The 283,413-nt window shown below is 41.3% G+C and overlaps 2 protein-coding genes and 2 long non-coding RNA genes across 17 annotated transcripts; 2 read left to right on the top strand and 2 right to left on the bottom strand.

Annotated features, from left to right (window-relative positions):
• Nucleotides 1-43,171: 43,171 nt before the first annotated feature.
• Nucleotides 43,172-55,582, bottom strand: LOC144282283 (uncharacterized). 5 transcript variants are annotated; one of them, XR_013350674.1, is made up of 4 exons: nt 55,412-55,582; nt 51,436-54,798; nt 46,634-46,725; nt 43,172-45,298 (listed from the first exon to the last, which is right to left on the bottom strand). It is a non-coding gene; the product is annotated as an uncharacterized LOC144282283 (long non-coding RNA). The 5 variants fall into 5 exon arrangements; XR_013350676.1 differs by having other exon boundaries at nt 51,436-54,421; XR_013350677.1 differs by having other exon boundaries at nt 51,436-51,521.
• A 1,170-nt stretch (nt 55,583-56,752) lies between these two features.
• Nucleotides 56,753-61,337, top strand: DUSP6 (dual specificity phosphatase 6). The gene is made up of 3 exons (XM_077845768.1): nt 56,753-57,702; nt 58,286-58,723; nt 59,786-61,337. Exons 1-3 carry the CDS (start codon nt 57,303-57,305, stop codon nt 60,091-60,093), a joined length of 1,146 nt encoding a protein of 381 aa, XP_077701894.1. The 5' UTR covers nt 56,753-57,302; the 3' UTR covers nt 60,094-61,337.
• Nucleotides 61,338-115,984: 54,647 nt separating this feature from the next.
• On the bottom strand, nt 115,985-116,946 carry LOC144281624 (uncharacterized). Its single transcript, XR_013350055.1, has 2 exons — nt 116,726-116,946; nt 115,985-116,151 (listed from the first exon to the last, which is right to left on the bottom strand). It is a non-coding gene; the product is annotated as an uncharacterized LOC144281624 (long non-coding RNA).
• Nucleotides 116,947-117,037: 91 nt separating this feature from the next.
• Nucleotides 117,038-276,277, top strand: LOC144282280 (uncharacterized). 10 transcript variants are annotated; one of them, XR_013350666.1, is made up of 8 exons: nt 117,038-117,195; nt 150,872-151,022; nt 151,712-151,897; nt 163,745-163,854; nt 166,387-166,635; nt 167,585-167,630; nt 167,753-168,391; nt 168,822-169,203. XR_013350666.1 is itself a non-coding variant. In XM_077845756.1 (6 exons), the coding sequence occupies exons 3-6, from the start codon at nt 151,843-151,845 to the stop codon at nt 168,956-168,958; spliced, it is 348 nt and encodes a 115-aa protein (XP_077701882.1). In that variant the 5' UTR covers nt 117,038-117,195; nt 150,872-151,022; nt 151,712-151,842; the 3' UTR covers nt 168,959-169,203. The 10 variants fall into 10 exon arrangements, 1 of the variants encoding a protein (XP_077701882.1); XR_013350663.1 differs by lacking the exon at nt 151,712-151,897; XR_013350662.1 differs by lacking the exon at nt 166,387-166,635.
• The last annotated feature ends 7,136 nt before the right edge of the window (nt 276,278-283,413 follow it).

The raw sequence follows: 283,413 nt of genomic DNA, 5'->3' as shown, positions 1-283,413 counted from the left end.
CAACTAGAAATGCAATCTATCAGATTTGATGGGATACCACCGAAACAATGAAAGTATGAGCCAAGTATCTTCCTAAAAATGTACGAAGTGGTCATAACAGGTGAAAGGAAAGCATAACAAAGTTCAAATAAAAAATGTGGAAAATAGTTGGCTCTTTGAAAATTTTAAAGCTACCCAAAAGGAGAAGAAAACTTGTTTTAGTTCAAAAGTAATTAATAAAACGATGGCTAACTTAGAATTTGGCCATTTGGGTTACCATGAACATTTGTAAAGTAAATGTCAGCCACTAATCGGAGTGGGGAAATTGGGGGAAACAAATGTAATAGATACGTGAGTTATGTAATTGTTGATTTCAAGATTTTTTTCATGGCTCTGGAGTGGCAGTATATGTGTACTTTTTATGTTGCCTCGTGTTGGCGGGAGGTGGGGATGTCAGGCTGGCATTAGTGTAGCTGCTTTGACACAGATCCTTTTCTCCACTGTTGTACTCTAATCCTTCTAGACCCCTGGTTTGGCATAAAAAGTGTGGCTAGGACAAACTTGAAGAGCAGGACACTGGCCTTCTGTGAGCCAAAGAGTATTTTAACAAGGATTTCTCTTTCCTCACATTCTTTGTACAGATGTATCAAGAAAATTAATCATCTGCTTCTTTCTAACCTTTCTTCCTTTTAGTGACTCAAAACCATGACCTGACAGGAGGAGAATGGCCCTGATGATTTTTAAATATCTATCACAAAATGATTTTGTGTTAACGAAAGAATACCTGTTAAAACAACAAAAAATAATAAACTTTCAAAAAAATACAAAGGAAAAAAAAAAGCAGCAGGTCATCACTTTGGAATGAGACACCTCTGTGTGTGCCCAAGATTTTCCTGTGGCCCAGAGAAAGGACAGCGAGAAACTCCCAATGGCAGGGACCAAGAGCTCTCTGCTGGGTCGGAGGGAGGAGGTCCAAGACTAGGGTAAAGGGCTTCTTGGCTGGTAGGTCGACTCCAGGATACCTTTGCGTCTCATAATTCTAATGAAACACTATCGCCACCTTAGGTTGTTTCCTCTGCTTAATCCCCGAAGGAAATCCCTTTGCTTTTCAGAGATAAAAAGTTAGTAGTAGAACAAAGAGAAAGTCAGGGGAAGCGCCTGGGCTTTTTGCTATAGAATTTCACTGAAGCCTTTCCAGGCCCCACGGATAGACCCCAAGGGCTGTACTGTTTATTCCTACACCTGGATTGAATATCAAGGTCTCTGAGAAGATGAATCATTTAGAAACCTGACGTTCTTGTAGGTTTGTTGCTTTTTCAGAACTCACTTAATAACAACTGTGTCAAAGGCAAAAAAAAAAAAAAAAAAAAAAAAATCACATAAAAAGTTCAAAGTCGTTAAATCCTCTTTCTGCACTGCTTTCAGGGAGTGAGAGCCAGAACTGCCAAGTGCCGGGGCTCCCGGTCCCTGTGATGTTGCTCGTTCCTTCTTCCTCTGAAAGGGAGAGATTAAAGGCCCAACGTGAGGGGCGAAAGGAGAACAGGCTGCTTGAGGTGGCAGTTTTTACACCAGGGAACACCTGTCTGAGACTTTCAGCATCCTCCTTTCTAATTTCTCCTGAAACTGCGTGAGTCAGGCCAGAGACGCCGGATGTGGTTTTGGACCAGGTGGGATCGTGAAAAATACACATAAAAGGAGTTGTGGCCAAAGAGGGTCCTGACTCTTTGTTCCCAATGCTGTGGATATTCAAGAGAGCATCTGTACGCTCAGGGGCCTGGGAATCAGCAGTGGGAAGTCCTATGGGGCCGATGTAAGAAACCGGGCCCATAACATCCTATGGGCCAGACTATATTTATTCACCGGCAGCACAAGCATTTGATGTTTTAGGCTTATGTAATAATCCAGTTGCTGTAGAGCCAAGTGTCTAAATGCAGCTCTTCAAAACCTCCAAAGACACCCTTTTCCCTGGTGTTGCTCAAGTTGGCTGCCGGGTCAGCTGGAGTCCCAACTGGCTCTGGGCACACACGTTTTGTTCCCCGTCTGTGGTATTTCCAAGTAGGTGCTGACACTTAAAGATGAAACAATGGCTCGTGAAAGTCCAGGTTTCTGGGTTCTGATCGGAAACGGGAAGACCTGGCACTGTATTTGTGTCCTTTATTCTGTGTTGTGTGTTATGTTATGATAAATACGGGGCATCCAGTGTCCCCTGGCAGCACCTTCCAGCTCACCTGTCTGCCGGTCTTCTGCTGCCCTGTTGAGTCAGTGTCTGAACAAGGCGGCTTGTGCATCTAAAGGCTCAGCTCTCACGAGCTTGCAGACTCGGAAATGATAGAACTAAGGAAGCAGAGCTCTTCATCCTGAGGAAATGGGCATGCAGTGGTGCTAAATGGGTGCGGGGACCCAGGCCACAGCCCGGCCCCTCCACTCCTGAGTCAGCCCTTTTGCCACGTTCTGTGCTGCCTCCTTCACTTTATATTTTATTTCAAGACAGTCAATATATTTCAAAAACCATCAAGCTCTAAAATAATCGTATGTTATGTGGAAAAAAAAAAAAAGGAAAATCATACTCTGTGCAATAGGATGAGAGCAGAATCAAAGGGGCCTTAGGAAATTTCTTCTATTTTCCAGACTTTCTTTAATAATTATGTATTAACTTCTATAACAAAACAAAATTCTATTTTATTTATTTATTTATTTTCAAAATTCTATTTTAAAGCATCCTAAGCACGTTGAAGCAGATGCATGGCCTGGTTATGACAAGCCCACTTCCCTTTGCCAAATACTCACTTCCTTGCTTCCGTTACAGCTCAGATTGGCCAAGTGCCTCTGCCCTGACTAATGAGATGGAAGGGGACGTCTTCGAGTGGATCAAGACTTTCAGGACTTTCAGTCTTTAACATAATTATGTGAAAATTGTAAGCAAGGGGCACCTGGGTGGCTCAGCAGTTAGGCATCTGCCTTCAGCTCAGGGCGTGATCCTGGGGTCCTGGGATCGAATCCCCCATGGGGCTCCCACAGGGAGCCTGCTTCTCCCTCTGCCTGTGTCTCTGCCTCTCTCTCTCTGTGTCTCTCATGAATAAACAAAATCTTAAAAAATAATGTTAAGCAAAATTCTGGAGGCAGAATTATAGATTCTAACCTCAGGGGTGGGGTAGTAGGAACAGACCCCCAAACTCAGTTTTAGATACCCCAGTAAACAAATGGTCTATGGTGTATGTAATCATTAGGTTTTCTATTACTCGCAGCCAAAAAAGCGGGTACACATAAGAACCTTTACATTTTCTTTCAGATAATCAATTTAAACACATTATCTGAAGTTCAGATTCTTTTTCACGTCCTTTCCTAATACTACCTAAGTAAATTGAAATGAGAGCCGATACTTTCGATCATCTCATCCAATGAGAGGGGGTAGTCAGGAGATGACTAGAAGGCTCCACACCATATTCCCTTTATTTATTTATTTATTTTAAAGATTTATTTATTTATTTTTATTTATGATAGACACTGAGAGAGAGAGAAAGAGGCAGAGACACAGGAGGAGGGAGAAGCAGGCTCCATGCCGGGAGCCCGACGTGGGACTCGAACCCGGGACTCCAGGATCGTGCCCCGGGCCAAAGGCAGGCGCCAAACTGCTGAGCCACCCAGGGATCCCCCATATTCCCTTTAAAAGCATGCCATAATCATCCATTTTAATTCAGTTCACAGGTTTGGTTCTAATAATCCTTCGGTTTCATGTTGCTGATTGATCACATAGGGAGGTCTTTCCACTGATCATCCCCAAAATGGAAAGAAGTGCACATTTGATTCTATACAAACATTCTGCTCATGCTAGAGACACACAGGGCCACTTAGGATGGGTTACCATTTGATCTGCTTCATTTATGATGCTGGCTATTAGAGGTGGGGGAGGGCGCCTAAGAAATTTAGAGAGGAGAGAGGGGATAGAGAGAGGCCAAGAACCAGAAGAAATTGGAAGCCATTTCATAACGATGGCTTAAATGTCTGGAGATCTTTATCTTGAAGCAGAGAAGACTTAGAAGATGTGAGAACTCTTAAATTCTGTGGGTTCAAGGCTTAGAGATTCATTTAGTTTATTTTAGGTTATGCAGAAATTTTAGAAAACTCTATGTGAAAATGAAGAATCTCAATTACAATGCGGGCATTATGGCAACCTGGGAAGAGTCACAGTCAGGTTTGTCAGGAAAGAGAGGAATTGTGGTCTGGCCAGGCCTAACTGAGCCTAGACCTTAGATCTGGTGCAGGATATGAGCCGTGCCGATAGAGCCCATCACAGTTCCAGGTAACCTGTCATACCAGACCCCCAGCAACAGAACTCTGATTCTGGGGCTTCGTCACTAACATGTCCTGGCTATTTTTGGTTTGTCGCTGCTTTGTTGATGTTACCATTTGATTGATCTCTCCCCGTTTTTCTAGTCCAAATGCTTGAGAGAAACAGTTCCATTGATGAATTAAATCATCACCATCCCTAGGGAGCCAAATACTTACTCGAGGCTTCCCATAGGCCAGGGATCGGCCCATAGGTCGCCCAGAATGATCGCCCACACGGAACATGGCCACTTGGGTACAAGGAAGCGTGTTGCTTCCCTTGGCTGGGAGTGGTGGACACGGCAGGCCACCTGCTCAAGCATGAGATTCCGTTATAGGAAATGACAGGCTCCAGGTATAAGCTTGCCACATAGGAACACTGGGCATTTATTATTATTTTTTAAGATTTTATTTAAGAACAGGTTTGGTTCTAACAATCCTTAGGTTTCATGTTGCTGATCGATTAAAATATAAAAGATTTTATATTTTAAGAATTTATTTATTCATGAGAGACACAGAGAGGCAGAGACATAGGGAGAAGGAGAAGCAGGCTCCCTATGGGGAGCCTGATGCGGGACCTGATCCCAGGACCCCGGGATCACGACCTGAGCCAAAGGCCGACACTCAACCACTGAGTCGCCCGGGTGCCTCAACACTGGGCATTTTAAAAATTATTTCAGAAGGTAGAAGGAGCTAGAAACTACAGAAAGGTAGAGCTAAACCAGATCTGAGGAACACTGTCAGTGCTATCTGAAAGCAAAATGGACTTCCTCGAGCAATAGAGAGGAGCTCCTTCCTGGCGATGTCTTAGAGAAAGCTAGATTACCACTTGGCGGGGGGTTTGTGCCTTGGAAATAAAGAATAGCACCTTGAGGATCGTCTCCTACCCTGAGATCTCCTGATCCTGTGGTTTACCTCTGCTGACCTGGTGAATGCGGAAGGAGCTCTGGGGTGGAGTCCCACAAATCCGAGGCGGCCTTCAAGAATTTTGAGCCTCAAGCGACTCTGAGGATCCGGCTCTGACTCTTCCCTGAGGCAGATGTTTGACAGACTGCAGGCTGCACAGGGTCCCTTGTCCCCCAGAGTGACCCTAAAAACATCCTGCTCAGTTCACCGCCAGGGTTGGTTTACGAGAGGAGCAAGCGTTTGACGGTGAGGAGGAAGCCTGAGATCCTCCCCTCTTGTCACTGGTTTGAAGTGAGGTGTTGAAGATCTCACATTGAAAGTGGGGGTGGGGGGGGCGCCCGGGTGGCTCAGGGGCTTGAGTCTGCCTTGGGCTCAGGTCATGATCCCAGGGTCCTCTCTCGCTCTGCCCCTCCACCTGCTTCTGCTCTCGCTCGCTCTCTCATAAATAAAAATCTTTAAAAATACAATAAAAGTGTGTGTGTGTGTGTGTGTGTGTGTGTCAGACACACACACACACACACACACACACACAGCTCATCCCATAGTAATGTATCCCAGGAGGAGCTGATGATGAAGGGCAAGGGGGGCAGCTGTGGGAGGCCCTTGCCCCAGGGACTGTCAGTGGTTTCTTGGCCCCTTCCTTGGGGACAGCGTTTCTGGGGCAGGAGGGAGGCAGGAGGAAGGAAGTGGGGTGATGACAGCGCCCCGGGCGTCGCCTTGGGCCTGGGTCTCCTGACCCTGGCCGCTCCGAGACAGCCTAAGCTGGGGTTCGGGGCTGCCCGAGAAGCGGGGAGCCCGGGAGGTTTACCCAAGTCACAGCACAGCGCCCCCCATTCTCTGCAGCTTAAATCCCACCTGGTGCAGAGCATTCTGAGGCCCCCCACCCCCCAAGCATATTCCGATCCACCGCCCCTCTGTGTGGCCCCGGGCAGGAGGGGGACCCTGCCAGCTCCAGGGTGAGCCCCGGCTGATGGCCTGGGACCTGGGGGTGGGCCAGGGGCAGCCCGAGCAGGGCCACAGCCTGTGGCTACCTTGAGGCGGTTCCCTTCAGCCTCCGGAATGGTTCGCACACCCTTGGGGAAGGGGTGACCCGGGAGAAGCCCAAGTGTCCCCGGACGTTATGTGACCCGTGTCACATGGGAGGGAGAAGCCCTCCGTGGCCAAGGAATGTTTGCAAAATATCAAATTATACAAAATGCAATCGCTTGTCAAACACTGATGAACTAATGCATATTGGGGATCCCCGGGGGGCTCAGCAGTTGGGCGCCTGCCTTTGGCCCGGGGCGTGACCCTGGAGACCCGGGATCGAGTCCCTCCTTGGGGTCCCTGCATGGAGCCTGCTTCTCCCTCTGTCTGGGTCTCTGCCTCTCTCTGTGTGTCTCTCTCTTTCATGAATTAAAAAAAAAAAAAAAAAAAAAGCAAAAAAAAAAAAAAAGAATGCATACTATAAATGTCTAGGAAGTTTGTCAACTGTGACTTAAAAGACACCACACCTATTTAGAATAAGTGTATGCCCAGGAAGGAGCTAGTACAGGAAGCATCACAGAGACTTCTTTAAGCCAAAGACCAGATGGATTTCTCGGGGGGTTTTGTTTTCATAGAACACGTTAGGATTTTGAGGAACACAGGTTGGGAAGCTGTGCTGAGTCATCCACTTGGGGGGTTTGCACCTTACTGAGTGAAAGGGGGAGCGAGAGAAGACAGGAAGCAGGATCTCCTCCTTCCCACACCTACCCCAGGGTTCCTGGAACTGACAAGACTTGCTGAAGGGGTGCTGATGTGCCATGCTGGCTGTGAGCCGCCGTCACCCCTGGGCCTTCTGGGAGCACCCCGAGCTCCGATTCAGCGGGTCTGCAGGAGCCCAGGCAAATTATACACACACACACACCTGCACACGGTAGACAGGGATACATAGTCTCTATATCTTATATATAATAGCATAGAGATATTTGCCATTTGTTTTATGGGGACAGTGAACATTCTCATTTTAAGAGTAATAATGGGAAGTAACCTAATGACTCTTGCTTTCTAATACTCCTTAGTATTTCTCTCTTTTTTTTTTTTGACTTTTTATTTTGAAATCATTTTAAAAGTTGAAAGAAGACTATGAAGCCATATACTATTTTTTTTGGGGGGGGGGATTTTATTTTTGAGGAATCTTTACACCCAGCGTAGGGCTCAAACGCAGAACCCTAAGATCAAGAGTCATATGCTCCACCAGCCGAGCCAGCCAGGCCCCTCGAAGCCATATACTTTTTTAATCCAGGTTTTCCAAGTGCTAACATTTTGCCATTTTTGCTTAATTATCATTGATGTATCCGTCATTCTTTCTATATCTATCCATCCATCTTCTATCTACCATCTATCATCTCCCCACCATCTATTTTCCCAAAACAAAAGTTGCAGACACGATGCCTCAGTCCCACTAGAAATGTCAATGTGTATTTACTAGAAGACAAGGACATTTCCCTGATAACCACAGTTCAGCAATCAAAAGAAGGAAGTTGACATACAGTATCACCATGTAATCACCTACCCCATTCAAATTTCACCTGTTATTCTGATAAGTATGGGGAAAAAAAATTTTTTTCCTTCTGTTTCTGGATCTGATCCAGGATAATGTATCATATTTACCTTTGATGTCTCTCTAGTATTCTTTAGTCTTTATCTTTCATGACTTCAATGTTCTTCAAGATTTCACACCACTTTTTTTTTGGTAGACTCTCCCTTTGTTTGGGTTCATATGATGGATTTCTTTTTTTTTTTTTAATTTTTATTTATTTATGATAGTCACAGAGAGAGAGAGAGAGAAAGAGAGGCAGAGACACAGGCAGAGGGAGAAGCAGGCTCCATGCACTGGGAGCCCAATGCGGGATTCGATCCTGGGTCTCCAGGATCGCGTCCTGGGCCAAAGACAGGCGCCAAACCGCTGCACCACCCAGGGATCCCCGATGGATTTCTTTCTGATGACATAGGCATTTTGCCAGGAATATCATGAAAGTGGTGCTGTTCCCCTGCGTGTATCATACCGAAGGACCCATCATGTCAACCTGTCCTATTATTGACAATGCTCATTTTGGTCTCTGGTCAGAATCAGGCAGGTGTATTTAAAATAATAAGCGAGGTTAAATGCCACTATTCCAGGGGCACCTGGGTGGCTCAGTTAGTGAAGTGTCTGCCTTGGGCTCAGGTCCTGGGACCATGTCAAGCTCAGTGGGGAGTCTGTTTCCCAGTCTCCTTCTCCCCCTCCTCCTGCTCATGCTCTCTCTCTCTCTTTCTTTTCTCTCTCAAATAAATAAATAAAATACAATCTTTTTTGGGGGAAAAAAAGCACCATTCTAGGTATGAGAGCTGTCTTTGCTCCAGCCCTGCACAAGAAGATGTAAAAAGAAAACAGGAAGAAAAGAAAAGCATAAGAAAGTGCACTACTGAGGACAACCAGCTTTTCTTGTTTAATAATTTCCTTGATTGTGAATGAAAAGAGAAATATAGTTTTCCTTTTTCTCCCTGCTAACAAAAAAGGGTGTGTTATGGTTGACACATTCAGGAAGTATCAAGTTTGCTGTTAAACAGATTATAAAACGTGTTTTTGCCATATCAAACCATGAGATTATTCTAGGTCATGTTTTTATTGCTTACTCAGTCATCCATTTGCATGAATCAATTTTAACCTGCAAATTTATCCAGTATAATCCAAACATTAATAGTACATAAGTTACAAATGGATGAGAGTAATGCCAGCTCGGGGCTGGAAATTTGAATTCTGGAGCAGCTGTTTCAAAGGTAAGTGGCACATTGTGGAAAGAAGGCAGATGGCCTTCTAAAGAGCACCCAGCCTCCCCTGTGGGGGCGGGGGCAGCACCAGAATCCCTATGGAGCAGGAGTCTGGGGCAGCAAGCTGGTTAAAAGAGGGATGGCTGAGGGTTGTCTTGAAGCTGTGTCACTGGCAGCACCCTTTTGAAACTTAAATTATGTAAACAGATCACAAAAGTAGGAAAATTCTCTAAATATGCTTTTATATCCACCTTATATACTACTGAGAAAATGACATATATATGTGTGTATATATATATAAATTTTTATATATTTATAAATATTTATATATTTATGTAATTATTTTTATTTGTAGCAAATGACTCCAATCAATCTGGTCACCAGAGCTTACAAGGTTCTTCCTGGTAAATTGCAGTTTCTTCTAACAGGCCAGTAGGCATGATTTGATCCAAACCAGTTGGTGTGTCATGATACATAGCTTAGTTGGTAAAGTGTGCGACTCTTGATCTCGGGGTCATGCGTGTAAGCCCCATGTTGGGCACTGAGTTTATTTTAAAAACAAACAAAAAAGCAACATATGCACACGTTTTAGGTAACTACCAGGCAGGCATGTGCACTCGTGGCTTGGCAGCTCCCGCACTGTGGCTCTACACGTCCACCAGCATCTTCCCAGAGAAGCATCTTACCTGAGGTCGACTTGCTGGTACCCACAGGAGGACTGCACAGGCGACATTTGGGTTAGATCAGGCAAGAGGGTCCTCCAAGGAGTGGAGGGACCCAGGGCTAAGAGATCCCAGATCTGAGTGGGCGTGGGCTGCAGAGTCTATGAGTGGTGGCCTACGCAAGGCCACTGGGTCCTGTCTCAACGCTCCTGACTCACAATTTCACTATAAACATTGTTTCTAACATTCTTATGTTCATTAACTACCCTTCAGTGTTGATTCACGTAAGTATACTCTCTATGCTAAGTAACCAACCATAAGATGTTGATTTAGATTCAGATTCTTCACATCTAATTAATCGCCTCTTGCATTGACTTGAGTTAATGCCCCCCCACAAATGACTTAGAGGAGTTTTTTGTTTTTGTTTTTTAAGATTTTATGTATTTATTCATGAGAGACATACAGAGAGAGGCAGAGACATAGGCAGAGGGAGAAGCAGGCTCCCTGCAGGGAGCCCGATGTGGGACTCGATCCCAGGACCCCGGGATCACAACCTGAGCCCAAGGGAGATGCTCAGCCACCCAGGTGCCCCTAAAGATTTAAAAATAAATTATCATATAGATAAAAATATCACATTATTTTTAGTTTCAGTAGTTTTAGTGGTAATGGATGGTTAATGGGGATTGTAGGTAAGAATGTCGCCAGCTGGTGGCATTACCAGGGTTTGATTTACCTTTATGAAAGCTCAGAGGAGGATGAGGCTGCAGGACATCACGAGAGTCATAAACTAAAGGTGCCACATAGGGCAGCCCTGGTGGCTCAGTAGTTTAGCGCCGCCTTCAGCCCAGGGCCTGATCCTGGAGACCCAGGATCGAGTCCCACGTCAGGCTCCCTGCATGGAGCCTGCTTCTCCCTCTGCCTGTGTCTCTGCCTCTCTCTTTCTCTCTGTGTCTCTCATGAATAAATAAATAAATAAAATCTTTAAAAAAATAAAATAATGGTGCCACATAGCACGGAAATACAGAGCATTTTGCTTTCTCATTACAAATTTTTCACTCTGTTTATTATAGAGAAATCAGAAAATACAGTCAACAAAAAGGAATCAGCAATCCATAATCCAATCTGGCAAGGATCATCAATTTTAAACAGATAGATTATATAGATGCGAATTAGTATTTTTTTACAAACATGGAAACTTTCCTTTTCCTCCAAATAAATGGTCAATAGCTTTTGATCAGAATGTATACCTTTGAAAGGCTGTGCTAATTAATTAATTGGTTAAACATGACCAATCTGCTATGTGAGTCTCTTAGAGGGTTTCTAACTTCTTACTCCTGCAAACAGCCCTGCCAAAGAGTATTTTGGCAAAGTTCCTTGATCATTTTCTTTCTTCCTTTTTTTTTTTTTAAGAAATCTCTACACCCAACCCGGGGCTTGAACTCACATCCCCAAGATCGAGAGTTGCATGCTCCACTGACCGAGCCAGCCAGACGCCCTACTTGATCGTTTTCATAACAAAAATTCCTGGAAGTGATGCCGTCAAAGGAAAGTTCATGCATATTTCAGTTTTCTCGTTTTCTTGAATTCCTTGTCCTTAACTAATATCTGTTTACCTTCTCAATAACTTGCTTCCTATTTCAGTGACAAATAGATGCAACCAGACCAGACCATCTCCACTCCTCTCACCACAGTATCTGCCCACTTTGCAATAGGCCGTAAGCCCTGCCCTCCCTTCTCTTGCAGAAGAACTGGCCTCCCAGGAAGCAGAGTTTGGGTACCTCTTCACTGTTTAAACTAAGCCCTTTGGGGATCTCCAGGCTCGTGGCCTTGATGTAGACATGTTGACAAACTCACAAACAAATGTAGCTCCAGTCCCAGGCTCCTCCTCCTACCTCCCCCCTGAACTCCAAATCCCATCACCCCTTAACATTGCAAATAGAACATGTCCAAAGCTGAAGCTCTAGTCTTCCCAATCTGCTCCTCCCACAGATGTCCCTATACCTCAGTCAACGGCCACTCCGACTAGGCCGGAAAACTCAGAGGCTTCCTTGGCCTCTCTTTATCCCTCATGCCACCCTTCCAAACGTGCAACACATCCTGTCAGGCACTCTGTCACAATACATCCAGTCCCGTGTCACCATCACTCTGATCCGAGCCACCAGGACGTCTTGCTGGGATTATTGAAATAGCCTCACAACCGGTCTTCTTGTTCCTGCCCCTGATGCCCTACGCCGGCCAGAGTGGGACCACTGAGGAATGTGCCAGGCTCTAGAAGTCTTTTGCTCAGAATCAGACAATGGCTTTCCAAGCTCAGAGTGGAAGCAAACTTCTTGGAAAGACCTTTGAATCTCACATAATCAGTCCCCATGCCCCTCTTGCTCACTCTCCTCCCACTCGGGCCTCTGCAGTGTCCTTCCTTCTGCACAAAACCATTCTCCAAGGACACTGGAGGCCTTCCTCTCTCACTTCCTTTCAGTCTTTATATAAAGATCGCCTTTCTCTGTGGCTTTTCTTGACACTTATTTTTTTTAAAGATTTTATTTATTTATTCACGAGAGACACAGAAAGAGAGAGGCAGAGACACAGGCAGAGGGAGAAGCAGACTCCATGCAGGGAGCCTGATGTGGGACTCAATCCCAGGTCTCCAGGATCAGGCCCTGGGTTGAAGGTGGTGCTAAACCACTGAGCCACCTGGGCTGCCCTTTTCTTGACACTTATTATTCATAAGTCACCCCCTCCCTCGTACTCCTGATAGGCTTCTCTATTTTTCTTCATATCACTACATATTTTATGTATTTCCTTTGTTGCCTAGATCTCCACCCCATCCCCCATTAGAATCTAAGCACTAGGAGATTGGTTGCTGTATCTCTGGTCCCTGGAACAACCTCCAGCATGTGACAGGTGGTCAAGAAATGTTTGTTGAGTGAGTACGTTTTTCAGAAAGGAGATAGAAAAGTAAAATAAGAGAACTGGGAGAGGGGGAAACATCCATAAATTCAAAATGGCATATTATTCAGCCATGAGAAGGAAGAAAATCCTGCCATTTTTCACAACAGGTATAGATCTTGAGGATACTATGTTAAGCGAAAAAAGATGGAGAAAGACAGATACTATGAGGTTAGTTATAAGAGGAATCTAAACATGCCTACAGAGGGGCACCTGGGTGGCTCAGGCTGGTAAGTGTCTGCCTTCTGCTCAGGTCATGATCTCAGGGTCCTGGAATCGAGCCCACGTTGGGCTCCCAGCTCAGCAGGGAGCCTGCTTCTTCCTCTCTCTTTGCCTCTCCCCTGCTCGTGCTCTCTCTTTTTCTCTCAAATAAATAAAATCTTTTAAAAATAAGAATAAAAAAATAAAAATGCTGATTGAAGAGGGAGTAGAGGGTAGTTACCAGGAGCTAGTGGGTGGGGGAAATGGGGAGATGTTGGTCAAAAGGTGTAAGCTTCCTGGGCACCTGGGTGGCTCAGTGGTTAAACATCTGCCTTTGGCTCAGGTTGTGATCCCAGAGTCCTGGGATTGAGTCCCACATTGGACTCCCGGCATAGAGCCTGCTTCTCCCTCTGCCTGTGTCTCTGCCTCTTTCTGTGCCTCTCATGAATAGATGAATAAAATCCTTTTTTAAAATAAAAGGGTACAAGCTTCCAGTTATAAGTTCTGGGGATCTGAGGGACAGTATGGTGATTATAGCTAATAATACTGTGGTATATATACTTGAAAGTTGCTAAGAGGATAGATCTTGAATGTTCTCACTGCCCCGCAAAAATGGTAATTATATAGCACGATAGTGTTAGTTCAAGTTCTAGAGATAATCATTTTGCAATATATATCTCATTATACATATATCATTTTGCAAATCAACAGGTTGTACACCTTAAATTTATACAATGCTTTATTTAGATCAAGTATATCTCAATAAAGCTGGTGAAGAAAAAAATCACATAACCACACTATCCATCATTTAAATTCATGTAAACTCTCATTCTTTTTTCCTATATTCATATGTATTTTTGGTGGGATCACTGTGGACATAGTTTTAAAACCTGCTTTAAAATTATTGGCATGCATATAATTTAGATTTTAAACACATAGCCCCACATAACCTTTAAGAAATCCCAATCTTGCTGAGAGTTTATGAGGGTCCATTTTATATCTCCTCCTTCAAAACTTGATATTATCAGATTTGGTGTGTATATAATCCAACCAATATAATCAGTTTGACTCTGATCTTGAAAACTTTCTTAGCTGACAACTTTCTGTGGCTTCTCAGATTCCCCTGTCACCTTAATCACTTGTTGCCGTACACACACACTTCCTTCTTCCCTAATAATTATAGGGATCCAAGAGAGTGGAAGTCGAACAATCTGGCTAGAGAAAATTTCAGAATTTGAGAATCTAGCTTGCTAAAATTGAAAGAGCCTGATGGTTTAAAGTAGGATGATTGGATTAGGATGCGTGACTTAGCCAAATGTGGACAAAACCTATTACTTCCTAGTGGATATTTAGGCAACCGTCATAAACGATAGCTTCCCCATGCAGTCAAGTGATTGTACATCGCATGACTCCAGAGGGTGCCATTTACATGGACTACACCGAGAAGTCGCCCCCCGGAGTTGGATAATGTGGTCCCCCCCGCCACCACCAAATCTGCCCAGATTGGACTTACTTAATTCAGTTTTAGGAACTGTTTCTAAGATGTTGTCTTTCTCTGGCTCTACCCTTCCCCTACTCCCCATCATCTATTCAGCATTTGTCTAAGGAAAGCGGATTTTCTTTTGTGATCACCAACTTTGAAAGATTATTCTTTTCGACCCTCTCTTTGGTGGACCGCTAAGGGGATGCAAACTACGTGATCCAGTGAAATGACCAGACACGTCTGTCAAATGAGTCAGCTACCAGGGCACTGTGGGAGGAGTTGGGAGAGAGAGCAAAGAGTTGCGCTCTGAAACCATCATCTCGGGTGGCTCAGTCAGCGGCACCCGTTCAGTCTCTCCCTGGGGCCCCATGCCTTCTCTGCTCCACCTGTTTACTCCATCCGTTTGCCTCTAACTCGGGCCCTGTGATGTATGTAAAGGTCTTATAGATTTGAACCTAATCCTTCTCATTGCTATAAGAACCTTTCAGTGTTTTAGACCTGAGCATCCCTTTTTACCAAATTAGGAATTCGACAAGCCCTTACACCAAATGTTAGCAAACACAACAGGTCAAGGCTGAGCCGCTCTGGCTGACAATGTCCTACCTCTCCCCTGATGCGGCTCTTCTTGAACCTGTAGGTCTCCAGGAAGCAGAATGTAAAAACCTTGTACCTCTGTTGAAACTCCCATAAAAGATCCTCCTCTTCCTCCCATCCCCACTTGGGCTCTGTTAGATCCCCCTGGAGGCTAGAGTGAGGTTCTTGCCCAAGTTGCAAAAGTTTAGAGCAGAACACCTGAGCAACTCGGTCATCAAAATAAAGACTATTTTAATGTAATATTTTAAACAACCAAAACAATGCAAAAAACAATGAACAAAATATTCACGTGTTAAATAAAGAGAGGAGCAGCAAGGGTGCCTTGCCGAACCAAGGGGAATAGTTAGTGGGAATGATGTTGTCTTCAGGAAGAAAATATTCCTTATCTCAGTTACTGATGTTTTGGTGTCCCGCCAATTTTGAGCACCAGTGGAGTGCCTCACTCGTCTCGCCTGGCTCCCTTTTACATCCATCACTCCATCCGTTGCTGTATAACTGTTCCTCTTGTCCCTCAGCCCCTCTTACACTGCATGCTCCCTGAGTAGAAGGATCGCATCATGCTCCTCTGTATCCCCAACCTATTAAGCACATGGTAAGCATGTAATCAACCTTTTTTGAATAAAATCAATCAGGCCAGAAACTACTGGCCATGGGTTTGGGTTTTTGTTTGATTTTTTTTTTTTTTTTTCTCATCTAGCTCAACATCTAACTAGCCCTATGATCTTGGGCGAAACAACTTCTCTGGCTTCAGCTTACTCATCTGTGAAATGAAAGACGTGGCAATCTCAAATGTCCTTGTCTATCTGCCTCTAGGAGTCACCCGTCTGGAGAAGTCCAAGTGTCCCCAGACAGTCCCTCCCGGCTGGTTGACAGTATCAAGAGGGCAGCTGCAAGGGTGCTGGTCTTTTGCAAAAGATCAGAGAGCAAATCTGCGGAGTTATCTGTAAAATGCCCTTTTGGCCAGATGATTGCTTTGAACTTACAGTTTTGCTGGGAGTGGACTTAGAGAGCCATTGAGAGGCTAATTTCTCTGGCTATGCTGTCCCGGTTGGGAAATAGAGGCATTGCCATCTGAATAAATCAACCTATGGTAAGAAATACTTTTCTCCTTTTTGTTCCATTCCTGTTGGCCTGTTGCCTTTAAGTGTGGGGAAGAAGTATAGAAAAGCATTTTATTGCCTTGCCACTGATGCAGGGCTGTTGAGCACCACAATCAAGAAAGACTTAAGACGTTTTAAGGTGCAAAAGGGCTTTTATTATAGCATGGGACTAGGACCCGTGGGCAGAAAGCCCTGCGCTGTGATAGTGTGGAGGGACTGATTATATATTTGGGGATGAGGGGGTGTGGATGAAGGAAGTCTCTAAAGGGATTTTTTTTAATATTTTATTTTTATTTATGAGAGAGAGAGAGAGAGAGAGAGAGAGGCAGAGATATAGACAGAGGGAGACACAGGCTTCTCATGTGGGGAGCCCATGTGGAACTCTATCCCAGGGCCCCAGGTTCATTACCTGAGCCACAGGCAGATGCTCAATCACTGAGCCACCCAGGTGTCCCTCTAAAGGGATTTTTATACATTCAAGAAGACTTCCCGGATCCTGGTGGTCTGGCTAGCAGCAGGCTAAGGTTGCCTTTAGTCCCTAGCGAAGCAAGGACACTGAGGCAGCTGTGAGTCCCTTGAGGAATTCCCACTCTGCCCATCTCGGGGATTCAGCAGCAGCCTGCAAGCTGTAAGGACATCTAATTTTATCTACGTTTCGCTTGCCTTGGTTTTCCTCATCACCACCAACCTTGATAGGTCCTTGAGAGGGAGGAAACGTCACCCAAGAGTGAAGCAGCTCATAGGGGTGCAGAACCGCACGGCCGCCAGCACCCCTGGCTCTTTACCATGCAGGCCCCCAGTCAGTGTTCAGAGCCTTCTAGAAGAGAAGACCTGAGCAAAGAAGTGCCCTGAGTCTGTTATGTCATCCACTGCCAAGACGTAGGAGCATTGGGAGTCAGAAAGGTAGGAGAAAAGGAAGAAGCCAATCATCTTGTCCAGGGGAGGACTTGAAAATCTCATTTCCTGTGGTCTTCAGGACTCTCTCGTGCTGAGTTAGGTGCTAACATCTCTCAAATTCTAATCAGGACGCTGGGGAGAGCAAAAGCCGTTCAGGAGGCATCATTTGCTCGCCAGGAGTGTTCACAGACAAGTTCGGATGCGTTTGAAAGGAATTCCTTGACCTGGGAATGGAGAAGTTTCCCCAGATAAAGAAATACCTTTCTCCCCTCACGATCAGGCCTTGGGTGGGCACGTGGCTTTACTGAAACCATCTCACTGGCCAAGTGTCTGCTTGTTAGAAGGTCACCTGTGGTCAGAAAGGCCGGCTGGGGAATGTAAAACAGGCCATTAGGTTGATTTTCGCACCAAAGAGGACTTGGGCCTTGCCAGCGAGCCATCAGAAACAAAGGTTTCCAAGTATTATTAGGTCATCCCAAAAGTTCTCGATTCTGTGGCTAAAATTCCCCCCCTGGCTACAAGATGCAGGGTTTTTCTTTCTTCCTTCCAGGGCCAAGCCAGCGCCTGGCTGTTTCCACTAAGGAGTGCTGGGCTGGAAAGCGGCCTCCTCGGCCTCCTCTGCCATCCTCAAGCCCTAACCTTGAAATGACAGCTTTGGAGCCGCAGAGCCTGTAAAACTTGTTTGGTGCTTTCTCTCTCTTGCCCTCTCCACTCCACCCCCATTCCCTTTTTTTTTTTTTTTTTAATGACTCTGCCCTGTTGCTGTTAATTCTACTCTCCCCCTCCTCCACCCTTGACCCCAGGCAGTGGGAAAAGGCGTTAGGATTTAACCATCCGTGAACAAAGGCAATTTTTGCAGTCTTGGAATGTGGAGGTCATTCTCCCCGGAGGGCGAATGTGAGGCCAGAGGCAACAGGCCCAGCTCAGGCCTCGACCCCAGTGTGGCCATCCAGCCGGCCGCTGGGAAGCAGAGGGACTCCACGGAGCTGTGATTTTTAAAAAATGGATCAAGAGACAATAGTGATCACCCAACATTTGCAATTTTTGAGGTAGCTAGCAAACCTATCAATAAAAGGGGGGCTTTTGAGATTGTGCTTTTTTTTTTTTAAGATTTTATTTATTTATTTGAGAAAGAAAGAGAATGAGTAGAGTGAAGGGCAGGAGAAGCAGACTCCCCACTGAGCAGAGAGCCCCTAGGATCCTACTTTTATTTTATTTTATTATTTTTTAAAAGATGTTATTTATTTACTCATGAGAGACACAGAGCTAGAGAGGCAGAGACACAGGCAGAGGGAGAAGCAGGCTCCATGCAGGGAGCCCGAAGTGGGACTCGATCCCAGGACCCCAGGATCACGCCCTGGGCCAAAGTTAGGCGTCAAACCGCTGAGCCACCCAGGGATCCCTAGGATCTTACTTTTTAAAAAATGATTACTTTGGGGTGCCCGGGTGGCTCAGTCGGTTAAGCATCTACCTTTGGCTCAGGTCATGGTCCCGGGGTCCCCTCCCTGTGGGGAGCCTGCTTTTCCTTCTCCCTCTGCTGTTCCCCCTGCTTGTGCTTTTTGTCTCACTGTCAAAGAAATAAATAAAATCTTTGGAACAAGCAAACAAAAATGATTACTTTGTTTCTGTAGGTGATTAAAACTTCTTTTCCCTACTTGCTCAGTGGATTTTTTTTTTCTTTGATTACCCCATGCATGAGATGGTGATAGAATTACTGAGGCAGAGGTTTGGAATATAAAATGCAAACCATCATCACAAAGGCTAAGAACATGAAATAGCAGGAAGCCGGTATTGAATGAGGACCGTGGAGTGAGGGGTTTGGATGGTTCCTCCTTTTAGCAGCACAGTACTTGCTTTGAGTCAAGTCTCGGGGTGCAGGGGAGAGCACGGTGCACCTTCCCATGGCTACACGGTCTTGTTAGAGCTGGTGGGTGTGCAGGGGGTGACCAGTGACCCAGCGGTGTGGCCCACGACGCTGGAACACACTCTTCAGAAACACTCTTTGGAGTTTCGGTGAACCCCAGGCCCAAGAGCAGCCCCACTGGGGAAGAAGGTGAAATAAGTAGACACTATGGTCTCTAGGAGAGCTTATCATTCAATTGCACGAAAAGAACCCAAATTCAGAGAACTTCTCATCAGCAAGTGGAAGATTCCAAATACAGCCAAGCACAAGGCGGCACTCGGGCCCTCCTGCCATGCCTGCCCCGGGCCTGCTACCCCCGCACAAACCACTGTGCCTCGGCCCATCTCCCTGCATCTGCAAGATTTCCACTCACCCCAGCCCTTCCAGGAAACCTCCTGACACCCCTGGAGATGCATGTCCTTGCGCTTCCTCGTGCCTGTCCCCACCCCGGCCCTTAGCACCCTCGGCGTGCGAGCTGTGACCTCCTCCAGGCCTTGCTGGGCACAGAGGCTCCTGCCTGCCCAGCATATTAAACACCCCGCAATCATGAGAGAGCAAATCAGGGGACAAACCCCTGCCAAGGGTTAGCGATGACAGAGAAGAGGGCCGGGGTCATCAGGGAACACCTCTCAGAGGAGTTGGGTGTTGAGTAAGGGGGTGGAACTAACTGGATGGGTAGGAAGAGAGCGGATCATTAATGGGAAACACCCGTAGCTGCACCTGCTCCTCTCAGGGAACCTTGGCCGGGGCGTTAGGGAGAAGAGGATCAATGCACGACAGAGGAGGATGGTGGGAGGACCTGAAAGCACTGTGCAGCCTGGATTTGAGGCGCACACCGTGTAATCCGCTCTGCTGCCGCAGACGAGGGGCTGGGCCCTGCCAGCAGCGCCCCGATCAGATGCCCACCAACAGTCTGTATTCGGCTTCTTTAAATCCCACTGTGCAGTGGGATTTAAAGTCTAATGCAGCATTTCCTTCATTTCCTGTCGGAAATCCTGATGCATAATTCAGGGGGGCTGCGGCCTGCTTCCCTGTCCTACCCTAAGCCTCTGCCTGCCCCACAGAGGTCGAGCCCATCCAAGTTTTTCGCGAAGGCTACTCGGTCTCCATCTCCAGGCAACCTTGATCTCCCATTCACCACGGCTCGAGCGTCACGTCTCGTGCAGTCGTGTCACGAAAGCCTGGCTGGCGTCCTGCGATCACAACGGCACCCTCAGGAAGAGGAAATGAGCAGGGCTGTGAAGCAGAACACGCTGTACCTTTTTAAACATTAACCATTGTTCAGGTCTGCAGACCTGGCTGCTGGAGGAAATGACGGGAATCGGGAGTGAAGTGCAAAAGCTCTTACCTATGGAAAATTTTAGAGTTCTCGTATCCGCCCCGATTCGCTCAAGTTTTATTTTATGTGTATTATGTGTAATACATATATTGCATATGTTAAATTTATAGGTATATATTATATGTAGTATGTATAACATACATAATATTTGTCTTAAAGAAAGAAAAGTACAGCTAAATTGACCTCGTCTCTGCAAATAGCTCTGTCTGACCCGTGTCATGTTCGGAAGAGCAAAGTCATCCCACGTGACAGCATTCAAGCTAGGATGACATCATAGCATTAGAACATTACTATGGAAAGAGCTTCTATTCCATGAGGACCTTTGTTTTAGCAACTAGGAGGAATTTTTTTTTAAAGATTTTATTTATTTATTCATGAAAGACACAGAGACAGACAGAGAGAGAGAGAGAGAGGCAGAGACATAGGCAGAGGGAGAAGCAGGCTCCATGCCGGGAGCCCGATGTGGGACTTGATCCCTGGACCCCAGGATCACACCCTGGGCTGAAGGCAGGCGCTCAACCGCTGAGCCACCCAGGAATTCCCTAGAAGGGATTTGATAGGGGCACCTGGGTGGCTCAGCGGTTGAGCACCTGCCTTTGGCCCAGGGCGTGATCCTGGAGACCTAGGATCCAGTCCAGCGTCGGGCTCCCCGCAGGGAGCCTGCTTCTCCCTCTGCCTGTGTCTCTGCGTCTCTCTGCGTGTCTCTCATGAATAAATAAATACAATCTTAAAAAAAAATAATAAAGAAGAAGGAATTTGATAGCTTTTGCTATTTACCAGCATAGCCTGGGCATATATGAGTTAGCATTGATTTTTAGAATTCCAGGAGCACTTGTTGCTGCTGTCTTGATTTTTCTTTTTTAAGTTTTTTTTCTTTTTTAAGATTGTATTTATTTATTCATGAGAGACACACAGAGAGAGAGAGGCAGAGACACAGGCAGAGGGAGAAGCAGGCTCTATGCAGGGAGCCCAATGTGGGACTCGATCCCAGGACCCCGGGCTGAAGGTAGATGCTCAACCGCTGAGCCACCAGGTATCCCCTGCTGTCTTGATTTTTATTCATTTTTCTATGAATGTGAATCATGGAAACCAGCTTTAAATGGTTCTACGAGCAACGTGATGGTGTAATCATCATCATTGTTGTCATTTTGTTGTTGAACATTTACTGCTATGTACTGGGTACTGTGCGAATGACTTTTATGCATTAGTTCATAGAACTTGGTGCTTCCTTCCGTTATTGTACTTCTCAAGGTGAACTAAAATATGTCGTACAAGCATCTGTCTCTACTCTATCCTGCCTCCACTACAAGCTCCCAAATTCAGAGCCTGTATCTTCTTCATTCTGGTATCTCAGCACCCTGCACATACGGGGCACCCAGAAAATATCTGTTATGTAAAGAGAAACAACTGAGGTAACAAAATCATAGTGTTTGCAGGATGTTAACTTTATATATATATATGAGATATTTTTAACAACAAAATCTGGAAACTATCTTCAAGCTATAGGGGAATTGTTAAATATACAAGCAACAGTACAACTAGTCTGTGATATCAGGGTGACTTTAGAAATAAAGATTGCTGGAGAGAAACCTTGTAACCCTGAAAAACTTGTGACAATGTCAGGTAAAACGTCCCGGTACTCAACTGTACATTCAGTTTGTATACAGGTGGTATCTATGCAACCCTGTTAAAGAAGGAATATTATTCGTAGAGATGGAAAAAGTACCCCCCAAAAAATCCCAAAATTCTGATAGTAGTTAAGGTTGAATAATTATGGACATTTTTTCTACCTTTTCACTTTATTTATTTATTTATTTATTTATTTATTTATTTATTTATTTTTTAATTTTTATTTATTTATGATAGTCACACAGAGAGAGAGAGAGAGAGGCAGAGACACAGGCAGAGGGAGAAGCAGGCTCCATGCACCGAGAACCCGACGTGGGATTGTGCCCTGGGCCAAAGGCAGGCGCCAAACCGCTGCGCCACCCAGGGATCCCCCTTTTCACATTTTTTAAATTAAAGTTTTATATTAAGCACGTCAACATAGCTTTATTTTTTTGTTTTTATTTTTTGTAAGTATAGTTTTAAAAGAAAACAGCAACCTTGTCATCGGTTAATGAGATAATGGGTGATGCTTGTTTATCTAGCTGGTCCTCACTGCCAAAATCTTTCACCATAAACATCTATACCTGTTTGATTAAAAAAGTTTTCTAAAATATACAGCAAGGGGGACACGTGGGTGGCTCAGTGGTTGAGCGTCTGCCTTTAGCTCAGGGCGTGATCCTGGGTCTGGGGATTGAGTCCCGCATCGGGCTCCCTGCGAGGAGCCTGCTTCTCCCTCTGCCTGTGTCTCTGCTTCTCTCTGTGTGTCTCTCATGAATAAATAAAATCTTAAAAAAAATAAAATATACAGCTAGGGCACTTGGAAGTAAAACCATTAACATTCATGTCACCCTCTCTCCTGGGGTTCAGAAGACCCACTTGGGTCAAATTTTTCAATGTCTCTGTAGAATCCCTCAAAATCATGTTTGGTCTACATGATGGCTTACTTGGTAGCTGTCACTGTCCTGTTACAACGCAAACTGTGAAAAATAGCAACAATGAGAGTCTGGTTGTTTGACGCTGGTTGGGCTTACAGGGAGACAGGTGCTTTCTTTTATCAGCTAGATGTACACTGTAGGGTACGGTGGACCACGCTACAGAAAAGACAAGGCCCCAGTGGAACCACACACTGATACACCCGGCATGTCAGAAACACATTTACGGTGAAGGGGGCCACCATTCAGAAATGCAAGTGGCCTGTGTGTTGGGAGAGCTTCCCCCTTCTGAGCCCCAGTCAGGGTTTCAGATCAGAGCTCTCTCCAGCCTTTGCACCTTTGGATTGTCTCTGCATTCAGGGTTCGATTCTCGTTCACCCCACCTGGCCACTTGTATTTTATTTTATTATTTCACCTTGTTTTATTATATTGGATTGTGTTAACTTACCTTAAATATATATATATATTGTTTTGCTTCTTTTTCCCCACCATGCTCACCCTTGTAGCCACCACGCTTCTTGCTTATCTGTTCTCACAGTTCTACAGAAAACAGTGACATCTTTTGCAGCCACGTGTCTGGTTAGCAGGCAGCCCTGTCTTGGTGTGAACAACTCTTTTTGTGTGTGTGTACTTTGCATAGCTCCCGGATTCAAGTGACATTCGTTGTCCAACAAGAGAGCCCCCCAGACAATCTCTGGTGGGACAAAATGGGACATTCCCAACTGAAGAACAACAAAATAATAATAAAGAAATGTACACCCTTAAGTAAGCATTTGCTTGGCTCTGTGCAAATCAGAAGAGATTATTTGCACACCTCGGGATTAATGATCAACGAATTAGCAAAATTCCTGATCCTATTAGAAATGCTAATCTGGTGAGAACAGAGAGCACCATTTGCGGAAGGGGCTGAGCTGTCCAGGCCGTATCTGTCCCCACTGTCCTGGCTATGTGAGAAAGGAAGCCAAAGGGGAGGGAAAAGCACATTTGTTCAGCACCTCCTGTGTCCCAACCTTTGGGCAAGGGGTTCTCGAACACTCCATGTGGCTAATTCCTCACAGCAATCCTCCAAAGCAGGATAATGACCAGTCTGGGTCCTGATGAGAAACCAGAAGGTTGGTGAGGTGAAGTAGCCTGACCTGGGCCACACAGCTCAGGAAGGAAGTGGAAAATGGGGACTTGAACTCAGGATGTTATGAGTCCAAAGTCTGTCATAGCCTCACGGTTAGCAGTTGCAGAAATTGGTTCATTGGCTGGCGGCAACATCTCTGGCTATTAAAGACCAAAAAGCAAGGTACAGGTCATCTCTGCAGGGCTGACCCCAGTTCCCTGCTGTCACGGACTCCAGAACTCACTCCCACACTGACTGTAGGGCACAGAGCAAGATGAGAAGTCACGTTATCCCTGAGAGACTCCAGGAGAGCACGACCTTAGGAATCAGGATTTATGGCCACTGCCTTAATTCTGAATGGCTGACGTCGTGTCATTTGAGCAGTGGCCGCCCGATGAGTAGAAAGGGCTTGACGGCCAATGGAGCCATTCTTTCTCCTTAACCAAGGGCTTCTTGTTTTGGAAATTCTCCCATTATAAAATCATTGCTTAGGATGCCCAAATATCCAGATAAAAGACACAGACCCTTAAAATGGGATCACCTGACACTCCTTGATAACCCAGCATCCTTGCAGGAAGTATTGGTGAGGCCCATACACCAAGTGCTTGAGTGGACAAGCAAAGAGAGGAGTTCTAGAAGAGAAATTTCTCCTTGACCACATGAACCCTCACCTTGCATTCAGTCTTTCTATTTCAACTTCCCTCTTGGTCAAATATCAGTAATAACGGGACACTGAGAATAGGAGTGGAAGCCAACCATAAGTGGAAACCTGAAACGGACTCACATGATGGGTTTTGCAGGACTATGAGCTAAACTAACTTTTAACATTTATTTATTTATTTATTTATTTATTTATTTATTTATTTATTTCATGAGAGACACAGAGAGAGAGGCAGAGACACAGGCAGAGGGAGAAGCAGGCTCCATGCAGGACGCAATCCTGGAACCCCAGGATCACACCCTGGGCCGAAGGCAGACACCCAACCGCTAAGCCACCCGGGCATCCCATTAACATTTATTTTCAATGCACATTTAATTTTAGAATTATAGAAACACTGTGAAGATGGTACAGCGAGTTCCCATATACTCCATACCTGGTTTCCCCTACCGTTAATATCTTGCATCAGCATCGTGCATTTGTCATAGCTGTGGAACCGAAAATGATACACCATTATTTACTAAAACCCATAGTTTATTCAGATGACCTCAGTTTCTACCTATTGTCCTTTTCTGTTCCGGGATCCCATCTAGGACACTGCATTGCCCAGTTGTCGTGTGTCTTTTGGCTTCCCCAGACTGTAACAGTTTCTCAGACTTTGTTTTCGATGACCTTGACAGTTTGAGGATTACTGCTTAGGTGATTTAAAGGATGCTTTTCATGGGGTTTATCTGATGTCTTTGTCAAGGTTTGACAAGGGTTATGGGTTTGGGGGAGGAAGCCTCTACCTCTGGAGAGGCCTATGGCCTCTCTATGGCCTTCTCGTCATATCAAGGGTGCATGACTTCTCGCTATGAACATTGACAACTAAGGAAAGTAAGTCATGTGGCTAGCCAGCCTGAACTGAAACTGGACCTGGATGTTTTCTAAAACGACCAAACTGGTGCAAAATCAGATTGCCCATCTCCCTCCAAATGAACCCATGTTTCATTCAGTCCCAGTCCCTGGTGGCACGGCTTATGCAAGCTCCTTTTGCAGACATTTGGAGTTCCTAAGGAAAAACAGCTGTCCTAAATATAGATCGTAGTCAGGATGCCACGTATGAAGAGTTTTGCTGAACTGAGAGCGAGTGAGCACTGTCCATAAAGAACACCTGCTGGGGCCCCGGGCTGCTTAGCCTCCAGGACCCCACTCCCTAGAGGACATTAGCAACCAACCGCACTTCCACGTTTCCTGCCTCCTTATCCTTGGAAACATCTCCAGACGGTGGGGCTGCCCCGAGGAGCCCGGGCCACTACCTTGGAGGGAAGGTGCTGGCGGATTCACTTGTCATTCGTGTTGCATAAGGACGTGATCATCTTTTCAGGGATTTAGCCCTGATTCAGTACAACCTTTAAAGGTCTCTGAGAAGCTTTTAAACTTGGAAACGGAAGGGGTGACCCAGCAGGTGCTCTGCAGCCCCTTCCCTCTTCCCTTCCTGCAAGCAAGCTCCTTTCCAGGTGAGGCCAGTGTCCTTCGGGGAGTGGTCGGGGCCTGGCTGGAATGGGCCCTCCCAACCAGCAGCCCTGGGGACAAAGCCTGGGGGCTCCCTGCCCTGCCTGTCACTTTGACACTGTCCTCCTTACGGTTGTCCCCTTTGCTTGCTTCTCAGGTAAAATGCCTCCTGTGGCTTTTGCATGGATGTCATGCTTATTTTCAGTGATTTAGTCTTCCACCCTTTCCATTTCTCCCTTCTTGCCGAGCCATCTTGTGCTTTCCCTCCTTCTGCTTGGGTCCTCCCATCCCCAGCCTCATGCTTTCACCGAAAGCACAGGGACTGTGGGTGACCCCCCGATACCCCCCAACTCCATGAGTGCCTCTTCCCGGGCTCTTGGCTGCCTTCCTGCCTTAGGGAGAGAGTGAGGAGGGGGACTGTGGTAGCTCAGGCTCCCTCCCCAGAGAGGGGTGAGGCAGGCCCAGCCAGCGGGGGCACACACAGTTCCGCAGGCCTCCTTCCACACCTCTTTTTATGTGCTTTTTTTTTTTTTTTTTAAACAATCCCAAGGGGCCCATTGCTGCAAATTGCATGTTAGTGTTTTCCTCTCATGCTTTCTGTGTGCTCAGCATGTGGAAACTAAGCAGAAGTGCAGAATGACCTGAAAAGATCCTAGGCCTCCCTGAAGTGGACCGTGGCCATTGCAGAGAGCCCCGCCTTCCCCTTATCAGCATCCTAAACGGATGTGTAAGAGGGCGTCTGTAATCGGGCCCATGTGCTCTGGGCTTGACTGATGATCAGGACAGATCTTAGATGTTACACAATCGCCAGCTGCTTTGATCTTCTCCGTCCTCGTCAGGATAGCCAGCTGGATAAATAACATTAGTCTACGTGGAGCTTCCTGGACAAATGGTTAAAATTGATAATGTCCTACATTTTTGTAGAAGTGCAGTTGCTTCAGATCAATGGGGCTAATCTTGTGGAAACCGCTAATACTAAGGCTTTTTATAAGACAAAGAGCTTTTGTGTTTACAGGTTCAGATTTGGGAGGTAAAATGAGTTTTCTGGGAACTAAAAAATGTTCCTTTTAGAGCTAATGGATTGTGAACATCACAGTGTGGTTACTGAGCTCTTAAAATAAAAAAAGAAAGAAAAGAAAAGAAAAAAGAAAAGAGAGCCCGAACAACAAAAGTAATAAAATCTGCATTATCACCACCAGCTTATTAACTTTCTGCTTATGGGTTTTTCAAAGATGACTCCCCTTGACAGCTTGAGAAAAATATACTCTTATGAAACAGCTAATCATTCTCCAGGCCTGCTCTTCTCAGAACACATCCAGGTGGGGTCAGAGCCTCCTGTAGGAAAATGGCTAGGTCACAATTGTTTAGAAATGTGTCTTATAGTTGAGTAAGTAACCTCATCATTAGATTCTTGAGTATGTTTGTCAGGACTCTACATGGCATGGACTCAACTCACACTCTCAAAAGATATTCCTCTGTAAATGGAGAGGTAAATACCGAAGCCTCATTCTGGCTTTTCTGTAGTTGGGGGAGACCAGGTGGAAGCAAAGTCTCATCCAGTTGGGGAAGGCCGATTGTTTGACTTTTAGCGGACCCTTCATCCACTGGGGCCTCTGTTGCCTTGTGCCTCAAATAGGGAATTGGCTGATGCTCCGACTCTAATAATCTGTGCCTCTAATTAGAACAGTGATTAGGAAAGAGGGTTCCACCATCAGAGAGCCCTGGCTTCAGACACCGGCTCCACCCTGACATGGCTTTGTGTTGTTGAGTGCACAGTTAACCTTCGAAGCCTCAATTTCTTCATCTGTAAAATTGTTTTGATAATAATTGATTATCAAATTATTTCGATTTGATTTTGATAATAATTCCTATTCGAACAGGTTGGGAGAACGATTAGAGGAGAGAATTACCTGAGACACTCAGCCTAGGCCCTGACTTACAGTATGTGTCAGATGAACGTTACCTTTCATTAGTAGAGGTCAAACTATCATTATATGTACTGCCGAAGCGAACACGGTAGTGGCCGTGTTGCTATAACAAAGGTTGATCCGTGTGTGGTTTCTATCCTGCTCTCATTAAAGTCATCAATTTTTATGGGGATGGATGAATCAGGCAAATGGGTCACGGAGGAAGGCCAAGACTCTTACTGTTATAAATTCCGAGGAAAGGTTGCTATGATTAATATGGCATCAGTGTGCAGCTCCCAGTGTTTGGTGCAAAACAGAAATTAAGTTTGTAGTGTCCACTCTGGATGGCTTGGCATGACCATCCCTGCTGGGAAAGCCAATCCCCCCCTGGCAATGTGGTTCTTCTCCTTGATTGTCTCTGAGCCAGGAAGAGAAAGGTTTAGAAATAATAATCTGCGGCCAATGGTGGTGGCTAATTATGGGGGTATGTACTTTCTAGGAGTGTGTGCCCATTGGGGGAAATGTTCTGGGTCCCAATCAAAATATCACGGCTGATCCCGACCAAACCCACAGTAGCAGAGGACTTTGTGCCAGATGAAACAGATGGCGACAAGACAGGTGGAAGAGAAGTGAGGACCAGGAAGGGGGTGGAAGTGGTGCGGGCCAGGAAGGGGGAAAGCCCAGCTGCAGTCACACTTAAGCTAGCTGGGAACACTGGGAAAGCCGTGTGAGTCTTCTCATCTGTGAAATCAGGGTAATATGTACGCCTCTCAGGACCAAATGCAAGGGCTCTGCAAAATCACAGGGCATTCCACAAATGCAAGGCACTTGCTAAAAGATTCAAATGGGCAAAGCAAAGAAATACAGAAATATGTCATTGGGAGTAAGACCCTCTCCCCCTCCTGAAATATTTCCTTCCTCTGGACTGATTTGAAGTCAACAGTTTCCTGGTTTGATCTTTTCTGGTCTGAAGTGTTTGTCTACCTCATGGCTCCTCCACACATTTGACCATTTCTACCGAGACAGGACATCAGACTCCCCTTAACCCACTGCTTAGACCCAGGGCTGCCCAGGCCCCAAGCAGATCTGAAATTGCATTTGTTTCACTCTCCCACCCTCGGATTAGAAGCTCCTCAAGGGTGAGCCCCCTGCTGGCCTCGTTTACCAGGGCCTGGCACAGACTAGAGTGCTTGGCACTTAATAAATACTCCACAAATGTTGACAGAAAGGATGCATCGAGACGCTGGATGCTGGAGTGGCACCTGCAGCAGAAATAAGCAAATTTTAAATCTTGTTTGTTTGTTCGTTTTTCAAGATTTTATCTATTTATTCATGAGAGACACAGAGAGAGAGAGAGAAAGAGAGAGGGAGAGACACAGGCCAAGGGAGAAGCAGGCTCCCTGCGGGGAGCCCGATGTGGGACTCGATCCTGGGACTGGGATCACACCCGCAGCCGAAAGCAGAGGCTCAACCACTGAGCCCCCCAGGCATCCCAAACAAAATTTAAAAGGCAGAAATTTCAACAGATTGAGGAGGGCTCTGGGAAATATTTCGGAAGCCTCCTCTCTTTTGCACCCCTTCCCCCTCCCTCCCTAGACTCCACGGAGGAGAAGGCTGCTTATTGCTAATTTAGGATACTTTGCAAACCAAAACTGAAAATAACTTCAAAAGAATGTCACGTCTTAGGGACACTAAATGCCATTGCCAGGAGATGTTGCTTATAGCAAAGTAAAGCACGGTCTCTTTTCCAGTTGCTGTCGCGCAGAAACCGTGGTTCCAGCTGACTAAAATTGTTGCCTGAATGAAGGAATGAGGATCTGCTGGGAAAAGTCGGCTCCTAATGGAGGGCTGTGGTTTGAAAAGGTTCCCACGCAGTGATTTTTTTAAATGCCCATTGACCTAACTGCAGTGGCTGCTTTTCCTTCATAATCGGTTATATAATTACCGTGCAACTTTGGCTCTGCCTCTTACAAGACTGATTTAAACGCACCCACCTAGACCAGCACCACTGACCTTTTTTCCAGAATCTGTGGGGCTTATTGGAATTACATTGGCAGAATTAGAGAATCTGGTGACTTCAACCAGATTAATCCTGGGAAAATGGGGCTCCTTAGCCTTCCCAGGCCTGTGAGGATTGTCCGAAAGCCAACATTTGGGATTTGAATGGCTTGAGAAAAATTGAACTTGGTGCCTTAGTAAATGGTTGACCCCAAGTGACTCCCCTCACCCCACCTCCCGAATTTTGACCTTTAGCATCGCATATTGGAGCCTAGAGCATCTGAGAAGCTATGTTAGTCTGAGTTCTGTGATAGAAATAACAGAAGCTAAGGCTTGATATCCTAAACAAACAAATGAACTTTTAAGAAGGATATAGAGTAGCTCACAGAACAGGAGAAGCTGAGGATCTGCTTCCTGAAAGTGTAAGAGAAGCTCTAGGAATTGAGGTGTTAGGAATAATGCCGTTTTCTTTGACTGTTGCGACCAGAGTAAATGATTTGGGACCATTGTGAGTTTGTGTGTCACTTCTCTTGACATCAAAATTCCAGATCAAGAGCATCTTGATAGACCTACTTTCAATCATGTATTCATCCTCCTCTTGGCAAGGTCAAGGGGAGGCCCCAAGATTGACAGTCATTTCTCCTATCAGGGAAAAGTAGTTCTCCAAAGAAAAATCAAGCCTCTTGGTCCTCGGGCCACTGTTGCACCCGTGGCTCCCTTGGGGGGGGGGGCGGGGAGAAGTGGTGCAGTTCTACAGGGAGAGGTGTGGAGGTGGCTCATGCTATTTTTAGCTCACTGTCTTCCAGCTCTACCTCCTATCTTCTCTCTCCTGCAAACCATGAATTAGCACACTAGGCATTGCCACACCAGGATAGCATACGCTCCTCCTCAGGAATAATCTGCGATGTGTGAGCAGCTTAGAATTTTGGAGAAAAAGAAAAGTGGGCAAGAGGAGTGAAATTGGAAACAGAAGTGGGTATATCATGCCCTCCTTTTGAGCTGCCGAGTTGATTTTATTTCTCCTCAGGTCAACACTTTTTTTTTTTTTAATTTAATTTGAGAGAAATTCAACTTCTATTCCTACTGCCGTACCTTGAGCTTTTTGTGATTTCTTAAATGAGAAGAGAAAACAAAAATACAGTCATGGTCAACGTTTAGTTCCTTTTTCCAGCACTGACCTCACTATAATTTTTATTACATCATATAATTAACTAGACCACACATAATTTAACATGTTCTTTTGTTGTTGAGATAAACCCCCAAAATGAGATAAACCAAAGGTGCCAGAGGAGTGGGAAAGTTATTGAGCAGAGCCCCCCTGCCCCCACTCCCCAGACAATGTGTTCATTTGAATGTTTGCTGGCTCTCCAATCTTTGATCTCTTCTGTCTTGGGGTTTCCATATAGGTGATTCCTCTACTGATAGTAGCTAGCAACTCATAAGGCACCCAGGGCTTCATCACATACATCCTGGAGTGGAACAAAACACCCCCACACGCACTAGAGCAGAAATCTTTTCCAATGTTATTTATGCCTGTGCAAGTTCTAGTTGGGGAATAGCTAATTCCATTGCTGTTTTAGACATATAGATGGGCTTGTTTCTCCCTTAAACACACTTAACATAAAAAAATATATATATATTTAATTTGTTTATGTGTGAGAGAGTGAGTGGGAGGGAGAAGTAGAGAGAATCTGAAGCAGACTCCACGCTGAGCACAGAGAGAGCCCAACATGGGACTCAACCCCACAACCCATGAGATCATTCCTTGAGCCAAAACCAAGAGTCAGACACTCAACGGACTGAGCCACCCAGGCGCCCTTAACATTTTTTAAAACTTTGGTATGTTTTATACAGTTCAGTGAAAAGTTAATCGAGTTTGATTCATGTTAGAGCAAATCATTATGTTCACTCTGCTTGTCTTTTTCCTTTCAGTTCAAATTACCTACTGTAGCACTGCAAATTTCTCTCATGCCTCTGTCACTGTAAGCCACCAGAGCAGAATGGAGCTGATGTTCACTGAACACCTGTCACACGACAAGCATTTTGACAAGTGTTTTTGCATATATCATTTCATTTACACTTGTAGTATCTTCGGTGAACATATGTGTAACCCAAGATCCAGAGCAGTTAAAAAAAAAAAAAAAGTATCCAGGGTCACAAAGCTAGTTATTAGTAGGTTCATATAGGAACCTACATCTGTTCGATTTTAAAACACATTCTTAAAAATAAGTAAATACATAAATAAATTCTTTCCATTCATTTTATTATGTCAAATAAGATAGTTAGATATCAGCTCATCAAGAATTACTAAGCAGCCCAGAAACAAATGTATACTAGGAGTTCTTGAAGACCACATAGTGACAAAAAAGATGGATGAATAGGAGTTAGAAAGAATCCTATTTTTGACATATTTGACATAGAGTCTCTTGGTTCTTTCTCTCCCCCTTTGGGAGCACCCAGGGGGTGAATGGACTGAGTACTCCTGAGTTCTGAGCTGAGCAGGTTAGGTCAGGAAGAAGGATCACTGAAAGCTGGGGGACCATGGAGCAACTCCAGAAGCTTGTAGAATAGACCAAACAAAGCTTTCATTTAAGTGGACGTTGATTCATTCGTTCATACAATGAATATTTATTGTGTACATCTGTGAAAGGCCAGGCACACAAAGATGAATAAGACATGGCTCTTCCTTCAATGACTTCAGTGTCTATCAGGGAAGAGAGATATAAGTTAACAAGCTTATATCATGTTAACTTATAAGGTAACAAAAGGATAATAGATGTATTTCCATTGCACTTGGGTGCCGCTTCGATAGTCAGCATATTGTGGACACATGCTGATTTTTTTTTTAACTGATTTTTGAACATCCATTATCTACTCCATTTTTATTTCCTTTTGAAGGATTGCCTCTTCCCCTAACCCCCCACTGGAGAGTGCAATGAGACTGTTAAATCTACGTGCCCTGAACCCTCTACTCACCAACAAGTAGCCACCTGACCAACTTGGAACAATGTTCATGTTTTAGAATCAAAATCTTGAAAAGAGGATAGAAAGCTAGAAAATAATTCCCCAGAAATGATGGAAGATCATTCATTTGGGGGCAGGACACTACAACACTGTTGAAGAGCTCCTAGACCTATCGCGTCACCACCCCCCACCCCACCTCCCACCAGATTCTATCAATTTCTGAGCCTTCTGGTCAATCCTGAGGGTTGACAGAAACACTCTCAATAAATTCCCATTATTAAACAATGAAAGATTCCCTTGATGAGATATGGGTTGTTAGGAGAAGATGGAAATCAGGAGGACCAGTTAGGAGGCTACTGCAGTAATTCAGGTGAAAGATGGTAAGAGATTGAGCTCAGTGGCTGGAGAAATGGAGAAGGGGAAGATGGATTCCTGACTCAGAGATCAGGCTCCTTGGGCTTGGTGACTACCGGATGTGGAAAGCCAGGAATATGAAGAGTAGGATGAGGAGTTTTTCAGTGAAACAGAGTAGGACAGCTCCCCTCACCTCTTTTCTGTTGGTCTAGAGGGTATAATCTGAGCTGGTCTTGGTTTTGGCAGCATTTTCTTACTCAAGAAGGCTGTCTTCTTCCCACTCCACCCTCCCAGCCCTGGGCTGTATATAATTTTCTCCTAAAAAAAAAAAAAAAAAAAAATCCTCCCCATTGTCTAGAAATCTTATCAAGGACACCAAATTCCTCTTTCCATCTTATCTCTTGAGCCCCAGGGGCACATGTTCAGTAGATTCTTAGAAACAATCCTGGATGGCACATAGTAGTCCAATACCAACAAGCAAGCTCTAGTGATGACTATATGTCACAGGCATACTTACTATATTTGTGGTTCCATTTACATTCTCACCTATGCAACCACAGCCCACGCAGTTCACACAGCCTCACCTATGGGGATTCCCAGGCTGCTCTGCGCTTACAGGCTTTGCTACAGAGGAAGGGTTTTCAAGTGCTTGTGGTCGTGTGGGAAGAATCCAACAGCACTTGGGTGTGCAGAGTTGGACCCGATGGACCGTCCTGTCCCTTCCAAAGGGACAAGGAGAGGGCAACCTTTGTGAGTCAGTGCCCTCTCTGCCTGCCTGTCCTTTGCACCAGTCTTTTGAATCAATAAATAGTGACACCCATAACTACAACCTCTTATCTGCATGAAAATAAGCCAGTAGGGAAGTTGTGCAAGACACACAACATCTGCAAGAACTAAGGACTTTCCCCTCTCTAGAAAGCCCCTAAGCCCTGGATTTGGGGAGACACACTTTTGAGATGGAAAAGTTGAGTCAATCATAGCTCTAGTTGGATCTTTCTCTAGTTCGTCTTATTGGAAGATACCTTGGAACTTGAGTGTTTTCAAACAAACAAACAAAAAGGCAACTAACATTTTCACAAACCTAAGTCGTACTTGAAATATCCCATTATTTCCTGGGCAATCTTCTGAAAAAATAAAAGCAAGGTATTGGTGTGTTCTAGTAGCCTTCGGAAATCCAGCATTTTCAAATCCCATATTTAATGCTGTCTAAGTAAACAAAATGCTGCGGACAGTCAGATTATAAAGGAAATCTTGATGGATGGGAGAAAGGAAAGAACAATGTCTCAGGTACAATTTATGCTCTACAGCAATTTCTGCTGGATGATAAGATTATTGTATTTGTTACAGCTTGATCACCTGTATTTCATTCCAAATAAATTTTCTTCAGTCTCTTTGCCAACAAAGCACATTTCATAGAAATGCCTCAAAATCAATTTATACTGCTTCACCAGTTTTATGCATTTCAAATTTAAGGAAACAACAATTAGGATATTTTCAATGATGAAAAGAACTCCATTAAGCTGCCACAAATGTCAAAAGTTCCTGGCTATGCTAACACTTATGTAATTGTTCTGGAAACCCCACGCACCGGAATAGACCTACAACACTAGGCATGACTCACTGAATATTTCTATGCACATAGAAATTTAGAGCATCTCTCTAAAATGCTCTCCAGTTGGGATTTATTTTTTTTTTCAAAGAAAAAAAATACAAAATATGGTACATCAAATCCAAAAGTTCTTTCTGTAATTTTTTTGGAAAGTACTGCCTCAGACGAGAGCCTTAGAAGATGCTGCTGTTGTCACTAATAAAGCAGCCAGATGGGCTAGCATTAGAACAGGTTGAAACTTTGAAATTTTTCCTGGAGAAAAAAAAAAAAAAAAAAAGAAGAAGAAAACAAAAAAAAAAAACCCCAGAGGACGTGTGGGTTCTCAAATTTCCAAATGGTCCTCATTTCCTCTTGTGACTTTCATTCCCAAGTTTGTTTTTTTTAAAGTTGTGGCTGGTAGCATTATGACTGGTGTCCTAATCCCCTGAGCAGTGTCAAGGAAACTAATCCACGCCACAGGATGCTCATCCGTGCAGGCAGGCCTGGCCCACAAAGCCAAGGCTCATTGGTAGCACAAATTCTGATAGTTGATATTGGAAATCTTGTGCAAGTCCAGATTTTTATAGGGAATTTACAAAAGCTCATGGCATACCTGTATCTCCAAGAGCCTGGGTTTGGTGGTACTTTTAATACCAAGGTCATGAACTTTCCGTTGGCCATAGTCACCGAATTGGGAGTTCCATCAGTGGTGAGCCAAACCAGTTTCGCTGATGTGAAGGTTCTGAGGGCAGTGTTGCCAGGCGGTTGGAACAGTTGTAGACAGGGGTTTTTGTTGAGGCAGGAAAGAGGCAGGTCAGCCATGTGGAGGCCATTGGGAGGCCACCCCAAGGAGGGTAAAGAGGAGGAATCTGGTGGCCAATAACGATCGATGGACCAAGCAACCTAGAGGGAGCCCCAGGGCCAAGGACAGGGCTTGGGAAGAGCCCCCAAGCTCTGGGGAGGGCCAAAAAGGCAGGATTCCAGTTTTAGGAATGAGGACTGGAATTACTAGGTAGAGCCTGTGGCAGGAATAAAGTGGACACCTCTCTGGGGTCAACGAAGCAGGAGCTCAGAAGACACTCCAAAGCCTGGCTGACCACACAGACCATGAACCAGGTGAACTGCTTGTATTTCCTCGGCCCAAGAGGAGACGTGGGCTCAGCACCTGGGCTGGGGCCTGATGACAGGTGGGGCTCTCTACCCCAGCCAAAGGTCGAGCCTGATTCCAGGGTGGGGTGCCAGGTGGATGGCGGGACACCGCCCACACCAAAGTCCTCCTCGTGGCCCCCCGCCCTTTTGTTTCCACAACTCCTTCCTTCCTTCCTTCCTTCCTTCCTTCCTTCCTTCCTTCCTTCCTTCCTTCCTTCCTTCCTTCCTTTCATTCTTTCTTTCTTTTCTTTCTTTCTTTCTTTCTTTCTTTCTTTCTTTCTTTCTTTCTTTCTTTCTTCTTTCTTTCTTTTTCTTCTTTCTTTCTTTCTTCTTTCTTTCTTTCTTTCTTCTTTCTTTCTTTTTCTTCTTTCTTTCTTTCTTTCTTTCTTTTTTTTTTTTTAACTTTCAATATCTACTTTCTCAGCAACTTTCAATTATGCAACAGAGTATTATTACCCGTGCTCATCATGCTATACGTGATGTCCCCAGGACTTCTTTTCTAACTGGAAGTGTGGACCCTTTCTGCAAGTTGTTTTTGTTATCTGAAATTCACAGCCCAGACTCCTCAGGCTGCTCATCTTTCGGGATCCAGTTCAAAGAGCATCTTCTGTGTGAAGCCCTCCCAGGCCCCGGTGAGTTCCAGGAGCACTTTACACAGCTCTCGGTTATGACACTTAGTACACTTTGTCCTGCCCTGCTGTCCTTCACCCGTCTCTCTCCCCATCAGCCTTCAGATTTCTCACCAAATGAGTCTTGGCGCCTCCGGAGCCCAGCATGGGCCCATCCCAGTGCAAGATCTCAATAAATATCTGATGATAAATAAGTAGAGTGACTGAGTGAGCAAGTATGTGTTAAATTCAAACGGATCAATTGATAATTAAAGTAATGAATGAAGTGATGCTTGACAATTCCATATGCTGACAAAAATAAATAAATAAATGCGGAACGTTAACAGTAGCTAACGTTTGTGTCCTGCTTGCTGACTGTCCGGGGCTTCTGTCCTCCATCCCCCAGGGGGATTATCTTATTTCGTCTTCGCAGCAACCCAAGATGTAAGGGCTATTATAATACCCATTATACAGATAAGAAAATGGAGGCATTAGGCTAACATTTTAAGAGCTCGATCTGATCTGGGATCTGTTTATTCTATTAAGCAGTGTAATTCCTCATTCCTCGGGCCTTCCACTTGCCTCGGGGGAGGTCGGGGCCACTGGGGGTTGGGAGGAAGGTGTGATCAGGCTCTGCTTGTCCCTCTGCTCTCCCCCCCACCCTGGGTCTTCCACTAACAAGGAGATGATGTCCCATGCAGTCCTCCTGGCAGGTCCCACAGGATGCCTACCCTGCCTTTCTTGATGAGTGAAGCCTCCCCGGAATTGGCCCCAGCTCCCTACTTCCCCTAGGAGTGCTTTTCCTTGCTAGCTCTCAGGTGTGGGTCGTGGCAGAAATTAAAGTGAAGTGATAGGGAGGTTTCCTGGTCCTGGGATAACTACCCTCCGCCTTGGGGCGAGGGCCACGCGGAGCACCTTGCATGCCTTGGCCTCTCCGTCTCTCCCCTGCCCCCTGAGGTCGGCGGCTGCATCCCTCAAGGTACCTGCGAGCCCCTGAGATTGCCACGGGCTCAGCACCTCTCCGCCTGTCCTGGAGGCTGGAAGCAGAGCCAAGTCCGAGCCTCCAGCTTGAGGCCGACTCAGCAGCTACCCATGGATCACCCCTTTGGGATGCGCTCGTCCTCTCCCCACCTGCCCGTCGCCACCAGCACCCTTTGGGGTCGAGCACCCGAGCCATCACCACCTTCTCTGGCTGGTGCCCAGGATCTCCTTCAAAGCCTGACGTGGAGGCAGCTTTCGAATCTACCGATCTAAAACACCCACGGCGCTCGGGGCCGTAGCACATGTGCTAGGCGGACACCCAGAAGATTCTCCCGGCCCCTGCCCAAGGATACATGCAGATGCACCAAGGGTCTGCAGTTTTCCCAGGGCTGCACTTGTTGCGGGGACCACCAGGCGCTGCATCACGATCTTGTACCCCTGAAACTAATATCACACTGTATGTTCACCATCTGGAGTTTGTTTATTTATTTTTAAAGATTTTATTTATTTATTCATGAGAGACACACACACAGAGAGGCAGAGGGACAAGCAGGCTCCATGCAGGGACTCGATCCCAGGACCCCGGGATCAGGCTCTGAGCCAAGGCAGATGCCCAATCCCTGAGCCACCCAGGTGTACCCACCACCTGGAATTTAAATAAAAACTTAAAAGTCACAGAGATCTAAATCATTGGTGTGAAATGAGAGAAAATTAGAGACCGAAGCCAAGGACGCCAGTAGGTAAGAGGAGCAGCGCCCCGGGAAATCCCAAATCCTCTTCCTGACTTCTGCCCTTCTTCTCTGCTCCCTGGCAGCTCCGGGCTCCCAGTTTGCTCCCAGTTTGCTCCCAGTTTGCAGCCGTTGCCGCTGATGGGTGCTGATAAGCTGTTGCGAAATGATGCACCAGTGGGAGAGAGGAGGCCCAGAGTCCGCACCCGCCCAGCTTGCTTTGTGAAATTCCAGACTGTTTAATCGGCTCTACCTCACCCCCAGAACTCCGGATTCCACTTTTCTTAATGACTTTCCCCCCCACCCCCCTCCTTAAAAGCCTACACAGTTATCTTTGAAGAAGGAGATAAAGAATAGATGAATCACTTGCAGGAAACGGGGGGCAGAGACATGTGGTTGGAACGGCAGATGGCGGTGTGTGTGGGCACAGGGCTGTGTCTGTTGTTCCTTCCACCACCCTCTGGAAATGAATCCTTTTGGAAGAGTACATTCATTCCAGGGTGGGGGCTGCGCCCTCTTTCAGGTGCTAACATGCAAACCCACAGCCACACGGATCCCTCTCAGACATCCGAGCTCCAGGGAGAGAGTGAGAAAACTCAGGCCCCGACCATCTAGCCTCTCCTCCAGGTTTTGACATGAAACCTTCGCAAGGGACAAACTACAGACGCTTAGTGGCAACAGGCTTTCTCACGCTGTCTCCTTTGCCCCGCAGGATGTGATGTAACTACATAAATATTCTCCCCATGTCACAGGGCAAGCTCCTGACCTCATAAGGGATTGGCAAACGCCTATAGGGAAGCTGCGGGGAGATGCAGATTCAGGTAAACTATGCATAGAGGCAGGGAAACCCAGATTGTTCTTGGTGGGGCTCTGGGGGGCGGGGGGGTGTCACATGAAAAGGACATGAAGATATTTTGACCTCGGAGACAAGTGCCCATGTGTTGCTCTTGAAGGTACCTCTTGCTGTAGGTATGGAGATGACACCAACTGGGGCGGTTCCACTTGGATAGCTGAACTAAGGTTCTAGAAACCCAAGAATTCAAGAGAATACACAATTTGATCAACTTTTTTCAGAACTTCATGTAGGCCCTCCTGTTACTTCTACTTAGAATTTCCAAGGGTCACCTGGATGTATCTGCTAGGATAAGTGGTTTGGTATTTTATCTTTAGATGTATGAAACTCACTTCACAGATAGACTCTCTTCCATTGCTGTTTCCCTGTTTCCCTCGCTGCCATCTGCCCTCCCGACCCTAGCACCGTACTACAGGACCCGGTTGTGTGCACACAAATGTGCAGAGGGATAAGAGCTTGTCACCTTTCTCCTTGGTGTGTAGAAGTTGAAAAATACTTCTTAGCACAAATTATAAGACCATTTGGAAACAGAGCGTTGTGGTTGGAGCGTTTTTAAAATTAACAAATTAACAAACACTCCTTTAAAAATGATCCTTAATAATAAAAATCATCTGAGTAAGAGTGAGTAAACTCAGTCCATAAACCCATCTGAAGAGCCATAAACAATCTTTCCTCAATCATAAATCCCATTAATAATAGAATTTCTACCCCCATACTCATTATGACTGGGTGACTCATTTCTCTGAAAGTCCTTCGTCTCAACCTTCACAAAAGCACTAATTCTTGAATCCTAAAAAGCTTTACAATTATTTTTCACGATTTTAAAACATGACCGTACTGGACTAAATTTTGTGCCTCTCGACATTCCCCAGCCCCACCTGATCCCCGGGCTTCGGCCTACTCCTGAAAGGACAGAGCCCTGAGGGTGCAGCTTTGGAGAGACCTTACCTGCTGCAACAGGAGCCGGGGTCTGAGCTGATGAGGCTCTCGTACCTTCTGGATGGCCGGTCCCATCCCATGGCTTCCAGGCAGCTGAGGATCATCTCCCCCACCCCAAGGAACTGCCTCAAGGTGACTTGTAGGACAAGCAAGGAAATTCGCAAATTTCCTTGTGGGGTTATTACCAGTTCCTTAACACGCCACCTGGCATCCGCATTCCTTCTTTCCCCACTTTCTCTCCCTTTCTCTGGCTTTTGAAGCCTTGAGATTGCACCTTTCAACACAGGCTTCACAAGGGATCTTTGCCTCTGGTTTTATTTTCTAGAAAATTTGACCAAGATAATTCTTTTCTTTTTTTTTAAATCACATTATAGCTTCAATCTGGCCTCCTGCTTATAGTTTATTTTCTTCCTAATTAGAAAGATGAATGGAGATCTATAATCCCTACTAAGATTACCTAGAGCTGGTCCAATGAAGTGTGTTGGGGTTGAGAATATGTTTCCTGAATCTCATTCACCAAACTTTCCTGTGAGTGTGTGGTTTTTTTGTTTGTTTGTTTGTGTTCTTTTTTTTTTCCTCACCGCAATAGGATTGGATATAGTCACTCTTTTCTCAGATCGACTGCTTCTGCCCAGCATGGGGTGGAGAACCAGGACGACAGACAGTGGCTTTTCCCATATATCCACCCTACTATTTACAAACCTACTTCCTGATCTCCATCTTATTATCCCCAATGGTATCTTATACCTTCATTATGTCCTTACCTCCCATTTCACTTACAGTGATTTCCTCGATACGTACTTGTGATAGAGTCAGTTCAGAGTAATATTCAAAATCCTTTTGATTCAGGTCATCGTGTAAAATATGTATCTTGTAATCAGCAGCTAAAGAGCATCAGCTGCCCAGAGCAATGTGATGGTTGGGGAGTGTCAACAAGACCCTTTGCTGTCATAAGTCTTCCCCAGCCTGAGAAAGAGAAGTCGAGGGACTTTTTCACTTCTCTGTTTAATGGGCCAGCTCATCTCCTCTCATGGAGGGAACTGGGGGGTGATGATAAAAGCTTGTAGATGCTTGGTGCCATCACCCTTCCCTTTCCGCTTGGGCAGAAGGCAGGTCCTGCGAATGCTTGGTGAGGAGGTTAGGGATGTTATCTTAATGAGCTAAAATTCCTCAGAAGGTTTGCATAGATAATAATGGCTGAGGCAGAGCTTAAGACAAACAACCCTTCTGGGATTAAAACAAAACAAAAACCAGGGCTCTTTAACCCTGAGCAATTCTAAGGAGTGAGAGCAGTTTTAATTAGGACAGGAGATTTAGAATGAGTTGAGAAGGAAAAGTCAGGCAGCGGTGAGTTTTGCCTCAGAATGTGCTTTGGGAGTTATCAAGTGTCTCTTGGCGTTTTCTGTTCGAAAGTAATGATTGATTAATGGTATTTAAGTTCAGTGGCTACAATGAACGTAATATTTTGGTCAAAAGTAAGATGTCAAAAATAAGATAGGATTTTTATTTTACTGATTTTTTTTTTTTTTTTTTTTTTTTGGCAATCAAAGATGGGTAAGGAATGTGAATAGAGGGCAGCTCAGCGGTTTAGTACCGCCTTCGACTTGGGGTGTGATCCTGGAGACCCTGGATCAAGTCCTGCGTCGTGCTCCCTGCATGGAGCCTGCTTCTCCCTCTGCCTGTGTCTCTGCTTCTCTCTCTCTCTCTCTCTCTCTCTCTGTCTCTCATTAATAAATAAATAAAATCTTAAAAGAAAAGAATATGAATAGATGGTTCACAGGAAAGGCAATCGTACAGCTTTTAAATACACAAAAAGATGCTCTCCCTGACTCTTAATAAGAGAGATGCACAGTAAAGTCACCACGGGAGGGGCGCCTGGGTGGCTCAGTCGGTTAGACGTCTGCCTTTGGCTCAGGTCACGATCCTGGGGTCTTGAGATCGAGCTCCACATCCAGCTCCCTCACCCACTGACCCTGCCCCCTGCCCCCCGCCCCCCGCCCCCCCACTCATGCTATCTCTCTCTTGCCTGCACCCACTCTGTGCACTTTTTCAAATAAATAAATAAAATCTTAAAAAAAAATTACCACGAGATATTGATATTCATCTATCAGATTGGCAAGATATCTGAAAGCACGCTGTGTCAGTAAGCTATGGGGGAAAAACATCACTGGTGGGAATGCAAACTTGTACAATCTCTGATTGGGGGGTCTGGGTGAGAGCTAGCAACATTATAAACTCATATACTCTGACCGAGCAATTGCACTTTTAAGAATGTATCCTGCAGATATACTCACGTAGAAAGGGGATAAATGTGTACAAGACTGTATTCAGTGCAGTCATTGCTTGCAGTAGCAAAAAAGATCCTGCACAACTTCAATACCTGTTGATGGGAAGATTAGGCCACGCGTGCCCATGCAATGGAATACTACGTAGCCATTAACAAGAACAAGGGAAAAAAAAAAACAAGAACGAGGAAGCTCTATGTTTCCTGATATGAACCCATCTCCAAAATGTGTTCGGTGAAAACTCAACCTGCACCCCTGTGTGTTTACGCTGCCACAGTTCTGTGATGAGAACATCAATAATACTAAATGTGTACGCGTATACAGGGGCAGACTCTGGGCAGGTACCCAGAAACTAGTTAACAGTGGTTGGCTCTAGAGAGAAGAGCTAGATAGCTGGGAGGGCCGACCTCTACAGTATATCACTTCTTCCCTTTGGAATTTTACTCCACGCACAAGTATCACCTGTCCGTATTGAACTCACTAATGCTTTCTTCTCTTTTCAAGAGAAAAAAACACTCTGTAACACATGGAGACATTCAGGAGGGGGCTCTCATCTAATGCAGGGAGAACTGCTCCCTGTAGTTCCAAATCCGCCGACAGGAGCATACACATTGTTGTTGTTTTTAAGTAGACTTTGTTTTTTAGAACAGCTTTAGGTTTATATCAAAACTGACCAGGAAGTCCAGAGATTTTTTTTTTTAATATTTCCCATCCCCACTCATGCACAGCCTGCCCCATTACCCACATCCAGCACCAGCATGGTGTTGATGAGCTTATATCAACATAACTTATCATAATTGATGAGCTTACATAGACACATCATTGTTACCATAATTGATGAGCTTATATCAACGCATCATTATCACCCACAGTCTGCAGTTTACATAACGGTTCACTCTTGATGGTGTACTTTCTGTGGATTTTGACAAATGTATAATGAGACGTATTCACCATTACAGTATCACATAGAATAGTTTCACTGATTCAAAAATTTTCTGTGTTCCACCAATTCATCGCCCCCTCCCACTAACCATGGGCAGTCACTTGATTTTTTATTTTATTTTATTTTTTTTATTATCTCCATAGTTTTGCTTTTCAAGAGTGTCCTATAGTTGGACTCACAGAGTATACAGGTTTTCAGGTTGGCTTCTTTCACTTAGCAATACACTTATAAGTTTCGTCCATGGCCTCTCATAGCTTGATAGCTCATTTCTTTTTAGTGCTGAATAAGATTCCATTGGATGAATCACACTTTATTTATCCATTCACCGACCCAAGGACGTCTTGGTTGCTTCTAAAGTTTTGGCAATTTTGAATAAAGCCACTATAAACATCCGTGTGCAAATTTTTGTGTGAACATGTCTTCAACTTTTTGGGTGAAGACTGAGGAGCGTGACTGCTGGATCATATGATAAGGGTATGTTTGATTTTGTTAGGAATTTGCCAAACTGTCTTCTAGAGTGATCGCACCATTTTGCATTCCTACTAGCAACATAGGAGAGTTTGTGTTGCTCCACATCCTCACCAGCTTCTGGTGATGCCAGCGTTCTGGATTTTGGCCCTTCTAATAGGTGTGCAGTGGCATCTCATTGTTGGTTCAATCTGCATTTCCCTGCTGACATTGGATGTGAAGAATCTCTTCATATGCCATCTGTATATCTTCTTTGGAAGGTGTCTATTAAGGTCTTTAGCCCATTTTTTAATCAGGTTGTTCATTTTCTTACTGCTGAGTTTCAAGTTAGGTAACAGTCCTTTCTCAGATGTGTCTTTTGCAAATATTTTCTCCCAGCCTGTGGCTTGCACCTTCTTTCCTTCCTTCCTTCCTTCCTTCCTTCCTTCCTTCCTTCCTTCCTTCCTATTTTTAAAAATTTTTTTCCTTCCTTTATTTGTTTTTTTTTCAGAAGTGAATGTCACCTTGCTAATTAAATTAGCAAATGGCTACATTATTAACAAATGGATAAATCTTTTCTACTTTCCCTTCATAACTGACTCTTTGTTGTCAGCACAGCTATGTTTCTAGTTTTTTTCCTGGAGCCCTTTGTAGTAAAGGAATCTAACGAGTAATGGACGAGTAGGTGTAAAGGCAGACTGTGATATTGTGATATTTTTAACTGCCCTTAGAATATGATCTATTTGTATAAGGATTAAAAATAATTCTTCTTCTGTGATTTGTAATCTCTCAATTGCTTTGGCACAAAGTTTACCAGTAAGTTTTCCAAGAAGTGTATATTAGGAGAGAACCAATGAATTAGAATAATTTATTGTACCAGAGCAAATACTTCATTAAAGAGAAGTCAGGTGAACATACCTGAGAAAGAAGCATTTATTATCTTCTCTTTATGTGTTCCTGACATGTCTCCTTGCTGTATCACTCTGCAACCACTTGGTTGTCATATATAAAGGGAAGGACTCTGGATGGATGGACTATCACGTCAGTCACCCAACATGACCAGCCTTTTGGATCTGGAACTTTGAATTGTCCTAATAGCATGCCGGATGCTACCTTTGTAATATTCTCTCTTATGTCACAATCCCACCTGTTAGCTCTTGGAAGGGAGTGTCTCAGTGTGATTTATCTTCCTATCCTTCAGAATATCTTGCACCAACTCAGCAGGTAGCCCGAGCATGGACTTTTTAAAAGGTAGAAGACAGGGGCGCCTGGGTGGCTCAGTGGTTGAGTATCTGCCTTCGACTCAGGTCATGATCCCGGGGTCCTGGGATCGAGTCCTGCATCAAGTTCCTCACAGAGAGCCTGCTTCTCTTGTCTCTGCCTCTCTCTCTGTGTCTCTCATGAATAAATAAATAAAATATTTTTTTAAAAAAAGGTAGATGACAAAGTGATTTTGGCAAAATTTCAAGCATTTTCTCACTAGTGCTTTCTGTGATAGATACCCATGATACTTTTCCAAAGAGAGGAGAGAGTTCTGGTGCAGTCCAGGGTGGTGAATTGGAGATCTAGTTGTGGGAAAGGGCCGGGCAGCAGGTGGAAAGGGTATGGCCAGGTGCCCTTTGCTTTGAGGACAGACTCCGAGACCTAGAAGGTGAGCACAACCTGAAAGCCTCATGCCCAGCTCTCCAGTTGAACAGCCCTGTGTCACCCCATCCCTGAACATTGGATGCTCCCCACCCCCACTGCCACAACACGCATGATAGGAGCAGCACTCCTTACACTTTTGTTTGTAATGAAAAACGACGAGGTGACAGGCTTTCTTTACAAAATGTCACTTCTGCAGCCAAACATGTTGCAGTGGCATTTTCATCCTAAAGGTAAGGGCCGCTTTTATCAGAAATACCACTTCCTGGGCTGTGAGCCCCTGAAACTAACTGCTGCAGCCTCCTCCCTCCAGGAAGCGCTTCTGATGCTTTCATCGGCCTTCAGCTTTACTGGGGGGCTGGAATTTTATTTTATTTTTTTTAAGTAGGCTTCACCACAGGGCTTACACTCACAACTCTGAGATCAAGACCTGAGCTGAGATCAAGCGTCGGACGTTTAACCAACTGAGCCACCCAGGCGCCTGGGAGGCTGGAATTTTTATAACAAAAAGTAAGAGGCAAAAGGCAGTTCCTCTCCGGGAGCGGAATTATAGCAGTGGCATTTAGAATAACATTGCCCCCTCTTTCCTGGCTACGATTATAAGCATCTCACAGACCTCCCAATGTGAGGGAAGGTAAGTATTTTGTCATCTTCTATTAATAGGGAGGGGTTCTGAGTCACAGAGGGCTAAGTGATTTTTCTAGCCCCAGAAATAAGGGAAATAAAACGAAGCAGGATGGTGAGTACATTATTTTAGGAACAGGACGCCTGTGGTATGCTATAGCATCATTTTCCTGGACAATTGCAACTGCTTTGTAATTGGCTTTCCTGCATCTGGTTTTTCTCTCCCCTGCAGTCTACTCACTTCTTTGTTATCAGAATCATACTCTGAAATCATGTCACACCCTTGTATAAATATCTTTGATGACTTCTCGCTGCCTAATGAAAAATGCCAAACTCCTTAGCCTTAGCATCCAAAGCCCATTATCATCTGGCTTGAAACGATGTTTCTTATGTGTTTGCTGCTCTGTGCCCTCCATGAAGTTGTCATGCACGTCCGTGGCTCCAAGCCTTTGCTCATGTCACCTGTCTCTCCAGCCTAGAGTGCCTTTCTTCTACTGCCCCTTCTGGGTGGGGGGAGGGGGGATCGGCTTATCCATGGGGATCTAACTCAGATACTGTCTTCTCTGGGACACTTCGTAACATCCAAGGCCCATGAGCCATGTCCTCCTTTTGCTCCCCTCTCCATAGCACTTCCCTTCTGCTGCAACGACCCTATTTATCACTACATTCTAGCTACCTGGACATGAGTCTAACCCAGCCACTCAGACTTACTTTTTGTGACACCAGGGTCTGACTCTGATCTCCACGTGTCCCCAGCAATCATTTCAGTTCCAGACACATGGCGGGTGCTCAAGAACTTGATGCTGTTTTCAAGAGAAACATTCTTATCAGGTCAATCCACAGGCGGTTCTGGGTACAGTTGCAGGCCTCGTGCAAAGAAACCAGGGTGCGTGACAATTCAAGAATCGAGCTCTCAAGGGCAATCAGGTTAGTTATGTTTAACATTGCATTCTTCTGTTACGCAGTTCTGACGTTTGTGCGTAGAGGTAACCGTCCAAAACATTTCTATACTTCTTGCCTAGAGCTGACAGGTGAGCAACCTGGCTGACTGGGATATCATTCGGAGCTTTCCAAAGTCTACCCACCTGTATGAGCCATTCCTGGCTGCTGGATTATAAGACAGTTATTATAAGACAGATTATAAGACCTCTCTCCAGGCATTCTGAATCAGGGTCCTTGAATTAGAGGCCTGCGAGGCCTGTGAACAGTGAGCAAGTACCCCCAGGGTGTTCCTCAACATTTGAGACCCTCTGGTCTGGCTGGAAACCTCCCCCTAGGCAAGTGGATTGATGGGGAACAGGTGCTGTAGACCCGTGTAAGCCACTGGTTTTGAGCTCAGGTTGCACATGAGAATTCCCTGGGGGATTTTTGAGCCCTACCCATACCTGGGACTCCCCATCCTCTTACATCATTTAAATCAGAATTATGGAAGACAGGATTTGGGCATTATATCTTTTGGACCCTTTGCTTCTGAACCACTTTGGTGATACAATAAATGTCAGATTCCTTTGATAAAAATCACAGGTCTCTAGTGGTTAGGGCTCCTGTTTACGTCACACTCCTCACTGCACTCAACCTCACTCTCACTATAGAAATAAATCTCATACCAAGTTTAACAAGTAAAAAATTACGTTTCAGCAGCTAAGGACAGTTCATGCAAACTGTGTGTGGCTGGGGAAAGGTTTTTCTCTCTACCCTCGGTGCTTTGACTACCAGCACATTGCATGAGAGGGTCGTCCTAAAGGAAAGGCAGCAATGTTCCCAAATCAAAATCAGCAGAGTTTATAATCTCATGGGGGCAGGATCCTGGTGAAATGGGGGAGGGAGCGGTTTGCAGGGTCCAGGGCTGGAGGCTGCTTGGTTACACACGGAAGTGGGCTGCAAGATCGAGGGTCCTAGCACACTTCCTCTGACAACCACCAATTCCAGTAATAGAAATATATATATATTTTTAGAAATAATTTTTAAACATTTTTTATGTGAAACCGAAACAACAATGACCAAAAAACCCAAACTCTTCTGGTCACTAAGTGGAAGGTGTTCATACATATTAAAGAATGTCCCAGCTAAGTATCTGTTCCTAAAGCATTAGAGTGCTACAGGACTTACTACCACCTTACTTAAAAGTAAATTACCACAGGGACAATAAGTCAGAGAAATCCCATCACAAAGGCTTTTCCCCTGAGAAATGGTTAGGCACAAGGTCAAGAGAGGGGAAAGGGGGGTGTGGGGGGTGTGACTTAGCAAGCATTTAGACTTTGGGGGTTCAGGTAGAGAATCCGAAAGTTCTGGTAGGTGCAGAAAAACCCCACGGGACTACACCAAAAGCTGCGCACTCCTCAGGTGTTTAACAAAAATAACCTTGGAACCATACATGTGCAAAAATCATTACGGAAATTGTGCCTGGCAGCTGGTCTGTCTCCTTAGGGCTAGGGGTGTTCCTATAATGTGTCCTCCAGCACAGCACCCTTCCCCCACATATGGAAGATTCCTTTCCATCTACTGAACCCTGGCTCTCATACCTAGCTCTGACCCACTACCGTTCCCTCCTGCACCTGAAAAGCTCCTGCTGGGCAGGAACTCAAATGGGGGGAATGGAACCTACCAGAAGATGAAGTTTCTTTCTTTCTTTCTTTCTTTCTTTCTTTCTTTCTTTCTTTCTTTCTTTCTTTCTTCTCTTTCTTTCTTTCTTTCTTTCTTTCTTTCTTTCTTTCTTTCTTTCTTTTTCTTTCTTCCTTCCTTCCTTCCTTCCTTCCTTCCTTCCTTCCTTCCTTCCTTCTTTTCTTTCTTTCTTTCTTTCTTTCTTTCTTTCTTTCTTTCTTCTTTCTTTCTTTCTTTCTTTCTTTCTTTCTTTCTTTCTCTTTCTTTCTTCTTTCTTTTTAATTTTTAAAAGATTTTATTTCTTTGACAGAGAGAGACAGAGAGAGAGAGCAGCAGCAGCAGCAGGGGGAGGGGCAGAGAGAGGGGGAGAGGGAGAGGGAGAAGCAGACTGCCCACTGAATGTGGAGCCCAACGATGCAGGGCTCGATCCCAGGACCCTGAGATCATGACCTGAGCCGAAGTCAGACGCTTGACCGCCTGAGGTACCCAGGTGTCCCAAAATGAGGTTTCTTAGATGCAAGGAGGTCTTAAAAGCTTGGGGACGCAGTAGAGAAACAGGTTCGGAGACAGAGAAGCCAGATCACGGAGAGATGGTGGTTACATCGTTGGGGCAGGTAAACTCCCAATCCCCCCCTTGCAGGACATGAAGCTAACAGGGCGAGCCTGCGGGGCGCCTGGGTGGCTCTGTCACTTAGGCCCGGGACTCTTGATTTTGACTCTGGTCATGATCTCAGGGTCGTGGGATCGAGCCCTTCATTGGGCTCCACACTCAGCACAGAGTCTGCTTATCCCTCTCCCTCTGCTCCTCCTCTGCTCTAACTCTAAATAAATAAGATCTTAAAAAAAAAGAAAGAAGGAAAAGAAAAAAAGAAAAGAAAATAAAGAAGAAGAAGACAGGACTGGCCTGAGCTGGCAGTGATGGGGGGTGGGATGGGAGACATCCAGGTCTCAACACACCAAGAAACTGCCATTTGTGGGCTCTTTACATCACTAGCTAAGGGGATGGTAAAGCAACTGACTCTTCTCAAAATGTCATTTTTCAAGATCTTGTATGGCTATTTTTTCTATTCCTGAGAACAAACTGACAGTGTAGTGTTTTTTTGCTATGTGACCCCCTTTCAGCCACATACTAAAAACAGGTAACTGCCAATGAATTAGTACTGTTTCAGGACCCTTCCTACCCCTTTCCAAATGGAAGTCATGTACTACCCTAGGCCTGTAATATAGTGTTCCCATTTGACAGATGAGGACACTGAGGCGGGGGGATTATGTGATTTCCCCCAGGATCACACAATTAGACAACTGGCGAGCCAGGATTAGAATCCAGGTTGGTCTGACTCCAGAACTCTCGGTCTTGACCAGCAAAATAAAATTTAACAAGTCATGTAGAAGCTGCCATTTTATAACTGGTTGAAAATTTTTTTTAATTGGTTGAATTCTTTTTTTAAATTTTTTATTTATTTATGATAGTCACACACACACACACACACACAGAGAGAGAGAGAGAGAGAGAGAGGCAGAGACACAGGCAGAGGGAGAAGCAGGCTCCATGCACCAGGAGCCCGACGTGGGATTCGATCCCGGGTCTCCAGGATCGCGCCCTGGGCCAAAGGCAGGCACTAAACCGCTGCGCCACCCAGGGATCCCTAATTGGTTGAATTCTTAACAGGCTGCACGGGGTCATGCTTTAGGGCTAGTCCTATCGATCAGGGGAGCAAAACATACTCACTCGAGAGGCTTTCAAGGAGATGCGAGTTTGGACTCCAGTGTAATTACCTGATATGTGAGTCCAGCCTTCCCCACTATGAAACCATGGCAATTGTGTATCTGCTTGGCAGGGTTATCATGGTAGTAGTTAGATCTGATATATTCAAAGCTTGAGGTGGAATAAATTGTAGCCATTATGGTTTGTGTCTTTTTTTCTCTCCTCCCTCTCCTCCTCCTCCTCCTCCTCCTCCTCCTCCTCCTCCTCCTCCAAGGATACATCCAAATACAACTTTTGTAATTAACCCACCAAGTGGCCTATAGCCCTACTGCTTAGACTGGAGTTTGGAGGCCCTTGGGGTTCTCTCAATATGGTCTGGAGGATCTGAGAGTCCTTAAATTCGATAAACTAAGCTAAAGCAGGCCTTGTATTGGGGACACACACAGCCATTTTCACTGATCGCTGAGGCAAAAAGGACTGACAGGAAATAGTGCCTACTTAGAGAAATAATTCCTTCTCTTACACAACAGCTATTTGTATTGCTCACACCTGCGTAAATAAAGGAACACAAGATGAGGAGAAAAGTCACCAGAGGAACCACGGCCCACACAGGCACAAGGCAACTATTCTGCATGTAGATGAAGCATGGCTAATGCCCAAGAAGCTTCCATGATGCTTCATGACATGACGGGGGAGCTTCTGGAAAGACGGCTGCACGTAGTTCCCTGCCCCCTGGAAGGCAACGTTAAGCCTAATTTCCCGCTCCAGGTATTGCTAGGCTTCGGAACTAATACAACGGGAAGCAAGAGGTCATTGTTCCTTTACCTTTATTTTTTATTTTTTTTTTATTTATGATAGTCACAGAGAGAGAGAGAGAGAGAGAGAGAGAGAGAGGCAGAGACACAGGCAGAGGGAGAAGCAGGCTCCATGCACCGGGAGCCCGATGTGGGATTTGATCCCGGGTCTCCAGGATCGCGCCCTGGGCCAAAGGCAGACGCCAAACCGCTGCGCCACCCAGGGATCCCACATTGTTCCTTTTCCAAACAACAATGACAGTAACAAAGCCTCAGTGACGACTTCTTACATAGACATTTACGATAGACACTTTTAGATTTCTTTTTGAAAATAAAAGATATGAAGGAAGAATCAGTGAATCACTGGAAAGACGGTGACAAAAGCATCTGAAAGAAGAAATCAACATTAGTACCTTTAAATGAACTTCTTTGCGAGACTGTCCAGCTTCAACAGAATATTCTGGATTACGTCTCCATGGGCCCCGGAATGTAAACCGACCTGCAATCCATCGGGTGATGGGGAAACAAAAACACAGAAAAGTTGATGAAGATTGTAATTTTTTTGAACAGCTTAGCCTGCTCGGGGCCTAGGTCTGAATTCCACAATAGTTTCTATTTTTCTTCAGGTCTGATCATCCCGGCAAGGTGTAAAAGTGCCATCTGGTTTGTCGGAAAGCTCCGGCCACTCCCCAGATGGGACTGTGGACGTGTGATTCCGGCACTGCTGCCGTCTAGCTACCTGTTAGTTGCTGTCTCACCTGGCCCGCCTCTCCCCCGGCCCCACACACTGTTTGGGAAAATCCTTAGCCTGTGCTTCCTACGACCCTGCAGCGCCTCACCCAGGGGCAAGCTGCTGGACTGCAAACCGGGCTCAGCAGTCATGGTATTTTCACTTGGGGCTCATATTTGCAACTCCCTTTGGTTATCCCTATGTACATACAGCCTAAAATGTGCAGAACGTGTTTCCTTTTGTCAGTCCTTTGGGCCTCTTGGGTTCCACATTTCCTGCTGTTCAGACATAACTTGCTGTCTTTTTGAGGCACCTGCCAGGAGAGCTCAGCTTGAGTTTTGTGAACCCCATACGCCCCTTAAAGCCAGACTATGTCAAGCATGATTCTCAACCGCAGTGAAATTCTGTTGTGAGATTTAGCTGCTCAGAAAGCCACTGGCTGTCAGGTGGTGAAGGCTCCTTGGGACTTCTAAAAGTGAGTAGTGAATATGTCACAAGACTACATTTGGAGTCAGAACTTCCAAAACGCTCTCTCCTTACTAACAGAAAACTGTTTAACTATTTTCACATGATGTGTTAATCGATGTTATTGTATTCACAGAGATTACGCCAAGAAGATTAAAGGGCATGCTAATGCTTTTGGGGTCTAGTAAACCACGAGTGTCCTCAAACACAGGAAAATTTCTGCAGAGTTGGAATGCTTCTCCAGCAGGCAAGCTAACATTCGTGAGCAAAAGACTTACTTTTAGGGAGCTTTCCAAGGGGACCCACCTGATGCAAGAATTCAAGCATGGGTGCTTGGTGCATAGCACAAATACATACACACAGAGAAGTTAGGATGTGTAACAACGCTTCTGTGCTCTTATGAGGAGTAAGAGATGACCGGCTTTGCTCCCCGGTCTGGAAACACAGTTCTCTGGGTATGAATGATACCCTCAGCAGGGAGCTGGGGCCTCCGGAAATCAGGAGGCCTGTGGTCCTTCCTGATGCTAGAACTTTTCTGAGCTCTTTTTCCTAAGACCCTGGGCAACAGGGCCAGGATGATGAGGTTCAAGGCAAGATCACCAGCAACAGGGTGTCCGCTTTCTGCAGAACCAAGCCAGTTGAGTTTTAAAAACATCATCTTTCGAATACTCATTTTGTGCCCTATACTTTTTGTGTGTCTCTAATCCTCCTTGTCCTGTGATGAAGGTATAACATTTCCTAATTTTACATACTGCTGAACACCCTTCTTTGCTTTGTTTTTCCCTACAGTACTTTTACTTCCTAATGTATTGTATAATTATTCTGGTTATTGTCTGTCTTCACTAGAATGTAAGCTTTGAGGGGTGGTGGTGGTATTCTTGCCTCTTTTATTCCCTACTGATTTCCGGGAGCCCAGAAAAAATAAGTGAATGAATGAATGAATGAATGGAGGCCCAGAGAAGCTAAGTGATTTTCCCCTTAGCTTAGTGAGTGGCAGAGCTAAGGTGGGAACCCAGGCCCATGTGCTGAGCCGACATACTCGATTAGTAATGGCAGTTGTTAGGATTCGACAAACTCCAAGGAAGAAAAACATGAAGTATTTAGTGAATGGCTGACTAATGAAGACGTGCATGCAGAGAAAACCCAATGTAAAAGGAGCGGGGGATAGGAGTCTAACTTTTGATCTTTGACATTTATGGGGAAGGTGCGACAGAGAGTATGTGAAGCTGGAAAAGCCTACTGGTCAAAATTCAAAATGTAGAACTGAATCCTTCAAATTTTGGCACGGCACTGTTCAGTGCGCAGCCTCCAGGGTAAGCTGTGAGATGTGTATGTGGTCAACCTTACTGGTCTGTACAGGGTCTGGCCTCAAATCCTGACCCCATTGTTTGTTACTGTATGACTTCATACAAATTCCTTAATCTTTGTGAATGGGGATGATTTACATGGGTTTTCTGAAGACTGACCAAAATTATGCAAGTAAAGACTGAAATCAAGACCCAGCCTTTCAAGCAGTAAATGCCCAATTTACATATCATTTCTACTCTATCAATTTGGTGTGGTGGGGAAACAGGGTGTTTTAAAAGCGGATCAGTTAGGGAGAAGTTAGGGAGCTGGGTACATTGTGTTAACCATGTTAAAGGATTTGGACCCCGGTCTGTAACAGCACCTACTTTGCTCCACAGCTGAATTGGGACGGATTAAACGACCTAGGGCAGTCCCTCAGAGGGCTTCTCTGTAGACCAGGGAGTTCTGGGAGGGCTGTTAGGCAGGCCCTCCAAGGGCATCTAGATATGGACTCAGAACACTGCAGGTTGGGAATCCAGAACGATAAAAACATCAATAGCTGAAAGCACATCAACATCATGCTAGGGCATTTCATCCATTCAACCACCACAGAGATCCTATAAAGCAAATATTTTTATTATCTTCATTATGCCACGTGGAAGACGCAGTTCACAACAGATTTAACCAAGGGTCCATCCACATTCTAGGAAGTGACAGGGGCCCAATTTCAACCCTGGCCGCCCCACTCCAGCGGCCCCTTATGCTGCCCTTCTTAGAACCCGGTGGTCAGAATGCAATTTTATAAAATGTGCTGAGAAGCACCGACATTCCGTTGCCGTAGGGTTCAGATCCACCCTCAGGTTTGAGGAGCGTTGCAATTATCCTCCCAAATCTACCGCCAGGTTCAGGTGAGGGAACTTGAAAAAAAAAAAAAAAAGGTTTTATTTATTCATTCATGAGACAGAGGCAGAGGGAGAAGCAGGCTCCCTGCGGGGAGCCCCATGTGGGGCTGGATCCCAGCACCCCGGGATCACGCCCTGGGCCCAAGGCAGGCGCTCAACCGCTGAGCCACCCGGGTAAGGCCGCTTTTTAAGCAGCGAAGTAACCGCGGATTCCCCAGTCTCTTCTGCTGGAGGCCCCGGGGCCGAGGCCTGTGTGGTTCGCGGGTCCGCAGCTGGGCGCCCTGCCGCGCCCCCAGGTCCCAGCGCCCCAGACGTCCCGGGGCGCGAAGGCCTGTAACAGGTGGGGGCGGATCGGAGGCGTCAACTCCGGCGCAGGCCTCCTCCAGTTGGAGCTAGATACATCCAGTGAAAATACGGGAGTTTTGTTCCAAGGGATGCCCAAAAAAGGGAGAGCGCGCGGCAGCCCCCCCGCCCCCCGTCGTCACACACGCTCCTCCGGGGCGGCCCGCTCGCAGCGCAGCGCAGCGCGGCTCCAAAATTGGCAGCCCGGGCCTCGCAGCCGCCTTTTTTTAGCCTGCGTTCCCCCAAACCAGGGAAGAGGCGGGTGACTAAGAATGCAAATCGGAGCCGGGGCGTCCGCAGGCAGGCCCCGTGGGCGCGGGGCGTCTGGCTGGGGGAGACCCCGCGACCTCGGGTGCCCCGCGCTCGACCCGCTGGGGGGGCGGGGAGGGGCGCCGGGGGAGGATGCTCCCCGCCTCCCGGGCTGCGGCGGCGGCGGGACCCGGGGCGCCCCGTCTTCCGCCGGGGGGTAGGGAGGGGAGGCCGGGCTAGGGACGCCGCGCCCGCCGCACGCAGGTGGCTTTCCGCTCGGGAGGGGCCGGCCCGGCGCTTTTCTCTAACAATAGGGCCCCGCGCGCCGGGAATGCGCCCCCCGCCCCCGCCGCCGCGGCCCGCGCCCGCCCCGCCTCCATCCGGTGCCCGGCCCGCCCGGCGCTTCCCGGGTACCTGCTGCTCCCCTGCTGCTCCCCGCGGCGCCCAGCCCTCCTGGCGAGCCCGGGGGGCCGGGGGAGGTCTCGGCAGGCGCCCCGCCTCGCCCCTCGCCCACCCCAGGCCGTGACCGGACCCCGGACCCCGGACCCCTCCGCGGGGCCGCCCAGCGCCGCGCACCCCGGGGTGGGGGTGGGGGGCGGGGTGCTGGGCGGGAGCGCAACGCGCAGGCGCGCCCGGTGCTGCGCAAAGTGCCCGGCGCCCCGGGGCGGGGGGCGGGGGTGGGGGGAGCGCCTGGGTGGGACGGAAGGCTCCCCTCCGACGGGCCCCCCCGGCCTTGCGGGGGGCCCGCGCGCCCTACATGCACCGAGCCCAGGCAGCCCCGCCAGCCCGGCTCCTCTGTCGGAAGCCGAGCTTGCTGCCCAGAAATGATTAACGAGCGCAGCTCCCCGGCGCGCGGTGGGTGACCGCGGGAAGGCGGCGGGGGCGGGCGGGGCGGGGGGGGGCTTGGATCCCCGGAACAATGATGGCTCATAGCGCCCCAGGCCACTGGAGAGGAATAAAAACATCGGACTGGCCAACCAGTTTGTTTCTGCAGGCTCCACTGTTTAAAAGCAAAATAAAGTTAATTTAAATGCAATTTAAGACAAAACCCTTTCTCCCTATCATCTGGACAGCCAGGCATTTGTTTGTTTGCTTGCCTTAAAAAGCGTCGACAAAAATCCTAGTCTGTTTCGAAAAGATGTTGGATTAGCATTTAACACCTCATCGGTCACTAAAGCCCAGGCAGTTCACCAGCCCCAACACAGCCTCGGCTAAAAGAACATCAGAGCAAACAGAGCTGGGCTTTTTAAACGGGCAAACAAATGCCACACACCGCCGAGAGGGGGGAGGAGGGGGGTCCAGGCGAACTCCGGTCCAAATGAGTTTAAAGGGAATTAAAAAAAAAAAAAAAAAAAAGGAGGGGGTGGGGGAAAGCACAAGTTTTCTTAAAGCTAGCCTTGCAAGCCCAGGCGTCACGAACAAGGGCTTTTGTGCCTGCTAATTGCACCGTTTGTGCGCAAAAGTTCCGACGCGAAGTGTGAACTCTCAACAGAAGGAAACATGAGACAACCGGAGTGCCCCGGTTTCTGTGCCCTGCTCCTCCTCCGCCGCCGCCTCCTCCTCTCTCTCCTTCCTCCCGCCGAGCCCGCTGTTGCAGCTTGTTTGCACTGGGGCTTATCCGGAGCGGAAATTCCTTTCCGTTTTTGTGAATGACAAACTCATTAACAATTCATCAACACAACCTGTTCCAGCCGGCCCGTCCCCACGGCAACAGCCCCTTCCGCAGCGCGCTCATTGGCTGGCCGGGAGAATGTATCCATTGAGACGCTCGCTGTTTGTATCCATTGAGGAGCTGCCTCGCGCAGGGGGTGTGCGAGGGCTGAGTCCAGGGGCCAGTGAGCAAATCGAGGTTTGAATAATTCGAGGAGAGAGGCGCCCGGGCGGATTTGAGGTGCAGCCTTGAAGGGAGGGATTAGGAGCCGCTGGACTTTCTTTCTTTCTTTCTTTCTTTCTTTCTTTTTTTTTTTTTCCTTCCCTTCCCTCCCCTCTTAGTAGCAGGGAGTCCGAATTAATTGGATTTCATTCACTGGGGAGGAACAAAACTGTCTGGGCAGCTTCATTCAAAGAGATTCATTGACCCCGAGAGCGAGCGGCTGCAGCTGGGTGCGGAGGGAGCCGCGGCCCCGCGTGCCCCGCGTGCCCCGCGTGCCCCGCGTGCCCCGGCCGCTGCCCCGGGTGCGGGGAGGGCCAGGTGGAGGTAGCGCCCCGCTGCTCGGCGAGCGGCGGCTCCGCGCGGCGCGCCCGGCCTATGCCTGCCCCGAGGGCCGTCTGGTAGGCACCCGCCCTCCCCGGCAGCTCGACCCCCATGATAGATACGCTCAGACCCGTGCCCTTCGCGTCGGAAATGGCGATCAGCAAGACCGTGGCGTGGCTCAACGAGCAGCTGGAGCTGGGCAACGAGCGGCTGCTGCTGATGGACTGCCGGCCGCAGGAGCTGTACGAGTCGTCGCACATCGAGTCGGCCATCAACGTGGCCATCCCGGGCATCATGCTGCGGCGCCTGCAGAAGGGCAACCTGCCCGTGCGCGCGCTCTTCACGCGCGGCGAGGACCGCGACCGCTTCACGCGGCGCTGCGGCACCGACACGGTCGTGCTCTACGACGAGAGCAGCAGCGACTGGAACGAGAACACCGGCGGCGAGTCCGTGCTTGGGTTGCTGCTCAAGAAGCTCAAGGACGAGGGCTGCCGGGCCTTCTACCTGGAAGGTAGGCAGGCGCCGGGGGAGCCCCCCGGGCGCGGGGGAGGGTGATGGGGGAGGCCCGGGGTTGTGGGGTGCAAGTGAGGCCCGCTGCGCCCACGAGCAGCCTGGCGCAGGATCCACCCGCTTCCGGCCGCGGACACGCGTGGTTTCTTTCTAACGAGTTCCCCTGCCTCCACCTGTGCCTGCTTCCTACCGTTCGATTTTGAACTACGATTTGCAAGACAGCAGAGGCCCCTGGGCAAGGGGGACGGGGCGGGACGGGACGGGCCGGGGGAAGGAGGAGGGGGGGCTGGGCTGCAGATTTGCACCTCCTCGCCCCTCAAAAAAAAAAATTTTAGAAAAGTTGCCATTTTGTGCATTTCCGGATTGGAAAGCAGAAGGGTTTCCAGGGAAGGCGGGCCTGTTCGTTCCACTCCCCAGGGTGCACGTTTTTTTTAAGTGTCTCTCTCTCCTGCAGTTGGCTCGGGGTGGAGGGGGTTTCGGAGGGTGCTGTGGGGTGGCCCGCGCCCGCCCGGCTGCGGCTCTCGCAAGCTGTGAAAACTACTACGGGATCTCAGGTTACACGGTTGCTCTTCTCGCCCTGGCAGGTGGCTTCAGTAAGTTCCAAGCCGAGTTCGCCCTGCACTGCGAGACCAACCTGGACGGCTCGTGTAGCAGCAGCTCGCCACCGTTGCCAGTGCTGGGCCTCGGGGGCCTGCGGATCAGCTCCGACTCCTCCTCGGATATTGAGTCTGACCTTGACCGAGACCCCAATAGCGCGACGGACTCGGATGGCAGCCCGCTCTCCAACAGCCAGCCTTCTTTCCCCGTGGAGATCTTGCCCTTCCTCTACTTGGGCTGTGCCAAGGACTCCACCAACCTGGACGTGTTGGAGGAGTTCGGCATCAAATACATCTTGAACGTCACCCCCAATTTGCCGAATCTCTTTGAGAACGCAGGAGAGTTCAAATACAAGCAGATCCCCATCTCGGATCACTGGAGTCAAAACCTGTCCCAGTTTTTCCCCGAGGCCATTTCTTTCATAGGTGAGACTAATGAACCGTCCTTCCTCAAGACTTTTAAATGCAAAATTCCCAGCCATTCATCGAACCTAAGCTGTTAATCTTTCTTGCCGCTGGCTAGCCCGGCCGACTGCAGGTCTCTAATGTTACGGGGGTGGGGGTGGGTTCTTAATTCTGGTTCATCTTCTCGCCAAGAGGACGAAAAGTGCCTTTCGACTTGGCTGCAAACCACAGGTGTATTCGAAACGGCGTTTCTCGAGTCTTTGCATTCACTCATTTGAAAGCAGCCTGTGCATAATCGGGCAAGAGAATTTTCTCACAGTCTTTGGACTTGGGGAAGGCTAGATGAGAGATGAGAGTACTCCCTACGGACAGGCATTTTAGCATCGCTTTATAATTTTAAAAGCCCCGGGAGTTACAGTAGGATAGCGGGTTAGTTGTTGGAAACCCCTCTGAATGCTGGATGTTGTAATCCAGTTGAATGTTACTGTGATACCGGTTAACAGTGAGACAGTGGTAACCTGAGCCCAGCAGGAAGGACTGTGGGCTGGAAGCCTGGAGAAGCGAATCTCCAGGCATTGTAATGCATTTCCTATTACAAAGGAACTCATTTTCAGGCCATGTCGACATCCTGTTCCTCCTAATGGGCTGTCCCCTGTGACTTCCCTCTCTCTTTTAAAATGCCTGAATACCTCCATTGTTAGCTGCACAACAGTTGGAGAATAATTTAATAGACCCTTGCAGTCTGCTTGTCTGTATAAAAGGCATTCAAGACCATATTGCAGGGTTTCTGGTATTCACATGCTGAGGCAAAGAATGCACACATTAAGGATTTTTTTGTTGGCAGAAACTTAATACAAAAGCTGCCTTTTCAGAAAATATCTGAAATATGTAATTGTGCCCAGTGTACATGTTTTATCGCAATGATACATTTGCTGCTGCCTGCGGGGCTCAACTGCCACACACGAGTCTTTCTTCTTTCTTTCTTTTTTTTTTTTTCCTCCTAAATTCGGTTCTTAGGCTGATCATTCACAAAGAGTGATTTTTGGTCTACTGAAACCTTTGCTTTCCTTTTTGTGTTTACAGATGAAGCCCGGGGCAAAAACTGTGGTGTCTTGGTGCATTGCTTGGCTGGCATCAGCCGCTCGGTCACTGTCACTGTGGCTTATCTTATGCAGAAGCTCAATCTGTCAATGAACGATGCTTACGACATTGTCAAGATGAAGAAATCCAACATCTCCCCCAATTTCAACTTCATGGGCCAGCTGCTGGACTTCGAGAGGACGCTTGGACTCAGCAGCCCCTGTGACAATCGGGTCCCCGCGCAGCAGCTCTATTTCACCACCCCCTCCAACCAGAATGTCTACCAGGTGGACTCCCTGCAGTCCACGTGAAAGGCCCCACGCCCCTCGGTGGGATATGTCCGTTCCTTTAGCCGTTTCTCTTGGCAGCATCAGCTGGGCTGCTTTCTTTGTATGTGGCCCCAGGGGTCAAAATGACTCCAGTTGTCTGTATTAGACAAGGTTCCCAAATGTGGAATTGGTTATTACAATGGCAGAGATTTGCTCCACTCTTGTTGGAAGAACAGAACATGCTGTTAGATCCAGGCTGTAGGTTTGCTCCATACCTATGTGTACAGCCTACCCATGCAGGGACTGGAATTTGAGCGTTTTTCCAGGTATATAGGGTAGGACCAAATGGTAGGGGTAGGAGCGTGTGTTCTCTAGGGCCTTGTGTGACTGTTTTCCTTTTGCGTCTGGAACTGACTATATATTGTCTTCAGTGAAGACTGATTCAATTTTGCATATAGAGGAGCCAAAGAGAGGTTTCAGCTCTGTATTTGTAGTATCAGTTTGCAAAAAAACAAAAACAAAACAAAAAAACAAAACAAAAATAAATAATAATAAGTAAAATAAATCTGATACTCCATTTGATCATTGTAAATATTTGATCTTAAGTCACTTGACAGTGTTTGTTTGAACCGTGTTTGTTTTTTCTTTGATGGGTTTAAAAGAAATCATCCAAAGGGAGAAAGAGCAGTACGCCACTTCTGAAAACAAAACAAAAAAAAAAAATAGAAATGTTTGCTCTTTTCTAATCCAAAGGATCTATTTGCAGCATGCTCGACTTCACCAACTCTGAATGATGTTTTCATGGACACTGTTATCACTGAGACCTTGGTATGGTGCAGCCTTTAATCTCTTTCATATATCTTCCTTGTGATTTTTTTTTCCTCTTACTGTAGTTTGACTATGCCTTACCTTTGTAAATATTTTGGCTTGTGTTGTCTCAAAGGGGATATCTTGGAAAGACACCAAAATCATGGGCTCACTTTTTTTTTTCTTTTTAACTTCAGCTGTGCTAAACAGTATATTACCTCTGTACAAAAATTCTTCAGGGAGTGTCACCTCAAATGCAATACTTTGGGTTGGTTTCTTTCCTTTTTAAAAAAAAATTTGTATAAAACTGGAAGTGTGTGTGTGAGCATGGGTCCCCGTCTGATAGGTGAAGTGCATATGATTGTGAAAGGGAGAGTTAGGTCGCTCCATTATGTTCATGGTGTAAAGTTTTGAGCTGAAATTTATTATAAGAATGTAAAACCTTAAATTATTAATAAATAACTATTTTGGCTATCGAATGTATTTTTTCTTTTTTAAAATCTCTCCATAATTGTACCTACATGTGAAATGATACTGCGGAGGAATTTTTTTTTTGGGGGGGAGGAGTGCTAGTGGCTTGGAAAGTACTGTAGGAACAGTGGCACAGAGTTCCCAGGGTTTCAGCAGCCCCAGGAATGTTTTTCAGGTGTAGTTCATGAAATTAATCTTTTGCTTCAAGCAAAGATGACATCAGAGAGTGAACTGACTGTATTATGTGTCCTGATAATACTTTAGGGATACAGTTCTGGCTTAAGAAAATGGTAATGCTCTTGATGAAAAATGAAGCCATAGAGCACACCTTGTTGAGATAATAAGGTTTGGATATTCAGGACTTGTCATAAATGGGGGGAGGGTACCCGCAGAAGAAGAAGAATGGTGTTAACCTCTCTGCTTCTCTGTCAGGGTCTTCTACTCAGTAATACACATGCCAGGGAGAAAACGGATAATTCTCTTTCTGGTTTGTTCCTATGGCAATTCCACCTGCAAATGATCCTAGCGTCGGAATAACAAACGGACCAAGAGTGAGGACTCCCCTTGGCTCTCTCCTATACATGGCAAGGTATAGCTAAGCTTCACACTGAGCCTGGATGTGGGCCTTAAAATTTGACATTGGCACTTGGGATCAAGCTTTGCCAGTCCTGTTCTAATGTGCTTTGTGCTTCACTGGTTTAGTATGTGGGCCAGAAACCACTATTGAACCTTACTTAGGTCGAGGTTATTTTGAACAGTTCCTTTTAAGGTAAAGGCTTAATATCCTGTCACTTTCCCTGGGACATCCACTCTCCTGGTCCCAAATGTAAAAGTACACAAACCAAAATAAAGGGCAGGCGTCTGAAATCAAAAGAATTAGAACATACCTACATTTCGGGCTCTTTTCGAATGAACTTAGTCCCTTTACCTGCATTGAGGAGAAAGGTGAGCTCTTCACCCACAGGGCCCAGGGGGAGATCCTAGTGGGATGGTTTGGTCCATCCCACTTGATCTACCTTATAGAAGGCAAGTGGCTCTGATGATTTCACAGCAATCCTATCAAACTGTCCAGACTGACTTCTAGCGACTAAGCATGTATAAAAAGCAAACAAACAGTGCAGAAAAATACCAGCTCAGTCGTTCCCATTTGGGTGCCCCAAGTCAGCCAGAGCTTAGAAAGGAGAAGTGGGTTGCAGTTCAACTTGGCTCGTGTTAATCCAGTTCTGAACGGTTTCCGCTCCTGGCATTCCCTAAACTGCCTGTTCAAAGTAGGGATTTGCAAGCAGCGTTAGCAATTTCCTGTCCAGCTGCAGCTCAAGTAGCTGCGTGCTCCCCCCCCCCTTTCTTTTCTCTGATTTCTTTTCTCTTTCTTTCTTTTCTCTCTCTCTCTTTTTTCTTTACGATGGGCTGTGGATAATTTTAGTGCATTTCCTCTTTGTGGATTATCATCTCCTTTCCTCCTGGAACCTGCATACGTTGGGTTCCTACTGCTCTGCTCCAGCCGACAGCTGGCCTCCCCAGCACTTCCTCTCGCTTCACTGTGGGTTTGTTGTTTGTCAGTCCACTTCTGAAATTAATAATGTTTTCTGGCCAAGTGCCACAAGCCATTACCACAAAGGGGAAGTAACACATATGAATAGCAGGAAGCCATGCAGGGTCACAGTGTGAGCTGAACCTGTGGAGGGAGCATAATTGAGCCTGGCCCATTCAGCAAGTGTCTGACAGCGATTTGGGGAGAAGGAGCGCCCCGCATTTAAGCAGCTCAAGCTGTGAAAAAAAAAAAGTTTCCAATAAATTGGTAGCAAATGGTCTTTGTCATCAGCCTGAATAAAGGAACAGGAGCAAGAAGAGTTTAGAGCCCCCAGAAAGTGGCAGGGTTTGGGATTTGTCCCCCCACCCCACCCCCCCTTCTGGCATATTGTTTCATAGGGCTGGTAACAGAGGGGGGCCTGCTTCCCTCTGGTGCCACAAAAGGCTTCATATTAAATGGGTGGTTTTTACGGTTCACTCAGGCCAGAAGATTCAAAGAGCTATTCTCTTTCTTTCTTTTTTCTTCCACGGAAGGTGGAAGGTTGGAACTGGCAGCACCGGCCCCCACCTTACTCCCGGTCTTCCCTCCATCCCCGTGGCTGGGGAAGGCGACCCTTTTGCATCTAGGAGTTGGGATCAGTTCCTGAATGGGGCCCACATGGTTACTAGGGCAACCCTAGGCCGCCTAGGCAGCTCTCTCCCGCCTCCCCCCTCACCTGCTGGCCCTTGGGAGGCTTCCCTGGGGTCCCTTCCTCAGGAGAGAGCCTTTCCCCCCTTCCTGGCCTTCTGCAGGGTGCTGGGGAGGCCTCTCCCGAGAGGAGGGCATCTTCAGGCTTCATGCGCTCAATGTAGGAGCCCCAGGGACTGTGCTGGTTCATGGTATGAAGCAGCCTTGGGGTTAAAGACCGAGAAAGGGGCCTCTGGGGCTAGAAAGATCAGCCTTCGAAGGAGGGAAAATTGAAGAGTGGCCCCGACCCAACAGTTAGGAGACCTGAGCCCTTAACTCTTGCTTTCTCCCTCGTGCACCGGCTAGCCCTGGGCCGGTCAGCCAGCCTCACTGGTTTCCCCTTTCTTGTCTGTAAAACGAGAGCCTTCCCCTTTCGGGCTAGGTTTCTCCCAGGATTCCGGCCTTCTGGTCACAGACTGGTGACACATGTTAGACGATCAAGTGGGCTACAGGCAGGCAAAGCAAGCAAAGGTATCGGACACTCTACTTCATGCACAGTATCATCTCCTTTCATCCTCCGAACAGCCCTGAGGGATGCTTCCTATCATTATCGTTAGTTTTCAGAGACGAAACTGAGAGGGGGAGAGACCCCCAGCGCCTCAAGTCAACTAACGGGAAGCAGTAGGACCGAGCTTTGGAGCTTTCACTCTCCTGGTTGTGAACATCAATCTTTGCTCATTTTTACAGGGTCCCCTGCTGTCGACCTAGGAAGCGGTGGGCCCATTTTATGGCTGAGGAAGTAGAGGAAGCAGAGATCAAGTGACTCGCCCAATCAAACCCAAATTCAACAGTATAATCATGAGATTGCCACAGGGCCCCCGAGGATGTGTCACCAGAGAGATGCCGTGTCTGCCTGGAAGCTTCTATCTTCTCTCTCCATGGAGGACTCGCCTCACCTTGGGGCCCATAAGCACATACATTACAAGACTGATGTTCCTGGGGATCTCTAGGGTGGCTAGCATGCCGCCCAGCTGGCCCGGACCCCTGCCCACATACCCCTTTCAGGATTACACGGGGGACTGACCTCAGAGAAATTCACTTCCTCACTCTGGTCCCTCCCAGAGGAACGCTGGTGTGGGGCTGGGAGAAAGAGACACAGAGACAGAGACAGAGAGAGACAGAGATGGAGAGGGAGAAGGAGAGACAGAGAAGGAGAAGGAAAAAGAGGAGGAGAGAGGTGAGAGGGAGAGAGAGGAGGAGAAGGGGAGAGAGACAGGGAGAGAGGGACAGGGAGAGAGGGACAGGGAGAGGGGCAAAGAGACAGAAGAGATGGGGAAGGAGAGGGAGAGAGAACATATGGCGAGGTCTGTGGGGTATGAGAGGCAAATTAGAAATTAGTGGAGATGTGAAACCCAGCAAGGGCAGATTATTTGGTAGCTGGCTGCTAAGTATTCTTGAACACTCATCGTCAAAAAATCATTCTTTGGGTCAAAATGCTCCAAAAGAATTACTTTGGTTATAAGTTTATTTGTAGCCACTCACACAGTAATAATCATTTTCCAAAAGATCCTGCAGACTTTCAAATACCCTTACACCTCTAGTGTTCTCACCGCAATTGGCCCTGAATCAACCTGGTTCTGGGGAGGGGATCTTCAAACTCCAAAAGTGATTTCCTAAGAGTATTTAGGGGCACAGAACAAAGTTCAAACAATTCACAAATATTTATCCAGGCCTTGATCTGTGTTGCACTGATTCGACGGGACAAGGTGAAAAATAAAAGGCAATGGAAGACTTACCAAGCCCTTGAAGGCTGAAGGCAACCTCATTTTCTTTCTTTTCTTTTCTTTTCTTTTCTTTCCTTTTCTTTTCTTTTCTTTTCTTTTCTTTTCTTTTCTTTCTTTTCTTTTCTTTCTTTTCTTCTTTTCTTTTCTTTTCTTTTTCTTTTCTTTTTTTCTTTTCTTTTCTTTTTCTTTTTTTCTTTCTTTTCTTTTCTTTTTTTCTTTCTTTTCTTTTCCTCTCCTCTCCCCTCCCCTCCCCTCCCCTCCCCTCCCCTCCCCTCCCCTCCCCTTCCCTTCCCTTCCCTTCCCTTCCCTTCCCTTCCCTTCCCTTTCCTTCCCTTCCCTTTTCTTTTGTTTTTTTGGTTTTGTTTTTTAGAGGGAAGCTGTGTGGGGGAGGGCAGAGGGAGAGGAAGAGAGAGAGAGAATCCCAAGCAGACTTCATGCCCAGGACGAAGCCCATGCAGGGCTTGATCTCATGACCCTTGATCATGACCTGAGCTGAAATCAAGAATCTGATGCTGAACTGGCTGGGCCATCTCAGGCGCCCTGGCAATGTCATACTTCTAAGTGTGGTCACTCAATCTTTCTGCTAGTGCCCCAGATCAAAGCAGAACCCCCAAGGGACTATTGGGCAAGTCCTTGTAGATCCCTGCATGTTGCAATAGTCAAAATAACATTTTAGATATGGTATTTTATACAGGAGAGGATCAACAGCCCCCATGCCTGCAATCTGGTCTGCCCACCTCCCTTTTTCGTCATGGAAAACACCGTTCGAGAATGTTCATTATCTCCGGAGCCTCTTAGTGAGAAGTTGTGGACCACTGTATCTTCAAAAACGAACCCTTGGACACACAAAGGAAGAAAGAGAAAATATCCTTCGTGATTTGATAACATCCTACGAAGCATCAAGCAAGTCTGAAACAAGTTGCTTTTTCTAAGCTAGAATTCTCTTTCCTGCATTTGGAGACAGCCTAAGTATTTCTGACATTTTTTTCTGAGCATTTTTCATCAGGTCCAGTTTAATTCCTACAGCAAACATTAACAAGAGAAGGAAGGAAGGAAGACGAGCGGGCAAAGAAGGGGATTTGGCGGAGCCGTAGCTCCCAGGACCATGGAGCTAACTGACGGAGCCAGCCAGCTGCCCCTTCACCTGATGATCTGGTTATTATTGTTACGTCACAAACAACCCCAAAATGTAGTGGCTTCAGACAACAACAATGATTTATTTGTTTTCCAAAGTTTGCATTGAACAAACCTCTGCAGGGAAGGCTGATGTCTGTTCAGCGTCTTATAATCTAGAACAGTTCGACTGGGGGCCAGAGGGTCCATTTCCCAGACGGCTCTTTCCCATGGCTGGCAAGTTGGTGTGGGCCGAGCTGGGAGCTCAGCCAAGGGTTAGGGCCAGGGGCTCTGAGTCTTCACCATGTGGCCCAAATTTGTCACTGCGTGGTGTCTGAGTTCCATAGGTGAAACCCCAAGTGAGAGAGTCCAGTGGAAACCGTACCGACTTTTAGCACCAAAGCTCAGAAGTTTCTTCTGCTGCGTGCCAAGATCTGCCTCCCTTCAAAGACAGGGGATGAAGGAGGGGCAGGATTCGGGAAGAACACAAGGGTTGGGAAATATTGTTCCAGCCATTTTGGGAAAACACAGTCTGCCTCACCTCACATGGAAACTGTTTGAATGTAAGACCGTGAGAAGTACTAGTGAGGCCCCAAATTAGTCTCACGACCCCATCTTAACAGCACGATAGTTGTCAACAACAGCTGAAATTATTTTTCCAATCCAGCCCTTTTTTCCATCCATCTCTAACATTCACAACAGAGCAATACCATCAAATTAATCATTAAGATTGACCCCTAAATAGAATCTAAACCAGTTTTCGAAAGGAATATTAATGTTTTCATCTTGGCAGAGACAATGTCATGTTCGAGATAGATTCACCAAAGTTATTGAGTGCAGCGATACACAGTTCATTGTTCTCTAGGAAAATGGTACTCTGGTATTTCATCGTATTTCGTCGCAGCAGACCATCCTAGTTTGATAGCATTTGGGGTTTTTCCATTTTTAACCATTATGAGCAATACTGCTAAGAAGACTTGTGTGCATGTACCTCGATGCACATGCACACGTTTCCCTGGGTTATACAAGGGAGCAAAATAGATATAGACTGTGTAGACCCCCAACTTCAGATGATGGCAAATTGTTTTCAAGGTGGTTGTGCCAATTTGCATTACCACCAACAGTATTTGAATTTCCATATCATTCCATATTTTTGTCAACATTTGGTATTGTCAGACTTTTTAGTTTGTGCCTATCTGGTGGATGTGAAATGAGTATTTATTATGATTTTAATGTTCATCATCTGATTCTTCACGAGGGGGGAGTCATTGTCTTGCATTGATTCACCAAAGGAAATTTTATTTTACAAAGTGCCTATTCAAATCTCTTGCTGTGTTTTCAACACAGAGTAATAAGAGAGTTATTTGTGGGTTTTGTTTTTGTTTGGTATTGATATAAGGAGCACTTTGTCTCTGAAGACTGATCTTTTCTTGATTATATGCACTGAAAATATCAGTGCAATGCTTTTCAGACTTTGCCCCTCTGTTCTTCCTCGGGGAAGCATGTAGGTGCTTTTGGGGGCAGGTTGTACAATATACAACTGCTAAAAGGTGCCAATCAGAGAGACAATGACAAAAATGCATGGCCAACCTGCATATTCCTACATGGATGACTTAGAGGCCTGTGGTTTTTGAATCAAGGGACTTGTGGCTAAAAATGTTTGTAAACTACTTGATTAAATCTATTCAATACACATGGAAACAGATTCAGAGAGACTGAGTTGAAAGAATAGCTACGTTTCATGATTTAGACTTAAGGGTGGCTCTGGTGTTGAAGTGTTTTGGGGTAGACTACATCTTGAACCAAGTTTGGAAGACAGGGTGGTTTTTCACAGGTAAGTGGAAAGAATGCCAGAGTTGTAGGGGATGAATTGTGCCTACCTCTGGAAGAGTAAGACACATTCCTTAGAAGGCCTGGCAAAAGTATTTTGCAATGTCTGGAGCTCAGAGTGCTCAGGGATACGGGGGATGAAATTTAAAGAGAATTTGCAGAGTGTAGAAATGCTTGGGTCAGCCTAGCCTCTCAGTTACATCAGCAACTGGAAGAACTCTGGTTCTTCCTTCCTGTGAACCTTTCTTCTATGTGTCTCCTTGACTCCCCACACAGAACACTTCACTTCTGACACTTCAGTCACTAAATGTGCGGAGGTCTTTCTTACATCAAGCAATTCTCTACAATTTAATTCAGTTTGAACACTAGCCACCTGGAGATTGTGTCCTATCCCCCAGGTTAGGCGCTCAGTCCCCCAAGACACCTGCCACCCTACTTCAGATGTCAAAAGCAAGTAGCAGGTCCCCAGGTTGCCCACAACTTCTGTCCAATGGGGCTACAAATCCGAGGTACCCAAAGCCCTCTCCTCGGGTTTAATTAATTTGCTAGGGCAGCTTGCAGAACTCAGGGAAACACTTAGGCTTACCAGTTATTAAAGGGTATGAGAAAAGATACACCCAAATGAAGAAATAGGGCAAGTTCTGGGGGGGGGGTCCCCAGTGCAGAAATTTCTGTAACCATGGAACTGGGATGTGTCCTACTTCCGGCAGGGATGTGTTCACCTACCTGAAAGCTCTCTGAACCCTAAACTATTGGGATGTTTTTATGGAGGCTTCATCACACAGGCACAACTGATCATTAACTCCCCCCCCCCTTTTTTTCTTTTTCTAGCCCTTCTCTCTCATCAGAGAAATGGGAGGTAGGGCTGAACATTTCAAGCTTCTAATCATGACTCTTTCTCTCTGAGGATCAGCCCTCACCCAGCAGCCATCCAGGAGCCCACCTGGGGTCACCTCATTACCCAGAAAATTACAAGGGTTTCAGGAGTTCTGTGTCAGGAAGTGGGACAGAGACCAATATATCTTATTAATCGCAGTATCACACATCTGGCCACAAAATCCTACAGTTTCAGGGAGAATTAGGTTCAGAAGCCTGAAATAAAGAACAAAGACTAAAAGCCATCAAAACTAATGAGGGTTTATTGTCTTCTGTCACAGTCAGGAGATGGGAAATCCTGGCCTGGTAGGACAACTGTATGGGATCCTTTGAAACTCAAGCTTGTTCTAGGTTTGATTCCCACAGTCACAAGATGGTAGCTCCGAGCTAGTCATTGTATTCCAGTCAGTGGGAAGGAAGAAGGAGGAAAGAAAGAGTGCACTTCTCTGCAGGGTCAGTTCCCTTAAAGAAGCTTCCTGGAAATCCTTTTTTTTTTTTTTTTTTTTAAATTTTTTATTTATTTATGATAGTCACAGAGAGAGAGAGAGAGAGAGAGAGGCAGAGACACGGGCAGAGGGAGAAGCAGGCTCCATGCACCGGGAGCCCGATGTGGGATTCGATCCCGGGTCTCCAGGATCGCGCCCTGGGCCAAAGACAGGCGCTAAACCGCTGCGCCACCCAGGGATCCCGCTTCCTGGAAATCCTATACCAGATTCTTATTCTACTACCCAGTGGCCAGAATTAGCCACACGACCATAGTTACAGAGGCTGAGGAATATCAATGTTAAGTTGGGCATCTACTTCCCCTAATATAATTGAGGTTCCCGTACTTGGGAAGAAGGGGAGACTGAATGTTAGTCACCCACTTTCTTTCCTGTGGAGAACCCTACTCTCACCATACTGGAGGATATAGGACCCAGGCCAGGGCAAGAAGAGGGTCTCATTTTCCCTCTCAGTGATTGGTTCAGGGATGAGACAGGATGCGAATCCAGCCAATCAGATTACACTCTGGATTTTTTCATGGAAAATATTTTTCTCTGAGGCTTGCCAAGTCCCAGGTCTACTGAATTAGACCTGGGAATCTGGCTTTTGTTTTGCTTTGTTTTTGTTTGTTTTCAGAGACCGACAGGTGATTCTTTTGATCGATCAGTTTGGGAGTTACCAGATAGATGTGCCATTTGTATTAAATCAGTAGTTGATTTCATCTAGCATCTTCTCTCTTGGGGTCTACAAAGGACAGTGTGAAAGGGAGCTTGCTGGATGCCTTCTGTAACATGGACATCAAAAGGTTGAGCATATAGTTTCACTGTAACTGCACCATAACTTGTTAGGAGCTCACTAACACAGGCTCTCTTAGAGTTTTTTTTTTTTTTTCTTGTTTATCACCTGCTCTATAAAGTAGCATTTGAAAACATAAATTACCCTAAAAATACTTTATTTTAGTTTCATCAGGGCATCTAGGTCTGCTTTGCTGGGATTCGGTGTCACAATCTATGTTCACTCTATCAGCAGCCTCTGTGACTCTGGCCTACCAACTCTCAGATTTTGTCTTTTCAGGCTAAAATGTTTTAAAAGTCTCTCTAGTTTCTTTACAAACCTTAATACATTTGAGTAACCTTCTTTGGATATGTTCCAGTTTCATTATGACATTTTTTGAGGTTTAATGACTGGAGCTCTACTCGGTGCTTCTGGTGCAGATGAATTCTGGTGTCTCCGTGTGTATGTGTGTGTGCGTGTGTGCGAGCACTCCTAAGATTGCGCTTTCTATTTTGTTTTTAACATCCTTCCTGATGATGCTTGCTTTTGTAACTGCCACAATACTTTGGACCGACTTCTTCAGGGAATGGTTTGCAATGATGCCATCACCCTTTTCCTGGATCACGTCTGCATTCAGAAGCCTTGGTCTCCCGAGAACAAGGTGGGTTCTCTTTTCCTGTTGGCATTACGTGAACCGCCTCCACTGAGCGTAAATGTTCTCTGCCCACTCATAGAGCTCTGGGAGATCTTCCTGATGTTTATTCTTGTCAGGCTGCTGTTACAATTGCCAGAAAAATCTTGGTGTCTTTTATAAATTTGAGACCTCACTTGATTGATGTTTAAATCACTTTTGAAAATGGTGAGCAAGACTGGTCCACATACAGATTCATGGAATACACATTTTAAAATATATCCTCAAACACAAGAGCAATTATCCCTTTGATGTGCCCTGATAATAGCCATCGGAAATCCACAGATAACACTAGAAACTGATTAAAAAATAGTGAGCCTCCTATGAAAATATACCTTTATGACAATTAAAAAAAAAAAAAGGTCCTTGCCCTTCCCTCCTTCTCCACCACAATTGCAATGAAATTGTTATTTGCAAACCCTTCTGGTAAGGAGATTTAGGAATTCCCACTAATCTGTACCCAAAATTTCACATCTTTAAGCCTCTTCTAGCTCCTTGACAAAAGCAATTAAGTAAAAAATTTTGTTTGTTTGTTTATTTATTTTTAAGTTAGCTCCACACCCAATGTGGGGTTTGAACTCATGACCCTGAGATCAAGGGTCATATGTTCTACTGACAGAGCCAGCCAGGCATCTCCACAGTTCAAATATTTTAAAAGGAGAAATACTGGCTTGAGTGGACCATGGTATGTGTCTGTGATTTGAGGAGGCCACCTCCATTCAGATCTGGTTCTCAGCTGTCGTATGACGGGTACAAGCTCAGTCAATGCATTGGATCTTTCCAGATGAGAATCCATATCTGTCACTTAGCCATGGGACCTTGGACAAATTACTCTCTGAGCCTTGTGGTTTTGTCAGCTGAGCAGTGGGAATAATCGCATTTAGCCCATGGAGTTGGTGTGAGGGTTGCGTGAGACAATTGATGTAAGGCACTGAGTCCAAATAAGTTATGACTGAACAGGCTCTGGTATACAATTATTGTTTACAATCATGGTATACAATTCATTCATTCATTCATTCATTCATTCATTCATTCATTCAATAATAATACAACACAATTACTATTGTGTTCACAGAATGTTCTGAGTGTGGTAGAAAGATGAATTTGATACAAATCTAGAACTTTCAGTCTTAAAATGAAACTAATAATGAATATGAATCATTACAAGGTATAGAGTGACTGAGTGGCTGCAAGCATAAAAGTTAATAACATAGGCTCTGGATTTCGACTCTTGCAGGTACAAATACTGGCTTCATCACTAGTTACTTATGCAATCATAGACCGGAGTCGTCTTCTTTTTTTTTTTTTTTTTTTAAGATTTTATTTATTTTGGTTTTTTTTGAAAGAGAGAGAGAGAGCAGAGGGAAGAACTGAGGGACAGAGAGACTCTCAAGTTAACTCTGCACTGAACACAGAGTCCAGCTCGGGGTTCAATCTCATGACCCTGAATCACAATCTGAACTGAAACCAAGGGTAGGGTGCTTAACTGACTGTGCCCCCCGGGCACTCCGACCAGTTTCTTGACCTTACTAAATTTTGCCTCTTCTCATCTGTGGAAAAATGGAGATAATAATAGTACTAACCTTGCAGTGTCATCAGGATCAAATGAAAAAAATGCTTGTAAAGTGCTGAGTGCTGTCTTTGGCACATAGAAAGCCATGTCACCGATTTCCCCAAAAGAGTTGGAGAAGTGCTGCAGGAATTTGGAGGAGCCTGGGAATGGTCTTTTTGCTTGGCAGAGGAAGGAATCGTGGAAGACTTCCTGGCGGTGGCTGACAAATCACAGAGCCAATTTATAAATTTACTAGATAATATGCATCAAGCTATTATTATGAGGCTGGCCCAACTATCCTATGAGATCGATCTTACAGGGATATTAAATCCCCATCTTTGAGTTGAGAAAACAGAAATTCAGAGTTTAAATGAAGTTTCTTGCCAAAGGTTCTCCAGGTAAGTTGTGAAGAAGCTGGTTTTTGTTCATAGGTCTGTTTACTTTAAAAGCCCAGGTGCTCGACATCTGCCTTCCACCCTCTACAGTGATGTGGATTTTGCTCATCTCATGGGCCACTCCCTTCCCAGGATGAGAGCATGGGGAGAGCTGAGTTCTTCATTGCAAGATTGCTGACGAGCATGGATTCAGAGTCTAGGGAGTTTGTGGCCTACTTCATCGAGGTTACATCAGGGTCGAGACAAATATTCCTATTCTGTGGTAAAACAAGCAAAACAAAACAAAACCCACACCTTTTTAGTCACTGGGATGTTGGAGTCCATTGGGTGGTGCTGGATAATCCTAATAAATGTTTCTCCGCTGACTCTCTTGTCCTTGTCCTTCCTCAGGAGCTCCAAACCCTCCACACGGACTGTCAAGCTATAGCTAATTGAAACACAAAATAGTTAATATTACCTATAGGTTAGATTCCTTGTTCTTCCCTAATCCCTTGATGACAGACAGGAAGCCCTCTAGGTCCATCAACGGCATATGGACGCAGCACATTTTTCTCATAGTAACAATGGAATCGAATTTGGTGAGCCCTTCCTTTGTGTGAGGCTCTGTGTGAGGCTGGATGCTATATGGGGATTATCTCCTGTAATCTTCACTACCCTCTTGTAACATAGAGATTACCCTCCCACATTGTTTCAGTGCAAATAATATAAGACTGTGGTGGTGGGGACAAAAAATGAATTAATACACTAAATGCTCTTAGAATGCCTTCCTCATTATAAGGAACTCTGCTGGGAACGGCAAACTTTTTCTCTGATCTCTTCAGTTTAATTATCAGAGATCTACAGATTAAACCGACCAAAAACAGATTGGCAAGAAAAAAGACCAATTCTTAGTTGTAGGGTTTTTTTTATCCTTTTTAAAAGATTTTATTCATTTATTTGAGAGACAGAGAGAATGAACACGAGTGGGGCCAAGGAGAGGCATAGGGGGAGGGAGAAGCTGCTTCCCCACTGAGCAGGGAGCCCGACACCAAGGGGTTTCCATCCCAGAACTCTGGGATCATGACCTAAGCCCAAGATAGACACTTATCCAACTGAGTAACCCAGGTGCCCCACAAAAGACACACTCTTACTCACTTATGTTTGCTGGAGTTCACAGAAAAGTATGTCTCAAGGAGGTAGTTAGAATTTAGGGCTTATATTCCATCTTAATAGGGGAGATGGAGAGGGTGAAAAGCAATGACTTTTAGAAAAGCAAATGACTTTTAGGAAAATAAGTGGGCCCTTAGGAGAATGGATGGGAGGCCTGATAATTTTGTGATAATGTCTGTTTAGGTGACTTCTTATCCTGGTGCTGACTTCTCTCCAGTGATAGGAGTCAGTCTTTCCTGATCGTGAACCCTCCCGGCAAGGACATTTATGACATTTGAATTCTTTTGGGAGGCTCTGTGTTTAAGCAAATAAAAGAAGTTCAGGAAAAAACGAACCAACCTCTTCACAGTGGTATATTCTGGATTCCTCCAACTGTTATCATCTCCATTTTGTATGGAGGTGGAGGCTTAGACAAATTAATGTACCTAGGATCCCTAAGGCAGTGAATGGTAAAGCCAGGATTTGAACCTGGGCTGATCTCACCTCAGAGTCTTTGATCTTCCCACTGTGAGAGATCAGAGAAGGAAACACGCTAATCTTATCACAAAATTTCTCAGGGAATGTCAATTCTTTGGAGGAAATTTAGCTTATCTGGGCCTCGGCTTTATCATTTGCAAGATGAACTGTTGAACAATGGGACTCTTAGGGGCCTTTCTGCCCCCAAAATTATTATTCGTTTTAGGTGTTTTAGCAAAAGCCATCATTAGAGAAGAAACGATGGTCATGTTTCCAAGAACGCATCAGAGGAGACGTTGCACTGCGTGTGCGCATGCGCGCGTGTGCACCTGTGAGCTTCTGCATGCATGTTCATGCGTGTACACCTGCGTACGTGTCCCAGTGGCTCTAAAAAGGATGATTGTCTGTGGAAGGAAAAGGGAAGATCCTAAGATGTCGATGGTTTCGTTGTTTATTTCTGCCAAACAATCCATTGAGCTAGGATTCTGCACGTCCTCAGGGAGTGTCTCTCCCAGGCTTTTTCCAAAAGGTGATTGGCAAGGGAAGTCCTTCTAAAGGAGATAAGTGGCTTCTTAATGTAAACTCGGAATAAATGGAGGGCAAATTCTGTTTACTAAACGTTTCCTGGTTCACAGATACTAACGTGCAGCCCTGCATGGCATGCTCTTTAAGGAATGCAGGAGATGGGGCTCAATGCGCTTTCTCTATCATCTGCGAAGAGTGCTTGAAAGGCCCCCCAGACAGAAGGTTCTATCATTTCAGAGCAGAAACCCAAATCTATAGAAATGGATGCTCCCCTGTGGGAGGTTCTTTACTCTCCAGACCACTGGGAGTTGTCAGGTTTTTGACTGCTCGTCATAGAATCTGTTACGCACATTCTTCGTAGTTTCTTAAATCTGTAGAATTTTTTACACAACAGCAAAACTTGCTGTGCAGTGTACTTCTTTTGTGCCAAATACACCTGGCCTTCTGCATGGTTGTCTTTCAGACTCACAGAGTTTTGCCACTGCTGGTTCTTCTGCTCACCAAAGGCTTTTTCCTCACCCCTGTGAGGGTGGATCGGAAGGCTGCATCGTTGTGCCCACGTGAGTCAAAGATCTTCCAATTCTTTATCCTTTTCTTTCTTTCTTTTCAAAAAAGATACATATTTTTAAAGATTTTATTTTTTTAAGTAATCTCTACACCCGATGTGGGACTCGAATTTACAACCCTGAGATCAAGAGACACGTGCTCTACTGACTGAGCCAGTGAGGTGCCCCCCCACACACCCCACCAAATCTTTTCTTTTTAAAATATTTTCTCTTCAGAGGTTGGGCCCTCGTAATGTTAATGAAGTAACATGATGCTTATATTGGTTCTGACCTTCCGAGGTGATTTCTTCAACCTAAGCACAGTCCAATTTAATCCCTGATTGGTGTAGAGAGGCCTATAATTATACTAAGAAACAAAGGCTCATAAAGGAAGAGAAGTCAAAGGATTATTAGCTGACACCCAAAGTCATAAGATAGTAAAAAGGAAAACACAGTTTGGTTTTTTACCCCACATGAGGAGGACAAAACAAAACAAAACAACCCAACCAACCAAACAAAACAGAAGAACTGTGAATCAATCAATCAATCAATCATCATGGGCCTCCAAGAGTCTGCTGGCTCTGGAGGAGAGGTCAGAGAAAGAAGAAAAGAAGTGGGTGGGGTTGCTAAATGAGTATGGTTCTGAGGAACCATTAAAACAAAAGGAAAAATAAATCCCACTGATGTGTAGATTTGAAGCCTGGGGAGGCCTAACCACTGATGGGTGGATTCCCAGGTCATCAGAAGGTCACAAAAAGACTGAGGAAGCTCAGGGAGCTTCAAGTCACGCCTTCTAAGGGAAACTAGAGTTGGGCCAGTCCTGACTTAGCTAAAGGAGTGTGAGTAAATCAACTTGTAGAGAGGTGCTGGGGAGAAGGGAGGTTTAAGCCAAGAGTGTTTTGGGGTTTTGTTTTTGTCTTTGTCTTTTTAACATTTTGGAACCAATTCTTTAATTTGAAGTGATGATCAGCATTTGTTAGGATTTTATTATTTTATTTCAGGTACAGCTGTGATGTCAAGGTTCTTGACATCTACCCAAATAAAAGAATTTTGTCCCTTTCTCTCCCAAAGTCACTCCTCTCCTTAGAACCCAAGACTTTGGACTCATAAATCAGAAAATTTTTACAGAACCTACTGTTGATCTTGGGAGTCTGGCTGAGCTGGGAGTGTAGCCCAGCTTCACTACTAAGGAACAGGATGTTGCCAAACCCTAGGCAAGACCCAGCGGTAATAGTGTTATTGGGGACAGGGAGCGGGGAGGGGGTTTCTGAACCACAGGGTTGTCATAAGACCAATGCCTGTGAGGTGCTTGGCACAGAACCTGGCATGTACCATAGTGACTGAGTCTGAGCAAGTCCTTTCCGTGATCTTGACCTCCATCTTCTGATCCATGAAAGAGCCAGAATGGCCACCTTCCAGGGCTATTGTGCAGCTGAAATGTCTTGATGTGTTTGCCAGCTTTCTTGGCAAACTTTTCCTCTTCCTTCAAGTCTCAGCTCAAATGCCACCTGCTCCGGGAAGCTTTCTGCATTCCTTCAGTAGATTTTAACATGCTCCCATAGCAATTTGTCTTTATCTCCGTTATATAGTGCCTCATATTCTATTATAAATGTTGGTTCAACTGTGTCACTTCATCCTTGTGTTTTAGTGTCTTTTCATATAGAATAGTTGAAAACTAGGCTTTGAGATGGGTTGAGAATCTTTGTTCAGCCAATACTCTCTGATCCTGAGCTACTTAACTTCTCTGAAACTCTGTTTTCTCAACTGTGAAGTGGGAGCAATAATACCTGGTTATAAGTACTCTCGTTAATCCATCACCTAGAATAGTGGTTGGTACATAGCAGATGCTCAGTAAATATTTTAGAATCCATGAATAATAGGACTGCTGTGCATATTAATTACTGCAATGCATATGTAAAACACACTGTCATGCACTTTGTAGATCCTTTTTTTTTTTTTTTTTTAAAGATGACCTGAGCTGAAGCCAGCTCAACCACTGAGCCACCCAGGTGCCCCTGTAGATCCTTAATAAACATTTATAATATACATGTTTGTAACGGGTTTGGGTTACGACATCTCATTAAATAGATGTATATACTTGCTTATGTTCTGGGGGTACAAACAGGATATAAGTCTTATAAGAGTAAGTTTTGCCTAGGACAAACATGCAAATCAATGAATGTTTGCAAAATAGAATAATGGGTCACTCAAACAGGAATAGGAAGAAAGTTTTTGGGAATCTGATATCCTAAAGGCACATAGAATTACATAACTTTTTGGAAAAAAGAGATCTTCAAGATCTTAATCTAATCTTTCTACTGTATTAATTTCTTCTGTTTTTCATTTCTTTGATTTCCGCTCTTTTTTGAATCATTTCCTTCCTTCTACTTACTTTGGATTTACTTTTCTTTTTCTTGCTGCTAATATAAGAACTGATTGTTGATTTTAGACTTTATTATTTTTTTTAAAGATTTTATTTCTTTATTTGACACACGCACACAGAGAGAGTACAAGTAGGGGGAGCAGCAGGAAGAGGGAGAAGCAGGTTCCCTGCTGAGCAAGGAGCTCAACACAGGGCTTGATCCCAGGACCCTGGGATTATAACCTCAGCCGAAGGCAGACACTTAACCAACTGAGCCATCCAGGTGTCGCTAGATGTTTCTTTGTTTTATATGAACTTTCAGCTATAACTTTCCCTCTAATCATTGTTTTAGCTGCATCTCACAAAGTTTGAGAAGTCCTATTTTTATTATTATTATGCTTAAAATATTTTCTAATTTCCCTTGTAAATTCTTCTTGGATCTTTGGTTACTTAGAAGTGTGTTATTTGATTTCCAAACCTCTGGGGTTTTCCTAGATGGCTTGTTATTGATTTCTAATTTACCTCCACTGTGGTCAGAGAATATACTTCATATAATTTCAAACTTTAAAAGAAACTAGACTGATTTTATGGCCCATCATATGATTTATCTTGGTGAATATACCGTACGCATTCGAAGAGAATATGTGTTCTGCAACTGTTGTGTATAGTGTCCTATAAATATCAACTAGTTCAAAATAGTTGATGGTGTTAGATCTCCTATATCTTACCGACCTTTTTGTCTAGTTGGGCTATTAATTACTGAGAGAGGTATGTTCAGGTTTGCTACTTGATTGTTGCATTGTCTACCTCTCCCTTTAATTCTGTCCATTTTCGCTCTTTTTCTAAGTGCATACTCTCAAATTCTTTTATTTTTCAGATGAGAAAGGTTAAACCCTGTAACACGCTGAAAAAACAAAACATTTAAAAATTTTGTTTGGATGATTGTAAATGTGTAGGAGCTCAAATTACAAAATTCATACCATGCCTAGGTTTATAAAATATTTTTAAAAGTACTCTTATAATCCTCCCACCAGAGATAACCACTCAAAAGTTTGACAAAGCATAATTTAGGTTTTACAAATGTTTACATAAATATGCAGAAGAGCTTTTTGTATTTTTACATAAACAGGATTACATTCACATATTTTTCTGCAATCAGCTTTTTTTCAACTTCAACAATTTATAGAGAATTTCTTTCCCTTCCACTAAGCACAGCTTTATTTCATTTTTTAAAATTATTGCATTGTATTCAATTGTATGAATGTACAATAGTTTATATGATCAACCGCCTACTAAGGAACATAAGCTTGTTTACTATTTTTCACTATGATCAGCAATACTATAATGAAAACCATTGGTTTATGCTTGCTTAATTATTTCCTTTGAATAAATTCCTGGAAGTGGAATGACTGGGTCAATGATCTCACACATTTTATATTTGATTCATATTGCCTGCTTGCCCTCTTTCAGACTTGCCACTCTGATCTCATTGGACATTGTTACTCTTTCTATTCTTTCTCAGTAAGACAGCACCCCTTTTAGAAGTTGGGGTTCTCTCCATCACATTAGAAGATCATGCTATGCCAGATCAAAGTTGTTGATGGCAAAAATAGTGTAAATATGTAAAGTAGAGAAGAGGAGGACACAATGGGTTTTCCACCTCTACCTCTCACTTCTCTTTGATCTTTTGAGATGGAAGTAGAAGAAACGATTAGTTTTATTTTATTAGAGATCTATAGGACACATCAATCTGGTTTAGAGTATTTTAACCACAGAGCTCTGTTATCTTCAACCCATTGCTCTTCAGAAAACAACAGCCCCAATTTTGTGCCCTAAATTTAGAAGAAACATTGTGCAAGACAATATTACAGTAGAGTAATGCACAGGACAAGGTGGCAGTGGGAGGTAAGATGGGTATTTCTTGAGTTCTTGCTCACTGTGTTCTAGGTGCTTTACATATATTGTCTCATTTAATCCACCACAACAACCCTATGGGTCAGGTGGTGGTGTTGCCGTCGTTATCCTATATTTACAGAAGAGGAACCCTAAGTTCTTAAAGGGCGAGTAACCCTATTAGAAGAGATAGAATCTGGATTAAGTACCGGGTTTATCTGTGTTAGGGAGCATGCTTTTCCATCTCTACATGTTTGCCCCAGGGAGTGAGGGAGTGGGTGTGGGGCAGGGTGGAGTAGAAGGAGGAGGGTGAGGCAGATAGCTGTCCTTGGGGGACAAATGCTTTTGTGAGCCTCAGGGAATCTGCTGGCTGTGTCTCCGTGTTCATAGATTAAGACTTAGAAATGTCCTAAACTGCCCCTTGCTTTTGGCAACAGTAGAGCCTATGTTTGTTTCCAGAAATCACAGTAGTGATCACAATGAGGCTGTGTTCATATGTAATTGGGTTTGACAGAAATTAATTTTTAATAAAAGATTCCATTCAGTCAAACAACTGCCCTTCAGGGGCCCATGTCAGGGTCGGTCACCCAGGGCTGGGCAATGGCACAGTGTGTGCTCTTGGCTGTGGCCTGGAGTGTGTGTGTGTGTGTGTGTGTGTGTGTGTGTGTGTGTGGTATGTAGTGGGTGTTGGACTGGGGGGTAATGGGGGCATAGTTACTGACTTAGTCAGATCTTAAGTCAGGACCAGGCACTGGTTTATCCAGAACTTGGAGGAGGCAGTTGGGGCATTTATTTGATGGCCAAGAAGAATATGTATGGTATCCCCCAGAAAACCTTTTCTTCCCCTAAGTTATTTATTCATTTAAGTGATCTCTACACCCAATGTGAGGTTCAAACTCACAACCCTGAGATCAAGAGTGGCATGCTCTTCCAACTGAGCCAGACAGGTGCCCCCAGAAAACCCCTTCTGTTTCCTCATCCGAATACCCCTTTTGAAAAATTTAGCTTGGCAGATGCTTAGGGTGTGCCCTTCACTGTTGCTCTTATTAAATACAGCAACCCTGGGCGACTGGGTGGCTCAGGGGTGGAGCGTCTGCCTTTGGCTTAGTCGTGACCCCGGGGTCCTGGGATCAAGTCCCGCATCAGGCTCCCCGCAAGGAGCCTGCTTATGTCTCTGCCTATGTCTCTGCCTCTCTCTGTGTGTGTCTCTCATGAACAAATAAATAAAATCTTTAAATACAGCAACCTTGCCAGGTACAATGTCCTCAGTTCCATTTTATAGATAAGGAAAACCAAGGCTCAGAGAGGCTCATTAATATTAGTACTCACTCAATTAGGAAGTTGGGGGTGGCTGGGATTCCAAAATCTCTCTGCCAAAGACACTTTGCGGCCTCCTTGTGGAGCCTCCATCCTCAGCATTTCTCTGAACCCTAGCTATCGGAGGCCCTACTGCTCAAATTCTGTCCTGTGTGCTCCATCTTTCTCATTGAAATTATGTTCAACAGCCACACTTATTTATGACCCACTACCGACTTTTCTCCAGTCCCTCAGACTCCACGGCCCTCACCTCTCTTGCTTGTTATCAACACCAACAAAGTGATGATCACACCAACTTTCCAAGATCTGGGAGTTTCTGTGTTTTCTCTTCTTAGAGGCTGCTTCCATTTTACTCAGGAACTGCATGCTTTTGGCTTTTCTTTTCCTTCTCTTTCTTTCTTTTCTTTACTTTTTCTTTCTTTCTTTCTTTCTTTTTTTTTTTTTTTTTTTTGGTGCTGCAAAAAGGCAAGGCTGTGGGCGGCGCTGCCATTTCCAGCGCTGCAAACTTATCTTCCAGCCGCCCCCAGAAGCTTTATTAGGAGCTGTGGTAACTTCTCTCCTAAATTACATAGGTTGTTTTAAAAATAGATGCAGGGTTTCCCTGTCAGGAGCGCTGTCAGGCTGCCCACTTTTGACAGCCACTTCTATCTCCCTTCTTTGTTACATGTCACAGCATTTTTATTTTTATTTTAAAACTGTTCAGCTTAAGTTATCCAGAGCCCTTGACCAAAAAGGTTCATTTAGAGCATCGAAGGCTGCCTTCAAGAAATGCTCCTCTTTCCTCATGCACGATCATGCACAATTCGATGTGCTATGCTTCACCATCTTTGCATGAAAATGAATTTTAAAAATACACTCCAGCGGAGGCGAGGGCCCTGACATGAATTCTGCTCTATATCGAAGCAGACTGAACTGGGGGACATGGAGTGGCTTTGGTGCTGGGACTATATTAGCTTACAGAGTGAATGCGGCCAAAGGAAATGAAAAATTAAACAAATAAATAAAAGCAAAACCAAATAAACAAGTAAAAATAAGGTCTGGAAGTAAAAACAGATTAATTAAAACAAAACAAGCCCCCTCCCTCCCCCAACACACACACACACACACACACACACACACACACACAAATGCTGGGAAAGAGAATGGCCGGCAACATGGATAAATATTCCCTAGTTAAATCTTTTCCAGAATTATAGGATTTGGTGAAACATCTTGTCCTTTGTGTGGAGGGAATGCAAAAGTCTCTTCATTTTTTTCTGTAACCTTTGCCTCTCCTTTCCTCTCCTCTTATCTGCTCTGTCTGTTCCTCCCTTATATGGTTGTTCTCGGAAGTCCAGGAATTTGAATGTTATGTGAAAGGCTAATTCTAAGTGGGCTTGGTGACATTCATGTCAAATGGGAGAAGTATGGGGGTCGCCCTGTGAAAGGTCAACAAGGCCAGGGCATCTGCTCTTCTGCATGGCTCCTTTCATTCGGGTCTCTAAATACCAGTCTTTGCTAAATGGCCCAACAGGCCCCTCCGCAAGCCCCCTCCCCTCTTCCCACTGTTGCCTTACTCAGCTGGGCAAATACAAGTCCCTGGCATTTCCTAACATTTCAGCTTTGCAAAACGATGTTTACATTTATTGGTTCATTCATCACAGGCGAAAACCTGTGAGATAAAGAGGCCGGGTATTATTAAGTCGTGTGCATTTTACAGCTGAGGGACTTGAGGCTTTGGTAGGTTCTAGTTATTGCTTGTGATGGCACAGCTCATTAAAGGCAGCGTCCATTCCCCAGCCCCAGGCTCCCTGGCGCCCTAGCTGGGTGGTTTTCTTTGCCCTGAGCAGATGCCTCCTGCCTTTGGCCATCAGGCACCACTTGTGGATTCAAGTTGGAGATTAGCTTGTAATATGAAAGCACATTCAGCTTTATGTCTCCATATTCAGATATGTTTTCTCAATCTGAATGACTTCAGATTTTAGGAAGTGTATTAGCTTTATTCATTCAACAAGTATTTCTACTGCTCTAGTTTGAATATATGGCAGCGGATAAAACTGGCAATTCTCTACTCTCACATGGAGTTTACATTCCAGTGGAAGGGACCAAGAATTTGATTAATTAACTAACTGATATACTCTCTACACCCAATATGGGTCTTGAACTCACAACCTTGAGATCAAGGGTTGTATCCTCTACCAAATGAGTCAGCCAGGCGCCCTGAGACCAATAATTTTAATAAAGAAATAAATATATTACGTGATAGGTTCAGTGGTGAGAAGTGCTAAAGAGGAAAATAAAGCAAGATAAAAGAAGTATTACTGGTTATGTGAGGTAGTCGGGGAAGGCTTCTTTGGTACAGTGACATTTGATAAGATGCCTGAGCATGTGAGGAGGTGGATGATCCAGATATCTAGGGGGCAAAACATTCTAGGGCAGGTGATGGTATATGCAAAGGCCCTGGTGTAGGAGAATGCCTTGCAGGTGGGGGAATGCAAGTAGGATAGCCTGGCTGGAGCTGTGAGAGCCGGTGTGGGGTGGGAGACGTGGTCAGAGGGGTGGGCAGGGAAGGGGTCGGAGGTGTAGGGGTCTCTCTCCACAGTGAGAATTTTGGCTTTCACTCTGAATGAGACAGGTCAGTACTGGAGGTGTCTGAGTATAGGAGTCTGGTGTCAAAGAAGGCATTTAGACAAATGTCTACACACTGCTGGGCTGTGGGCCGGCTCTGACACCTTCTAGCCCAGCCTCTGTCCCGCTCAATCTCTTTTCATTATTCACCAGGGATGGCTACATGACCTCATGGCCCAGTCCAAAAAGAAAATGTAGGGCTTTTTGTTCAACTGGCAAGAAAAAATACACTGTTAAAGATACTAAAATATACATTTCTCCCCCTTTCCTCTGCAGCTTCTCTCTCCATTTATCATAGTGTTTTAGATTTGCCATTGAACACAACTCAGAGACAATTAACATTTCAAATTATTAGCATTAATTTTTACCATTCATTTCTATATTGTGCAAGGCCAGTTTAAAGTGCAAATATAAGATCATTTTACTTGTATACAGAATCACAAAACTATACATGTCAGTGTTTTATGGTTCATACAGGCGTAGGGATTCCGTTCTTACCAGAACAGTGGAAATGCTCCACGATACTAACCCGACTGTTTCTGTTTTTTGATGTGCAACACGTACCAACACCCTACCTTTTGCTTACTGGTGAGTGAGAAGGGACTGACGAGGAGAACAGCTATTGGCTGCCCCGTCTTTCCGTTTGTCCTAGGGCATCCTTTTCAGGGTCGGTGTTTGGTTAATAAGGGAAGTACCAGGAGTAACAAAAGATATCAGTTTCCTTGGCCGTTTCGGTCTTTTAGAACCCGATGTCCTTCCTGCACTTGTAGCAAGGTCGGGGTGCAATAGAAAGCATGGCCCCCACGTAGGGTCCGCACCCCCACTTATGCAGCCACAGATGGAACACGCTCACCTTGAATTTGCTTCCAGTCTTGCGCCACTCCCAAACATGAGAGAGCCACATGAGTTCTGTGTTCCTGGGGCATTGCAAGTTGTGAATCGGGTGGCAATGAGGGCAGACAGGCACCGTGCGTGTGCACCTCTGCTCACACGTATGCCTGGTTGTTCCCCTGGGCTTCCCTTGGGAGGACATCTCAGAGATAAGATGACTGAGGGTTTTAGGATGGTGACATCAGAGCATTAAACCAAGCACATGCTGTATGTTCATGAAGCTGGCCCTGTTTTCCACTCCACTCTTTCTAGAACTGGCCTGGTCTTGGTGTAGGAGATACTCAAGGACCGACTGAAAGAGAATAAGCCTGCTGCCTGAGTGCCTCCCCGGTGCCTTGGCCTGGTGACAATTTACACTGGTCCTGGTTGAGACATAGAGCTTAGAAGGGAGAGAAGCCAGAGTGCAGAGAAGCACGAGGGACAGGGATGAAGGACACGGGTGAGGGCAAGGGGGCCTGGCAGGAGGGGAGAGGCTGCGGGAGGGCAACAGACTGAGGCAGCTGCCGGAGGGGTTTGGACTGAGTTGACTTTAGTCTTAGGGCTACGGGGAACCTCACAGGAAAGGGGATGCTCATAACATCAGGAAATAATCCGGGCCTGGGAATAAAGAGGCAAGGTTGGAGATCAGTAATTACTAATTTTAAAAAAGGAACCAGGGACTCCTGGGTGGCTCCACGGTTGAGCATCTGCCTTCGGCTCAGGGCATGATTCCGGGGTCCTGGGATCAAGTCCCGCCCCAGGCCCGCCCGCAGGGAGCCTGCTTCTCCCTCTGCCTGTATCTCTGTGTGTCTCTCTATGTGTCTCTCATGAACATATAAAAAAAAAAATCTCGAAAAACAAATATACAAATAAACAAATAAATAAAAACTAAAGAAAGGAACCAGGCATTAGTCTCCGAATGTCTTATCTCTCTTGGGTTCCTGCTTGCATGGGAAGGGAGGGAGGCGTCCTTACTTTTGGATGGTCACTGCCTGTGTGAGGTACGGATGTTATGACGTACGTGACCAACAAGTAGGAGCGGCCTAGAGCAGGAGAAAATGTGGGCCAAAGATGAGCTTTCTGGATTTGGAGAAAATGAGACACTTGGGTTTCCCTTTTAGACTGAAGAATACTGTCAAAAGCGTGACATTAGGAAGAAGCCTGTGGCTCGACGCTTGTTGAGGATTTAGGGTGAACAGTGTGGGAGTGGAGGTGTTGCCTAAAAGGGGTGGAAGAGCGGGAAACTTCCAGGGGGGCCGTGGGTCTGTGGAAGTCGCTGTGGGGGAACCTCCCTGGAGGCACGGCTCGTGGGCCTAAGGTCTGAGGCGACTCTGGGAAGGCCGTGGTCTCCTCAGTGTCGTTCCCAGGCCGAGGCAAGAGGGCCTCCCGCCTGAGCCCGGTCTGGTTTCCTTGGGGTAGACTGAGTCCAGACTCCGAGGGCTCCAGGGGATACCCCGGGCCAGAGTTTCTGCCCTCGGCGCCCGGGTGGCTCAGTCGGTTCAGCATCTGCCTTCCGCTCACGTCACGATCTCACGGTCCTGGGACAGCCTGGTGTCGGTGTTGGGCTCCTTGCGTCTCTTCTGCCTCCGCCCCCCATCCCCCCTCATGCTCTCCCTCTCTCTTTCAAATAAAAATAAATACATAAAGTTTCTGGTCTTTTTAAAGACCACATACCAGATGCCCAGGCCTCTGGAACTCTCCAGACCTGATCCCAGGGTCCTCCTGGCCACAGACTATTGTGCACTTTCAGGCCTCTGTGGTCACCAAAGGCCAGCTGGCAGGTATATGGGCTGGGTTATCCCCAAATGTGCCTTCGGCTCTTTGTGGTGCTGGATAGGACCAGGAGATGGAGAAGGGGCGGGCAGCGGCAGGGGACGGCTCTCCCTGGGTCACCCTGTGTCAGTGTGGAACCCCAAATTGCAACCCGGCCTTCTCTGTGAATAAGAGTGTAGCTGTCAAAGCAGGAAACTAGAATTTATTTTATTTGCTCATTTCTTCACCTGTTTTTATAACTTTTAATGATTTATTCATATGTGAGGTGGGCATTTATTCATTTTCCTGCCTTGGCCCTGCTTCCATCTAAATTCTTTCCTAGATCTACTGGCTCAGATGAAGGTGAGGCCACGAGATTGCCCCTGGCCCCCACCTTGCTGTTGCTGTTTTGTTATGATCCTCAGTAATTCCGGGGGAGACCCTTCAAGATTAAGTAACAGTCTTCCTGCCTAAGTCTACTCGCGATTATTTCTCATTTTGTGCATGACATTGTTGTTCTTAGGTGAGGAATAAAGATATTTTGATGTTTTAGGCATTATTTGTTCCTTTGATGCCTTGTACACAAGGGGGAAAATGGAGAGACCAGAATTACTGGTTAGACTGAGTATCCTGTTTCAAGCAGATGCCTGGAAGTTAAAGATACTCTGGGAACCGGGGCGAGGAGATCTTCCACAAACCAGAGAAGTCAAAATTGTCTGCACAGCCTGCTTTTTGTTTCTTTAAACTCAGATCCTGAATCTCTTTTTCTTTCTTAGACACGATATTAAAAGGGAAGTAAAACCGCTTGGGCAGGGAAGGCAGTAGTTTCTAGAATGTTCTGTTGATTTTGGATATTCAACTTCTGCTTTGCCCCCAGGACACGCAAGCAGAGCTGAGTTTCAGACAACCGTGAGGGGGCAGCTTTAGGATTCCTTTGTGGGACATGTGACCTGATCTATGTATTTCATGAGAGTAGGGGCAGGATTCACAGACACGGTTTAGGTCCTCGTCAACAACACGAAGGCATATTTCCTGAGCACTTCCTAATGTGCCAGACATATACTGAATATGTGACGTGCCGTATCTCATCAGTAGCACATTCTAGTACAATTCTCGTTCTCATCTGACAGACGAGAAAACTAAGAGTTTAAGACACTTGCTCAGGATTCTACAGCTCGTCAGTTGCTGAGCTGAACCTAAAACTGGTTCTTTTTGACCACAATGCTCTCCTGCCCAGCTTCCCAATATGAACATTTAATTTCCAAAGAGCAACATTTAGGCAGGTCACCTCATCTGGTCCTTTCAATTAACAGGTGTGAAAGCACAGACCCAGAGGGGTCAGATGACTTAGTTGAGGTTCAACAGCAGCTTAGCGGCAAAATGAAAATCCGGGCCGGGCGTCCTAATTCTAATCGGCGTTTATTCTGTTACATTCTGGTAGAGGACAGGTTTGGAAGCACAGTTTGAGTAATGGTGGGTGGGGAAAGTGGGAATGTTTCCTTTTAAAATTCAAACTTCCAGCCGAGTTGCCAGCCTCTCTTATTTGCCTGCTTTTTCTTTGCTGTGCAATCTGTTCTATGAATTCTGAGAGCTTTCATAAGGAAATGCACTGCTTATGGCTTGGCCTTAATATGTCATATTAAAGACTAAGGCACATGGTGGTTTCTCCTACATTGTCTCTTAATCAAACATGTGTTTTGTTTTTGTGCTGGTTCCATCAACCCCTCTCTCTTCCTTCCATTCACTGGCATATTGGGTGCAGAAGGGGCAGGAGAGGCTTGCCCCGAATTTCACCTACCAAACTTACACTTGACTTCCATGAGCGAACAACCCTTTGTTTTCCAACCTGCCTCGTAGAAACTGCAGGGGTGCGGTCATGTGATGTCTCTAAAGTACTTTGAAATACTTCAGTATAAAAAAAAATAAAAAATAAAAAAAAAATAAGAGGAGTTTTAAAAAGGAAACTGGAAAACATTTTGGAACTTGTACCTACTGTATGGGTTCAGAAGTTGTTTCAGTTAGCTTTTGCGGTCCAACCGTATTGTCCTAAATTCTGTGGCCTCAATGGCAATCCTGTGTTTGCTCACAGTGGTGTGGCCGGAAGCTTGTGCTGGGCTCGGCTGGGACTGCTCAGCTCAGCTCTTGCTGTGGCCAGAGAGGGGGCAAAATGGATGGTTGGCAAAGACGGCCACGATGACCCCTTCCCTCCTGTCACGAATGCCCCTTCGCCATGTGACTTTGCCTCTCTCTCATCATACAAGGGAGGCTATTCCTCTCCTCCTTGCACTCGAATTTAATGCCAAGGGACTTATTTTGCCCAATGGGACATTAGCAAACGTGACACAGTGGATATCTGAGAAGTCCTTGTGATTGGGCCTTGCCATCTTGCTGCTGGGAACCAAAAGACCATCTTCTGAAGATGAAGCCTCACTTCCTGGAGAAGGAGAAACCACCTGGAGGGAGGTCAGCCACCTCAGCTTTTCTGGCTGAGGCCTCTGACTCGTGAGGCCATTGTTTTAGACTCTTAGACCTTTTTGTCCGTGACGGGTTGACCCCCATCAGAAGAATAAATTATTGGCCCTGTGAGCCACTTGATGTTCACTTTTTTAATGAGTTCATTTAGAACATCACTTTTCCTACCCAGATCAAAAGTGATTTTGGAAAAAATCTTTTTTTTTTTTTTGCAGTGCTTCAACAGTCTGAATGACCAGCTAGCAATCTAAGACAATTTTAATAAACTTTGTCCCACAGAACGGTGTTATTGATACTGTCACCTGATGTACTTGTAAGACAAAGAGGTCCCGCTGGCAGAGAAATGTAATCAATGAAAGGGAAGTGGAGAGTGATATGCTGGCACCATGGATTACAGGGAGGCTCTAAGCAAGCTGTTTCATCTCTTCACAGTAAAGGGGATCAAAAGCGAAACATACCTGCAAAAAAATCAGGTGGCACCTGCAACACCTTTCGAAATGGATCAAGGTCAAGTTTGGAAACTAGATTAGTAAGAGTGCTCATACATGGAAGAATTAAAAACAAGGATGCAATTTGGTGAATCTTTTTGTTAGGTCTAATCACATCAATGTCTTGAGAAAAACTTTCTCTTCCACTTTTGACAGATGTTGCTGCGGTAAAAATCCACCGAGAAACGCTCTCTGCTGGTATGCCCTTGACTGGGGGCGGAGATCTAACGAGAAAGTGTTTGTTTTGCCTAAGGTTTTCCAGTTCCTTACTATTGCTCCCATGTCCTTTGGCGGAGAGCAGTCTGTGGTGGCTGTACAGTTTCCAGAATCAAAGCCATGCCCCAGGCACACCACGCATGGCTTGGGTCTAAGGCAGCTCCCAGGACACAGAAGGACCCGGCTTAGGAGACAGGGGCCATGAGGATTAGAGGGATTACAGGGATAGCATTGCAACTGGCGGGTCAGGAGTCTCCTGAGTCACAAAAACCTTAAGCCATTCGGTTTTGGAGTGGTTTGTTTTGCAATAAAAACTAACCGTATAGAAATAGAGCAACCTTAGAAGACTACTAGGGACAGTCCAAGGAAATATTGAGGTAATTATGAAAACAATGTCTACCAGATAAGACTAGCATAAAAATGATCATTATTATTATTATTATTTATTGAGATATAATTGACATATAACATTGCATTCGTTTTAGGTATACAACATCATGATCCGACATATGTATATATCGTGAAATGATCAGCACAATAGGTTCAGTTAGCATCCGTTACCACACACAGTTGCAATTTTTTTTCTTATGATAAGAACTTTTTAAAATTTAATCTCTTAGGAAGTCTCAAATGTACAATACAAAATTGCTAACTGTGGCCACCATGCTGTGTATTTCATCCTTAGGTCTTCTTTTTCTTATGTGTGCGAGCTTGTATGTTTTGATCACCTTCATCCATTTTGCTCACCCCTCACTGCCTGCCCCTGGTAACTATCAGAGGTTATTAAAAATTACTATTATTATTATTATTTTTAACATTTTATTTATTTATTTTTTAGATCTTATTTATTTATTCATGAGAGACACACACACACACAGAGAGGTAGAGACACAGGCAGAGGGAGAAGCAGGCTCCATGCAGGGAGCCCGACATGGGACTTGATCCCGGGTCCCCAGGATCATGCCCTGGGCTGAAGGCAGCACTAAACCGCTGAGCCACCCGGGACTGCCCCAAAATTACTATTATTAAAACTAATGGTGATAATGAGCCTGATGACCAAAAAGTCCCTTATTTCCTAAGTAAAGAACAAGGGTCTTCCTTAGAATGATCCGATTTAAATATGAACACCGTGTTAAAAAAAATATTTGCCCTACACTTCATCTGTAACCCTGAAGTATATTCTCTGCTACCTGGATATGTTTTTGAGGGGATAGTGGTTTTTTTGTGTTTTTTTTGTTTTGTTTTGTTTTGAAGATTGCATTTTTTTTATTCATGAGAGACACAGAGAGAGACAGAGACATAGGCAGAGGGAGAAGAGGCTCCCTGCAGGATCCCAATGTGGGGCTCGATTCCAGTACCCCGGGATCACACTCTGAGCTGAAGGCAGATGCTCAACCGCTGAGCTGCTCAGGCGTCCCAAGGGGATAGTGTTAATAGAAATATGAAAGAAGCATAATATCTGTAGGAATTGGAGAGTTGAAGGATTGCCTGGCTTTTCATAGATAAGGCAACACAATTTATTCAGATTGCTTTCTTCTGGACATCTCAGCTGTTTGAAGGGAGAGGGAATTTATACTGTAGCTAGGGGCAAAGGAGGAGGTATTTTGATTGGAAGGTCAACATTTAAAGGGTGTAGCTAATGGGTGTGGGTCAACATAAAGGTGATGAGCTCCTGGGGAGAAAACGTATGGGGCTGTGTAGATGGTGTATGGAGAGGGGTGAGAACCTCAAAGGTAAATTCTTACGCTGGCCTTCACTCTGAATTTGTGGAGAAAACTCCCTTTTCCACTTCCTTTCTACTCCTCAAAGCCTATCATCTTGGAGTTCTTAGCATAGTTTAGATACATTATGATCTACAATAGTATTTTCCCTAATGTGTTCCCTGTAACATACATTCCTCAGGACACGCAGGATGAAAGAGAAAAGGAGTTAAATAATGCGCATTAATGTAGTAAATTGAGGACCTTAATAAATACTTCAGTAAAAAAAATCATTCCCTTTTTAAAAAACCCAGTGCTTGTCAATCGTATTTAAAGGTAGAATTATTTCCCTCCATGAAATGTTTTAACATCCCACATAAGTGGCATTCACTTGAGAAATACTGAATTAGTTGGCTCAATTCAACCCGCAGTTATGTTTATGTATATGGATGCATATGCTAGGCACCCCGGGCGGACACGGAGATATGTTATTGGTCTCAGAAAGTCAAAAGTGTAATAGGCAATATGAAGCTGATGTGAAAATGATACGAAGTAGAAAGCGATAAGGACTGTATCAGTAGGATGAGTTCATTGGTGGTAACAAAAACCCTGCTCAGAGTGGCCTAAATGATAGGAGGGAATGAAATTATTGGTTTATGTAATTGAAAAGTTCAGAGGAAGGTCAGGCTCAGGAAGCCTGTTCCATCAGGATTCTGGCTCCATTTCTTTATGATTCCCTCAGTCTGTCCTCCTCTGGGTATCAACTTCATGTTGGCTTCCTTTGTGAAAACAAAACTCCTGCCCACTGGAGGGTGAGCTGTATAGTCCCCAACTTTCAAATCCAGAAAGACAATGTTCCCTCCCACAACCATTGGTCAAAAGTCCTAACATTTGCATTGATTGGAACCAAACCAGTCCATGGGGCCAGGAAAATGCCAGATACCTATTGGTTTAAGCCCAGATTACTTGGACCATTGTCTAGGCCAAGAGAGATGGGATTATCCTCTTTGGCTCCAGGAGATAGGGATGGAATCAATCTCACCAAAACCCCGTGATTGTTATCCCAGATTGGATGGGGTAGGAGGTAGTAGGGATGCTGGAGGAAATCATCACAACAATGTTTACTACAGAAGGACCATGAAGAAGAGCCTTTTGGTTGTGAGGGCCCAGTGATTGGTTCCATCTGGTGAGAATCTCTATGGGGTAGCATCCAAGCTGGTTATTAAGCATATGAGTTGGCTTTGGATATGAGGGAGAGGAGGAGTAAAGGGCATTCCAAGAGGAGGGAGCTGCATGAGTCAAGTCAGAGGGGCAGGCCTTAGAGGGGTGTGAATGAAGAGCTGTTAGGCAGACCCCTTTGGATGGAATAATCACAACAGTGTTTCCATGCGAAAATGCATTCTGTGCTCCACGTACTTAAAAAATGAGGTTTTGAAATACAGTCTGTTAGTAAATTGGAAACTCCTTGTTCTTCTGGTTATAGCGATAACCCTACTACAATTTATGATATTTATGTTCCAAGAAGTGTATAGTTGGCACCTCCATGCAAAACAAATAGACAAACGGCAGGCTTGTTTGAAAAGATATGAGATTAGCACAGAGTTGGCCACTGACATTTTTTATATGAAAATATTTATCGAAAAAAAAGAAAATATTTATCGACAGGAATACAAAAATACTTTCCTCTCTCTAAGGACCCTTTGCTTATCGTATAAACAAGAATTTAAATTAGAGGTAAAATATAGTTTTGAAAGTCAGATTTTGAAAGGGATGGTATGAATTTTCCTGAACAAAGTATTTATCATTTTGAGTAACTAAAAGACCATCATGTTCCTAATTTCACATAAATCACCCAGACAAAATTTCAAAGCTATTGATAGACTGAAGTCCATTAATGGTGTGAGCTAAAAAAAAAAAAGAAGAGGGGCATGAAATTCTGTATGGAGAAACCAGATGTGCAATTACCCAGAGGAAGACAGACCAGTGGATGCTCCAGGATATTTTGAGTCCTTTTAAAATGCTTCCCTGACTTTTTCTTTTCATTTCTTATTCATTGAAATGTCTTCTTTTCTTTAAAAATCTGGCCTAGGGTTGGATGTAACTTCCTGTGTTGCAACAGCAGGACATTTTTAAGGGACTCGAATCTGAACCCATCATTGCCTTGGAGGCACAGTCCAATCCTTTGCTCAGTAGCTCCAAGCGTTGGTCGTGGTCCTTCTGATTCCTTGCTGGTTGATTCAAAATACGTAATTACCTCTACGTCAAAAAGAGAGGATTAACAGGCCTTACCCTAATTGCTTATTTTTGTAGGGTTGTTAAAAAAGACTTGGGCTCCAGAAACAGAGGGTATAGCCAGACAGAAGGCAGCCTGGAGTTCAAAAGTCTTGTAATCTTTGGCTCCACAGCCCTATAAAATTGGAGTGTTGAGTGGATGCAAACAGCCTGTAGTCTGGAGGCCCAGTATCAAGAAAGGACGGGAGGCCCATCAGCCATTTGAAAAGGCAGGGGGTTTCATAACAATTCCGGACTGACCTGTTAATGGATGGCCCCATTTGATTTCCCCTTCCCGCAAATGCCAGATCTGGAGCTCTCTGCCACACAACAAAGCTTTTCTTAGCTCCCGCGTTCCTGGAATTTGGGAATAAATAGAGGCCTCTTACCAAGGTCTGGCATGAAAGGAGTAAATTGGAAATATTAAGGGATGATGGTTCAGTAATAATGCACTTTTGTTTCCTGGTGCCACTCTTGAGGTAATGGTTATAGGCTTGTAATTTGTGAGCAAGAAGACTAGTTCAATGTTAAGATGTTATTATTACAGGCAAGTAGGAGCAGGGGGCTCTTTTGGGAGAGTGCGAGTGGTCAGTCACCTCTTCACCTCTAAGCAGTAAAGGTTAGCAAAGGTTATAAGATTTAACAAATATGGAAGGTTCTGCTGGGTGACAGGGTGTTTTAAAAACCTAAGCTGGAAGCTCTTTCAAGTGACTCACACATGACAACAAATGATGTTTTCTCATTCTCTGTGGGGTTCCGAAGAATTCACTGGCTATCTCCACAAAGGAAAACTTTGATTAGGGGTAGCCTACGTGTTACACCTGGTTGGTTCCTGGAATAGAAGAGAGATAAGTGATTTAGTCAAGAAGATGCCATGTATTATTATATTAAAGCCAGTTATAAAACGATGTTAGAAGAACGATGGAGACAGATTTTTTTTTAGATGAAGGCATAAATAATAAAGGAGCAGTGGTTATGAGTCTGTTTTCTTTTCTTTCTAAGGTTCATTTTGGTCAGCAAGCTACTCTGCTATTATTTTAAGAGAGATCTGTTTCATACAACTTTGGAAAAAGTAAAAATGGAAATACATATTTTAAAATATTCTTAATGAAACTGCTTCTTTCTCTCTTCCTCTTAGAAAATCTTTGTTTTATACTATTTTCACTTTTGCTTAAGTATGGGAACATTCATCTTATTTTATCTGAGTATTTGGATTTTCGTTGTCAGGAGATTTCCTAGCATCACACCTACATCTCTACCCTTATTCATTATTGCTTTTACCTTTCTCTTTAAACACACACACACACACACACACACAATAAGGTTTGATATTTGAAAGCATATTTCTTTTTTATGTCTTAAACTCACTTGTGATCTTTTAAAACTAAGAAATGAAAATAATCTCAGGTACCAATTTATGGAAAGAGATACTTGTTATGGGAACGCTGATGATTATCATCTATTTTTTTTCTTTTAAACAAGTGCTTCTGAATCTACTGTATTTCTAGAAGGTGCTGACTCTTCAATGATGTACAAAGTCTTGACTTTCTGATCTCTGGAAGAAGTTTTTCAACACCTGTTAAACAACTAGGTTTGAGAAACTGGTTCCTGTCTTTCATCTTTAGAAGGAATGTCTTAATTCTGAATAGAATGATTGACTCTCCTGCAAAGAATTATGTCAGTTCTGCATATTTTGGGCTCATGTCTCTGGCAGCAGCTCTTCCTCAAACTGGAGTATATCAACCCCACGGGCAGTCAGAGGAAGAGATTGGGCAAAACGTGTAGCTTGTGTGGCAGGGTTTCAGATTTCAGTCACTGGACAATTTAGATGTGCAGAGAAATGTAGCTCCTTTATTTGTCTCCACCAGCAACTTCTGCCTACTGGTTCCAGGGAAAACTTAATTACATTTAAAGTATGTTTTAAAATTGGTCCAACCTGACAATTTAGAAAGTCTCTCTCTCTTTTAAAGATTTTATTTATTTATTTGTGAGAGAGACAGAGAGAGCACAAGCAGGGAGAGGGAGAGAGAGAAGCAGACACCCATTGAGTGGAGAACCCGACAAGGGGCTTGGACCCCAGGACCCTGAGATCATGACCTGAGCCAAAGTCAGTCACTTAACCACCCCCCAGGTGCCCTAGAAGATTTCTTTCAGTTTTATACTGTTTCTCGGATGAATAAAAATACTCAGTCCCAGAGAGTTTCTATTTCTTCTTGCCCTCTCTAACATTGAGTTGCTGTGAATGGGGAGGTTAGTGTTGCTTAAGCTGAGGCAGAAGAGAGATTTGGGAGTTTTCTGTTGTGATGGTTTCTGGTCTCCAGGGTCATGGTCATTGACTGCTGAATTTCCTCCCAACTATGAGCTGTTCTTTTGGCTCAGGAAAGGCTACCAGGGTGAACTCTGGCTGCTTGATGTCAACCAGCATGTGTCTAGGAGCTCCTGCATCTTGTCTGCTGTGCGGGGGGTCCTCCTTAGCTGTAGAGTCCTTATGCCTTGCTGTGGTAGGCTTCGTGGTTGGCCTAGTGGATCTTGCTCTGAATCTAGGCCACAGGGAAATTTGGGTACTTTGGAAAGCTAACTCTGAAGGCTTCTTACCACATGGTACTGTGAGGGTTACTTTGAGTGTCTGTGCCTCTGATTGGACACTCTGCTAAGTGACAGAGTCTCAGCTGGGGGTAGCTGATCAAGTTGGTAGCACAACTATGTAACATGTTGCCTCCTGTCCTGGTGGAAGCAAAGATGGACAAATTTGGAGGTGCATGTTTACTTGTTTGTTTTTTCCCCTCTCTTCTCTTTTTCACCCATCTTGTGTCCAGGATAAACTTTCCTTTACTTCCTTTATGACACATCGTTTGCCTATCATAGAGATGCCTTAGCTATGATGGAAGGACAGACATCTCTTCTATACCACGGCTGACTCAATTCTTGATATACTAAAGGAAAGAATGAAGCGACCTAGAAATTCTTTTCCCAATGCAATAATATGTCTTATAAGGCTGTTGTCTTGGCACATTATCCTATTTTGCGTCTCAGAAGCTTATTACTTCATCTTGAATTTGTTCTGCAAAGAATACTAGTCTTTACCTTGTATGAGGAGGATAGCAGGCAGCTGTGACATCCCTCTGAGGATTGGGGAATCTTGGACTGTTGAGCTGAGACATGTTGGACATGTTCCTTCTTCCCGTAGACCCCATGCTTCAGCAATATTCTCTTTTCTTTTCTTTTCTTTTCTTTTCTTTTCTTTTCTTTTCTTCTTTTCTTTTCTTTTCTTTCTTTTCTTTCTTTTCTTTTCTTCTTTCTTTTCTTTTCTTTTCTTTCTTTCTTTCTTTCTTTCTTTCTTTCTTTCTTTCTTTCTTTCTTTCTTTCTTCTTTCTTTCTTTCTTTCTTTCTTCTTTTTTTTTATAGGCTCCATGCTGAGCATGGGGCTTGAACTCACAACCCTGAGATCAAGACCTGAGTTGATTTCAAGAGTCAGACACTTAACTGACTGAGCCATCCAGGTGCCCCTGCCTCAGCAATATTCTTGATCCTTTGCTAACTAAAATGGAAATGAAATGTAACCTTATAATTTTCTATCTTTCCCACTAACGTATAAACTCAGAGAGGATGATTTTACATTTCTTTTCATGATGTTATTTCAATGCCTACAAAAGGATATATTTATATTAGAAACTCAATAAACATATATTGAATACATGAATTTATAAATAAATGGATAACTGAATGAATCCAGGGAGCCTGGATGGCTCAGTGGGTTAAGTGTCTGCCTTCAGTCCTGGGATTGAGCCCCCCATCAGGCTGTTTGCTCAGTGGGGAGTCTGCTTCACCCTCTCCCTCTGCCACTTCCCTGCTTGTGCTGTCTATCTCTCTCATGCTTTCTCTCTCAAATAAATAAATAAACAAATAAAATCTTAAAAAAAAAGAATGAATCCATATCCAAATTCTGTAGTCAATTGACTTTTTGCTCTTCCTTATACATTCCAGGTTTCTGAAGAGTTTGACTTTGCTTGGCTTATCAATGATTACTGATTGTTGCCGATATTACTATAGGTAGCAAAGCAATCATATTTATTGGCGTTGACTCTGAGTTGTGTTTTCATTTCAATGTGTTTTTGAGCCTGAAACACCACATCAGTAAGAAAAAGGATAAAAACCATATGATCATTTCAATAGATGCAGACAAAGTACGACATTCATTCATGACAAAAACCCTCAACAAAGTGGTGTTAGAGGGAATAAAACTCAACATCATAAAGGCCTTATATGCAAAACCACAGCTAACATCATACTGAATGGTGAAAAACAAGAGTTTCCTCCTAAGTTCAGGACAAGACAGGAATGTCCACTCTCATCACTTTTATTCAATGTACCACTGGAAGTCCTAGCCATGGCAGACAACAACAACAACAACAACAACAACAACAACAAAAAAAGAAAGAAAGAAAGAAAGAAAATTGGTAAGGAAAAAAGTAAAACTTCCACTATTTGCAGATGACATAATACTATATAGAAAAAAACCTAAAAACTCTATCAAGAACCTGTTAGAACTCAGAAATGAATTCAGTAAAGTCTCAGGATAGAAAATCAATGTATATAAATATGTTGCATTCCTATACGCTAATAATGAAGAAGCAAAAGTGAACTTACGAAAACAATTTCATTTGCAACTACACCAAAAACAATAAAATATCCAGGAAGAAGCTTAACCAAAGAGGCAAAAGACCTGTACTCTAAAACAAAATACTGATGAAAGAAATTCAAGATGATGCAAAGAAATAGAAAGACATTCTCTGCTCATGAATTGGAAGAATAAATATTGTTAAAATGTCTATACTACACAAAGAAATCTACACATCTAATGCAACCCCTGTCAAAATACCGACAGCATTTTTCTCTGAACAAGAACAAACAATTCAAAAATTTGCATGGAACCACAAAAGACCTGAATCACTAAAGCCATCTTGAAAACACCCCGCCCCCCCAAAATACCCCAAAACTAGAGGTATCGTGATTTCAGACTTCAAGTTATATACAAAGCTGTAGTAATCAAAGCAGTATGGTACTGGCATAAATAGACATATATCAATGGAACATAATAGAAAACCCAGAAATAAACCTATAATTAGATGGCCAATTAATCTCCAGCAAAGAGGAGAGTATATACAAATGGCAAAAGGAAAGTCTTTTCAAAAACTGGTGTTGGGAAATGGCTAGGTATATGCAAGAGAATGCAACTGGACCACCTTCTTTCACCACACACAAAAATAAATTCAAAATGGATTAAAGACCTAAATGTGAGACTTGAAATCATAGTAGCTCTAGCAGAGATCACAGGCAGTAATTTCCCTGGCATTGGCCATAGCAGCACAACAGCACGATCCACAAGTTAATAAAAAAAAAAATCCAAACAATCAAAACATGTGAGTAATTGAGTTGGAAGTTTATGTATTTTTAGACATTCTTTGACATTTATTTTCTTTGGATCTGTTTTTCTTTTCTTTTCTTTTTTTTTCTTAATGTTGAAAGTACACAGAAGAAAATCCTCTCTGTCAAGTTGTATTTTATCCTTTGCAGAAGCCTCTATGGTTTTTTAGGGCTCCTTTCAGTTAATATGGGTGATATTTTTAACTTCAAAACTCTTGATGATTATTTTTATTTCCCAAGAAAATCCTTTCTTTCCACCCTTCTATCCTGTTCACCAGCAGAGAGAACACAGCACCTTATAAGTCTCTTTTCCCTCCTACGGCATCTTTATAATGCTAGTGTTCTTCACTTCAGCTCAGCTTCCAAATTTAATTCATTTGTTAGGCCTATTTTTACCTAGAGTCATGAAATCTGAATGTGTTGCTAAACTATCAGAGAAAGTGCTTTTCTTTGTGCCTTCCATCTAAGGCAATGTGTGCTTTCCTAATGCTATTATTTATAGCTGAGGGCTGTGGAATCGGAGCACAGACAGGCTGCCTACATCCCATGTCACACTTTTTTTTCTGGTTGGAGTGGTTAGTCATTAGTACTGAATTGTTTGGTCACGAGCAGGGAGGGATTGAAAATGTAAAATTCAATATGCTTCATTGCCGTGGTTCCGGTGGGAGCTCTGTGGGGGAAATTCCTGAGCAAGGTAAGCTGTAGGTACTTGCCTGACCAAAGGGTTACAGGTTTTTGGTGTTACTGAGCGTGTCTTACCTCATCCCTCCTGCCCGGGTGGTCTGCGCTTGTGAATATATTAGTCAGGATAGGCTAATTTGTGCTGCAGTAACAAATAACACCTCTTCCACCCTCAAATTTCAGCTACTTACAGGTGCATTTATCTCTTATATCACATCCTTTCCAGATTGGCTGTTGTTCTGCTCCCTGTCCTTTGATGGAACAACCTCTATCTGGAACACTTGGTCACTGTAGTAGAGGGAAAAGAAACATAGAGAAAGAACCCTTGCCAAAGCTGAAGGCTTCGGTGTGGAGGTGATACACATTATGTCTGTCGACATTTCCTTGGCTAAAGCCAGTCACATGAAATCAAGTTCATCAGAGCAGTGATATGTATTCTTTCAGGGAGGGACACTGCAAGGTGGGGCATTGGCATGTTTGGTAAACAAACTCCTACAAGGAGGATTCATTGACGTTCATTTGACAATATGTCGACAGAAATTTCCGGAGAAAGACTGAATCTTGTAACTGAACTTGGCAAGGAACTAGTATCTTCTTTTTTATTTTCATTTGTTCTGGGGGGCTAGAAATAAGGTAGACGGTCTCACTGTTTAGAACAATAGGCTCTTGAAGGCCACTTTCTAAGGTATGTATTATAATCATATTCATTGTGCTTGTTGTCTGACCTACTCGGTAAAGAAAAGAAAAGAAAAGAAAAGAAAAGAAAAGAAAAGAAAAGAAAAATTAACTTAAGGGTGTTTTGAGTTCTTGTGACTATCATTTTTGTCCTTGACTATGTATCCAGGTTCATCCACTCTCATCACTTTTATTTAACGTACCACTGGAAGTCCTAGCCATGGCTTCCTAGTCTTGCCTTCAAGTCTAGGCTCTGGCTGCAATTACCTATTTGCTATTCTAGAATCTCCCTTGGAATGATTTATAGTCTTGCCTTGTCTGGCTTACTCCACTCATCTTTTAGAGCTCAAAGTCACTATCACGTTTCCTAGTCTTGGTTAGGTGCTTCTATGTTCTAATAGGAGGCTGTCCATATTTATCTGTACCATAACATTTATCCCTTGAAAGTATTATTTCACTTATCAGTTTTTCTCATTACATGTAATTCATCATTGCTCCGGGAGGCTCACAACTGCAACCTCATTTCTTATAATGCTCCTCCTTTGACTGGGTCATTCCAGCCACACTGGCCCTCCTTCTGTTCTATGAATGAGTGCATGTGACCACAATTTAGTGCTTTTCTACTAACCATTCTTGCTGTCTCTTTCATCTTGAGAATGCTGGCCCTTTCTGTCCTTCAGGTCTCAGCTTAAATATCACTTCCTTAGAGATACTTTTCTTGACTACTCAATCTAAAGTAGCTGCCCAGACCCTGACTATCATGAGCACATCATCTCCGTATACTTTTGCCACCACCCAGTATTTTTCTTACATATTCATGTGTTTATTATTTGTCTCTCCATTAGAATATAAGCCCCAGGAGAGCAGAATCTTTCATCCTGTTTAGTTGTGTATTACCAAGGACAGTGTCAGTTATTATTATTCCTAGTCAATAAATAGCTGTTGAGTTTTTAATGAATTAATAGGATTATGATAGTTCTTCAAAATGAAGGCTAAAGCTGTCATTGTTGTTAAACACTCAGCAAACATTAATTATTAAATAAATTAATGAAATTCTGAAGGTTCTCCAAAATCCAGGTAAAATCTCCTCTTCCATTGATAATTTCCACCCATACTACTAATCTTCTATTGCACTTATATATTTAGTGATCCAGCCACAATATCTTCCCATATCACTCTCTACTGATTTATGCTACACTCTGATGAAAGCAGTATCGTTTGCTTTAGTTTCCCCTGTGACACTTAGCAAAAGTTTGGAGAAATCTATTTTGGAGTCTATTTTATTCTATTGGTGGATTGTAAAGGAAGACTTGTGCTATTGTCATAGATTACTCATATCTAAAATGAATTTACCAAAATTCGAAGATTCCTACAAAGATCACAAATCACTTAGACCACATTTTCATGGCCTTCAGTGATTTAAGCCTGGAGAATTAATTTCTATGACTCTATGGAAATTGCTTGGGGTGAACCACTAAGAAGATTTCATATAATTTGTTTTAATCACTGAGGAAACTTTTTCATATTTCGTTTCAAGCATAATTTCTAACTCTTGCAAATGGAAGTTGTATCAGATTATGATTTTACTCTATTTCCACATCACTTACAAGGTGTATGACCTTGGACAAGTGAGTTGACTTCTCTGTGTCTTAGTTCCTTCATCTCTAAGTGGGGGAAGTAATAGTATTGACCTCTCAGTGTTGAGAGAATATCATGATATATGTAACTACTTAGAACATTGTCAGAAAAAAGAGAAGGTGCTGCCTAATTGGTAGCTATCGTCATCATTATTTTTAATAATCTGAATTAAAAATCTGTGGTGAATTTTATTTTATTTATTTTTTAATTAAAAAAAACATTTTTAAAAAAGATTTTGAGAGAGAGCACAAGCAGGGAGAGGAGCAGAGGGAGAGGGAGAAGCAGGCTTCCTGTTGAGCAGGGAGCCGGATGTAGGGCTCAGTCGCAGACCCCTGGGATCATGACCTGAGCCAAACGCACTTAACTGACTCCACCATCCATGGTGGATTTTAGAGAAATGTTTAAGATTTACATTTTTAGCTAGAAAACAACAACAAGCAAACAAACCCTAAAAAGTAATATATTGGTTCAACTTGTGAGGCTCTGTGAAAGTTGAGGCATCTTTATCCTTACAGAATTTTTACGTAAAATCCCATAGTTTATAGAATTTACCTTCAGAGATTCTAGAAGGCAGCACATAAGGCCTAACTAAGCCAGTGAAGTTCAGCTGGGTTCTGTGGGGCTCCATCTGAGGTCACTGTTGATGCTTGGAGTGGGGAGGAGTGAGGAACCTGAGTGTAGGGGACCCCCCCCCCACTCCCACAGCCCTGCTTCACTCACTGCCCATGATAGCTTCAGAGCAGCAACTTGTCCTGCTTTAAAAAGTAGACTTTTACGTAAGATTTTAAGAGCCCATACTTTCAGGAAAGGGGTGAGAGTTTTGAACACGATTGTTCTAAGTTATAATCTGGGGCAGTAAAGATAAATATGTGGGGACTGGGGACAAAGAAGAACAGAAACCAAGTCCCTTTCCGGGCTCTCAGGGTGGCCCCGAGAAGTGAATATATCAGCTGGGGGGACATCTCCCTTGTTTTCCCCTGTTCTACCTCATTGTGTTTTTCCTCCTGACCCCTTCATTCACTTCCATGCCCTTGACCCTGACTTGCGGAACAGCATCCAGCACTTGACTTCCCTGCTATCTTGATCTTAGCCTCATCTTTGATCTCATGGGGATTTCTATATTTTGAGAGATGCAGTGTTAGGCATTCAACAGACCCTCTGTGTATCCCAGAGAGACTAATGTCGAAATGCCCACTCATTTTGATGAACAGCTTCAGGCTGTTTAGCACGTAGAGAAGACAGGATTGAATGTTACATATTTTAACTGGTTATTATACAGTCGTGTAGAGAGATCCTTTGCTATGTGGCAAAAACATAGTTTCTCTGATGCCAGGTCAGTGTATAGGGAGGTTGAAAGTAAGAAATACAGGGATGTTCTGCAGGAGGCTTTCAGGGATTTATCTGTTAAGGGAAAACATTGGCATGATTAAGCGTGAAGAGATGGTGTTATTAAGTTATATTTTAGTCATGTCCTACCTCACCATTTTGATCTCCCAGTCATCATATGATCAAACAGATCATAGTCTGTTTTGACTATTCAGATGTGTTTGATCTATCTCTGCTTGTTTGTTTCCCTTTTTCTCATTCTCTCTTGCCTTCTCCATTCACCTGTTCTCTCTGCCATTCACCCACCCTCTCTTTGACCTTTCTTTCCTTCTATTAAATTGCTTGCAATTTTCATATGGAATCACCAAGACATAAATACAATATTTGCATTAAAGACTACAAATAATCCCCATGGAAGAAAACTGACTATGTCTTACGTTGCACATGGCAAAAGTTGTTACTGGCTAGAAATCAATGGAAGAATAAGATCTTGGGAACCCTGGGTGGTGCAGCGGTTTAGTGCCTGCCTTTGGCCCAGGGCGCGATCCTGGAGACCCAGGATCGAATCCCATGTCGGGTTCCCGGGGAATGGAGCCTGCTTCTCCCTCTGCCTATGTCTCTGCCTCTCTCTCTCTCTCTCTGTGTGTGTGACTATCATAAAAAAAAAAAAAAAAAAAAAGAATAAGATCTTGACAAAGTTTAGATCGGTAAAATCTCACCCGGGAATATTTAACTTGGTAAAAATAATGACCACAGAGGAAAACTCACAAGGATGGAAAGGAATCCGTAAAAGTTGACATGACAAAATCTTTACTTATGAATGAAATACAATTTTAAAAATAAATGGAAAATAAGAAATGCCAGTGAAATAATCTCAGGTAAATAAAGAAGAAATTTGAAAAAATATTGTAAATGGTTACTGTACGATTTTGATCAAGGAAATATTTTGGCTTAGTGATATTTGCTCTGGGAACGAATTTCTTGATGAAAATTTTATCAATACTGGCCTAATCTGATCAACATGTTTGTATTATAAACATGCTCAGGGTCAAGTTTTTCTCAGAGACAAAAATAGCTGGGTCAGAATGGTGGAGTTGAAACGTCCTGTAAATATTATTTTGTAATCTGATTTGTATGTACTAATTTATCTTGTAGAACGTTCCACGCCATTAAATATTTTTTCTATAACATTAGAGTGGCTGCATATTCCTTTAACCAGTCTTCTGTTACTATGTATTTAGGTTGTTTTGAAGCTTTTGCTATTACAACTCTGTGAACAATATCTTTGTAAACGGATGGTAAACTTTTCACAGGAGGAACACTTCTTGGATTTTTCTATTTCTGTATGTATTTCAGAGATAGATAATGTCTGGAAAACTGCTGTAAGAAAAAGAATATATATCTTTTTTTTTACGTCATTCAAGTTCTGGTTATCTTGGCATTAAGTCTATTTATTAAATAAGAGCCTTTTGGATTAAATTAAAGCTTTCCTTTAACTTCCAATGTTGCCTAAAACTGTGACAAAATATGAGACAGGATCTGATCTTGGCTTTTAAAATAAAAGAACCCGAAATACCTCAACACAAATAGCTGAGAAGCAGCATGGTAGGATTAAAATGTCATATAGGAGCTGCTAGGATTTGATCAGTGGGAATTTATTTGAGTTGTGCTTATTCCAATACTATTTATAGTCAAAGGTAAATATAATTTTAGGTCTCCTTTAGAAACCACAAGCAGAACCAAATGTAATTTCTGTAAGAGGCTAGAAGAAATGAATTGGGGATAAACTAATTTCGTACTCATTGCTTAGCACAGTGAACACAAGTCATGAATCGTTGAGTGAATATGCTAGTGAAAAGTGAAATATTAATTTCATACTTTGTAACAAGTAACATGTCTACGGGATCTACCACCTAGCACCCAGCACTGCAGGTTTAGGTATCTAACATGAATTCTTTCTGGATGATTAAGAAACACACTCTTCTGCTGCCTTGGACATCACTGGATTTTTTTAAATGTCTGAGACCAACTGATCGTAACTGTAGCACTGGTTATATGGAATAGCCAATGGCGTGGACAGGGCTTATAGTGACATTGTGGGTGACTTGTGATAAATGCTATCAACGAATGCTGTAAGGAGATTACTTTACCCAGTAGAAATAACCACAGTGTGTAAAGCATCTAGTAGGTTCCAGGCACTCCCCTGCTCTGTAGATGAAGAAACAGAGGCCAAGAGAACTAAAAACAAACAAACAAAGGGAACAAAAACTCTTTCAAGGTTGTACAGATAAGAGGTTAGCTGAGATATAAACCCACTTCTTTGCAATTCCAAAGCCTGTGAACTGTACTACACCTACCACCTCTCTTTCAAGTTCATAATCCAATGATACTTCTTAAAACCACTTGTGATCCCAGTACCCAGAGGCAGTAGCTGGAATCTTCTCCAATTTTTGGAATCCTCTCTGTACTTTCAAAGATATTTGGGATTATATTTTTGTTCTGTAATGTACTTCTCCCCCCACCTTTTTCTCTTCTCAATATATTCGAACATTTCCTCATGATGATAAATATACTTCACCATATGCTTTAGTGGCAACTTCTCCCAACCCCAGAACCCCAGATAAATTATAAGGTCTTTGAGGGCAGAGACTTAAAAAAATACATCTACCATAGTGTTTATATTGGACATAAAATATCATCATCGTCGTCATCATCATCATCATCGTAATTATAGCTGAAATATACAGTGTTTATATTGTCCCAGGCATTGGTTGAACATAATGTGGATTAATTCATTTAGGTTTTTAAAAAAGATCTCTGAGGTGATACTATTATTATCCCACTTTCCGTGTGAGGAAAGTGTCTAGGCTGCTTGCAATTAGTAAGTGGTGAGGTGGGTTCAAACCCGGGCAGGCTGGCTCTGGAATCCATGCTTCTAACCACTATGCTCATCTACCTAAAATAGATATGCAATGAATACTTGTCAACACTAGGAAATGGAGAGTAAAGGTAATTATGGGTATGTCTTGACATTTCTTATGTGTAAAAAGCCCACAGTTCATCCTCATGGCCATACTGCCTGAATTCTAGACTCCTTTACTGGATTTTTTAATGAAAAAACAAAACCATACTTACTCCTCCTAATTTTCCTTTGGACTTTTGGTCTAGGGAGACTGGAGGTGTGACCACACAGTCTTTATTTCTATTTTCCTCTCCTAGTCTTGATTCTATCCAAATTCTGTCTACTACTGAGAGCCTAGTTCGGGTCCTGCATCCTCTGTGAAACATTCCCTGTCTCTGCCAGGCTTTGTTGCCTATCTCTTTGAACGCTCCTGATTCCACCTTAAACAAGGATCCTTCAAATATTTAACAAGTCTTATTCAGCTTTATATTTCTTAGCTTCTCAGAAAAAAACGCTCAATTCACGGTAGGCAGGAAGCCGATATCCCTTTGCTGAATGAGCAAACGCCCAAAGGAATAGATGAGACACTGTTTTGCAACAGATTGTGTCCATAGTCCTCTCTAAATAGTTTATGAGGTCTTGGTAAAGAAGGATAAACTTTGACCATTTCATCCCCCACAGTGCCTGGTACAATCTGAATCAGCGCCAGAGCCTCAGCCAATACTTGGTAGTTGTGGCTCAGCTTGAAGTAGGTACAGTAATTTTAATAATTTAACTATAGATTCTTTTGGATTTTCTATTCACATAATCGTGTTGTCTGAGAACAATGCCAGCTGTGTTTCTTTGTTATTATTCTTAAAGCTTCTATTATTTTGGCGGGCCTTAGTTTATTGGCTAGAATATTTAACTCAGTGGGAAATAAAGGTGTTAATGGGGGCATCAGTGTCCTGGGTCTTGCTTCAGAAAGAAAGCTTTTACACTGCACCGATTAAGTGGGAATTCCTGAATCTTTGGTTTTGTCTTTTTAGCCATTATCCTTCAAATATTGCTTCTGTCCCAATCCTCTGTATCTTTTTTTTTACGACTCCTGTTATATATATGTTAGAATCTCTCATGGCCTCAGCTATATGTTTACTTTTTTTTTTGTCTCACTTTATTCTGAATATTTCTAAGCTGCATGTCACATTTTTCTCTTCCTGTCATCTTATCTGTTGTTAACCTCATCCATTGCATTTTTAAGTTCACTTGTTGTGTTTTTCAATGAAGCTTATAGAGCTTCGATGTGTCTCTTGGTTAATGATAGTTTCTAGTTTTCTGCCAAAATTCTTGATCGTGGCTTTTATCTTCTTCAACCTGTAAATATTGTTATTTTAAAGTCTGTGTCTGGTAAGTCTAAAACCTTAAAAAAGTGTCATTATCACTTGCTATCTATCATCTCTTTCTTCTGCTCTTTTAAGTTTATATTATTTATTTCTCTGGTGCCTGGTTATTTTTGGTTGTATTTTGTTGTATTTCTGTGCAACTGTTTATAAAAAGAACTTGAGGTTTTGGATAATGCCACCTTCTTCTGTCAGGCTTCTGATTGAGTTTGCAGTATGATACGTTTGTGCTGTAAACTTTAAAGTGCTGCAATCCTTTAAAGGCCTGTCTATTCTGGATTCATCCATGAAATGGATCTTTCAGGGTCTTAACAGAAAGCAAGGAGGGTTCACCCAGGCTCTCCTCCTTGGTGGACCCTGGCCCCAAACTTTGTCCCCCAAGCTCTGGCCAACCGGCAAAAGCTCTCCAGCTAAGTTTCTCAGCTTCTCAATCACTTTATCTGGTACTGGAACACACATAAAAAATGGCCTCTAATGCAGAATTGTTCTTTTTGGGTTTCTGCTTTCTCTTGGGTCCTCTTCGCTGCTCTCTTGGTTCCTCAATGCCTTTAGTAGAAGCATTTATACCATAGAACTTGTTCTCATTATGTAGTCTCTCATTACTGAAATCAGAATACCCCTGGTGCTCCTGACTTTTGACTTTAGGTTTCCTGGGCTCCATTTTCTATATTGTTCGAAGGAGTGAAAATCTTTTGAAATCTACTCATATTCTTGTCTTTTTGTTAGTTTGGGTTTTTTTCTTTTGTTTTGTTTTAGCACTGCAAGGTAAGTTGCTTAGATATTTAAAATCCTAACCACTTAAAGTGAACAAAATGATGGTGGTTTGTTGGGGAGATCGACTGGACGTGTGTTCATGCATACCAAAATATAGCTGGGAAAGCTAGTTTAATAGCTGTTGAAAACAGGTTATTAAGAAGAAAAGAAAAGTCCTGTTTGACTTTCCTCTATCATGAAAAAATCTTGACTTTCCTCTATCATGAAAAATTTGACTTTCCTCTATCATGAAAAAATCTTACTCCTTTTCACTGCAAATAGGTGCACTAATGTTGGTTTTCCTGCTTAAGAATATGAAGGCCATAATATCATATTTGTACTCCTTAGCAACTCTAAAATAACAAACCATAGCATATTAATGGAGGAAAAAGAACACACCGATGAAGGGACAAGTTTGGAGTTCACATTTCCTTTGGGTTTTTTAAAATAACAGCCAGTGGAGAAAAATATTTATGACATTTCTTTGACACTTCCTTTTAAGGTTTTAATCAGAAATAACTGTTACAAGATCTATGCCAAATAGAAAGATATCTTGCTAATTGAGAGATATGTTAAAAACAAAAATAAATACTAAACAGTGAAAATAAAGCAAGTGTTTCCCTACGACAAGTTATGCATTTGTGTTTTCAGTGATAATCAACACATATGGGTGGGTGCTATCAAATACCACTCCTAATCCAGCGTCCAGAGTGATTTTTTTAAAAGCAACGTAGTTCCAATCAGTCTTACAATGGCTACCAATTGTACCTAGAAACAAAAAACCGTGACCTGACTTTCATTATTCCTTTTTTTCCCTCCATGGAACTCTAGCACCACTTGGCTTTCTTTGTATTCCTTGAACACACCAAGATAGTTTCTACCATAGGTTTTTGCACCTGTTGATCCCTTTACCTGGAAGCTCTTGTCTTCATCTTTTCTCTTAACTGGTCTCATTTTTTGTCATCCCACTTACAATGTAAATGCTTCAATGAGAACTTTTTTCATAAATAAGTTAAATTAACCTCCCCTTGTCTCCTCTGCTCTTAATTCAGTCCTGTTCAATCAGCTTGTTTCATTTTCTTCATAGCATGTGTCATTACCTGCAACTCTCCTATTTGTTATTATTATTATTTAAAGATTTTATTTATTTTATTGTTATTTTTTATTTGCTTAAACTATCCTTTAGAAAATAGCTGTTTTTCCACAGTCTAGAATAGTGCCTGTCACACAATAGGTCTTGAAAATAATTCTTCATGGGCTTTTGACTGTGATATTTGAAAGGTTGTTGCAAAGTATGTTGCTTAGTTTAATACAGAATTCCACTGCCTAGATCAGGAAATTTTATGTCAGAGAAACTTTGTTAGAGTGAGATTCCCCATGGAGAGGTAATTTTGGCCTAAGAGGTGTTAAATGTCTAACTTAAAATGAAGACCAATCTTTGAATAGTGTTCAAACTTGCCTAGAAAATACACACACACACATACACACACACCATATACCCTATACATATGGTATACAGAAGATATTTATTTATATCTTCATATTCATATGGAGAATGAAATCATTCATATTCTCTGAAGAAGAAATGTTGAAGTGATTCTTACATTAAAAATATCATCGAACATTTGTTGGTGATATATTTCTGATTAATTTTAAATATCAACCTTTCTACTTAGAAAAAACACATCCCCTAACCCTCAACCCCAGGGGTGCCCACACACATAAGCACGCTCTCTCAGGATTGGGATGATAGAGGGAAAAACTTCTGGTACTAAGACTATAATGGAATTTCCAGTTACCATGGCTACCTTCAATCAAAGTCTATATGTATGGGAGCTCCTAAATTTAGCTAAAAATACGTATTGATGCTCATCTGGCATAGCATTTTGACAAATAAATCCAGTTATGATTTAATTATTGTGATACAAATCTATCACTATCTATCAAGAGAAGATTTAGTCTTCATCTGTGGTAGGCAAACTTCTAAGATGGCCTCCAAGATTCCCAGCCCCTGGTGTAGATAACCCGCGTAATCCCCAAATCTTGCTGGCAGGTGGAATTGTGAGTATAATGGGTTTTACTTCTCTGATTAGGTTACATCCTACTGCAAAAGTGAAGGGATTTCAGAAATGGAAGGAAGGTTCTTTATTATTATTAGGTTTTAGATTATTCACAAAGGAGATTATCTTGGGTGGGTCCGACCTAATCAGGTGGACAGCTCTGAATGTAGGAGCTCGTAACAAGAGTACAACCCAATTCCACACCAAACACTTCAGCGACAGGGTTAAGTGCACAAATTTAATCATTTTAGTGTTGTGATATTATTGAAATAAATCCTCCCAGGGAAATGAGGAGCTGTTTATAATTTAGTAATTCCTTCCTTATTTTGGTTTTAAAAATTTATAGTTTTGAATATGATGGAAATTATATTTTGGGATATAATACCACCTTAGAACAAAGTTCCCTCAGGTTCTTTCTGGGTAAATGTAGCCTGCCAGGGCCCCTCACACACAGTAAGGCCTTAGTAAGCCTTATGTGATGAGAATGATACGACAGGGCTCCATAGAGCTGGGGCATGCAAAATAGTAAACTAGCCAAAATCAATTAGGCTGAAGATAATTAGGAATTTTTTTTTTTGAATGGTAAGTGTGTTGATGGCAAGATTCTTGAAACTGTTCTGCGGCTACATTCACATGTTTGTGTAAGAGCCAGCGGGAGGCGGGTATGGTGCTAACCATTAGGATGCATTCTGTTTAAAAGGAACATTAATTCTATTGTTTCTGGCTTAAAAGCCAACTACATCCACGCTGCATGCCGAGATTTCATCGCAGACTCTGCAACACTTGTGTCCAGTAAGCACTCTGTTGCCTTTTCACCCCTTGCCCTAGACACAGGCTCCCTCCACAGCGCCCACCAGTCGTTCCTCTTTGCGAAGGGGCTCATTTCCCTTTGTTGTGTGTGTGTTTTCTTTGCTGGCTTCTAATTATTTTACTGCATTAGTCTAAGCTGTTAGCAAAGTAGCTCCAAGAGCAGACTTAATGAGAGTGACAGATTTTGACTTTCATATGAAATTCTAAACTTGTGTCCATGGAAACAGAAGGGAAAGCAAAACCTGAGATCCCCTTCCTATTTTATCTTGCTGCGTGGCACAGTGAAAAAGAACCAAACAGGAGAAATAGCTGAAACAATTACACGTTGCCAGCAAATCCAATATCACAGGTGTCAGGAAGTCACAACCTGGGGCTTTTTTTTTTTTTTTTCTTTTTGGTCTATTATGAAGGGGAGGCACTCAAACATGGTTTGGCCACTGTACATCTCAGTATGTGATTCTCATCTGCTCTAACCTGGACAAGTGAAAATGTTAGGTTTAAGGAGGTAGGTGTTTGGACAGAATTAGTGTCACAGCTTCGACATGACAAAGACGTGTTGGCCTGGGAGTATTTTCCCGTGTATTTATTTTCCCGTCTATACTGCTGTGATGGCCATGGAGACCTACCACTGACGTCTCCTTCAGGGGCACCTGCTAGGGGAGCATAGCTAGGAAGAGCCGAAGCCACCCTCCCTTAGGATCTGCCACTGGGGCCACCCTGGCCAAAGGCTGCATGGTACTGGGATCTAGGACCTTTCTAAAGACCAGTTTTGGCTCAGCAACTCCCCATTCACCTGGCTGAAGCTATCACAGACCTGCCTTGCAGCCAGAGACTCTTTCCCCAACCCAGGTTCCTTCTCCTTTGCTTTCAGAAGTGTCCTGTCTGCATCTTACAGTAGAGGCCCCTTCCTGGTTCCTTTTGCTGTCTCCTCTTTGTCTTTTCCCCAGCATTCCCCCGGAAAAGTCTCTTACATGCCTAATCACATCTTGCCATCTTCTTCTCAGAGGACCCCAACTGGCACAACTGCTGTTTTCCAGAAGAGAATGTAAAATGGTTTACCCAGCTACCAGCAATATGATGAGAGAGTTAAAATAGGCATAACAAATTAGGAAATGGGAAAATAAAGTTAGGAAAGCAGAATGAAGTCCAAGGGGGTGGAGTTAATCTACACAACAAGGATTATTAAATAAGGGTCATATTGTTAGTTCTAAGAATAAAGTGTATCTGCCAATGGGAATTGGAAAAACATGAATAAGATGATTCTTGTTTTACCGTTTAGAGTAACAACTTGTAACCTAGAGGACCCAGAAGATATTGGAAAAAGAAAAATTTTTTACCGTCAAAGCAATTTTGACCTTGTTTTGATTCTCTGTGTTAATGACGTATAGGAGTGGTATGGATATAGCCAGCTCATGGTAATTTTGAGAAATCAATTCCATTTGGCTTTGGCTACACAAGCATATAGTGTGCAAATATATTATGTATTGTAGCAGACTTTCTTTGAAAATATTTTCTGGTAGATTAATGTCAGTATTAGTTGGTATATATCCTAAACTGCAGAATGGGAGATTGTAGTGGGCAGAGCTATATTCTAGGATTAAAATTTTTTGTGGCTCTTTCACAACATAAGCCTCATAATATGCATCATTCAAGAATGTGTTGTGTGCCAGCACACCCACTGTGTCCTCACGGGCTTTTTATAGAAGACACTGTCCGTGTCATCTCAGTCCTGGGTTAGACTGGGACTGAGATGCTATATCTGAATAATAGCAAAGTACAGTCACAGTCATAAAAATAAACCATAAATTAATTTTTCTCATATACAATATTGTATTCTACTCTGATGACCAACTTTTTATATTATTTATCATGTAACTTTCTGTCAGAGCACGATCTGGCGTTAGAGTAAGTTGAGCATAAGTCAAAATTGCAGCGTTGTTGAAAAAGGTCAAGCATGACACACTGGGATATGTAAATATAAGTGTGGACCCTGCATGAATAGAATAACACCCCAGTGCTGCATGATGGGGAGTTAGAATAACAGTGGATAAACACAGGCATCTGGAGTTAATTAATGTTAGCAATCATTATCATATCGCCATTCCCACTTTTATCTATCAACGGTTATCCTCTCAACCTTTTTTTTTTTTTTTTTTTTAGGGGAATAAAATTCAGGAAGTTTTAGCCCATTACTTTGAGCCAGAAGATAGTCAGAATCAATGTATATGTATGATTGCTATTCCTCTAATATTTTTGGATACGATATAACCATGATGATTGCCTTCTCCTTCTCTCCACTTAAAAATTATTAGCTCATTACTGTATATTGTACTTATCATTTTATTACCACGCATAGTTTCAAGCTTGACTTGGGAGGTCGACTGGTATTACCTAATGATTTGTATTAGTTAGATTCAATGCTCGTCAGATCATCCAGGGAATAGGTCAGATTCTGAGCTGTTGCAATTAGGGAAAATTTAGGACTTATTCAGGAGGTAAACAAAGTTAATTCAAGTGCTAGACCTTGAAGAGTTGTAAGAAAGGGCATAAAGGGCATTTTCTTACAGTGGAGAAATCAGAGTCCTTTATCTTAACTTATCTTCATGAGTTATTTTTTCCCATTCTTGAAACTTCTCTCTCCACAGTACTCACTGTTTTTGTTTGCTTTAATCTAATATTATGGTTGTGAGATTCACTCATGTTATGTGAAGCAATAACTTCTTCTAATATTTATATAATATTCGGTTGTAGAATTTATCCATTCTATTGATGAAGGACAACTGAGCGATTGCCAGGTTTTGGCTATTATGAACGATGTTGCTGAACATTCTTTTATATGACTTTTGGTGCAGTTTCTGTTGCATATTTATTAATGCAGTTCTTGGTCAGGGAGTATGCATATGCTCGACTTTAATAGGTAGAGTTAGATAGTTTCCCGAAGGAGTTGTACCAACATGCATGATAACAAGATGTATATGGCATCCCCTTTGGTCCATGTGTTTGTAAACATGCGATATTTTTACTTTTTGCCCTGTAGTCAGCTCCAACACATACCTTTTTACCACCTGCCATGTTCATGAGACACAGTGTTCTGAGATCAATGAAGATCTTGGAGATGGAAAAGATGGAGGAGAAATAATCAAAAGTTTAGAAGAGAAGATAAAGAACGAGGTAAAGGAAAGAAAGGGAGGATTATCTGAGTGAGCTGAGGGAATTCTGATGCCTTCTGATCTCCTGAGAAAAAACAAAGTGAAATTCCACTCCTTCAGGAGGAAATCTCCTCCACTTGATTTGAGGCTCTGATTGCTTGAGTTATAAAGATATGATGATGATGGGTGAAAGGTAGGTAAAATAAAAACAGTGAACAAATATAGAAAAAATCAATAGAGCTTTTGTAAAACCTAAACGTCATCAGAAGAGTCTAGAAAGTGAGTAGTAAGCATTAAATCTTTTGTAAATATTCTTGCATATCTTCACTGTCTACTACTTCCATCTAATGCATATATGTATCCTCATGACATATTTTTGATATTAAAAAGATTTGGAGATGGATGAGGAAAAAAGGCCATATTGGATTTCTCTTTCCTCTTTGCTTTGCCTTTTCCCTTCATACTTTCTTCAGCCTTTGCCTAACACATGTTTCCCCTGGGGAATGAAGTAAGGGGGAGAGAAGTCATTCATCACCCCACAAAATCCCAAAGGCCTGAGCTAGGTCTCTGATTTGTGGGGACACAAGCCATCCCTGTGAAGGTAAGTACTGGCTTATAGCGGAGGAGAAGGGACCCAAGATACCCTCGGGCAAATGATTTTTTCATTGTTGATTCTGTCCATCTAACCTTTTATTTTTGAGGGAAAAAAAACCCCTCTAGTTTAATGGCTTTAGGAAGGGGCACTCCCTAAGGGGTTAAAACCGTCCACATACTTAAAATGTATTGTTTATCTGGGTAATTTCTGTTTAGTAAGGCTAACTTCAATACAAGCTAGTTGGGAGGGAAACATTATTGAGTACACAGGAAGTGTGTCTCCTTGGGTTTGCTTGCTAATCCTCCCTCTTTCCCCCCAGCCATCTGGAGGAAAGGAACAGGCTTGAAGTTAAATTTGGAGATTTATGAGGCATGGGACGCATAGCCGCTCTATTCATTTGAATTGAAAATTTGATCCAATTCTGGAAACTTCCCAATAAGCATCAACCTTCTGGGTTGAGCTATAAATCTGGAAATGACTCTGTAACATTATTTGCTTTGATTTAACAGGGCAAAGCGTTGTCTCACACCTAGCGAAAAAGCAATGGAGCAGTAACACTTGAATTGCTGTACTTGTCATCTTGCCTTTCAGCTAAGAATACTGAAGAGCTTTAAAAAGATAATTCTATGCCCAAATTAGCATTAAGTCGAACCGGTCCAGTAACCTGGAATCTTTTCCAGGCAACTTCATTGGCGCTGTCCTCATTATGTTAGCAAGGCATTGCCTCTGTTACTGTCCTAGATCAGCTGAGGTCATGGTTTATGGACTGAAAATAAGGAGAAAGAGAGGCATACCGCCACAGAGCAATTAATACATCATTACAGAGGATGCCAAAACACACACCTTCTGCTGTTACTACAACTTACTTGATCTCCTATTAATATGTATTTTTATACCCATATGTAGTAAAACCTAAAGAACATTAATGATAATTTCAGTAAGAGCTGGATTTTCACCAAGAGCATTTTTATTTTGCTAAGGCAATAATGCTATAAGCTAAAATAGGTGTTTAGACTTCTTTTCAGCTTCTGTGGAGAATTGCTTTGGGGCTACAGTAGCATCGGATGTTCACTTCCCAGGTAAAACATGCCCCAGTAATTAAGAAAATGTAGCTAAAAAAGAAAAGAAAAAAGAAAATGTAGCTAATATGAAAAATAGATCTAGAGGCCAATGTGAGTTTAAATATTGGCTGGCTGAATAATCTTTTCTTCTTCAGTTTTTTAAGACAACGCAGACAATGTCAACTAGATAGTGAACGTACACACTGTAAGATGTTAAATTCTCCACCACTAAGTGTCTAATACATCAGAGGGACGGTAGAGATTGTCTAATTTAATCTTCCTTTTGTACGAATGGGGTGGTATGTGGTTCCAGAAATTAACTGGAGTTGTACCACATGACCCTTCTGATCCCTTTTGATATCAGATTCAAAAAGTTTACGAAGTGAGTTGAACTAGAGGTAAACATGGGTAGACTTTAGGTCCATGTTATAAAAGGTTATTGTTTGTTAAGAGGAGTGGTTCTGGGAAATCCTTTTATTTCCTATTTCTTATCTTTTACTATCATGATTTATGCTCACATTTCCGAGTGTGAAAAAAATGGACATGTGAATGAGAATCCGACCTTCTCACATAACATGTTATTTTACAACGAACTATCTTCGTGGCCATCTGGCCATCTACTTACTTATTCATTAAACATGGACGATGTGCTAGACAATGTGCTGGTTGCTAGGCCTGCAGAGTAAACAATACAGAAATGGTTCTTGCCCTTGATTGTCACACTTTTGACCACAGAGAGACACAGATCTATATGCACATAGATGATGTCCCATCAATTCTAAGGCACACATTTTTTTCCTTTATCTTTTAATATATTCTGACATCAGGAAATATCCTAAAATCAAGAGAGTGTCATAGCTTAATTAGCACCTTCCCCCCCCCCTTTGTGATATGGAATACAGTGGCATGTCTAACAATTGCTGGCATTCTAAATTTGATGAGGTGTTTTATGCATACATTATGTCAAGTACAGTGAAGAAAAAGTGTTATTGCAGAGACTAACCAGGAACCTACTTTGGACTGATTGGTATGTGAAGATGTCTGGACAAGATGATGTTTACACTTGAGGAAAGAGAAGGTCCCAGATCCGGTTGGGTAAGCAGAAGGGGTAGGAGTATCCTAGGAAGAGAGGATGACTTTGTGAATGCCTAGCTAGGCCTATTTGAGGAACAGATGGAATGCCAAATGCCAATGCTGATGGACCATAGCAAGCAACAGGGGCTTTCAAAAGCCTGATTTTAAGAAAAAAAAAAAAAAAAAAAAAAGCCTATTCTTTTCAGCTCCTTGCAAAAAAAAAAGTTTATTCTGGAAAGACTATTTTCAGATCAGCAGTATTGAAGACATTTCTTTTGTGTTTCAGTCATTGTAAGATGGAGTAACCCCACCCCACCCCCAGGCTCTGACATTGCTTGGGAATATCAGTCCAAATTTGAAATTTTTTATTTAAAAGATTTTTAACTTAAGTGTGGGAGCACATGCAACAGTAATTGAGCTGAGTAATTTTTTTTTTTTAATTATGTAACAAGCTGATGTTTCTCCTATTTTGGCTTTGTTCTTGCCAATTTAAGCCAGGTGCGATACACCTTTCTTAACAAAAACACTTTAGAGTGAAGGTTTACTGGGATTACATGATTTTAACAGAACAATAATTTTACTTGAAAATGCATACATATAAGATAAAGTGTTACTTGGTGGTTGTTTGCTGCAGCAGCTGAAAATCACAGACTCTGGAGTATAATAAGCATAACTTTTCTGCATAAAAACAGAAAAATAAGAAGGAACAAATAAAATGAAATTTATTTAAAATGAAATATATTTAAGTGTAAATATTAAAACCCCTCCAAAATCTAGAATACAGTTTGCTCTTTTAAAGAGGGAGATATTTCCTGAAAGCTAATTTATACTTAAATTTGTTAGCAATTATTAGATGCTAATTAAAATCTCCAGGATGAATGGCTATGTATAGTCAGGGAGAAATCCATGTTAACATAGTTTTTAAGAACATTTTAAAAATCCTTCTCCACTATAAATTATATGCCTTCTTCTTCTTTGTATAACCTAACAACGATTAGTTTATTTCAGGTACGTTTAAATACATGTCTAAAACCAAAAGAAAATACTTTTCAATGACCAGATTTAAGGAGCACTTTCCAAAAACAACCACAAAGCGTTGCACTGCGCTGTCATAGTTTAAAAGTTGATTCTGACATCTTTACACTTACCAGCACTACTATGGCCACTACCACCAACAAAACCTCCACTAAAATAAGTGCAAAAATCTCTTTTACATTTAGCTTTCATCATTTTTGTCATCATTGCCTTCCAGGCAACTGTTTTGTGTTCTTTTTTTTTTTTTTTTCTCAAGGTAATTTTATGTAGGTTTTGGATGGTGCATCCACTTTAAAATCCAGGTGCATATTTGCATGAAAGCATGTATAGAAAATAAAGACAATCCTATGATGAGTAGGAACAATTGAGATCTTTAATGAAAACAGTGAAGTTTCTTAAAAGAGTTGTTTGCTGCCAAATTAGATGGAGGTGAGGTCACGCCTAACTTGATATGTCCTGTGCTGAAGCTGTTGAGAAGAAATTGTCCCCATCAAGATCCAACAATATTTAGAAACTGAATGTAAACCCTGCTGTTTCCCAGGAAGTGCACTAGTTTAAGTGAAAACTCTCTATGCTGCTGGGATTTAATTGACCACACATGGTGGAGAATGCAGGGGAAGAACTCAGTGGAATACACTCAGTTCCTCTAAGTGAAAAGTCATCCAACTTAAACAGGAAGGAACACAATTTGAATGCTAGAGGATGGAACAAAATTGCTCTAATTTCCAGGGTGGAAAGACTCCATATGACTTTGTTTTTTCTTTAAGTTTTCACATAGAAATGGAAAAAAAGCAGCAAAGTGTAGCTAAAAAGACAGCATTGAGAGCAAGACAGGGAAAACTTTAAAAACAGAGTTATGACAATGAAAGCAGAAAACTTGGTCCCTTCGTACTTCATGCTTAATTCAAATAGCAGCGATGAATATGTTTGCTTCTTGTGCATTGACCACCTAAAACTCTCATGTAATCCCATCATATTAATCAATTATGACTGTGCTCTTGGGTTTAGAATCAAATTATTTGTTTATTTAACCAATATGAGTGCTTTTCACTAGTGCTATTAGCAAGGCAAAATGGTGTTAATAGATGATGAAACAAAAAAAATGTAAAAAAGAGCTATCAATGAGAATCGCAAGAAAGAAAAAAAGAAAGGAAAAAAGAAAGAAAGAAAGGGCACTAAATTGACAAGAAAACTATGTCTAAAGAAGTAAGCTGTAATGCCACCATAAGAGTAATATAATTGGCTTGTAGTCTTGTACCTGCGTAGCTTGTGACCTTGGGCAAACCATCCAAGCTTTCTAAATCCTCACCTTTTCATTTAAAAGAGTGGAGAGGAATTGATAATATTTTCCCTGACACTTCCTACAAAAGTCAGACGAGATGACACATAGCAGCACATGGACAATGTATTGGTAATATGCCAATATCACTTAAGCAATAATTTATCGTGGGGCGCCTATTTGGCTCAGTCGGTTAAACGTCTGACTCTTGATTTCAGCTCAGGTCATGATCTCAGGGTCATGAGATCAAACCCTGTGTGGGGCTCTGCACTCAGTGAGGAGTCTGCTTGGGATTCTCTCTCTCCCTCTCCCTGTGCTCCTTCCCCCTGCTTGTGTTCTAGATGAATGAATGAATGAATGAATAAATAAATAAATAAAATCTTTAAAAACAAGAAATAATTGATGATGATGATGATGATGCTAGAAATTTCCAGTGATAGAAATATGTTGGTCTACAAAGCTAACTTCTTTTGCTGAAACAATTCTTTGTTTCCTTCTGGGCCTCAGTGAACTACAGACATGCAATTGTTCATGTTGGCCTTTCCAAAAGCTAATGACCAAATCATTTAAGTTAGATAGTCAAGACTCAGTTTTGAGAATGAATTTTGGCTTATTGTACTCAACATATTTAAGACTGTCAACAGTTTTTGTTCTTCCAAATGTTTAATCAGGTCAGGAGTTTAAAAAGAGTGAGATTTTCTTGATACAGCCTTTCCTTCTTTTGCCTTTGGGAAGCATCACTTTCCCCAACTGCTTCAAAGTGGAAGTTGGCAGGGCTCGCAGGTTTGGGAGCAAACAAAAAAAGTCCCTCCCTGAATCAGACAGTATGGAATGAAAGCCCTGGGGAACTGACCACCATCCCCTTTCCCCAATCTCCAAGGCCAGATGGACTCCAGACAAACCCCGAGAGTGTGGACACTCTGGGGGTAGTGGAGGTCAGCTGTGGTTCTAGGAAATTCCCTCTCTGAAAGACATGTGGGAAACCTGTTTGGGGATCCAGAGCAGTGCCAGAGTGGTCAGAAATGGAACTAACTCAGTGGACTTTGGCTAGGTCTGTAGAGACAGAAGCATTCTGCTTCCTAAGGAGTCAAACCGTTGGGGTCACTGATCCTGGGTTTTCAGGGCACAGGGCACAGGGCACAGTTGTCTATTGCTTTGGTTCCCATAAATTTGTCAAACATCTTAGGCTTGTGAGAAAGATCTTTTCCAACAACTTAATCTCGTTGGGAGATAATTGCCAGGGAGCTGAACGTGATAGAGAATGCAAAATATTTTGTGTTTACTATAAGGGCAGAGATGCAGGCTAAAGAGGATGTGGTGAAAGACTCTACTTCCTGTGCATTCAAAGAGTGTGAATAGACAGTTTGCATAATAGAAAGTGCAGTAGACTCGCATGTGGCAAATTATACAGGCTTGTTTGCAAATAACGAAATGTAAAAAGCATATTTGAAAACCTATTAGACTCACAAAAATAAGCAACAATAAGAAAACCCTAGAATGCAACTCTTCTTGGTGAGCGGTGGGTCCAGACTCTACTATCTTGGAAAGAATGTTGCATCTAGAAGGTGAAAACAGATCTACCTGAAACTGTGGCCTCTCTGAAGCTCAATTATCTTCTCATCTGTAAAGCATATATGATAGCTATCAACCTTATAAGGTCCGTAACAGGTGAATAAGTGAATAGACATCTTTTAGTGGTAATTCATTGCATAAATGTAAGTTTTTTTCTTCCCATTTTTATTGACAGATTAATAAGAAGATGACAAATTTCAGTTACTTTGTATCCTTTTCAGAAGCAAGTGGGATACAATTTATGAATATAGCAAATGTGTTGAGCAATTTCACTTGCAGGCATTGACATTAAAATGGCTAAATGGATTGTTTCAAAAACAATGAGGGAATTAATTATTATTTAAATTACTGTTTTGTGGGCTCTGTTCCTACGTGCACATTAAACTCAAATTTAAGCCTGTTCCCCTCATTTTGTGGGTGATTTGTGATTTCACCTTCATTACCATAATTTAACCCACAAAGCAATTTAGAGAGGTAGGTTTTTCTCTCAAGGAAAAGGTGCCCAAGTCAGCCAATCCTCACAAAAAAATAAATTTAATTGGAAAAAGCTGAAAACAAGACAATGTATGTATGCTTAAAATAACATTACACATGGTTGTATATAAAGATCTTAATAAAGAATGGGAGATAATTTGAAGAAATATAAATAATTTTGCAAATAATAAACATTTTTCATCACGTCTTTTTAAAATTCTAAGAAAATTCCCCTCAAGGGAAATTTTGTTGATGTGATTTAAAAACAAAACAAGACAAAACAAAATAAAACACCATTATCCCAAGGGAAAATCCGTTTAAAAATCATTTCAACTCTGAAAGATATTAGTATAATTTAATAATAAAACCAATCTGGCAACAAAAACAGAGACACTTTGACCTACACCAACACTTGGGGGTGAGGGGAGTTAGGATTATAACCTCGCTGAAAACTATAAGAAAAAAATGGCACTGGTGAATAGTAAGTCACTTATCATCTCCTAACAAAGACAGGAACACAATCCTGGAACATTTTCCTCTGTCAATTAACAGTTAATACGTTATCTGCTCAGTGACATTAAGATGTGGTTCCTAAAGCCATTTACAAAGACACTGGGCTCTGATGAGTGACAGACAAGCCCAGGCAGGCTGGTGAAAGGAAACTCAATTATATTGCTTCTAAATTGTGCATCCTCTGAATTGAACTTAAGAGATTCAAATACCAAAGAATAACACCCAGCCCCAGATTTTCTTTAGGGAATGCTGAGTGATTTCACAATTTTGTATCTGGTAGGGAGCGACACACTTAGGGCAATCAGGTGCAGAACCCATAGGAGAATGAATGCCCTGGAATAAGGAGTGCAAAAGCTGGCATTTGTTGTTTGAGAGGCATTTCCGAGAGTGGCAGGTCACTCTGGGCCTCCGTAACTCTACACGTAGTAGAGCAAGGCAGAGATGGCTTTTGTCTGAGAAGTGATTCAAGAAACAGCCAGTTCTCTTCATTTGCTCAAGCCTGGCTCGTCTCCAAGGTGGGGGTTCATGCATCCTAGAGGTTGGCTAAAGACATCATCTGGGGTCTGGGAAGAAAATACCGGAACTATTATTGACTTTTATCTAAAAATGTGAAAAGGAGATTCATCATCCCAACATCTATAGAATGGTGGTGACTGGTACTCCGGCACCCTTTCTGGGTCTGTATGTCAGATGGCCTTGTATCTTGAAAAGCGTGGAAGTTCTGTTTTGTTTTTAAAGATTTTATTTATTTATTTATGAGAGACACACAGAGAGAGGCAGAGACACAGGCAGAGGGAGAAACAAGCTCCCTGCGGGGAGCCCGATGTGGGACTCGATCCCAGGACCCTGGGATCATGACCTGAGCCAAAGGCAGACCCTCAACCACTGAGCAACCCTGGTGCCCCAAAGTGTGGAAGTTTTACTGAGTTGGGAATGGAATTCCACAAAGAGGAGATGGAAAGGAGGCCATGATCCTCATTCTTTTGTCTCCTTTCAGAATATTTTGAAGTAGGATCTAATAAGTGGCTTTTCAGATCATATTATCTTGTTTTAACTTAATGAATGCCCACTAACTAGTGGCTTGAAAAGGCCCCTAGTGAGGAAATTACAGATTAAAAAATACTATTAACATAGGCACAGGTGAACAATCACGGTATTGGAAGGTGGATTTTTGCTTTCTCCTGATAGAAGCTACATGACAAGGGAAAAATGGTCATTCCAGATCTCTTAAGAATTAAGGTAACATTTTTCCAATTATCATAAATATTATTTAAGATGTGGACTCATAGCCACTATATTTCAGCTTCGTTGAGTTACAATTGACAAAATCGTAAGTTATTAAAAATGTACAAGAAGGTGAATTGATGATATATGTGTATAGTGTGAAAGGACTCCCCCATCCGGTTAACTGACATATCCATCCCCCTCACATATTTACCATTTATCTGTGTGCACGCGCGCGCGCGTGTGTGTGAACACTCAAGTTGTATCTACTCTCTTAGCAAATGTCAGTTATACACTACAGTGTTATCATCAGCTATAGTCACCACCTTATACATTAGATCATTAGATCTTATTCGTGTTATAAATGAAAGTTTGCACTCTTTGTCCAACCTCTCCCCATTTCTACCCCCTCAACCCCACCCCACCTCAGTCCCTGGCAACCACTTTTCTACTCTGTTTCTTTGAGTTCAGTTTTTTTTAAAAATTCCATTTAAAAGTGTCACCATAAAGTATTTGTCTTTCTCTTTCTAAGCTTGTTTCACTTAACAACATGCCTTCTAGGTTCATCCATCTTGTCACAAATGACAAGATTTCCATCTTTTTAAAGGCTGAAGAGTACTACATTATGTATATAGTTACTACATGTTCTTTATCCAGCCATCTGTTGACAGATACTTCGGTTGTTTCCATGTCTTGGCTATTGTGAACAATACTGCTATGAACATAGGAGTACCAAGATCTTGTTGACATAATGATTTCATGTCCTTTGGATGTATAGGTGGAAGTGGAACTTACTAGGTCATATGGTAGTTCTATTTTTAATTTATTGAGAAACCTTTATGCTGTTTTCTACAGTGGTTGCACCAGTTTACATTCCCACCAATAAGGCACCAAGGGTTTGCTTTTCTCCACATCCTTGCCAACACTTATTATCTCTTGTCTTTTGTTGGTGATGGTCCTCACCCCATGTGTATATGCATAATGGGTTTTTGTGCCTTTGTAGGGTACCTTTTTTCTTTTCTTTTCTTTTCTTTTCTTTTCTTTTCTTTTCTTTTCTTTTCTTTCTTTCTTTCTTTCTCTCTCTTTCTTTCTTTCTTTTCTTTCTTTCTTTCTTCTTTTTTTTTTTTTTCAACGTGAGCTATAGTAGTGTCCCAGGGCTACCATAACAAAGTACCACAGACTGGGTGGGTAACACAACAGCAATGTATTTCCTCACATGTCTAGAAGTTAGAAATTCAAATCGAGGTGTCTGTGAGGTCGATTTCTTCTGAGGCCTCTCTCCTGGGCTTGTAGATAGCTATTTTCTCCCTCTGTCTTCACATGGTCTTTTCCTGCGTGCGTGTGTGTCTTTGTCCAAACTTCCTCTTCTTATGAGGACACCAGTTATAACAGACTAGGACCTCCCAAAAGACCTAACTTTAATTATCACCCTCTTAAACACCTCTTCTTCAAATATGGTTACGTTCTGAATTACTAGCAGGGATGAGGGGAAGGTGGCTGGCACTTTAACATATGAATTTGGGGAGGGGGCACAATTCAGCCCCTAGCAATAGCCATTAAAGTCAACTATTAAACTGAACTTATCAACAGATTTTCAAATCACTGATCACATTTTGAAACCAAGATTTTAAAAGAAGCATATTTTTTTAAAGTTTTGTATCCAACAATAAATACAAATTATTTAACAATATACTGTATCCCAATGTGACCTGATCTTTAGAAATTTTTGGTTTGGGTTTATGTTCCCTGATCCAAAAATTTATTACTATTAATTTTTTAATTTAACAGACACCGTGAAGTCCTCGTCCCGTTGTAGGTACTCTGTTCTAGGCACCTGGGCACCGTTAGAGGAGAAACCAGACCCTTGCCCTTTTGGAGCTTATATTCTAGTGGACGAGAGCCCAACATTGAGTCAAGAGCATCATATTTAAAACCGAAGGACTTATCTCCAGCTGCTGGGAGTGTTGCCAGTCATCTGCCCGCAGCTGTCAGCCCTCTTTTGGGAATTACCCTTGGCTAAAGAGAGCTACCTCGCCCAAGGTCATGGATTCTTTCTCCTGCAGCTTCCATCTGAAGACTATGGAGATAAAAAGGCCCAGATGCCTAGACTCAAGGCCCTTCCAGTCTGAGGGCTCCCTGCCCTGTTGCTTGAGGCCTTCAATCAGCCTGAAACCCGGTTCAGCTTCTCCCTCTGCCCAAGTCCCGCTTCCATCTCCCCTAGTGTCTCAGCCTGTTTCCTGGGGAAGCCCACAGGAAACAATGCCGTATTGTGTTGTATCGTACTGTGCTGTGTTAATTACATTACCTTATATTATATGACATTGTGTTATGTTATTTTCCTTACATTGCATTATAGATGGTATCATATTGTCTTATTTAGGGTTCGTCTCCCTCCTTAGAATGCGACCTCCATGGGAGCAAGTACATTATCTCTGGGGTTCACGTCTCTGTCCACAGCTTCCAGAACAGTGCCTGAAAGTACCAGCCAGCCCCCCTCAATAAATATTAGTTAATATTTGCAAAGTGGGAATAAAAGCCAAGCTTACGTTGTGACACCCCATGCGCAGTCTCAGTATAGAGTCTACTGTGTTATAAGTGGTTAATAAAAGTTGGTAATTATTCTGATGTTCCTTTCAAAGATGATTTATCACTCTCATTTTTTTTTTAAGCCAGTGATCCAACTCTATTTGCCCATACGTTAATCAATCAAATATTTATTGCCCACGTACTGCTTTAGGAACTGGGGCTACAAAGAGGGTGAGAAACATCCCTGCCTTAAAAGAGAATCCAGTTTACTGGCCCAGGCACAGGTCACATCTCATTAGTTCTTTTGTATTTACTCACTTGTAAGTGAGCTTGTTTGTTATTTTCTTTCCTTAAGCACTCTGAGATGTGAGGTTTAGTACCTGTTTTCCAAGTGACTTTTTTCTTTTTTTAATTATTGAGGCAATACTTCTCAGCTGAAATCTGTTCCCATAAATCACTGGGCAATAGCTAGCTAGAAATTGGACAAAAGGATTGTTTTAGCTGATATGAGATCAAATTCTCTTAATCTGCTGGCTGTTTCTTCTTATTATTTAAAAATCAACCCGGGCAATTGGAAAGGATTTTGTTTGCTCGAATTTTGGGTGAAATGTTTTTTGGCTAAAAGAATCCCAGAACTTTGCCAAGTACTCAACCTTGAAGACAGTACAGGTATTCCCTTCTCTAGGAAGCCTTCACAGGTTAAATTAGCTCCCCTCCCCCTCTGCCCCCATCACACCAAGGGTAGGTGAAGCCATTGTAGCACTTGGCATATTTTGTTGGAATTCTGCTTATGAATCTGCCTTCTTCACTAGCCCAGAAACTCCTCTAGGATCAAAAACCTGGCCTTATTTATTATTGTGTCTCTTGTGCCTATCATGTTGCCTGGAAATTAACCATAATTGTAATTATAGGTAACTCTTGCTGTGTAGGCAGACACTTTTGTGAGCGCTCTACAAATCCTCATACAATCCTCTGAGGTGGGTATTATGATCATCTCCATTTTACGAAGGAACTGAGGCCCACAGATCTTAAATGACTTGGCAAGATCACCCAGCTAGCAATGATCCACATGGACTTTGAACACCAAGAAGGTGATTCTGGAGCTCAGATGCTTAATCACTGCGCCCTACTGGTGAATGCTTTTTGAATTGAACTACGCATACAAACTCTTTTACATAAGGGAAGAACCAGGACAGGAAACTTTAACCACAATTTAAGCTTCATACATTCTTAAATTCAGAAACTTTCATAAGTAGTATCGATTCTCAGAAGTAGAGCTTTTTCGCATTTTCTAGGTTTAAAGTTGAAGGCTCCACGGTTTACCGAAGTCTTGACTTCTGTATTGCTACAGTCTTCTGAGAAAGGGTAGCAAATGATTAGCTTTGGCTCTGCTCCGTATCCTGGGACAAAATCTATGCTCAGGAATAATCATAATGTGAACCAACAACCTTTTGTGATCACGTACTATGTAACCATGTGAACGTGGCCAAACACACAGCTTGTCAGTGGTGAGACAGGGGTTTGAATGTACAGCACTCATTGCTCTTAGCCATGAAATCATCTTGCTTCGTTTCCTCTGCCCACAGGCTATAGCCCAGTAGCCAGAGCATTGGGCCATGCTCCTTCACGTTGTGACCATCCTTCTTCTCTGTCCAGTATTCCAATTCTTCTGGATCTGGAGTTGCACATCTTAATCCCTGTAGTTGAGTATCTAATGCATATTCTTGCCGGTCACTGTTTTCTAGGACTCTCAGCAATTGAAAGTTTTTAGATCTCTGCGTTTCTCAGTATTCTACTGCCCACAGATCCCTGATGGTGCACATATAGATTCGTAGATTATTTTTGGTTGGGGAGGGACCCCAACTTCTTGGTTAATACTGGGAAACAACTTTTCAACATTCCTGCCAAGTGGTTGTGTCATTGTTCTTGAAGAAATCGATTCCATCTTTTGATTATTCTACTAGAACATTCTATGTTGCAGTGTCCTTATAACTTCCACTCCCAGTGATTATCCAAAACCTAATCCGTTTGATTATCTAAAATCTAATCCATTTTCTCAGTAATAGACTTTATAATATGAAAAATAATGCTATGTTCTCAGGATTGTTCTTAATATCCATCCCCATGTCGTTTTTCTTATTAGGTGTTGTTTCAAGTCCCTTCCGCCTGCACATACAGGAAAGGGAAGAGAAGATTTGGAGTCAGACACACCCAGCTTTGAATCCTGCCTCCTCCTCTTAGCGGCTTTATGTGTTTCAGTTTCAGTTTCTTCATTCATCACATGATAATGACACAGAGTTTAAAGGGGAGTTGTAAAGATTAAAGTTGAGAGGTGAACTACAACACTTGACACAGAGCAGACACTCAAATAAGTGGTATTTGCTGTTATTTTTATCATTCTGCTTTTACAAGTGGGGTTTGAAGAACCAGAACTGATACTCAGATGTGATCTGACCATCACCAAACAGTGAGATTGTCCTCCTCCAACGCCAACGGTAAGGACAACACTAATAAAAACCGTGGCTTTCCCTTATTGCTTCTCCCATGCCACGCTTGGTGCTAATGTTGATACCAAGATCCTTTCAACCATGCTGGAAGGTGTAGTATTCTCCTTTTACAACACAGAGACAGATGACCTGCCCAAGGTGACACATCTAGGAAATGAAAAGTTTGGAACAGACCGGTGTGTGCAACACCGGAGAACTTGCTGCCTATTATATTAGACCTTTATTAATTTATCCTGTGGTTGGTGGTCAAACACACGGACTTAAGCAGAGCTTACTCTTAATGGAAGCCTCTCTTTCTCCCCTGCCATTGCACAATGTTGTTAAGGATCATCCATTTTCTACTCAACAGGTATTTTTTTTTTTTTTTTTTTTTTTTGCTGAACAAATCCAGGTGTATTAGTTTGTCATGATAGTCACAACAAAATACTACAGGTTCAAACAATAGAAATTTATTTTCTCACAGTTCTGGAGGCTGGAGGTCTAAAATCAAGGTGTTGGCACATTTGGTTTCTTCTGAGTCCTCTCTTCTTGGCTCTCAGATGGCCTGGTTACCTTCTTGCTGTATCTTCACATAGTCACCCCTCATTCTGGTGGTTGTCTGTGTTCTAATCTCTTCTTATAAGGATTGTAGTCAAGATTGGATTAGGGCCCACTCTAATGGTCTCATTTTAATTTAATTCCCCCTATAAGGGACCCATCTGCATCTGTGTCATATTCTGAAGTACTAGGAATTAGGGCTTCAACTTATAAATCTTGGGGGGGTGGGTGGACGTGATTCAGCTCATAACAGCAGGCCTTCACATTTATCTCCCTAAAACTCCTCTTTTGTTAGATTTGATTTATTGTTCATTCATTGAGAATTTTTTCAATACTGATTTTGTTCTCCAGCATTCACACCATTCTTCTAAATCTGTGCTATCTATAAACTCAATATACTTTCTGCTATATATCTCCGCATTGATGAATAAAAATGTTGGAGAAAACAAATGTGATCATGAAGCTGGAGGGATGGATGGAGCTAAATGACTTTATCCAATTTGATGCCCTCTTACTGCCTGTCTGACTCCTGTGGGTTTCTCTGGTCTCCATTTTCCTGGCCATGTATTGTTTGGTCACTGTGGCCTTTCCCTGCACACTGGTTTCAACTTAATAGGTAAAATGTAGGTACCATGTTCAGGCCTCTTCTAATGAGTGTGTCACTTACTTTGGTGGTTTCGATAATTGAGAAGATGTCATACAAGGTGTAAACAACCTGAATTCTGGTCCTGGGAATTATCTGTGTAATAAGAATTTCTTGAATGTTCAAATTCTCACCTGAAAAAATGGGATAATACCTAACCTACTTCAGGTTTTGCAGAGTTGGCATCAGTTGGTATTACAGTGAAATGTCTATGTGGAGCCTCCATAGAGGCAAAATGTTAGCACTCTATGACAGATTGTTGGCAAGCCTTTGAAGATTCGCATCTGTCAGCCTATTCTCAGGCCAGCTGGTCCCAGCACCGCCAGAAGATGGTTAAAGCACCCACTCCTTGAGGTTGACCATTCTCTCGTCATTTCTTTGTGTCAGGACTTTTTGGAGGAGCGATGTGGTACAAATCTATTTCAAAAAAATTGAAGTGAATTAACATAGAGCTGCTAAAAAGATTCAGAGCTGACCTAAATCATTGACCTAAGGCAGATCAAGTTTAATGTCCTGAACCCAACAAAATGAAGAAGATAATTCTACGTTAGGATCATCCTGTGATGCATTTCTAGGCCAAATAGAGGAAATATTTTAGAATATACGTCTCCACTAGCTGCACAATCAATATGTAGAACAGCTACCTTCATAAAGCTTTCTGCAGAGTGAATTTCTGAAGAGTTAATCTTATTTTACTACTGATTTCTACTGTAATGTGTAACATCTATTCTTAAAGAAACTATATGTTGCATTATCAGATTGCAAATAAGCTTCCTGAGTCATCTAACCATTCGGGATAGAATCTAGGTTCCCCAAATTGTGTGGGGCCATAGGTAGACACCTAGAAGACTTAAAGGGAATTAGGGTAGGGGAAGAAGACAAAAAGGGGACTTACATTTACTAAACATCTACGTGTCAGAATTATATCCTATTTAAACTCTCATTTAATCTTGACAACAATTCTGAGGTAACACAAATACAGCAGCTGGGAGGAGAGTATATATAACAGTTGGAAATGTCAGCGTACTCAAAATCAGCTTCCTAAATTGTGAACCACTTCTGCTGAGTCTATTTGTAGCATATAGCATTGAAAAAAAATTTTTAATTAAGAGTAAAAGGAAAAATCTTGCTTGATGTTCAGGAGGAAGGCCTCTGTCTCACTGGGTAGCATTCCACGTTAACCACCTGTGATTGATGCTACTCTGTGTAAGGCTCTCATTACCAACCCAGTTTTTTGGATGAGGAAACTGAAGCCCAGAACAGTTAAATGCTTTTCCTTGCTGCAAAACTGGTCTGTTTGTACTGGAGCTGGGATTCAAAGCTGTGTTTGCTTTCTGAGTGTTCACTTTGCCCTCTGCCTTGAAAATGTGGGATTAGCAGAGCTAGATTCTTCTCCTCTCTGCTCTCAGGTGCTGATATATGAGTCACTCAGTTTCCCTAGATTTCATGTTCCTTACTATAGTATGGGGGTAATTTTAGCATGGATCAGATAAATGATCTTTTTCAGTCTTGGGAAAACATGGAGTGTGATGCAAAAAGTAAAGTAGTATTTTTCAAAAAAAAAAAAACCTCTGAAACAAGATTATATATTAAATTCTTTTCCTAATTTAGAAGGCTTAGAATGTCCAGTAGAACATTCCATAATGATGGTGTTTCACACCTCTGCGGTCCAGTGCAGTAGCCACTTAGCACGTGTGACTATTGAGCAGTTGATATGTAGCTACTGTTACTGAAGAACTAAATTTTAAATTTTATTGACTTTTAGGGACACCTGGGTGGCTCAGTTAGTTAAGTGTCTTCCTTCAGCCTCAGGTCATGACCCCAGGGTCCTAAAACCAAGCCCTGTATCGGGCTCCCTGCTCATCGGGGCGGGATGGGGGGTGGGGGTGGGTGTCTGCTTCTCTTCTCCCTCTGTAACTCCCCCGCCCCCCCCCCCCGGCTCTTGCTCTCTCTCTCTCTCTCTCTCCCAAATAAATAAAATCTTTAAAAAATTAATTTTATTGACTCTTACATAATTTAACTTTAAACATAATTGCTATATATTGCTAGTGGTTGCTTTTAATGCACAGTGCATAAGGTTGGATGATTTCACACACAGATATGGATTCTGAGCAACTAGTTCATTTTTACACATCCTATGCATGATCAATAATCCTCGATGCTGTAGGTGGTAAACTGAAATGGGTGTGTTACACTTCTCTTAGCCCTCCTATCTCCAAGTCATGAGTATTAGGTTTGTCAATTTAGTTTTAAGTAAACTCAGGCTATTAAAATCTCCTGACTGTGAGTGGACTTAATCATTCAAATAATATTCGTTGAACGAATGTCTATAATGTAGTTAATGTATGTTGTTCCCCTTTCCATGTCGAGGCCTTTCTTATCTGTATGTAGTGGAGGGAATCATATGCTACAGGTTTGCGTTGAGGTTTAACGGCATCTAGTGAGTGAAAGCCTCTGGCACGGCACGTAGTAAGGCCATTTAATGTTCATTCCCTTCCCCTTGAGAAGAATTACTGCTTGTAAAGGAGAGAGCACGGTGACTAGCAATGTCTGCTGGCTCATCACAGTTGGGGCTCTATGCCAGTGCCATTCATTCATTCTTTGGGATCATCTTTAACTGTATGATTTAGCTTGTATTTGTCCTTGTGATTTTTTAAAAATATGAAACCAGAGGGAGTATCCTTTTCCCTCCACAATGCTATCTTCCCCCAACCCAAAATGACTCATTGTAAAATATTTAATTGAGAGAATCTTAATTTCTGTAAATATAAAGAGTCCAACTGGTCTGAAGCAATCATATGATTTTTTTTTTTTTTTGGTTCATGCATTTTATAGTTAACTGGAAGAGGAGGCTACTTTTTTTCCTCCACCTCAGTGTGTGGGCAGCTGTGAATCAGCACAAGTATAAATCTTCACACCCACCCCTCCCCCCACAAAAAAACTTATATTAGGAGAGTGACTACAGACATCCTTAGCTTTGTGACTCAGTAGCACATATTTCTTCAGCACTATAGTCTTAATCATCTCCTTTCTGGAAATAGAGAGAAAGAGAGAAAGAAAACTGTACTAACAGAAGTTCTAACAAACTTAAAAAGGACTCCTTTGACTTTCTATCCAAACAGACTGTCCTTATCAATTTGTGGAAATTCCTGTTCCATTGATACAGAATGTCATGCTTTGATTGTATCTGGCTGGGTAAAGAACTGTACATTTGCCTTCTTCTAATTGATGAGATCTGGGGGGAAGAAAACAGTTTTCCTCAGAGATCCTGAAGCCCTTAGGGGTGATTTTTGCCTTTGATCTTATCTCTCTGCTTTTCCTTTTGAACTCAGGGTTAATCTTAAATTCAGGGTCCTCCCTTTTCCTTAGATCCCATAATAATTTTCAAAGTGAGAGCATAAGCTATATTTCAAGAGGTAATCATTTTGAGATCAACTTTAAAACATTGTAAAAGGAAATGAGAAATATTTCTCTTTTATTCTTATACCCTGACAAAACAATTTTTATTTTAGTTCAGGCAGTATTACCACTATTGGGCATAGCAATACATTTGCCACTCTGTCTTAAAGTAGCTTTTTTTAGTGAAGACAAAAAGAGAAGTTGTAGCAATAAGCCACAATAGTACTGTTCAAATAGAAGAGAATTTTCAAAAATAGATTAAAAATAGATTAGAGTAGTCAGGCATCTAAATGTTGCCATCATACAGGATTGTTTTAACACACAAACCTGTTAGAAATAGCAGAGAATTATTGTGAGCTATAGTACAATGAAAAACACTAGACTAGGTATCAGAGAAGTGGGTTCTTGTCTGAATTCTTCTGTCAAATACTTGTGTGCTCTTGAGTGCATGGATACTTTAGACTTCCTGCATCTCTTCTCTCAACTATGAAATAATGGATTAAAGCTTCAAAATCTTATGACTCAAAGGATTCTATTTTGTATAATTCTGTGGAAGTATGTATGCAGGCTTTCGTACATAGAAATGGAAGTATGAGGGGCCCCTAGTCAGTAGGTCATGCTCTCAGGATTGCGTTGGAGGATCAGTAATGGATATGTTCCCATCTATTTATGCGTTCTCTGAATTGATTTTCCTTGGAGCCAAGGGCAGATATTTCTCTTTCCTGCTTGTGATGAGGCATCCTGTCTGTGAGCATGTTAACTTTGGTCTTCCTGGCATTAGACATGAACCAATTAAATGAATGATGTAGCAAGTGCAATTGCCACAGAGTTTACACCCAATGATGGCCCCAAAGGGTGACACATGGTTGCTCCTTGACCCGGTCAAAGGGAGTTATAGAAATTCACCAGGCAATTGGAAGCTGCCAAAAATCATTTCTCAATGAGTCATTTGTCACTGTTAACAAGAATGAATTAGGGGCAAGTGGAAAATGTTATTTATTTTATTTTATTTTATTTTATTTTTTTGGAAAATGTTATTTTTAAGGTAACTACATTTCAATGGATGAGCAAAAAGTTGTCAATCAGGGCAGCCCCGGTGGCGCAGCGGTTTAGCGCCGCTTGCAGCCCAGGGCATGATCCTGGAGACCCTGGATCGAGTCCCACGTCAGGCTCTCTGCATGGAACCTGCTTCTCCCTCTGCCTGTGTCTCTGCCTCTCTCTCTCTCTGCATCTCTATGAATAAATAAAATCTTAAAAAAAAAAAGTTGTCAATCAGATGTTGTGACTGGCAGTTGGGTCACCTTGCAGCCAACACTTCCTGCTCTTTTAGGAGTGCTTATGAATTCTTTCATTCAAACGTCTTTCTACTTACCAGTTTCCCAAAGCATGCATAGATAAACCACCCTCTTCTATTGATGTGTAGCTGGAAAATGGAGGATGAAGGAAGACAGTCAGGTACAACCAGACTGGAGAAATTTAGCCTGGATTTCATCCTTCTTCCAAGATTGGTTTTCCTCATCTGTAGAGCAAAGCTGTTGTTAGATAATCTCTTAAGATCATGTCTGCTCTAAATATCTGTGACTTATGGACCTAATGGCCACAAGAACGTGGAAAAACCAAAGCCACCACCTGTAGATCCTAAAATCAGGGGAAAGGGCATTTGTTTGTAATACATATAAGTCAACAAATTATATCTCTAAACCATGTAATTATAATATACTTGTTCTAGGCGTTGTTATAGATGAATGATAAACTCCTGATTCCTACGTAGGAAATGAGTCTTAATTGGCAATTTAATTTAAACACCTCTACTAGATAGTTGCTTACTTTCAAATCCTTATCTATGCAGGGTCATTGACTTGTTTTCTATTGGAAATGAAATATATGTAAGCTTTCTGTAATCATGAGATAAAGAGTTTGCAGGCCTGTAAATATTCTAAGAATGAAACAAAGGGGAAAAAATATCTCACCCAAAACTCCACTCTTCCTACACAAATAAGGATATCCTTCCCAGCGTGATACTCTAGAAATCTTGTTTATTTTGTTTAAAAGGTATTAGGCTGAAGATTCAGAGGAAGCCCCTGGCTATAAGCCATGGTGCTGTAACAGGTATTTGTAATGTACAGTTAGTTATCCCGGGAAATGGATCAGAGAAAATCTGTTATATTTAAAAAGGCAGTTGATTTGCTGGGTTTTGTGTGTTTGTACAATTGTGAAGGGTTTTTCAGAATTTAGATAATGAGTCCAACAGTTGAAATGATTGCAGACAGTCTTGTCATAGCTGTAGTCGTACATACGCCAAGATCCTCCAAGATCCTCAGGGGAGGGTGGAACCGCCAAATACCACCCAGTGGGTTCAGCAAGTGCTTTGCACTCTCTCCAAGGTGACTGGTTATTCAGAGACGGAGTCGCTTGGAGCACCTGAAAGATAAGCCTTGGTAAGGGAGTTACCAGGTTAATAAACAAGAGATTCAGATACAGGCCCGGAGATGAAAGGTTAAAAGACAGGGTTTAAATAGCCACTTTAAGTGTTATCACTCATAGGTCTGTTAGAGAACATTCTTGTGCAAGACTTAAGCTCACTGTTTATCGTGAGTAAGGGTTGAGCACTGAGCACGGAAGGACAATACCTTCTTCTACTGATTAGCATTTCTTTTTAGTCTGAATGAACAGATCGCAGGTGTAGACAGCTTGAGCCCTAAGTTATCACGGGGCAGAAATTGTGATTTTCCTAAGTACTTTATTAGTTCTTCCTGCTGGAAGCTTCCTCGGGCAATGTTTTCATGGGGAAATATTCTTATGTGGGGAAGTTCTTATTGGGGAAGGCCACAGCCTCCTTAAGTCTTCAGGCAGTTTTCCTAGCATTTAGCTAAAACTTTACTTGGGTAGAAATCTCTGTTTTCTCTCAGAAGAACTTAAAGATCTGTAACATTTCTTTATCTTTTTCTTCTTGGAGTGGAAGAGGCCTTTTTTTGTTCCCCTTTTAAGAGGGCTATAACTTTTGAAATAATATCTGCATCTGTAAACATTTAAAGCAGATATCTCCCATTCAGGTATTTACCTCTACTTTTTTTTTTTTTTTGGACCTTTTACTCTTCTTTTTTTTTTTAAATTTAAACTCAGTGAGCCAACATAAAGTACATATTAGTCCCCCTACTTTTGAAAACCAGCTGTGGGCTACTGGATGGAGCTGGCAAAGTCTGCATGACCTCCACACCTTCTGACACAGAATATCATGGCTATACACGGTATCACTTAAAGGAACTGACATTTGACCTTTTTAACCGAAAATACGAGGACGATTCACGAAACAGTGAATTATTGTTTTCTGTTGCCAGGACATCTATCTGTGTATATCCAATTCAGAGGCCAGGAATCACAGTAGTCTTAGTTCCACACAATGAATTTCTGGCTAATAAAAACAAAAACAAAACCACCATCCTCAGAACTTCATTTGATTTCTAAAAATCAGCTATACTCCAGAATTTTCAAGAGTCAAATCTTTGCCAAAAAGCTAGATGTAAGTTATATTTTGGATGTTGTTCATTCCAGAGTTGCTAAGAGCTTCGTTGATGGGCAAGCATTTTTTTGAGCATCTGTTCCTTCTGTGTGCTTTGGAGGATGCAGGTGGAATCACAGAATTACAGATGACGAGTCAGATAAAAATACAGCAGGTGTGTCAGAGGCGGTTAGAGCTCACCAAATTTTAACTGCTCCTTTTTCTCTCCCTCCTGCACCCCCTCCACTGCAGGTAGGTTGGAGCATTATGAATAGTTCTGGCCAATGAATAGTGAGCAGAAGTGCTTTGGCAATTTTGGGCTGACGTCTAAGAGCTGGTGTGCTTCCTCCATTTCTTTCTTCTAAGAGTTCCAGGTGGCATAGCGCTAAGATAGAGGATGCTGATAAGGGAGAGAAATGAATTCTAATTGGATTAAGCCCCTGAGGTCTGAGGTTTGCTTTGTAGTGGCTAGCATTCATTGCCCTGATCAATATAATAGATGGTACTCCTAACATTAGAAAGTTACTGGAGAAACTGGGACCATTATCCACACTAAGAAATCATAAATCTGACTTTGGCTCAGAATCAACTGGGGGAGCATTAAAAAATTCACATTTCTGGACCCACACAAGATTTACTAACAATTTGGGGGGAGGGCCTGTCAATCAATATTTTTATCAAGCTTCCTCAAATGATTCTAGATCATTCCCTTCAATTCCAAATTCTTCTTTTTGGGATCCCTGGGTGGCGCAGCAATTTAGCGCCTGCCTTTAGCCCAGGGCGGGATCCTGGAGACCCGGGATCGAATCCCACGTCGGGCTCCCGGTGCATGGAGCCTGCTTCTCCCTCTGCCTGTGTCTCTGCCTCTCTCTCTTTCTCTCTCTCTCTCTCTGTGACTATCATAAATAAGTAGAAATAAAAAACAAAACAACAACAAAAAATTTTAGAGCTAAAACTAGGATCAGCAAACCATAGACTCCAAGGGCCAAATGTAGCCCACACTCTGTTTTTGTAAATAAAGTTTTATTAAAATACAGCCACATTCATTTGTTTGCATATTGTCTATAGCCACTTGCAGTATAAAATCAGAGTTTAGTGACCTCATGGCCTGGAGAGCCTAAAATATTTGTTACCTGATCCTTGCAGAAAAAATTTGCAGACTGCTGATTTACATAATTGTCTCCATGCTTGAAAAAGGCATGAGCTCTTGATTTGACCCTGCTCGTGATTGGAAGACTCAAATTCTCAGCCCTCTTGAGTAAGTGTTAGAAGGGCCCTTCATGGAGTTATTTAACTTTTGGATCAGCTGCACACATTATCATATCTCCATGCTCCAAAGAACACTTAAAAGTCATACAAATTCCCTTAGGGGGAACCACCAGCAATACAACCATAGGAACACAACTATTTTAATAGAATCTAGACAGAACTGGATGATATTTAAAGGGGGGGGAATGACAATTTCCAAATATGCCTGGGTTCTTATAGTTTTTTTTTTTACTACAAATAAAATATCAATGTTTAATGATAATCAAGTCACGCTACTGTACAAATTTTCTTTAGAGTTTATCTTTTACTCATGATCAGTTTACATCAAGGGCTTTGTACATACAACCCAAAAGTTTAAAAATAATTTGTATTTAAATATGTATGTACCTTTAAATATGTGTATTTAGGTACGCACATTTAGATATAAACTTCAAAGCTGTCTGGTCCTGGGAATTAAAATTTAAAGTGCAGTTCTGGGGGGATAGCTCTTTTAACCAGCTCCAAAGGCAGATATAAGCCAAAGATCTCTTCAGTTCAGTGCAATGAATGGAATACTCTTGTGTTTCACTCTTCTTTGTCACTGAGGCCTCCCTTCCTCTCCCCTTCCACCTCCTCAGTAAATACTGCCAATCAGAAACCAAGTGGATTACAGCAGAGAAGCTGAATGTTCTTGCTTCTTAGTGGGCAAAGGGGAAATTTTGTCTCGGCTAAATGATCTGTTACTCCTCAGGGAAGGAAAAAGGAATGCGCCTCATGTTTGAATCACAAGGAGCCTCACCTGGTTATTTTTGAGGAATTCAGATGGGATTCTGATAAATTCCACTGCAGAACAAATGACACTGGAATATCATAGCTGAAGTTCTGTAGGAGCTTTAAGGTGGTGGTTCTTTGACACTTAGAAGCAAAAAGTTAGGTTTAATCTTCCTTCCCTCCATACTTTAATTTATATACTTTCTTGGAGCTAGGAAGAAAGAAAAATCAAAGCATACAATTTGATTATAATCCCTAATGGAAGTAATGGGTAACATGTGTCCTTAATTTTGGTTACTCTTCTAGTCACTTGTCGCCAGTTAATTGAGAGTGGCAGTCCCAATTAAACAGCTCCTAGTAGCATGTAATGGCTAATTGTGAGCAGGTTAGAAGCCTTCTTTGTCTTTGAAAAGGTCTCTTAATTCTCCAGGGCATGTCTGTTTTGGATTGAGTCATAACATGGTATCAGCTGATTTAAATTCAAGAAAAGTCCTTTAACACGAAGGCTCAAATAAATGAATTTACACTGCATGTCGTATGTTTAGCAGGTGACTGAGATCATGTGCTCTTTGCCCCACTTACCAGAAAATTATAATATATAAGGGATTTAAATGAGGCCTTCACCAGCCCTGCCGCTAGGGGCAAAAATAATGTGGTGAAGCGGTGGGCAAGAAGTTTGTTCATTTGGGTCATTGCAGGGACTTCTGATTGAATTCGGGTAACTTCTTCTAAAAAGATATACCTCTCTTCCCTTTACCTGTACCTCCAGAACACTCATTGATTTATGCAGCTGCTATTTCCAAATTGCTGGGCTAGATAACATGTCTCTCAAAATGCTTTGGCTGAGGGGGTCTGTGATTAGGAAAGTCTATTATTGATGAAGGCACATGTTCTTTGCTGTAACAATCACTAAGATATCCCTACTATGGTGTCTGAGCACCGCACAGGCTAGCAGGCTCACTAAAACATGGAACATGTTGGCTGGAGTTTTGTCAACACAATTTTCATTAATAGAAATGGGATTCATGTGGGCGAGAACCAGGGCCCTCCTGGGGGAGCATGGGTGCACCAACGAGTGGCTTTCACATAAGAAACTGTTTCTCTTTCCTTTATCTCAGAACCAAATAAAAAATGTATGAAAATCATCATTTCACTTTAGAATCATTTATGGATATGGATGGGCCTGGATGATCGAGAAAATCAGCCAAGCCCATTTCAGGATGCAGGTCTGAACTTCTTTTCTGTCTTTCTTGGCATCTTTCATTTGGACTCAGCATAAGGACAGCATTCAGCAGGTCATGCTGGCCTGCTTCTAAACCATTCATCCAGCTTCTGGACCTCTCTTTCATTTTTTTCTTTCTTTCTTTCTTTCTTTCTTTCTTTCTTTCTTTCTTTCTTTCTTTCTTCTTTTTTTCTCTTTCATTTCTTATCCAACTTCCTACTCTTTCTCCTTTGCTTTTTTTCTGACTCACTTGCTATACACATATGCAAAATATGGGTGACACATTGCCTCAGGGATCAGGGGAATTGGAATTAAGAATCATATGATAGTTTTTTGCCTTTATTCTTATTTCTTATTATCCTTTTCTGGTCTACAGATAACAGGAAACACTGAAGATCATCTATTAGTTGGGCTATGGGCTCCATTGTGAATATTAGGAACCTTCAAATATTGTGGCTTACCTAAGACATATGTTTGTTTTTCTCTGATATGAAAGTCTAGGTGTAGAGGCTGGAATGGAGGCTCCTTAGCCATCTGGAACATGGCTTGCTACTAGCTGTCTGTGTCAGCACAGGTGGTGAGCTGAGTATGTGGCAGGCCTTATGTTCAAGTTCCAATTGATGGGACAGAGAAATGGGGAAAGATGTTTCTTACCTTTTAGGACACATCTTAGAAGTTATATACATCATCTCTGCTCACATCTCATCAGTCACAATCACATCGCCATACCTAGTTGTGTGTACCCTGCTTAAATTTTGAACTCCTAATAATGAGGAGGAAGTGGAGAACAAACTTAGAGATATTCAATGATTTCTACTATTGTCTGTCCAAGTGGAAACCTAAATAGCTGTATGCATCTCCTGCTCACACTTAGAATATACTCGCTCCCTCTCTTGAGGGATTCAGTTCAAAATCCCATGCAAAGTCAAAAATGCAGTTCAAATCCCATTGCAGTTATTGCAATCAAATTCAAGGTTTAGGATCTCTGGGTGATTATTGGTTCCATCTATGAGGTCGGAACAATGTTCCTTTCTGGGCCCACCTCACCCAATAGTCGTCAGTGGAGCAGTAACGTAATAACCCTAGCAAACACTCCTGTGTGGAAAAGGCAGAAATGCAAATCCATCCCAGTCAGGAGGCTATAGTAGACACCAAATCCCACTGGATCAGATTGGGGAAGAAGTGAGGAGGATTAAGTTTTGTGCTTAGTATCTGGGGGATCTTGGTTCTGACTATCTGGGAGGACCTCTCTACTTCTATTATTTGCCCTCATTCTCGGGCTCCTTCCTGCTCGTGGGGGACCAGGGTTCCAGGGGTTGCTTTAGGGCATGAAAGATCACAGGATTTAGTCAGGCCAGGCCTGTGGTTTCTTTGGCAATACAATTCCCTCGCAAAATTAGTAAGTGTCTGGTCTTTTTGTTTCTGGTTAGTACTCCTGTGAGTAAGCAAAGCCCAGGGACTCATTTACACATGGTTTTTAAATCTTATTAAATATTTAAAATAAGATTTCCTTATTGGCTGCTATGTTTTGCTTTCCACTCTGCCTATCTGAGTCAGTTTCTTAGGATTTCCAGAGTGAGGTACCACAGATGAGGTGCCTTAAACAACAGAAATTTGTTTTCTCACAATTCTGGGGCCTAGACATCCAAGATCAGGGTGCCAGCAGGCTTAATTCCTTATGAGGCCTCTCTCCTAGCCTTGCAGATGGACGTCTTCTCTGTTTCCTCACATGGTCTTCCCTCTGTGCCTACGTGTACCCTAATCTTTTCTTCTTATGATGACATCAGTCATGTTGGATGAGGGCTCACACTAATGACTTTATTTTCACTTCAGGACTTCTTTAAATACACTATTTCCAAGTTCAGTTGAATTCTGAGGTACCAGGGATTAGGACTTCGCCACAAAAATTTTGGGGAATCCAAGTCAGCCTATAACATATCCTTCATGGTTACCTAGAGTAGAGGCTTGGATGGGAAGACAACACCTTGAATATGATCTTTGTTGCTAGGCTGGCTCCCTTTGTCTGATGGAAAATTCTCATATGACAAAGGCTGAAAGCAGGATTTAATCTCCTTCAAAGTCTACAATTTCTTTTAAAGGACTTCTGTATCAGTTTGGATACAGAAGGAGTTCTCTTTTTTCATTCTTTAGAGGCTCCAAATTCAATAGGCTTTTCCAGTAACTTGGATTGCAAACCATAGGCAAAACTGAATTCACTCCCGTTTCTGCAACTGGTTAGTTCTAGGTGGAGCTAATCTTGTTCATGATTATTTATTAAAGAGCCGATGTTTTGAATTTTCAGCCCTGTGGCTTAGAGCTACAAGGGGGTTGGCTGGGTAGGTTGGGTTGGGTTGTTGGTCTCCAGTGTTGATATGCTTAACACATTTATGCTTATCACAATTTTAAGCTAATCATTAGATATGCGTGGCTGTGACTAATAAGGTTTCAACACAGTAGTGGCTTAAACAAGAGAGAGAGGTTTTCTTTCTCCTTTTCTTTAAAGTCAAGAGGTAGGCAATTCAGAGCTGTTATGGCAGCACTGTGCGACAGACAGCTGTGACTCAGCTTGCTTCAACTTTCCACCTCATCGTCTCTTGGGTGTTGTTGTCACTGACATGCTCCTAACTGGTGCTCTCATCATTGCATCCATATTCCAAGCAGCAAGATGGATAATGAGGAAGTAGGAACAGACATTCTTCTTTCAAATATACATCTCAGAAACTGTACCTCCAAGTTCTGCTTATACTCCATTGACCAGAACCCTGTCATATATCCCTTCCTATCTGAGAAGGAGTCTGAGGTTTGAAATTCTCATCATTGGGGAAGAACGGGGAATAGCTTTTGGGGGACAACTAGAGTCTTTTCTACAACTGAAGCAATTTGCTTCCTTTTTAATTCTACCGCCTGGAACTCTCGCACGATTTCCTGAACTATACAGCATTGGCCTTTGATGCTCACGGTGAAGACCCTAAGGAAGAGTGAAATTCTAAATTAGTTCTGAACTTTTTAAAAAAATCAAATTATATTCAAATTTTGTAGTATTTTTCGTCGAGCAAAATCGATACTTAACGTATGGTCACAAGTAACAATAATACATTTCAGCTACTAGGAGCTTGCAAAGTACCAGGTACTATGCTAAGCATTTTGTGTACATTTTCCCATGTAGACCCCAAGGACTGTAAAAATGGGTTTTGCTGGCACCATTTTGCATATGAAGCAACGAAAGCTTAGAGGGATTAAGTAACTTGCTCAAGGTCATGTGGCTCCTAAGTGGTGGAGCTAATGTTTGTACTTATATGTCTGGCTTTAAAGCCAGATATATCTACTATCTTACATATACTGAAAGCGGTGGTTTTCAACTGGAGGCAATTTTGCCCCCCATGGGGTAGTTAGTAATGTCTAGAGACACTTTTAGTTGTTATAACTGGGAGACTGCCACTGGCATCCAGTGGGTAGAGGCCAGGATTCTACTAAACAGCCCTCAATGTACAGGATGACTCCCCAATGAAGAATTATCTGGCCCAAAGTATCATTGGTGTCGCGGTTTAGAGACTCTGAATTGAGCCTCACTACATGACAGATTTGGTGGATGCCTTGGTTCCCAGCACACGACAGCAGACGATCTGTGTCCATGTAGATTGCTAATCTCTGGAAATAGGGAATTTCCATTCCTGTGCAAAGGGCTGAATTTTTCTTAGTCAATAGGGATCAGTTCTTCATTTTAGAATTTGCCTGATTTACATTTTTGGGGGAAAAGGTTGTGTCTTTTGAAGTTGCAGAAGTGGGGAAGTTTATAGAGAAACAGTAGAAAACAATGTTTGAATATTACTCTATACCTTGTACTTCTGAAGTTTTCAATAGAAAAGGAGACATTCATCCCAATTCAAAAAGAAATGATATAAATTATTAATCCACTTTCTTTCTTTGAGAAGGAAAATGGTTGTGTATAAGAGATGTATTCAGGACATGAGCCAACACTTGATGTTACTCTTGAGCTGTTTGGTTATATGGATCTTAAATGCTGTAACTGCTTGAACACTCATAACACAAACTTTCCTTTAAACAGGCATTTATTAAGTACTTAAAGTGAGCAGAGTTTGGTCCTAGGCAACCCAGGTAGAGATGACTGTGACTTTTCTTTTCTTTTCTTTTCTTTTCTTTTCTTTTCTTCTTCTTCTTCTTTTTTTTTTTTTTTTACCTCGAAGGAGATTATGATTTATTGCAGAGAAACAGCCAGTAACCCAATGGTCCTAATAGGTGGAAATTAAGGAATGTGATGAGGATTCAGGGACAACAGAATGGGGTACATTAGAGATAGGCATGAATTACTGTGGGCTTACAGGGGAGAAAACTTCTGTCCCTGCGCAGGAGGTGGAGAAGACAGTGAAGTCTTCTCAGAGAATGAGAGATTTCAGTCAATTCTTAAAGATGGTCAGGATTTGCAAGGCAGGTGATAAGGGAATGGGGAGGGAGCAAAGGAAGGTAGAAGTCCTGGGCCACCTGGTATGATTGTGTAGTATTTGCCCTGGAATCCAGCATGTATCCTAAGGCAGGTCTGCTCCCCCTACAAGGAAAGTGGGGCCTTTCTCTTTGCACAAGATTCCTTTCTACCTTCCGAATCAGGCCTCTGGAACTGCATCTGCCTGCAGGGGAGATCTACTGAGAGTTAGCATTAATGTTTCTTTATAGCCAAGGAGAGGCCCTGGGACTAGCACTTTAGGTATTGGATGCAGCACTTGCAAAGCCATGGAGGAGTGAAGTAATCATGGCATAGCTTGGGTAGCCTGCAATGGAGCTTGTGGAGTTGCCAAAACACAGTTGCAGTTTAGGAAGAGCCCTGGGGTGGGGGGGGAAAAAGGAAGAGCCCTGGGGGCACTGCGGAAGATGGATGGACTGGTGCTGGAGGGGATGAGACTGGAGTCAGGGGTTCACTGTTATGTCATTCCAGGGCAAGTTTAAGTTAGCATAAGTGTAATCAAGACCAATGCCATAAATAGCTTTAGTCCTTTGAAACTAATGTTAATGTGGAGCTCACCTGCTATAAACATTTTACTGGCAGCAGGATATGAATCATAAATAATCCAAGTTTGGAAGGAACAGCCACCATATCCAAATACCCTTTTGGCACAAAGAATCAATAAAGTGACACATGCATCTCTAAAAGCTAGAGAGCTCTTTAAAAGACAGATGAGTTCTTCTTTCAACTTTTCTTTTTCTTTATAATTTTAGCTTTACAAGATGTCTTCAGAATCTGGATTTCCCCCTAATTGCTGGAGGTGGGGTGGAATTCATCATTCACTAAATCTGTGTATGAAGTAGAAAAAAAATAATATGATTCTGTGACATTTGTGATGTCGGAATTTTTTAAAAATTCAGTAACTAGCAGTTTCTGGACTATTCAAATTAGAAAAGACCTTAGAAATGTCTTTCAACTTCCTGATTTTACAAATGAGAAATTTGAAGTCCAAAGACATTCTGGGATCTGCCCAAGTTCACAGTTAGCTACTGGCTGGTCTGAGACCCAAATTGAATTTTCTGGTTTCTTCATGCAGGATTTTCTCCATGAGAAAATGATTCCCCCTCCCTCCTAAGAATTTTCAAAACTGATAATGATTGTTTATCTCAATTTTATAGCAACTTCTTACTTCCTCTATTGGGCAGTTCAAAGAATATACTTCTTTTTAGTTATATTGATTTTAAACAAGTGATTAGGATTGCTTTTCGGTTTGCTTGTGTTTTGGAGGTTTTCCTTTTTATTATTGAAAGATCTAAAAATCCCTGTGTATTCTCTCATTCCTGTTGGAAAAAATTGAGGAAAACTCCCCTCTGCAAAGTATGGAGGTTCTTCCCAAACGAATATGCAGAGAAGAGAACCACCTGTTAATGAAAAAATTTATGTGATTAGGACACACTCTTTTAAAAAAAAAGTTAATGAACAAGTACATAATAATAAAATATTCTGTATTTTCTGCAAGAGTAAAATAAATGTGAGGCTCAGACAATGAAATAAAGTAGCATGTGAAAGTCTTTCAAGCAGTTTTGAGAAGGTTTCCATAAGATTTTGCAAAACGGCATCTGGTAAACCCATACTTGACTGCAAATAGGAATTACTACTCTTTGGCCCAAGAGATATTTTCTCACAGTCAAACGGGGGTGGTGTTGTCACTTCATCTGACCTGGTGTTTCATAAACCATAAACTCTGCATCAGAGCGGGGCTCTTTCTTCTTCTGGAGTTCTCTAAGCTAGCCCAGGCTCGTTCGGAGCCCTCCCCATAACTTCTGAATTTTTAAAAGATTGAGGCAAAGTAGTGTCAAAGAGCTGTCATTGTTCCAACACAGCTCTTTTCTCCAACTCTTTTCTGGGTCAGCATATTCAGATTTTCCCAGATGTAGTTTGGCCTCAGGAAGACTCAATGACTCAAGTTTCTGTTATAGAAACAAAAAGGTTTATACTTCCTGCCTCACTTTATGTTGCTAGGGTCTTTACTCATTGCATTTTATTCATCACTGGTACAGTGAGTGACAGGTTGAAAGGTAGATTGTACTTTCAAAAACTTAGATGGCCTCCTAATAAAGAGTTAAATTATCCAGACAACTGTCCCTCCTTAGTTTTGTGAACCACACATTGCTAATGGTCCTGCTCCCATTCTCATTATCCTTCTCCTCCTGAGCTGTTACTGGGCACATGGTTTCCCAACATGAAGCTGCATTTCCCAGTCTCCCTTGTAGGTGGTGTGGCCATGTGACTAAATTTTGGTCAAGGGGTTGTTATCTGAAGTATGTATGACTTATAGGTTGTGCAACTAGAAAGGTATGTGGCGTGTTCCATGATCTGTCCTTCTCACTGCATGGAAGTTGCCTAGGACTCAGAGATGAAAGCTGTGTCTTGTGGATGCCAAAGCTGTCCTTTAAGCCCTACATCACTTACCCCTGAACTACTATGTGGGAAAGAAATAATTTCTGTCTTATCTATCTATCTATCTATCTATCTATTTATCATTACTTTTCATCAAAAGTGTACTCTTTAATACCTCATCTTTTATTTCTCTAATTCCCCCCACCCCCCGCCCACCTCCCGTCTGGTAACCATTGGTTTGTTCTCTATAGTTAAGAGTCTGTTCCTTTCTCTCTCTCTCTCTCTCTCTCTCTCTCTCCCTCTCTCTTCTGTCTTATTTAACTTATTTTATTTGGGGCGTTTTTGTTATGTCACTTAAGCCTTGTCCTAATTTGTTTACCTTGCTAGAGTGTTTAAAATCATTCCAAACTATTTGTAACTGAATGAAGAGGAGGCAGTGGAGACATTTGTAGCAACTCTAAGGAATTCCTGTGACCAAGAATGAGGTTTCCCTCAGGAGTATGTCAGGGGCATCTGGGTGGCTCAGTTGGCTAAGTGTCCGCCTTTGGCTCAGGTCATGGTTTCAGGGTCCTGGAATTGAGCCCCACATTGGGCTCCCTGCTCAGCAGGGGGTCTGCTTTTCCCTCTCTCTCTTCCCCTCTCCCCCACTCATGCTCATGCTCTCTATCTCCCTGTCTCATGAATAAATAAAAATCTTTAAAAAAAAAAAAGATGTTTTTGGGAGAACCACTCTCAAAACAGCAGCTGAATGAGAATGTTCATAAGAATGCCACAGATTGAGCAGAAGTTTGTTCACCCCTGTCCAGTTCCATCTACGAGGAATTTGTTGTCTAAAACTAAATGAGGTCATGATGTGGCTTTGTTATGTATCAAGGGACACATTTCCTCCAGTTGTAAGGGTCTCAACTGGCAATGTGTGATGACTTCCGCTTCCAACAACTGGAGTATATTCAGAAGCACAATATGGGGGAGAAGAAAATGAACATGACATACGGTATGCAAGGTGCTGAGGTTAGCCATCTCACAAACATATCATCGAATTCCCACTAAAGCCCCTTAACATTGATGTTTTGTTGAGAGAGAGAAAGAGAATGAGAGGGCACAAGCAGGTGGAAGGTCAGAGGGAGAGGGAGAGAGAGAATCTCAAGCAGGATCCATGCTGGGCAACATGGGGCTTGATCTAACCACCCTGACATCACTACTTCAGCTGAAATCAAGACTTGGACAACCAAGGGACCTTGCAGGGCTCCTGTTGATGTTTTTATGCACCTTTACAGATAATGAAACATACTATCCAAGGGTTTAAGAAGCTTGTTCAAAGTTACATAGTAAGAAGAAAAGCTGAGGCTTGAACTCAGGGCGGGAAGTTCCAAGGTTTATGCTTCTTTCTAATAGTAATAGCAGTCTATGGAAGGAAATAAATGTCCTAAGGAGGAACATTAAAAATAAAATTGCTTTAAAAAGTATTTTCTTGATATCCAAGGACATCATCAAGAAAATGGCATCCCTTTAGTCTCCATCCTGCCTGCCCTGGCTTACATGCTCCACTACTGGTGTTACATTCCTCTACTTTTCTTTCATAGAACTCATCCTGATGTGCAGAAACAGGGCTCATTGGGACCTTGAAATCTCATTCTTCAATAACCCTGCCTTTAGGCAGAATCATACCAAAATGATCCCTGGTTTTTATTTTTTATTTTATTTACTTATCTATTTTTTAAAAGATTTTATTTATTCATTCATGAGAGACACACACAGAGAGAGGCAGAGACATAGGCAGAGGGAGAAGCAGGCTCCCTCTGGGGAGCCCAATGTGAAACTCGATCCCAGGACCCTGGGATCACGACCCAAGCCAAAGGCAGACGCTCAACCGCTGAGCCACCCAGATGCCCCGATTCCTGGTTTTTAAAATCCTTCATAACCTCTCCTAGAAAATGATTCAACCTTTTCACAATTTTTACTTAATAGAGACTCTTCCTTCTGTACAACATGAGTCCTTTATGCTGTCATTTGGATGCATACCATGACCAGCACACTGGGTGAGAAAGAAGAGCAGAAATACTATTTGTTAACAGTCCTTTCTATCCTAGAAATTTATCTGTTATATTACTCTTTTTCTTGCCCTTTGGGAACAATAATCCAGGTTCCTTTAACCTGTCCCCATCTGCTTCATCTTGGATCTCTGTGGGGTTTTTGGATATAACTCCAAATTTCACATTTTTATTAGTAGAACCCTAGACTGGGGCCGTAGCAATGGATAATGTTGGTTACTTTGTACGTGGACAGCACTGCGCTAGGTGTCGTTGGAGCGCATTGCTTTATCATGTCCTCATCACTATTCTGTGAGCAAGGTATAGTTCTGAGTTCTGGGCTACACTGCAGGAAACAGGTGCTTAGAGAAATTAAGTCCTTTATGTGCTAAGATATAAGATCCCCTCAGAAAAGAGGGGATCACCTTTAGTCAGTCCTTATAAAGTCTCTTGGGTTCTGTGCACTTGTTCAACTTGTTTAAAGCCACAGAAGCCTGAGATGACCTCCGAAAATTCTCTCGAAAGCTGATAGAAGTCACCTGCAGAATGCCTAAAAAAGGAGGCAAAAGTTATGACAGAGATTTATTCATGGTTCTTGCGAGGAGTGGGGTGGATCGGCGACTTCACAATTGCAAGGGTTGGATGTCATCATAAACAGCCGTTGAAAAGAGGCCCTTTAAAAGCAAGATATCAGTTATTATATTACATTAAATGATCACAGCAGCATAAATGTTCACCTACAGGATGAATGAACAAAGCAGTTGTTTTCATGTTATGTGAATGGGTGATTGTGGTTTGGGAAACGGTGTCTGATGACAGCATCAAACAACCCATCCGGAAATGAAGATGATGTACCGTGAAGACAATGTCAGGTGACGCTGATGTCAATGCGGCATATCAAGAATCTGAAGAAAACAGTTTTGTGAGATGTGAGAGTGAAAAAAGAACATTTCTTCTTTAAAAAGATGTATTTATTTATTTGAGAGAGCGAGAGAGCATGCATATGGGGGGGAAGGGCATAGGAAGAGAGAGAGAGACTTCAGTAGACTCCCCCACTCACCGCGGAACCCGATATGGGGCTCGATCCCGTGACCCTGGGATTACCACCTGAGCCGAAACCAAGAGGTGGACACCTAACAGACTGCACCCCGCAGGTGCCTCGTCCCCCACCCCAAATATATGTGAGTTGATGTTTCCATGTATGTCATGACTGAATTAATAAGTGAAATGTAAACAGACATTTGGTTATTTTATCTATAGTCCTAAATATCACATAACTCTAGTATGTAGGAAGTTTTCAACCTTCTTTTGAAAATGGAAGATTTCCTTATATTCAGGAGTCTACACCGACTTATCCAAGCTTACAGAACCAAACAGGGAGAGCTGAGATGTGACGAGCTCAGAGTGGCGACATTGTATGGTAGACTTTCAGAGTCATGGTTCTTTTATTTATTTATTTATTTTCGGAGTCATGGTTCTGAGGACTGCTTTCTGTGTTTGTGCTGCTGCGTTTCCTTTCTTAGGTGCAGTTTAGCAAAGTGGGCAGAAGCATAGGAAGACTCTAAGGAAGTCAAAAACCCCACAGCTATGTAAGTGTTTACTAGGTACAATAGGATGTGGTTTTCAGTGTGTTCTTGCTAATAAACATCAAGATTATTACCCCTCTTTTGTCCTGTTCAAGGGGAAAATCCTTCTTTCTAGAATAGTTTCTTATAGCCTCAATCTACAAGAAGGGAAGGTGGATCTGTACAGGGCAATCCTACCTCCAGGAATATTTCTGACTTGTTATGATGTAGACATTACATAATGGGCCTTAGACCATACAACCTCTCTGTCCTGGTTTCTTCACTTGGAGAATGAGGATATGGATGCTTTTATATTCACTTCTTTGTTCTGCATCTCCTCCCACCCCTCCAAGTAACCTGGGAGGATATTTGGAATAATGCTTGTGCAATATCCATCTTGCCTTAGGATGAGTAATTATACGTGATGGAAAACACATGAAAGTATCTTGTGAGGCTGTTAGTTTCCTCCCCTGTCATCCGCATATCCCAACCATCCACTCCCACATCTTTTGTTAAAAGCTAAAAGCGACTGCCAGAAATTATGTGATACAACGTTTTGGCCTAATGTACCAAATATTCCATTTATTGCCACAGGCTACCGAGGCTTGCCTTTCTTTCTTTCTGTAGGAAACTGACTTTTTCTCTTCCCCCTGGTTGAACTCTGCATGAAGGAAGCTAATTTATTAAGCCAGTGGCAGTTACTTGGATGTTGGGACATATGGTCCCCAAACTGCTTCATTCTGTTTTAAATCAGTTCCTCCTGATGGGCTCCATTCTCTCTGCCATTTATGCCACAGGTGAAGTAATGAAGATGCTTATTGTGGCTTCCTGTTAATATTCCAAGGCCTGAGGCTCAGAACAGCAGGATGTCTGTTCTCCAGCTGTTTCTCCAACAGGAAGAAGGGATAAAGTAAACAAAGCATACACAGTAGTCCATTGAAACCACAGGTAATTCATGGCTGCAGTAAAAACAATTCAATGTTACCAGACTGGTCCACCATCATAGATTCCCATTAGCAAAAGCAGTTTCCAAATACTTTGAGGGTAGATGATAGTTTCTTTCAAGTCCTCCATATCCAGAGGGCAGCTAACCTGTCAATCCAGATTTTGGCCAATGAGTCCTAATGTTCCTGCCTTTTAAATGATTTTTAAGGGGAATTCTATGGGATGGAAAGGGGGCAATCCTGGTATAAACACTCACAGATTTCTACCAAATAAATACTGCTTTGATCTTAAATTTGAATTTAAAATATATTTGATTTCACAAGACCTTCAAAAATGGAAACTGTGTAACACTTTTGCTAATAATTTACTGCTTAATACTAGCAAACTTTAGTTCCCCAGATAGATGAATGTAATCCAGCCAAATGAATGCGCAAAATTCTTGTTATATGACTTGCCTTTTTTTAGAAATATAGAAAATGTGGATAGTATAAAAGCCTTATGTGAAATAGTTATTGAAGAAGGACCCAGAGCCTGATTCCTGAGCCTATTTCTACGTAGATGTGTGAGTTTGGAGTCCAAAGCTAATTTCTCCAAGGAAAGATCAATTTACCTCTTAGTCATTTATAAGATCTAAATCCCAAACTTTTGAAATGCTGCCAATGAATTTCCAAAGACTTTTTCTTTTGAACAAGGTGTGTATTTATTCATCTCACTGAAAGCAATACTCCGTACAGAGCCAAGTATGATTCAGAATGAAATTTAAATTGGATTAAACAAACCATGCAAAGTCACAGGCTTGAATGGACATAGACATTTTTAATGAATGCTGGTGGTAATGAAATGGATTCACCAAGCCAATCACTCTTCCCTGCCTCATGGTGAGCATGGAAAAACTCACTCACAGTTTTATTATGATCACTCATTATGTTTAAAACTTATTTTCAACTTTATGGTATTATTTTCCTTGTTATTTTATTTTCCTGTAGGGAAAAATTAAGGACTGTGGGTAGCATTGATGGAGAAGTTTGATGGATGCCTAGTTTGACTCAAAGATAAAAGGATGCTTAAATCTCTATTTGCACAGCAAAATATTCAATTCTGTGAATATTTTGAGAATTTTTTTTTGTCAGCCTTAACCAAGACTTACCGTAGCAATCTCAATTTATTAGGAAAACAAACAATCTGCTTTTTAGGTGAAGAAATGGGTTAAAGGTAGCCACATCATCCCGGCTAATGTTATGACATAATGACAAAAGACACTGAGCTTGGATTTGGTAGGCACAAGGATGAATAATACTGTCTTAACTTGCACGTATCATCAACAAATATGGATCAGGAGTCTGGTCTCTAAGAGGTTATTCATCACTGACTCTGTATCCAATAGTGTATAAGGATGAAAGATACACAGTCTTGCTAAGAACACGAGCAGGAAAACTAAAAACTGAACTGCAATGGGATGGGTGTGAAAGAGAGGTGTTCAGCATGCATTTTTTTCTCTTCCACTGTATTTCAATTTATTTGAGGGGAATTATCTTTCCTCCATTGTGTATTAGTGGGGAGATCATTTCCAATGTAGCCACAGGATGGCCAGGCCAGTCATGGAAACTAAGGTTGGCCAATCAGACCCTCTTTGGAGACTTTGACACTAGGATGGAGGGCATATTTCCTCTGATTCTTGGCTATGAGGCAAATGTGCCCTCTGCTTCTTGCCTTTAATTTCCTTGGACCTTGGGCGTTTCCAAACCTGTACCTCCAACTACCATCGAGCCCATGCTGTGCCTCCAAAGTTCTTTTTTATTATAGTTTTCTTTGATTCAGTTTTTAATGCTTGCAGCTAGAAGTCTTAAAACAGAATCATGATCTAGAGTAGGGGCGAGAGGAGTAGCAGCTTTGACAAAACATTAACACCTGAACTATGTCTTTAAGGACAAGAAGGGGTTTCCTAGTAAGGAAGTGGAATGAGGAAATAGCACATACAAAGGCTTGGAGGTTAGAGCAGCTGAGGCAGGTATCACTCAGAGGAAATGAAAGGAGCTTTGGTGGTTGTTGCGTCGTGTATATGTGTGCACGTGTGGGCGTGAGACAGACTGAAAGCTCAGAGCTGAGACCTGACAGTCCTGTGAGGGATGTGAGACAATCGGCTCTCTCCTCCTTTGGAATAAACTGTGCTTTAGCCATTATGATGGTACCTCACACAGGCCGGCCTGGAGAAGGGGCTTTGTAAATACTTATTGAAAGAAATGTGACAGTTAAGTTCAGTTCCTCTGAGATACTTTCTCCAAAATTTTAGAGTTAGAAGGACTCTGTTGGACCAAGTGTGCTCTGGGTCCCAAACATCTATGTACCATATGTGTACTGCCCTTTGAAGCTGTATTCAGTTGACCCTTGAACAAAGTGGATTTGTAGTGCTCAGGTCCACTTGTACATGGACTTATTTTGATAAATACCGTCCAGTACTGTAAATGGATTTTCTCTCCCTTATAATTTCCTTAATAACATTTTCTTTTCTGTAGCTTATTTTATTGTAAGAATACAGGATATAATACATATAGCCTATGAAGCATGTGCCAGTCGACTGTATACATGATCAGTAAGGCTACAAGTCAACAGTAGGCTACTAGTAGTTAAATTTTTGCCAGAGTCAAAAGTTATGTGTGGATTTATGACTACATGGGGGTGTCGGTGCCCCAACTGCTGTTCTAGGGCCAATTGTAATTCCATCCCTGCTTTTTAGGTAGTATTGCATGTGGAACATTCCAGACCATTGGAAACATTTCCTATGTTTTTATATGTTTGCGGAAGAAAAGACTAAGCTGTCATTTCTGTTGGATCCTTCAGTATTGAGCATGTTTTCTTCCAGAAAGTTCCTCCCTATCTAACCCAAGTCTTCTGTGCTGCAGCTCAGTTACTTTCCTGTTGCTCTCCCCTTTGAGGGTATGAACACCACGGGCTCGTCACCCTCTTTGGTAATAACAGCCTTTCCCATGCATGACGTCGATTACTAAATTGCCTTTAGCTCTCCCTTCCAGTTCTCATAGTCTGTTTTCTAGCCTTTAATCATCTTTGTGGGTCTCTTCTCAACCTTGTCCAAGTGCACAAAGTGCCTCTTGAAGCACTTTCCAGTTTCAAAACAAACACCAAAGTTTCCAGGCTTGTTCAAACTGGCAAAATGAGATGACTTTCTAAGAAAAAAAATATTTAAAAAAAAAAAGAGAAAAGAAAAGATATTCAGATGTTCCTGGAATATGAAGTGATACTCCAACTAATTAATGTAGGAAGAAGTCTTTCAATATAGGTCTTTTCAAGTTGATGTCACTTTAGGACAGATTCTTGTTCCCTAAAAGAATCATATAAGGTTGACACAATACATGTTCATAGAGCACTTATTGTGTGCTGGTCATTTTGCGCGGCACTAAGGAGCCAAAAATAAATGAGACATGGCTCCTATCAAAGAGCTCATAAGCCAGTAGTTGAGGCAGAAACAAACAAAACCCATTTAGTGAGACAGATACAATACTTCAAATAAGAGAATGAGGAAGAGTAGAGGCAGAAAGGAAGAAGATGGCATCTCTAGCTGTTGAGGTCAGTTTTGAGAGGATTCTTTTTTTACTTTTTTCAAGATTTTTATTTATTTATTTGAGAGAGAGAGAGAGTGCATGTGCATGATAGCAGTGGGGGGAGGAGAGAGAGGGAGAAGCAGGCTCCTGGCTAAGCAGGGAGCCCCCATGAGGGGTTTGATCCAAGGGCCCTGAGATAATGACCTGAGCTGAAGGCAGATGCTTAACCTACTGAGCCACCCAGGCACCCCCAGAATATTCTTAGAAGAAGACTCAGAGCTTTCCAGGCTGGAAGGTGGGTGAGGAAGTGTGCTCCTTTTCCAGACAGAGACCTTCAGGTAAGAGGCATGAAAACGATAAGCAGCAGGGTTTTGGTAGTGAGTTTAGGACACAGCGAGATAAGGACACAGAAGATGTGCTCACAGAGGGCTGCATTTACTGGTCAGAGGAGTTTGAATTCTATGTGGCAATAGGAGCCATTAAGCGATTGTACCTAATGTAATGATTTAGGAAGAGCGGAGTTCAAGTGGGGCTGGCCTAGAGGAAGATTCTGGAGTAAAAAGTCCTTACAATAAACAGTTGAGAAATGATGTGGGCTCTGGCAGATTGTGGCTAGGAGGAGACAAAATGACTGATCGAAACTCGGCAATTTTGAGACACCTGGGTGGCTAAGTGATTGAGATCTGCCTTCAGCTCAGGTTGTAATCCCACGGTCCTGGGATTGAGTCCTGCATTGTGCTCCCCATAGGAAGCGTGCTTCTCCCTCTGCCTATGTCTCACCTCTGTGTGTGTGTGTCTCTCATGAATAAATACATTTTAAAAATCTTAAAAAAAAAAAAAGAAATTCGGCAATTTTGAGGAATTTCAATAAAAGCTGGGAATGAGCAAAATAAGATGGATACTATAGGACATGGTGGATAAGCTAATTGTCAATCAACTCTTCCATTTCAGTTTTAGGTTCCAGAGGCCAGCTCCACTAACCTTCAGGCTATAGGAGTTGAAAAGTTAAGATGCTGCCTTCCAGAGCCAATGAGAGACAATATTAGTGTCAGTCTTGATATCATAGATTCAGATTCAGACAAGGAGCTCGGAAGAAAATCAGGCAATTCAGCAAGTGACTCTGTCATCCACAATGCCCCACAGGGAAGTGGGGGTGAGCAGGGGATGTAGCATTTAGTGATCTGTGTGACTTATGTACTTACAAACTATTTAAGATATAGGATCCAAGATAAACTGTGGAAAGCATGTATTTCCGAAGCAATTAGACCAAGGACATGACTTATCTAATGAGTGAGAGCAGTGGGTAACAGGTGAATAAGTGTCTCTTCTGCCCTTCTTCTCACTGGGGCCTGGTAGCCACAGGAATGAGGGCGGGATGGCTTTGAGTAAGTGCTAGGGAGCCATCAGGATGATTGAGGGAGTGTGTGGTGGTGGTGGTGGTGATGGTGGTGGTGGTGGTGGTAGGGTGTGATGAGGGCAAACTACTGAGAAGAGGGGCAATCCTTGTGGGTGGCAGTGACTTAGAAGCACAGGGACCTTCAGGGCACTGTTCATTAAGAGTCTTGAGGTTCAGAGGATAAGGGAGGATGATGAGGTTACCCTCATCCAATGAACTTTCTGCCAGAGGTAAGTTCCTGAAATTCATTTGCAAGTTTTCTTTGTCAGTACGTGTTAGAGCGTTTGGTATTGACACTTGATTACTTTCTTAGAAATCTGTCATTATGAGAGGGACGAATGAGACCTATTCTAGAGAATGAGTAAAGCCGAATTCTTAGGACTGTGTTAGGAGTGCTGACTTAATCTCTGTGGTTGCTCTCTTTGATTCTCGTATCTAATAATAGTAATAACACCAATAGCAATCGCTAGGGCCTGGCGCTTTACATATATTACCATTCTCCCAACAATGCTGTTAGGTGGGTATCATTTTTGAGATGAGGGACCTGCAACCCAGGAGGCTCAGGCTATGCCCACGGCTGCTTTGCTTCGTCACTGATGGAGCCAACGCTCAGAAGCCGGGCCTGTGTGATGTTGAAGGGTTTGCTCTCCTCACTCCCTCTTTCTGCTCAGACTACCACAGCAGGGAGCCAACAGGCTAGATCTACAGGCACAGCTTAAGACTTTGTCACAGTAAAATGGAGACTGTGGCCTTCCTAGGGATCCTGGCCAGCAATGGAGCAGTGTTTTTCTGACTCCCGGCTGGCAAATGATTCTGACTGAAGCAGAGGGAGGCGTCATCAGGGCCTGATTCATACTGCTGGCTGGCCTTGACTTCAGAGGCCAGCGTTCCTGTGATTGTTCTCTCGGGTTTTAATTTATGCTCCTGCCAAATTGCAGACCTGGTGTCTAAGCCAGATAGAAAGGTGCATATTGGGCAATTGGAGCCTATCAGGCAGCTGTAAAGAAGCCTGTTTGGTCAAGGGCCCCCAAGGGCATGTAGGCCAGGCTTTCTTCTTTTGCATGTTCTCTCTGGATGGGCACCTGGTAATCCAGGTCCTGTCAATCATACATGATATGATGTCCCTGAGAGGGGATGATGAGACTCTGCAGAGTCTAGGCTTTTCTAATTGGCATAACTTAAAAAAGAAGGGGGGGGGGGTTACAATGGATTTTTTTCATGGCTCAAAGGATAATCTTGGATTATGATCGTGTGATAGATAGTTTTTGGGTAGTCACTACATTTTAAGCATAGTTCTGGGTACTCAGGATAGATCATTGATTAAATAGATAAAAATGATTGCCCTTGTTGAATTTGTATTCTAACAGATAAATGTTACTCTTTGAGGGACATATTCTTAAAACCAGTTCAGCTCATTTTCTGAGTATCAAATAAGCAAAAAGTACTAGGCTTTAGAGGTGAACAAAAAGTTTGACAGTTTGCAGTTTTCTACTAAGAATAAAACAAAGATGCTTAAAAGCATAGTATAAAGCAGAATAGGATAAATTCCTTAATACAGATATTAAGGAAGTGAGGTGGGATTCAAAAGCAGAACACATTTTTTTTTTTTTTCTGGGAGAGAGAGAGAGAGAGAGAGAGAGAGAGATGAAGGGAGGGGCAGAAAGAGAGGGAGAGAGAATCTTTTTTTTTTTTTTTCTAGGGAGAGAGAATCTTAAGCAAACTCTATACCCAGTGCAGAGCCCAATGCAGAGCTTGATCTCATGACCCTGAGATCATGACCTGAGCCAAAATCAAGACTTGGATGCTTAACCAGCAGAACACATATTTTGATATCAGAATTAGACCTCATGGAGAGGACAGCATTTGAGTTGTCTTTTATTTATTTTTTTTTTAATTTTTTTTATTATTATTTATGATAGTCACAGAGAGAAAGAGAGAGGCAGAGACACAGGCAGAGGGAGAAGCAGGCTCCATGCACTGGGAGCCCGATGTGGGATTCGATCCTGGGTCTCCAGGATCGCGCCCTGGGCCAAAGGCAGGCGCTTAACCGCTGCGCCACCCAGGGATCCCTTGAGTTGTCTTTTAAAGGACAGGTAAAATTTTGACTGGTAGGGATTCATGGGAAAATCATATCAGATGGAAAGATAAACATAGTAAAAACATGGATCTCTTTGGGGAAGATCGAGAGGGCCAGTTTGGAAGGTGAAAGCTGGGAAAGTAGCTTGGGTGATATTGCAGAGGGCACATAAGTAGCTGAGTCTTGTTTTTGTAGAAAAAAGAAAAGTCATTTGAGGTTTATGGGTATAGAAAAGATATGATCAGAACATTTTCTTGCTGGAAGAGTCTTTGATCCTTTGAGCGGTTATGTACTAGGCACTTTAACTTATTTTATATACTCCTGAAATGAATGGCCATTTTATGGAGTAAATTGAGGATTCAAGGGTTTGGGGAAATCATGCAAGATCGTATAATTAGAAAGAGATGAAATGGAGATTTAAATCCAAATGTATCTGGTTGTGAAATTGTTCTTCCCCAGTAATAGTGTTTGCAATAGTCCAGGTGAGGAGAAACAAGAGGTTGAGTTACAGTGGAAGCTGAATAAAAGGACGAAATGTTGAGGAGGATGGATGGGGATGATACATTGAGAATAGGTCTTAGAGAACCTTTCCATGGAATTTATGAATGGATAGAAGGGAAAGATAAAAAGAGGAAGGGGTCAATGATGATTGAAAGTTTTACCTCCTAGAACAGCAGCACCATTAATAGAAGCTGGGAAGTTGGGTGGAAGAACTGGTTTTGTTGAGGAATAGGATGAGTTTGGTTTTCAGCATGTTTGCTTTGTGGTATTGGAGAAACATCCAAATATCCGGCTAGAAGATTGCAATGAAAGTCTGAGCTCAGGACCAATTAATTGGGAGCAATCTAGGTAGTAGTGATCATTCAATTGCCACTATCACTGGGGGAAGAGATAATTGGACAAACTTAAAGGGCCAAACCAAGATAAGAAACCGGGTTTCAGAGTGAAAAAGAGCCAACAAAGGATTCAATTCTTAATTTTGAAAATAGGCCCCACAGTAAAGGAAATGGGTAAAAAGTAAACAAGTGTTTGAAACCTGATATCTAAGAGCCTTTAGAATGTGGATTCTTAAGTGCTCCACAGTGACTGCCATGTCTCTTATATGTTTGGATAACTTGTGTTGCTTGCATAAGTAACCTAGAATAGCTTCTTGGCATTACAGATGTATTGTCGTGAGTTGATGCCTCAGCCCCTCCTATCTATGAGACTCAGGGTCTTCCTGGATGTGTACTAATGACTCAGATCTAGGCATTCTTATTTGGGAATGTTTGAGCAACATTTCCTTCAACCCTGCCTTTAGTGGTCTTTGTCCTGCAAGGGAATGTCCATATGGCTCTTTCCCCACCTCCATTCCCATCTTTTCCCTTTACTCTCTGTAGGAGATCGTAATGATGATGGGTGTCTTGAATGGGAAGGTGCCTGGGATAAGCCACAGTCAAGACTTTTAACCTCATTGTACCATGAAAGCTTGGCTCTGTTCTATGTCTTTCTTTTGGTAGAGAACTGGAAGACCAATGCAATTCACTTTTGAAAGTTTATGGAGAAAGACAAATTCAAGCAAGTGATTCATAGATTACAAGTATCATGAAAAATCAGGAAATGAAGAAGTAAGACTCTAATAAATCCTTATAAGTGGTTAGTTAATTATCTCCTCACATGTGAAAAAATTTGTCTGAGAAGAGACATGGTGTCCTTCCTAAAGTGTCAACATTCTTGAATTTATGAAGTGCTTCGTTCATGTTTCATTTGCTTGAAGTCTGTTTTTATTCCCCACCACCACCACCACATTTTTATGTCCTTCCCTCAATTCACTTGTTCATGGGCTTTGTTGTTTTCACTGCTGAATTACCAGAGTCCAGAGTGGAGCCTGGCACACAGTAGGCATTCAATATATATTTGTTGAGTTCATCAGTCCATAAATCTGCTTCTCTGTCTATTCATTCATTCACTCATTCTTTCATCAGGTATCGAGTATTTATTATGTACTAGATTTTGTGCCAGCTCTTGGGGATAAAAAGATGAATCAGAAGCTGTCCCTCTCCTAATGGAGCTCATGGCCTACTGGCATTATGCTGACAGAAACAGAGTTATAATTCCACTGGATAAGCTCAGTAATAGACCTTTGCACACTTGTCTCAGGCTGTAGTGTGGAGGATGGAGAGGAAGAGGGGCAGGGAGAGGTCAGAGGAGGCTTCCTTTTTCAGGAAGCCTCCCTTCCTGTACTTCAGAGATCTCCTGGTATTGATTTTTTTTTTCTCTCTCTTATCTTAAACTTCTTCCTCTCTACTGTATCTTTCCCACCAACTTTTAAATTTGTTCAAGCCTCCACCATCTTAAGAAAAATAACTCTCCTCAGCCCAGCATCCCTCTAGGTATTTCTCTTGACTGCTTTTGTCCTATTCCTTCTCTCTTGAGTTTCATTCTCAAGTCCATGGAAATTTGCCTCTGATCTTCACGCCTCCCCCAAATCTGCTCTCAATAAGGGCCACAAATGGCATCTTGGTTGCTAAATCCGATGAAGACTTTCTAGGACTTGTCCTACTTGTCTTCTTAGGCACTTGGCATGGCTGACCCCTCTTTTATGATCCTCCACCTCCTACTTGGCTTCTTTGACTTCCACTCTGTGGCTGCTTCTTCTGCATCCCTTACTAACCCCCCCCCCCCTCCACACACACTCCGTTGCAGACTCTTCTCTATATCATCATACAGAGGTTGGTAAACATTGGAATTCCACAGAAACCTTTTCTAACTCTGTATTCTCCTCTGAGAAAATTGATCTACTCTTATGATTTGAATAATATTTTTATTCTGATGCTTCCCACATAATTTTCTCCAGCCAAGATCAATCTTCTGAGCAACTGACCTTCATTCCTACATTTATTCATCTACTTAACAAATATTTACTGGTGCCTACTATGTGCCAAACACTGAGAGAGAGAGAGAAAGAGATTGATTCAGCGGTAAATAAACAAAGTCCTTGATTTTCTGGTGCTTATATTCTACTTAAAAGACAATCACATACACACACGCACGCACACACACACACACACACACTTTCTGTCAAAAAGTACTGTGTAGAAAAAGAAAGCAGACCAAGGAGTGCTGGAGTGTGGATGGGAGATTTTGTTTTTTATTAAGGGTGGCCAGCAAGTCCCCTGTAATTAGATGATATTTATGTAGAGACCTGAATGAATGGAGGGCAGAGGTGAGCCATACAGATATCTGGGAGGAAGAGCTCAACTGACAGAGAAAATGGTCATTATTATCTGCCTCCATCATCCTGGACTAGACTGAATAAGAAATAACAGATGAAGAAAATCTTCTACCTTGGAACCAGTAGTGGATAACTGAGGGAACAAGTGACTGGTGCCATTTCTATATTTTTTTCTTTCTTAGCTTTCTACTCGACAAACCGGGCTTCTTTTCTTGCTTAATGTAGCTGAATCATACAGGTGGGCTAGGAAGAATTAAAATAGTCTCTGTAAATTACTGGCTATCCCAGAAGCCATTTGGCAACAATTATCTTCCCCCACAAAACCGCTCCTCCACCCATATTCTCCCATGGAGACCAGATAGAGTGGTTAGGAGACGGCTACATTCTTTCCCAGCTCTGCCTTAAAATATGAAATATGGTTTTTCATCTCAATTCCTAATACTACATTTTTATAGCAGTCAGAATTCTAAGATGGCCCCCATGATTTCTGTTCCCTGGTATTACTTCATGATGACGTTAGATTACATGGCCAAAGGGATTTTTGCAGATGATATTAAGGTTGTTTATCAGTTTACCTTAAAATAAGGAGATTATCTGGGTTAGACTAATCTGATTGCCAGGACCTCTTTAAAAGCCGAGTCGCCTGTGGCTGGTTGCAGAAGTCAGAGAGAATGAAAGCGTTAGAGGGGTTCAACACGAAGGACACTCTCTGTTGCTGACTTTGAAGAAGGAGGGATTTTCAAGGGAAGAAACTGAGAATGACCTCTGAGAGATAAGAGAGGCCCCGTGCTGACAGCCAACAAGGAAACGAGGTCTTAGAACTACAACTACAAGGAAATGAATTCAGCCCACAGTCATGTGAACACCAAGGCAGATTATCCCTTAGAGTTTTTAGACAAGAACGCAACCCACACCTTAATTTGACCCCAACTGCACCTTGCTGGACTTCTGAATGTATAATTGTGATCTAATAAATGAATGTTGCTTTAAGTAGTTAAGTTTGTGAAAATTGTTAGGTAGCAACAGAAACCCAACACAAAATTTGGTAAGTACTCTTGTACTACTCTCAGTTGTTAACGGAAGCTTTTAGCCATATCTTCTTTTGCCTTGGGAACAATTCTTTGTAAACTGAATTGTAATAGAGTAATAGCTAACACTAGAGCCTTCCAGAGTGCCAAACATGGTACCGAACGCTTGACATCTCGTTTAACGCCTATAACGCCTACAACCTCTTCATGTAAGAGGCACTGTTGACTCTCTCCATTTTTACAGATGATGAACAGAAGCTTAGAGAAGCTACGTAATCCATCCAAAGGCACTCAACTAGTAATTGGCAGAGTGAGAACTTGATCTCAGGCTGCCTTATTCCACCATATGGACCAACTTATCAAAAGATATATCCACCCCATTTGTACTTCAACATTTAAATCCCATTTTCTCTGAGAAGGATTTATAATCTACATAGCTCTAGATTATAAACTCTAGGACTGGACAATGGGAAAACTTTTCAAGTATAATTTGTGCATTGTTTGTGTTCAAGATAGATTAGGGAATCTAAGATGATTATCTTGAGCACAAAACTAATTGACGCTCTTCCGTGTTTTGTTGTAATTAGACAAGAAGAAGGGAAAAGAAAAAGAAAATGAAAAGTAGTTGATGGGAAACGGCTAGAACTAATAATAAAAATGGGCTTGATGTGGGTTTAAAGGCATTTTGGTCACAGATGTATCCAATTTAGCAATCCCCTCTTCCATGTCCATTCAAGCATGGGCAGGTGTCCTTTCTGCATGTGGCTCGCAAAGCTTAAGGCTGTCTGCCTGCTGCCAAGAAAAAAAGCAATTAAATATTTTAATATTTCCTGCCTATAAACTGCTCTCTGTTTTATTACTTCAAATGCACTGGATTTAAAAAGAGGTGTGAAAGGCTCCTCAGCCATTAATAAAAGGCTGCAGCTGCTGGCGGAGAGTGATGCTACGCAGTTTTCAAAGGCACGATTTCGGTCTGAGCACCTCAGTCCACAGGCTGCTGATTTATGATGGTCCCGAAACTGATACAGAAGCACGAGGCAAACATTTTCAGTGCTTCCAGAATACATGTGGGCATAATACAGATGATGAGTTCTTTGCCATGGGGAAAACATAGAGGAATAAAGGGAAGAAATACAAAAGCAGCCGATCAGAAGTTACAGTGCAAAGTTCAGCATTAAAAAAAAAAAAAAAAAAAAAAGCGCGAGTCTTTTCCTAGAGTCAGTGGTGAATTTCATGTGGTTGGTTTGCAAGATTTCTATTCTTGGAAGGACAAAATAAACAGTAGGGATTTAGTGATTTACTTGGGTCATTGAGGGCTTCAGATAAGAGATGTGCTCTAAAGTTAAAAGGTAGAAACCAAGATGTGGGTTTACATTTTCTTACAATCAACCACAAAAACCAAAGTGCTAGGTCTTCAGCTTTATTTTTCAAAATGTTCTCTTTTCCTTTTCAGGGATGGTATGTATCAGAAGTCAAAGCATGAGGGGTGTTGGAAGTTCAGTTCAACCCAGCAACCCCTTGTTGAGCGCTGCTACGTGCAAGTTCCTGCTTGGTGCTGGGAAGGTACAAAGAAAGCCAATGTCCTCATCTTTTGTCTTAGGTAGACGATTTGGTCTTCTGTATAGACATGTTGAAATCTTTGTGAACATGCTGGAAAGATATTTCCTAAACTTCAGTCACTCCTATGCCACTTTTCCAGTTCCTGCTGTGAACCACTTTTTATTTATTTGTTTATTTAATTTATTCATTTATTTTAGCCCATAGGTTACTTGAATAAATTTAGCCTCACCTTAAGCAACAACATCTGAAGTCACAGGTCTGGTGTGCTAGTTAAACCTTTCCAAAGACAGCTTCAAATACATAAGCTTCACAATATCCTATATGAAACCACTGGGTTCATGAGCATTTAGAAATTTAGAACATTCTTGCATGTACTTATATCGTGTAGCATCGCCATAGGGGTGTGGGTAGCATTGTATAATCAAACATTTCCACAACGAGGGATATGGATATTTGCACTAGGTCGAATGTGGAATAAATAGAGGTGTCAAATAACTTCATATCAATTCAGGTCAGTTGGAAAACCTTGGTTTTTATAGCTTTTTGTTTTTCATAACTGTAGATAAGGAATTATGGTAAGTACCATTGAATAAAGTCTGGGCTGCAGAAAAACCAAATCATCAGTAATGTTCAAGATGTGAATTTAACTTTTCTTTCAGATATGTTGCTGGGCTATACTTAAAAAAAATAACATTGTGGGCAGCCTGGGTGGCTCAGCGGTTTAGTGCCACCTTCACCCTAGGGCATGATCCTAGAGACCTGGGATCGAGTCCCACATCGGGCTCCCTGCGTGGATCCTGCTTCTCCCTCTGCCTGTGTCTCTGCCTTTCTCTCTCTGTGTCTCTCAGGAATAAATAAATAAAATAAAAAAAAAAAACATTGTCATTGAACTATAAATATAAATACATTGAGGAAGAACTTAAAGAACACTGATCTTTAGCACACAGCCCAATGACTTTCCATATATATATGAAATATTTATATAAAATATATATTATTATATAATTATATTATAAAATATATCTTATTATGTACGTAATACATATTAATTCCCACATAACCATCACTCAGATTGAATACAAGATACTCCTGGCACCCAGAAGCTCCTTCTGTCCTTTCCTAGTCAGTACTCCTCCCTGCCCCTACACCATGAAAACCACTGTTTCGAGTTATTTGCATGGGTTCATATAAACAGGATCATACAGTACATACTCTTTGTCCTTGGTTCCTTCCACTTAACACACAATGTCTGTGAGATTCCCCTGCGTTACTGTTTTATCAATAGTTTGTTCCTCTTCATTGATGTAGACTGTTCCGTGTTAACCTTTATGACTTCTTAGAAAGTATGTTATATGCAAATATTTTAAGTTACTACGTTTCTTGGGATTGGAGTGCTCTCCATCTCTTTCTCTTCAAAAGACAATCACATCTGGAAAAACTTTATCAGGAAATTTGAAAGCAGTTGGCATTTTTCATGCTCACCAAGATGGCACCCCTTTCAGTTGACTTAGAAGACACAACTTGTGTTGTGATGTTGTATATAAATGGAGGTTGCATTCATTTCCCATCCTGCTTTCCCCACTTTTGATGAGTGGATGCGAGCTCCTAGCTTCATCAAATAAAAAAAGAGACCAGGGGATTCTGAAGAATCATTTTGATTTAATTTTTGAATAGTGTAATATTTTAGAAAAGGAAATTAAAAGCCCATACTGTTATACAGCTAGACTATGATAAGACATGAAAGACTCCCTAAAATAAATTTTATACTAAATTTGGGATGGTGCTTTATGTTGAGGCCAGCTGTTTGTGAAATGGAGTGAGCAGGGATGCGTCAGGAGCAATCACAGGGAGTTTCTTTGCTTCTTTTTGCATTCTTTCACAGCCTGGCTTCATTGAAAACATTTGGGTTGGTGTGAATTACTGGAACAAGGAAAGCACTCGTTCTCAAAATACAAAAACACATTCCAGAAGTGAATAGAAAAGAAATGTCAGGCTTTTTGCCACTTTAGACTGATATGGAGAATTGAGAGCTGAATGACCCAAGACACATTGGAATCTCGTTTGCTTGGGTTCTCCTGGAGTTGCACTGTGTTCTTAATATGACACCAAGCACTGGCTGTGGAAATGCTCACAAGTCTTACAAAAAGTGTGTCAGAAGAGTTAAAAAAACACTTAGAGATCTTGCATACATATTTCATCCATGTTATCTGATGAGAGACAACACAGAAAAATAACTTGCAGATTTTCAGATCAGAGAGACTTGATTTAAAACCCCATCTCTGCCATTTTTGACTCCCTACCCAATCTCCGTTAATTACATGAACACCTCTGATTCTCAATCTTGATTTTTTTTATCTTTGTCTCTTTTTTTTTCACAAGCAGTATTGTTATAAGTGAGCCATCTCAGAAAAGACCATGTCAGTACATTATAAAGTAAGAGCTAAAGATAGTTAAAGAGCCTTTCATTTCATAATATAAGAAAGTCCAACACTTAGTAAACTGGCTGATACAGTGTATTTCTACATCTTTATTCAGGTGCTCAGGATATGCTGTGAACCACGAACTTTTCTCTTGGAATCTTTTTTTTGTTCAATACCAAGTTAGTGAGAATGATTTTCCCAAGAATCCAGCAAAATACCGACAGAATTTAGCCATGTGATTATGTTTCCTGGTTATTATTCTTTTGATGGAGTATGGAGACAGTTCATAGAGAGTTAAATGTCTGAAAGATTGAATATGTTTTTCCCCTCAAAGGGAGAAAGGGGTGGGGGCAAAGAAATCCACGTGAGTATTCATTACATGTCATTGAAAGCTAATCATCTCTTCATGGATAACTACTCTCCATAAAAAACTAGCCAAACCACTTGAAACCATCCACAAAGCTCACCAGCCAGTTAGGACAATGATGCTGAAAAATATTGCTATATTTAATGTATTTGATTAAACCTTGTTTTATAGACTGCCTGATGATTAATGCAGGATTAGAACCAGGATTTATTTTTTCTCCCCAACAAATTCTTTTTTCTCTGCTCCCTTGCATAAAACTAAGAATATTTATCATAAGAAATATGTACCAAAGCTTCAAAAGACACCATTAGGTTGGAAACAAAATGAGTTTAATTTTGGATCTTGGTCTTTGTCAAGAATTGCTTGATTCAAAAAAAAAAAAAAAAAAGAAAGAAAGAAAGAAAAAAAAGAAAGAAAGAAAGAAAGAAAGAAAGAAAGAAAGAAAGAAAGAAAGAAAGAAAGAAAGAAAGAAAGAAAGAATTGCTTGATTCTATTGGCCAGAGTCTGGGAGAGGCTGGCCATAAAATGACAATCTGATTTTAAGGACAGTGCTTGGAAATGAAGGAGACACACTCTCTCCCCCTTCCCCACATATTTTCTGTTTGTCCTGATACCTAAGACAAAAAAATTTATTTTTCCCTACGCGGATTACAAATCCAGATTTTCATAAAAAATTCTGAGAAATTTCAGATTTAGCCAATTGTTTCCTGATGTGGGTAATCACGACTCCCTTACTTCCAAAATATTTGGTGACCAATCTTTATTCTGATTCTTAGTTCTCTACTGGCAAATCACTCTATGGTACATTCTATAAATATTTATTTTTAAAAATCAAAATATTTGGACACCATGCTTGGTGCTTCATATATAAAGATCAGTGTGGTCAAGTTGTACTCGAGTCCTCGACTGATGAATCTTCCTTTTTTGCATTTTGCTTCCTTGAAAGAGTTTACACCTTCGTCGAGAAACCACGTCAAAAAACTGGGATCAAGGTAAAGGGACCACCTCCTCATGATCCAATTTCAAAACTACATGAATGACGTTTTTTTTTAAATGTCGAAATGGCAGAGTTACTTTGTTTTTACCCAACAGCCTATTTCTCTTCCTTTTCAAGACCTATAGCATCATTGTTTTTGCCATTAAAGAACGAGTCAGGTTCCCGACTTTTCAAGACCAAGTTAAGTAACTTAGAGCCTTGGTGCTAACAATGAAAGTAAGATTCCCTTTCACAGAAGGGTTGGCCTATTTGAAGTTGATGATTCTAGCCTGGCTGATCCAACAGGTTTTTGTTTCTTGAAGCTTTGAGCACTGTGAGTCAGAGGGAGAGGAAGAGAGAGAGGGGAGGGAGGACATGAGCTCACTACAGAGAGGCTGGTATTAGAGAAGGGAGGGATTGTGCTCTGGACCCAAACCAGAGAAAGGAGTGGCTGTTATTGCAGCGTGAAAATATGAGCGCTGTGGGGGAGTGGCTGAGCTGTTTGTGGAGTTGGCCTCGGGGCCTCAAGGCTCATCTTCCAGAGGGAGCCCAGTCATTGGTTACCAGCCTAAAAAAATTAGCTGGTTTTGGAATCTTTTCACTCCTTGCCTTCCTCCGCCTGGAAACTGGACTTGAGAGGAGGGAGTCTCGCCTCTGCCCTTGACTCACCTACACTGCACTTCCTTTCATCTGAATGCTCTCTGAAGTGAGGTCACCCTGGTGAACTCATCGGGATCCAGGAGCCAGGAATGCAAGGAAGGGCTTCAGCGTGTGAAGGTCTGCCTATGGGGCCCACAGGGTAGCCACTGGGTGTCATGCTGCCCCTGTGATGGCACCAGAGGAGTGGATCCACACTTCTTCCTTCCACCTCTTGCTCTCAATTTCGGTTGGCCTGTGGCTCAGATTCTCCTAGAACGAATACACTTTTTGCCAGATTTGCTGATCAAATGAGAAATGGATGTGACTGAGATTTCACCTTTTTGTTCTACCCTTAATGGAGGGATTATGTTAATCAGGGAGAGGGGCTGTGTTCATTAAGGCCCTTTTCATCCTACAAGTGACAGAAATGCAACCTGAAAGAATTTAGGCCAAAGGGAATGGTAGAGGGCCTACCTGGTCCCTGGGGTCACTGGAAACAGGGGTGCGGAGATTTTCAAGTCTCTCTTCTGGCTTTCATTTCTACTCCTTTCAAAATGTTTTTCTACAGATCTCCTCTACAAGGTCACTAGGATCTCAGACTCAACCAGAAGCCTGAACCCAGAGAAGGATCGTTTGTCTCTTTTCCGTATGTTCCAATTTGTAGAAGCTTCAGGAAATACCGGTGCAGGTGGCATGTACTTCTGACCTGCCGATGAATGGTCATGGTTCGTAGTTCTCACCTGCATCTGTGGTGTGGTGGGGGACCAGTGTTTCCCAAAAGAAGATGGAAATAGGAGTGGAAGTGAGGCTTCCCAAGAAAGGGAAGATAAAAGAATGTGTCTTCATTACAGGACATAAAATGGATCATAGGATATCAAAAGACAGATTTTAGTTGAGGCTGGGTCTGGAAAAACCATAAACTTACATAATTAAACTTTGAGTTGATGGTATGAATTTATGACTAGGTCTCTTCAGTTAAACTTTTAGCCTTTCTTGTGGGAGGGAATATATAACACTGAATGTTCATGATGAAGTGGAAAACAAAAGAAAAAGATTTGTCTCCCTCACATTCATGCCCCATACCAGAGTCCCGAAGTAAAAATAATTTGGCTGATTTCTTTTGAAAGAAAATGCAGATCTCTGATGACTCAGTGCAAGCTTTGGGTTAAATCCAGAAGTATCTAATGCCCAGAAAAGGATAATCTCTCAACCTCATGGTTCTGGATTCTCTGAAGATGGTTTACGCCTGGAGGCATGAATCACTCAGGACTTTTATAAGACTTTACTGAAATTAATCACCTAGTGCGATGCCTAAAACTAAACCTACAAATGGGCAACATGATATTTCATTTTATTGTTTTATTCTAAATGTTTATTTGCCATCTATCTAATCTTTATATGTTTTAATGACTCTGTTTCGCCTAAAAATATTCCCTAATTAGCTCCACGAAGGAAAAAATGGTATTGCCACATCCAGGTCTTTTCTTTTTAAAGATTTGTTTATTTATTTGAGGGGGAGAGGGACAGAGGGAGAGAATCTCAAGCAGATTCCCTGCTGAGTGTGAAGCCCGATGTGGGGCTTGATCCCACCACCCTGAGATCATGACCTGAGCTGAAATCAAGAGTTGGGTGCTTAACTGGTTAAGCCACCCAGGTGCCCTCCGGGGTCCAGGTTTTTAAGTGGGAATAGAAGACTGGGTCAAAGGACAGAGGAAGATTATTTGAAACATTTAGCTGATGATTGAAAATGCTCAGGTCCAAGAATGAGAGCAATATTGAGGCCATTTGGGAAAGATTTCTGGGCTTGGATTAAAAAGTGGAATGCAGAGCATTCCAATGTTCTGAATGCACCAGTAAGCAGCAGTCCCAGGGAGCACTGCAAAACCCAGGCCGTATGCATTCACGCTTCTCCTAGAAGGTGCCCTGTATGTCTTTGGACCTTGCATCTGACCTCCGTGGTCTTGATCATGGCTTCACGTGGGATGTGCAATTGAGAAGCATGTGGTCAACACGGAAGGGCAAATGAATCCCAATCCCATTTTCATACCACAAGGGAAATGGATCTGGTTGTTTGAATCTTCTAAAGTTCAGGGCAAAGTAAATAGTTGGCAAGCTGAGAGGTGTCCCACCCTATTAGGACCTGTATGTTTAAAGAGGGAATATCCAGAAAAGTCATGCATGTCTGAGATGTAAATCGTCTCTTCAATAGGAGCTTAATTGGTCTATTTAACAGTTTATTTTGAATGTAGGCATCCACTGATTTTTTTTTTCTGGTTCAAGCACCTTTAAAAATAACCAAAAGGGTTTTTAATGAAAACTGTTGATTAAAAAGAAGAAGAAAAAGATTTAGTTGAGAAGAACTAAATGTGCACTAAGAAAATAAACTTTTGGGGGGCCTAGGTGATGCAGTTGGTTAAGGGTCCAACTTTTGGTTTTGGCTGGTGTTGTGATCTCAGGGTCGTGAGATTGAGCCCTACTTCAGGCTCCGTGCTCTGCATGGACTTTGCTTAAAGATTCTCTTTCCTTACCCCTCACTCCCCACCCCACCCCAGCTCTCTCTCTCGCTCTCTCTCTGTAAAATAAATAAATAAATCTTTAAAAAGGGGAAAATAAACATGAATATTTTCCTATCAATTAAGTTAAACATAGACATATAGGGGCGCCTGGGTGGCTCAGCAGTTGAGCGTCTGCCTTAGGCTCAGTGTGTGATCCCAGGGTCTCAGAATCGAGTCCCACATCGGGCTCCCTTCATGGAGCCTGCTTCTCCCTCTGCCTGTGTCTCTGCCTCTCTCTCTCTCTCTCTCTCTCTGTGTGTGTGTGTCTCTCATGAATGAATAAATAAAATCTTTAAAAAAAAAAGTTAAACATGGACATATAAATTAAATACAAAGAATTATAGGCAGGACTAAAGCACAGTCTTGGGGTAATCTCATCATTGCTCTTCCCTAGGACAGGGGTTAAATTATTAGCAGATTTGTCTAGAGGAGTGTCTCTTTTCTGTCCTGGGCATACTTTTCCTCTGATGACACTGGATCTAGACTGCTCAATTTACAGTAAATGTGCAGTATTTTGCAGCAACTCCCTAGTCTATCTGTGATTACTCAGGCTTTCAAGTGCAGCATCATTCTGTTCCACCTGCTAAAAACAAATTTTCCAGTGTCATGGCTTTTTGGATTCTGTTCTCAGTTGCAATCACGCAAATATATTCCAAAGAAAGTTGAATCCGTTAGCAATTCTACAAGAGCCTTCACACACTGACCCAGCTTACTCTTCCAACTTTCTGTGCAGTCTTCCCACTCCTGGGTTACCTACCTATCTGGCCCGAAGTTTCACATATATTGCATTCCTAATCTTCTTAGCTTTGCTCTTTCTTGTCAGCCTTGTGAGCTCAAATACATGCCTCGAAGCTTAGTTTAATTCTCACTTTCTGAAATCTCCCTGACGGCTCCCAACATCTGTCGGGGAGGTTACGTACAAGCCTTAGAACGCTGCACTGTTATGTCGTCGATGATGATGTAGTGGGTTTGAATTTTGGTTCAGAAACTTACTGTGTAAAAAGCACATCTATTCCTCCCTTCCCCTCTCCTTCTTTCCCTCCTTGCTCTCTTTCTTTGCTCTCCTTTTTCTTCGTTATCCTTTCCTTCCTTCCTCCCTCCCTGCCTCCCTCCTTCCATCCCTCTTTCTGAAAGTTAACATAAATGACACTCTCTTGGCTTGTAGATTCAATGCCTACCCAATACCTCTATTGGGATATTTAATAGAAAACTGAAACTCAGTATGTAAAGAAAAGAGTGTCCAGATCTCTCCAACTCTTCCTCCCAATCTGTTCTATCCTCAGTCCTTTCCAGATAACAATTGATGGCAATTCCATCCTTCCAGTTGCTCCAGTAGAAAACTCTGGAGAAATTTTTGACTACTCTTAGTCTCACACTCCACATCCAGTCTGCAGGAAATAATGTTGGCTTTACCTTCAAAATATATCCAGAATCTGACCATTTCTTATCACCTCTTTTCTTACCTCTTATGATGGTTCCTGCTACCACCATATTCTCTTGACTAGATTACAATAACCTTTAAAACATTGTCTTTATTCTTTATTACATAGCCTTTTGAAACCTCTAGCATACTATATAACTTACTTTTTTATTGTATAATTGTTTATGGCTAGCTCCTCAATTTAGACCGTAAGCTCCAGAGGGCTAGGTATTCATCTTTTTATCCCTGCTGACTCTCTAACCCCTGGAATATAATAAATATTTGTTTTTTTTAAAGATTTTATTTATTTATTCATGATAGTCACAGAGAGAGAGAGAGAGGCAGAGACACAGGCAGAGGGAGAAGCAGGCTCCATGCAGGGAGCCCGACGTGGGATTCGATCCCGGGTCTCCAGGATCGCGCCCTGGGCCAAAGGCAGGCGCCAAACCGCTGCACCACCCAGGGATCCCTATAATAAATATTTGTAAGGAAATTAATCAATTTGATTCTTAATGGATTGTGCATGTCTCTCATGGCTCTTGCTTCCCCACTCCAGGCCTGGGGAAGGATCGCAAGTGTTTATGCAATGGCAATACATTGGCGAACAGTTCTCGTTTGTCATCAACCCAGTCTAGACCTTTTGAGGGTCCCGGTTGGCATGGTTTCTTCATGACTCTGCAGCTCTTGTTTCACTTTTCACACATGAGAATCGTGATATGAGAGCCCCTTGCTGAGGGCCCAGCCTCCCTATGCGATCCCCCTCAACCCTGAGCTCCAGCTTCTTCCTGGGGAAGCACACCGAGGGGTCCAGGGGTCTCCACTATCACTCCCCAGTTGACATCCGCCTCTACCCAATGTAAAGCAACTGATGTGCTCTTCTTTCTCTGCCCTTAAGGACACTCCTCTCTCTCAGAAGTCCTCATCTTCACCGCAATGAACTCAGGTTTTTCCAAAACAAAACAAAACAAACAAACAAACAAAAAAAAACCAAGAAGTAGCTTTGTCTTTAAGCAGCTTCTGTCTTCTCTGAAGAAACCTTTGGAAATGAGAGCGTTGTTGAGACCCTAAGTGTCTTTGAAACAGGCCAGGAGGGACCTTATTTACCCACTCTTCATATGCAGGGCTAGGGTTTTAATTTTACTGTTCTTTGCCAATTATTGGGTATCAGTGCTACAACAATCCTTATGTGCCTGGAGTAAATCCTACTTTATCATGATGGATTATGCTTTTCATACATATTTGAATTTTATTTAAGAGTTTGCCTCTGTGTTATTACTCTTTGTCATTTACTGTGTTAGTGGCAATAGAAATTTGTGAGCGTGAGAGTGTGTGTGTACGGTTCGTGTGGTTTTAGTGCCCAGATTATGTGAGCTTTGTAAAGTAAATGAGGAGGATTTGTGTCTTTCTATATATCCTGACATTGTTTATATAGTGCGGTTACTATCTGTTTTTTAAAAGAACGCAACCATACAATAGGTTAACTTCAGAGATTTTTTTTTCTAGAATTAGTTTTTAAAAATTTTTTTTCTCAATATATTTCAGCTCTATTAAGTCTCTTTAGGCTTATTTGTAAGTTTCACATTACCATTTGATTGAAGTTGTGTATTTTATCGATGATCTACAATTTAAAACATTGAGTGGCACATAGAATTAGTTCTAGGGAATGATCTCCTTTGGAGTCTTCCAGATTATGTTTCTTTTTCCTATTTCTGCTCTAATTTATAGACTTAAATTTGGTTTTCCTTATTCATCCTGGAATAGAGAGAAGTCTCTTTTTTTATCTGAGTTTGTGACCAGATAGGATTTGCAGATTGTCTTTGCCTTTCCTCTCTGACACTTGTGATGCTAGATGAATTCTCTCCTCAGATCAAAATTGGAGAATAATTTGATTATACTGGGTAATTGATGGACAAGTCTTCTTGTCCACCACTCGCAATCGATCAGATGCTCATCTAGGGCTGCTCCATGTACAGAAAAGGGATCTGGTCTACTTCTACTTCTGCTTCTCCTAATTTTTGAACAAGCTTTCCTGAAAAATACCTTCCTGTTTTCTGAAAAATATTTGTTATGTAGGATATTAAGTGTTAATGTTATGTGAGTAAATTTTTAAGCTAGGTAGAAGAATTTAGGACACGACGCATAAAAATTTAATCATGATTATTACCTGCAGGATGCCTCAAAATGGTCATAGGAGCTGTGAACATCCAAGGAAGAATTATGCATCTTTTCCTCAAACTCTGTTCACAAAACCTTCTGGAAAGCCATTTCATGGTGCAGCTCTTCCATGAAACTTATTTAGGGAACTCCTTTGTAATTAGAGCAGTGTGTTTGGAAATTGGCAATGCCAGGAAAAAATGGCTAGAATGTTTTCTAGAGCTATTCATTTTAAGAGTGTTCACCTATTTTTTTCTCTTTGAATTAGTCTCCTAATGGTTGTAGAATGGTGCTGGGTGAAAAGCTAATTTTTGCTGCCTCAGCTGCCATTCAGTAGAGGGACTACAGTCTACAGATCTCTGAGAGTGAATAGCTGAGAGGAAGAACAGAGGATTGCTAGGAACTCCTATTTTTTCTTCATATTTTTTGGCTGGCTGAGATATTCCCTTTCAACCAATAAAGCATTGATAGGCTTCTGAATTTCTTAAAATTCAGCCCCACTGTTAGACTTATTAGGGATCCCCAGTAGATTCTTGCAATAGGCTACAAATTTTGTTTTTGGAGATGTAATTTCTTTTGCCTTTGGTCATTATCTGTATCATTCTAAGTATTTTAGAGGGCAGTTGGGCTAGGTTGAAAAATCCATCTAAATCCATTTTCTTTATAAATACTCCTTCAAGTCCTGCGAATTAGCGATTATTATCTGTAGCCTTTGACTTCAGGAACCTGAAGGCTCAGAAAGGGAGGATAAACAATAGAGAGCTAAACTTCCTGCCACCTCTGATGTAATCCCTGCAATTGCACACATCCTGCTAAGGAGGCTTTCTCATCTCTCTCATTGTAGTTTTTTTTTTTTTTGTCCTTTTTTTTTCTTTAAAGATTTTATTTATTTATTCATGAGAGACACTCAGAGAGAGGCAGAGACACAGGCAGAAGGAGAAGCAGGCTCCCTGCGGGGAACCAAATGCAGGACTTGATCCCGGGACCCTGGGATCACGACCTGAGCCAATGGCTCAACCACCGAACAACCCAGGTGCCCCTGTTTTGTCCTTCTTAATAACTCCCTAGACAGCACCCTTAAAAAAGATAACTCTGCTGCAAACAGGCCATTTTTTGGCAGTTCCTTGTTGAACTATCTTCTGCTGTCAGCATCTGTTAGAATAAATGTCATAAGCTGCCCATTGCCTGAGAAGTATCAACAAATCATCACCAGTCACCTTCATCCACCTTGCTTGGGCCTTGTAGTGAACCTAAGAAAATGGAGAGAAAACCCCCAAGAATTTTGGATGAGTGCTAATCACGGTGTGGCCTTCAGACTGGCACTGGAGTGGACTATTTGTCATCTGTCTGCAGCAAAACAAGTATGGAAATTGGGAGCAAGCATTCAGAAATTTTACAGCAATTTGGCATTGCCCTGCCTTCCAAGTGTATGTATGGTCAGTGAACCCTGTCGTGCTTGCTTTCCACTGTACAAGGACTCTTTCCCAATCTCTGTACCTTTCACAGGAATGACCCATCATCCGAATCCAAAATGCTCAGTCTGCAAAAGACCCATGGTGACAGAGAGGCAGGGCTTTCTTTTCCCAGTTGCTCCCCTAAGACAGCTTTCTAATGACAGTGACAGATTACATGTCCTCTCTAGCTCACGTAGAGTTCAGGTGGTGTAAAAGCAAGTTGAACATGAATGAAAGACTCTCACTCAGTGCCATCGAAATGCCAAATATATCCCTAGGTTGCAGTTAAATCAGGAGACCCGGCTGTTTAACTGTGGCCCAACACGATGTGGCGTAAGCCAGGTCCAGGAGATGGGATCCGTTCTTTAGCGCCATCTGCTACAATTTCACACTTAGGAGACTGTTAAAATGATTTTTTTTTCTGAAATTAAGGGATTTATTTATTTTTTTAAAATTTCCCAGTTGAACATCTCTTATATGACACCTGTATGCGCTGTGCTCCAAAGAGTTAATTGATGTATCCAATGAATTCACCTTAAGGAAAAGGCTTATACTGTGTGTGTGTGTGTGTTCACGCGCGCGTGCAAGCACTTGCCATGTGTATTAGATCAAGCAATTCCAAAGAATACTGGCTGTAGTCCCAGGCTTTTGCTAAATTAAAGTGCTGAATTGGTGCAGGGCAAGCTGTACCATTCTTAAGAGACTCAGGTATGAAATAGAATCTGTTCCCAAGCCTTAAGGACAACGTGAACTGAAGAGTCTTTTCTTCCCCTTCACATATCAAAATCTTTTGGATTTTGACCCGAACCACTGTTTACAATGTCCAAAATTGTTTCCTTTCTTAGCCCATCTGCCACCACCAATTCTTAGCAGCTCATTTATGTATTCCTTGAAGAAATGTTTCTGGGGCTCCTATTGTGTGTCAAGTATTGTGCTAGATGTGGGCCCTTATCTTTATAGGGGAAACCCACAATAAAGTCAGCAAGTAGAGCAGATTGAACATTGTGATACATACTTTCATAGATGCGCAAACAGGATATATGGGAGCACAGAGGGTGACACCTTGAAATCAGAAGAAAGGAAATTAGAAACACACTTTGCAGTGTAGGTGACATTTGGGCTGCAGTTTGAGGAGCAAGAAAGAGCTAATGAAGAATATGTTCCTCTCAGGCATGCCCTTACTCCTGTGTGTCTGTGGCGAGGGGGTGGGGGGATAATCCTCCGTGGAGGGGTGACAGCATCCTGGAAGGACAGAAGCCTGGGTGAGGATGACACCCTGAAGCAGTTGCATGTAAGACTTCTCATACCTCCCTAGATCCTAAGTGCCCCCCCCAAAAAGGGACTCGTGCAATTCGGCAATATACACCCAGAGCTTGGCACATCATAGGAGCTTCAAATAAATATTTGTGCTTCAAATAGCACAGTCTGGAGTAGTAAGTTAGTAGGTTTGGAATTGTTTGCCAAAAAATGTAGGAGAGCAAGGTATTAGCAGTTGTAGTTGGTTTTTATTACTCTTTTATGGTTTCTTGGTCGTGTCCCCATAGGGAAGGACGCTGCCATATAACAGCTGTTCCCATCCATTTGTTGTCATTCCCATTAAGAGTCACCTGTTCTTCCTTTGCCAGCAATCACTGATTGATCTGACAACTCTCTGGTCATGCTGGTGACATGGACCATTTGTGTCAAACATGGTCAGCGCTCGAAAGCTCTCACTTGCTCCTTCAGCTAATCCGTTGTGACGTGCTCCTAATAAAAGGGGCTTCTAGTAGTTTGGGAGGCTAGAGCAAACACTGGGATTTAAGGCAAATCATATGCATATCTCTCGATGTCGAGGTGTTTTCACTTTTACACGTGCTAGAAGTGATGGCTGATACCAAGTGAGACGGTTAAGCCGGAGCACCGACACATGAATGCTTAACCTCAGGAAGTTTCCTTACTTACCGAATTAGGCCACAAAGTAGGAAATCGATGTCCGTCCCATAAAGGAGAACCTGAGCATGTGAAGATTTGATTCACAGAAAATTGTTAGCAACTGACCGGGAACTAAAGCCTCAATTGATTTTGGAACGAAAAACAGCCCAACTAATAAATTTTTTAAAAATCACTTTTATTGAATGGAAGGAAAGGTGAGTTTCAAAGCAATCTAATAATTAAAAAATCTTTATTAGGTTAGAAGATACTGCATTAAAAATGAAATTAATTTGAAAAATGATTTATTCTCTGAAAGATCAGGCTTGGTTTTTTTTTTTTTTAGCTTGCTTTGGAACTCACTTTTCAGTGGTTTTGCTTTTAATGTCTCTGCAGAAATCTTCCTAGACAAATGCCTTTCTCACTGCAGTGTCCCTTTCTTGCCAGACTTGACCCCATTTATGTTGTTGGAGAGGGTTCTCTGGTTAACCCAACCTGGCTCCGACTGCAGGCTCAATTTGGGTTTCTTCGGGCCCTCACCTGTGTGGCTTTCAGATTGTTCTTTGGCTTTTTCACACAGACTTGCATTAATCCAGTGAATCTCCCCCTTTCCTGGTCTTATGTTCAAGGCTTCTGTTTGCAAGAGACAGAAAGCCATTCAGACTATTTCTAGTAAAAAGAAAGTCTAAGAAAAGGAGATGAGGGTGTCTCTGAAATATCTGGAGGCAGGAAAAAAAAAGTACGAGCAGGCCATAGGGGGCCCCAGGATTGTGAAGTCAGTACCTGAGTGTGTTCCCTTCTCTCACAGGGGGTGACTGGCCTCTTGATCCTGCTTTCGCTGCCCATCTGTTCAATTCTGCGCTCCATATCTGCCACCTTCTTTATGGCTGCCCTGTTCCCCCTTAACTTCTGCTTGCATGTGGCTTTTTGCTTGTGGGTCCGGACATGACTTTCATTCTATACCTGCCAGTATGGCTCTCCACCACTCCCCTGAGGCAACTGTCACCTCACTATCTCCGTGATGAAACCCAACGCTGCATTCCTGTGGAGGAGAACCTGATTCGCTCAGCTGAATTAGGGATGGCTTCTCCGCAGGGCAGCTGTTCACACATCAGGTTAGGTGGCAGGTGTCATTTGGTACAAACAGATGGATTCTCTGAAAATAGGTCACGGGAAGCAGGAAATGATTGGTGTCTCAAGCCTAGCATCCTCTCCTAGCATCTGAGTCAGTATTCTCGATGGTTTCAAAAGGGGTACCTGACAGACTGTGACCAATGTTAGTGACTCAGAACTTCTGGGCCCCAGTGGTCTTCACCATTTTGGGTACCTAACCTCATTTAAAATATTGCTTCCTTAGCTCTAAATGCCTTATCTTTCCAGTCTGCTGCCATGCTGGGGCGGAAACCAAGTGCCATTGACTACATGATTGCCCCTTTGAATTCATATTTTGAAGCACTAACCCCCAATGTGGTGGTGTTGGGTAGTGGGACCTTTGGAAGGTAAGTAGGTTTGGATGAGGTCATGAGGGTGGAGTCCCCATCATTAGATTAGCGCCCTTATGAGAGAGAATATCAGAGAGTTTGCTTCCTTTCTCTCTCTGCACACACACAGAGGAAAGGCCATGTGAGCACACAGCAAGAAGGTGGTCGTCTACAAGTCAGGAAGAGGGTTCTCATCAAGAACCACCCCTGGTAGTGCCTTGATCTTGGACTTTGCAAGCTCCAGAGCCATGAGAAATACATGTCTGATGTGCAGGCCATCAGTCTGTGGTATTCTGTCATAGAACAGCCCAAGCTGACTAAACCACCACATAATTATACTTTTGCTTCTGCTTTATAGATAAAGCCCCTGTCAGTAGTTAAATAGAGTGCTCAGGTCTCCAGAAGCCAGGATTCAAAGCCCAACCTCCGGAGCCACCCAAGTAAATGCCCTTCCGCCATTGCTCTCTGTTTTGTGCTGTCTTGCATTTGTAAAACAAACAGACCAAAAAAATTTTTATTCAAAAAAAAATTTTTTGGATATTTTTTTGGAGTTCAATTTGCCAACATATACTATAACACCCAGTCAAAAAAAATTTTTGAAAACCACCTCTGATTTCAGCCCACTTAGAGTGAGTTTTGAATATTTTCAACATGTCAAATTATCATATTCAATTCAGTTGAGAGAGAACCTTAGAAAACTTACCTCAAGTTTATAAATTAGGGAACTTTCCTTTCGTCTTACTTCATTGGCAGAGCTTTTGATATATGCTATAGTTTTAGCCTTTGACATTACTATTATGAAATTCAAAATGGTTCATTTAAATTTTGTTGTTCCTTAAAATATACCTTGGGTTCTTGCCATTGTCCCAGGGAACATACACAAAACAGCTTGAAAGTATGCTTTCTTCCTAGTGGGGCCTATCTTTTTTCAAGCTCTTGGGTAACCAGGGGCCTTTTAGAATTTCCCCAATTAACATTTCACTAGATAGGGTAATCTGGAATGATGGTTTACTCATTTCAGAGATGCGAAAGGAAGGGGCTCCTCAAGGGAGTCTGGAGGCCAGAATTTCAGTTTGGGCTCTACCTCTTAGTAACTATGTGACCTTGAGGAAATCCTGTCTGCTTACCCAGCTTCAACTTCTTAACCCATGAAAGGGAGTCATCATGCCTCAGGACCTCACAAGAACATTGTGAAGATAAAATAATGCATGGGAAAGCGCTTTGTACACTGAAAGAGAACTGTAAGTGGATATTATTATTTATTTTATGAGCCAGGAGAAATCAAAGCTCTGGTTTCATTGCCAGGAGGATTTTCCTCACAGATCTAATTCTTAAAGCTTGGCTTTGCCGAGTTAATGAGTACTTTCCAAATAAAGATCCCTTTTACTGCTTTGATTTTTGTGAACTTCCCTTTACTCTGATTCAAAGTCACATGGGAAGGAGATCTTGTAAAGCCATTGTTTAATTTAGACTTTTCATACTGCGTGTATGTCCGGCTATTCTCTGGTTTCAGTCTCCAAGGAGCCTTTGAGGGCAGACTGTGCTTCTTTCCCTTCCATATAGTTTGGCAGCAAATGAGATGTTTTCAATAGGGATGAAAAAAACTCACAGTATGTAACCTGTCACCTCAAGGAAGAAGCACATCCTGTTCTAAAGAAGTTGCTTCAGAGCCAGCCCAAAGACCATACTTGTGTTTTGACTTATGACTCAGGCAATAGCCTGGGATGGTGTTTTAAGGAGAGTTGTTACTTGACATTGTAATAACAATGTGAGAAGCCACCGTACAAAGCTCTTTATTTTAGTAGCTCAGACTTCTAGTCAGGACCCCCAATTCTGTTCTGTAAGCCTACAACTTTCCAGACTAACACACAGGAAAAGTGCAAAAATCATGCTCCCAAAAATCATTAGATCAAAGCAGATATAGTTTTCATTTTAATCTTAGGTGTAAAGGGATTGAAGCAATGGGTAGTTGATTTGCTTTTCCTAAGGTCACTTGTGTAGCTCAGATGGAAATGACAGTTCCAAGCTTATGTGTAAAACTTCACCCATACTTAGTTATACTAAGTTATACTCAAGGGAGTCCTTTTAAAATGAAAATTAACTGTAATTTAAACTAAGTTTTAAGTTATTAGCCATACTTCTAATGTGGGCAACTCTTTGCAGGATTCCTCATGCTTGGATCTTCTTCTTAGGCTTCTGGCATCCAGGCGTTGGAGCCAGGGAAGGGAGCAAGATGGAACTTTCAAGAAACGAAGGAGCTTTTTCAGTCATAATTCCACTGTTAGGGATCCCTGGGTGACGCAGTGGTTTAGCGCCTGCCTTTGGCCCAGGGCGCGATCCTGGAGACCCAGGATCGAATCCCACCTCGGGCTCCCGGTGCACGGAGCCTGCTTCTCCCTCTGCCTATGTCTCTGCCTCTCTCTCTCTCACTGTGTGACTATCATAAATAAATAAATAAAAATTAAAAAAAAATAATTCCACTGTTACTGTCTGAAGCACTATACAAGGTGGAAGAATAAAAAATAATCTCCACACATCCCCTGTGGCTTGCCTTGTGTGTTGTACTTTTACCAAACTCTGGGATCATAGTCTTGATAGCTGAGAGTTTATCCCCAACCAGGGACCCCAGCAGAATCCCACGGTGCCAGGTCAATAGGCAGAGCTTCCAAAGTGTCCCAATCTCTTGAGATTGCCTCCTCAATTCTCCATCCTAGTACATTGCCTGGGGTTGAATTTAAAGTGTCAAGCCACAGAATAGACGGATTGTTCACAGTGGTAATATGATGTGGTTGTCAGTCACTTCCTGAAACCCACATCTGGGTGGTTGTAAATGTAGGACTGAGATTCTAATATTATAACTCATGGTTCTATTTTCTGTCCCTCATACAATGGCCTTCTTTATGAGGTAGAGATGAAAATGAAAATTAACTGTAATTTAAAAATATGAAAATCGAGACCTCAATCCAAGAAGTCTTAGCATTCTAGTATCAATAGAAGTAGGATTTTGTTTGTTTATTCTAGGTCCCAGTTTTCATTAGTGTCACATATCTTTATCATAAGAGGCCTGGGTGGTGGGGAATGTTCTCTAATGTGAATGCTCTCACCCTATAGCCATACTTCTAATGTGGGCAACTCTTTGCAGGATCTATTGTGAGCATCCCTGGGATTCCCAGATGGGGTTTCACAAGAGCACACGAACAGGTATAGCCAACAGTGAATTCCTTATTTTAGAACTACTAGAAATATTCGGAGACCAAATGACCTAATATCAGGCTTTACGTAGACAGGGCGCCTGCTTCCGTGTGAGGTTGGTTCTTTACATTCTAAAATCGTGAGATCATCAGGAAAGTTCAAGGAATATTTAGGAGACAATAGGTCAGTTGGTTTGACTGGTAGAGAGGTTCATGGCATAGAGGGGGTGAGGACAGAGCTGGGAGGATGTTTTAGTTTCTTATTAACATCACATTACTCCTAGAGTGAGTGCTATTATAATCTCTGGATATACTGATGCCACTTATTACAAAGCATTTGAAAAAAAAAAAATGTGTGAAAACTTAGAGTCTCCTTGCAGTGGGGAAGTTAACATTTGGACAGACTGACGCTTGGATCCTACAACTGCCACCTGCTAGCTGCGTGACTTTGGCAAGTTAAATATTGTTAGCCTCCATTTCCTGCTCCAAAAAATGGCAGTAGAATATTTACCTCGGAAGTTTGTAAAAATTAGGTAATCGACTGTGTAAGTATTGAATATATAAGGCAGTTCTCACACTATCTGGCACACGGTGAACAATAAATTTAAGAGTCATCATTTCCTACCTAGATGATTGAAATGGCTTCTTTGCTGGTGTCCATGCTTATGCTCCAGCTCTGCCTCATTCTAGTCTCAACATGGCAGCCAGAATGATCCTGTTATAATGTAGGTTGGACAGTGTCATTTCTTTGCCCCAAATCTAATGCTTCTGATTCACTCAGAAGAAAAGCCTCATCATGGCTGGTATGTTGTTGTTTTAAAGATTGTATTTATTTATTTTTAAAATACTCTCTACACTCGGCATGGGGCTTGAACTCACAACCCTGAGATCAAGAGTTGCATGCTCTACTGACTGAGCCTGCTAGGCACCCCTCGTATGTTTTTAGTCTCAGCTTCTTCTCTCCCCTTGACTGTCTGTTGCAACCACACTGGCCTCCCTATACTGTGCCTTAAACATTCCGGAAAGTACTCCCCACTACCTAACACCCTTCATCTGTGCCCAACTGTTTTGTTTCCTGCAAATCATTTATCACTGACTAACCTATATATTTCACTTGCTTATAGCATTGATTGGTTGTCTCCCCCTGCTACAAGGTAAGCTTCAATGGGATAAGAATTTCTTTATGTCTGCTTTTTTCATGGCTATTTTCCAAAAGCCCAGAACAGAATCTGGCACATAGAACCCCTCAGCACACATTTGTTTGGTTAGTTTTGAATGGCTGAGCAAATGGGAGCCATTATTAGTGATTTAATGGGGCTCTTAGTATTAACACATGTACATGATTTTTCATCCACTCAACAGACACTGGTTAAGCACATAATACAAGCCAGAATTACATTAGCTGTTGGGAATAGAGCCAGAAACAAGAGAGACATGGCTCTGCCCTCCTGGAGCTTATGGTTTTAGTGTTACAAGAATGGCATTGAGTAGATATACCTAATTGTGAAAAGGTGAAAGATTTTTTCATAATACTTAAGTATGAACTTTGGGGTTTTTCAGAATTTTAAACATTATGATCTAAAACTTGGAGAACTTATTTTATTTATTTGCCATTATTATTTTCAAAAAGAGCTTCAGGTACAAATCGAAAATTTTTTTTTTCTTAGCCAAGTAATTTTAATGAGATTACGATCAATCAGACACACCGTTGTGTTGCTTAACTTTGCTTTTATTTTTTAAATTTTTATTTTTTTAAATTTAAATGCAAGTTAGTTAACATGTAGTGTATTATTAGTTTCAGGGGTAGAATTTAGCGATTCATCAGTTGCATATAACACCCAGCACTCATGACATTAAGTGACCTCCCTAATGCCCATCACCCAGTTACCCCATTCCCTACCCTTCTCCCCTCCAGCGGCCCTCAGTTGGTTTCCTAGAGTTAAAACTCTTTTATGGTTCTCTCTTGGTTTTTATCTTATTTTATAACTTTTTTTAAAAATTCAAGTATAATTAACCTATTCTAACTTTTTCTTTAGACCTGTGAAAGAAAAGAGTTCTAAACGTACCCCTGGTGACTGGACTTCCAGTTTTAATTATTTGTTGTCATCCTCCTGGTAAATCAGCATCACATTTAAAAGCACATATGATAACTTTTAGATGCACTACAATGCAGAGTGACTTACTAAAATGTTACTCCAGCCTCTACCGAATTTTAATTCCATATTTCACTCCATGATAATTTGACATAGGTCTTTTCACAAAGCAGCGTTATTTTAGAGTTTGCAATTTGGTTAATCTCTTGTGACTAGAAAATATGCTTCAAATTTCCCACTTCATTATGCTGAGCTCTAGCTTAGATTTTAAAAGTGATTACCAGATTTAGTTTTAATCTTTTTTCATTCTCTGATTAAGAGAGTAAGCTATTAAGGTCTAGTCAATCAGGTAAGTTGGTATCATTCGGTTTTTAAATGATTCTAAATTAATTCATCTTTTAATTTGAATTTGTTCAAAATAGTCTCTAGTACTTAGTTCTGATTTGAAAAATCACCATTCTGCCGGGAGGCTGCTGGGTATGATTTCAATGAGATTCTCCATAGTATTTTTTGCTGGGAAGGCATTGCATCGGGTTGCATTGGTCACACTGAATTTGCCATGTTAAATGCAAGTAACACAAGCTTAACCCATGCGAAGGAAACCGTCACAGTTCAGGGTAATCAAGTGGAAGTTTTGAAATCCTCCCTTTTCTAATCACAAGAGGTTAACAAAATTGTAAACTCTAAGATAATGTTACTTTGTGGATAGACCTGGGTCGAATTATCATGGGTAATTCTCAAATGGAATTAAAATTAGGTAGAAGGAAGTTCCAGTTGATTGCGATCTGGCCGATCTCAAAGCTGTAATGATCAGATGTTTCACATTTACTGGGGTTGTATTTTGTTCTTCCATGGGTATAATTGAAATTAAGGCCTCCATTTGGGAAACATATGATAATTCAATAGCATCTTCTGTCCACTTTCTTAACAAATGGGAAGCCAGATGCACCATGGAGTAGTGAATAGGAAAAACAAATTAAGTCTAACTTGTTAAAAATCAATAGTAATGATGAAAATTGTTAACACAAAGTTTTGAGTAAAAAATAAGAAAACATTTCCTATCATTAATTGGAAAGGTCAAAGACGGAATTGGAAAAATTGTGCTTAGTTCTAAGATCTAATCTGCTTTAAATTTTATTTTATTTTATTCCTGTAGAATAGAAAACCAATTATTCTCTCTCAAGGGACATAGAAATTGTCCCTCTCTAATAAAACTACCACAGAGAGCAGTAACTTTTATTTTAGAGGATTGTGAGATAGAAAGTAAATTTCAAAACCCCAAGAAAAGGAAAACATTTCCCTGTGCTATCTTTTTTTGTTAATGGTTTTATTTATTTACTTGAGAGAGAGTGAGAGAGAGCCTGAGTGGGGGTGGGTGGGGAGGCAGAGGGGGAGGCAGAAGCAGACTCTCTGCTGAGCAGGGAGCTCGATGTGGGGCTGGATCCCTGGACCCCGAGATCACAACTGAGCCAAAAGTAGATGCGTAGCCAACTGAGCCACCCAGGTGCCCCCTCTGTGATACCTTCTTGATAGGATCCCAGATAGCCTAAAATAAGGTTCCTCCTCTAACTTCAGAGGTCATGGAAGGAAATTTTAAAAACTTCAAAATCCTTTAGGGACTGGTACTTTAGTTCTCAGTAGCCTGCATCATAACTCCATTGTATTGAACAAACATTCACAGAGTGTTCATTACAGAATAGATGTTGAGAAAGCAAAGATAAATGTTCCCTGATTCTAGATTCAAAGAATTTATGTAGTGAAAGTCATTAAGAACATACAAAGAGGAAGCTAAAATTTGTTGACTACCAAACTATCTGCTAGACCTTTTGCTAGGGTACTGACATACTTTATTACTTTTAATCTTTATGGAAGAAGTAGAAGTTAGATATTATATTGAACAGCCATTGTATCACTTAAGAACTTGAGTGTCACGCAGTGAGTAGGGGAGTCAGAATTCAGTGTTAAGTTGTTTTGTAAATGGTTTATATTTTGCAAGAAATTCCTTAGACATTATGAGATAAATACTTAAAAAAATAATAATGTTGTTTGGAGAAACAGAATGCACTCATAATGCATTATTTTTCCTATTTAAAACAATGAAATATAGGCCGTATTTACAAAAACCTATGTAACATGTTAAAAATGCATTTGATCATAAAAAAATTCGGCAACTATGCTCCTTGGTATTTTCCTAAAGGAGATGAAAACGTGTGTCCACACAAAACCCTGCCCATATATGTTTATAGTGGCTTTACTCATAATTGCCAAAACTTGGAAGCAGCCAAGAGGTCCGTCAGTAGGTGAATGAATAGATAGACTGTGGTACATTCAGACAAGGAATATTATCTGGTGCTAAGAAGAAATGAACTGTAAAGCCAGGAAAAGACACAAAGGAAACTTAAGTGCATCTTGCCAAGGGAAAGAGGCCAACCTGGAAAAACTGTATACCATGTGATCCCAACTCTATGATGTTCTGGAAAAGGCAAAACTATGAAGATGGTACAAAGTTCAGTGGTTGCCAGGGGTTGAGGAAGGAGTGATAAATTAAGGAAGCACAGGGGATTTCTAGGGTAGAAAAAATACTGCATTTTTGTATACAATGCTTCTACACATCTCCTGGCCACATTCACATGCAATGGCAACGTTTTTGTTCTTTTAGAGTTTGGGCCCTGATGGTTCATGGCTCATCTTGTTTGTCCCATTGACAACCAATAAGGGGCACTGACTCAAATGAGTCCTTGGGTATAAGTACCGTACCTGTGATGCTAAGAATTTTCATTGTATTCACTGTCCACTAAACCCAACTTCTTTGGCATGGCCTACGATTTTTGCTTTGTACCCCTTCCTCAACACCTTGCAAGTTAGTGACAAATGGTCAAACCAGTTTCTCATACATTTCACTCCTTCTTATTGTGATTTTCATCTCCCAGTGTGACTGATGAATCTGAGAGCCTTTCTTGATAACGCGTGGGACCCATCTCATGTGCCTCCTTGGAGTCTCTTGTCACTTGTCCCTCTCTTGGGATAGATCATTCTTCTGCTTGAAGCCAACCTGCCATGTCTTGATGAACTGTCAGGACTTGATACATGTATGATAAAACATGGGATGGAGACAGGTGATGACACCTGAAGTCCATCAGGGGATAGGAGATGGAAAGGAACTACAAAAGGAAGTTTTGGCTGTCTTCTTCTTTCTAGTGGACTACTCCAAGGCATGGTTTCTCTGGATAGTCTAAAGTCCTATTATGTCACATTGTATCATGCGGCCTAAAGGGGTCATCTGCCTAACATCTGCATGTGCCTTCTTGCAATGCGGTTTACATGAGTGGCTAGCATGGTAATGTATTATCTTGTCTTTTGGCCCTTCATTGTCTCATTCCCCCTTGCCCTTACTCACACTGCCTGGTCTTGCAAGTCATTAAAAAGTATCAGTGTGTGTAGCCTGTTTCTTTGTTTTCTAGTTAATCCAGGCCAATGCAGATAGCAAATCTCTTTTGTGAATTTTCCATCAAAGCTGCATTATCTGCTTCAGTCCTTTGCACAAGATATTGCATAGATACAATGATCTGACACTGTTTTTCATCTTACAGCCATTTTGATGCATGGTGTACTAATCAATAGTAAAAAAAAAAATGCTTCTGGTGAGTCTCCTCTCAGATATAATCTAGAAGAGAAAGTTGTATAGTATCACCAAATAAGTATTTTGGAGTTTATTTTCACAACAAAATTCTTATGACATCATCAAAAAACCCCAGAATTTTAATAATTCAGAAATAGCAAATAGACTCATAATTATCAGTTTCAGATAGTTTTTGTCTAGCATTTTGTTATTGGCTGTCTTGTTGGTCTGTGTTTATGTATCTAACTTTGTTTCACCAACTAGATTTGAAGTACTTGAAGGTAAGGAGCATGAAGTCTTCTTTCCCATGGCTATTTGCTTGGGATATACCAGCAAGTTGATGTGGCCGTCACAGAGTTTGAAATGGAACTCTCAGAGGTTCATTTGTTTAGTTCACCAATAAGTTAACATTGTGATATTTTAAACTTTCAGTTCTCTCAGTGTATCTTTATGTCTTTAATAAACCCCATACAGATATTTGTTGAATGATCATATGCTAATGTAGCATATGGATTCGTCTCCATGTCATAAAGAGAAGACTAATTGGTTTCACCTCCCCCATAAGACAGATCCTTTTGTGAGACAGTCAGCTTCTTTCTGTTCCTGGCATTCTCAACTCTTTTTCCTTTATTGTCCTCAACCACCATCTCCATGATAGAGCCTGGGTGCACCATGAGTATTTAATAAAACCCTGAATAATGTTTGTGCTTTTATGAGAAGTAAGATGCTAATTTCATTCCAGACCAATATTTATTGAACATCCGTGCTCTGAGGGGCTCTGGGCAAGATGCTGTGGAGAGTATGAGAAGGTCTAAGATGCTGGATTCTTAAAATCTAAATGGATGAAGCAAATAACAATAAAATAGAGTTACCTAAAAACCAGACATACAAAAATTCAAGCAATGCCCCACGGTGATCTATTGTTAATTACTAGATTTGTTATATACGAAATGAATGCTAACACTTCAGAGGAGAACTTGGCCATTGTGGCCTGCAGTGATCTGCAAAGCCCACACAGAGGAAGAAAGATGTGAGCCTGGTCTTAGAGAGAAAGCCAAATTTGTGTTAAGTGGAGATCAACTATGGTAGAAGAAAAGAAGCAGAGAAGCAGAGTGGGAAGGGAGTAGTCCGATCTTCTAGCACAGAGTTTTTCTGCAGAGTTGTGTTCTTCACTTTTTTAAGGTCATGGATTGTTTTAAGTATTGGATAAATACTTTGAATTCCCTCCAAAAAACGACCATTTAAATATAAATGCAAAAGTTTATATATATATATATTTTTAGGGGCTTATATACATGTACTCTAGAAGAGGTTCCCAGGGCAGGGGGTGGTCCCTCCAACTAAGAACTACATTTCATGAGAAATTAATGGGAAGAAAGCTTTGGAGTATGTAGATTTTGAAGGATCTTAGATAACAGACTAAATGGAAGTGGGGGAAAAATAGAGGTGGAAAGTCATTCAATTTTAATTCAAAAATTGCTTCCCCTTTTGATCTTTTTATCTATAGAATAAGGAAAATAAACTTTCTAGATTTTTGAGCTGACAATGGTGATAATGATATAGAAAGTACACTATACAGTGTGCATGTATTTACTCTATAGGGTAGATAAAGAGCCTGGAGATTTGTAATTAATAAATAACGTGGTTAAAATGAGATTTTAGAGAAGAAACTTGTTGGCATTGTTCACGCTGGCGTGAAAGGAAAAGGAACTTTAATTGCTGAGAATGGAAGAGGCAGGCATATACTGACACACAGAATGAGATGAGTAGGCCATAAAAAACACTCTCAATATGGCTAAGAGCAAGACTTTTTTTAAAGGGAAGAAATGTCATATGAGGAGGAGTTAGCATTTAAAAATATTTCTTCCTTTAAGAGGTCACTTTCACAGGAACTTACTCCCACTTAGTAATTTAGAAATGCATGATTGCAATCATAATAAATGTTCACTTAAAATATTCAAGAAATAACTATGACTACAGTTGGTAGACTGCGTGATAGATTTGCCAAGGGAATAGAAGCCTCTTTCTGAGAGTTTCACATTAGATTACATAGAAAGGCGAGTTAAGATGGTGTTCCCAAGAGTAATGCTATAGGCTTGATTTCTATGTGGGATGATTGGCATCTTTCTGCTTCTCTCATCCTTAACCTCTTCCTTAATGGCTTATAAGGGAGATTGGTCCTAATCAGTCTATGGATCCTAAACAACTGGTAGATCTATCTTCTCCTTATTTCTACTATACTTAATTCAGAACTTGCATCCTCCTATTTGGATATTCCATTAGCTTCTTAAAGGGACTCTCTGCTTCCAGGCCTTTCTCTATTTAAAGTATTCTCTCCAAGACAGCTAGAACATTCTTTCTAAAATACAAATATGATCATATTTCTTCCCTGCTTTAAAGCCTTCGCTGACTCCTTAAGTCCTATAGGATACAGTTCAGAGTCTTTAGCATGACTTACAATCACCTCACCCTACTTCCTCAGGCTTATCTCCAATCATTCCCATCCACATGCTAAACCTTTATGTACGTGGCTGTCTTGGACGCTGCAATCTCTGCAGAGAGGCCATTGCTCTTTTTCTTTGCACATAAAATTTTCACTCATTCTACTTTAGACTTAATTGCAATTTTTAATCATGCAAACCACATTACAACTTTGTCCCTGCTTTGCCCCTTATGGAAAATTGTGTACTTTCCAGAGGCAATCAGATTCAATTAGTATTTCTGTTGCTTCTCATTTCTTTTTTTTTTTTTTTAACCCATCTGTCTGACTAGCTAGGTATCACTTTTCTGATTTTAAGAGTTTAGACATTATTTCAAAATACTAGTATAGAAAGTTAGAATTTAGCTCCCTTGACATCTTTCTGCAATATTGGTTTACTCTCTGTATTGGGTACAAGTCTTATTTGCCTCCTTGGGTTCCCCTGGTGATATCAAGCTCCCAGACTGGGGTGCTTCTCCCAGGAGATAACCAGTCATTTGCCCTGGAATCTTGGCCCTTCCTCTTGGCTGCCAACAGCACAGGTAGGCCAACCGACAAAAGGCTCAACATTTCTGGTTCTTGTTACCACATCTGGACTCAGATGAAGCTCCAATCCTCAGAATGTGAAATTCAGCTGCCCAATGGCTGTTGGAGGAGCCAGATAACCCAACTCAGAAATAAGGGAGAATTATATCTGTGGGTGAATTTTGACCAAGAGGCCAATGTATAACATACACCCTTCATTGCTTAGCATTGTTTTTGCTTTGCTTTTTTACTCCTGTCTTTCATTGACCTGGATTTGTACCTCTCCAATAAAGTCTCAGTACTTAAATCTTTTTATCAGGCCTCATTCTTTCCAGAGCACTCATGATAAGACACTTTCCCTCCCTAGTGTCTGTGTGTATGTGTGTGTGTGTATGTGTGTGTGTGTGTACAACTTTTGGTTAATTCAATAATCAAAATTTAAATTATCATGACTCTATAAATGCTACATATCCCAGCAAATCCAGCAAACACGATTTTACTTTTCTACTCCTAAAGCATTCTATTTTTTCTGTAGTTTAAAATTGCATAGATTGTTGTTATTCACTTGATTTCCTATGTCAATATGTCAATATAGAAACCTCCCCAAAGCATTGAAGTTCTCTTAATATAAAAAAAAGAGTTTTAGAAAATCCAGCAGTTCTTTTGTCTTTGAGATTCCTACTGTAGCTTTGTGTTCTTTAGTTCCAATTTGAGCTGATTGACCCTTAGACTCTAATTCTCCAAATTCTCTTCATGTATTTCTTTATATTTTCTATTTCCTGGATCTAATGTCTTATTCTTGGTTGCTAAAAACATCTTCCAGAAGCTTCCTGAAAAAAGGTATATAGGAGGTAATTTATTTTAAAATCTTAAAGGGATACATTATTTGGATAAGAAATTTTTATAGAAAATAAAATTTTATCAGAATTTTAAAAGCACTCCATTTTTTCCTAGTGTATTGCACTACTTCTAAAGAGCTTAATGGCAATCTAACTCCCAGTTCTTTGTATATAATCAGTTATTTTCTCACAGGAAGTTTTAGTACCTATTTCTCCTATTTCTAAATCTCTAACATTTTGGATTTCATAGTGCTGTGTCTTTGTGTGGGTCTTATTTTATTAATAAGGTACCGAGTGTCATTTTGCAAACCAAGGTTCTTAAGTCTTAAGAACTTTTCTTGAATTATTTCTTTGATAGATTTATGTTTCCTATTTCTTGTTTATTTCATTCATCGATAAATATCTTTGTGATGTTTGTGAATTCTTTTAAATTCTTGGGGTGTAGCAGTGCACACAAAGATTAAAAATCCTATCCTCATGAAGCATATATTCTACTGGTGAAGATAGATAAGTTAAATAAGTGAAATAGAAGGCAATGTTAAATATAAAATAAATGCTAAGAAAAAAAGGCCAAGAAGGAAGTCATGATTTGGGATATACATGTGAGATTTGCAATTTTAGATAAGGGGTCAAGAAAGGCTTCTGAGAGAGTGAGGTTTAAGTTGATAGGAATTAAAGAGTTAGCTAGGTAAATCTCTGGGGGAAAAGCCTTTAGGTAGGAAAAAATATCAAGGTTAGAGTAAAAGTGTATTTTTAAGGAATAGTGAGAAGCCAGGGTAACCAAAATAAATGAAGCAAATGGGAGAGTGGGAGGAAATGCGATTAAGGGCAATTGGGGCCCAAATCATGCCAAGGTCTTGGAGGTAGGAAGTTGAGCATTGGAGGGTTTTGAGCAGAGAAATAATATGATCTAACATATGTCTTAATGCAGTCACTTTGGTATGTTGATTCTGAAAGAGGGCAAAAGTAGAAGCAAGGGTACCATTCTGGAGGCTATGGTAACAAATCAAGAGAGAAGTAATAGCGGCTTATATCAAAGTAGTGGCAGTGAGGATTGTGAGATGCAGTTGAATTCTTTATGTTTTGAAGGTAGAAGTGACTTGCTGACAGACCATATCTGAGGTGTGAGATAAAAAGGAAGGAAGATAACTCAGGATTTTGGCATGAGCCTAAAAAAAGAAGTTGCCAAAAACTGAAAAGGGGAAAAAAGTACAGGAGGAGAAGCTTGTTTTTATCTTTATTTCTGGGGAGAGGGAGGAGAGTGTGGGTTAGAAGTTTGGAATTGAGCATTAGCAGTATGAGATGCCTGTTACATATCCACAGAAAGATGTAAATTGTGATTTTGACATTTCGGTCTTCATGTTGAGGTGAGGTATGTGGGCTAGAAATACAGATGTGGAAACCTTCAGCATATAGGTAGTCTGTATGACCACGAGACAGGAAGAGATAGCCCAGAACGTGGGTGTAGATTATACACTCACTAAAGAAGAGGAGATCTAAGGATGGAGTCTGGAGGCACTGCCCACATTTAGAGATCGGGTTGATGAGTAAGAAACAGCAGGAAAGGCTGAGAGGAAGTGGCCAAGGTGTAGGAGAAAAGCAGGTATGTGTGGGGTTCCACAAACAAAAGTTTTCCAAGAAGGAGGGAATCATCTACTCAGTCAGGTACTGTTGATAAGTGAGATGATGACAAGAAATGAGTTTCTTTTTGGTAATCTTGATGAGAATAGATGTAGAGAAGTGGTAAGGTAAACATTAGACTGGAGTGGATTCAGAGAGAGAGGAAGGAATGGCAATTCGGGGGTGTATACAACTTTCTTAAGAAGCTTTCCCCAAAAGGCAAGAAGAGAAATAAGATGGCACCTTTTCATGAAGATGGTTCCAAAGGTGAAGAAAGTAACCACTGCCCCTCCTAAAGCTGAACCCAAAGCAAAAGCTTTGAAGGTCAAGGAAGCAATGCTGAAAGGTGTCCACAGTCACTATAACAGATCTGCATGTCACCCATCTTCCAAATGGCCCAAGACACTACATCTCTGAAGGCAGCCCAAATATCCTCGAAAGAGCATCCCCAAGAGAAACAAATTGGATCACCATGCCTTCATCAAGTTCCCCTGACTACTGCGTTAGCCATGAAGAAAATAGAAGACAACAACACACTTGTGCTCATTGTGGATGTCAAGGCCAACAAGGACCAGATCAAACAGGCTGGGAAGAAGCTCTATGACACTGATGTTGCCAAGATCAACACTCTGATCAGGCAGGATGGAGAGAAGAAGGTGTATATCCAACTGGCTCCTGACTATGATGCTTTGGATGTTACCACAAAATTAGGATCATCTAAACTGAGTCCAGCTGGCTAAATCTAAATATACATTTTTTTCACCAAAAAAAAAAAAAAAGAAAGAAAGAAAGAAAAAAAAGGAATAAGATGGTAGCCAGAACTCTATTTGTATTTTGGGAAAGAAGGTTGTTCAGATGTTGAATATCCTGGATTGATTCTCTTATTTTCTTTCTTGTATTTTCCATTTTTAAATTCTTTATCTTCTTATTCTTGCTTAAGAGAGTCCTTGATTTTGTCTTAAAATCCTCTGTTGACTTTTTTCTACCATCATTTTAATTTCAAGAGCTCTTCTTTACTTTTGGATTGTGAATTATTCACATGAATTGTGAACTCTGTTTTGTTCTTCATTTATCAAAAGTTCTGTTGAAGGTATGAAAATTAATATCTATTTTTTAAGTAATAAGACTTTTCAATTTTGATGTAGTTAGTTTATCTCTCTTTTTACAAAAAAAAATATATTAAGGGATACTTAAGACTTCCAAAATGATATAAAGGATAATACAACAAAATCCTTGGGCTTCAATATAACGTTTTTTTTTTTTTAAGTTTCCCAGTTTTGCTTTATTAAGTGAGTCTCATTCTATCTTCCTAAAGTTATCTAGTTTTCTTCCCCTCAAAGCCTTTTCCCTCTCTGTGTTGATTTTTATTTTTCTAAGCCCAGTCCAGTCTCCTGCTTTTTTTGTTTGTTTGCTTTGGTCTGTCTTGCATATTAGGACTTCCTCAAATATTTGGAGATCTTTGCCTGTCCATGTGTAGTTAAGAGTGGGGCCCTAAAAGGCTCATTAGCAGGTCTGTGTGCCAGGGCAGCACTGGCTGGCTGCCAGCTTTCAATAGAGCTAGAGCCCAGTTCTTTCCCTGTAGACTTCCGATGTCTGTATCTAGAGGTCTTCTCCCTTGGACCATTCTGTTTTTCTAGAGGAGAATCTTTCAGCTTTCTACTTAGAGGGGATGACTACAGACTTAGGAAAGGGGTTCAAAGAGCCTCACTGTCCAGTACGGAGATTTTTTCACTTAATCTCCTATTTCTTTTTTTTTTTTAATTTATTTTTTATTGGTGTTCAATTTACTAACATACAGAATAACCCCCAGTGCCCGTCACCCATTCACTCCCACCCCCCGCCCTCCTCCCCTTCTACCACCCCTAGTTCGTTTCCCAGAGTTAGCAGTCTTTACGTATAAGGGAAGGGAGAAGAAATCTCCTATTTCTAATATGGCATTTTGCTCCTGACCTTAGCTGTATTTGGTGTTCGAGTGAAGAGTCTCTCAGGTTCAGCTTTTCCTGGGAGTAAAGCTCTTGCCTTCTGTTCAGAGTTGCAAAAGTATAGTTCACTGGCTGTATAGACTGGTAGAAAGGATGGGAGACATTGAAAAGCTCTAGATAGGTTTTTAACCAGTCCTATTCTTGGCTCCATTCTGAATATTGGCCCCAGAGGTACTGGTTCCAGTGTCTGAGCCTTTTTGGTGTCTTATGGGGCAAATCCACTTGACTCACACTGGGATGCCCCCTCTGTAGGCAATAAATTAGCCATTTATCAGCTCTATAGCTTCTGCCCATCTCTCACTTCCTCACCAATTCTTTGTTCTGTTGGTTTTAAATTTGAGGGTTAAATATTTACATTATGTAATTTTAAAGGGGTTACTCAGAGGTAAGTATGTATATTCAATGCTCTATAAGGACCTGTGACATCACTTACTACTCATTATATTACGCATGATTCAGATGTGACCTTCCCCAAGGAGACACCCCTAGACTGAGAGGGTCAATTCCTCCTTACAACTCATGGTTTCCTACATTTCCACTGTTTTATCTTTTTCTAGGTCTATAAGCTCTAGGAAGGCAAGGACAATGATTTCTTTGTTTTGGGAGCTCCAAAACTCAGGACAGTGTTGAATGAACAGATATCTGCAGAATTTATCAAGTTAGTGTTTTTGTAGATATCTAGTGTGGGTTACAAGGGCACAAATACAAAAGTACAAGAGTGGATAAGTAATATTTTATCACAGAAAAATGTTTTTCCTATTTGATAGCTCTGTGAAGTTAAGCAAATGATTTACTCTCATTGGGCCTCGTTTCCTGAGAATTGTGATAGTCATTAGGTCTACTACAGAGGGTTTATTGGGGTAGGGGAAATGAGCACTTTAAAACGTATGTAGAACACTTAGCCAAGTGTCTCTCATTATAAGCACTCAATTCACTATTATTATTTTAATTTTAAAAATAATTTTGGGGTATGTTTTCAGAGATATTACCAGGTTTTTCTTGGTTTTTGTTGTTGTTGTCATTCCATGGAATTGCCATAACCAATGAATGTTTTTGATAAAATATTAAGAGTTAGACCAAGGGAGGAAAGAGCCTATATTTAAGGACCTGGGAAGAGAAGACCTTCCTGGGGCCTGGGTCTGGCCTCTAGAGTGAACTACTCCTGCTCTATTCTTCCCCAAACTCTAGGATGATGTGTTATTTTCTTTTTTTCCATCTGAGGACAGTGGGAGGCTTCACTTTTCTTCCTTCAGGGACTAGTCTGAAAAAGGTAGCTATTTCCTGGCTTGTATGATTCAAGCTTAGCTTGTTTGGAAAAAAATTAGAAGGAAAATCAGAAAGAATAATAATTTTTTAAAAAGACATTAAGCTAAGGTATAGAATAAGGGTTTTTAAAGCTACATGAAGCATGGGGTTTTTATTTATTTATTTATTATTATTATTATTTAAGATTTTATTTATTTATTTATGAGAGAGAGAGAGGCAGAGACACAGGGAAAAGCAGGCTCCATGCAGGGAGCCCGCTGCGGGACTCGATCCCAGGACTCCAGGATCACGCCCTGGGCCAAAGGCAAGTGCCAAACTGCTGAGCCACCTGGGGATCCCAGGATTTTTATTTTTTGAAAGTTTTCTGAGTTTAGAGTAAAGGAAGGGCAGGCCTTGTGGCATTGACTAATGAGAAAATATATGTAATCAGTGGATGTTGAAAATTTGTGGAGCTTTTAAGCATGTTAATTGCTTTGACACTAAAAAGTAAACCATGGAATAGTATTGGTGGAAAAGAATGGAAAACTAGCTTAACTGTTGAAATTGGGTAATTTATTCATTCATTTAATTTTTTTGGTGAGGGACTAGAAACTGAGACTATAATGGTGAATAAAACACTCATGGTTCCTACTATCACTGAGCCTAGAGACTAATGGAGAAGTAGTCTTTAAGTAAAACTCTAAATATATAATTGTAAATTATAGGGAATTTAAGAGATATTATCAGGGTCGGGTGGGTTGGTAATGTAGATTGAGATATGAGAAGACTTTTCTTATGAAAGAATATTTAAGCTGAGATACAATGGTTGAATAGAAGTTATCATATGAACACTGAAGGGAAGAACATTCCAGAATGCAAGAGGAAGGAACTGTTTGGTGAGTTTGGCCACTAAAGAGTCCTGTCAGGGTAGTGTTTGTTATCAGGAGAGGGTGTAGAATCTGTGGCTGCAGAGGCCAATGAGGACCAAAAATAGGCACAGCCTTGAGAAGCATAAAGGCATTCTATATTATTCTCAGGGCTATGAGGAGCCATTAAATGACCTTAGCCAAGAAATAATCCTATTTAGGTTAAATAAAAGATTACATGGGCTACTGCAAAGAGAGATGTTTGGAAAGAAGCAGGAGTAGCCTCCTGAGAGGTAGGGAGCTATTGTAGGCTAGAGGTTAGCAGTGGGACTAGAGAAATGGGGTTGCATTTGACATTCATTTTTAAGGGAAATCAGCTGGACTACTTGACCGATTAGATGTGAGAAAATGAGGGAGAGGGAGATGTCATAGATGACCTCTATGGATTTCTGAGGGCAACTGAGAAGAGGTTTGAGAAACGTATCAAGAGTCAGGGAAGAAACAACAACATAGCATAATTATTAAGAGCAGTCAGTGAATACAGATGATCTCTCATTTAGGTTGGTTCGGTGAAAGCAGTACACACTCAATAGAAATTCTATGTCGAATATTTTGAGTTTTGATCTTTTCCCAGGCTAGTGGTATGTGATAGGATACTCTGGTGATGCTTGCAATGAGGAGCCACAGCTTCCAGTCAGCCATGCAATTTATGATATTTTCGACTTACAATGGGTTTATTGGGATGTAACGCCACAGTGAATCAAAGAAGATCTGTAATTATTTTTTTCCTGTTAGTCAGTTCTTCAAGTTCTGGATCGTGTCTTGTCTTCGTGAAAATTTCTCTGTGGCACAAGTCAGTTGGCTATCTCCTTTCATCTTCCAGCGTACTTGTTACTTGCCTGCAGTAACAAGCATGCCACTTGCACGTGCTGTTCCTTGTTCTCCTGACCTTGATATGTGATGCTCTTCCTTTTACACTTACATTTTAAACTCAGTGGCTGGAGATCTGTTCTTATATTTTTTTGAATCCTCAAAATCATTTATAAGCATTTGTACATAGTAGGTTCTCAATAAAGGTTTTTTTGACTACTTAAGAATTGGAAATATTACCACGTTGAGAGAAATTTTGAAAAGCACTTTTTATTGTTAGTGATTTTTTTCCTCCCATATTCTGTTCAGGGAGAAAAAAATAGAACATGTATATAATTTAATTCCTGAAATATCTTTGTGAGAATGGCTGATGAAAAACTATATAATTATTTATGGTGGCTATAGTTTATTGTAATATATAAGCTTAATAAAGAGAGATTGAGGGAATTCAATATATTTGTTTTTTAGGTCTCTGAATTCATTGCTCCTGTTATGAATTGGAGGTTGCATTTGGAAAAACATGATGATGGTGGGGATGGGAGCGGGGAGGGGAAATGAGAGAAGACTTACTAAAATGCACACAAAATGTGTGTCTGTGTAACATATGAGAAATCTTGCAACCTCAGAAGTCCAAAGAACTCTCTAAAATGATTCCCATAATGGTACAAGTCACACTCATTAACTTCTATGTCTTGTAGTTAACGGTGAATGTGGGGCAAGGCACCCTGACCCTGTGGCTCTTTGATGGACTTCTCCAAATCTCCATATGCTCCTTCATGTCAGACTGCTTGTAAAGCAGCCCCTTACAACTTCCTTTGTCCACTATCCTTCGGAGTTTTTAAATGAGGGTGTGGACAGATGATCACTGCTGCCACTTATCTATCAGCCCCTGCTGTTATTATTAATCATACTTTGCTCCTTGCTAATGTGTGCATTTACATGGAAATCAAAGACATTAACTGAACATCTCATGATGGCAGGATTTGGGGTAGGCTGCTTTGAAGACATTGATATGGAAACAAACCAAAAACTTTATGATCCCAAAGAGCATGTAATGGCAAGGTCAAGTGTGTCCACAGGCATACAACTTTTCACTATGGTACTAGAGATTTTTTTTTTTCTATAGGAGGCATAACTACTGGCATTTAAGACTTCAGAAATCCAGATTAGCAGTTTTGCTTCTCCATGCTGTCAACTATGTGATCTTGAGCAACATACTTAATTTCTCTAAGCCTTACTTGCATTAGTCCCAAAATGAAGCTAGTGATGCCTTCATCTTAGGGTTGTTGTAAGAATTAAATGAGATAATATAGTCAAAGCTTCTAGCACATGTATTATACATGGTGAGTGCTTAATAAATCATATGCATACATATAAACATGAAGATTTCTTCCACTTGTCTAACTAATGCTTGCATATTCATTTGTGGCTCCGATCTTTCCTTTGCGGAGACAAAGTTGATGATAATAATCTATTTCCTAGGGCTGAGTCAGACCTGTTGGACCAAGGACCCAGTGTTTCTACACAGCCCATGCAGCACCCTTCCATGGTTTAGCCTCCAATCCACTCCACCCTTTCCTCTCCCTCCTAATTGCTTCCCACCCGCCTTCACAGGACTTTCCCTTTCTCCCGCTCCAAATGATTATGCAAGAACAGGTTGCTCTTGAGAATATACAATAATAGAGCAAAATTCAGGATAAATTCCTGGTTATTTCAAAGCATGAAATGAGGAAACTTGTCTCTTGCTTTATCCATGAGTCAAGAAGTTTACGGGCATGCGTATCAATATCATCTTCACTGATTTGAAATAAACTTGGTAAGTTGTTCATTGTTTCTTGGCTTCAGCTTTTTTGTTTGTAAAACAGTGGATTGTGAAATGAGAAGGTAGGGTTGCCTCTGATGACTGGAGCTGTGTTATGGTGAATAGCCCTGGGAAAGTGCTGGTGAAAAGATCACTGTCAGAGAAATCAAGAGATCCAAACTCTTGACTTCAGATTGGAAATAAAAGTACGGGAAGAAAAGGAAAGAACTGACTTTTCCAGAATATTCTGACACTAATGGATCTTAAACTGGAAGTGTTTTCTCTTTCTCATTTAGTATAAAGATGGAGAAGAGTAAAAAAATGACATGAGAAAGGAATGGGAAGAAGGAATATCAGAAATTTGTGTTGAGGATGGAGTGGTCAGACTAACCATCAATTCAACCTCATATATACAGCAAAGGACATTGTCTTCCTTGTTTGCCCCCAGGAAAGACAATTTCCCAAAGTTAAAGGATAAACACCATATTTAATGATTCATTAGATCTATTGTACAAGAGTTTATCCAATGCTTTCTGGAATAGATTTATATTTAAGCCAACATTATATTTTTGGTGGTGATTCTTCATAAAGCAGTACTTTCGTAATTTTTATAAGGGATAGAGAAGAATTATGATCTCTGCTAGAATACCACTCTCAGCACTCTTTTCTCCTCAACCTATCCTCCCTACACAAATTTAGTGTAAATTAGTCAACGTAATTTCAAATCATATCTAAAAATAAAAATAAAAAAAAAAAGGAAAAAAGAGAAAAAAAAAAGAAAAAAAAAAATGAAGGGCAGCCTGGGAGGCTCAGCGGTTTAGCGCCACCTTCCACTCAGGGCCTGATCCTGGAGACCGGGGATCGAGTCCCATCCTGCTTCTCCCTCTACCTGTGCCTCTGCCTCTCTCTCTCTCTTTCATGAATAAATAAATAAAATCTTTTAAAAAAATAAGAACGAAGACTTCCTAGTCATTGTTTGCCTGAGATATTACTGCTTTGACTTGCTCAGAAGGCAAGAGAGCATGTTATATATAATCATGAGTCTCCTTAAGGAGACTAGCCCCTTCTCCCATAAATAACAAGCCTCAGGCCACTTACACTGTCATTCCACTCATTTAAAAATAGGTACTGACTTTTCATTACTATCACTGTGATAGGTTTAATATATTTTCTTACCTGCAGAAACCAGAGAAAGTATTCCTGACCATTAAAAATAAAGCCATCCATCCAGAGTTTAGTTTTTCTCTAAAATGCTACTCACTAGGCAATCCTCATTTGTGGGGAGGGAAATGAAAGGATTATGTGAGAGAAATTAGCGTGTAGAGAAGGGAGGCTGAAGAAACTCTACATTCAGTGTTCAGAGGAAGGCTGTCTGTGTGGGGAAGTAATATTTGAGCTGAGAACAGAAGGGTAACAGTGACACCCCAACCAATAATGATCTAGGATTATTGAGCACTTAATTATATTCTAGTCATCTACATACATTAATTCACTGTGTCCTGGGATTTGTGCTCCCAGCTTTCCGCTTTAAAAAGTCTCTGCTCTTTTGGTTAAGTCCTATGAAGAACTGGTGAAAACAATTTCAGAAAAAGGAATGGCGGGTGGGAAGTCTGTAAGCCAGTATGAAGCCAAGTATGTTGAAGAATGGGAAGACGTCTAGGGTGGCTTGTGTAGGATGAGCTAGGGGGGAGAAATGTTATATATATGGAGAAGTGTGTTGGAAACCACAGTTAAGAATTTTGATTTTATACTTTATTCTTAGGATTTGTTATCTCATTCACTGTTTTAGAAATTCCAGGGTAAATTTGCTTTTAATTTGTACTCTATGCAATAATCCTGAGCATATCAGAACAGACACAAGATAGTCTAAAAAATTCATAGTATTTTATCCTCAATATTATATAGATAATTATTGTGACAGAATTTAGCTAACAAATATTTCTACTCCTTAAAACATAGAAGTCTAAATAATTCACCAGATTGAGTAATATCATTCACGATAGTCCAAACCAGGCCAATTGACCACTCTAGCGGATTGTTTCTATCAGGTGCATTTTCCTCTTAAGACATCCAAGAAAGTATAAATATTTAACATCTTTGAGCGATTTGAGCAATTACAGTTTGCTCTGATATTAAAAATGCAATAGCAATGAAGGAAAAGTCTTTCTAACAGAATACAGACCCAAATCTAGATAAATACAGCATTCTTGTCTACAAACTTCTTTCTCAGAAACTATGCATTGTCTTCAATAGCCTTGTTTCAGTTCAGGTTTGTCCTTTTAACACACTGAGTCATTGTTTGGTGATCAGACCTGTCTTCTGTAGCATTGCATCTCACTAGGAAATTGGCTCCTGGGTTTGATCACACCTAACAAGTAACGTCCACCATGTAAGAAAGGATACAGTTCTTTGTTGGTGCCACCAAGGAAGTTAACATTCTAAAATACCACGATGGGTAGAAATAGAAATGACTTTTATTCTCTTGTGTAGAATTAGAGAGCTGAGTTCTTTTAGGATGAAGGAGTGGGTAATTTGGGAGTTTCAAATCTTACAAGAATTCTCTTCGACAAAAAGAACCAGAAGCAAAAAATTTAAAATAGGGAGTAGTCTAATACTTAGGGTTTTAGGAACGTGTGAAAAAAAAAAAAAAAAAAAAAAAGATTGACCCATGAGGTTGGTGAGGATTGTTTTAGGTCAGTTACTAAGGAAAGCTTGATCCAGATGTAGCTATTAAGTGTTTTTTATTTGAGTCCAGAAATGGATGGGAGTGGGTAAAAGGGGATGTTCCCTCAGTAGGTTGATGTTTTTGGCAACAGTACAACTGATGTTGCAAGAAGGGAAACAGTCTCAAGATGAAAATCTCTTACAGGTTGGCATTTGCCCAAAACTGTAATGTTGACAGGGAAGTGTGGGCACACCCAAAAACATCCTGATTAAATTGCAGGTGTTGTGCAAAAACCAAGTGGGAAGAGCAAATATTTTATAACTAGTAAGCAGATTGCGGCAGTTGCCTTATATATAGCGTGTGAGATTATAAAATCTTAAGGTACAAGGTAATTATTTTATATTTCTGTTGTAAAACAGAGTTTTACTCAGACTCATACACTATTTGATCTGGAAAAGACTTTTCAGATCATCTCTTCTGGTGGGTTTGGGTTTTTTGTTTGTTAGTTTGTTTAGCAGAAGTAACTCCTTTCAAATAAAATCTTAAATTGAACTCTGCTACATAAAAACAGATAGTACTTTATTAGTGAAAATGATATTATAAGTTAAACTGAACGTATTTATTGTTTAGATAGTGACTAAATGAAACTAAAGGAGTTGCTTTGATTAGTGCAAAAACTTGGAATCAGAGCTACTATGGGACACTTGTGATTTCGTAGCATCCTTAGCATTCACTTATTTTAATATTTTTGTGTGTTTGAGTATGATTAAAATATCTTGATTTACACATAAAACTAGTTGCAGATGGGAGGTTTAGCAGATCGCTTTGTAATCCCAGGATATTCTTGTAGGAGGACCCTTTATTCTGAGGTCCATTCAAAAATGAGTCAAACTGGAAACACAAGTTAATACAGTGGTGATTTCCAACGTGCTGACATCTGGCATACAATTCCTTTGAGTGTTCTAAATATTATGGCATTTTAAATGTTTCCAAACTCCTTAAAATGCAAATCGAGTCCAATATCTGTTGAGCCCTTTCCACAGAAGTTCTTCCACAGAAACCTAAGGGCTCAAAATTTGTTAGTGGTGGTGTGGTAATTATGTCAGGCTTCTCCTGAACTGAAGTGTGTGCAATCCAGCAAAATAAACAAGCGCAACACTGTTAAATAAAATAATTTATATTCTAGCTGGGAAATGTCACAGTTGAAACTAGACTCTGAGCCTCTTGACTCTTTTCCTGTTTGATTTTCATGGAGAGTGAATTCAACATGATATAGTAATGGTTCACTTATTGTCAGTTTTATCCCTTTAGCACTTCATTAGGGCATGCCTTATGGGTGCCCACTCCATCTTTATATGTCTCACCAGCTAGATTTAAAGTCCCTTGCCCAAAGGAACTAAGCCATATATTTTTCTATAGCCCGCTAGTGTGTGTATAGTAAGATATTAGTGAGATATTAAGTATGAATTAAAGAAATGTAAAAACTTCCCATATAAACATCTATTATTGATAATTTCCTTGATTGTGAGGTGTTCTGTTGACATTTCAAGCTGTGCCGTTTTCAGTGCATAGATGACCCTATCCACATTTTTGTTTAAAATTTCATGAAACAATGTCGTGCATGTCCCCAGGGCTGGTATAATTCTGGGGAGATGATGGTAAGTCTTTTGTGCAACCATTTCACATACTGTAAACACAAGCAGTTGTTCAGTAGAAGCCAACATGCCAAATGAATAGCCATTATTGCTGAATTTGACATTAAATTGGGTTTTTAATTAGGATGATGGGTATTTTCTCCTTCTCTTACTTGGAATGCTAGCAGTCAAAAAGTGAAATATCATTAGGTCTGATTTTATGTTGTGGAAATATTAAAATTTCTTCTTCAGAACTGTCCTGGCTTTGGGCACCTGGGTGACTCAGTGGTTTAGCATCTGCCTTCAATTCAGCTTAGGTCATGATCCCGTGATCCCAGGAATGAGTCCTGCATCCAGCTCCCTGCAGGGAGCCTGTTTCTCCCTCTGTCTGTGTCTCTGCCTCTCTCTCTCTTTCTTCTCTGTGTCTCTCACGAATAAATAAATAAAATCTTTAAGAAATGTCCTCGCTTTGCTTCACAATATTTCATGTTCTACTCCTAGTGAGAGCGTTATTACCCATCCAAGTAAAAGACTTGTTCAGCTCTTTAATTTTCATAACATGATTTCAATTTTATTTTTTTCTAAAGTGTTAGGTTGAACTATATAACTTGGATGTTTTGTAGATAAAAAAAGATTATTGAAAATTAGCAGTTTCATGTAGCTCCGCCTAGTGTATGAATTCAGTGAAATCAACAAGTTGTTTCTATCCCAAGTCTCATCAAAAGCTCTATGGATAGAAGTGATAATAATACAGGTTTGGTTTAAAGCTGAGGCCGACAAACTTTTTCTGAAAGGGTCATATAGTAAATAAATATTTTAGGCTCATAGTAAATAAATATTTTAGGCTCTGTAGACCTACCATACAGTATGTAGCGGCATTTTAAATGTTTAAATTTAAACTTCTGTTGTAGCCTGAAAGCAGCCACAGACACTAAGCAAATGAATGGCTGTGGTAGTTTTCAAATAAAATGTTATTTATAAGACTAGAAGTGGGTTGAATTTGGTCTACAATGTGGTTTGCTCACCTCTGGCTCAAAGGACAGAGAAATGGATCCTTGGATGGCGTTGTCTTGGAATGAATTGTTAATAAATTGCTTTTGCGGAGTTACCTTGTGGTGGTTACCTCTGGGCTTTCATGGGGGAAGATGTTGAGAAACAACCTTATGAAATTTTGCTTTTCATTTGCTCTGGGGATGTTACACAGAAATATTATTCCTATGATCAGCCAATATTCTACCTAAAGTATTTCTTCCATAGCTAAGATCTAGGTAATGATTTGTTTCTTTCCCTACATCTAGATAATGCTTCCTTTCCTTCCCTGATTTTTACAATACCAAAAACTCTTATGTTCCTTTTTTGCTTTTGCTACCAGGAATATCAACACCAAATCCGAGTTTCAATTACAGCCACTACATTGCCGTTTATGTCTGTAGAGGTGAGATTCCCTTTGTTCTTATCACTGGCCTTGCTTTGACTATATATTCAAATTTAATTTTCCCTGACTTTAGAAATTTTGAATCATGATCCACTATTCTCTTGTGTGCTCCTTTGTTGTAAACACACTCAGTCTTCATCTTGGGAGAAAATAAGAAACCCATGGTAGTCCTCCAAAGAAACAGGCTTTGAACTCCACGATGAAGTACGGACAGGAACACTAAACTAACTATATAATAATTCCACGTGGCTTGATGATGATTTATTAAAAAGTATCTTTTAATGATGAAGCCTGAGGCAAAGGGCTTCATGGCCTTGACCTCCTGGAATGTCACCAGAATGGAGTATGTACTATGGATATATGTGGAGGGTTTGGAGGATGGTTTAAAAATCAACAAGAAAGAGAAAGAAGGCATCTGGGTGGCTCAGTGATTGAGCATCTGCCTTTGGCTCAGGACATGATTCTGGGGTGCTGGAATCGAGTCCCAGATCAGGCTCCCCTGCAGGGAGCCTGCTTCTCCCTCTGCCTATGTCTCTGCTTCTCTCTGTATGTCTCCCATGAATAAATAAATAAATAGAATCTTAAAAAAAGAAAAGGGAGGCAGATCATAGGAAATGAGGCTTCCACTCACTCATGTAAATCTATTGACTAAAAGATGATATAATATAAAAAGTTGACATTAGAAGTCACCATATTAATTTTCTATAAATTTGTTTATGATCAGCTAACAGAATGAGAATGTTCTCTGTCTGATAATGGACTATACTTGCATGGCTGTTGAGAGACAGTGGTGTGTCATTGAGAATTTGAACATACATGTAACCCCCCCCCCCCAAAAAAAAAGCCTTTAAATTTTCTTTCTTAGAATAAATTATCAGAATTGAGATTTCTGGGATTTCTAATCCCCGGGTGGCTCAGCAGTTTAGTGCCTGTCTTTGGCCCAGGGCGTGATCCTGAAGTCCTGGGATCAGGTCCCACGTCAGGCTCCCTGCCTCTCTCTCTCAATCTCTCTCTCTCTCTCTCTCTCTCACTCTGTGTGTGTGTGTGTGTCTCATGAATGAATAAATAAAATCTTTTTTAAAAAAAGAATTGAGATTTCTGGGTCAATGGCTATTGATTATGTCTGTGGTTCTTAATACATGACTACGTTGTTTTCAAATAGGTTATCCTTTACCAATATACTCAACCCTCCATGAGCATCATCTAAGGCTTATGTTGCCAGACTGATATTAAAGATACAATTTAGGTTTTTGCTCATAAGCACTGAATTGCAGACTGATTCTTTAACTGACCATCGGCTAGGCCTGGATAAAAGCACATGCTGAGTACCTTCATGGATGATCTAGTCTAAAAGCCATAATAGAGGATGTAGCTTCCTTCCTTGGGGCAGCCCTCCCTGCAGATGTGGCCACTGACCAGCCTATGGATCCTGTATCTTCCCTGTGAATAGATCCCTGGATTCTAGGTATCACTGGTGACCACTCACTGGAAAGCAACTCTCTACTGTTGCTCCGAGCTAAGTCCTTGATTAGTTCCTGCAGAAGGAAATCTTCACTTGAGAGAGTATCAATTATATATTGCTATGAATTACCCAGAAACTCAGTGGCTTGAAACAACCAATAAGCATTTATTTAATTCATGAGTTCATGGGCCAGTGGTTTAATATGGGTGGTTATTCTGGTTTCTATTAAATTTGCTCACATGTGATGGTTGGTTGGCCGTTAGCTGGGGGTGATTGAGCAACTGGGCCACTGTCATTCTCTAGCACACTATCATAGGTCTATTTTCCTTATGTGGAAAATGTGTAAGAACTAGTGGAACTTCCTAAGAATTTTGGTGTATGGGATAGTTTAACTTGGCCTTGAGGCCTCTGTGTGGTTGATAAACAACTGGTGTCTATTTTTCAAGAGGATCCTTTAATAAAATCCATTAAAAGCTAGACCCTGGAGTCAGAGCCCCTGGATTCAAATCATAGCTCTAGCTGTTGCTAACTGTATTCTGGGCCACACTGTTTTACCCCTACATGCTTTAGTTTCATAATTTGTTATTTGGGGGGTAATATTCAGTTCTACCATGTTGAGTTGTGAAGATTCAATTAATGAATATACATAATATATATGTAAAAATGTTAAGAAAAATATTACCTCTAAGATATTTTTCCTGTAGGTCACTTTTATTGATTTCCTCAGAGATCTTATTACTGAGAAACTCAGCTCCATTTCTGTTGATCTAGGCAAGATCCTTCAGCTTGCTGCTTTTGACTTCCCTTTGGTGCCTCAGCTTCTTGCAGGTCACCACTCTGTTGGTTGGCTCTGCTCATTCAGACATTCTTTGTATGGAGTCCTTCTCAAGATGCCCATGGCTGGTTCCCCTCACAAGGTCCACATTTGTGCCACGTCACAGAATTCTGGGAAACCCATATTTGGCACTACTCTCAGTGAAAATAAAGCTTTCTCTCTTTGTTCTATCACTAAGCAGGCCATTCCAGCTAACCTATTTTTTCTTCAATTTTTTTCAAGAGGGCCACCTAAGACTGACTTTTTCTCTTAAGTCTTTGTGCCAAGCTTGATCTTAGACCAAGTCAAAGATACCAGGTAAAGAAGGTGGAGGAGGTTGAGTGAGGGAGAGAGAAGAACTTGGCCAGACCCTAGGTCTTCTGTACAGGCTTCACAGCCTGATTCAGGCCTATGTTGGGAAGAGGAAACAAACTTCGTATGGAGAAAACTTTAGATCTTTGATGTCAACACTGAACTGGACTTTAAAAATGTATTTTAGGGTTGCCTGGGTGGCTCAGTCAGTTAATTGTCTGCCTTGGGTCACAATCCCAGGTTCTTGAAATCAAGCCCTGAGATGGGCTCTGTGCTCAGTGGGGAGTCTGCTTCTCTCTCTAAACCTTGTGCTCTTATTCTCTCTCTCTCAAATGAATAAATTAAAAAATCTAAAAAAATGTATTTCAGTTCCTATTACAAGTAGCTTCATGTGCAAGAATACACTTACTTGATAAAATAAGCTTACAATCTAATAGGAAAAAGACACACTCATGCTCGTCAGGCCTAATGCTATGGCACAAGAGCAAATTTATCCTCCCTCTCCCAATTCTCCCTCTCTGGTCTTCTTTTTTTTTTTTTAATTTTTTTTCTTTTTATTTATGATAGTCACAGAGAGAGAGAGAGAGAGAGAGAGAGAGAGGCAGAAACATAGGCAGAGGGAGAAGCAGGCTCCATGCACTGGAAGCCCAACGTGGGATTCGATCCCGGGTCTCCAGGATAGCGCCCTGGGCCAAAGGCAAGCGCCAAACTGCTGCACCACCCAGGGATCCCCCTCTCTAGTCTTCTAAACTGATTCTTTAGTCACCTCTCACATAGTAATGATGGCGGATCTGGTTTTAATCCACAACCTTTGGAAATCTTTTAGCAGACATAGCCATGGCAGCCACTGGAATTGTTTTGGATGAGTTGTGTTGCTGTACTGTTAGTTGAAACTGTAATAACATGGAAATTACATTTAAAAATCCTGCTTCACATACATGCTGGTGTTTTTGTTGCATTTTGCATGTTGACTTTTGAGTCAATATTGCACAATTGCATTATTTTAGATGTTGCTACCACATTTTTTCTAAAATTTCTAACTGTTCTGTGCATTCTTTCATGTGTAAAGTATGTGTGTTTCATCCACTATCAAAGTATTATATGCACATGTAAAAACTTAAATAAAAACTTACAAATTTTAGAATTAAATAAACGCATTACTCATTTGATTATCTAAATCTTCTGGCATTTTCACTTCTGACTCCAAATGACTGGTGGAAGAAAAGTTGTCTTCTAGTGAAAAGCAGCAATCCCCTGGGCGCCTGGGTGGCTCAGATGGTTAAGCATCCGCTCTTGATTTCTGCTCAGGTCATCATCTCAGGGCTGTGGGATCCAGCCCTGCATTGGGCTCCACTCAGCAGGGAGTCTGCTCCTCCCCCCTCCACTCTCTCTCCCCCTCTCTTAAATAAATAAATAAATAAATAAATAAATAAATAAATAAATAAATCTTTAAAAACATAAATAAAAAAATAAAAACAATAATCTCCTGCCATACCCCACCATACATACATACATAGTATGTGTCCTAGAGGGAATTTTGCGAACTCTGAAACTAGTCTTTTAGGTTTTTTTTTAAGGATTAGAAGCATATCAGTGTTTAAAATGTTTATATGGGGATCCCTGGGTGGCGCAGCGGTTTAGCGCCTGCCTTTGGCCCAGGGCGTGATCCTGGAGACCGGGGATCGAATCATCGGGAGACCCAGGATCGAATCCCACGTCGGGCTCCCGGTGCATGGAGCCTGCTTCTCCCTCTGCCTGTGTCTCTGCCTCTCCCTCTCTCTCTCTCTCTGTGTGACTATCATAAATAAATAAAAATTTTAAAAAAACTTTAAAAAAATCTTTAAAATGTTTATATGACTAGCCTTTCATTTATCAATTTGAGACCATCTATGCACAATCTGCTATGGCAGGTAAATCAATCTCTCACTTTCCTTTTCCCATCCTAATATAGTTATGTTATTTTTTAATTCCTTTAGTTGTGATTTTATAACTTTGAATAATGTATCTCAATATTTGGAGTTTATTCTATTAATTCCTGAGTTTTGAATTTGAAAGATGAGGTTGTTAGCCTTTCTATTCTTGCCTTAGTTTCCTCTCACACTCATCCCCTAGCTTCAGGCATGGGTAGTTTTCATATTGTCAAGAAATATTGATAATATTTCTTTATTATTTTGTGACCATAATTGAACCATTAGTACAGTGTAGATGGGAGGTGCCGAAACTTCATATGCTGTGGAGAGCAGGCAGGCATGAGTGAAAGAGATTGGTAAACTTTGCCTCACTGGTGAGTGCATGCTGAATGTTGCCTGGATGAATGTGGACCCAGTGATGCAGAATATCCTAGTGTTTTAAGATAATCCATATTTTTTTTTTAAGATTTTATTTATTTATTCATGAGAGACACACAGAGAGAGAGGCAGAGACACAGGCAGAGGGAGAAGCAGGCTCCATGCAGGGAGCCCGATGTGGGACTCGATCCTGGGACTCCAGGATCATGCCCTGGGCCAAAGGGGCAGGCGCCAAACTGCTGAGCCACCCAGGGATCCCCGATAATCCATATTTTTATGTGAAATCTTCTGATTTAAAAATACTGGAACCTCATTCAATGAAAACACACACAACATACACACACACTAAGTCAAATAAAACACTTCTGTTGGATGTAGCCCATTGGGCTACTGATTTGTGACTACGAGTGTATAAGCTATATTTACAGTTTATAAATAAATAAATGCTATTTGCATTTTTATAGTTTTCAGAAAACATTCATAGCATATCAAGTGCTAATTTTCATTCTTATATAGATTTTTTTCCTTGCTTTTCTTAGTTTCTAATTTACATTGTCTCCCTTTATTAAACCCTTAGTCTTTCAACTTTCTAAGGCAAGTGCCAACTTTAAGTCCTTATTTTGTCTAGGTATCTCTGTTGTGATGGATCTTTTGAGGTTTTTGCAGTTTTCATCCAGGTAGTGATAATTCTTGGTTTTGTTTTTTTTTGTTTTTGTTTTTGTTTTTTTGGCATGGTTCTTGGCTTCAAGCCCCATTTCTTGACTTGAAGCTTTCCTTAGTTTCCTCCCTTGTTTTCCTGGAAAACTCCCTTAAGTAACTTCCTAAGAGAGGATGTGTAGGGAGTAAACATTCTGAGTCTTTGTATGTCTGAAAGGCTTTTATTCTACATTATATTTGACTGCTAATTTGGCTAGATACAGAACTGTAGTTTTAAAATTATTTTCCCTAACATTGAAGCCAGTTTTTTCATTGTGACTGCTGTTTTTTAAAGTGTTTTATTAATGATTGACTTTTAAACATATTTACATGTATAACTTCTCAATGTTTTCATTAATTAAAAAGAAAGATAAAATATAATCATTATATTAACATTAGGAGGAAAAAAACAAAGCAATCTAAAGAGAGCAGAATAAACAAAGTCAGGGTTGCTCATGTGATATCTGATAGTCTTAGTCTTATTTGTGTTTTTCTCTACATAAATACTTTAAGGATTTTCCTTTATACTTTGTGTTCTAAAAAATCTTTAAATGATGCATCTAAGTTGGAGTATTTTTCCTTCATTGTCTGGGGGCACTTAACAGAAGTTTTTATTGAGATATTCATGTCCTTAGCCCTGGAAAATCCCTTTTATGAGCCTTCTTGTTTTCTTAATAATTTTCGTCCTTTTTTTTTTCTGATTTTATTTTATTGTATTAATGGAAGCTGTAATTTGAATGTCATCTGGAACAGTCAACCTCTATAAAATTGAATCTAGGAAAGCACTCGTTTTTCCTTTCACATTCTAGTTTACCCATTTTATCATTGTTTTTTTCTCTTGACTTTATTTTCTTCATTTTGGACATGTTATACACGTAAGTAGATTTAAAAAGTCAGGAAGACTTACTTTTGAAAACATCAGAAACCTCCTCAACTCTCTATAGTCTCAATTTTCATTTCTATTTTAAGAGCTTCTACTTACTACTTCTAGTATTTGCTTCCACATTTCTAATAACATGCTTACAGTAACTATTTTTTATAAAATGATGCTATTATTTTTTTTTCTCTGAAGCCAAGGATTTAATTTTGTAATATGTACTTCCTTTCCCTTACTACTGAAACATTTTTCCTCCTCCATTTTCCAGACACAATCTTATCATTCTTTTAAATTAAATGAATATTCAATGTTTACATTTCTATAGCCAAATAGACTTCATTCACAGATGAACTATTCAGTGCTTTCTCATTTTGTTTCTTTTTTACATGTAAATTTTCTTTTTCTTGGGGTCATGGCTATCTAATTTTTTTCCTTTTGTTTAATTTCCCAAGCACCTATCTCAATTCAACGCAACACTTTTTTTGCCAGGATTATAAATCCTCTCTCAATACACTTAAACATATCAAAAAATTTCTTAAATTCTTTTAAAAGCATTGAAGTTATCCCTCCTGGATGGGTAGATTTGATGTTGCCGGTCTAGCTGCACTGCTGCGTCTTTGGGATCCCCCTTCACCATCATGGTCATGGAAATTCCCTTCAACTCTCTCCTGTGATGGACACTGTTTCCTGGTTCCCATCTCCTCGTTCCTCTTTCTTGTTTTATCCTCTCCGCTAGTTCCAGAGAAAAGGAGCATGGGAAGTACATTTTTTATATCTTTCAAGCCTATTCCCACTCTTGATAAGTAATTTATCTGGGTATAGACTTCAATATTATATGTCATTTCTCTTAGAATTTTGAAAGCATTACTTTGGCCCCAGGATTGCCTTTGGGGGGCTGATGTCATTTTAATTCTTGGCTTCTGATCTGCTTTCCTTTGTGGGAAGATCTGAGATCCTTTCACTTTTGGTATTTTGAAAATTCATGATTTTACACCTTAATGTGGATTTTTCTTTATTTATTGTATTGAGAATCTTTTTCTTTTTTTAAGATTTTATTTATTTATTCATGAGAGACACAGAGAGAGGCAGAGACATATGCAGAGGGAGAAGCAGGCTCCCTGTGGGGAACCTGATGCAGAACTTAATCCCAGGACCCCAGGATCATTCCCTGAGCCAAAGGCAGACACTCAACCACTGAGCCACTCAGATGACCTTATATTGAGAATCTGATGGGCACTTTCAAACTCAGTTCATGGAAACTTTTCTTGGATTATTTCTTTAACAAAATCTTGTCCTTTCTTTTCTCTCTTCTTTTTATCTAGAGCTTCTCTTGTTTAAATGTTGGACATTCTGATCTATGCCTGTTCTCTTATCTTCTAAGTCTTTGTCCTTTGTTTTGCATTCTAGATGGCTCACCACATTACCCTCCAATCCTACTCCTGTTTTAAACTTCAAATACTAGATTTGCAATTTCAAGAGCTCTTGCTTATATTCTTAATGTTCTGTTAAAAATAGCATCTTCCTCTTTATTCCATGGCTGTAATGTCTTTTCTTATCTCTCTGAGGATATTTGTTTGGAGAAGAATTTTTCTGTCTCTACCCTGTCTCATCCTTCCCAGTCTTTTTTATTGTTTGTTTTGGTTGCTGTCCCTTATACTCAAAGTTTTCCTCAAATGTCTTGTGTCCTCTGGGTGTCCATTCATACTGAAGTTTGATGCACCAAAAAGCTGTCTGGAAGCTCTGATTGCCTTTATTCCAGCACAATTCAATTGGGCTGTTTCATTGAGGGAACCACAACCATCAATATTTGTAGATCTCTTCTCACAGGCTGGTCATTTTAAGATTTCTCATCTAGGGATCTAACTTGGTTCTTGGTGCATTCTGGAGTTTGAGTGAAGATAGGGCAAAGGACCCTACTTTTTAATATGTCACTTAAATGCTTTATTTTCAGTATATTACCTCTGACTTCAACTGTTCATAATATAAGATTGCTCTGCTTCAATTCCTATAAAAGATAGGGGTTTTTTTTGTTGTTGTTGTTGTGTGGGGTAGGGAAAGTTCTCTGGCTGAGCAGGTTAGGAAAGGTCAGGGAATGGGTCTAATTATTTTTGGCTCTGATCCAGAAGTTACTTTCAAATATGTATCTGTTTCAACCACTATCTTTATCTCTCTTTTAGATATAAAAGATGTCATTGATTTTGAAATGTTCCAGGGTTCAAGCTTATTCCTGATTTTATTCCATTGCTAGTGTGTGTTTATTTTTCCCCTTTTTAAATGTTAGTCATCCTCATTTGTTGACTTCATAGATTCCAAAATTCTGATCCTGCCATTTTTTTCTGTCCTCATTTTCTTTGTATATATCTCCAGTGTCATTTTAGTGAAGTGTGACAAAGGAGTGAAGAAAGGTTAAGAGTATATCTTCAAATTGTCATGATTAAACAGAAGTCTCTGTTTTATTTTATTTTTATTTTTTAAAGATTATTTATTTATTTGAGAGAGAGAACATGAGTTGGAGGGTATGGGTAGAGGGAGAGGGAGAAACAGGTTTTCTGCTGAGCAGGGAGTGAGATGCAGGGCTCCATCTCAGGACCTAAGGATCATGACCTGAGCCCAAAGCAGGCACTTAACCAACTGAGCCACCCAAGCACCCTTATCTCTGTTTTATTTTTAATTCAACATGGGCCTAATGGCTTATCAAAATTTGGGAGGATTTTAAAATTAAAAAATCATACAAATCCCAGTACCTTAGTACAACTATTTTGAAAATGATTATTCAAATGCTTACATATTTTATAGCCATTTTACTTATACATGTATTTGTGACTTCATTTAGTATTTCATCATGAGTGTTTTATATTTTCCTATAGAATTTTCTTAGGTGTAGCTTTATAATGTTTCATTATGTTGATGTCACATTATTTATTCAACTAGTCTCTAACGTTAGGTTCTAATTTTTTCTTATCATTCATAATATCAAAATGAACATCTCTTTACTTTTTTGTCTTCTTGAATTTTTCCCTAAAAACATATTCCTTACCATACATTGACTGGATCCAAGAAGAAAATACAGATCTTGTTCAAGAGAAGTGTTCTTTTAAACTGTCTTTGCTGTACACATGTCTGAAAATCTGATGAAGACTATGGACCTTCCCATCCTCGCCCCCAGCTAAATTCCCTCAGTTACATGGTGTGACATGCATACACACACCTCCCCCTCTACACATAATTTCAGGTACTTAAACACCTTTGAAGTCCATTCTCTGGACTCTGGTGTAAGACCCTAATCTCTATAGTAACTATTTCTCAAAGCTGTGAGCTTCAAACCCTTTTCTTGTCAAGAAATTAAAACTGAGATAAAATGGGGTCACTGAATCACTGAGGATCCCATTGTCTGAGATTCATGTGGTTCTTTCCCTTTCCACCATGATTATGGCTAAATCTAGGGCTATAGGAACTGATGAGGAGCTGATTCTTGTAATCTTTGTCCAATTTCTGTCCCTGAACTATTCCATTGCTTTGAATTTATTGGCCAGAAACATGATCACTATATAGGTTGGTTATACAAACTTTAGTCAAAAAATGAGCAAAACAGGAAGCTTAAGTGGGGATTGGGTGTGAGAAACTTGGGGAAAAATAATAGAAAGAGCATGTGGAACTAACAGTGGCCTATTCTGAAGTGTTGTACAATCTCACATGATAAAATGCATATTGAGGAACCGAAATTAGAACTCTTGGTAACCATGGGAACAGCACTGTTATGGCTCAATTGTTAGAAAAACAGTCCTGGGATTTCTGTGAAATGGAAATGATTGTTTAGATAATGATACATCTCTAGTGTGAGGACTGATAGTGAATTTCCAGCATAACTGGAATTGGTAGGCCAAAATGTGAGGAACTTCTCAAACTCAGCTTTCCAAAATATGTCTCCTTGAAATAAACACAATTAAGCTTTATAAAAAAATTCCAGCATTTGGCATTTTGCAATGTGATTTTGAAATTTTATAGCCACAATTTTCCTATATATCCATAATTTTCCATATCCCTCTTCTTTGCATATTCTATATTTAGCAGTTTTTCAGTAGCTTGCTCCTGGAAAAATGTCATGTGAGAGTTCCTATTATTCTAGTCTCCAGATCCCAGAGTTAATTTTAGAAAGAGAATTTAGAAGTTAGATGCAGAGTAATCTTAAAAGAGGAAATTTATCTACATATAAGGAAGTACTTAGGTCTGTGGTATCTTTGCTAGGGAGAAACTCTATAATAATAAAATAACTGACATTTATTTCCAAACATAAATGTTAAACCAGGAGCTACATTTCTTGCTTACAAATACAAAAAATGTTACCAACTTGTTTTTTATTTCTCTCCATGTTTACAGAATGTTAAACTGAGGCTTACCAAGCCGAAGTAATTTCTCCAAGGTAATAAGACTGTAAGGGATCACATGGTAACTGGACCACACTCCTCATTCCCCACGTCTTTTTATACCCAAACCATGTGCTCTTTCTATTACCCCATGTGGTCCTTAAGATCCGTATCTGCTACATTTTGCTAAAGACAAGGATATGTGTGCTGCTTCTGATTCTATGCAAAATGAAGAATTTATATTGCTGTTCCTGATGACTGATAAATCTTTCCCTTCAATCATTACAGCCTCCTGTCTGTAAATGGCTCATTCAGATGTCACATCCTTTCATTGAGCTTTCTTTTATCTACCCAATTGAACCATTTCTCCTTCCTTGACATTCCCTCAACATTTAATTCTACATTTCCTCTGTTCCTTTGTAACCTTCCTCTTTTCTTGTGTCCATGCTTGGTTTAGCTCCTTGAAGGTATCTTATATACAGTAAATGTCCACATGATGTTGCCTCATTCATTGTTAAGTGGCTAGTTTTTGTCCAGTGATCTGATCGCATCAATCTGTGTGTCTTCAGGTGACTGGACAAAGAAGATGAAAAATTGCAGAAATGTAGGTAATAATTAAAAAGGATGTGTTGATCCTTTCTTTCCTGAGGAAAGTTTCTATAGAATGGATAAAAGCTTGCCTGAAAAGAAAGCTTTGGGAAAAGACTGAAGGGAATTCCTCCTACTTCTAAAGAACAAAACAACAAAACAACAATGAAAACTGGCTTTCATGCAACTGCATTAGGCTGAATATTTTATAAATTTAAAATGTGCTTATTTTTAACCCCTGTCAGACCTCAGAAAAGCATAAGTCTGTCAATGTATATGACACCAATGATGATGATCACAACCAATATAAACCCAAAACGTTTAATTTCTCCAAAGGAATTTCTAGATACGCTCACTGCCAAAGACATTGTTTCCTTCTCTATATTTGGAACATCACTGTGGAACCGGTCTAACTTATGGAAAACCCTATGTTTAAAAACTTATCTGAGATAAGGCTGTCATAGACAGCATGGATGTGTTTTATTTGAATCAATAATTGATTATTGAATATCTTTTCAAAAATTCTAGTAATAAGAGATGCTAGAAAAAATAACAATAATTCTCATAATATACCTTCAATTTAGATAGTAGTCTTCATCTACAAACTAAAAAGAACCCCCAAAACAAAAAATAAGCACTCTAACTCATACTAACACAAAATTCTCAAGCAACATACATGTATTAATGTTTATAATAATGGCATTAGTTCATTCAGAGTGCAATAACTTATAATAATTGCTATTTTTAACACTATGTATTATTCTGGTAGGAATCATATGATTTACATGTTTGATGCCATTCAGTAATTAATTAGGTTGCCTAATTTAATGATAAGTCATACTGGCTTATTAGGTTTTAATTGAAGCAAACTAGGGCTTTAGGGGTTTTTTAAGACTCTTTCCCTGAAAAGTCTTGTCTATCTCTCTCTCTCTCTCTTTTTTTTTTTTTTTTTTTTTTGTCTATCTCTTAATGGTTACATAGGCATCATTCCTTTTTGTTTGGAATTCTACAGGGAAATGTGTTTTTGGTTAGGTGAACATTTGTGAGAGACCTTGGTTTTCTTGTTTTTGTTTTTATTTTTGAGTGAGGATACTGCTTCCAATAGACATAGTTCATATATTTTTTCACTAGATTTTTAATTTAAGGTTAGTAGAGAAGAGTAAGGGATTAGCTCCGTTAGCTCCTCATGCAGAATGTGTTGTATTTGGAAAGTTCCTACATTACAATATGTGCAGGACATAAATTATACTTAAATGTTGGGCTATCATCATCAGGGTCCCAAACTTACTGATAGCACAAATTGAAATGGAATGTCACTCTTTTATTTCCATAGCTGTGGTAGATAGAATATTGCCCTCCTCTCTGAACATGTCCAGAGGGAACTTGTCCATTTGTTACCTTACATAGGTGGGTCCATTTTAATCATATGAATCCTTAAAAATGGAGAACTCTTCCAAGCTGGGTGACGGAAAGAGATGTGATGATGAATATATGGTCAGGGATATACTACATTATTGTCTTTGAAGATGGGAGGAGGGATCCAGAAGCCAAGGAATGCAAGCCATTTCTAGAAGCTGGAAAGTGAAAGGATAGAACTTCCAGAAAGGAAATAGCCTCTGAGACCTTGATTTTAGCTCAGTGAGACCCATGTTGGATTTCTGACTCAGAACTGTAAGGTAACAAATTTGTGTTGTTTTAAGCTGCCTTGATTGTGGCAATTTGTTATGGCAGCAACAGAAAACTAATATAATAATTGAGATAGGGGATCCCTGGGTGGCGCAGCGGTTTGGCGCCTGCCTTTGGCCCAGGGCGCGATCCTGGAGACCCGGGATCGAATCCCACGTCGGGCTCCCGGTGCATGGAGCCTGCTTCTCCCTCTGCCTGTGTCTCTGTGCCTCTCTCTCTCTCTGTGACTATCATAAATAAATAAAAATTAAAAAAAAAAATAATTGAGATAGACTTTCTCATGAGACCCCCATCTCTCTGCCTATTAAGAAAAACAATGTGAACTCATCAAGTAGAAGTATTTCAATCCCTTTTGATTTAAAGTGTTATGTGTTGAGGTCACTCGGTCTCTTTTGGGTAAATGTTTGCACTCCCAGAGTCATTTTCCCTTTCTTTTTTTCTTGGTACTCAAAGTGGCCCATAGGCCAATGGGTTGGAAGGGGCTTATATATCTTCTTGGGAATGAGAGCAAGGTGGCTTATCTATAATCCTCTGATTATGGATCGAGTTCCACTAATCTTTGCTTGTTGGCCTCTGCTACATGTGCTGGTGTTATAGTCAGTCTTTCTGAACTATGGGCATGCACTGGGAGAATGGTACTTTGGGGAAAAGAAAGGTAAGATGCGAGTGAATCTTTTCCAGAGAGGAAAAAGAAATTTAAAAAAAGAAATAAAAAAGAAATAAAAAATAATAGTCTCTTCCCTTACTGCCTATATTAGACCTACTATTGCCCCTGGTCACTGAGGTCCCATCCTTAACCAGCCCTGGACTCTGCTGACCAAGTGGTCTTAGCACTTCTGCAACTACTGGAGGGCCACGTGAGCACTTCTGTGTAGTCTGTATTCTCTGCCAAGTCCGTAGGAGGCTGTAAACCCTAGTTCAGTCTCCTTTAACCAATGCTATCAGTATTATGCCACTTTGTTCTCAATGGCTTGGATTTCTTCTTGCACCTTTGAGCCTTCCACTATATCCGGGCAGTTGGGCGACCAGTTCTAAAGTTCTTAGGGTTCTTGTACTTATCCAGATGTATCTGAAGCATTTTCCCCAATTTCTGTTCCTAGTATTTGTTTAGGATTTGTAGAAGCTTGGCATCTTCTCTGGTCAGACCACCTCTCTTTAGGCTCCTTCTAAACTATTTTGGGACTTAAATAAAATGTCTGGATTTTTGTTTTCCTACTCTGGAAGGGATTTTCCCTGCATCTTACTCAATTTACGCAGAGTATCCCAACCTCATTTTTTTTTTTAATTTTTATTTATTTATGATAGTCACAGAGAGAGAGAGAGAGAGAGGCAGAGACATAGGCAGAGGGAGAAGCAGGCTCCATGCACCGGGAGCCCGACGTGGGATTCGATCCCGGGTCTCCAGGATCGCGCCCTGGGCCAAAGGCAGGCGCCAAACTGCTGCGCCACCCAGGGATCCCCCAACCTCATTTTTTTATAGTAATTTTAAAAGTAGTAATAGGGAAGGGTATCCCCTTCACATTATAGAAGAAACTCTATGATCTGAATTGACCATGTTTGTTTCTTGATAGGGTAGCTTCAGGACAATGAAACATAAACTCTAAAGGCTGAAAATACTTTGATTTCATGCATAGACTGGCACATGATAGACCACAAACTGGCTGACTGTTTTTATAAATTAAGTTTATAAGCATACAGCCATATGCATTCATTTACAAATGGTCTCTGACTGATTTGGGCTACAATGGCAGAACCGAGGAATGCAACAGACACTATAGCCTGCAAATCCCTAGATACTTACTATCTGGTGCTTTAAGGAAGTGATCACTGACTTCCAGTTTAATGTACTCATTCGTTCTCTATAACTATGTCACCACTGCCCCCCCCCCCCATCATTCTGGCTTAAACAACAAACATTTATTTTCTGACATTTCTGTGGATCAGAGACCTGGGCTGTCTTAGCTGGGTAATTCTGGCACTTGGTCTCTCATAAAGTTGCAGTCAAGCTGTTGTCCAGGACCAAGGTCATCTGAAGGCTTTCCTGGGGTCAAAAAATCCACCTCCAAACTCACACAGGTGGTCATTGGCAGATCTCAGCTCCTCACTGGCTGTTGGTTGGGAGGCCTCCGTTCCTTGCCACGAGCTTCTTCAGGGGGCTGTTCCACAGGACAGCTGGCTTTCCCCAGAGCAGGTGATGAGAGAGAGAGAGAAAGAGAACAAAATGGAATCAGCACTCTTTTATAACCAAATCTTGGAACTGATACATTATAACTTCTACATATTTGTTAGAAGCCAGCTGTAAGTCCAGCCCATCCTCAAGAAGAGAGGATCACATGAGTACCTGGAGCCCAGGAGGCAGAGACCATTGGAAGACATCTTAGAGCCTGGCTGTCATATTTCCTAAATCTCTGCATAATCACTCTTTATATCAACATGCTATATGTGGATTTCTATCCATGTAGCTCTGGAACTTAGGACCAAGGTCTCTGGGAACCAAGATAAACCAAGTGGTGAAGTATGGAAGCCATTTTAATAAACAGTCTAATTCTAAGGCAGCCATAAAAGTAGCTCATCTGCTTAGTGCCTGTGGGCCAAATCCAGGCTAGAATCCAAAGGGTCAGGAACACTTGGAAGCCTAAACAAAAGCAAATGGCAAAAGGATTCAGAGAGAATAGAGATTGGTTGTTGCAGCCACTTGTCCCCACTTGTGACCTGGTAGGCACTTAAGAGAACACTTCAACAACAATGAGACCTTTTTATTTGTCAGTTTATTCAGTATTTGACAAATATTTGCTGAGCTCCTACTAAGCTCCAGGTGCTCTTGAAGGCTTTGTGGATAAAGCAGCAACTTGGATGCAAAGATGGCCTCAGGCAGGAAACATCTCACGGCAGGTGTTTCCTTTGTATGTTGACAGAGACAAGTGACTTCCCAGAACTTGACCCTTTCAGGATTTGTGGGCAAGAGAAGATATTTATATAAAAAGATAATAGGTAGACTGGCCCACTTGCATCCAGGGATGTGAAAGGAGGTCCTGGAAACGTTGTAATGCGTTTACAATCCTTCCTGCTTTGAATGCTTTAAAAGAGCTTGTCGCCCCTGAGTCTGTGAGTCCAGACACTGGCATGGAGTGGCAGGATCTATAAAAGCTCTAGACTGTTGAAAGTATTAGCATGTTGTCTTGTTTTTTCTTTCCTGCTTTTTTTTAGCCATTTTTAGCACAGCCATATTTTTCACTAGGCTCAAACTTCTTTTATTCATTTAACAATCAGATCTGGAATTCTGCTCTAGAAACCTCTATGAAAGCCCAAACCATTCTTCTTCCTATCAAGATGGGTGCATAGAGGAGAAATTGGAAGAGAAGGGAGTGTGTTCTTAGCTGATCCATAGAAAGTCAGATTCTTCTGGGGTTAAAGGATAAAGGCCCCATATCTTGCTAGTGGGGTGGAGGAAGTAATTATGGTGGGCACTGCCTCTAGGACACTGTGAAAGCTTTTGACTTACAAATGAGGTTAATTTCTTCTATCTGTGTGATTGAAAGCCAGTTTTAGGATCCCACTAGACCCAAATATTCCATTGCCTATGTATTTGTATCAATGGTTTATTGGTGTGGAATTTTTTTTATGGGTCTCGGGAGGGACCGAAGCTAGGGGCTCTCTGGAGCTCACAAGAATGTCTATTTCAGTCATCCACATTTCAAAAGGGAGGGATTTGGAGGGAAAAACAGCCACAAAAATTTATTATTTTGAATTGGAATCTATGAGAAAAATAGAATTGTAATTTTAAAATGAAATAAAGGCCAAGCAAAAGATGAAGGCCTAATGGATAGCCACAGCCATGTCTGTGACCATGAGTCCTGTTCCTTGGAGCTTATAATATTTGATGCCAGATACACAATGCATTACACTTACTCAGCAATTAAAGGTAAGAGGTTGTGAAACTCTAAATGAGCCCGAAAAAAAGGGGGCAAAGGCTGAGTTTGAGTGAGTAAAGGAAGATAAATCAGATGAGATTGCATGTTGATGACACTCACCACGGTTGCTCAACAGCAATATCTGACAAACAGCAAGAGAAAAAGGAAACATTTTGGCAGAGTCAGCCACCCCCAGCATCTCTCTTCAAAACCCTACTAAGAAATCCCCACTGCTGGATGAGTTATTTCCTCTTTTTGCTGTATGAGTACAATGGGAAAAAAAATAGACCCTAGAGCTGAAATGTGAAGTTAGGAAACAGTGGCATGAGTAATAATGCAATAACGAATGAGACAGAGAGGCCTAGGGGTGCAGATAATCCACACAGAGGGCTTGCATGTAGGCAGGTCCGTATGGGTGTAGTGGATTTCAACTATCCCTTCATGCTAACAGTGTCTTGTTCCTGATTGTCCTCATTACCAGTGGTTTTGTTGGTTCCTTCCTGCTGCCTAGACTCTGGTGGAAATGCCCCTCCCCTCACCCCTTTTTTGGTTCTGCCATAGTTGCCTTAGAAACTCTTATGCTATCTTCAAAACCCAGCTTAAATCCATCTTTCTTTCAGGAAAACACTGATCTCCCCAGCCCAGAATTAACTGCTTTCTCTTTTCTCCTCCTAATATCTTTAGTGTTTTATTAAATCGTTCACAGTGTCCTTTATACAAAAGTTACGTATACATTTTCTGTTGTCTCTATGGAGTTGAAGTCTCCAGAGGGCAAAAGGCTTTCCATGAATAGCTTTATAGTTCCTTTAACATTTACTCAGTGATAGAAGGGCTATTAAAAAAACAATAATAATAAGTCACTGTTTATTGACTTAAAATATAAACCAAATCTTAATAATTTTAATAAAGATTAGTAAGATTCTAGGTGAAAGTCCCTTAACTTTCCTGGAGTTAAAACTAATTAACCTCTATCTTTGTCTGCCTTGCTAATATTGAATTTTGTTTGATAAATAAATATATATATTTTAAAAACCCTGGGGAAGCTATTTTATTTTTTAGAACTTTTTTTATTAAAAAGAAAAAAAGGAATTGATTTCATCTATTTTGACTTCCTTGGAGGCATGATGCCATGTGGTTGCTTTGTTGGCTTCAGATAGGAGCTGTGGAAAGTTCTAGAATATTTTAATTCTTTCTCCCTTTGCAGAAAATCTTTTAAAAAAAAAGATTTTATTTATTTTTTTCGAGAGAATGAGAGAGAGAGAGAGAGAGAGAGCATGAGCAAGGAGAAAGGGCAGGGTGAGAAGCAGACTCCCTGCTGAGCTGAGAGCATGACGCTGAATTTCATCCCAGGACCCTGGAATCATGACCTGAGCCAAAGGCAGATGCTTAACTGACTGAGCCACCCAGGTGCCCTGTAGAAAAACCTTTTAAACTGAGCTCCACAATGTAGAAAAGAAACTGAATGACCCTCACTAGGTCCTATGGTTTTTTGTCTTCCTTTTCCTTCCAAACCTGTCAAAGTTATAGTTGATGCCTGTTGGCTACACTTCCTAGATATGCCTTCCTTTCCCAGCTCTTTGCCCTTCACTGACAATCTTCATCACACTTGAGAAACAGTTCTCTGAAAGGTCAATTGTAACTTCCTTTTTGTCAAAATCTCTCAGTAGCATTAGCTGTTGATAACCTCCTCCTTGTAACTGCCCGCTGTCTTGGCTTTGACATTGCTCTGCCCTAGATTTTTTCCTGGGGGGAGGGAAAATGAACTCGTTAAACGCACATGTTCCTGCTAGGAGCCTTCAGTGTGTCGTTGTATCTGAGCCTCATGACAACTCTCTGAGGCAGGGGGCATTCTTGCACACCATTCCTAGATGGTAGATGTTTTTGTTTTGTCCCATGGGCCAGTCATTTCACACAGGATTAGGGCCTGTGCGCCTATGCTGGTTGCAGTTTTCTTGAGAGTAGAGTTTGCACTCTCACCCTCCACCTCTTCTCTGTTACAGTGCCTGGCACAGCAAATATTTCAGGGTTTAATAAATATTTGTTGACTGATTGTAGATGAAAGTGCTCAGACCTTGAGGATAAAGACTAACATAAACATTGGCCAGTTTTTTGTTGAATGTCTGTTTTTTCAAGTTCTGGAAAAGACTACTTCCTTTTATATACCATCTTAAAACATCACACACACACACACACACACACACACATGCACACATGCACACACGCACACCCCAAACCTCATTCATGAAAGGTTTGACACTGAGATTAGAAAACCATTAGCAACGGTCACCTGCAGGCCAGAGTGGGTTTCCTGCCAGTGGCAGGAGAACCTCTGGGCGGGGAGTGGCTGGACTCTGAGGCCTCTGAATTAGATCAGGGTGATTGTATTTATTATCGGCTCAGGGCAGCTTGGCCCAGTTTCTGAGTCAGATGCACTGAGTCTGTCCTTTCTGTCTGACACATAGATATTTCAGCCCTCATCAATGTGAGAAGAAAAGCAGTTGTGGGTGAAGCAGGACAGTGGGGGGAGGGGGGATCTGGAGAGGTGGTGCCAGTGAAGTTAGCTGGCCTCACCCTCTCTATCTCCTCTTTGCTCTCTTAATCGCCTTTCACTTCCTCCTTTCCCACCAGGTGCCAGAGGGCTTGTGCTTCCCCATGATCTCTGTTGTCATGGGGGAAGTGGTGGGAACGAACTTCTTTTTAAAAATGTGCCTGCTGTGAAGCTTGCACATTGTTGGGCATCCAGTCATTGCTTCATCTGTAGTCTTCTGGTCGTTTTGTAGGTTAGATATTTTTTTATTATTATTTTTAAAGATTTTATTTATTTATTCATGAGAGACACAGAGAGGCAGAGACAGAGGCAGAGGGAGAAGCAGGCTCCATGCAGGGAGCCTGATGTGGGACTCGATCCCAGAACCGTAGGATCACGCCCTGGGCCGAAGGCAGATGCTCAACTGCTGAGCCACCCAGGTGTCCCTGAGATAGATACTGTTCTATCACAGACATTGAAACTAGGGCTTTGAAAGGGTAGGAAACGGGTCCAAATAAAACAGCTTGTAAATACAAAGGTGGAATTTGAAGCTCAGCCTATCTGACTCCCAAACATCTGGGCTCTTTATATTGTACAAGGATACCTCTTCAGAAGGAAAGGGCTGATACAAAATTGATTCCCATGGAGGGCTTTGTGGCTTATGGTAGAGAGAGCAGTGCTTTTCTAATAGAGTTCCAGAAAATTTTCCATGACCAGAGGGCCAGGGCATTTGGGGTGGAGGAGGCTGTTTTCTCCACCCACAGGCTGATTTGGGGCAGGATCCTCTTGTGCTTCCATGAGCTTCATAGCATTGCACCTGAACTCGCCAATAAAGCATCCTTAGCCACCTGAGGTTCATAAACTGGAATTCAACACTTAGAGACTTTTTTCTTTGATGGATGTTCTTTCATTAGTCCTGGGAAAATGAATTTAGTGTGCAGGTCCTTCGTTTTAATCAAAGGAAAAGCCTCAGTTAAAATAAGGAGCAAAACCCTCCCATCAGCACTAAGTTAATTGACCGTGGGTATGTGTGTGCAACATTCCGATGAATCCCTCTGCACTGGTTGCTGTTAGAGTGCTCACCTGTGACTTGATTAGTGAGACAGCCTGGCAGAATTTTAGAAGCTTCTTCAGGGGAAGGGCCATGCCTGCAACAGTGAATGGGTCTTTGTTATCCAAGGAAAATTGGCAAATAAGTATCTATGTACATTTAAATATTTATATATTCAAAGCTCCTGAAAATAAACCTACTTAAAATATTTTTTGAATGATTAAGAGAACTGTGATTGGTTCCATGTCTTCAAAGGGAAACTAGATCTGCTGATAATTTGTTTATTCTTACTATATTTAAATAAACTTAAATTGTATTTAGCACTTTAGAAATAAGTCAGAGAAAGAAAATGGCATATGATTTCACTTGTGGAATCTCAAAAAAAAAAACAAAACAAAAAACAAGTGACTAAAAAAAGGGCAGAATCAGACCTATAAATCAGAGAACAAAGAGAATTGGCAAAGGGGTGGGAATGGAGGGATGGGCAAAGTGGGTGAAGGGGAGTAGGAGATAGAGGCTTCCAGTTGTGGAATGAGTAAGTCACAGGGATAAAAGGCACAGCATGGGGGAAATAGTCAGTGGTATTGCACTAGCCTTGTAGGGTCATTGATGGTAGCCAGCACTTGCGAGCAGAGCATAATATATCGACTTATTGAATTGCTATGTCCTACACCTAAAACTAAGTAACTGTTGTGTGTCAATTAAACTTCAATTAAAAAAAAACAAACCTTGATGGATACTGTCAATCTAGTCTCCTGAAAATAGTGTCCACCTACACAACTTCATTACTGCGTCCCATTTTCTTTAAGTTTGACACGGCCAGTTAAACAAAGAGAAAATCATAACCATTCCCGGGAAAAAATTATATTTAGCATTTTAAGAAAACGGAGATGAATCAAATGCTGATCCTTCTTTTTCAGCCTAATTTTCCTAATAAAATTATACGACAGCAGTAGGGAAGTCTTCACTTAATGTTGTATAACGTTTTGGAATGTTACTACAATTGAGGTTATTTTGCCTTAAGTGAAGGTTTTGTCAATTATCCTAAAGCACTCTCTTAGTGCCTCTTATCAAATCATTCTTTTTTGCCATGCCTATCAGACCAGTATCCTTGTTGATTTCCTCTTCATTAATTTTTTTAAAGATTTTATTTATTTATTCATGACACACAGACACACACACACACACACACACACACACACACACACAGAGGCAGAGACACAGGCAGAGGGGATAGCAGGCTCCAGGCAGGGAGCCTGATGTGGGACTCGATCCCAGATCTCCAGGATCACACCCCAGGCTGAAGGCGGCCCTAAACCGCTGAGCCGCCCGGACTGCCCCTCTCTTCATTAATTTTTAATAGGTTCGCCTCTGCCAATTCATTTTTGTGTGTGTGATCCAAGAAGTTTTCCAACATCACTTTCATCCATCTTATGAAATACTACAACTTTTGCAATGTTTGCCATTTTGCCTGGCAACCTAGTGCACTGTGTTTGCATTGTTTGAGTAAATGCCTACAACATCTACACTATCAGAGTTGGTATTGATGTGATGGGTAGAGACAGCACCTAGGGCCAAGTGAAGGGTAAGTGGTGACTAGTATTACAAGAGATCATCAGTCTGCCCCTTTGTGAATATTTTTGTATTACGGTACCTCTTTGCTTCCCTAAGCAACCAGGTAATTGTGAGATAGGGCGTAATGCGGGTTCAAATCCTAAGGACTGCCTGGGCTCAAATACTCATTGAATGGAATGGAACTGGCTTTTCCTGGATCTGCTCTGACCCTGTAAATGTAGCAGATGTTAGGAACCTACAGGCTTGGGTTGCTCCAAGATAAACTAAATCTTTGCCAACTACTTTGGTGTGCAAGAATAGAGCCGAAAGCATTCCAGAACTATTGGAATGTTAAATCTCAAATTCTGAGATTTGCTTGAAGGCCCATAATTATCTCTATTGTGATGCCTTTCAATGGATCTAAGAAGTTGTGTAGTTTTGATTCAAGGTGGGCTAAGGGGAGGGTAAAACTGAAGGAGACTTAGGTTCTAGTCCTGTACTGTTATGCTATAGTATGCTTTTTGAGGTGGGGGTAGTGGGGGGTTATTGGCTTCAATAGACTTCAATGCTATGATCTTTGTTTCTTTTAACTTCATTTATCATTATTTTCTGTGAGAATGTAACTTACAAATAAGAATCAGTTTTCCTTCTTATAAGTATTTTAGATGCAACAGGTCGGTGGCAGAGGATGCTTGCTAAGCCCCCTTCTCTAATTACAGACGTATGACCATATATATATTTAAACAGTATTATTTGCAACGTATAAAAGCATTTCAAAGTAATGATAGTTTTTTTCGTAAGTAGAGAGGATAATGACATCTTGCTTCTTCCTCTTTGTTTCTTTAGCATGCTATTTATAAGACATTTCCCCCCTTTTTCTTTTTTTTGCACCTGTTGTAGTTGGATGGGAGGTTTGGGGTTAATTCTGCATTTTTCTTCCCAGTGGATTGCAAGCTTCTGGAGGACAAAACCTTCATCTTATTTTGTTTCATGTCCCCAGGATCTGACATTGAACTCCATAAATGTCTGTTACATTGTTCTTTAATTGAAGTTGAAATGAAGAAGCTGACTTAGAAGGAAGGAAATGGTAAATTATTGTGGCAGAAGTAGGTTGCACTGACTTTGCAAGGACAGGAAATAAAGCGAGGTTAATTGGTAGAAGGTAGGACAGAGGACAGGTTCTCAGTAGTGTGTTATGAAAGGAGCAGAGGCCAAAGTACAATAACTATTCCACTGGAAAAACAAATAAACAAGCTGGAACATTCTTGCCTGAGCACATATAAACTTGGAGTCTGTGAGCAGTTAGAGGCTCCATGCTAGTGACAAGGTTTATGAAGCTATCTGCATAGTTTCCTTGGCCTTTTAATTTATGTTTTTTCAAAAGTGCTTCCCGATAGGAAATGACACTTTCTAATGAAGTGTCAGTGAAGCATAGCTGGTGATTGATACAAGGTGATGGAATCTCTTTAAAATGAGATTAAAAAAAAAAATCTCCATTTTAAGGAGAGTCCATCACATCAGAAATTTCCAGTGACCAACAGAAAGAGGGCAAGAAGGTTTTCTGGAAGCTGTATGTCTGTTCAATGTATCCACAGACCTGTGGAGAAAGAAGAGCTTAATTAGACAGATGAGCAATTTCCTGAAAAGGCACATGCAGGCGTTGGATTACATATCATTTCCTCTGGAAGAGGCAAAAACCATGATGATTAGCAACTCACTGTTTTGGAACCTAGCCACCCTCCAGTTTATTTTCACTTGGTGGGAGTGAAGGAAGGTGATGCTATTGCTTTTGAGTTGGGTTCTCTTAGTCATGAATGTTGGATTTCTTTTATGCAGAATGTGTGTTAAATTGAGCTCTAGATTATTGGAGTGTGGGATTCGGCTTCGTGGCTTGCCCTTGGTTAAACAGCAATCGCTTTAGTCAGAAGAATGCTCTAAGCTGTCCTCCCTTGTTTTCAGTGGCTTAGGAAGCAGAAACTAATTTTCATTTCCACTAATCCAGACTTGATTAGGAAAAGAAATATAATGTTACTACATGAAAGCTTGAGGTTCCTGCCAAAGCCAAATATGTACTTGAAAAAAATATCCTACTGATTCTTTCCCATTTGGTTTATCCATATCCCCTCCATCTTTCCATTTCAGAGTATATACCCGAGAGTTTGCTATTCTGGAAATTAATAAATGATCTCATCAATATCAAAAAATTGCCACTGATTTGAAAGATGAGAGAGCTGAAAGCCCCCTCCGGATAACATGGAGATTAGCTTCCATTTCTCAATGCTTCTGCTTCTTTGAAATAAGGAAGTTCATTGTTCTTTCTTAGTTTCCTTGTGTTTGCTTGTCTTCCCCGGCCCTCTTTGGTGTTTTACAAAACTGAGTCATTGAAACCCTTCCCATTTCGCCACCATGCAGACAGACGTGGTGTAATTATCAAGAAAAGAAACCTTTTCATTCTTGCAGGCTGTCAGAAATCCTAGTTATTAAGTGTCTTTTCAGGTCATTGATTTGAAATACTTTGAATATTTTTTAAACAGTTGACAGTGATTAGGAATGGTTATTCTTGCTCGAGCTGTTCTTTCAGTAATCAAGTTTAGGTAAGTATTGGACCAACTGAAATTGAAAAAACGGTAAGTTCAGTACCAGGTTTTAGTTGAATACATGTGTATAAAGAAGAATAGTAAACATGCTTTTTTAAAAAGATTTTTATTTATTTGAGAAAGAGAGAGAAAGAGAGAGAGCGTGTGTGCACAAGCAGGGAGGAGGGGTAGAGGAAGAGGGAGAAACAGACTTCCTGCTGAGCAAGGGAGCCCAGATTTGGGGCTCGATCCCAGGACCCTGAGATCATGACCTGAGCTGAAGGCAGACGCTGAACCAACTGAGCCCCTCAACAAGCTCCTTTTAAATAAAAAATTAATTAAAGACTTCAAAATGTAGAATGTTCAGAGTGAAACACTGGTGAAGATGAGATTTTGATAGTCACTCTATGAGGCAATGCAATCTGGGAGACAGGAAATCAGCAAGTTCCCTAGGCTGGCCAGAGTCAGTCTGATGTGCAACATCTTAACTTTAGTTCAGAGAAGATCCTGTATTAGTCAGGGTCCTTCAAGGAAACAAACCCAACAGGAGATCTAGATCTACATCTATTTATCTATCTATATGTATATATAGATTTATACACCTATACATACATATATATATACACATATATGTATCTGTAGATATGTAGACGTAGATGTAGATCTAGATTTATCATGAGAAATTGGTTCATATCATTATGGAGGCTGAGAAGTTCCATGATCTGCCCTCTACAACTAGAGACCCAGGAAAACTGGTGATGATGTAATTCAATCTCAGTTTGAAGGCTTGAGAACCTGGGGAGTGGAATCAAGGGAAGAAGATGAGATAAAATGTCCCAGCTTGATCAGTGAGGCAGGAAAAAAAAGGATGAATTCCTCCTTCCCTGCCTTTTGTTCTATTAAGACTCTGAATGGATTGGATGATGCCCACCCATATTGGGAAGAGTCATTGAGCCCACCATTTAAAATGTTAGTCTCATCAAAATACCAAAATCTGTATTAGATAATATATCCAGAAAACTACAACTAAGATTTATTTATTATTTATTCATTGATTTATATATTTATTTCAGAAATTGGCTCACAGGGTTGCCCACCCACATTGGTAAAGATGGTCTTGCTTTTCAATCTACTAATTCAAATTTAATCTCTTCCCAGAGACACCTTCTTAGACACACCCAGAAATAACATTTTACCAGCTGTCTGAGCATCTCTTAGCCCAGTCAAGTTGACACAAAACTGGCATAGGGCCCCTTCTATGAAGTAGACAATTAAGCTTGACACCAGAATTGGGGCCTACGGAAGCAATTTTGTAATGTTCTTCTGGTGGTTTTGAGAAGTTCAGAAGTGCCAAAACTTTGTTAGATAACATGTAATAAATTAATGAAATCTACCATGGTAGTTTTCATAAAGAAGGGAATTCACTACAAAAGCCTTAAATGATCTCAATTAATTTATAATTAGAGGTTATAAATCATTTCCATTAATGAAAAAAAAAGCAAGGAAACATGGGAATTCAAATTTTAGTAGAACGAAATTTTAACATTCTTTTCTTTTCTACTTCTCCACTCTACAGAACATTATGCCCTTGATTTGCTCGCCACCACCACCTCCTCCCGCAAACACACATATACAGACACGCAGAATTATTTTAGACGTTTAGTGGAAGTCTAAGTGGGAGTACACAAGCCACGTCTGACCATGAGATGTGTTTTGTTTGCTTTTGCAGAGTGTTTAAAATTAAAAAAAATTTTCTCCCATGCTAAAGCAAAAATCTAAATTTCTGAAAAATTGAAAAATGGAGAGGATTGGTCGTGCTGGACCTGTAATATCCATGTGGCAGGAGCTAAGTAGTGAGCTTCCCACCTCATTTACATGGGACATGAACTGTAGTATCTGACACAATTCTCACCATTCTCAAATTTCTCCTTGACACTGAGGGTGAGTTGCCACTTAGGATCCAGGTTGGACTGTTGTTTTTCATATGGTAAAGTTAAGATACAGTGCAATATTTTAAAAATCTGTTATGTTTACAGAAGCAGGCAAATGACAGGTTGGGTCGAGACTTGGAGAACTTAGTTTGTGTAAAAGTCATGCATGTGGTAAAAATGAATTTTGAACACAAGGTTGAACGGAACACTCAAAATAAATATAAGATTGTCCAGAATTGGGTTTTTTTTGTTTGTTTTTTCTACTTTGTTTGCTCTTGACACAATGCCTGACATAAGCTTTCAATAGATATTTGTTGAATAAATGTGAATGGAGCTAGTGTCCATGTTCTTTCCATTATACCATCTGCATTTGGACAAGGGGGCTAAATTTTCCTTCCTGTAAATGTTATTATAGAGACTTCTTCCCCCTCAAATAAATGAGAGAGACAGGCTTCAGTCTTTATTTTTGTAATTTAAAATCTACTGACTGGATTGTTGAAGCCTATGCTGGCTATCAGAGAGAAAACTAGATTTAACCTGACCCAACTGAAAATGTGATATACCTTTATTTAAAACAATGAATATATCATACTTTTCAAATTAAACCTTCACAATGAAGTACATTGTGGGCTACAAAATTCATTTATTTATTCAACAAAAATTTGAATGCTGGTACTAAGTACTTACCACTGTGCTAGGTATTAGGAAAGTTGTATTGAATATCATGTCTCATATAAATGTGAAATGGATTTCGAATGAATAATTCAACATATTGTGATATAAAATAACGTAAAACTCTCCTTGTCAGAAACAATCAGTAGAAATCTAAAACTAGTTACCCATTTAGGAAAATTGCCTCACGCAGACACCTCTGATAAGGAGTAAATGTGTTAACATACTTGTGGCAATTCTACTTCTCTAATATGCTTTTTTAAGATGTTGAGACAACAGCTAGATGAAGCAACTGTCCTAACTTTATTTTTTTAAAGTGATTTTATTTTTTTTAAATTTTTATTTATTTATGATAGTCACACCAGAGCGAGAGAGAGAGGCAGAGACGTAGGCAGAGGGAGAAGCAGGCTCCATGCACCGGGAGCCCGACGTGGGATTCGATCCCAGGACTCCAGGATCGTGCCCTGGGCCAAAGGCAGGAACTAAACCGCTGCGCCACCCAGGGATCCCCTGTCCTAACTTTATTATTCAATGCGGGCTAAACAATTGATTTTATTTTCATCTAAGTGACGATTGGCTACTTGCTTTTACATTCACATTTCACACAAATTATTTTTCCTTTACATACTGAATTTAGTACTTCCTGGTGTGTTTGGTGTTCACTCTGAAAAGGACAGAAAAAAAGCAAAATAAACAAAAAGCCCCCAGAAGATACAGGGCTTTGAACAAGTTTTTTGCTGTTTGTGCAATTGGGCACTTTGAATAGTTTGACTTTCATGTGTATCCTCTATAGTTATGTACTTTAATAGCATATTTATTCGGTGCATAGGATTTGGAAATTTCTTTTTCATAAAGGAGTTAAAAAAAACCCCTAGTAGATGGATATACATCCATGGAATTTGAGAAAGACATGAAAACAGCTTCATTTAAGTTTAGATCTACCGAATTTAGCAATCTAAAATTCCTTTTATAAAAATATTTTCTGGTACTTGCTAGATTCTTTTTGATTTGTAACAGAAAGACAACGAAAACAGGTAGATTTGGACAATAAACCAAATAATCTAAGAGGATTAAAAGATTAGTGCCAGGCACAGGGAGGCTCCACTCTACACACACTCAAGGTTATGCAGATGCAGAGCCGGCCACATTTCCGCAAAATAGAGACTCTTTCAGAAAATGCTCTTTCTCAGTGACAGTGCAGCTTGCCCTTTACCATTTGGGGCATATGAGGTAAATAGTTAATGAATGCCTCTGTAAGAAACAGAATAGCACATTACATCTCTCTTACTCTGACATTCTAGGGCTCTTTCAGTTAGAAGAAGAGAATGCTAGTGTTACCCTAAATATCAAAGTCTGTAATTCCACTCAGAAAACAGAAACCAACTCAATAAGCTATCATAATACCCTGCATTGATGGATCTTAAGTCCTCAATTTCTGTCCTAAACAGTCTTCTTTTTGTGGCAGACGAGTTCAAGGTTCATCATTTATCCTTGTACAACTTCAGCATGATTAGTTTAAGGAGTAGATACAGGCTGGGACTTGAAAACATTTCTTTATCATGTCAGGCAGTAGATGTAACAACAACAACAACAACAAAAATCCTCAAAATATTCTATCTTTGGAAGGCTGTTTCAATGACTGTTAAAACTGAAGTAAAGTTGGTTGATAGTTTTCTAATCACAGCGATGAAGTCATTCCACATTGGTTGGAAAATGGTCAGGGTACTTGCTGCATATGAATGTGGCACACTAAAATAAGGAAAGTCCCAATTAGTCAGATGTTGATTGTTAAGAAATGATGGGGGCCAGTAGATGTAGAAAAAGGTGCTCAACCTCATTAGCAATTAGAAGAATGAAAATTGAGATGACAGATATACTGACCAGATGGGCTAAAATTAAGATGTAAATCACACTGAAAGAAAGCTTAGAGTTATAGAGGAAAGCTGAAGATATATGTACCATATGGCCCAGCAATTCCAGGAATATACCCTCAGGAAATGTTTGCCTGTGGGTCCCTGGATAATGGATAAATACATTGGAATACTAAACAGTACTGTAGATGAGCAAACAACAGTTACTGGCAATACTATGGGAATTGTCACAATTGTTAAGGTGAAACAAAGGAATCATGGAATAAAAAACACCTACACTATGATTCTCTTCCAATAAAATTCAAAACCAGACAAAATCAAACTATATTGTTTAGAAATGCATAAATAAGCAGTAGAGACTATAAAGAAAAACAAGAAAATGATTAACACAAGTAAAGATGGGGTGCCTGGGTGGCTCAGTCATTAGGCGTCTGCCTTTGGCTCAAGTCATGACCTCAGGATCCTGGGATCCAGTCCTAATGGGGATCTGCGCACAGTGAGACGTCTGTTTCTCCCTCTCCCTCTGACCCTCCTCCCCACTTGTGCTCTCTCTCTCTCCCTCTCTGTCTCAAATAAATTACAAAAATCTTGAGAGAAAAAAAAAACACAAGTAAAGATAGTAGTTATCTCTCGGGGAGATGTGCACACAGGTCTTCTGGGGAGCTAATATATTGTATTTCTTAACCTGGACTAGACTATGTTTAAGTAGTTGTCAAAGAGTACAGGTACAATTTAGATACTTTTCTGCGTGTGTATTTTATGCTGCAATAAAAAGTAAAACACACAGATACACACACAAATTTCAAGACCACCATTGTGTCTGTATAATGCCTAATAGGCTAAAGTGGGCCTGGCTGTTTGGAGGGGAGTCCAGGCTGGCACCTATGAGCAAAGTGTGCACTGGCTTCAAAGTGCTACTCCTTCACATAACATCATTGGCTGATTGTGGTCCAGGCTTGGGTTGGGCTGTTGACACAAAGGATCCTTCAACAAAAGCCTATTTGATTTGATTGACTTTATTCAACTAACTCGCAACTACCCACTCGATCTTGCAATTTGGTTTGGAGATACAAACCATTAAGCATTAATGTAAAGTAAATGAGAATGGTTGGGAATCTCTGGGACTTAGCCTGGGCTCCTTTATTTTCATTCCAGTCCTGCTTTCTTCCTAAATGACCCACAAATTCATTTTCGTCAGCCTGCTTTTACCTCAAGTGACACAGCCTGTGTTCCATAGATAGCAAAGGAGAAAATGCACTCCACAATTTTTTATCATCTCTAAACACATTAGCAAAGGAATATCTGAAAGGTGTTTTCATCTGACTAATTAGGTTAGAAATCTCAGGAGAACAGTCCTATTTGCTATATTTTTGATGGAAACATTTCTGTTTCTGGTTGAAAGACTTGCAAGAACAGATTTCTCCTCTGATACTTCCTGTTGGAACTTGAAGTAGGAAAAAAGAAAGCAGCTTTTTCTTCCTCATCAATTGGAAAACAAACTTGGCTCGTGAGGGACTTATGCACAAGGGCCACGATTTGTTAATTTTTTAAGTATATATTGTATGGCATGGAGTTGTGCAGAGTGCCAGGAAATCATGCTTATTGGTGACTGTTGACCTATGTTGCCCCCTTCCTCAAGGTTGTCTATTTCATTGCAATATTTATAAAGTCTTTGGCTTTCAGTGAAAGCAAGTTGTAGAACATAAAATACTTTTCTTTTTATTTGAAACTTTTAAAAATGGCTTATGAATTTGAATACTTAGAACCAGTTGTTATTTTCTCATTGCCTTGTATTTGTCTACCTTGCCTTCTCTAGAAGTTCTTCTAGTAAGTTCTCTGACAGAAGAAGCTATTTTTCCTTTGTGTTCTCCATGCCATTTATATACAGTGCTGAGAATACAATGGGTGCTTAGTAAATTCTTACCACTTTAGATTCCATCCCCTTTTTAAAAATAGCTGCTTTTAACTACATTCAAAACCTGTCTTGAGACCCATGCTCAGCATGATCAGAGTCAGGTTATGTAAGTTGTAAGAAATGACTGAGTTCTTGGTCTCTCCAGGCTTCTTTTGCTACAGATTGTAATGGTTAATGTCTATTATTAAAAATCAATTCTTAATAATAATGGCTATTATTAATATTAAAAATAAGGCTTTGGTTTCCCTTGCCTCTAGAGATGTATCTAAGAAGACAATCCAGCAATTGCAGTATTAGGTATTTATTCAAAGGATAGAAAAATACTGATTTGAAGGGACACATGCACCCTGATGTTTATATCAGTAGTAGCAATAATAGCTAAATTATGGAAAGAGCCCAGATGTCCTTTGATTGATGAATGGATAAAGAAGATGTGCTGTATATATACAATGGAATACTACTTAGCCATAAAAAGAATGATATCTTGCCATTTGCAATAATATGGATGGAGCCAGTGCATCATGCTAAGTGAAATGAGTCACTCAGAGAAAAACAAATACCATAATTACTTCACTCATATGTGGAATTTAAGAAACCAAACAGATGAACATGGGAGCATAGGGTGGGGGAAGAAAAGAGAGACAGAGACAAACCATAAAACAGACTCCTAACTATAGAGAACAAACTGAGGGTTGCTGGGGGGGAGGTGGGGGTGGGCGGGCTAAATGGGTGGTGGGCATTACAGAGGCACTTGTGATGAGCACTGGGTGTTGTATGTAAGTGATGAAACTCAATTCTACTCCAGAAACTATACACTATATCTATTACCTTGTAGGTTAACTGAAATTTGAATAAAAGCTTAAATAAAAATAGGCCTTCTAAACCATTTTTAAACTATATAAGCCTGCAGGGTAGAGGAACAACACAATGTCAAAGAGACACTGGGAATAGAATAATAATGTATGTGATTACAAGTGGAAAATAAAATAAAAAAAGAAAACCCAGAGAGAAACCAAAGGTAATGAAAACATACGGGAATGATGAGTTTAATCTACCAGGTTCTTTCCCTCATTGTCAGCTGCCATTTCCATCCCATTTGAAGGCGCCATAGGTTCTAGCCAGGAGCTTAAAGACCAGTGTTTGCGATAGTGAAGGAAAGGGATGGCCGCCTGAGAGTCTCTCTCAGATTCTAGTATTTAGTTTTCAATGTTAAATTTCTCTAAAATACTCTAATGGAATACAGTATTCTGGAATAGAGTGGGGACGTGCTATAGAAGACAGAACAAGGATTCCTAATCTGGAGACCATGAAAGGGACTCAGAGGTTCTTGGGCCCTTGAAGTTGTCTGGAAAACCAAGTCTGTGCCTGTCTACATTGTTCTAAGTGTTCTGGCCATTTGTCTAGGATTCCTGACATCTCCCCCAGGTGAAGAATCACTGCTTACAGGGTACTCTTACATTTACTCTGTGTCCTGGAACCAGCCATATGAACTTGACTGGACAAATAGATGGAAAAAGATCCTTCCCACAAAGACATTTCAAATGGCATTTGCAAAGATGACACTTCTCACCATGCTTCACTTAGGAATGTTCGGGGGATCCCTTTCCAGAGTTCAAGCATCACGCTGAAAATACCAGAGGCTATTAATACCGCGTGTATATTTATTTTCATGACTTGGCAGGGATGTGAGCTGCGACATGCAATCTTCTAAGAGATGATACCGTGAGGGTTGGCGAGCAAGCAGGCAGATGTCTGGGGTTTGGCAAGTATTGTGCTCCTCCTCCTCCTCCTCCTCCTCCTCTCCTCCTCCTCCTCCTCAGAGTTGCAGAAAGGTCCACAAAGTGCATTTGTATTTCCACTGTCTGTAGCTCTAGTCTCTTATTTTAAAAACAGAACAAAAACAAAACCCCCCAAAACACATCTTTATTGAGATATAATAGATGTACCATAAAATTCAACTTTTTAAAGTGTGTAATTCAGTGGTTTATAGTTTATTCACTATTTATCGAATTGGACAACCATCACCATAATCTCACTTTAAGACCTTCTTAAGAGTCTTTTCTAATTACGTTCTTCTACTAGCTCCAGAACAGCACTGTTTCATTTATGTTTTTTTTTAAAGAAGATTTGTGCTCTGAAATTATCCCTGCAGATAATTGGCAGTCACACATGTTAAGGGAGGGTAAGTCTTGCTAACATATAGGGGACCATCCCTGCTGGTGCCAGGTTCGAGTCTGTGTGACTCAGTGTTTACAAATAGAACATTAGTCAATTTTTAAAGTGTAGATGATATCTCCTAGACAGAAAAAAAAAGACAAAAATTGGACCCTTTGGACCATTTAAATTTGCCATTTTTGTAGGCCAAAAGCAGTGAAGCTCTGTAATTTCACAAGGTTCAACATAATATAACTTACATCTTCATACCCACCCCATTGACACTGCAACTTACTGCTACTTGAAACACATGGCTAAAATTTGTGTTTCTTTGTAACTATATACAAAGAGTTAAAAAATACTCCTGTTCTCCATGTTTATCCATCCATTCAACCTCAACTATTTACTAAAGTACCTAATGTTTGCCAAGTTAGGTGGTGGGAAGAAAGATAGAGTCTCAGCCTTAAGGATCACACGTTTTTGCGGTGCCTTCTTCTAGCATTCTTTATCAATTTATTATTTGATAGCTACGTGATGTGTTTGCATTTCCATCTTCAGCCAATTCATTAGCTGGTTAACTCTTGGTCCCTGTTGCTTCAAAGGTAGGCCAGGCCTTCCTTTCCTTTGTGCACTCAAGCCTCAATTACACAGAGGGTTGTTTTTTTTCTTCTTCTATGATTCCCAAGTTCACCGAGTGGACACAATCTCCTGTCAGTGTTGCAATGTTTCCATGTGGTTAAAGGATGTAATTTTGTGGTTTTCCCAAGTGTAATTACTACCTGCCTCAGCCTTGGCTGGATGCCAGTGATTCTCAATTCTTAAATTTGGAAGTAGATTAAAGCATTTAATTAACACACACACACACACACACACACACACACATACACATTGAGTATCTTGAACTGTGCAAATCTAGTCCTTAACATTCAAATCTCACATATGATCAAGAGCATCAATAATATAAGAGATATATATAAGGAGTTTGTACATATTTTTAAAATACTATTTTCCAATTTTTTTTATGTGTTAAATATGGCGTTTCAGACACGCAGTGGATTTTTATCAGTCCTGAATTAAGCTGGAGTAGATGCCTGAACCATTGACTTGAGGTGGAGAACTGCATGTATCTTTTGATAATTTTCCTCCAGGTACGGCTCCTGAGTTGAGAAACAGAATACTGGGAAATTTCTATTATCAGGTTTATACAAAAAAGGGCACAATACTCAGGAAGCAATATGATGCTAGTCAGAGATAATAGTGTTAATTTCGTCCAGAACTGATAGAAAACAGAATTTGTGAGTGTTGGGGAACACGTTATCCCTTTTTTTTTTTCATATTACAAATGAGGAAATGGAATCCCAGAAAAGTTAAGTGATTAGTTTAATGTTACTTAGTTATTAGTTAGAAATCCCAAATTCCAATCCAATAACTTAGATTCCCAGCGCAATGCTCTTTCTACTGATGCTTTCATTTCACATGGGAAGAGATTTCGTTATAGTCAAACAGCCTTCTTTGAGATTAAAGTCCAGTTTCTTCAATTGTCTTTTCTCTTTCTTACCCTCCCACTGTTTCACTGTTTTTCTTCGACTCCACTTAACCTCTGCTAGGGTCAGACAACCTATGTCAGTGGTCTTCAAACTTAAGCACACATCGGAATTATCTTGATGCTTTGCCAGAGAAGACTCCTGGGTCCACCCTGAGTTTCTGATTCTGTAGGTCTGGGATGTGTGCATACAGGTGAGAATTGTTATTTTGGGGAATTTTCCGGGTGCTGCTGCTGCCTGTTGGGGACCACCCTTTTGAGAACTACAAACCTACCTGAAACAGGCTTAACAACTCCTCTATCCACAGGGTTTCTAAGGACTAGCTCCTGTTGCTTACACCTTTAGCTTCTGGAAATGTAAGAATCCCATCCAAAAGCTCAGCTGCCCACTGTAGTCTCCGAGCACTGAGACCAATGTGAGAGTGACTATATGTCTCTGCAGAGGGCTAGTGAGTCAATCTGGAAAAAAGGCAGCTATGTGACTTTTCTGACTAGCACAAAGAGCGCCTATGACCGTCTCCTGACTGGTGTTTCCTTCTCTTTCCTTTATGAAAATAATTAATGTTAAGTGTGCCAGTGATAGGAAGAAAGCCAACTCAAGTTCTGAGAACCTCATGTTTTCAATCCTTGAAGAGGTAGAGAATTAAAATACCACTGTAGCAGTCAGGACTCTCAGTTGCAGAAACAGAATCGAGGTTAGCCAGTGTAAACAGAAAGAGATTTAGTAAGGTATCAGGTAGCTTATAGAATGTGAATGGGACTAGAAGAACCTGGGTCCCAAGCAGAGCTCTCTGGGGAGTGTGGGGTTTAGCTTTCCAGCCATTTATTCTACAGGAAGGGAGGCTGGAATGGCTGTTGAGTGAACTGGTCTGTAGTATCTGCCACAATTATCGTGTCCAAATTGTGGTTCATTCTTTATTCTGAAGCTAGATGCTGGTAAGATATCAGGTTGTTTTTACATACTCACATCATGGTGTGTGAATTACCCAGTGTTGAAAAAGAGATGTGGCAGTGAACTGACTAGTAAATTAAAATTTTTGTTAACAGTTCTTTTAGTATACTGGCAGCAGGGTAGGGATTTCTGGTCCTTGGGCTCCTGGGACTTCAGGATTCACAGAGATTATTTATGTAAAGAAATACTTTTCTAAAGGTGACCTGGTGGCTATTAAGGCCCAATACTGGGACACTGGGTGGCTCAGTGGTTGAGCATCTGCCTTTGACTCAGGGCTTGATCCTGGAGTCCCCGGATGGAGTCCCACATCAGGCTCCCTACAGGGAGCCTGCTTCTCCCTCTGCCTGTATCTCTGCCTCTCTCTCTGTGTGTGTCTCTCATGAACAAATAAAATCTTTAAAAAAAAAAACAACATACCGATGACTTCATTACTGGTGGCCCTAGTGTTTATATTTTATATTATATTTATAGTTTATGCTGTTTCTGTAGTATGAGACTATTTACTGAAATTGGAATTCTTAAAAAGTATATTTGACCACAATATGTTTGGGATGATGATTCACTATACCATTATTTTATGGAATATACTGGATTAAAAACATCATTGGCCTTAGCAATCATTAGGTCTTCTTGTGAACTATGAAACTCGAGGTGCCTTAGGTTACAATTACTCACTACTAGGTCACTACCGAATAGAATCCAAGGCTATTCCAAATAGAATATTCTATTCTATTCCAAATAGAATCCAATAGAGCATCATGCTTGGACTCCTCATCTTTCTTCCGTGGCAGCATTCACTGGTGGCTGTGCTACTGGGTGAACCCTCTAAGCTGTTAAAACAAAGAGACTCTTCTCAATGCCATTAGATTTTATTTTTCTCTTCTCTGTCTGTCTAGAAGTAGGCAATGCAAAATAGGTATGTTAATTCTATTATATATAACACACAGCTTCTATCTCTGTCCACGTTGGCTATCGTGACTCTCCCTCTGACACTGGGAAGGGAAAGTAGGAAGTAGGGGACACATCCCTTCCAGTTAAGGGTAAAACCTAGAAGTTATACACACCACTTCTCTTGCTCCCTTGTCATGAGTCAGAACTTAGTCACAGAGCCACACCTAGTTGCAAGTGAAGCCAGGAACTGTCATCAGTAGTTGGAAGGCTTGAACCCAGGGAAAATCTTGGTTGGTGGGTGTGGGATTTCAATACCAGAAAGAAGAAGTGAATATTGGTTGGATGCTTAGCTATCTTTGCTACAGTGGCTTATCTGAAATTGTAGGTTGGTTTTCTCTGTATCAGAGCTGCTTTATGGGTAGACTATGCTGTGCCACCTATGCTGAAAGTGAAGCTCTTGGAGGGGTGAGTAAGGGGAGAGCATTCAACTAATTGCCTGGTAAACAGATCAGGGAATAATAGAACCTCATTGTTGAAAGGAAATCTCACTCTTCACCTAGTCCAACCATTCATTCACCTGCAAAATCTTCTAGACTTGCCCAATTTTACATATGAAAACTAAAGTCTTACCCAGAGTCACAGAATTAGTGGTGACAATCAGGTCTAGAATCCAGAAAACATGATAAATTTTATTCTCCTTCTACTGCTCCTGGATAAACCCTTTGGAGCTCTGTTTCTATCATTCCGTGGTGTCAGAGAAGAGATATTTGTGTTAATTATAAGCTACAACAATCTATGTATTTTTAGAATTCTGTTAAGTGCTGTAGAATAACTGAGCTAGTATATTGAATTGCAAGGCCCCCTTTCACTTATTGAAACAGTGGAGTCTTGTTAGAACACAGTTCATGATTACACATCTTTGGAGGCCCATACAAGTTTGTGAAAAGGGTATTGAGTGGAATTCAAATGACATGAGCTCGTCTTAGCTATCTACTATCTATACGACTTCAGTACATCATTTGACTTCTTTGAGACCTGACTTATTTTTTAAAATAAGAAATTAGACTAGATGGTAAACTACTGAGATGGCATAACTTAGGTTCCCACCAATCAGAATAGATGCCATTCATGAAAAACTCAACGAGGGGAGCTGGTGCATTCTGGAAGATGGTAATCCAGCTTTTAGCTCTATAGGTTTTCTCTTGAAATTGAATTGCACGCAGTAAAAAGCTGCCATATTAGCCTGCACCATTAGCGCTCATCGTCACCGTTGGTAATACATGACAAAGGGTACATTGAAGCCTCTGTCTGATGACTATTTTTTCAACTTTAAGATTGAAATGAATATCAGAAACAGCAACAAATCTCTGTAAGACTGTTCTGGAACAATGAAATTGTATTGCCTTCTAGGAAACCAGAGTTTCTCAAGTCCTTCTGTAAAATAGATTATACAACAATGTAGAGACCGGCTTCTAAGATGCCAAAGAATCTATCTGGTCATGAAACGGACAGTTTCTAGCACCCAACTCAAAAGGCTGTCACGTTTTATTACATTTCTAAAGACCTCAGCTCCAAAAAGAAGACAACAGTGGGCCTGCAGGTGAGCCTGAATATAATCTTTAATATGGTCTAGAGATAAAGGTTGCAATTGAGAGCATTTAGAATGAATTGGACAGAATAATTTTAAATTATGGCCTCGAAATTTCCACTTTGCTTATAGGAATGAGATAAGGCAAAAAACACTCCAGTTAGTGGAACACAAGCTACTAATTTCCTGAAAAAGACGAAAAGAGGGGACTTCATGGCTCTTACGTGGAATGACCAATTTTCTTTAGTCTCAGTGCTGACAATGAGCTACAGTGTCAGAGGAGAAAGGGATAGGAGAGGCAGCCTGAGATCAAAAGGAGGAAGAAAGGAAAGCTGAACAATGGCTCCTATTGGTTCCAAAGGTGAGTTCACCTCCCTGGCTTTCAGCGGTCGGTCGTGTTCACTGCTGTGGCTCCGTGTCCACAGACTGAGCCTGTCTCTGCTTCTCTGCTCGCCTGTGCACACGCATTTTGATCACTTGTAAATAGTGTTTCCTCCATGGTACTTTTTTCCTGGCTCCTGAAAAAGCAGCACCTCTTCCAAAAGCATGAACATGGCTCTATCAGCATCTTGCCTGATTTCCATGAGAATGTGGGAGACTGACAAATGAAGAACGCTGGCTGTTTGGAACTGAAAACAAGGATTCTTCTATGATGTGAAAGCATTAGAGGTCAAGTGACTTTCAGAGTGGGGGTGGCAGGGAGATGCCCTCAAATCTCAGGGTCCTGCCAAGAGGGTGACATTCCTGGGACCAGCTGGGCCCTTTCCCTCCTAGCAATCTTCATGCCACCCCCTCCCCCACTTCCCAAGGCTACTACCAGGCCTGTGGAAGAGGTGGAAGCCTTTGTAGTCCACATAAGAGGAGGGGGTGTCCCATCACAACCTCTGGCACCACTTTACTTATCTTTCTTCTCGGACATCTAGAAAATAGACTGTCAGAGCCATCCTCCGCTGAGAGCCTGATTTTCTGAGACTTTTTCACCCTGGGCTAGACAGAGAGAACTGGAAAAAGATGACAGGGCTTTGGTGTTGTGGTAATGGGGTGTTTGGGCTTGTTGGCATCCTGGCTCCCGAGGGACATCACTCCCTTTCCCAGTATCCTTCAGATGTACCACTGATATGTGGGGCCTTGTGTTTCCCTTGTAATTCTTTCAGGATGTAGTGATTGTTCTTTCTTGTTCTCTTCTTCCTCTCCCTCCTTCTGCCTTCCTTCCTTCCTTCTTCCTTCTTTCCTTCCTTCCTCTCTTTCAGTGTATTTTTCTCTCAGATTCTCCTTTGTTTTCCTCCTGAACATGCCACCAGGAAAAAGTCTTGATTGTCTTGAGGTCCTTGCACATTTCAGAACAACCCTGGGAAGATGTGTTTTTATGAAGCAACTCAGGCATTAAGCTGTCTGCAAGACCCTCCCTCCTTTGTGGTAGAACTTAAGTTCCCATAATCAGGATGGCTTTGGATCCTTTTCCCAGATCTCTCTGAAATTCCACAGCTCAATACTATATTTGGTCTATTTTGCTAGGAATGAACTGATATTATCAACTTGACTTTTAGGAGGTGGGGGTAACGATTCTGTAGGATAATGAGAGGAGGCTTTGAGAACATGCAAAATGTAGGAGAGGGGTAGAAAGAAAGAGAGCTCTGGGATTATTCTACCCTAGGTTCAAATCTCAAGCTTGTCACCTGTGTGACAAGAAGGTTACTCTAACTGTTCTGAACATCAGTTTCTGTATCTGAAAAATTGAGGCACTAAGCACTAACATCATGGAATTATTGAAGGCCAAAGCCTTGCCTTGAGAAGATCCTAATAAATGTGAACATTTCAATTTCCTTGCTGATACTAGAACAGTAGAACCTTCTAATTCTCTTGTAATCCTTTTTCCTATTGATTGGCCTACCACTTATTGAGGGCTTAATTTTTGCCAGCTAGTATTAGCATTTTGTTCAATTAATCTTCATTACCATCTCATGAGCTAGCTATGCTTTTAATTGGCCAGTGAAAAGCTGTGACTTTTAAGGGTTTCAATGATTTGCTTGAGGACATCCAACTGGTAGGCAGCTCAGCAGGAGAACTGGCTTTAGCTTCCCTTGGGCAGGCCTGTTTTAGAACTCTCATGTTGAACTGCCATACACACTGCCTCCCAGTAGCATGTATTTGGGGCAAACATTTTCTTTGGTACCCAAAAGCCAAAAAGGATGGCCAGACCTTTCATGGCCATAAGAATGAAAATAACTTCACTATCATCAACAGGAAGAGGTTAGTGTTTGGCTAAGACCTGCTGTTAAAGGAAACAAGGGCTCTTCCCTGGAAGCGATTGTTCTCAGCTTAAATACACTTTTTGCTGCTGGACCTGGGCTCAGTCATCATAGGTGGAAGGCATCCTTGTTAATGCTTGAACAGTGGCAGGACCAGGCCCCCGGAGTAATTAATGGCTCCATGTATTAAGGCCTTGAGGATGGCCTGTGAAAAGGGTAATATGGACATCTTGGAAATGACTATTTTTTGCAGATTCAATAATGGTTTGGAAACTAAAAGCTACTTTCCTTTTTTTTTGAACTGTAAGATCTAGTTATTTGTAAGAAAAATAAAAACATCTTCTTGGGGGGTAAATCCCTTTTCTAAACTTTCTCTGCTGGTGCATTTCTTATGCCAACACATGAGCTGATGAAACAAGAGGCGCCGGCCTCATAGATGCTGGTATGTTTCAGTGACATAGAAAATGCTAAAAGATCTGATTTCTGAACAACTACCTACGTGGGTAAAAGCAACAGCAATGATGCGTAGGCAGCAGTGCAATATGGTCCTTCAGTCAAGGACCAAGAAAGCCAAGCTGACTCCAGCTTCCCCACTGTGCTCTTTAGTCCCAGTTCTCTTCTCTAAATTTTCTTTCCTAGGCTCCCCAGAACCTCCATAGGAAGACAAAGATGAATTTGTATGTGGTATATGTATGAAGCATGTGTATATGTGTGGTGTGTGCATTTGTAAGTGGTTTGGGGTGTGCACATGTGTGCTGTGTGTTGTGTTGTGTGATATGTGTATTTGCACATGGTACGTTGGTACGTGGCTATGAGTGTGGTATGTATATGTATGTGGTATCTGTATATACGTGGTGTCTGTGTCATGTGGATTATGCTCATGTGATGTATTCATATGTAGTATGTGTGTGATGTTTGTGTATTTGTGTTTGTAACATATGAGCATGTGCTATGTGTGTGTGATATATAGGTGTGCACAGTGTGTATATACTTGTGATGTGTATGTATGCATATCTGCATGGGATATGTGCATATGTGTATGGTAAATTTGCATGTGGTGTATGCATGCTGTGTGAATGTGAGATGTGCATTTAAGTGGTAGGGAGGTATGTCTCTGTGTGTTCTGGACGTGCATGTGTATAGTTGTGATATGTGTGTGTGATTATGTTGGGGTGTGCATTTACATTTGAGGTGGTGAATATATATGTGGTGAATTTATGTAGTGTGTATGTATTTGGAGGTAGTGTTTGCAAGAATTGTATGTTCATATACATTGTGTCTACATAGATGTATGAAATACATGGTGTGTGTATGATGTATATTTGTGTACATTTGTATATGGCATGCGTGTGTGATGTGTATATGTAGCCTGTGTATGCAAGGTGGGTGCATGTGAGTGGGTGTGTGTGTGTATATATATATATATATATATATATATATATATATATATAATGTGTGTGGTGTTTGGGGGGTGTTTTCATGTGGTGTATATATGTGTGTGCTATCTATCGGTGTGTGTGTGATGTGTTTGTATGTAGTATGTGCGTTATGTGTACGTGTCTGTATGATGTGTGTGTGAGAGAGAGAGAGAGAGAGAGACAGGGGCGTGTGGTATAGCTAGGGGTGGCCATTTATCCTTTAGTAGCTCCAAATTCATTGAAGAGCTAGTCAAAATCATTATTGCAATGGGCTCTGTCTTGAAAGAAGCTAAATACAACAGTAACAGAAATAGCTGCTCCTTTTTCTTGGTTCTTCCCAAGTCATGATAGGTTGCAGACAGGAATGACTAACCAGTTCCTTCCAATAGGCCTCCTTCGCCCCCGATCCTCTGGGGAGCCGGCTTATGTTGCAAGGAAGTGGAAGAAGCAGAGGGCTGTGTGCAAGTGTTAAAAAAAAACCATACAATTATTCATTGATTTGTATATGTGTCTCATTGCAAGTCAGAGACATCATTCGATTTGCACTGGCCATTGCCCTTCTTGCAAGTGGACTATTACTTCAAGTTGCCTTTGTTTGGCTCAAACTGGGTCTTCCAAGTTGGATAGGGTCTTATTTCTCAATCTGAAAATAAACCTGCTCAGCGGCAAATGGCATGACAAAGACTCCCCCTTCCCACCACATAGCCTCTGAAGCCTCATCTTAGTGCCCAACATAAAAATCGTATCTTCTGGCAGTTAAAAACTCCACTTTCCATTTTTTAATATTGCTTTTTTTAATTAGACTTCTGAAAAATAAGCCTGCTCTGGACCCGAGGCAGGGAGACAGAATTGCTAAACAGTCGAGCCATGTGTCCCTACATGCACTCTATTCAAGAGTCGGCCTAAAATGCAGTTTTGAAACTGAAACAACAAATCTTTTCTCAGAATCCTCTGGCAGAAAGGCGAGGTAGCGCCAGTTAAGAAGTGCACCAAATCCTAATTACTCCCTTGGGAGCCAATCATTAGGCGAAAACCTGCATAATGTTCTATCTCCTGCACCATGCAGACGCTGACATATTTCTCATTTTGTTGTTTCCTGCCATTTGGAGATGTTGCTGTTTGTCACACGCCAAACAGAGGAGAGAAGAGCAAAGTGCATTTCAGTTGCTTGGGCAATTTTTACAAATAACCAATAGATGCAGCTGTTTTGAAAGGCTTCCTTCTCCTGCGTCGGTTTAAGGCCAGGCTGCCCGACTTTGGGGACTTTGGGGCTCGGAGCCTCACTAGCAGTGGTTGCTCAAAGGCACTGCGGGGGCCAACCAGGTGTTTGGGAGTTGCACAGACAGGGGTCAGGGCTTAAAACTACTCTCTAGAGTGCCCCCTATCTTCGGTAGAGCAGTTTCACTTCAATTGTTTCTATTAGTAGAGTGTTTCATAACACTTAATTCAAGAAAAAAAGGAGTGGATAAACCTACTGCACTATAACATTAAAAGGCATAGAGCCTCTGTGAGTAATGAATGACAGACAACCTCAGACACACGAAGGGCAGGTGGCCAACTCATAAAAAAATTCTTCACAGTCACCAAGCCAGCCTGTTCCAGTGTCAACAGCCATTGACCTACAGGAGAAATCTCTGATTCGAAATCTCTTGACTGCCTCGGTTCTTCCCTATCAGAAACATGATTAACCGACCATGAAGCTGGAAAGAAATGCAAGAGGTGGACAATGGCATGTTCTATAAGCCAGATTAAAAGGATGGATTTTATCTTCAAAGTCATGGAGTTCTGTAGATGCAGTTGCAGCACGTTTGAGTTTTACAGAGATCATTGTGGCTGATGGGTGGAAAATTGACTGAGAAGTGGGCAAGCCTGGAGACAGAGAGACAAATACGATGTTACTGACGTTTTCTTTTCTCCCTATTTGTAATAATAATAATAATAATAAAAAGAATGTATCCCTGTGATGGACAATAAGGGTAAGTAAGAACAGTGCCAACAGAGCACTTGTGAAATAAAGTCATCTACTTAGTCATTCAGGTATTTAATCTGCTAATTCTATTTGATTTACTCAACAAATATTTGAATGCCTACCATATGTCTGGCATTGTTCTAGGTACTGGGGACAAAAACCATTGACTTTGTTGAGCTTATATTCTAGAATGGAGGAGACAGACCATAAACAAGTTGTAAATACCGCATGTAAGATGACAATAAAGACTAAAAAGAAAAATAAAACAGAGGTGGCATGCAGAGTAGCTGAGGAGGTTGGATTTTTTTCTAAAGGTACGATGGCCATTGAAGGCCTAAGGAGGTGAAATTTCAGGAAGGACCCAATAGACGTGAGGTGGGGGAGTTAACTGTGTGGTTACCCAGGGAACATCTCAGGCAGTGGGAACAGCAGAATCAGAATCTCCAAGGGAGCATCAGAAGTGGAATGCTCAAGAGAGAGCAAAGAGGCCAATAAGGCTGGAGGGGTAAGGACTAGAAGATGAGCTCAGAAAGGTTGATGATGAGGCTCAGAGCGGTGCAAACATTTGGGCTTTACCCTGAGTGAGGTGGGAGTTATTGGAGGATGTTGAGAGGCTCTAACTTATGGTTTCACGTGGTCTTTCTGGCCACTGTGGCAAGAATAGACCTTTGGGAGCAAGAGTCAGGCAGAGAAATCGGTGAGGAGGAAGGTACCATAATAGAGCTGAGAAATGATGGTGTCTTGGACCAGAGAAAATGAGAAATGGGGATGCCTGGGTGGCTCAGTGGTTGAGCGTCTGCCTTTGGATCAGGACATGGTCCTGGGGTCCTGGGATCAAGTCCCAAATCAAGCTCCCTGAAGGGAGCCTGCTTCCCTCTGCCTGTGTTTCTGCCTCTCTCTGTGTATCTTTCATGAATAAGGAAAGAAGAAAGAAAGAAAGAAAGAAAGAAAGAAAGAAAGAAAGAAAGAAAGAAAGAAAGAAAGAAAGAAAGAAAGAAAGAAATGAGAAATGGAAGGAGGATTCAGGATGTACATTAAAGGTAATGCTGACAGGATACAGTAAAGGGTTGGATTTAGGTATGAGAGGAGAGAAGTCAGAAATGGAAGACTAGCATTGCCTCTAGTCTTCCATGGAAGACAGAAGGTGGGTCTGGTTTGGTGGTGGGGAGATTAGAAATCTGGTTTGGGACATACTAAGTTTGAAATGTCTTTAAGACAAGAGGGGGTTTTGAAACTGGGATATATTTGAGTTTAACAGAAAGATCTGAGCTAGAGTTCTCTTTGGGAAAGCTTAGAGTATAGGTAATATATAAAGCCACATACTGGTTATGGTCACTAAGGGAGAGGATATAGCTAGAAAAGAAGGGAAAACGGACCTGAATAATGACCAGGTGCAATCAACACCCAATTTCTTTGATATCTCCCAGAAGCCCTTTATCAGGAGCTCCGTTAAACTATTTCCTGAAATTTTTCATGGTCCTGCACCTAATTTGTGTTCCAGTGCAACAGTTTTCTTTTCTACTGACTCAAAATATAAATTAATATGATTTTGCTGCATATCGGGTTTAGACAGAATTCATAGGTAACTTAGGAACCTACTTCACACTTTTCAAAAATGTTTCTATGGGAACATATATTCTGAACTTCAAATAAGTATCTTTCAAATTACTTTTGGAACATTATCCAGTTTCGCTGGAAACTGTAGCCTTAGAGCAGAAAAGAACAGTTTTATCATCCTTTATAGCTTTCCACTTGATCAAATATTCTTCATATTTATAATGTAACCAAAATATTTATCTTTTTGAATTTTAATGTTATTAGTATTTTCTTTGTCAGGTATTTTTTAAAAATAATTTTCCTTTCCCTTGGCTCTTGTCTAACCTCACATCTACCCCACTGATATATATTAAGTACTTTCTAACTTTACTGATAAAATAGTTTTGATTTTAATTGATGCCTACTAATTTTTATGTTATGAAAATATATCCACTCTCTCCTATTACATGCCTTGTTTACTTCAAATTAATACCAGACCAGACTTGATCAGGGCAGTCTTAGGGTGATGACTGTTTCATCTTCTGTCATGGGTTCCAGATTATTCATGATTGTGAGGAGTAGGAAAAAGGATGAGTAGTCATTGAGGTAATAAGAATTGAAGGAAGCAGTAACATAATCTGTTTCACATTCTTTGTTCAATTTTTTTGGAACTGCTCAAAGACACCCCATCATTTCCTCTGGCTGAGACTTTTTACACAAAGACTCAATTGCATTGTTCCCTATTCTCTGCAGGCAAACCATTTCTTTAAAAAACCCTTCATTGTGCATTTCTGATTGTCATTGCGACATTTTGCATGGAATGGCCAATCTAATCAAAAGGTTCTCTCAGATTAGTTTTTTTTTTTTTCTTGTTAATTAGAAGCATGTTTTATCCTCATGCTATTAGGCATAATCTCTTTGGAAAACATTGAGTTTCAGTATTTGCAAGGCACATCTTCAAGTCACATCCTTTCCGTTACACCATTTACTGAGTTAATCTTTGGAGAGGGTGAAATGTCATCAATTTCACCAGAGGATTTCTCAATCTCTTTCATTTGTTTCAGCCAACAGTTTTCCTCCTGACTGGGGTAAATGATCACCAGGTCCTGCAGTAAAATTTGTTGGCTCTATGAACTGGAAAGCTTTGATTTCTATTTGCATTTCTTGTCCACATTTCCTTTGTCATTATTCTTTTGTATTTTCTGAGTTGGAAAATATTGCATGAAGGTACTATTCTTTTGCAATAGAAAGAACATATAACAAGGCATCTGGAGATCTGGAATGTAGCCCCATAAATCAATGGACAAATAGCCTCTTCATGTTTCAGTTTAAGTGGGGTTTGCAATACTTCTTGTACTCTCATTATGGTATAGATTATGTGAAGCAATTCAGTTTCACGCTTGGAGGAGTCTTAAGGGGCACTTTGCTAAAATCTCTGTAGTAGAATCCCCTATAAAATATCTTTCATTAGCAGTTACCTGGTTTTGCTTGAAAATCTTCAGAAATGAAAAATTCCTATTCAGTTAATAAAAAGCAATAATTGTTAATTACTCATTATTTCGAGGGGGGAAAAACTCAATCCAAAATTGTTCCTCATAATACACTTTGAAATTCTTTGAGAAGTCAACCACCTGTGTAGCCCAATATTATTTTCATTGACTAAAGGTCAACACAGATGGTGGGAATGTGAGGAAGATTCAAGTGCTTCTTTTCCCGTAGAAAGGTTCATTCTTCACCATTTCTGCAGCCAGGACTTGTCAGCTCCCCCCCCCCCCCCGCCCCGCCCAATTATTTGGCAAATGTAAGTTTCTGAGCCTGTGACATCATGTGGAAATAGAGGCTCCCCTTGTAAAGGCAGAAATTGACAGGTGAGTAAGGAAAATTACTGGTGAAATTTTTTAAAAAGAGAAAGGAGAAAGGAGGGAGAAAGGATAACAAATAAAGAGATGAAAAAGAAAAAGATAAGAGAAAGATGAGCAAAGAAAAAGAAAGAGGGGTGCCTGGGTGGCTCATTTGGTTAAGCATCTGGAGCACATGGAGATGCAGTTTTCTGTTTGATCCTCTAGTTTGAGTGATCACACCTTTCTGCTCAGTTCTGCAAAAAAGCTCTCTTTCCAGGTTACCAAAACTTGGTATTCATGAATGCTCACCTCCTCTTTTTTGGATAACATGGAGCTGAGGAATTATATGTATACTCTTCTTAGTCTACTACTTTAAAGATATTAACCTTCCATATGTGTGTAGCATGAAAGGTGGCTACAATGAAACTAGTCACATTTTATGTGATGAAAATGAGAAGACATTTATTTGAAAATCTAATACATAAGTTCTGGGAAACTCTGTACATTTTTGACGGTTCCTTTGTTCACCAGAATTACTAAATTCTACAATCATTCTGTCATGAAAAGAATTGGTTATATTTTGACAGAGTGCTGATGAACACGTTGCTGGCCCCAGTCATTTCTGTTATTGACACTACTCTTTTCTGTGAAACTTTGTGGGTGGAAGGGCTATTACATTTCCTGTAGCTCACTTTCCTGGGCAAGTTTCAGGTAGAGGAGTTACTTTTTCTTGGGCAGAATCATTTAGTTATGTCTTATGGTACCTAGGGCTATATCCTTCCATCCATCATCTGCATTTACTTCTCTCTCATTTCTTTTTGTAAAAGACTGATTTCTTGGAATCTCTACACTTATTTAGATCTGACTTTTCCATATTTTATCTACAAGAATTTTATTTATGAGGAAATTGAACTCCAATAAAAATATTTTTAAAAAAGAATTTTATTTACAAGGATAGTTTGCTACTTCTCTCTTCTATTAAAATGGTCACTATATAGTTCAAACTTCTTTGAGAAAACATGGTTCTTTTTGATTAGTAAAGAAAAAACCAATCCTACATAGAAGATTAATTTGAAAAAATATTTAATGGGAATATCTATTTTAGTTTATCTTATTAGGTCTCTAAGATAGGATACATCTTAGTGCTTACCTAGCCGATTCTTAATGCTTATCTAGCCATTGGATTGGATTGTGTGTTCTAAGACTTCAAGAAGAAATGAAGAAATTAGAGTTTATGTAACCATTGTAAGAGGTACTAGGAATCTATAAAAGTAATTATAATTGATGCTTTTTATAATCTTCTGAGGTACACTTATTCCTTTTAGGAATTTGGTCAGAGTCATGGTCCAATCAAATACAGAGTTACGAATTGACTTCATTTCCACTGGATTCCAAAGCCTATGACCTCTTGTCTCTCCTATTTTGTCTCTTGTGATTTACTCCTGTGTCCCTTTTCTTTGCAGATATCATACCTTTACTCAAATCCTTGTCTCTAGGGAGAAGATCAAATCATTCTTCTTTTATAAAACATTAGAAATGAGATCCGGGTGAATTAGAAAATTGAATATGGTTTTAGTAATTAATTGAGGTTTTATTACATCTAGCTAATAAATAAGAAGAAAAAAAACAGGTAATAGATATTAGAATGTATTGGAAAGAACAACAAGCAAACAGTGTTAGAAGCCCAGTTCACTGGTGCAGCCACTCTGGAAAACTGTGTGGAGGTTCCTCAAAGGGTTAAAAATAGACCTGCCCTACGACCCAGCAATTGCACTGCTGGGGATTTACCCCAAAGATACTGATGCAGTGAAACGTATCATCTCTCATTTACTTCTCTCTCATCGGAACACCTGCACCCCGATGTTTCTAGCAGCAATGTCCCCAATAGCCAAACTGTGGAAGGAGCCTCGGTGTCCATCGAAAGATGATGGATAAAGAAGATGTGGTCTATGTATACAATGGAATATTCCTCAGCCATTAGAAACGACAAATACCCACCATTTGCTTCGACGTGGATGGACCTGGAGGGTATTATGCTGAGTGAAATAAGTCAGTCGGAGAAGGACAAACATTATATGGTCTCATTCATTTGGGGAATATAAATAATAGTGAAAGGGAATAGAGGGGAAGGGAGAAGAAATGGGTAGGAAATATCAGAAAGGGAGACAGAACATGAGAGACTCCTAACTCTGGGAAACGAACTAGGTGGTGGAAGGGGAGGAGGGGGGGATGGGGGTGACTGGGTGGCGGGCAATTAGAGGGGCACTTGACAGGATGAGCACTGGGTGTTATTCTGTATGTTGGCAAATTGAACACCAATAAAAAATAAATTTATTATTAAAAAAAAAAAGAAGCCCAGTTCACTGTGTGACAGAAGGGAAAATTAAACAATCTCTCTGAAGCATATCTTCTTTACAAAAAAATTAACATCTGAGGTACATTTTGACATGAAGATTAAATATTTTATTTATATATATATATATATATATATATATATACATATGTGCAGATATGGCTGGGTCAGTAAATTATTCCTTTCCTTCTCCTTTGAGCCTTGCTTTCCTTATCTCAAAATGGACACAAATGAACTAAGTATTCTCTGAATCCCTTGCCAGATCCAATATTTCCTGGAATGGCACCATAAACATCCCCTACAAGGGAAATAATCTGGGGGGTAGAAATCACTGAAAGTTTTGGGCAAGTATACAGTTTGTGTTAGCTTAAAATAATGCTAATTCTAATTAATGTATTCATTCATTAGTTTAATACATATTTATTGACTGTATTTTATGTGCCGGACAGGTAAGACACAAAGATGGACAAGATAATGTTTTGTATGCTTAAGGAACTTACAGGTTTCATGGGGTAGTGGTGTGAGAATTGTTAGTTATGAAATAATATGGTAAGACTATGGGGGGAAAAGTGAGTACGAGATACTGTGGAACACAGAAAAGTAATTAACATGGTCTTAGAGGGAAGATTTTACAACAGAGGTGACATTGAAGCTGGGATTTGAAAAATGAAAGATTTTCACTGATGGATCCAAGGCATAAAGAGCTTTCCTGGAAGAAATACCACACCGAAGGTAGAGAGGCAAGAGACAACATGACGTGTGGAGAAAGGCAAGAAGGATGCAGTGATCGAAGTGTTGAGTGCACTGTAGATGAAAAATGAAACCTGGTGTTTCACGCTCTGCTGAAACTGGAATCCTCATCCTGTAAGTAATAAGGAACCATAAGAGTAATGAAGAAACATTGTTTTATTCAAGACAATGTTCTTATTAGATCTGTGTTTTATAGAAAGATGAAATTGTCAGTAGAAGATGAAATGATAGGAGAGGCTAAATAGCTAGTTTATTATTGGTTACTATGAATGAGAGACATAGAAGATTGAATTAAGGCAGAAACAATCGAGGTAGAGATGAAGAGCTGGATTCAAGAGATATTTAGAGGGTGGACTTTTTGAATATAGGCAGTGGAAGAGAGGGAGGGGGCGTCACTTGACTACCAGATTTCTAATTTGAGCAACAGGAATGCATGGTGGGTAGGGAAATGAAAATAAGGAATCCAAGTGGGTAGAGCTGAGGAAAGATAGATGTGAAGTTAGCCTTGGATATATTGAGTTCAGGGTGTTGACCTGATATCTAGGTAGAAATGCCCAGAAGTCAGTAGGTTTTTTTTTGTTGTTTGTTTGTTTTTTTATTGCTTGATTGCCATTCCAAGCTGTCTATTCATCTTCTCCCATCAGACCTCCTCTATATCATTACAAACAACAGCAAATGGTTTCTAGGAACTTAATTATGCCTTTTGGTCCTTGGTGGGCATAAATAGGAGGACCCCTAGAGGGTCATTTATTTTCAGACCTCTTCTCCAGAATGAGGATTAGCAGGGGCTAACACACCTACGAAGGGGGCCACGCTCAGAAGGCTTGGCAACATCAGGGTCAGAGGCTTATGCAATTTTGTTCTAGGTATCCACAGAGCTGTAAGGAAGACATCTATGTAGTAGTTTTAAAGCATGTACACAGATTATTTGAAACTTTCCCTGTGTAACTGTGAAGTCTAATCTCTTCCCCTTGAATATAGGCTAGCTTTCGAGACTCGCCTGTAGCAAATAGAAAGTAGCAAAAGTGAAGCTGTGCGTTTTCCAAGGCTAGATCATAAGCGGTGATACAGCTCCTACCAGGCTCTCTCTATCTCTCATGACGTTTGCCTTGGGACTCACAAGTTAATGTGTAAGTAACCCTGAAACTGCCATACTAGAGAGACCGTGTAAAGAGTGCACACAGACATACAGAAGCTAAGATTCTGAACACCAATTCTGACACGCGAGTTATTTTTCCCTCCATACCATTTAGCAATTCTGTGACATCAGCTGGGTGTCCCCCAATTCAACTCAGTCCTGACACTACGGAGAGACAGCTTTGGATACCACAGGTTAAGGGTTCAGTACTACAAAACTAGCCCCCTGCCCTCCGCCCTGCACGCCCCAGGTGCCAACCACAAGTCCAGGTTCTTACCTGTGCTTCTCACCAACTGGCTATAGATTTGAGGGTCCAATGACCACCTCTTTGGGTTTGGTTAATTTGCTGGAGCAGCTCACAGAACTCAAACATTTTGCCCACTAGATTGCTGGTTTATTACAAAAGGATATAACTCAGGAACAGTCAGATGGAAAAAGACACATAGAGCAAGGTATGCGAGAGGGTGTGTGGAGCTTCCGTGCCCCCTCCAAGTGCACCACTCTTCCCAAATCTCCCTGTGTACCCCAACCTGGAAGCTTTCCAAATCCTATCCTTTGGGTTTTTATGGAAGCTTCATTATATAGGCATGATTGATTAAATCCTTGGCCATTTGTGATTGAACTCAATCTCCAGCCCTTTCCCCTCCCCAGATGTCTGGGGGGGACTGAAACTTGCCAACCCTTTAATCACAGTTGGTTCCCCTGGCAACCAGCTCCCATCCTTCGGCACCTCTCTAAAGTCACCTCATTAGCATAACAAAAGACACCTCGAGATCGCTCTCATCACAGGAAATTCTAAGGGTTTTAGGTGCTCTGTGCCAGGAAAGAACTGGATAAGAATCAAATATATATTTCTTATTATAAATCACAATATCACAGAAGCTCAATTGTGCCAGCTCTGAGTTTTCCAGCATCAACCATCAGATATGTGAGAAAGACTGCAGATGACTCCAGCCCTTAACCTTCGAATTTTCCCAGCCGATGCTGTGTGGAAAATAGAGCAGTTCTTGCTGAGTTCTGCCCAAATGGCAGTTTCATGGGCAAAATACATTTTGTTATTATTTTAAAGTGCTAATTTCGGGGTGATTATATTACATTTGGTAATTGAACACTACAAAGCCATGATCCGTCATAATCTAACTTAAGTATCCTACTTATTTGATACAGGGTCAACATTTATTCATTTGCTCTCAAACTTTCAAAATAGTCCAAGATCTTAATCCATGCCGACTCACTGAAATCTCATATTCTCTTCTATTCTGCAACGCCAGCTTAACTCCTGGCTGCCCTTCATTCTTACATTTGCTTATCTACACTGGCCTTTCCTCATCCTTTGGCCACTTAAAGTGTTTTTAGATATTAGGTATGCTTACTTATAAAGGATCTAGTCCATATATTATTGAACATAATAAAATTATACCCACAATCTGTGCCAAACAGCACTTACATTCTGTTCCCAGAACAGAACAGACCTTTTAAAGTCGAAGTTAGATGGAATGTTATTAAGAAAATTATAAGGAAGAGAAAATATATTTATAAATCTGTTGGTCAAAGGTCAGCCGTGTTTTCTTAGCAACTGTCAGGTATGTCATATAGCATTGTTAACTATAATCACCATGCTGTACATGAGACCCCCAGAACTTATTTATCTTATAACTCAAAGTTTATACCTTTGACCAACATTTTCCCATTTCGTTCCCCCTAACTCCTAGCAGCCACCAATCTGCTTTGTTTCTATGAGTTCAGCTCTTTAGATCCTACGTGTAAGTGATATCATACAGTATTTCTTTTTCTGACTTATTTCACTTAGCATAATGTCCTCAAAGTCTGACCTTGTCCCAAACGGCAGGATTTACTTTTTTGTTGTTGTTGTTGCTTAAGTACAGTTGCCATATAATACTATATTAGTTCCAGGTGTACAACACTGTGACTCAATAATTATACACATTAGGAAATGCTTACCACGATAAGTAACCATCTGTCATCTTACAAATTATTACAATAGTATTGACTATAATTTCCTATGCTGTATTTTTTTTATTCTCGTGGCTTATTTTATAACTGGAATTTTGTACTTCTTAATCTCTTTAACCTATTTCACCGATCCCCTCTACTCTTGACTCCTCTGACAACCACCAGTTTGTTCTGTTTATGACCCTGGTCTATTTTTATTTTCTTGTTGTTGGTTGTCCATTTGTTTTGGTTTTTTGGATTTTATGTGTAAGTGAAGTCATATGGTATTTGCCTTTCTCTGATTTATTTCGCTTAGCATAATACCCTCTAGGTCCATCCATGTCACCATGAATGACAAAGTTTCTTCCTTTTTTATGGCTCGGTAATATTCTATTTTATATACACACATACATAGTATATATATACATATATATGCACATGTATTATGCATATATATATGACCTCTTCTTTATCTATTCATCTATCAATGGACACTTAGGTTGTTTTTATATCTTGGCTATTATAAGGGGTTGTCATGGGCTAAATTTCACACCCCTTACCTCAAATTCATATCTTAAAATCTTAACCCTCAGTACTTCAGAAAGTGACTATATTTGGAGACAGGTCTTTAAGGAGGTAATTAAGGTTAAATGAAACCCTTAGGGTGGGCCTTAATCCAGTTGGACTGGTGTCTTATGAAATGGGGAAATGTGGACATAGATACACATAGAGGAAGAGCAGGTGAAGACACAGTAAAGAGGCCTTCAGAAGCCCCCAACCCCGCTGACACCTGTTAGCCGCCAGAACTGTGAGGGAATAAACTGCTATAGTTTAAGCCCCCCAGTCCTTGGTACTTTTTTTTTTTTTATAGCAGTCCTAGAAAACTCACACGGGAGGAGGACAGGGAAGTCCTAAACAGAACTACATGTTGATGGGTTTGACACAGCGGGAAGAATGGATTGTATGCTGGAGAGCTGGCAGGGAAGGTGCTCTCTTGAACCTCTCTGACAAGATCCTCTTCTGTTTATTTTGGGCTAGAAGTTCTGGGGGCCTGGATGTGGGAGGAAAGAGTAAGGTGAAATGAAGGAAAAAGTCTTCTCAAGAAACATAAAGCCGTGAGTGTGTGTGTGTGTGTGTGTAAAATATGTTGATCTTATGTAACTTCAAGTTAAGTACTTTTTCATCCTTTTTACCATTTTCTTTGACTAGGTCAGAAAGGCCAAGTTGAAGAAAGAAAAATTACTCCCAGGCTTTTGTAGTTAATAGAAGTATTTCTATCTTATTTCGAGGGGACTAGAATTTTAATACGTAGGTGGCAGAGAAAACTGACCAGATGAAGGTGGTTCACAGTAAAATGCAACGAGTTTTATTTTTTCCTCTTATGATCAGAAACACATAAATATTCAAAACAAAATTGTGTGTGAAAGGAGGGCGTACAAGAATAATTAAGAAAGAACAGAATACATAACAGATTGTCCTTACCTAGTTCCAATTATCTCAAGATTGTCAGGCTCTTTAGAACTTGTAGTGTTTATATCACACCCCAATCTGGTTGCAGAGTGGCCCTGCCCTAAGCTATCAGGTGATGAATCTGAAGGATTGAGGTCAGATGCGTTGGATAGGAAGGCAAGATAGACTGTCATTAGGAAGAAAATACATAACTACAAACTCCCAAGTGCACCGTAACCTCACATTTGAGCTAGAAGGTTATTATCCATCTGGCTGTGTGCTCTGGGAATGAACTGAGAAGGGCAGATTCATTTCCCCAAACAATTAAGTGAGCACCAACAAAGGGGCAGGGCACTAATATTCTACCAAAGGGAAAAAAAGGTGGTGGTGGGGGGGGGGGGTCTCTTGAGCATATGGATTATTTCTAACCTGGACAGGTGCTTTGATAATAATACATCAGTTTGAAGTAGGGGGCAGATGGTAAGGATGGGCATCATTATTTCAAAATCCGAATGGCAAATAAAGTCTTATTTTAGTCAGTGTAGGCTGCTATGACAACATACCAGAGATTGGGGAGCTGAAACAATAAACATTCATTTCTCACAGTCTTAGAGACTGGAAGTCCACGATCAAGGTGTCAGTATGGTCATGTTCTGGTGAAGACTTTCTTCTTGGTTTACAGTCACGTCCTCACTGTATATCCTCACCTGGCAGACAAAGAGCAAGAGGTCTGGTCTCTTACTCTAAGGACACTAATTCCATTTATGAGGGCTCCATCCTCATGACCTAATTATACCTCACAGGTCTCATCTCTAAATACAATCACCTTGGGGATTCGAGTTTCAACATATGAATTTGGGGGGACACAGACATTCAATCCACAGTAAGTCTTCACTGACTAAGGCACCTGATAAGGTGTGTATCCTGCCAACCTTCTATATGGAAATCTGTAGTCCCCTTCAGGGACTCTTTTCGGTCCCTGACTTCATTCATGAGTATTGACTATTTATTGACTGTCTCTCCCTCCCCTGCGTTGGGGAGGGCACTATTTAAAGATGCATATGAGAGAATTCGGATCCTTTATGCACTTTAATTCGGGGAAAGGGCGTACTTACCCAAGAAAAGATTTCCGTTCTCTCTCCCTTTCCTCCTCTTGCTTCCTTCTCCTCCTCCAACCTCATCTTCACCTTTTTCCTTTGAAGCTATCAAGGATTATAAGATGCATTTAGGTTAAACATCCAGATTTATCATTTCTCATCTAGTTAACATAGATTGGTTAGAAGGTGTGCTCTTTTATCCTTCTCGGCCATCTCCAATTAACACAACCTATGGTACCACATTGACAAACCCAGCACGATGAGAAATACCTGGGACTTACTCCTGACTTGTAGTGACCTCAGCCAAGACTCAGAATTGCTTCTGGGCTCTGTGCTTATTTCCATCTCTTCCTAGGAGCCAGTTATTTGGCAAGAATGTAATTGCAAGCAAGCGGCTGGAAGGAAAAACATTTTGGAAGGACTAGGCATATACAAAAACCTGAAAAAAGCAGGTAGATGAGGGGAAATCTAGTTGCTATATTGGTCTGGAGATATGTGTAAGCAAATATCTAGACTTTTTATTACTCATATTGTCTTAATTACTGGACAATGAAAACTACTTCTTTCTTAGAGGGAACACGAGCTGGGGGCACATTCTTCATCTAACAACAGAGTTCCTTCCGGTGAGTATGGAGGTGAGGTGCCTGCCCTTCATCTTTCTTGGCACTGGAAGGCACACCTGATAATTACTTTAGAGTTTGTTTCTGAGAATATAGGCCCTGATCAGTATGTTTTCAAGCATCAAGAAAAACGAAGAGAAACTAATATTTATTGAACTTTCATATCCAGACTCTGTGCAAGGTTTTTTTTCACATAAGTTATCCTATCTTCATAATAATACCCCCAAAATACACATTTTTGCTTCTATGTAGGTCAAAAATAGTAGGCCGCTGGCAATTTCACATGCTTCAACCTAATATTATCTTCATTTTTAATGATGAACACACATCAAGACACATTTGCTCTGTTTTCTATCTACTACCCCAGCTTCCTACCGAAGTTCCCCACTTTATAGCATAAAGCAATTGTTCTTAAACTTTAAAGGGCAGGGCTTGTTAGAAAATAGATTGCTGGTCCTCAACCGCAGAGTTTCTGGTGTAGTAGGTCTGAGGTGGGACCAGAGACTTTGAATTTTTTTAATAAGATTTTATTCATTTATTTATTTGAGAGAGAGAGTTGAGAGTGGACATGAGTGGGTGAGGGAAGTAGAAGGGGAGGGAGGGAATATACAGCAGACTTCACACTGAGCGTGGAGCCTGATGCGGGGCTCAATGGGGATCCATCCCCAGACCCAGAAATCATGACCCCAGCCAAAACCAAGAGTCGGATACAATCAACTGAGACACCCAGGCACTGGGAGATTTTGAATTTCTAACAAATACCCAGCTGCTGCTGCTGCTGCTGCTGCTGCTCCTGCTGGTCCAAGATCACACTGGTTCTGGGATCTACTGGTATAGAAGGGTAACATCCTCAAGAATGCACCTTTAAGACTTACTTCTCCCTCCATATTAGGTTCCAAAACAACACTAAAAAAAAATCCATATTTCCTTTAAAAATATTTTCCACACTTGATGTCACTGTCATTTACCCTCAATTTATATTTCATCAATATATAATGCATAAAAGAGAAACTATATCACCTTAATTTTTAAAAGCCACAAAATTTTTCCGTTCATAGAAATAATTCCAGAAAAACTGTTTCATAGGTAAGCATCAAAAGTCTAACATTTGAAGTGGTGGAAATTGAGGGAAGGGTGAAGAATAAATTTGGCGGATAAGTAGGATAATGCAGTGGGGAGATTCACACATCCAGATCGAGGCTGCACTAGAAGTGGTCTCCTCAGGTGCTTCCCCCTACTGAGATTCTGTGAGCCATCCTGAGCCATGAATGATTCTTTTCATTGTAAAGACAAGAAGAGAGATTTAGAGGAGTAAAATAATCTTCCCATGGCTGGTTCATGGAAGTACCGGGTGAGGGAGTGTTAAAAGATAAACTGAGGCATATTACACATTTTAAGAGTTTATTTGAGAAAAGATGGATTCCAATCTGGCAGTGACACACTGGAAGTGGTTAGGAGCACACTGCCAACAGGAGCAAAGAGAAAGATTTTTTTTTTAAGATTTTATTTATTCAAGAGAGACACAGAGAGGGGCAGAGACATAGGCAGAGGGAGAAGCAGGCTTCTTGCGGGAAGCCCAATGCGGGACTTGATCCCAGGACCTCACGACCTGAGCCAAAGGCAGATCCTCAGCCGCTCAGCCACTAGGTGACCTGAGAAAGATTTTTATAGAGAAAGTATGGAAAGGAAAGAAAGGAAATTAGAGGAAGAAAGGAAATGATTTGATTGGTTGGAGCTTAAATCCTCATTGGCTGTTTGCGATTGGTTTCCCTTAGATTTTGATTTCATAACCTTGAGGTGTTTATAAGCTTAGATTTTGGTTTGCTTAAATAGGCCACCGTGGCTTGAGAGCCATGTCAGCCTAATGGCCTCCTTGTTTAATTAATTTAACGGGGGTCAGGGCAAACCTCAGAGTGGTGCCAGAGGGGGAACAGAGCATAGGAGACGGGGACACATTATATATTTTGTTCTAGGATAGAGGAGGAAACCTTATTCTTCTAATTTCCTCTCACTTTCATCTATACTGAAACATACATTAGGAGCAAATAGAAAATACTACATTAATCTTGATCCACCAAAAATCTTGGCGTGAACAATCCAGGTAGCCATCAGGTGCTCTGGTTATTTGCTACTAAACACTTGGGTAATTCAGAGATGCTACTAGTTTTATTCAAACAAAAGAGCATCCTCCTCACCGTATGTTCTTCTAGGCTTTCCCAAGGACTTGAGAAGTCTGTTTTTCTTTGTTTCCTGTGTCCTTGTGTTTATCTCTCCTCTTTCTTTATCTCGCCTACTTGCTTTGTTCCTGCCATTATCACACAAGCTTCTTTTTTTACCTGATTTGCTTTAATCCACCCAGCTCCTTTCTCTGTGTGTTTTCCATTTCAATGAATGAGAAATGCTTTCTTCATTTATCAGGACTTTCCCTGAAGGCTTTAGTGGGCTTTGCCCTAAATGAGAAGTGGTGGTAACTGGTTTTGCTTATCCTGAAGAACTCCTTGGAAATGGCAAAGAGATATCAATACTATTTAACATTTATAAAGGACAAAGCAGCTGGAGAAATCTATTAGTGGGCAATTACTTTTTTTTTTTTTTTTTTTTAAAGTTAGAGTAGCTCAAAGATTCTTCCCTGGAAGAATTGTCCCATATAGCCTGGACAAGCAACCTTCCTTCCATGAACTTTGGCTTCTTTGCCTATGAAAAGGTGACGATTATATATCCTTACCAAGTTGCTAGGAGGACAGAATGAAAAAGTATGCTTCAGCTGTCTGTTATTATGTGTTTCTAAGCCACCCAGTTCATTCGCTGACTCACTTAAGGATGTGCCTTAGTCACGGTAAGTGGAATAGTGAACAACACTGGTCTCTGACCTCATGGAACTTACAGAAAAGATAGGCCAAAACAAATAATTGTGGAAACAATACACTGTAATAGGGACAACAAAGGAAAATAGACTGCGCAACAAATTTACTAAAGGAAAAGTATATTGTGTCATGATAGTGTATGATGGGGGATCTGACCTAGCCTCCAGGAGTGGGTGATCAAGCATGGCTTCTCCACTGAAGAGACAGTTAAACAGGTCCAAAAGATGAACGTGGGATTGACTACCCATCCTGGAAGGAGCTCTCCACCCTTGCCCACATGATAAAACCTGATTGGATGACAGGCATATGAAGGGTTAATCAGATTAAAATAGCCCGTCAACAGACCCTAAAACCCCCTAGTCTTAGAAAGGCTGGTAACAACCCTTTCAGGGCCCCTCTCTCTTCAGGAGCTTTGTCCTCTATTATTCAATACATTTTACTATCATTCAATATACTTTGCTTTGCTGCCCACAACTCCTCATCTGGTCTCCTTCTTCATTCTTTGAAGAAGCGTTATAAGAACCATGGGCACTGAAAGAAAAGGAAATCTTGCAACAATGTTGAGGATTTTGTCCTTTCTCCCAAAAGTACTTGAAAGACTTTAAGCTGGGAAATGATATAGTTGGTCCTCAACACGGTTTTGAACTGCTCAGGTCCACTTATTCACAGAATTTTTTCAATAAATACAGTACAGCAAATGTATCTTTTCTCCCTTAGGATTTTCTTAATAACATTTTATTTTCTCTAGCTTACTTTGTTCTAAGAATACAGTATATAATACACATAACTTACAAAATATGTGTGAACTGACAGTTATTTGTAAGGTCAACAGGAAGCTCTTAGTAGTTAAGTTTGGGGGAGTCGAAGGTAATTTGCAGATTTTCAACAGCATGATGGTTGGTGCCCATATCCCTGACATTGTTCAAGGGTCAATCGTAGTTAGATTTTCCTTTTGAAACTGTTAAGCTAGTATAGATTGGAGAAATGAAAGAATGGAAGAGAGCTATCTGTTAGGAGGCTCCCAGAATTGTGTAGATAAGATACAGTGGCTTAGATTTCAGAGCTGAGGAAGAGTGAGAAGGAAACTTTAGAATACTTCACAGATTGAATGGTGGTGTTTTGCGAATCATTGAATAGGTATACGATGTGAAGATGGGAATGATTAATGTGATTTCCAGGTTTCTGTTTAGAGTACCTGGTCATGGTGGTACCATTTACTCTTAGAAGGAACACACTTGAAGAGAAAGCTCACTTGTTCTGGCTTGGATATATTAACTTTGAGATGCCTTTAATGCATCCACATAAATGTGTTTGATGAGTAAACAGTTCAATATATGGGTCTGAGCTGGACAAAGAATTTGGGAATTGATGTTTTTTAGAAGAAATTTAAAACATGAGAGTGAACGAGCTATCTGGGAGAGAAGTACCAAGCAAACCAACTAGACCGCAGTGGTAGTGTTTCTAGACCAGTTTAACATGTATGGGGGTAGGGGTGAACCTGCGGGTTATGTGAGTGGCCAGGATGGAGGGGTGAATGTTTCTGTGTTTGCAGGAGTCATTTTTGCTTTAAAGCTATCATTTCCAGGCTCACTAGAATCCTTTGAGTACCCTCGTTAGGGTGGGATTCCAAAACTCAGCCTTGAAGCAGTTAGTTTTCAAATAAACTGGGGAGGGGGAAATATAATCCTTTCATATCCCCCTTCTCCATCACTATATATAACCACAGAGACATTTGCGCATCTTAACATTCACTTTTATAGTAAATTTCACATTCTACTTAAAAACAGGAAAAAGGTATAGTTAAATGTAAGCAATAATTGCTGTTTAGATGTAGAAAATTAAATAATTTTTGTTTTGTTGATTGCAAGTGAAAAAAAGTTTGGGTTAGATAACCATCCAGGTTTGATGCCCACCAAAAAACATTTGTGTATTGAGTGGAGAACTCTGATACCTCATATGTATTTCATTATATCTTCCTGCTTTTTGCATTACTATCTTGCCTGTGACTTGAGATAATAAAGGACAATAATAAATATAATAGCCTGCCAGTCTACTTACCTACCTGTCCAACCAACCAAGACAATATAATGCATTTAATAACATGAACCCTGCTGGGACTAGTCTATCTGGGTTCAAAGCTCAGCTCTGCCCTTTGTTGGATGTGTATGATTGGGAAGTTCATTTAATCTTCCCATGCCTCAGTTTCCACATTTATAAAATGGATGTCACAGTAATTTCTATTGCATAGGAATCCGTGAGGATAAAATGAGTTAATATATATAAACTACTTATGATGAAGCTTCAATTATACTGAAAGCTTTTTATATTATTAGTATGTACAATGACTCTGGCATAGGCCACATGGGTTGCCCTCAAGGAGTTTATAGTCTAGTAGGGAGCTGAGACAAGGAGATAATAGAATGAGGACGGGACAAGCCTGATGAAGGCACAAAGGAGGGGAAGCAAAGGGATTCAAGTCTCATCTGATTTGAGCCCTGAGGGATGAAAGGATTGCAGCATGGATTTGGGGGGCAAATCGTTTCTGAATTCCATAAAAACTTTTGGCATAAAACTCATTCACAATCACAAAAACATATTTCCTGTACTTTGCAATTTTCAAAGTGATTATGCATACCTTAATTTATTTGAATCTTTTATAAGGCTTATGATATCAATTTTTGGAACGCTTTTTTTGAGTCAGTTGTGAGGGAAAGAGTCTCGTAAAAATAAGACATATTTCATAAGATCAAAGAGTAAAGTGTAGTGACTTTTTGGGTCACAATTTTATATAAGCAGAAATTGAAGTTTGGAGGAATTAAAAGACTTTCCCAAAGGCAAATAGCTGGTGCCACAAAAACGGTATGAACTCTGGCCCCTGGATTACGTATAGGTTTTGGTACATTCATCACATATACAATGGTCCTGAAACCAGATGAAGCCATCCACTAATAAGTACAGAATATCTGAGTTCTTTTCCTCAAAATAACATTAGAAAATTGCATACTTTGAAAAAAAAAAAGAAAAGAAAATTGCATGCTTTGGTTTTAGAAACCCCAACATACCAAGATTATATATAAAAAGAATAAACAGGGCTTTCTGAATGTGTTTTCTCTGGCTCTGCAATGCCACAATACATCACCCACATCCTGGTAAACGAATCTTTCTGAGCCTCCTTAGCCAGAGAGCTTCCTGGGTGAGGATGCCAAGGCCTTTCCCAGAAACACAAAGAGAAGAGGTTGGACTATGTCCACCCTGTGGCACAGGTGTCCAAAATCACTATTTAGGGATTGGGGCCAAAGACAATTGTCCAAAGCCAAAGGTGAGCACAGGTGGCAGGCAGTTGGGACAGGCTGGCGTTAGTCACAGGTGTAGTTTGGGCATCAGGAAAACCAGAAATCAACTTCAGGGAGAGAAATTAGCCCAAAGTCAGAGTCAGAGTCGAATTAAGTCCAGAGGGAGTAGGAAAATAAAAGGTGGGTGAGGGACCAGGCCGGGCAGTGCAGGACAGATCTGTAATCAGGGACATTCCATCCGAGTAGGCTTCCTGTTCTTGCCTCTGAGGCTTTCTTCAGCAGTGATTTGGTGGCAACGGGTCACAGCTGGTCTAGACTGTGCCTATGAGAACCGGCGGTGTGGCCCCGAGCTGCGATGGTGAGGGGGGCTAGCAGAGGGGCAGCTGGGCACCCAGGGAGTCAATGGCAGATGTAGAGATGGGAGCAGAGCCCCTCCAGCCCCATGAGGCCGGCCTCAGAAGGATGCATATACTGCTGAAGATTTGTCCTTGGCTAAAGCATCATGTTCTACTTCAAAAGAAAAGCCTTTAAAAAATATTTATTTTCCTAAAAGTTTCATGGTAGATGAAAACGAAATGGCTTTTAGGGAGGTGGTGGGGAATGAAGCAAAACAAACATCCTTTTCAGTGAGCCAGAAACATACATCACAGTGTCTTTGACAAGTGTATAGGTCTGAAAATAAAAGCTTTTGAAAAACCCGGATATTTGGATTTCTAGACACTCCCCCAAATGGAAACCAGTTTGAGATGTTGGAAGAAAAATAAATTTGAGTTTGTTGCCCCAAATTAGGAAAGCTCCAAGGATGGTGGAGACCCCCATATGGTGCTTAAAATGTGCCAACTGCTCTCGTGGGCACCATATACGTGCTCATTTAATCCTTTTGGTAACCCTACCAGTCCTGGTATATCACTGTATTACTGCTGAGCTGAGAAAGAGAGAGAAATGGAATGATATGCCCAAGGTCACACAGTCGGAAGCTCACAGAATCCTGCAAAAGATAGTAGTGGTTAAATATCATAATTCCATTTGCACTCTTCTTTCTTTGCAATCACGGGTCCAGGAGCATTTTGGGGGATAGCAACTCCCAATTTGTGTTTCCATGTAACTAAGGGGCTGTGTATTTCTATCCAGTAGTTAGCCCAAAATATGGGCATACTTCATGGCTAAAACCATCAATACTGTGGTGAGCAGTGAAATGTGTAAAACCTAAAAAAAAAAAGAAAGAAATGTCTAAAACTTCTCAGGCTTCAGTGTCATAAATGCAGGCATGTAAGTGGCAGATAGAATCAGCACTGCTATTATTTTGCACCATAGTTTCTTCCCACACCATTACTGGGTTAGAGTCCGGGGTTAAGAGGAGGGGCTAGAGTCAGAAGGCTGGAGTTAACTCCTAGCCAACTCTACTTTTTAATGCAATTTGGAAAGTTATTCATCCTACACAGGATTTCTACTTCCTTTACTTCACCCCTACCTTCCAGGCTTGTTGGGGAACTTAAGTATGATGCATGCTAAATGCTTTGCACGAGCCCTAGCACTTAGCACATGCTCAACACCTGCTAGTTTTTACAGTGGATTTTGTTCCTCTGAAGATGAAACCAGAGTCAATCAGAGGGAAAGGATCTTTAAACTTTTCTATATCTCTGGTTCTTCCCTGTCCCTCTTTTAAAAAGTTGCAGCCAGCACGTAGACACTGTTAGGATGGGAAAGGCCAATGTAACTTTTCTCTCTTGCTTTGCTCATTTGAAAAAATGAACAGTTTCTTACTGGATTAATGAGATGCTGACCTCGGGGAGGAGGAGAGATGAATAGAAGGGACAGGAAGCAGTGTGGTGATTCATGCAATTGAGATAAGACATTTGTGGGGGAGCTAACTAGGAAGAGTAAAGAAGTCATGACAATAAGGACTTGCTTTTGAAGCTTAGAGGTGGTGTTCACATGGAATGATTCACATTGGATGGAATGGTTCACATTGGATGATTTCATTGGGTGATAATATCTACATTATCATGATGTATTTTTGGGAACTACACTTCCTGAACAGGGTTTAATAGGCACTCATTTTACACTGAATTCATTATGTCACACTTATTTTAAGATGTTCATGAATTCTTGACAGGTAATTAATTTTGTGGGATATTCTTAATTGGCATATTTCCTTCGTCTTTCCTACCAGTACTGGCAATATCAGGAAAATAGAAAAAATATATTAAGACATTTTCTAGAAAATGCTATGTAAAAACAAAACAAACACTTACTTATACAGCAGTAATATCCCATTAGAAAATAAAATAGAGGGAAACAAGATCTCATTTAAAAATTCAAATAATATAAAAAGACTCCATAAGACTTTTGTGGAGAAAACTGCAAACCTTTACGAAGAATATAAAAAAAAGATCCAAATTAATGGAAGGATTGATTGACCATTGAAGGATTAAGAAATAGTATTTTAAAATGTCAATTCTCCTCCAAATAATTTACAAATTCAATGCAATCCTGATCAAAATATAAAAAGGATTTTTAAATGGAATTTAACAGGATGATTCTAAAAGTTTTATGAGGGTAAATGTGCAAGAATAGCTAAGGCAATTTTGAAAAGGAATTACAGAGTGATGTCTTGCCAACAGCACTTGCTAGAAAATAAAGTTCTATTAATTGAAACAATGTGTTGTTGCTGCAGGAATAGATAAGCAGATCGCAATGACACAGAATAGAAATTAGAAATATATATCATCTTACAAACAATTTTGGTTTATTATGGTTCTGGTGTGTAGACCAAAGTGGAAAGAATCGGTTATTCAATAAATTTGCTCTCCATTTGGAAAAAAAAATTAGATTTCTATCTCATACCATAAACTCAAGTGGATTAGAAACATGAACACTCAACCTATGTAACACAAAAACGTCTTTAGCATGGGAAGGACAGTCATAAGCGAGAGATAAAAGCAAAAAACCAAATGAGGAAATAATGTTAAATTTCATTAATCACAATTTATAAACCCCTATACAACAAAGCTCAATAAAAAGGTTAGAAAACAACTAGTAGATTGGAAGAAAACATTTGCAACACACGTTGTAGCAGTCTGGGGACACATAGTAGAAATATAAACTAGTAAGAAAAATAAATGAAAAAAAAAGAAAAGAAAAAAGAAAAAGAAATGATAGAAAAAAGGGAGGGGGGAAAAGTTATGACCTTGCTAGTGATCCAGGGAATAAAAATTAAGATAATAGACCAGGTTGGACATCAACTTGAATAACATCAACTTGAATATCAACGAAATAATTTTAAAAATTGATGAAATTAAATACTGGTAAGGAAGTATTACAAAATACTCTCATTAACTATTGATTAGAGTGATAATTATTAGTACAGTTGATAAGGAAGGTAATTTGTTCGTATCTGTTAAAGCTCAGCATGCGCAGTCCCCGTGACACCCAAATTTTACCTCTCATTGTCTTATCGTGGAGAAGCATTTGCACATGCACAGAAGGAACATATAAGAATGATCACTGTTGTACTCTTTATAACAGTGAAAAATTTTGAAACAACCTAAATTTCCACTGAAGTAGAAATGTTGAAACGAACTATGGTATTTTTATACTATGGAATTCTAAAGAATTAAAAGGGATGAGTTAGTGATATTTGCAACAACATGTTCAGATCTCTAAGCCCTTTTGTTGAGTGAATGACTCAAGTTGCTGAATGATGTGTAGAGAGATTTCCTTTATTAAAAGCCATTACTGAAATGCCATTGTAAATGCCATTTATTAAAAACAAAAGAAAACACTTGGCATTGTCAGTCCTTTTAATTTTAGCATTCTTAGTGGTAATGTTGCCTCATTGTGGTTTAATTTGCATTAAACTGAGGATGATGAACACCTATTTATTGGCCATTGGGATATCTTCTTTTATGAAGAGTCACTCAGGTCATTTGCCCATTCTTAGTCGGGTTGTCTTTTTTTTTTTTTTTTTTTTTTTGGTAGAAATCTTTGATCATAGAATTGATTCGTAGTTCTCTCTCCAGAAACTCTTTTGTCAATTACTTGTAATTATAGAATCTTCCCTCAATCTATGACGACTATTCACTCTAAATATTAACAAGAATGCAAATTAACTGGAACTCTAATGTGTTGCTAGTAGGGTTGTAAAATGGTACAGAACTTTGAAAACTGTTTTGGCAATGTTCATAAAGCAAAACATGTAGGTCTTATGATCCAGCAGTTCTACTCATGGATGTATGAGTGGAACACAAATGAGATCTAATACCCACTGAAAGACACATACAAGAACATTTATGATGCTTCAAATGCTCCAAATTGGAATCAACTTAAATGTCCATTAACAGTAATAGAATGGATAATAGAATGTGGTGTATTTGTACAATGAAATATTAAATAGCAATGACAAAGAACAAACCAGTACCATATACAAGGTATGGATGGTCTCATGGCTATATTAAACCAAAGAAAATAAACACAAAAATGATGATTCCATTTATATGAATTTCAAAACCAGGTCACACTAATTTATGATAATAAAAGTTTGGTTAGTGATTTCTTTTAAGGTATTATTGGTAGTGAGGGGATAAGGGGACATTTTGGAGATCTAGAAATATCTTCATATGGGCATATGCATACATATATATGTAAAAATCTGTTAAGGTGTGTGCTAAAGATTTATGTGATGTGTTTTATGTAATTAAATGTCATAAACAAGTATTTAACCTTTTAGAAAGCCCCGTGAAATACTATTATTATCCATGTTATACAGGTGGGGAAACCGAGACAGAGGTTGGGTAACATCCCAAGGTCACTCAGCTGTTATTGGAGGTAGGATTCAAACCCAGACAGTCTAACTAGAAAGCAGTGTGGTGTGTTCATTATCGACTGCCACAACAGTCCTGCATTAACAACCACACAGCCCCAGTGGCTTACAACAAGAAGCCTTTGTTTAACTCACAAGTTTACAGGGCTCAGCTGATCTAGGCTGGACTCCCTCATGCTGGGGAATTGGTTGGCTTTAGCTGATTTGCGACGGCCTCAGTGGGGCCCACTGAGATGGTACTGCTCCTACTTAGCACACACGGTCTCAGGCCATGATAAAAGAGTTAGAGCAGTGAAACCCAATTGGGAAAGTGCTTTTCAAGTCTGTTTGTGGCATTTCCTTGGCCAAATACAAAACACATGTGTCTGAGAGCAGAGTGAGAATAGGCAGGAACTGTAGAGGTACATGGCAGGGACATAGACCTAGGGATGGGTAAGGAATTGATTAATAATTAATCAAAAATTATTACCATAATTAATTTACCACAGGCATGAATTAATCACAATTTGGAGTTTGGGAGACTTTGGTCCAGTGTTCAGCCAACACTTACTATTATGTGATTTTTATAACAATTACTATCTTTTTGATTCATGATTTCTTCCTCTGTAAAGTAAATGTCAAAACTGTAACAACAATAATACTTACAACATGAGATAGTTGTTGAGGATCAATTGATTATATAAAGTAGCTCCTTGTGCCTGACCCAGAATAGATGCTCAGTAAATGCTAGTTATTTTTGGAAAGATTGTGTCTCACTCAAGTGAATGCAGCTGGAACATGCCCAAGTGTCTGGAATAGGACCATAGCATGGTGGGATCTTTGGTGTGTCTCTTTTGCTCTCCGTGAGAGTTTACAGGCAGACCTACTCCTAGACTCTGATGTTATACACCTAATAGTGCAGTCCAGGTAATTAAAAGCAGTCTCTTTTCAATTCCTCTGGATGCACATATGATAGGGGGCCCCTAGGCAGTACCCTTCCTCCCCACCTCTGGCCTCTCTTTTTTTTTAATTAAATTAAATTTAATTTATTTTCCTCTGGCCTCTCTTTATGAGTGTTGGCTCTCCTAGTCTTCTAGAAACCTACAGAGGATTTTTCTCTCTTTGGGTTTAAGTCAACTCAGCCTCTCATCTGTGGGTCAGAGAATGAGGTTATTAATAATTGAGGAAATCTCTGGTACCTAGCTCCTTACCACTTTGACCCTGAAGCAAAAGAAATGACTGAAAGATTTTTTGAACCAAAAGATATGTCCCATATCTTTTGCGACCAGTCTATTTTATTGTCCATTTTCTAATGGTCTGAGAATCCATAATCACAAACAGCAGTGATGAGGGGATTCTTTAAGCCCAAGAGTTGGATCTGGCCTTAGGCAAAACCAACCTATGGTAACAGAAATGGGAATTGTGGCTGGAGGATGTTGATTTGGAAAGGACATGAGGGAGATTTCCAGGATGTGGAAGGTTTTAACATATTAATTGTTAGAGTGGTCATGCATGTAAAAATTCACTGAGTTGAATTCTTAAAGTTGTGTATACTTTTTGTATACCGCATGTATAATTTTGTATACTGCATGGAAAATATACTTCAATTATAAAACAAAGCAAGCCAAGCAAAAACCCAAACTCCAAAAGTAACCATAAAATAACATAAAGCAATGAAATAATAAAATAATAACACGTAATGAAAATTATAGAAAGGCCTGGAATAATAAAAATTAAACTCCTGACTAGTTATCTATGGAGGGGATAACTTTTTTTTTTTTTAAAGAAAAAATATTTCTTTGCAATATAAACAAAGTCCCGTTGCTGGTTCGGGATATATATGTATGTATGTGTGTGTGTATACACGTATGTTGGGTCACAAATTTTCCTTCATAAGATCATAAAGCAAAACCGGCCACCCTCCTGGCATACTCTCATTTACACAAATCTGATGCATCTTTCCAGGTTGTTCTTTCTAAAAGTAAAACAGAGAAAGAACCATGTACAGCATGGAAGCTTTTTGTCAATTTCTCGACTGTGGCAAGATTTTAATCCCTGAAAACCGCCCGGTGAGGTAAGACGCAGTGGGGCAGAGCTTCCGTGGCCTCAGGGACCCCGGCCTGACCACTCCCCACTCCCTGGGCCCCTGGGCAGTCCTGGCACCTGGCGGGACGCAGGCTGGAGAAGGAACGAAACTGGAGGAAGCTAACGGAATCCGTGGCTTCGTTCTGTGGATCCTGGGAGGGGGTGGACAGAGCCCCAGACCCCTTTCACTCGTCCATCCTTGCCCCTTCCGCCCCTGCCCTGGGATTGAAACGGGTGCGAGTTTCCTGGTAGTAGAAGGCGTGGGCAAGATGAGCGCAGGGCAAGCGTCCACGGGACAAGCCAGTGGGGCATGGGGGTAATTCTTTTGCAGACTATCAGGTGTCCCCCTGGAGTAAGAAGGAGAATAAAAATGATGCATTTTCCAAATAATGTGACTCCTTTGTGTCTCTTCCCTCTCAGGGTGAAATTGCTAATCAAAGATAAAAGCTATACAAACCTCTGGGCACTCAGCGGAATTGAAGTCCTCAAAAGCACTACTCAAGTCAAATTTACTTCTGTCTAAATTATATTTTGGCTGCTTCCAATGATCACTCTCGACGAGTCGGCTCTAAGTGGTAGCCCTTTCTGTTTTCTGCACCACACCTTTTTTCACTGGACCAGCTGGAGCTAACTAATCTTTTGAGCTAACCATTTTTAAAGGTTTATGGTGGGACCACTGGTCATTCTTATATATTATCTTCAAACTTGAGCACTAGTACGGTCTCTGGCAGCCCTTTTTCTTGTGTTCCATAGGAATGGGCTAGAGAATTCTGTTTTTCTTATTTATTGTGTGCATCTAAAGGTGATGTAAGACTACAGGGTGTAAAGAATACTAAAGAATTTGCACCAGGATACAGAAATGACTGTTTTGTTTTTGCCTTTCCTGGTTTCAGCTAAACAGCCAAGATCAGGATGTTTATGTCTAGTTGTTGGAAAGACATATGCATGTTGAAAGAAATGTGTGTGTGCATGTGTGTGTGTGTGTGTGTGTGTTGAAAGCAATGTGTGTGTGCATGTGTGTGTGTGTGTGTGTGTGTGTGTTGGAAAGGGTTTTTTTTTTTTTTAAAGGAAATAGAAAAAGTCCTTCAGAATAGTGACATTCTAGTCCAAATAATTTCTTTGCAAATAAAGGTCCTTAAAATTATAAGAGGTTCTACCCAAGGACACATGTACTGGGGGTGGGGTGGGGCTGGTCCCAGAAAAATACAGTGGTCCTCATGAGGCCCATTTTGACTGTGAGGCTACCGTGGTGCATAGCCAGCCAGAATGATCAGCATAGCATAGTGGGGGCTGGTCAGCAAGATTAGATATGACAATGAGAATGGCCTAGGCTGATGTCAAGGATTCCTTGGGTGGGGAAGGATCCCTCAGTTGAGATCCTCAGTTTATGTGGTTCGAGTACAATATCATGCACAACTCAGGTTGTACACTAATTTTTTTTTTTTTTTTTTTAGTTTCCTGCAACTGAACTTATTTCTAATAAAATCTCCCAAGTGGTGGCAATTTAAGCTTATGTAATTCAAGCAATTTAAGCTTAGTAATTCAAGGTAGACTCAGTACATGTGTGTTTTTCCCTTCCTGTTTTCTTCTTGACCTTGCATTTACATTTTGGAGTCAAGCATAATATCAATGCAGGTCTCATGCCTCCTTTACTCTAGCCACGGGGTTTATTCTAGCCCATTGTCACCAGCTCCGTGTGGTTCTCGGCTGTACACCCTGACATCGGGGCTTGAGGGCCTCCACGAAGCTGCTCTAGACTCTTCTGCTTCTACATCTCCGTGAGCACTGATTGCCTGCAGTTCTTATGTTATGCTGGGGCAGGTCCTTTTTGGTCCCCAGCCTCACCTGGGAAACAAGGAACTTTCTCTTCTGCTCTCAGAATCCCAAACAGACCTCAGGTTTTTCTATTGTCCTTTCCCTGACTTGGGTTGTGGGAAGGGGTCAAATGCATAGCCTCTTCTTAGAGGCACTGAACAGCATGGAAATATCTCATTTTTCCTTTCCTTCTTCTTTTTTACCTTCCTCACTCTGTAGGCTTCTCTCTCTCATTCAAGTGGGGTAGATGTTAGGATGGATGACTTGTTCTTATAAAGAGGATCATTCACATACATCTTTTCATTAAGAGCTAAAAGTATCATGCCTAGAGTCCTTCAGCGGCTTGATTTTTCCTCCTCTGATACTGTTGTCCCTGTTGTGTCAAACATGTTTTTTTTTTTTTTTTTTTTAAATTCAAAAGTCAAGAATCATTGCCCACACAAAAGCTTTGGATCCCCCAATTGCTGCCTGACACACAGTAATAGAAGTTGCTGGGAATGAACAACACATCCACGAATATATGAAATGCGATTGTGCTACATTGGCTTATGTACAGACATGCACATCCAAGTATTAGTAGATGATCCCAAGTCGATGTTCAGTGAATTGCCCTTTGAATTCCCCAGACTTTCAAGGTGAAGAGCCAACTCATCTATTACAAGCTAGACATAGATAAATCTGTGCAATTAATTGCCTGGTCGCCATCTTGGAGCTTGGCTTGCAGTATTGACAAAATTGTCAGAATCTCAATTTGAAACAGATCTTAGAGGCCAGTCTGGCTGAGGCTCCTGCAGAGTCCCTACCACAGCATTCCCCACTGGCCCCAGAGGACAATTGGCCATCCCTGAGGAACTAGTGTCAGGTACTTAGGAGAAGATTGGCTAGGCACATATAGGTAAAGAAGCTCTTCCTAGAGTGATTCACTTAAAATAGTTTTGTTATGTTTTCTGATTATAAAATAATATTTTCCCATTGCAAAAAATAATGTTTAAAAAGTATTAGATACTATCATACAATCCATGTATAATAACCCTGTTAATATTTTGTTGTGGATTTTTTGCCATGAATAACCAGGATGTTTGCATGTTTATATATTATATACACATATATATAATTCACATTTCCATTAAACAATATCCAATCATGTTCTGTGTATTGTCTGCAATCTCCATTTCCACTTAAACTATAAATCGTGAACATCTTTACATATCAGTACATATGGATCTATATCGTATTTTTTAATGGGAATAACAAATAATTTAACCAATCTCTTATTGGTGGATGTTAGGTGCTCAATTTTCACGCTGAAAACAGTACTGTTACAGAAGTCCTCAAACGTTTTAAAAGTGGAACCTCTAGGGCAGCCTGGGTGGCTCAGCTGTTTAGTGCTGCCTTCAGTTCAGGGCCTGATCCTGGAGACCCAGGATCGAGTCCCACGTCAGGCTCCCTGCATGGAGCCTGCTTCTCCCTCTGCCTGTGTCTCTGCCTCTCTCTCTCTCTGTGTCTCTCATGAATAAATAAATAAAATCTTAAAAAAAATAAAAAAATAAAAATGGAACCTCTGGATCAAAGGAAAAGACATTTAATAATATCTCCAAATAGTTTGTATTAATTTTGACTTCAGTCAACAATGAGTCCCGATGCCATGGTCCACACTGTGAACTCTGAAGGTCAAGTCAATCTGTCTAAATGTCCATAACCATTACCTGGTATGGTCATTTTCCCCATCAGCCAGGCATTACAAGTTTACTAATAAGGACCTTCTCAGGGATTAGCGTTTCCTCCAGGAAAACATGATTGAAATGCATCAATGATCAATCAGGCTAAGTGGTTTCAAAATACTCACATATCAAACATGCATGTGTATAGGGTGTGTGTGTGTATGTGTGTGTATTCAGGCATATACCTAAAAGGAACCCTACAGGGAGTGATTACAAGTATGAGTACAGTACATATATATTTTCAAGTTTTTTCTTCTAAGACAATCTTAATAATTATTTTCTAATAAAATGATTTAAATCTTCATGTATTTATATAAGATGTATTATAAAATTGACATATATATATATATATATTTAAGACTTTATTTACTTATTTGACAGAGAGAGAGAGCACAAGCAGGGGAATGGAAGGCAGAGGGACAGGGAGAAGCAGACCCCCCACTGAGCAGGGAGCCTGATGCAGGGCTTGATCCCAGGACTCTGGGATCATGACCTGAGCTGAAGGCAGACACTTAACCAACTGAGCCACCCAGGTGCCCCTAGAATTGACTTATATAATTGCATTTACCGATTTACAAAATCTTTGGTTAGCTTATTTGTTTTGTCTTTTCAATTGAGGAAATATCATCACTGTGGTACACATAGCTACTGTCCTAAAAGAGTAAATAATGTCCTATCTCGGGAAGGTTGGGCACTCCCCTTCATGAAACAGAATCTCTTGTTCTGGCTCATCTGGCAGTTTTTCAGGGGAGGCAAGCTCCTGCAGCTGTTGCTTCCTCTCCCACTCTCTGTGTACAAGAGCGTAGACCACCCTGTGAGCCCCTGTCCAAGGCTCCATTTTGCTCTGAGAGAGCCTTGTCCCATTTGGTCTCAAGCCAATCTCTTCATTTCTCCCTTGTCAGGATAAAGTGTGGGAGTAAAGAATTGGAAAATACATCCTTGTCCTGGAGGTTGAGTGGAGACTTAGGGATGTTTTTGTTTAAATCTCACTAATCTATTCCAAACAGGTGGCCTTAGGCTTTCTCTCCCACATCCCTCCCTACCCTGTCCCGCTGCAGTGTGTGTTGATTGTCACAGATTGCCTGGCTTCTTTCTCCTCTTTCCTCCACTTAAAAAGGTATTCATGTCCAAAAAAAGGAAAAGACCTAAGAAGGTCCTATTATGGGTGCTGAAGGTGGTAAGTCTTGAGATGTCTCTTTCTTTGAGACAGACGTGGAAACAGTGCAAGTATAACATGGGGAAGCAGTGCAGTAGTGAGAAAAACGAAGTATGGGGAGAAGGAGGAGAGGGACAGAGGTCGGGAAATGCTGACACACAGGTAGTCACACTCGGGAGAGGAAAGGGAAAGATGGCCATACCTATGTATTGACTTTCAGGACAATGCATGCCTCCTTGGCAGGGGTGCAATGAAGGAGTGCAATGAAGAAACAAAAGTCAAAGTCGTTCTCCAGAGACAAACTGAGAAGTTCTCTTTGGCCATAATCATTTCCAGAAGTTTTAAGTGTCTTTTTTTTTCCCCAACCTACCTACAACAAACTAACCCATAAATGCATAATTTCACTGTGTGCCTCCATTTCTAATTATGTGTGGAGTACTGAGGGGAATGCACGGGAACCCCCAATCTGGCTTTATTGCTCAATCAAATATGCACATTTTCTTTTCTTTTCTTGTTCATGTCACTCATGAACAGACAATGGGCATTTTTATTTTTATTTTTTAAACGATTTTATTTTATTTGTTTATTTTAGAGAGAGAGGCTGAGCACAGAGCCCGAAGTGGGGGGAGGCTCGATTTCAACGACCTTGAGATCACAACCTGACCCAAAATCAAAAGTCTGACTCTCAACCAACTGAGCCACCCAGGTGCCCCTACAATGGGCATTTTCTGATGTTCTTGCTGTAGGTGACCTTGTGGAGGAAGGGAGGGAGAATGCTTATGATTTAGAGCTGAGTTTTGAAACTGTGGGAGCCAGGATGTGACCTTCCCCCAAAGCTGGGCCCTTCAGACCTGGAGCCAGTGCTGGGCAGAGAAGTACCTCCCAGGAGGGTCCCAGAGGAAGGGAGAAGAGTTTTCTGCTTTCCTTGCTGGCAGCAGCTTTATCTGTCTCACTCCTCGTCCCTCATACTGCCACCTCCTCTGCTTGGTTACACAGAATTGATGAAAGGCCCCAGAAGGAAGGGTCACAGTGAGAGCTATGAGCAACTGTACATACCTCACAGTGTGTAATCCTCTAAACAGCATGCCTGCGGTAGATATTACAGCTTTCCCTCATTTTCTTGAAAAGGAACCTAAGCTCAGAAAGTTAAGTGACATGCCTGGGGTCACCTATATTGCAGGGAAGAGAGGCAGCACTAAAACCCAGGTATCCAACATCAAGTCCAAAGGTCCCCAGTGTATCATCTGGTGACACATCAGTTCTTACATAGGATTTTACCCAGTTTTGGCAATCTGGACCATATTGGTTTTTGTGCTGTTATATTTCAATCAGCTTCAAGGGAATTTTCAAAAAACAAGGAGAACTTGAAAGGGTAAAAGAACTAAGTTTATGAATTCCCATCCATTCACTATTATTATCACCAAACTGAGCAAACAAAGACAGAGGGCTTGTCATTCATGTAGGTTAAATCACAAATTGGGGTCCAAACTTCAAAAGAAAAAAAATAATTGAAAAGAGAAGAAACCAGCCAAAGAAAGGGGGTGGAATGAGGTTGGAGAATTAGAAATTTGAGAATTTGGTTCTGGCATCAGATGACAGGAGTCTGAAGTTCTGCTTTCTGGGGTTTCAGTTACCTGTGGTCAACCATTCCGGAAGCAGATGATCCCCCTGACATATAGTCAGAAGGTCAATAGTAACCTGACACTTCACAATGCCTGTTATTCACCTCACTTTGTCTCATCATGCAAATATTTGATCGCTCCACATCATCCCAAGAAGGATGAATAGGGTACAGAAAGATACTTTGGGAGAAATAGGCCACATTCATGTAACTTTTATTACAGTACATTCTAATTGTTCTATTTTATTATGAGTTATTCTCGTTAATCTCTTATGGTGCCTAATTTATAAATTAAACTTTATCATAAGGGTATAAGTATAGAAAAAGCATAATAGATATAAGGCTCAGGACTATACATGGTTTCAGGCATGACCTCCACTTGGGGTCTTGGAACGGATCCCTAGCAGAGAAGTGGGGGAAGCTATCCCACCTGAGTTTCAAACTCAGCCTCATTGCTTTCTAGCCATGTGGCCTTAGGCAAGTTGATTCACCTCTATTAGCCTCAGTGGTCTCATCCATAAAATTATGATAATAATAGTATCTACTTTGTGTGTATTGGATGAAATAATCCTGCTAGACATAGAGTTGACTCTGTGTCCATGACAGCTATCATCATTTTAATATGACGGGGCAGGCAGGTTCTGATTGGAAGAGTCGGTCCTTGCCCTCTTCCCCATCTTGGTACACTGGAGTCTTACAGGCAAGTTCTAAGGGCTTAATGGCGGAGCAAATCACAGTAGAAGGAAATTCTTTGCCTTTAATGGAAGAAGAAGAAGGAGGAGGAAGAGGAGGAGGAGGAGGAGGAGGAGGAGAAGGAGAAGGAGAAGGAGAAGAGAAGGAGAAGGAGAAGGAGAAGGAGAAGGAGGAGAAGGAGAAGGAGAAGGAGAAGGAGAAGGAGAAGGAGAAGGAGAAGAGGATCAGATGGACATATGGCTCTGACTTGCACTGCTGCCAAACAGGTGATGCCCCGGGGTGGATGAAAGATGTCAGAAGGAAAGTCCTTTCATCATTCCCATCGCCCTCCTGGCAGCTCCACTGGGAGAAAGGAGGCTTCTGGCTGCCATTGTGATCACCCAACCCTCTGGCACCGGGCAGTTGCAGCCTGTGGATCCCGAGCATCCTCCATTAGCCTGCAGTTCACTGAGTGAAATCCCCGACTGCCTGCAGCTCCCCCCCAACCTGAGGTCTGTTTTGCCCTCTGCCCAGCATGGCTTAAGCCACAAGGTCTAGGAGGGAGCGGCTGTTCAAGTGGGTGGGGAAGGCAGAGACCCTAGAACAGCCTTGCAGTGCCAGGATGAGGTGGGGCTGGGGGCGGTCTAGGCCCCTACCTAACATAACAGATAACCTGTGGGTGATCTGTACCTTCCATAGC

This window comes from Canis aureus, chromosome 13 (assembly GCF_053574225.1).
Source record: "Canis aureus isolate CA01 chromosome 13, VMU_Caureus_v.1.0, whole genome shotgun sequence".
Taxonomy (NCBI): domain Eukaryota; kingdom Metazoa; phylum Chordata; class Mammalia; order Carnivora; family Canidae; genus Canis; species Canis aureus.
The sequence above is the reverse complement of the archived record's forward strand: the minus strand, read 5'-3'. Positions and strand labels throughout refer to the sequence as shown.

Bases quoted from the DNA above. Each gene is read 5' to 3' on its own strand.
- DUSP6 (XM_077845768.1), top strand. From the start codon at position 57,303: ATGATAGATACGCTCAGACCCGTGCCCTTCGCGTCGGAAATGGCGATC. The intron at 57,703-58,285 runs GTAGGCAGGCGC...TCGCCCTGGCAG, and splicing joins CCGGGCCTTCTACCTGGAAG to GTGGCTTCAGTAAGTTCCAA. The intron at 58,724-59,785 runs GTGAGACTAATG...TTGTGTTTACAG, and splicing joins CGAGGCCATTTCTTTCATAG to ATGAAGCCCGGGGCAAAAAC.
- LOC144282280 (XM_077845756.1), top strand. From the start codon at position 151,843: ATGCTGGTGGTAATGAAATGGATTCACCAAGCCAATCACTCTTCCCTG. The intron at 163,855-167,584 runs GTACAAAGAAAG...CTTCCTTGAAAG, and splicing joins TCCTGCTTGGTGCTGGGAAG to AGTTTACACCTTCGTCGAGA. The intron at 167,631-168,821 runs GTAAAGGGACCA...GTTTTTCTACAG, and splicing joins GTCAAAAAACTGGGATCAAG to ATCTCCTCTACAAGGTCACT.